The 288358-nt window shown below is 40.7% G+C and overlaps 2 protein-coding genes across 2 annotated transcripts; one reads left to right on the top strand and one right to left on the bottom strand.

Moving 5' to 3' along the window:
• Positions 1-78678: 78678 nt before the first annotated feature.
• FOXC1 (forkhead box C1) lies at positions 78679-81002 on the top strand. The gene has a single exon (XM_089686124.1). It carries the CDS (start codon positions 79007-79009, stop codon positions 80492-80494), a length of 1488 nt encoding a protein of 495 aa, XP_089542250.1. The 5' UTR covers positions 78679-79006; the 3' UTR covers positions 80495-81002.
• Positions 81003-105583: 24581 nt separating this feature from the next.
• Positions 105584-287754, bottom strand: LOC149455517 (GDP-mannose 4,6 dehydratase-like). Its single transcript, XM_089686123.1, has 4 exons — positions 287640-287754; positions 272778-272874; positions 110798-110866; positions 105584-105964 (listed from the first exon to the last, which is right to left on the bottom strand). Exons 1-4 carry the CDS (start codon positions 287744-287746, stop codon positions 105902-105904), a joined length of 336 nt encoding a protein of 111 aa, XP_089542249.1. The 5' UTR covers positions 287747-287754; the 3' UTR covers positions 105584-105901.
• Positions 287755-288358: the final 604 nt, after the last annotated feature.

Genomic DNA, 288358 nt, shown 5'->3' with positions numbered 1-288358 from the left:
TGTTGGTAATCTGGTGATATAGGAACCCATTTTGCTTACCCATTTGTCATCCAATAGAAGAGATCTCAAACACACTGCAGGCTTCTCTCTGTCTTTCACTTACCTATAAAGAATGAATTAAAGTATCAATAACGAGGACTAATGATGCACCAATATATCAGCCACCAAAAATTATCAGCTGAAAACAGGGTTATCAGTGAATTGCTGATAAAAAAAAAAAAAAAGACGCCAACAATGCTGATTTTTTTTTAAAGGATAAGTTCACCTTTCATAACATGTTACATATTACACCCATATTCAGGGTTTAACATATAACATGTTATGAAAGGATCGGCCCCTTCTCCACCCTGCTCCCTCACTTTGACAGCCAGCGGGGGATCTTCTCCCGCTAGCTGTCAAAATTAAAAAAAACAAGGCCGCGCGGAGCTCTGCCCACCTGGCTGCGTCACTCATTCACAGTATTCTTAGCAGCTATTGACTTGTAGTTCTCATGTAACTACTACTGTACAGCGCTGTGAGCACTGTGGTAGTTCATTGATTCTTCCTGTCAGAGAATATCTGCTTGCTCGTACAGAATGTACAGGCAAGCAGATATACTGACAGGTCTGCAGGAGTCCTGCATGGCACTTGTGCAATGCTTTCCAGGCTCCTGCAACACAAATAATAAATGCACATTTTTTTACCTGCAAAAAAATGTGCTTTTTTTTTTGTCAAAGGTGAACTTATCCCTTAACTAATAGGGGACCGCCTGCAGTACATATACTACTACAAGGCCGCCCCTGTGCGCAGGATCACGTACATAAACGTGATCCTGCATTTCAGGGTAGGGGGCATGCGCCTGCCCTATCTGCGGCACCGATCGCGGCCGCGGGTGTCAATCACCGGGTCCCAGCCAGTGATTACCCACCAGACCCCGGCGATTGCCGGCAAACACTGACAGGGAGGAATGCTGCATTGTTTTCAATGGAGTTCTCCTCCTTGTCAGTTTCCAGCACACTGTTCCGAGATCACTGAGCTCAGCCTTCCGTAACAGTGTGTAACAGAGAAGTACACACACCCCGGCCCCCGAGTAAAACACTCCCCTCACACAGTTAACCCTCTGATTGCCTCCAAATGTTAACCCCTTCCTCCCCAGTGCCATTAGCACAGTGTCAGTGTTTTTTTTTTTCGCTGATCACCATATTGGTGTCACTAGGGATGTCAGTGACCCCAAGTCAGTCCCCCCCCAGTGTCAGAATGTCAGCCGCAGTCCCACCATAAGTCGCTGCTCACCGCCATAAGTCGCTGATCACCACTATTATTAGTATTAACAAAAAATCCAGTACATATACCACCATTTGTAGACGCTATAACTTTCATGTAAACCAATTAATTTACACGTATTAGGATTTTTTTTTAGCAAAGACATGTCGCAGAATACATTTTGGCCTATATTTATGCTGAAATCTGATTTTTACATTTGTTTACTGGACATGTTTCATAGCAAAAAGTCCAAAATATTGTTTTCTTTTTCAAAATTGTCGGACTTTTTTTTTTATAGCGAAAAAAAAAAAAAACACACAGATGATCAAATACCACCGAAATAAAGCCCAATTCATAGAGAAAAAAGGACATACATTTCATTTTGGTGCAATGTTGCATGACCACGAAATTGTCAGTTAAAGTGAAGCAGCGCCGTAACAAAAACCGCTTCTGTAACCGCTTCCTGACAGCCCTATAGCAATAATACTGCTACAGGGCAGCACAGGTACGCAAAATCACATATATATACATGATTCTTGCTCCTATGGTTTTGACGCCTCTCCCAGATGGCATCAGATTGCCCTTCAGTACACCAGTCATCACATTTAACCCCTTGATGGCCAGGAACATGATCATACACAATAAACCTCCATTGCTAGTATAGTGTCTGAACGGATCAATATCTTTGATCAGATCAGCACTATACCAGCGTTCACATTAGTATAGCGTCCCCAAAAATGCAGTTAGCAAGGATCAGCCCCGGCACCTGCCAGCACCTGCGTTTAGCCCCTACGCTTACCCTCCCCCTTCTCCCCAAGCAAGTGCAGTGTCAGTAGGTCACTGTCACTTGATACATTGCACACAAAACCGCAGTGTTGGCAGAGTCAGGCCTGATCTCTGTTAGCACTTGCCGGTAAATATTGATGACTCTCATATGCAGCAGAGTGCCAGTACTAGTGCCGCACTACCTTTTGGTGGACTGTCGAGCACCAGCGGCCTAGTACATCCTACTGCCTGATGAAAGAGCGCACCTGGACTCATCTCGTCCTGCACATGCTCAGAGACGCGTCACATTTTGATGACGTCAGACGCCACATGTGCTGATCCCGGACATCTTGGAGACTCTGCCAGGCTTCACAATCCACGCTGCATATGCACAGCACCATCTGCTGGCAGACACCTAGGAGATTCCACCAGGTTTACCATCCATGTTGCACATGCACAGCACCACCTGCTGACGGACTCAATCGATCTCCTCTCTGGATCAGACACACAACACCATCTGGCTACAGACGTCTCACCCTCTTACCCATGAGCCTGTTTTTATATTCTAAGATGTGAGAAACTACTTATCTTTCTATTATATACCTTCACAGTGCACACTTAGAGGCGCTATGTTTCTTTGTTTCCCTTCTGCAGAGTTATGCTTCGCTCCTACGCAGCTTGCGCTTAGTGCCTACTGGACTACCTTCACCCCTGCCTATTTGGAACTCATCAAACATACATGGACTGCCATACCATGCGCCTCTTATCCTTTTTATAATGTGTTTTATGCATTTCAACAACAATGCACTCTGTCATCCTTGAGGTGACCCTGGCTCCACAAAATTTAGCCCCTCACAAATCACCTTAACCAAAAATTTGCAGATGTCTATACTCCCCAGCAAAAAATCTACGTTGATGAGTCCCTCATTAATTTTTCTGGCCGCTTTGCATTCAAAAAATTTCTCCCCAGCAAGCGTGCCAGATATGGGGTCAAGATGTAGAAGACCTGTGAGAGGACAACAGGCTATACTTATAAGTTTCGGATTTACGAGGGAAAAGATAGTCACGTGGAGGCCCCTGGATGCCCAGATTACATGGGGAGCAGTGACAAGATAGTTTGGGACTTGGTGTCATCCTTTTTCCTTAGGGGGGAACCACTTGTACGTGGACAATTTTTATTCCAGCGTGCCACTATTTAGACATTTGTACAATCTTGGAACTGGCGCTTGTGGCAATGTGTGACCTAATGTGTGCCCACCATTAGAAGTGGGTAGATGCAGGGTGGTATATTCTAATGGTGGGCATACCACACACTTTTTCTGGCAGTGATATCTTCTCTTTTTTTTATTCAGTCCACAGGATGCATACAAAAAAATAAAAGAACATAGCATATATACCCAGCAAGGACCAGCGACGTACTGGTACATCCTTAGACTTTGAATGGTTATACCAGGATGATGCCTACAGCTGCAGGCATCATCCTGGTATAATTTTGTTCAGCTGGCGATCGGCTTTCATGTAAAAGCAATCCTAGTTGCTAATTAGCTGCAGGATTCCTTTTACAAGCAGTGGGAGATGATGACCCCCTCCCCCACTGCCTTCCACGGCCTTCTCGGGCAGTCCTGTGCCATTGGGGGAACCTGAGAATGCAACCGGTGTTTCTGCCAGCTGACCATGGAGCTGATTGGAGACCAGAATGGTGCCAATCATCTCTATAGTCTAAGAAATCAGAAGCTATGAGCATTTCATCACTTCAGTTTTGCAGGATAAAAAAAGCGCCATTTGTAAATTGGGAAAGCATCTGATCACACCGATCTTCTTTTTTAAAAATTGCGTTTGAAAAATCACTGCGCGAGTACTTTGTGACATAAAAAATTGCAGCACCCACCATTTTATTCACTAGGGTGTTTGCTTTTAAAAAATATATAATGTCTGGGGTTTAAATTAATTTCCAAGCAAAAAATACAGATTTTTTTCATGTGAACAAAAAGTGTCAGAAAAGGCTTGATCTTCAGGTGGTTAGAAGATAAAAATGGGGTGTGCAGCGCTATACAAATAAAACACACTGTCATAAATATGACAAAAAGTGAAAAAAGTCCTATAAACTGAATGACAAACAGTCCGAGGTGATATGGTATCAGTCCAAATAGGTATATTCCAGTGATGGAGTATATATGACTTCAATCCAAATGGGTATATTCCAACATCCCAACACGAAGGTGTAGAAAAATTGCCCACTCACCGGAAGTGCAATTTAATGTGCACATAGAAATTCCATGAAGCCGAAGGTCCCGTGAAGGTGCGGCCTGATGGTAAAGGTGTCCTCTGGTGGTTAATGGGGTGACTGCTGCCAGAGATGATGGTCCGGACCTATATCCCAAATCCTCCAACCTGGGTGGACTCCTAAAATGCTGGGCTGAGATGTGGAGGCTCAGTGCCAGGTAATAGAGATGAAAACGCTCATGGTGTAGTATTGTGAAATGTATTTATTAGGGTATATATCATTATGGTAAACAGTAAACGTACAGGGTGATAATAACCTATACAAGTATAGTATGAATGAGCTCTTGAATGCACTGACCAGTGGATAAAAATGATGGCCACCGGACCTCCTGATCCGGTGGCGTGACGTCAAGGCGTGCAGAGGCTCCTCCTAGACGCGCTTCGTGTAATAACACGTCTCCTGTAGGGGTGATGCCATGCACGCCAGACGTCTCCTTACTCCTATTTATAAGTTAAAATTGCGCCAAAAAAGGGGGCCTGGCGCCATTTTGCCGTTTATCGGCCTATTGCGCATGCTCGGGCGCCATGTTATTGGTGATATTAAGATCATCTAAAAATGGCCGGCGCGCGGTCCACTGCGCATGAGCGAGAGTTCCGGCGGCCATTTTATTGGTTTGAAGGTAAGTTTAAGATCCATTCAACTGCGCATGCGCGAGCCGAACGATCGTCACATATCTGATGCCTTCAGATCAGTCTAAATGGTAACATCTCCAGCTGATGGCCAGTGTGTACCAGACTTTGCAATTTCAAAATGATAAAATTCTTGTGGTTGTGGGTACAAGTCCACATCAGATATATCCATATAGTAAATGAATATGAAAAATATGCAAATAAAAATGTGCATATAAAGGGGGAAGTTTATGCATTTACTCAAATAGTAGTGGCCATTTTATTGGTGATCTGAACTGAGCCCAGCCAGTTATCAGGCAAAGATCTCCCCTAGCGTAAATGAATGGGCCAAAAACAGATGCGTGAATTAAAAGAATATACTATAACGATAATACATGGAGATCTATGATATGTGGCATATTGTCTTAAAAAATATATAGCACATTATGATAATAATAATAAATAAAATGAATAAGGCTATAATACTAAATGAAAAGTATATATAGCACATAATAATAATACTAAAAATGAATATTGTAGACATCACTCTAGTATACATCCCTTTTATAAAAACCGGTAATTAAAACATATGTACGTGTAGTGTGTTGGAAAAAAAAGCCCTTTCTCATAGTGCAGGATATGTGTATAATGCCATATTCAGCTGTTGTCTATATAACAGTTGATGTCCACTTCAACGTTATGTCCTAGAGGAACCATGGATTTCATTTCGAAAATCCATTTAGTTTCTAGACGTGAGACTTGTCTAGATTTATTGGTGCCGCGCCAGTGGTGTTGTGCAATATCGATCCCTATAAATTTAATGGAAGAGGGATCTTTATGATGAAATTCCTTATAATGTTTCGAAAGCGAATGTTCGCGGAAACCCCTTTTAATATTGTATACATGGTCGCGGAAACGGTCACGTAGTCTTCTGGTCGTCCTGCCGATATATTGTTTCCGGCAGGGACATTCCAGAAGATATACCGCGTGCCGGGTATTACAAGAAATAAAGTTGGAAATGGTATAGCTCTTGCCTGTTGTAGTTGAGGTGAAGGATTCAATTTTCTTCTTTGACATCCTACTGTGTTTACAAATCTGACACTTTTTGCACGGGAAGAAGCCTTTCAGGTTACTAAATAAGCTTGGACGGGGTGGGGGGTCAATTATGTTGGGTGCAATCATATTGCATAAAGGTGGTGCTCTCCTAAAAACAACTTCTGGATTGGTAGGTAAGGCACCAGCAAGGATGGGATCCGCTCTGAGTACCTCCCAATTTTTCTTCATTATATTGCGTATAGTTTTATGTTGAATAGAATATGGGGTAATGAACGGGCAGAACATACTCTTTTTCAATGTAGGTGGTCCTGAGAGCATGTCCTGCCTGTTCATACGGGCCACACTGTCAATCTCTGCATCTAAAGTGTCTGCTTTTTAACCCTTATCAAGGAATCTCTGTCTTAAAATCTGAGCTTTGTCTTGGTAAGTATCAATTTCAGTGCAATTACGCCTAATCCTCATAAATTGGCTTCTAGGAATACCCGTCAGCCAACGTGGATGGTGGCAGCTGTCAGTAGGGATGTATCCATTCCTATCCGATGGCTTGAAGTATGCTTCGGTAATGCAGTAGCCTCCCTTGTTAATAATAGAGATGTCTAGAAAATTAACTCTGTCCGTACTGTATTCATAGGTGAGATGGATATTCAAACTGTTGTAGTTCAATGTGCCAAAGAAATTTACCAGGGCCATTTCTTCCCCCTGCCATACTATGAGAATGTCATCTATATACCTCTTATAGAAGAGTAATTCTGGCCATTCCCTGGAATAGATGTTATCTTCCTCCCACCTGGCCATAAACAGGTTGGCCAGGCTGGGGGCAAACTTGGCCCCCATTGCAACGCCTCTGGTTTGTAGATAAAAAGTGTTATTAAACCAGAAGTAGTTATTACTCATTGCAAAATTCAATAGATCCAGAATGAATGTTTTATGAATTAAGGAGATATTTTCTGCTAGACCCAGGTAATAATCTGCTGCCATCATTCCATCGTTATGATTGATGTTACTATATAACGAAGTTACGTCCGCTGTAACAAGGAAAGTTCTGAGATCGGGGTCCCAATTAAGTGTACCGATTTCGTTTAATACCTGTTTGGTATCCTTAATGTAGGATGGGGTAGATGAAACCAAAGGTTGTAAAAAGTGGTCGATGTATTCACCGACTTTAGAACACAGCGAACCAATTCCGCTGATTATTGGTCTGCCCGGAGGATGTACGGGATCTTTGTGTACTTTAGGGAGGTAGTAAAAGACTGGAAGTCTTGGTGCCTTAGGGCATAAGTAATCTTTTTCCTTATTATTAATGACATGATGGTCAAAGCCCAGTTTAATAAGGCTCTTCAGAGACTTTTTGTATGTGATAATCGGATTTTTTGAGAGTATGGTATAAGTGTCCTTGTCGCCAAGGATCTTTAAGGCCTCAGTGATGTAATCTGTTTTATTCAAGACCACTACGCCTCCTCCTTTGTCTGCGGGCCGAATGACAAGGTCTTTATTATTTAGTAGAGATTTAAGGCCTATATCTAGGTCTTTAGGGTTGCACGGTTGTTTTATTCTAATTGCTTCAACATCCTTAATAACTAGTTCTTTAAAAATGTTGATGTATGATTGTTTGTATGGTGGGGGGTTAAATAGAGATGCGTTTCTGAGATTAGAATGATGGGAGTTACTGGTTAAATTATTGGACCCTGTGGGCTTACTCATAAAATGTCTCTTAATTAACAACTTCCTTGTGAACTTGTGAATGTCCACATAGGTTTGAAACTTATTAAGTTTCGATTTAGGTGCATATTTTAAGCCTTTGTCTAAAACCTTAAGTTCCTGTGCTGTCAAAGAGGTGCCACTTAGGTTGTATATGCCTTTACCCGTTATGTTCTCCTTTTCTTTGGGTCTATTGACCCTCTTTCCTCCTCTACATCCTCTGTACTTGCACTTCTTTTTCTTGTGCATCCCCCTCCTAAAAAATGTGGACGTGGTTGTGAATCCATATTATAATTGTTATTATGATGGTTATAGTTATTTGGGTCATTCTGATGATGATTATGGCCCTTGTTATGGTTGTTGTAATTCCCATGATTATAAGTATCGGGATAAGTTACTCTTCTCTGTGGGGAGTGGTAAGATTGTCCATTATGATGGGAGCTAGGACGTTGAGGACCTTGGGTTTTCCTAGGTGTACTATGGTAGTAATTTTGATTCCCTGATTGTTTATATTGTTGTTGATGGGAAAATTTGTTGTTGTTATTATGGTTACGTTGTTGTTGGTGGGGAAAATTATTGTTATGGCGTGGTTTCTTAGACTGAACTGGGTGCCATCTCATATCTCTTGAGCCAATATTCTCATCCTCCATGTTGTAGAGAGGTTCAAATCTGTTTTGAATGGGGACGGATGCAACATTGTTGTTAGTCATGGGTCTCCTAGATGGTCCATATGTGTAATGATTATTCTCCCTTGTGTGGGGAGTACCATGCATGTTCATGGGAGTTGAAGAAAAATTTTCCTGAGGGGTATCTATTTTGGGCATTTGCCACTTAAATACTTGCTTCTTTTGGTAATCACTAGTGTCCCTGGAAAATTTCTTACGTTTTTTGTTTTTCTGTGTGCATTCTACACCTTCTAGGTGTGCTTGTAGTTTATTGGATTCCGTGGTGTATTCAGGTGTGCCCTTAAACGGTGTAAGTTGCTCTCTAATTTTGTTTATTTCATTGTCTAAATGTGTGAGTTTCTTTTTTTTCCTAATTATAAGGAATTTCAAGAGATCAAGGCCCATATTGTTGAAAAAATGGTACCACTCTTGCTCATTATTGATGTCACTGGTTTCTGGGGGGACTTCCCACCTCAGAGATCTGGGGACCATGTTATCCTTTATATATCTCTCTAGCAATGATATGTCCCATAATGTCCTAATTTCTGAAGATTTCTACCTAATTTCTACCATAGTACACCTAGGAAAACCCAAGGTCCTCAACGTCCTAGCTCCCATCATAATGGACAATCTTACCACTCCCCACAGAGAAGAGTAACTTATCCCGATACTTATAATCATGGGAATTACAACAACCATAACAAGGGCCATAATCATCATCAGAATGACCCAAATAACTATAACCATCATAATAACAATTATAATATGGATTCACAACCACGTCCACATTTTTTAGGAGGGGGATGCACAAGAAAAAGAAGTGCAAGTACAGAGGATGTAGAGGAGGAAAGAGGGTCAATAGACCCAAAGAAAAGGAGAACATAACGGGTAAAGGCATATACAACCTAAGTGGCACCTCTTTGACAGCACAGGAACTTAAGGTTTTAGACAAAGGCTTAAAATATGCACCTAAATCGAAACTTAATAAGTTTCAAACCTATGTGGACATTCACAAGTTCACAAGGAAGTTGTTAATTAAGAGACATTTTATGAGTAAGCCCACAGGGTCCAATAATTTAACCAGTAACTCCCATCATTCTAATCTCAGAAACGCATCTCTATTTAACCCCCCACCATACAAACAATCATACATCAACATTTTTAAAGAACTAGTTATTAAGGATGTTGAAGCAATTAGAATAAAACAACCGTGCAACCCTAAAGACCTAGATATAGGCCTTAAATCTCTACTAAATAATAAAGACCTTGTCATTCGGCCCGCAGACAAAGGAGGAGGCGTAGTGGTCTTGAATAAAACAGATTACATCACTGAGGCCTTAAAGATCCTTGGCGACAAGGACACTTATACCATACTCTCAAAAAATCCGATTATCACATACAAAAAGTCTCTGAAGAGCCTTATTAAACTGGGCTTTGACCATCATGTCATTAATAATAAGGAAAAAGATTACTTATGCCCTAAGGCACCAAGACTTCCAGTCTTTTACTACCTCCCTAAAGTACACAAAGATCCCGTACATCCTCCGGGCAGACCAATAATCAGCGGAATTGGTTCGCTGTGTTCTAAAGTCGGTGAATACATCGACCACTTTTTACAACCTTTGGTTTCATCTACCCCATCCTACATTAAGGATACCAAACAGGTATTAAACGAAATCGGTACACTTAATTGGGACCCCGATCTCAGAACTTTCCTTGTTACAGCGGACGTAACTTCGTTATATAGTAACATCAATCATAACGATGGAATGATGGCAGCAGATTATTACCTGGGTCTAGCAGAAAATATCTCCTTAATTCATAAAACATTCATTCTGGATCTATTGAATTTTGCAATGAGTAATAACTACTTCTGGTTTAATAACACTTTTTATCTACAAACCAGAGGCGTTGCAATGGGGGCCAAGTTTGCCCCCAGCCTGGCCAACCTGTTTATGGCCAGGTGGGAGGAAGATAACATCTATTCCAGGGAATGGCCAGAATTACTCTTCTATAAGAGGTATATAGATGACATTCTCATAGTATGGCAGGGGGAAGAAATGGCCCTGGTAAATTTCTTTGGCACATTGAACTACAACAGTTTGAATATCCATCTCACCTATGAATACAGTACGGACAGAGTTAATTTTCTAGACATCTCTATTATTAACAAGGGAGGCTACTGCATTACCGAAGCATACTTCAAGCCATCGGATAGGAATGGATACATCCCTACTGACAGCTGCCACCATCCACGTTGGCTGACGGGTATTCCTAGAAGCCAATTTATGAGGATTAGGCGTAATTGCACTGAAATTGATACTTACCAAGACAAAGCTCAGATTTTAAGACAGAGATTCCTTGATAAGGGTTATAAAGCAGACACTTTAGATGCAGAGATTGACAGTGTGGCCCGTATGAACAGGCAGGACATGCTCTCAGGACCACCTACATTGAAAAAGAGTATGTTCTGCCCGTTCATTACCCCATATTCTATTCAACATAAAACTATACGCAATATAATGAAGAAAAATTGGGAGGTACTCAGAGCGGATCCCATCCTTGCTGGTGCCTTACCTACCAATCCAGAAGTTGTTTTTAGGAGAGCACCACCTTTATGCAATATGATTGCACCCAACATAATTGACCCCCCACCCCGTCCAAGCTTATTTAGTAACCTGAAAGGCTTCTTCCCGTGCAAAAAGTGTCAGATTTGTAAACACAGTAGGATGTCAAAGAAGAAAATTGAATCCTTCACCTCAACTACAACAGGCAAGAGCTATACCATTTCCAACTTTATTTCTTGTAATACCCGGCACGCGGTATATCTTCTGGAATGTCCCTGCCGGAAACAATATATCGGCAGGACGACCAGAAGACTACGTGACCGTTTCCGCGACCATGTATACAATATTAAAAGGGGTTTCCGCGAACATTCGCTTTCGAAACATTATAAGGAATTTCATCATAAAGATCCCTCTTCCATTAAATTTATAGGGATCGATATTGCACAACACCACTGGCGCGGCACCAATAAATCTAGACAAGTCTCACGTCTAGAAACTAAATGGATTTTCGAAATGAAATCCATGGTTCCTCTAGGACATAACGTTGAAGTGGACATCAACTGTTATATAGACAACAGCTGAATCTGGCATTATACACATATCCTGCACTATGAGAAAGGGCTTTTTTTTCCAACACACTACACGTACATATGTTTTAATTACCGGTTTTTATAAAAGGGATGTATACTAGAGTGATGTCTACAATATTCATTTTTAGTATTATTATTATGTGCTATATATACTTTTCATTTAGTATTATAGCCTTATTCATTTTATTTATTATTATTATCATAATGTGCTATATATTTTTTAAGACAATATGCCACATATCATAGATCTCCATGTATTATCGTTATAGTATATTCTTTTAATTCACGCATCTGTTTTTGGCCCATTCATTTACGCTAGGGGAGATCTTTGCCTGATAACTGGCTGGGCTCAGTTCAGATCACCAATAAAATGGCCACTACTATTTGAGTAAATGCATAAACTTCCCCCTTTATATGCACATTTTTATTTGCATATTTTTCATATTCATTTACTATATGGATATATCTGATGTGGACTTGTACCCACAACCACAAGAATTTTATCATTTTGAAATTGCAAAGTCTGGTACACACTGGCCATCAGCTGGAGACGTTACCATTTAGACTGATCTGAAGGCATCAGATATGTGACGATCGTTCGGCTCGCGCATGCGCAGTTGAATGGATCTTAAACTTACCTTCAAACCAATAAAATGGCCGCCGGAACTCTCGCGCATGCGCAGTGGACCGCGCGCCGGCCATTTTTAGATGATCTTAATATCACCAATAACATGGCGCCCGAGCATGCGCATGAGGCCGAAAAGTCGGCAAAATGGCGCCCGCGCATGCGCAATAGGCCGATAAACGGCAAAACGGCGCCAGGCCCCCTTTTTTGGCGCAATTTTAACTTATAAATAGGAGTAAGGAGATGTCTGGCGTGCATGGCATCACCCCTACAGGAGACGTGTTATTACACGAAGCGCGTCTAGGAGGAGCCTCTGCACGCCTTGACGTCACGCCACCGGATCAGGAGGTCCGGTGGCCATCATTTTTATCCACTGGTCAGTGCATTCAAGAGCTCATTCATACTATACTTGTATAGGTTATTATCACCCTGTACGTTTACTGTTTACCATAATGATATATACCCTAATAAATACATTTCACAATACTACACCATGAGCGTTTTCATCTCTATTACCTGGCACTGAGCCTCCACATCTCAGCCCAGCATTTTAGGAGTCCACCCAGGTTGGAGGATTTGGGATATAGGTCCGGACCATCATCTCTGGCAGCAGTCACCCCATTAACCACCAGAGGACACCTTTACCATCAGGCCGCACCTTCACGGGACCTTCGGCTTCATGGAATTTCTATGTGCACATTAAATTGCACTTCCGGTGAGTGGGCAATTTTTCTACACCTTCATGTTGGGATGATGGAATATACCCATTTGGATTGAAGTCATATATACTCCATCACTGGAATATACCTATTTGGACTGATACCATATCACCTCGGACTGTTTGTCATTCAGTTTATAGGACTTTTTTCACTTTTTGTCATATTTATGACAGTGTGTTTTATTTGTATAGCGCTGCACACCCCATTTTTATGTTATATTCTTAGAAAGGCTCTGTGGTTCCTTTTTGTGCACCAGCAGCTTTATAAGGTGCGCTCGCTAACTCACACATTTACAGGTGGTTAGAAGAGTGAATGATGTGTGGCATAAACTTATAATGCTGGACATAAAATGCCCCCACCCCCCAAATCTACCCCTTTTTGGAAAGTAGTCACCCCAAACTATTTGCTGAGAGGTATGTTGAATCAATAGAAGAATTTATTTTTTTACAAGTTTTTGGAAAATGACAAACAAAAAAAATGTTTTCTTTTTTTTTTTTTACACAAAATTGTCACTTAAATGATTTATTGCTCACACATGCCATGGGTATATGTGGAATTACTCCCCAAAATAAATTGTGCTACTTCTCCCAAGTATGGGGATATCACATGTGAGAGAAGTTTTGGCAAACTAGCCCAGTACAGGACCCCTGTTCTATCTCTCCAATCTAAGCATTGAAAGTGTGATTTCTGCAACTTACAGTTGTGAGGAGATAGCGATAACTTCAACCTCAGTTGGATACCACAGTCAGTGACTCAATCGAGATGATATCTTGTAGAGCTTGTGAAGTTTATTCCATAAACTGAGAGAATCTTACAACAATGAACATTCGATAGGTCAAAAGATCATAATGTTTCCTGCTTCATGACATGAGGCTAGAGCTGCAATGCATTTCTGGGAAAAAGGGTGGGCTATCTAGACAGCATTAACTAAACCAAAGGAAAAGGAGGAGCAGAGACAAAATATAGAAAACACTTAAAGGCATATGACAGTCAATATGACAGTCATGTGAAACATGACACTCCCTGTCGAAATCTATGATTGCTATTATAACAAACTTTAGTTCAAGTCCAAAATAAGTAATGAAGATTCTTTCCAGGAACATCTGCAAAACAAGAGGGAAGGGAAGAACAAAGGAAAACAATGCAAACATTTAGCATAATACTTGCAGATGTTGGTCTAGAAAGGCCAGGCTGAGACATGGAAATCCATATTCAGAGGGGAAGGCAGCAACATGCATTATTCCTTCTTACCTCCTTTTAAATCAAGTTGATGACTTGTCTTCCTCTTTAGGCAAAAGAAGTACTAGTTTCTTATAGGCCTGTTGTAAAGGTGTGCAGAATCTTCTTTCATGGTGGATATAGTCAAGATGTGTCCCAAAATGCAGTAGTAGGTACTGCACGACTGCCGCGGTCAGCAGGGTTGAGGCTAGTGGGAACATAGTACCATTGTTCAGGCGTAGAGAACTTCCTTATGCGTTCCACTCTGTTGCCGACATACACGTAGATCTGTCTTGTTCGATTGTGTATATATCCTAGCACTATTTTGCTGTCTGTATAAAAGTCAAAGTTGTCAACATCTGTTTCAAGTTCTATAAGCTCAGCAATTTCCACAGCTAACACAGCTGCACAAAGTTCAAGCCTTGGAATAGTATGTGCAGGTTTGAGCTTGGTCTTGCCCATGATAAATCCTACACCCACTTTACTGCTGGGATCCGTAGCTCAAAGATAAGCTACCGCAGCAATGGCTTAGTTGGATGCATTGGAGAAGACATGAATCCCTCTTCTGGTGGAATTCTTTAAGGATGCTTGGGTGTAAGAGCGTGGTATCTGGAGTTGTTCTAATGCTTTTAGAAACTGTTTCCAGGATTCCCACGTTTGTTGTTTCTCCTTGGGTAAGGGGGTCTTACCCTGAATGGTGAGAGGTGTAATGAAACCTAACGATCATAAATGCTGTTCACTGTAGACAATACTCCTCGCTTTGTGAAGGGCTTGTCACAGGCTTATGCCTGAAATGTGAATGTGTCTTGTTTAACATTCCAAAGCAATGCAAGATTGCGTTGTGTAACAGAAAGGTCAGATCCTAGTTGGAATTTCTTCACACTGACAGCATAGTCATCAGAAGGAAAGGCTATCATGACCTTGTCACTGTTAGAGATGATTTTGTGAAGTCTGAGGTTTGCAGTGACAAGCATGTTCTGGGTTCTAGTAAGAAGGTCAATAGCTTTTTCTTCATTGAGCAGAGATTTGAGTCCATCGTCTACATAGAAATTCCTTTCAACAAACTGTCTTTCATTTCATTATTATTATTATACAGGATTTATATAGCGCCAACAGTTTGCTCAGCGCTTTACAATATAAAGGGAGACAATACAGCAATAATACAGTTCAATACAATAGGGATAGGAGGGCCCTGCTGCTTGGAGCTCACAATCTTGCATCAGATCCAAATTCTTTCTCACCCTCTTGAGCTGTTTTCCTCAGTCCATAAATTGCTACTGCAGGAGAAGGACTGTTACCGAAAACATGTACCTTCACTCGATAGTCTATGACTTCATCGTTGACATTATTGCGGTACCATCGGAACCTGAGGAAGTTTCTGTAGTCTTCAGTGGAACATCTGCAGAATGTCAGCCATAACAGCAATTGGCTCTTGTCTGAAGTGAAGTAAAACTTCTATGAGATTGTTGTTCAGATTAGGCCCAGTGAGAAGATTGTCATTGAGGGAGACACCTTCATGACGAGCACTTGAGTCAAAGACCACCCTAATCTGATCAGGCTTGAGAGGATGGTAGTCACCAAAGCTTGGTAGGTACCAACATTCTTCTCCTTCCGTAAGAGGAGGTGCAGGCTCAGCATGATCTCTCTCAAACACCTTTTGCATAAAGTCCACAAAGTGCTTTGTCATCTCAGGCTTCTGGTTCAAACTGCGATTTAAAGAAACAAACCGTGATTCTGCATGTACCCTATTGTTTGGTAGTCTCTTTCTTCGGGTACAAAATGACAGAGGTGCTACCCAACTATTGGAATCATCTTGGTAGAACTCTTTATTCATGGTTTTCAAGAATTCTTTGTATTCTATGGTCGCTGCCAACTCATTGTCTTTAGTGGTTACTTCGAACACTGTGTTGCTGATATTGTCATCCCAGAGATCAAGAGCTTTCTTATTGTCTTGTATGGTGTGCCGTTGTGCACCTTTTTCAAACAGTCTTTCTTTCACGATATATTTATGTGGTCGTTGTGCAGAACAAGTTGTTCACCCATTTGACAGGACATGTGTTTTCAGGGAAGAGACTGAGTAGGACCTCCTGTCCTTGTCTAGGCAGACATTGCCTATGATGACCATCCTAGGTCCAGACGCTGAGCATATAGTGCATTGTGTGGACCGTTGATTTGATGACAAAAGTTTGTACACCCTTAGGATGTCTCGACCGAGTAACAGCAGGATATCGGCACATTCATTGGGGGCTGGTATTTGGTTGGCTATGTGCTTTAAGTGAGAATGGTGAAAGGCAGCTTCAGGAGTAGGGATCTCCTCTTTGGTGCTTGGAATCTGGTTGCACTCAGTGATAGTGGGCAAAGATATCTCCACATTCTCATTCAGAGGAGTAACTACAAGACCACTGGTTTTCCTACCTAAGACTTCTGTAGTGCTGGAACTAGTGCTTAGGGTATAAGGCAGAGCATCTCCAGTTATGTTCAACAGTTCAAAAAACTGAGTTATTGCAAGAGATCTGTTACTCTGATCATCCAGAATAGTATACAGTCTTTTGACCTTTTTCAGGTTGACCTTTGGGGTATACACGTACCAAGCATATCTTTGCACAATATTTGTCGTAGAATCCTTCTCCACAGACCTCTGTACATGTAGAGAACACTGGGGTGGTAGGTGCTGGTTGATCTGAGTGCTCCCCGCCTTGCTTTGCCTCAGGAAGATTGTTTGTGAGCGTAGTAGAGTTGTGTGAATATTGATGAAGAGCTTGCACGTGGTCATCACTGTCACACGCTATACATTTGATGATTGCTTTACAGTCCTTTGCAAAGTGTTCTGTGGAGGCACAGAATTTGTAGCAAACCCCAAATTTCCTCAAAAGTTCCTTACGTTCTTGGAGGGTTTTCTTTCTGAAACCGATACATTTCTTTAGTCGATGTGGTTTGTTATGTATTGGACATTGCCAATTTGGGTCCTCAATTTTCTTGTTTTAAACTGTAGTAGGCACAGGTAGAACATTAGTCCTTTTCACTAATGTTGGACCTCTACGGTCTCTGTGCGACATACGTGTGTTCGTAGGTCTTGGAGAGAGTGTACTGAGAAGGTTAAAGTCCCCATATGAGAAACATGGGTCATTCTTAGTGTCTGCAATTCTTTTGATGAACTCACAGAAGTAGGAAAAAGGAGGAAAGGCAACTCTATGTTCTTCCTTGTACTTTGATCCAAGCGCTGCCCATCTTTCTTGAATTCCATGTGGTAGTTTGAGAACAATAGATTTGATGCCATGAGAGGTGTCAAGGTAACTGAGAGCAGGTAAGTTGATGTCAGCCTTAGCAAGTTGAAGCTCTAATAGAACATCGCTGAGTTCTTGAAACTTTAGATTGTCGTTAGCAGAAATCCTTGGAAACCTTTGCAACCTTTTGAATAAAGCATCTTCAATGGCCTCCGGGCTGCCAAAGGTATGTTCAAGACTGCCCCAAGCAGCATTAAGACCTGCAGCAGGGTTGTCAATATGAACTGCTTTGAGCCTCTTGATGCGTTCAGTAGACTGGGGACCTAGCCATCTGATAAGCAGATCTAATTCCTCTGTGGCATTGATGTCTAGGTCATTCATTGTGGCCTTAAAAGTGGATTTCCAGCCTCTGTAATTTTCAAGCTTGTCATCAAACTTGGTGAGGCCTGTCTTAACAAGCTCTCTGCAAAGCGTGTATTTAGCAAACTGTGACATGTCTGTGTTTTCTGATTTTGGGTACATGACTGCAGGTGGAACAGAGTTGGTTGTGACAATTGGTGGACTTACGTGGAGTGATTTGGGAACATATGTTGCTTATAAGTCATTCAATGCCGGAACTGGCTTAAAGTCCATTGGCATGTTAGTTTGTAGAGTAGTGCGTTTGCTAGGAGGTACTCTGTTGGTGCCAAAGTATGATGGACGGTCTATTAAATAAACACCAGTGTCTGTGGCTAGCTGAGATGCTGCAGTCTGATGTATTGGAGGATATAAGGGCAAATCGCCTTGAGGTACAGTAGGTGCAGAGAATGGACTTTGATTGAGTACTTTGGCTGCTGTGACAGGGAGTTGACGTTCTGGAGAGGTGTGTGAAGAGCCTGAGACATAAGATACAACTGAGTGTCTGGAACTGTTGTCTCTTTCATTTTCACTAGTGGCTTGTTCTAAGACCCTTAACCTTGCCATGGCTGTGGCATGCTCACATTGTTTTTCCAAAACTTCAATTTCTGCCTTTTGGCGTCTGACTTCTGCTTCTTTCTCTGCGGCCTGAGCCTCCATTTCTGCTTTCTTATATGTGGCCTGAGCCTCCATTTCTGTGGCCGGAGCCTCCATTTCTGCTTTCTTTTGGGCGAAAGCTGCCTGAATTTTAGAAGCTTCAGCATCAGCACAAGCTTTTATTAGTTGTTGACTGAGTGTAGAAGACCTTGATTGTATGGATTTGGAAGATCTTGAGCAGGAGAATCTAGTAGACGCAGAGCGATAAGATCTGGATTCATGGAGCTGTGTTATTCTCACCTCTGCCTTTGTCTTTGTCCGTACCACTAAATTGTCTCTTTCAAGATTGAGCTCCTCAAAACTCATTAATTCTTCCAATGACTTTTGAGTGTTGTACCGCTTTAACAGAGCAATATAATTTTGATAATTCTCATAAGCAACATTCAATTGCTGGATAGCGCCCTCTAGTTGTATTGGCTCATGAGATTGTTGGGAGAGAGCAGACATGCATTTAACAGTATTAGACCACAAGTCATTAATATTAGACAGCAATTCTAACTTGTCAGCATTAAGATTTTCTTGCATTTTCCAGGTTGGATTTCTTAAGCGTTTTTCTCTTTTATCTAAGTCCTGCTCTGGATGAAGCTCTGATTGTTGTTGTGTATTAGTTCCCCAGACTGTATATTGCTTTCCTGAAAAAAAAAGGTTAGTAAGGAGAGGGGTTGATAGAAAGTTTACAGAGAAATGTATCAATTTTTCTGTGGGAGAGCTCAGGTTTCCTAGGCAATGGTTGCAGAAAAGTTTTCTCTAACTTTCTTACAAGATTTACAGACAAGCCATGTGCTTAATGCATACAGGTGCAGTGTAAAAACGTGCAGTTGTAAGACATTCACATCAATAATTTGTCCTGACACTGATGAGTGTTATGCTGAGATATACTTGCAGACATTTACAGGCATGTGTAGAGATGGCTGCACTCTGTATAGCTGTCCATATAACATCTCACTGTGTATTCAAGCTAGCAAGGATCATATGAAGACATTTCACTGATCATTTGACTGATCTTGTAGCTGATCCTTTGACTAGCAAGGATCCTTTGAAGCATTCCACAGATCTTTTGACTGTTCTGTCTCTCGAATCTAAGCATTGAAAATGTGATCTCTGTAACTTACAGTTGTGAGGAGATAGCGATAACTTCAACCTCAGTTGGATACCACAGTCAGTGACTCAATCGAGATGATATCTTGTAGATCTTGTGAAGTTTATTCCATAAACTGAGAGAATCTTACAACAATGAACATTCGATAGGTCAAAAGATTATAATGTGTCCTGCTTCATGACATGAGGCTAGAGCTGCAATGCATTTCTGGGAAAAAGGGTGGGCTATCTATACAGCATTAACTAAACCAAAGGAAAAGGAGGAGCAGAGACAAAATATAGAAAACACTTAAAGGCATAAGACAGTCAATATGACAGTCATGTAAAACATGACAACCCCAAAATCCAATAAGCACCTTCAGGCTTTTAATTTATAGCGCAAAAAATAAAAAGTGCACAGGTGATCAAATACCTGAATGAAGAAAACTCTATTTGTTTGAAAAAAAGGACATAAATTTTGTTTGGGTACAGCATTGCATGACCGCGCAATTATCAGTTGAATTAGTGCAGCGCCGAGTAGCAAAAAGAGGCCTGGTCATTAAGGGGGGTAAATTCTTTAGAAGGGAAGTGGTTAAATTATTGTGCAGTGTATATATATATATATATATATATATATATATATATATATACACACACACACACACACACACAGGGGTTCTTCTCCAGCTGTAAATCCACCTGATAGATGCTAAGCCTCCTGGTTACTCCTTGGTCAGCAGTACCTCTGCTGGTGTGGGTCTCCCAGACCCCTGGCTATTCCTGGTGCACAGCCTCGAGCCGTTTTGATGCACACCGCATCTGTCTCACACAGAGACTCACAATGGCAGCCACTACTCCAACTGCACTCTACTCCCCCTTGCAACTCTCAGCAGACTATCTTGATAAGGGCTGTGAGCACCTAGCCCACACCCTGCTGGTTGACCACAAAATCTGGACACTGGATTGGAGATTTCTTCCCTCCCAATCTCCAAACTCCAAACTATAGAGCCCCATGCAGAAATATCAAATTTGGAGAATCTGTTTGCCACGTAGGCCCTTTTTCCGGGTATGTTTCCAGGCCCCCACTACCCTGAATCTCAACGGAGTTCTGCTATTTCTTACATTAAACCCTCTCCCTCTTCTCTGGGGGTTCCTGGGCCTGTTCTCATTTTCTGAGGGTGCACTATCATTCTTGTCGGGTTTCCCCAACTCCCTGTCCTGTAGCTGTAGGGAACCCACTATGTTTAATGCACAGCCACTTTCCCTTTCATTTGAATCACTTTTAATCACTTTCGACATTCCTCTGGATTCATCAACCCTTTCGTGGTTACTTTGAAAAAGCAAACAATCTTTTACCGTACCATTTGGCAACAAATCACCTTTGCCACAAGTAATACCTTCAGTGTCTTCTTTATCAGTGTCGGTTAGGACCAGACCCAAGGAGGAACCACACGCAGGCAAGCAACTAGCCCTAACGAGACCTTTGCACAGCTCCAATTCGCCTGTTGTCCCGCTCTCTAGGGGCAATGGTCCCACCAACTGACACTGATCAAAGCACACAGCATTGCTTAACATCATAATTTCTACTGGTTTACTCATCACAATGTCACAATCATAAATACCATTGTTAGCTGTACTAATCATTAAAAGATCACATATTTCACCATAACAGTCTCTGATAATATCAGTGCTGTCATTCAGGGGGTCTTCAGGTACATCAACTTGTACCTCATTGTGGGTGGTGGACAGAACCTCTGCTACTCCCGCGTCTATTCCAGGCCCTTCCTTCTCTTGAGGTCTAGCAGGTGAGGCAGTATTCACACTATTTACTAACCACTGCCCAGCCGCACCTCGGACCACACTTGCAGAATTATTCTGTGTCACCACATCAAATTAAAAAACCTCTGGCATCACCACCAATCCTGAGCGCTTTCCACACAACCCAGTTACTGGAAGCACCCTCACAGGGAACCATGAGATCACTTGCCACAATATTAACAAGCATTTCCATTCTTGATCAATGTTACCTGGTGCAGTCTGCACTACCTGGCTTCACCTATTGGTACTGCGCAGTACCACCTTGTCCGACTGCGGTGGAGACTCCCAAGTGTGCAGGGAATGTTTTCTTATGATTTCAAGCATTTCCAATAATACATTAGTTACTTCAAGACATCTTAAGTTTATACTCAAGATCTTTTTAGGGACATTTCCGGACAATTCCTCTGTCAGTTATGGCTGCAATCTTTCTTGGTCTACCTGACCTTGGCTTGGTATCAAGAGATCCCTGAACTTTCCACTTCTTAATAGGTGATTTAACAAAACTGATTGGCATATTCAAGGCTTTGGACATCTTTTTATGTCCTTTTCCATCTTTATAAAGTTCCATTACCTTGTTACGCAAGACTTTTGACAGTTCTTTTCTCATCCCCATGGCTCAATATCTAGCCTAGTCAGTGCTTCCAAGTAAGAGCTAACAAACTCATTGACTATGTATACACTGACACTAATTGCAATTTAAAAAGCCACAGATGTGGGACATTAACCTCTAATTGGCATTTTAACCCGTGTTTGTCACCTTGTGTGTCTGTACCAAGGCCAAACATTCCAGGGCATGTAAACTTTTGATCATGGCCATTTGGGTTATTTCTGTTATCATTATGATTTAAAAAGGAGCCAAACTACTATTTGATAATAAATGGCTTCATATGACCATCATCCTTCAATAAAAGAACATTTTTTGGTATGATCAGTCATATTTTCAATATCAATGCCAAAATTACACAATTTCTGCCAGCGCATGCTAACTTGTGAGCACAACTGTATATACATACTTTCAATAAAAGTTATTTTACGTTACTGGGTAGAGATTAAAAAAAAATCAGATTTTGGTCCAGAAATTTCATTTCGGTGCACCACTAATAAGAACTGCAATTACCAGTCACTAATTGAATGTATTTGTTTCCTTAGGTTGCTGTTATTCTATTAGGGGGTTCAAGGAGTGACTGAAAAAAAATTAGAATTAAAGTGTTTTTAAAGCTAAAAAAAAACTATGTTAGTGCTTTTTTAAAGCAAAACAGTATGCTTTATAATGTTGCTATTTTATTTGGTGCTGTCTGTGTTGAATAATACCTGGTTGATCCTGCCTGTGTCCCTTCTCCTGAGAGTAAACTGACCACGTTAGCATGGCTGCCAATCCATGCTAGCATGGTCAGTTTACATCTTGTAACATCTCGCTATTTGTACAGGCAAGAGCACAGCATGCCTGTATATTCCATGGTCACAGCATGTCTGTACCTTTCATGGTTAGTACGAAGTCGCTCCTCCCTTCCAGCCGCTCCTCCGCTCCTGTGTAGCTGCTGAGTATGGTTGCGTTTCATTGCCTTGGAAAAGCGGACACCACGTGCCAACGTAATTTCCTAATGTGATGTAGCTGCACCACAGCATACACACCCACCAGCGGGTCCATAAATCATTCAGGAACATACAACAATCACATGACCTACACTTTAAAGGGATAAAACACATAACAGGCAAGTAAAAAAAAAAGAAACATAGATATAAGATATGGTTAGATTCACCTTAAAAAAAAGAGTTTACCACTTTTCAACTTTACAACTTCTTTAAAATAGAGACATTTTCACTGAAAGCTAAAAAAAAACCAAAGATTTGCTATTTCAGAACATATTTTAGATTTATCATTAGATTTATTATTCTGAGGTTGCAAGCAGTTCTATGGCCTACTGTATTTGTAGACAAGGGAAACTCAAAAGTTTTTTTTCTAGAAAATTAATAAGTTGGCTGAGTAACAGTGGCTGTAAATACTGATTTATGGGACAGCAAAGGGGCAGATCATACTTTCTAATCAGGGATGAAGAAGAACTTACAGTATAGGCTGAGGGTCTAACTGCTCCCAAGGAGACTCCAATAAGAGGATTACAATTAACTTAATATTTAGACAGAATAAAGCACCTGGACCAGATGGTGTACACCACGGGTCCTTAACCACTAGCCTACAGGGCACTTATACCCCCTTCCTGCCCAGGCCAATTTCCAGCTTTCAGCGCTGTTGCACTTTGAATGACAATTGTGCGGTCATGCAACACTGTACCCATATGAAATTTTTATCATTTTTTGTGACAGATAGAGCTTTATTTTGGTGGTATTTAATCACCTCTGGGTTTTTTATTTTTTCTTAAACAAACCAAAAACCACTGAAAATTTTGAAAAAAAAGTTTTTTTCTTAGTTTTTGTTATAAAATTTTGTAAATAAGTAATTTTTCTCCTTCACTGATGTGCGCTAATAAGGCTGCAGTGATGGGCACTGATAGGCTGCACTGATGGACACTGAAAGGTGGCACTGATGGGCACTGGTGAGGAGGCACTGGTAGGTGGCCCTGATGGGCATTGACAGGCATCACTGATGGGCACTGAAAGGCAGCACTCATATATGGCACTGATAGGTGTCACTGATAGGCGGCACTGACTGGCACTGATAGGCGAAACTGACTGGCACTGTTAGGTGGCACTGACTGGCACTGTTAGGCGGCACTGATAGGCAGCACTGACGGGCACTGATAGGCGGCACTGATGCACACTGATAGGCGGCACTGACTGGCACTGATAGGCGGCACTGACTGGCACTAATAGGTGGCACTTATTGGCAGCACTGATAGGTGGCACTGACTGGCATTGATAGGTGGCACTGACTGGCACTGATAGGTGACACTGAAAGGCAGCTCAGATGGGCACTGATATGTGGCATTGATGTGGCACTGATGGGCACTGAAATGTGGCACTGATGTGGCACTGATGGGCACTGGCAGGTGGCATGGATGAGCACTGAGAGCTGGCACTGATGGACACTGACAGGCGGCGCTGCTGGGGCTACAAGGATCATCAGGGCACACTGATCATCAGTGCTCTGATGATCTGTGTACATGTCCCCTCCGAGGAATGCCGATTACCGGCTCTCCTCTCCTCACGAGCTGTCAGCGTGACAGCTCCTGGGGAGAGAAATGCCGATAACCGGCATTTCCCTGTTTACATGTGATCAGCTGTGATTGGACACAGCTGATCACATGACCGAGCTGACATCTTCAGCTCTTTCCATGGATCGGCGATCCGCTGTGTCCGAGGGACACAGTGCACCGCCGATCGCCGCACTGCGCGGTGAGAATGGGAGGACATCATATGACGTCCTCCCAGAACGAGAGAACCACCTTGCGTCCTTCATATTACTATATGGCGGGCGGGAGGCGGTTAAAGAATTGAGCTCTGTCATTTCAAAGCCATTGTTTCTAATTTTTAAAACACTTTAATGACTGGCATACTACAAGTGGATTGGCGTTAGGCCAATGTGGTGCCTATATTTAAAAAGGGGTCAAAATATTTACCAACTAATTATAGACCTGCTAGTTTAACATCTATAGTTGGGAAGATACTGGAGAGTTTATTAAAAGACCACATAGATGAGTTCTTGCTGGAAAAAAATATTTTAAACAACAGACAGCATGGATTCATGAAATACAGAAGTTGTCAAACAAATCTGATATCTTTTTATGAGGAGATGAGCAAACCCTTGGACAGAGGTGTGGCTGTGGACGTGGTATACTTGGACAGAGGGGTGGCAGTGGACGTGGTATACTTGAATTTTGTAAAAGCGTTTGACACAGTTCCCCACACATGGCTATTGTGTAAGGTAAAGTCTACAGGCTTGGAAAAATCTGTATGTAAATGGATAGAAAACTGGTTAAAAGATCGTATTCAGAGAGTAGTGGTTAATGATTCATACTCTGAATGGTCTAGGGTCATCAGTGGTGTACCCCAAGGTTCAGTGTTGGGACTCTTACTTTTTAATATATTTATAAACGATATAGGGTCTGGGATTAAAAATACCATTTCAGTCTTTGCAGATGACACCAAGCTGTGCAGTGGAATAACGTCCTTACAGGATGTCTTCAACTTACAAGTCGACCTCAGTGCCCTGTTTAATTGGGCAACTATGTGGCAAATGAGGTTTAATGTTGATAAATGTAAAGTTATGCACTTGAGGGCTAAGAATATGCATGCATCATACATACTGGGGGGGTACAACTGGGGGAATCAATGGTGGAGAAGGAACTGGGAGCTCTGGTAGATCATAATCCTCTCTTGTATTAAAAGAGGTATAGACTCCAAAGAAAGTTATATCATTCTACCCCGGTACAAATCATTAGTAATACCTCATCTGGAATATGCAGTTCAATTTTGGGCACCAATTCACAAATAGAATACTGGGGAACTGGAGAAAGTACAGAGAAGGGCAACCAAACTGATAAGAGGCATGGAGGAGATCAGCTATGAGGTAAGATTAGAGGAACTGAATTTATTCTCTCTTAAGAAGAGAAGATTAACGGGGGATATGATCAACATGTATAAATACATCAGTGGTTCATATAGTGAACTCAGTGTAGAGCTATTCACCTTGAGGTCATCACACAGGACAAGGGGGCACTCTTTACGTCTGGAGGAAAAGAAATTTAATCTCCAAACACGGAAAGGTTTCTTCACAGTGAGAGCTGTGAAAATGTTGAATAGACTCCCTCAATAGTTGGTTCTGACCAGCTCAGTAGATTGTTTTAAAAAAGGCCTGGATTCTTTCTTGGATACACAGAATATAACTGTTTGCTAACATTTATAGGTATAGTTGATCCAGGGAATATCCGATTGCCTCTCGGGGGATCAGAAAAGATTTTTTTCCCCGCAGGAGCAAATTGGATCGTGCTTTGTTGGTTTTTTTGCCTTCCTCTGGATTAACTGTGGCTGTAGGATTATAACTTTTTTTTTGGTTGGACTGGATGGACGTTTGTCTTTTTTCAGCCAGACTAACTATGTAACTATGTAACTTACCTTGCGGTGCCTTCTATGATATAGCAATGTTTTTTATGAAATCTTTAATAATTTTACAGATTACCTTTAAACACAGAGATTTCCCTTTAAAAATGTTCCTCTTAACCTCCTTAGCGGTAATCCCGAGTGTAGCTCGGGGTATAATTTCTATACCAAAAGCGGTAACCCCGAGCTACATTCGGGCTTACCATGCGGCGCTGCTCTAGGGGTCCCTGCAGGTCCCTGCAGCACTTACCTTGTCCTTCGCTCCCGCGATGTGTCCCCCGGCGGGAAATTTTAAATTTTTAAAAAATGTCATTTTTGCTGTCATTACTGTTTCAATGCATTTCACATATATTTTGTCCCTACTGCTTTGTCCTGTGCCCTGCCTGCATTTTGAATGTTCTTTCTGCCTGGAAACTGAGAAAAGTCCATGGCGTCCAAAAAGCGTCCCTTTACGTCAAAAGCGGTTTTAGAGCAGCGATAGTAAATCAGAACCACTTGCAGAATTGAGTGATAATGATTCGTGGGGAAATTCGTCATCAGACACTGAAAACGATTTTGCGACTTTGCTCAGCGATGTGCGAATTTGCCTCTGTATTTCAAATTTCAGTGTTTTTGGTTTGATTATATTATTGAATTAAATTTATTATTATTATATTATTATTTTTTATGACTATTTATTAAATTATAATTTATGATTTCGTGTTTCAAATTTTATCATATCCGGAATGTTTAATAGACTCTTGTTCGTACAGATTTCAGTGAGTTATTCCTAAAAATTACAGCCTACAATAAAAAACTACATATTTCCATGCAAAAAAATGGTACCGCTTTCAGCACAAAAAATCGGAAAGAATCATACCGCCAGGGAGATTAATTACCGGTAAGTGTTCTTGCATGGCAAGACCACTTACTGTTATCTCACATATATATTCCTATTATTATAGCCAAATTTACCACCCTAACTCCTCCCACAGTTTTTACACTACATAGACAGTAATATAACGTGCGGATTGTTCCCGATTGGTGTGCTATTACTTTGTGGAACGTTTCACTGAATGGTTCATGAAATATCGGCATTTTTGTGGTGAAATTGGTCCCATAGGAATGAATGGCGGAATGTTCAAAACTAGAGTGGGAGCTGACAAAAGCTAGAGTGTGAGCTGAAAAATCAGGACATGATTTCTAAACTGCCATCACTCCCTCATTTTCAAGCCCACCTACACAAATCTTATATCAAAACGTTCAGCTATCCCTGCTGCCACTAAAAATGTCCACGGCTAAGCCATAGTCCTGATAGTTTTCACAATATGACCATTTGTTTGCAACTCACGCCGCCCATTGACATTCATTGAAACTCCACTCTAGCCACCTCAAATTTGAAGGGCACTTTCTAAACTGCAACTGTGCGTTCATTTTTAATATTTCAGAGACATACTATGCATTAAAATGTAGGTCTGGGTCTTGTGATTCTCACAATATAAAGCTCTTCAGGATAGAATTCATAATTTTTAAACTACAACCGTTTGAAGATGGCAACTGCAAGTGAAGTGAGCAAGTTGGAGCAGTTTGTTTTTAACCGCTCTTCTCTGCCCTTGCTGTAGAGTGAGTTGCCATAGGAACCCAGGTGAGTGAGCAGCCAGCAGAGCGACAAAAGCTAGAGTGTGAGCTGAAAAATAAAAGTTGAAATGCATTTCTCACTCTATCAAGCTTGCCATGTGCACTTTTTAAATTTGATCAATCAATTGGTTAGTGTAATGAATTGTGAATATAGCGAGCGCTCAGAAAAACCAGCTGCTGGAACACTTCAAGGGATCACTAGACCTCATAACAGAGACATTATACATATATAGTGCAGCGCTGAAATGTGATAAAATTAGTATAAATTCATAGAGTCTTTCTTATGACAATAAAACCAAATATGTGCAGGTCTTCTCCTCATTAGGTGACTGGAAAATAGCAAGATTGCGCACTCACCGACCGCACATTTTAAATGCGCCTGTGTATGATATAATCCAAAAGACCAGCCAGGTATGCAGCTCCAGAGACCACACGGATCCTCCCTCTCCAACACTCACATCCGCCTTGGGTGTAGCAATATCTCCAGATCCAGAGGTAGATCCTAGGAGGAGCCAAGTAGCAAGTGTGACTTCCTGACCACTGAGACCACGAGGAGGTCTAGTGGTCTTTGTTTTATACCATTGCCGGGTTAGTACAATTTCTTTTTCATACCTACCTGTCCGTTATTGGCTAATGGTGTATGGATATGTATGTGCATATGACCCAGGCATTATTGCTCCAATAAAGTTTTGAAACTACCACACTATTGGCGTTCCCCCTTTTTTTCTCGACTCTCCTGTTGGAGAGTGCAGATATACATCTTCCATTCTTGGGGTGTCTGGAACCAGAAGGGGGGATCCCTGTCTATCTACCTCTGGATCTGGAGATATTGCTACACCCAAGGCGGATGTGAGTGTTGGAGAGGGAGGATCCGTGTGGTCTCCGGAGCTGCATACCTGGCTGGTCTTTTGGATTATATCATACACAGGCGCATTTAAAATGTGCGGTCGGTGAGTGCGCAATCTTGCTATTTTCCAGTCACCTAATGAGGAGAAGACCTGCACATATTTGGTTTTATTGTCATAAGAAAGACTCTATGAATTTATACTAATTTTATCACATTTCAGCGCTGCACTATATATGTAATTGGTTAGTGTAATGTTTACTATCTTTACTCCAAACACTCCACACAGTTACTCTGCCCACTCCATAAAGTTACTCTGCCCAGTCCAACCTTTTCACAGTTACTCCAGCCACTCCAACCACACAACAGTTACTCCGCCCACTCCACCCAGTTACTCTGCCCACTCCAGTTGTAGACTACTGGTGGAGGCAAGAACACTTCACACAATTTCCCCAGAAACTGTAGCTTTTCTAGTGTGTATTGTTTCAATATTATTGACTGTCAATACAGCCTCTGTCCACAACTATAGGCTTCTTATTGGCTACTGTAGGAGGCATTAGGGGAACAATGCCAAAACAATAAAATACTGTATCTTCTGTGGTGTACACAACTTTCATACAGCCAGTTTCATCTGAATAATAAAGGGTTAACAGCAGAGCCCAACTTCCCTGTGCACTTTGATTCCTAGGACTCTGGAACTGCTCTGCAGCTGTTGGTTGGTTCCTTGGAGCACTGACAGTACAGTGTGATCTGGAACTCAAGCACATGCAGCACCATCCTCTTTCTTCTGGATGAGAAGGGGTTATGTGCCTCCTCCCTGTGCACATTAAAGTGGCACACTTAGTAACTCCTCTGCAGCTGACTGTGTGCTATATATTGTTGTGTTGGTCTCTATGTGTAAATGCTTTTCAGTGAGTAGAACTCACTGGCTGTGCTCCTTACTGTATTTTGTGATAATGTGTGCTGTATTATTCATTTATACATTCACAGTAAGAAGTGTGGAGCAGGAGCTCAATGTGATCCTTACTGCAAACATATGGAACATGCAGCAATTTATTTACTATTGTGTACTATTCCCAAAGCTGAGGGCATTAATGTTGCTATGGCCATTACTGCAGTTATATGCTGGCTCCATTTGAATCCTTCCACCATCCAGTGCAATAGGATGAAAAAGAAGTATGAATGGTCACATGACTTTTTTTTTTTTTTCTCTCAAAGTTGTAGGTGATTGGGGGGGGGGGGTGTAATAAAACCATATATTGCTGCAGAGCCAGCATGTTAACCAGCCAGCATAGGCAGGACAGTAGACAACCTTTCACATTTTCACATTTGTTCTTTGCTTGTTCTGTCTGTTATTGGTCTCAAACTTCTGATAAAGGGAAATTAATTGGCTGATGCAGCAACTGACACACAGGCATGCTGCAAAAGATCAGTGCAATCTGACAGGCAACTAAAACTGTTGCTGCAGACAATCCACACTGTCACATGTAAATGTGTCAGTGAGGATGCAAAATGATCCTATTATAGTCTAGAGGCTCTCCCTGAAGACAAGCACTCCATCCACTTTGTCTTCTGACAATACTGTGTTTTGTCAGCTTCGTGTCTGGTGTTCATGTTTCAGCAGTGAAATCATGAGTCCACTTCCTGGCTGATTACATTCTGTCCACTTTTTCCGTTTTCATCCAAATAAGTGACCCCAGCAGGCCTTGCCCCTGTGTCCCTTCAGAGACTGGACCCTGAAATCACAGTATCTTCCCCACCACTCGTAAGACATCATGACGCCTTAAAAGCACATAGTTCTCTAATTTGAGATACGGCAAATGCACACACTTCTCTAATTTGGGATACACAATTTCAATTTCACCAATGCTTTTTTATTTGTTTACTGATTCTTGAGGAACTTATTTGTATTATGAAAACATGGATAAAATAAGAAAATCATAAGGCCGCTTTCACACAAAGCGTTTGATCAGATCCGCCTGTCAGTTTTTCATGCCCTCCATTCACCCCTAAGGACCAGCGGGTGTGAACAGAGTCTGACCCATGTGAAAGGGGACTAACATTTCACATTTACAATATATTCCTTCCTAAAGTGTTGTAAATGTTTAGTAACTACTTCAATACTGCTTACTAGGAGTCTAACATACTCCCTGACTGAACTGATGCCAGTTTCTGCATATTTTATTTCTCTGCTTGTTATTTTACAGGCAGAAGGCTGTCCATGCGCCCCACCTGTTTCTGTTCATCTGGACAGAAGGCTTTAGAAAAGATATATGAAGAACTCAGTGCCTGTTTGAAGGAAGGTAAGTAATATCAATGATTACATTATAATGATATTGAATCACATTTTAATTAATGGCAAACTAAATTATTTGCTGTTCTCTGATCTTTTGAGTGAACTTGCAACAAGGCGAAAGAGGCTCCTCATCAATGCCTTAGAACTAGAATGCAGAGCTGTAAAATGTATTATATATACCTGCATTCATTTTAAACTTTGATATGTAATTGCCCATGCACTTCACTGATTTAGCTTTACATTGTTACTAGAGCCTGACGTTTCCTGACTCTATGGCAAAGCCCTTTCAACTGCCAATCTACTGTCTAATGAGACTACCTCAGTGGCCAGTAAGAGCGCTTCATTAGGAGGAGGTGGGACTCGATGAAGCTTAGCCATGAAATCATGGCCAAGTAATAAATTACTCATATTTTGAATCAGTGTTGCATAGGAACAGAGGTCATGGTGGATATAGTAAACGCAAATACATACGGACAATGTTACATGAGATCAGTTACCAGTTCATTGTGTAGTGTGATGTCTGATGCATTCTTCAGGTCATAGTACATCTGCAGAGTTGTTATCAGATGTTCAGTCATCACCCAGTGGGAAGGAATTCCAGAAGGATTTAGTAGATGGAAGATACTGTCATACATTTCACAGTATGGTGTCTGACTGGAAGATAACTTTAGAGTTTACAATGGGAGGGAGTGGTGCATTCCCTCAGTAATTCAATCTTACATTTGGATCAGTAATATGCAACTTTCCTGAGTAAAGCACTTATTTTTCTTTAATACATGAGCATAAATACCTTTTGATTTGTTAAATAAAACTAACTGTACATGGTTGACCTGTCCTATATTTATGTGATTATACATTGGTAGGAATCTAGAATCACATTGTACTGTATATGACCAATATAAGTTGTAGCTGCTCATCTTAAACATAAACATGTTTTTGTGAAACAGAGAAACATCACATAAGATGACATTGTGGAGTTTTGTTACCAGAAAAAGTGTGTATGACAAAAGGTTCCCATCAATACTATAAAGAAGGCGCAATGCAGGACAAAACTGATCTTGGAGGAGCAACAAGCAGTTGCAAACTCCTTTCCTCAAATCAGCAATTCCAGTATTACATATGCAGGGGAAAGGAGCATCATTACCACATGACTGACAATTCTCTCAAGCCCTGACATACAGGTATTGTAGGAAACTCCTAAAATACCATCCTCCCTAAAACAGTAAATTTAACAAGAATAAGAATTCAGCTTGTGTTCAAGATGCTCTAGGGTTCCGAGTACTTTCTAAGCATACGAGGAACATCATACTTCTATGCTTTGGTGGGTCAAATAAAAAGACAATATGCAATAAAATGCAAATGGAGGAGCTCCATTTCAAATAAATAGGAATTTCTGGAATCTACACTTTTTTAAAGTTCATATTTTCTAGATACATAGAGGGAGGAAATTTGATAGGTAATCTGCAGTGTCCAAGTGAACCAATACTGCTCAATGCAAGTTAAAGCACAGTGAATGCTTCACTCAGTATAACTGTATCTTGGGCTCTAACACATAATACAATGCCTGTTCACGAATGTGCTTGTGTGTGTGCTTATGTACAGGTTCTCTTTTTTTTTTCAGTCACCTAACTGATAACTTTACCTATGCAGGTGTTGCATCTTCATTAGTAATGAAAACTATTTATATGGCTTTTCACACTGCACTGCAATCTAGTTTGTCCTTTGTAAATCAGCATAATAGCACTATGTAACACTAATATTGTGGAAATGGGTTCAGTTTTCGCAGAGCAGGCAGTAAATGAACTGTAACAATCAGTATCCCACACATTTCTATTCCACTATTTAGCCTGTAGTAACTATTCTCACCAACAGTAACAACCATATACTCTTGCCCTGCATGTTTCTAAAGCCTGCTATCTTAGATCTCAGGTAAATTAATACAAGGCACTAGCAATACATAAATACAAAGCAATTTTGTGACAATTTGAACCATCTTTCAATCACAAAAAACAGACGAATCAAGGTAAACTTCTACCGGCAATTTATATCTGTGTCATCTTGACTTGATCTATTCAATCTTTTAGCAATTAAAAAATGTTGGCTAACATTAGTCTCTGTGGGGTTATTTACTAAAGCTGGGGAGTGCATAATCTGGTGCAGCTCTGCATAGAAAACAATCAGCTTCCAGGTTTTATTGCCAAGAGCCTAATTAAACAAGCTGAAGTTAAAAGGTGCTCCAGTTTTAGAAAATCTCTCCCATGTGTGCTCTCTGTAGACTCCATACTTTGTTCATAGTGAAACATAGCATGCAATGGCAATTTTGGTGAACCATGGTTCTTTATACCAACTTGTGCTTTATTGTCGTACCACCAACTGACACAGCTTTGGCATAGGAGAGATCCAGATTACCATAATTACAATGGCAGCATTTGACCTATATCCACCCCTCAGAACCTTAATGATTTACTAGAGAGGTTACAGAAAGTGTCAAATATAAATTGCCTCTGCTGCGTTCCCCTAGTTATTATTATTATTATACAGTGTTTATATAGAGCCAAAAGGTTTGCTCAGTGCTGTACATTATAGTGGGGGACAGAACATGAGACAGTACAGTAACAAGACAATATACGAGAGGTTTGAGGGCCCTGCTCTTTCGAGTTTACAATCCAGTTCCAACATTTCCTTGTCTGTGACCAGTTGAGTATATCCCGCTGGCATTTCCAGGTGGAAATCAGATAGATATATTTTATTAATTCTATTCAAACTATGTTGTCTAGTGAAATATTGCAATAGCTATGTTTAATGTACTATTAGCACACAGTGACAAACTGTAGAAGCAAAGTTGATTTACCTTGACAATCAAAAACATAGTTCATGTATTTGCAAAAGGAAGAGTAAAAAAAAATCTAAATGTATACAGAAAAATCAAATATGTTTAACAACCTATTGACTTAAAGTGCAAAATAATATGCAGCAAAGATCCCTTACTTTGCAAGGTAATTTAATTACTCTAAATGACTGTTCTTGGCTGGCTGGTATGTGTGACATAGCTCTTCGTGGTTCAGATTTAAACATCAACTTCTCTATAACTTCTTTGGAGTAAGGCCCACTTGGCTGGTTCACTGCTCGGATTACAACTCTGATCTCCGTGCAGAGGTCTGGGCTGACTTCATTCAATTTCATTGTTGCAATCTTATGACAAACTCCAGTAAACACCACAGGGTGGATTACATATATTCTGTGCATTCTTCTATATTACAGCCCTTTTTCCACTGGGGGTCATAAGTCAACGGATTTCAGCTCCCAGATGAAATTTCCAAGCATGTTCCCAAACACTCATTTTATATTGGTATTTTTAAAAACATTTGTTTTAATTAAGTTAAATGCCATTACAGTGGCAGACATTTATGCCCTTATGACTTAGCATATGCCTTACCTTTCTGCCCTCTCAAAATTGTTTACTCTTTCAATACTTCCCATATAAACAATGAAATCAGAGACAGGAGAGTCTATTGGCCACTGAATCCAATTACAAATTTACTTGTAGAGATTTTAATCTCAGAAACCACATAGTAATTTCTCCCTTGGCTCTTAAGCACATTCTCATGTCCCTCTTCATTTTCTTATAGAGTGGAGACTCTGACCAGTTAGAGGAAGAATTATTACAAGTCAGTTTTGTTCAGTTATCATTTCTGTGATGCTGTAAACACCAAATCATGTTCCTAAGTGAAGTAATTTGCAGATGGTGGTGCTTTAGTAGTGAATCATCAGATTAGAATACATAGCAAGACACTGCAATTCAGAAATATTTTTAAAATAACAGATTTAGTGAAATGATAGATTTACCATTGATATACAGAACAATGCTATATACATTTTAAATGGACCTATAATTGAAATTCACATTTCACATGAATTAATAGGGCTCCTGTTAGCATTGGTAAATTACGCTGTTCCTGAGCTCCCTTCTATGGTCTAAAATGTAGATAAGGATCACGTGGTCTGCAGCCACCTGTAATAATATAATAATGATTTTTTATATTACAATAATTATGTCTCTAGAAACAATAGCAAATCTGTTGTTTTGGTTGCATAGATCTTTTCTGGTAGATGTAAAATACATTGTAAGATAACTGTAAGAGCATGGTACATCTAGAAAGAAGATCCAAAGAGAAAATGTGGCTGTCCAACTAGGCTATTGAATTAAAACATATACATGGAAAAGTTTTTTATAAGAATTATCACAAATGTATAAATATATTTAAAGTTTATGTCTGAACCCACCTGAGCTCATTCTCACTGGTCAATGTTGTCAATGGGACAGAAAGTGATAGGAAATTCAAAATGTTATAGCTGTCATCAGAATAGGAGTTAAGGGGACATCTTCCAATAGAACAAGTCCATTGTCAGGAGGATAGAAGGATACCTGCATTAAAAAGTGCCCAATGTAAATTTGAGAATAAACTGTCTGCAAACATCAACAGTGCACTTCCTTGAAATAGAAGTTTGTTATATAAAATATTTATATCCTTTGTAAAAAAAAAAATACTTTCTAAGCACCCTACCCTTAAAACAAGCCTTAAAGTGTGAGCCAAAGCAAAATGTATATCTATCTATCTATCTATCTATCTATCTATCTATCTATCTATCTGTCTATCTATATATATATACATATATATATATATATATTCATTACATCTCTGCAATACATACATATTAGCTCCTGTTTTATTTCTTTAAAGACCCTACAAGTATAGAGTAGTACCTTCTGATCTACTAGAAATACACCTTTAAGCCCTGTTGTGGGCTGACAACACACAGGAATTTTGTGGACTAAGTGTTGGCAGCCCTCCTATTGAATTTTGCTAAACTACTCAGCCAATCCTACTCTGAGATCTCTACGACATGAAGGAAAATTGTACTTTCGTCCAAGGTAAGAACTAGGAGGGCTCTTCGAGAAGTGTGCACACAGAACAGCTCCAGATTTCTGCAATATCAATAGTTTTTTTTCACCTATCCAACATAATAAAATTTGCTTTCAGTGGTATATTTAACAGTCCAAAACAGAGCAAATAATAGAAATGTATTGTTAAACTCATGCTGACAGTTTTTGTATTCTGACATCTAGCACCAGCAGCTGTTAGATTACGCAAGCAGTGACTACAGCTTATTGGCTGCAGTCACTATTCAACCAAATGTTCCACCTGGCTCCTTCTATTTCTCAATCAAAATTGGTTGAGCCTGAAGGTGATGACAGGGCCATCAACAACTCAAATTTTCTATGATTTATATGAACTGGCCTCTATGGTCAGTTTTAGGGCTTACATACACTTTATACTACACAGGGCTTTTTTTTCTGGAGGAACATGCCGAAACACTGTTCTGGCACCTCCGCCAGAGACAGTGTGAGAGACACTGCACTCCATTCCACCTATCCCTGCAGGCCGGAAGCTTGTTTTGGTGCCACTGTTTGTAGCAGAGGTGTGGAGCAGGTCGACCATGGGGGAGAGCAAGTTTTTAGCCTTTTTGGTAAATAATTGGCAACACTGCTGATTGGGAATTTGCCTGTGACTGTCTCTTTGCTGGATTGGACTTTCTGTTTGCGGGATGGGGGATGTCTCTTGCTGGTATGGAGCTGTCTCTTTGCTGGATATGGAGCTGTCTGTTGCTGGATATGGGGCTCTCTCTTTGCTGGATATGGGACTGTCTCTTTGCTGGATATGGGACTGTCTCTTTGCTGGATTGAGACTGTCTCTTGCTGGATATGGGACTGTCTCTTGCTGAATATGAGCCTGCCGCTTTGCTGGATATGGGACTTTCTGTCTCTTTGCTGGATATGGGCCTGTTTCTTTGTTGGATATGGGGTATGTCCCTTTGCTGGATATGGGACTGTCTCTTTTCTGGATATGGGACTGTCTGTCTCTTTGCTGGATATGGGCCTGTCTGTTTGTTGGATATGGGACTGTCTCTTTGCTGGATTGAGACTGTCTCTTTGCCGGATATGGGACGGTCTCTTTGCTGTATTGAGACTGTCTCTTTCTGGATATGGGACTGTCTCTTGCTGAATATGGGGCTGTCGCTTTGCTGGATATGGGACTGTCTGTCTCTTTGCTGCATTGAGACTGTCTCTTGCTGGATATGGGACTGTCTCTTGCTGAATATGGGGCTGTCGCTTTGCTGGATATGGGACTGTCTGTCTCTTTGTTGGATATGGGGTATGTCTCTTTGCTGGATATGGGACTGTTTCTTTGCTGGATATGGGACTGTCTGTCTCTTGCTGGATGTGGGGTTGTCTCATTGCTTGATATGGGCCTTTCTCTTGTGGGATATGGGGCTGTATCTTTGCTGGACTGGCTGTCTGCTGGATTGAGCTATCTATTTGCTGGATGGGGATGTCTCCTGCTGGATATGGGCCTGTCTCTTTGCTGCATGAGCCTGTCTCTTTGCTGGATATGAGGACATATCTTGCTGGATATGGGCTTGTCTCTTTGCTGGATATGGGCCTGTCTCTTTGCTGGATATGGGAATGTCTCTTTGCTGGATATGGAGCTGTCTCTTGCTGGATATGGTTCTCTTTTTTTGTTGGATATGGGACTGTCTCTTTGCTAGATATGGGACTGTTTCTTTGCTGGATTGAGACTGTCTCTTGCTGGATATGGGATTGTCTCTTGCTGGATATGGCACTGTCTGTTTCTTTGTTAGATATGGGCCTATCTCTTTGTTGGATATGGGGTGTGTCTCTTTGCTGCATATGGGACTGTCTTTCTCTTTGCTGGATATGGGCCTGTCTGTTTGTTGGATATGGGGGATGTCTCTTGCTGGACATGGGGATGTCTATTGCTGGATATGGGGCTGTCTCTTGCTGGATATCGGGAATGTCTCTTGCTGCATATTGGGCTGTCTCTTTCCTGGATATGGGCCTTTCTCTTGCGGGATATGGGGCTGTTTCTTTCCTGGATATGGGCCTTTTTTCTTGTGGGATGTGGGGCTGTCTCTTTGCTGGATATGGGACGGTCTGTTTGTTGGATGTGGGGGATATCTCTTGCTGGACATGGGGATGTCTATTGCTGGATATGGGGCTGTCTCTTGCTGGATATGGGGAATGTCTCTTGCTGGATATGGGGAATGTCTCTTTCTTGGATATGGGCCTTTCTCTTGCGAGATATGGGGCTGTCTTTTTGCTGGATATGGGACTGTCTGTCTTTTTGCTGGATATGGGCCTGTCTCTGGTGGATATGGGGTATGACTCTTTGCTTGATATGGGACTGTCTCTTTTCTGGATATGGGACTGTCTGTTTGTTGGATATGGGCCTGTCTCTTTGTTGGATATGGGGGATGTCTCTTGCTGTATATGGGGATGTCTATTGCTGGATATGGGGCTATCTCTTGCTGGATATGTGGTTGTCTCATTGCTTGATATGGGGATGTCCCTTGCTGGATATTGGGCTGTCTTTCCTGGATATGCGCCTTTCTCTTGCAGGATATGGGGCTGTCTCTTTGCTGGACTGGATTGTCTGCTGGATTGAGCTATCTGTTTGCTGGATGGGGATGTCTCCTGCTGGATATGGGCCTGTCTCTTTGCTGGATATGAGCCTGTCTCTTTGCTGGATATGGGGATATCTATTGCTGGATATGGGCTTGACTCTGCTGGATATGGAAATCTCTTTGCTGGATATGGGCCTCTCACATTGCAATATATGGGGGGTGTCTCTTGTTGGATAAGGGGGGGTGTCTCTTGCTGGATATGAGGCTGTCTCTCCCAGGGTATGGGCTTCTCTGTTTGGTGGATGTCTTTTGCTGGATATGGCAGGTGTCCCTTGCTGGATATGGGCCTGCCTGTTTGCTGGATATGAGCCTGTCTCTTTGCTGGATATGGGCCTGTCTCTCTGCTGGACATGGAAATGTCTCTGCTGAATATGGGCCTGTCTCTTTGCTGGTTATGGGAATGTCTCTTTGCTGAATATGGGCCTGTCTCTTTGCTGGTCATGGGGATGTCTCTTTGCTGGATATGGGGATGTCTCTTTGCTGGATATGGGTCTGTCTCCTTGCTGGATATGGGCCTGTCTCTTTGCCAGATATGGGCCTTTCTCTTTGCTGGATATGAGGTTGTCTCTTTGCTTGATATGGGGGATGTCTCTTGCTGGATATGGGGGTGTCTCTTTCAGAATATGGGGCTGTCTCTTGCAGGATATGGGGGATGTCACTTGTTGGATATGGGGGGTGTCTCTTGCAGGATATGGGGCTGTCTCTTGCAGGATATGGGCCTGTCTCTTTGCTGGATATGGCCCATCCCTTTGCTGGATATGGGCCTGTTGAAATAATCTGGGAGTGCCTCTTACTTTGGTGCTGGATATTTCTAATGTTTTGTGCATTTTACTACATTGCTTTTAAATTTCATACAAATTACTAGTATAGCCCCCCTACGTTATACTTAGTTACCTGTTTTCTAAAGGCAGCAGTGCTATGAGGTGTGTAGGGGTGGTGACAAAAGGTGGTCCTGGGGGTGATTCTAGGGGTGGATAGGGGGAAGAGACAGGTGTGGCCTAGGGGAGGAGGGGTGAGTTCCTGCACCTTTTCTCTGAGAAAAAAAGCCCTGATACTATATATGTAGTGCACACACTGCAAGGGTTAAATGTTTGTTCTAGAGTGGAATTAAAGCACTTTTACTTACCTGATCCTCTGCTCCCCCTGCAAATTGTGTTCCCCTATACACTGGCAGTGGACTTTCCCCTGGCATCATCAAATCCATTGCAGGGCAATGAATGCATCAGTCTTGATAATGTCAGGATTTTGCTGAAGCATGGAAGAGAAGATGCTACAGAGACCAATCCAGCAGCACAGAGACACAGAGGATCAGGTAGGTAAATCTTTTCTATTTCCTCTAGACCTAAACATGCTGTTATGCCTAGCAGTGTGGGCACAGTTTTCTGGGGGTAAGTATTAAATTCTCCCTGGTAATAGCAGGCAGCTTAAGGTGCCAAATATTATCTTTGCCTTAACAGGTATTGTCTTCAAGAGGTCGCTGGTGCCTGTAGAAGTTTCTACACAAATGCTAAACTTCTCAAAGTAGACATATGCATAGGCATGACCTTCTACCTGCCATGTAACATTTCTAAGGCTTGATGAAGGGTCACTTTCACATGGAATGCTTTCCCACGTAGGAGGTAGGATATGTGCAATTTAATTCATACCGTGGAAGTCATTTTTTATTCGAAAGGGTAAGGGGAACAATTTTTGCAAGAGTACAGATTTACTTAAAACTTATATCTGAAGAGTGGAAAAGATCCTCCAAATTAAAACACATTTGGCTATAATCCTCTTGATAGGATAATCAATGTGAAATTAAATTTAATCAATGATTGAGAAAGTATTGTATATCTATTATATCACAAATGTATATAGAGAAACTATTCATACATAAAACATAAAAAATACATAGGTTTTAGTAAAAGGACAAGAATGTAAGGACTTGGAAATAATAAAAAAAATACAGCTTATATTATTTAGCCACTTGTTGTCCCGCCCACAGTCATTTTACTGCGAACAGGCGGCACAGACAGGCACAATCACGTAAATGTATGTCGCTAGCTATTGAGCCTGCAGGTTCTCCCATTACTGCTGTATCCACCGAACACAACGGATTGCAACTTCCAGAACCTGGCCACTTTAAACTGCCAGGGTAACGTGATTGACATGCGATTACATTATTCTGATGTAATCACAACTGTTATGAATGGGTTTCATTCATAACAGCTGTGCTTAGTATTGTGATACAGTGATTGGCCCACAGCTATCATATGGTATATGGGCCAATTATAGCACCCTGTACCACATGACAGCTATGGGCCAATCACAGCACATAATAGTACAGCTCTTATGAATGAAACCTATTCATGACACTTCAAAACATTACTGTTACAGTGATCATCACTGTAACAGCAATCAAAGTGTAAAAAAAAATACTAATTACCCCCCCAGAGTAGTACAGTGTCACTGAACTACTCTGATGAAAGCATGGTAAAAAGAATTGTAAAAGAGAAGTTAAAAACATTTAAAAAATTGAACAAACGTTTATATACATTTTTTAGACATACATATAACTGATATAGTGGAGATCAGGGATACTGTCACCAGTCAGTATCCGTGATCAGCACCACAGCAGTCATATGATAACGCTGTACCGCACTGGTGACAGTATGTAAAAAAAACTTTTTATAAATTTTATTTAATTTCTTATTTTTACAAAAAATTTGGACAAAAAATTACAACTTCAAAAAACTCATCATGCCTCTTACTAAATACCTCAGACTGTCTACCCTCATGTTGGGGGGTATTTTACTTTCCTGGCTTTTTAAGGGCCTCAGGAAATGAGATAGACCATCAGTACATCAGGATTAATTTTCAAAAATATATATCATGTTTGTAGCCGCTATAACTATTACACACATTAATTATAAAAAACTGATTTGGATTATTTTTTTCTTACCAAAGACACGTGGCAGAATACATTATGGCCTAATTTTTGTAAGACATTTGGCTTTATTGGATATGTTTTAAAACAGAAAGCAGAAAATATTGTTTTGTTTGGGTTTTTAAATCTTCAGATATTTATGGCAAATATAAAAACACCGTGGTGATTATGTACCACCAAAAGAAGCTCTATTTGTGTGGAAAAAAATATATAATTTCATTTGCATACATTGTTGCATGGCCAAGCAATTGCCAGTTAAAATAGCACAGTGCTGAACAGCAAAAAGTGGCTTGGGAATGAAGGAGGTAAAACCTTACAGAGGTCAAGTGGTTAAAACTAAACTGCAGGCAAACATAAACATCTCTTCTGCAATCCCTCTTATGTATTTTATTTATTAAACACCTATTAAATGCATTTTAACCACTAGCCTACAGGGCAGTTATACCCTCTTCCTGCCCAGGCCAATTTTCAGCTTTCATCGCTGTCGCACTTTGAATGACAATTGCACAGTCATGCAACTCTGTACCCATATGAAATTTGTATCATTTTTTTGAGACAGATAGAGCTTTCTTTTGGTGGTATTTAGTCACCTCTGGGTTTTTTATTTTTCGCTAAACAAACCAAAAACAACTGAACATTTAAAAAAAAAAGTTTTTTCTTAGTTTTTGTTTTAAAATGTTGTAAATAAGTGATTTTTCTCCTTCACTGATGTGCGCTAATGAATCTGCAGTGATGGGCACTGATAGACTACACTGATGTGCACTGATAGATGGCACTGATGAGGAGGCACTGGTAGGTGGCTATGATGGGCATTGACAGGCATCACTGATGGGCACTGAAAGGCAGCACTCACATATGGCACTGATAGGCGGCACTGATAGGTGGCACTGTTAGGTGGCACTGACTGGTACTGATAGGCGGCACTGACTGGCACTGTTAGGTGGCACTGACTGGCACTGACTGGCACTGATAGGCAGCACTGATGGGCACTGATAGGCGGCACTGATGCACACTGATAGGCGGCACTGACTGGCACTGATAGGCAGCACTGATTGGCAGCACTGATAGATGGCACTAACTGGCATTGGTAGGTGGCACTGACTGGCACTGATAGGTGACACTGAAAGGCAGGTCAGATGGGCACTGACATGTGGCATTGATGTGCACTGGTAGGCAATGATATGTGGCACTGATGTGTCATTGATGGACACTGACAGGGCCCTGATGATCAGTGTGCATGTCCCCTCCAAGGAATGCCGATTACTCAGCGTGACAGCTTGTGAGGAGAGAAATGCAGATAACCGGCATTTCCCTATTTACATGCGATCAGCTGTGATTAGACACAGTTGATCACATGACCGAGCTGAACTCTTCGGCTCTTTCCGTTGATCGGTTGACCAATCACCGTGCTGCGTGCTCCCGGACCTGCGCACGCGTGGTTAGTGTGGGAGGACATCATATGACGTCCTCCCAGAACGAGAGAACCGCCTTGCACCTGTCATTGCCTTATATGGCAAGTGGGAAGCGGTTAAGTATATAATTTATCTTTATATTACCACCATAGAATCCTTGCAAAGCAGAACTCCAACTAAAAAAGAAAGGGCCAGCATTGTTAGCCAGTCAGTGCTCTACAGCACATATGTCAAACACAAGGCCTGCAGGCCAAATCCAGCCTACCAGGTCATTTCATGTGGACCTCACACCTCTTCTGCAGCTGTGGCACCCCCTTCGTCTCTGTTCCTACCTTGTCTCAGCACTCGACAGCAGAGAGGAGGACAGAGCTTCTCCTCCAGATCCTGCACCTCTCTGTGCAGCTGTAGCACCCCCTCATGTCTGCCTCCCCTGGTCTAAGCATTCAGCAGACCCTGGCAGCTGACTCCAGCCCTGCTCCAGTCCTCCTCCAGACCCTGCACATTCTGCTTACCAGCTCCACCCCCAGCTTCTTCCCGGCAGCAGCACAAGGTAAGGTGGGTGCACTGTGATGTAAGGGAGGGTGGAGGACTGATGGTGGGGATACTCTTGACATCTGATTCAAGAGGGGGGCGGGTACTCTGGACATCTAGTCTTACAGATACAACCAGCCCTTAGAGAGCAGCCATAATGCTGATGCAGTCCACGATGAAATTGAGTTTGATATCCCTGCTCTACAGTGTTTCACAGTGTTGTCATAAAATATATATGAAATAAAAAGGGTCAAGTGGTTACAAAAACTGTACAAATTGACTTCAAATACTTCTGTATGAAGGAGTGGTAGAATCATAATTCTAATCAAAAGGGAAAGGAAAAAAGATCAAAATATCATAAAAGTAGGATGTGATCCAAAACCAGGAACTAGCACCCAAAACATGTTGCACCCAGTTTATCAGAGGCTAGTGGTTAGCCAGACAAGAAAAAAAGGTTTGCAGTATGCAGGCCTTTCATAAACACTTTCCAGCGATGTCATGAAATGACCACCACGCATGGCTAATCTGTGGTTATGATTGTGATTTTATTGAAGAATCCATGTATGCCAAGTTTATTGGTTAATGCACTACCACTAAACTAACTCTTTGTAAAATATATTTGTGTTAAGACCTGTGCGTGCCCATGACAATCGTATTATTTATGTATGCGGTATATATTACATGTGTGTGCTTTTAAAAAGATAAATACTAAAATGTAATCGAGATTAATCAATTACCTTTTAATCAAGTGCCTTTCACTGATCTGAAATTGTTTGGGTTGCCATTACTGTACCTTGTACATGCCATCCTTTAGTACATTTCATTTGTGATTTTATAATACGGGACAACAAAATTCATGAACCTAAAAATAAAAGAAAGTCAGGAATTTTGCTAGTTTATTTTTTAATTTTGACCATCACACTATTACTTGAGCTGTAAGATTAGAAAGCAATCTAAGATATTTTAGATAAATGTATAATATTTTTTTTCTTTTCATTATTACTATTTTAACATGCTCTCAAGGCACACATCTATGGTTTAGTCAATGGTAGTTTTTCAAACTGGATTATCATAATATATTACAATACAAGTTATTAATTTAATTTTTAGCACATTAGTTGCAAATTATCAGTTGGTAACTACACTGCTCAAATAAATTAAAGGAACACTTTTTAATCAGAGTATAGCATCAAGTCAATTAAACTACTAGGATATTGATCTGGTCAGTTAAGTAGCAGAGGGGTTTGTTAATCAGTTTAATCTTCTTTGGTGTTAAAGAAATTACCAACAGGTGCATTAAATGGGCAACAATGAGACAACCCCCAAAACTGGAATGGTTTTACAGGTGGAACCCTACAAAATGATCTCCAGCAGGCCACTGATGTGAATGTCTCTGACCAAACAATCATAAACAGACTTCATGAGGGTGGCCTGAGGTCCTGACATCCTCTAGTGGGCCCTGTGCTCACTGCTCAGGACCATTGAGGTTGATTGGTATTTGCCATTGAACACCGGAATAGACAGGTCCACCACTGGCACCCTGTGCTTTTCACAGATGAGAGCAGGTTCACCCTGAGCACTTGTGACAGATGTGAAAGGGTCTGGAGAAGCTGTGGAGAATGTTATGTTGCCTGTAACTTCATTCAGCATACCCGTTTTGGTGGTTGGTCAGTGATGGTCTGGGGAGGCATATGCATGGAGGGATGCACAGACCTCTACAGGCTAGACATTGGCACTCTGACTGCCATTAGATATCGGGATGAAATACTTGGACCCATTGTCATACCCTTCGCTGGTGCAATGAGTTCTGGGGTCCTCCTGGTGCACGACAATGCCTAACCTCATTTGGCTAGAGTATGCAGGGAGTTCCTGGAGGATGAAGGAATTGATACCATTGAATGGCCCCCCACGCTCCCCTGACCTAAATCCACTAGAACACCTCTGGGATATCATGTTTCCATACATCTGACACCGCCAGGTTCCAGGTTGCATCTCAGACTATCCAGGAGCTCAGTGATGCCTTGGTCCAGATCTGGGAGGAAATACCCCAGGACACAATGGCCCTGATTCACTATTGGGCGTGGGCGCATATTTATGGGCTTAAGCCCAATTTTCATGGGCGTCCGTCATTTTTTACCCTGCAACCTAATTCACTATTGAGCAGAGCCCATAAGCAGATGCCCAATCTAATTCACAAAGAGACACACGCCCGAAATCAGACTCACAAAACAGACTTGCTAAGAAGCAAGTCTAAAACCATGAAAAATCACTGCAGAGACATGTTCACTTAGAAATTTGCTTTGCCAAATATCAGGACTTCACTTTAAACAATATCTGCTATTTCCAAAAAAATTAAAAATGTGTTAAAAATCGTTTTTTTCAAGGAAATCGACACAGTAAAAATCTAGAAGCCCGTGCAGTGTCTTTGGCAGATACAACTGAGCATGTGCAGAACACATTTTAGACTTCTGCCATGGGCGTTTGCTTTTTAGCCACTGACTAATAGTGAATCTGATTGTGGATTCCTCTGAGAGCCAGCACTCGCTCGCGTCTATTGTGTTTAATAAACAGCACTCGGCATATCTTCATGTAATCTAACTAGATTTCCTTAGTTCTAGTGATTCTATTTTTGTTTCTTATCCTTTATAATTATTTCTGTAATGATTTTACTTATTTCAAGGTCTAGATAATATTTATTTTGACAGCTGAATGTAAAAATAAAGGTCCACAATAAAAAAAAAAAAAAAAAAAAACAGCGTGGGTCCCCCCTCTCATCCATACCAAGCCCTTCAGGTCTGGTATGGATATTAAGGGGGAACTCCACGCTGAAATTTAAAAAAAAAAACAGCGTGGGTCCCCCTCAATATCCATACCAGACCCTTATCCGAGCATGCAGCCCGGCAGGTCAGGAAAGGGGGGGGACGAGCGAGCGCCCCCCCCCTCCTGAACCATACCAGGCCACATGCCCTCAACATGGGGGGGTGCTTTGAGGCAGGGGGGCTCCCCCCCCCAAAGCACCTTGTCCCCATGTTGATGAGGACAAGGGCCTCTTCCCCACAACCCTGGCCGGTGGTTGTGGGGGTCTGCGGGCGGGGGGGCTTATCAGAATCTGGAAGCCCCCTTTAACAAGGGGGCCCCCAGATCCCTGCCCCCCCCCTACGTGAACGAGTCTGCGGTAGATGCTCCCGCAGACTCCTTCACAAAAAAAAAAAGTGTGGTGTAAAAAAAACACAGTACAGGGTCTTTGACAAGTCCTTTATTAAAACAATGTCCCCCGAAGTAGATCCAACGTCAATCACGGCGGCGGCGGCAGGGACCCGAAAAAAGAAAAAAAAAAAAGGTTCCGCTCCTGTCGGAGGCTCCCAGCCTTGTGAAGAAGAGGCTAGCTGACAGTTCTTATATAGCTATGGGGCGGGGCCAGCCGGGGACATCATCCGAGTGACCCGCCCCATGTCACATGCTTGCTGTTCCCGGCTGGCCCCGCCCCATAGCTATATAAGAAATGTCAGACTGTCTCCTGCATTCAGCTAGTTAGCCTCAGCGGAGAGACAGGGTGACATTTCTCAAATAGGTAAGGGGCGGGGATGATGTGCCCGGCTGGCCCCGCCCCATACCTATATAAGAACTGTCAGCTAGCCTCTTCTTCACAAGGCTGGGAGCCTCCGACGGGAGCGGAACCTTTTTTTTTTTTCTTTTTTCGGGTCCCTGCCGCCGCCACCGCCGTGATTGACGTTGGATCTACTTCGGGGGACATTGTTTTAATAAAGGACTTGTCAAAGACCCTGTACTGTGTTTTTTTTACACCACACTTAGTTTTTTTGTGAAGGAGTCTGCGGGACCATGTACCGCAGACTCGTTCACGTAGGGGGGGGGCGGGATCTGGGGGCCCCCTTGTTAAAGGGGGCTTCCAGATTCTGATAAGCCCCCCGCCCGCAGACCCCCACAACCACCGGCCAGGGTTGTGGGGAAGAGGCCCTTGTCCTCATCAACATGGGGACAAGGTGCTTTGGGGGGGGGAGCCCCCCCTGCCTCAAAGCACCCCCCCATGTTGAGGGCATGTGGCCTGGTATGGTTCAGGAGGGGGGGGGCGCTCGCTCGTCCCCCCCCCCCCTTTCCTGACCTGCCGGGCTGCATGCTCGGATAAGGGTCTGGTATGGATATTGAGGGGGACCCACGCTGTTTTTTTTTTAAATTTCAGCGTGGAGTTCCCCCTTAATACCCATACCAGACCTGAAGGGCTTGGTATGGATGAGAGGGGGGACCCACGCTGTTTTTTTTATTATTTATTTAATTCACGGAAATAATTTAAAATTCAGCTGTCAGTGGGAAACCCCGATGACAGCTGAAACATTCCTTCTGTCCCTGCAGAGAGCTCCGCTATTATATTTGACATTAAAAAGTATAGAGACTGCAACATTGTATCCATTTGTATCCATTCCGGATATAGATGTTTTTATTCGGATACAAATAGATACAATGTTGCAACCTTTATACTTTTTAATGTCAAATATAATAGCGCAGCTCTCTGCAGGGACAGAAGTAATTACTTCGCTATTATATTTGCAGGCCGTAGATGGGGCGAAAATCGAACAATTTTTTTGCCATTGGTGGTAACGTCGGCCCATTGAACAACCGATTTTTTTTTTTTAAAACGGTCAGTTTTCGCCCCATCTAAGGCCTGCATTTTTCTTTTTCTTATTCTTTTTTTTTATTCTTTTTCTTGCAGGTCATGGCTCATGTGCAGATTATTTATCTGTTAAAAGATCAGCCAATTTGCCGATCATTGCAGCTAAAATCGGCCGATCTGCAAAATCGGCCAATTTTTATCCAAATTTACCAATTAAAAAAAGTTGCAAAATCCCCAAAAATGGCTGACCAATTAACCCACTAACGGGCTGAAAATCAGCCGATTTTTTTTGCGGACGATTTTAGACCCATGTAAAGCAGGCCATAGATGGGTCTAAAATCGGCCGATTTTTCTGCCGAAAAGAAAATCGAACGATTTTCGGGCCGTTAGTGGGTTAATTGGTCAGCTGTTTTTCGGGATTTTGGCACATTTTTTTTATCAGTAAATTTGGAACAAAAAATTTTCAACTTTACTGGTAAACAAAATATGCTAAAATCCCAAAAAATGGCTGACCAATTATCCCAATAACGGAAGAGGCCCTTGTCCCCATTAACATGGGGACAAGATGCTTTGGGGGGGAGCCCCCCTTCCCCAAAGCACCCCCCCATGTTGAGGGCAGGTGGCCTGGTATAGTTCAGGAGGGGGGGCGCTCGCTCGCCCCCCCCCCCTTTCCTGACCTGCCGGGCTGCATGCTCGGATAAGGGTCTGGTATGGATTTTGGGGGGATCCCCAAGCTGTTTTTTTTTATTTCAGCGTGGAGTTCCCCCTTAATATCCATACCAGATCCGAAGGGCTTGGTATGGATGGGAGGGGGGACCCCACGCTTTTTTTTTTTTTTTTTTACATTCAGCTGTCAGTGGGGAACCCCGCTGACAGTTGAAACATTAACACATGGCTGTCGCTCCTACAATCCCGCATGAGTTATGTTATCAACTCATGCAGCATTTTAGTAGCGAAAACCAATGCAGCGCTCATGTTTCAGCTGTCGGCGGAGTTCCCCACTGACAGTTGATGTAAAAGTATTGCAGGGAATTATAAACAATTTGTAAAAAACCCGGCGTGGGGTCCCCCCCTCATCCATACTAAGCCCTTCGGGTCTCGTATGGATGTTAAGGGGTAACTCCACGCTGAAATTAAATAAAAAACAGCATGGGGTACCCCCCAAAATCCATAACAGATACTTATCTGAGCATGCAGCCCAGCAGGTCAGGAAAGGGGGGGGGGGACAAGCGAGCGCCTCCCCCCCTCCTGAACCATACCAGGCCACATGTCCATACCAAATTATTCAAACATTTGTAAACAGACCAATTAACTGAAATGGTTTGGCATTTGTACCCCAAATATGACGTTCCCTGAGGCATTGGTAAACCGAGGTACGCCTGTATTAGTATTGCAATCCTTTGTATTGGGATACATAGAACCAACATACATCTGAATTGGCAACATAGCACCACATTTGTGTCACATTGGAGATATCTGGTAGTTACACTGAACTTGCCCAGGGACCTAAGATTGATTCACAGCACAGAAATACAGGCTGGATTAGCAATGTAGCTCCGTGGATTAGTGGTTAGCACTACTGCCTCATAAGTCTAGGGTTGTCGGTTTGAATCCCAACCACGGCAAGGAAGTAGTATGATCTCCGTGTGTGGCTGTCTTCAAATAGATGTTCTGGCAACATCTTTGCTTTCTGTCTAAGTGATCCCTAAAATGTGAATTAGAATGAGGCCTTGTCTGTTGAAACACCTTCAAAGCTGTACCTTATGTGAATGTCATACAATGGGGTAAGATAAGAGCCTGGAGCACTAATAGATTTGATAATGATGGTTTACACTCAACCCACTTTTGTGAAGGATTTGGCAAGCAAAGAGCTGACAGAGAGAGAGAAGAGCGAGCCAGTGAGATGAAGAAGAGTGAGCGAGAAAAACATACTGAAGAGTGATAAAGAGAGACATACAGGAGAGAGAAGAGCAAGCCAGTGAGACAAAGAAGAGTGAGCGAGAGAGAAAAGACTTGGTTGGTGAATCCACACATCAAACTTGTCACAAATACTGGTATGGATTTTTCCACCAAATGCAAAGCAGACCGCACGCCTTCAAAGATTTATTTCCTTTGTTAATTCTCCTGCTTCGTTCACACTATATGCAAATGAAAATTACTGTTTAAGTTGCCAATTTTACTGTGTTTTCTAGAGAATTACTAACTAGTTGTGTTTTCAATTGTGTGTAGCATTGCGATTTCTATTTGAGTCTAGATGTTAAATTGCTAATAAATGGCCAAAATCTTCAAATACCTTTGAACTCTCACTGCAACAAATGGCGTACGTTAATACACTCACATTCACATTCATTATATCCAATATCAGGTACGATGTCAATTCACAAATCGCACCTGAAATTGCACACCCTGGATGCGACTTGTCATGCGATTGGCATGGCCAGCAACTTGCCCTTTGCATGGCAAATTGCACACAATGTTACTGGGGGCTAACACCACTGTCACATCTAATCCGATGCGGCAATTGCCCAACTTACAGTGAAGTTGCACGAGTTCACAATCCAATTGGATGTGAACAGAGCCTACAGTGGCCAATAGGGTGCGACTTGGTCTACGATTTGCAAGTCGCCTGTAATGCCAATTGCATGGCAATCGCAAACAATGTTACTGGGGGCTACCCGGTCACATTAAAGCAGATTTCTAAGTGGTGTTATTGACACCACAGTCACATCATGTGACTTGCATAGAAGTTGCATGATTTCAAAGTTAGGGTACATGGTGATTTCAAGTGCAATTTGCAAGACAATCGACACCGATCTCTCAGCAAATTGCATGAAAAGTAGTGTATTCATTACTCTATTATTACTTGCGGCTCCAACCAAGTTTGAACCACAACAATATGAACGCTCCAATAGTGTGCACATTGAGTGGGACTTGGCATGTGATTTGCACAACATGCAAGTTGTAAATCGTCTGCAAAGTCGCACCCTATTGTCTGCTATTAGAGCGACCACATGGGTGCGTTTCAAACATTGATTTCTATAGTAGTACATGTACTACTTTAGTGGCAATTTGCATAGAGATCTGTGTCAGATGTCTTGAAAATTGCATTGAAATGGTCAACTTTACTGTAAGTCGCAGGATTTGTAAATCAGCTTTGCCCAGAGTGTAATGTTTGGTGATGTTTGATTTCTGGAGTGTTTTGCCAATTGATGGGAAATTCACCATACTAGTCAAATCGATTTGTCATTTTCAGTATTGCATACAAGATGTGGTCATGTGACTGTCTTAACTCATGCGAGAATCTGGAGGGAATTGTGACCATAGTAGCAATAAAGGTTCCAATTGGGGTTCCCTTTCACATCCCTGCTCAATGTTCTGTTGTATGCTGCACACGTACATTTCACTGTATATATCTTTCTGATTTGTGGGGCCTGTATACCAAGGGTTAATGCAGGTAGGAAGCGGATTCATCAGGTGAAAACACTTTCACTGACCAAACTAAGGTCAGTGGTGGGTGTGGCTTCATTGGGTGTGGGGCCTTGTTTGGCGTGCTCCAAATACAACCTAGCTTATATAAAGATGTGCAGTAGAGAGTGATTTGGCCTGTTACTAGGCCGGGTGGTTTGTGACTAAGTCCTTGCATGGTGTGGTTTGGGGGAAGAAGAGATTTTGTGCTGAATTGCCCCAGACACCACTCAGGCTGTGTTTGGAAGTGAGCTGGAAATGTTTGCATATTTTTGGCCTTGTAAAGTGTTTGTGTGTTATTGCACAATGATTGTGTTTTTTCTCTTTGCATTGAAAGCCTCACACATGTCAATCGTTTTGTTTAAAATCTGCCCTTGTTTTAATTTTGTTTGCTTATTTAGACTCCAATGCATTTTTCTGACAAACCTGCTGACAAATGTATGTGTAGGGGATTTGTAGAGGTGGGAGGGGATTTGTAGAGGTGGGAGGGTTTTTTTTCACATGCTTTGTTTTCTTGATATTTTGATCTGAAGACTTTTTTTTTTGAATGGATCTTTATACTACGTGATTGTGTAAGCAAATCCTATGTGCATGAAAATGTTACTTGATTCATCTTCCCCTTTGTTTCCTGCTATAACCTGTGCACACACAGTTCACTAGAAGTATCTTTAGATTGTAAGCTCTTATGAGCAGGAGTGTTTTCTTTTTGCCACATCAATCCTATTTTTGTGACTCACCAAGATATTGACTGTACCTACTTGTTCCTGCTGACCAAATAAATGACGATATATTTGATCAATAAATATTTGACCGATTTTTTTGTGTTTATTTTATGTTCAATATATGAACAACCTTAATAGTTACTTTGTATACTTATATAATCTGCTCAAATGTAGCTTGTAAGAGCGTGAATATGCAAGTGTGTGCAAACTGGCTTTTTCAAAACCAAAAAAAAAAAACCCACTTGCACCACAATATTGTTATGTACTAATGAATGTCACATTCACTGTGCAGCCAGCTACAGGTTTTCTACAATTCGATTTACAGTAACAAAATAGTTCACACTTTGTTTATTTTTGGCCTTTGGCAACAAATATTAGCCAAGGTTAAAAAAAACAAATCAATAAGAAACACACATTTGCGAAAGCTATCATAGCCGCACATAAAAATGCGCGATTGCAAACAAATAAGCACCAAACAGGTGTCCGCATGGCGCATGAACGGCTATCCTGGAAGTCCGTCATCACGTGCGCGCGCACCCGGAAGTGGTTGTGGGGAGTGTAAGTGGATGACAAGTGGTTGGAGGTTTTGTGTTGGTTGAAAATTTTGATAACCTTATTGGCATTTGGACATGGCGAGAGCACAGCTCTCAACTGAGGAGATGATCCTTATATGTACAGTAAGTGTGGCCATTGCAAACATGTTTATAACATGTGAGGGACAGGTAATTGCAATTTTGTGGGTGGGGCCTAGCAGAATCTCACTTGGTGCACATGCTACTTATCTGTACATTAGCTCCTGGGTATTGATGGGTCAATGATCTTAACCACTTGCCTACTGGGTACTCCTACCCCCTTCCTGTCCTGGCCAATTTTCATCTTTCTGCACTGTTACCCTTTGAATGACAATTGTGCGGTCATGCCACATTGTACCCATCTTAAATTTATATCAGTTTTTTCAGACAAATAGAGCTTTCTTTGGGTGGTATTGACTTGCTGCTGTGTGTTTTACTTTTTGCTCGATAAACCACAAAATAGCTCATAATGAATAAAAGTCTGTTTATATTATAACATTTGGTAAACTGGTAATTTAGCAACACTGATGTGCGTTGATGAGGCAGCACTGGTGGGTGGCACTGCTGGCCACAGGTGGGCGTAACTGTTGGGTGGCACTGGTGGGCACTGATCATCGGGGCCGACCCCTGCTTTGATAACTGCTGGTTCTCGGCAGTACTTTCCACACATTCTGATAGCGTGATGAAAGTGCAGCCAAGACCCGGCAAATGCATTTCCCGGTGATCAGCGTGTCATTGGACATGGCTGATCACATGGTAAAAAGCCGCTGTGATTGGCCTTTACCACATCACGTGATCAGCTGTGTCCTTAGGACACAGCAATCACGGAGAGCGCGTTCTGCCAGGATGTCATATGACACCCTCCCAGAGCTGCCTGGATGCAGTGTAGCGTTATTCGGCTATCTGCGGTCGCCCAATAGGTAACCAGCTAGGCCTTCATGGCTAATCTTTGAATATCTGGACATGTATACTGCGTATAATGCATTACATTCTGCAATGTGTTGGTGTACATGGTATTACAGTGTGCAATGCGTTGCTGGATTCTGCATGACAGTGGACAGCGTATCACAGTGTGCAATGCGTAGCTCCATCCTGCATGACAGTGTACAGTGCATTACAGTCTACAATGTGTGGGTGTACACGGTATTACAGTGTATTACAGTGTGCAATGCGTTGTACACTGCAGTGTGCACTAAAGCATTTTACACTCATGCACTGTACACACTAAAGCATTTTACACTCATGCACTGTACACACTAACGTATTTGACATTTTTAGTGTGCAATGCGTTAGTGTGCAATGCCTTGGACAGTACAATACATGTGCATACCCTGAAAAAGGGTCCTGCACATTTTTGGCCCGGATGCGGTGCAATTTGAGGTGTGCAAAATGTTTGTCTCTAATTGCAACGCACACAAATCGCATGTGATTTGCCCAGGAGTGCGGTGTTAGACCACAATGCATGTATGTGAAGCCAGAATAAAAGGATGTGGATTTTGTCTACTTTTACTTGCGCATGTTAACATTATGTAAGTGCATTTTTTTTCTGTTTAACATGCTATAGAAATGCAACATGCATTTGGATGGAGTGTTTTTGTATGTGCATTTTGGAAGTATTCTAAACACACATTGACCCTAGGGCCACACCATATCTTATGCAGGCCATAGATGGGTCGAAAATTGGCCGATTTTTCGTCCGAAAATAAAATCGGCCGATTTTCGGATCGTTAGTGGGCTATTTGTTCGGCTGTTTTTCGGTATTTTGGCAGATTTTTTTTTTTCAGTAAAGTTGGAAAAAAAAACGGCCGAATTTGCCGATCGGCCGATTTTCGCGGCAATGATGGGCAAATTGGCCGATTTTTTACTGATAAAAAATCTGCACATGAGCAGTGACCTGCAAGAGGAAGACAAAAAGAAGTAAAAGAAGAAGAGGATGAAGAAGAGGATGATGATGAAGAAGAAGAAGAGGATGATGATGATGAAGAAGAGGATGAAGAAGAAGAAGAAGAGGATGAAGAAGAAGAAGAAGAGGATGATGATGAAGAAGAAGAAGAAGAGGATGATGATGATGAAGAAGAAGAAGAGGATGATGATGATGATGAAGAAGAAGAGGATGATGATGATGAAGAAGAAGAAGAGGATGATGATGATGATGAAGAAGAAGAAGATGAAGAAGAGGATGATGATGAAGAGGATGATGATGATGAAGAAGATGATGAAGAAGAAGAGGATGATGATGATGAAGAAGAAGAGGATGATGATGATGATGAAGAAGAAGAGGATGATGATGATGAAGAAGAAGAAGAAGAAGAAGAGGATGAAGAAGAAGAAGAAGAGGATGATGATGATGATGATGAAGAGGATGATGATGAAGAAGAAGAGGATGATGATGAAGAAGAAGAAGAAGAAGATGATGATGAAGAGGAGGATGATGATGAAGAAGAATAAGAGGATGATGATGAAGAAGAAGAAGAAGAGGATGATGATGATCAAGATGATGAAGAAGAAGAGGATGAAGAAGAAGAGGATGAAGATGATGAAGAAGAAGAGGATGAAGAAGAAGAGGATGATGATGAAAAAGAAGAAGAGGATGATGATGAAGAAGAAGAAGAAGAAGAGGATGAAAAATGAGAGGAATTCCAGTATGGCAAAAAGTGTCCCTGCAGAGAGCTCCGCTATTTCTTTGACAGTTCCTTGACATTTACAGCGGTTGCAACATTGTATCTATTTGTTTCCGAATAAAAACATCTGTATCCTAAATGGATACAAATAGATACATTGTTGCAACCGCTGTAAATGTCAAGGAACTGTCAAAGAAATAGCGGAGCTCTCTGCAGAGACACTTTTTGCCGGCTGTAGACGGGATGAAAATCGGCCGATTTTTTTTTTACCATTGCTGGCAACGTCGGCCGCTTGAACAACCAATTTTTCATTTTTTAAAAGAAAAATCGGCCGTTTTTCTCCCCGTCTATGGCCTGCATAAGCATTAGTGTGCCTGGGGGAGGGGGGGACCTTTGGCCTTTCCAAACACAGTAGATGCTCCAAGAATGTTTCCTTGAACTCTTGAAATGGTTAAAAAGGAAAGACACTCTAGATAGCCTGCACTGAGAATTGACTGTCATGATGACGTGTCAATGATTATTTGCTCTCATTTTTCAGGAGTGGTACTGCTTGCGGTTGAAGCTGGTAGAAATCCACCTTCACGTCCTCCACTCACCTTCACTCGTGGCCAGTGGATATTTTGTGGCCGCAGGCAAGAACTGGCATCGAGGACCTGCATAATGACCCTGGCATGCCAGAGGTGGTTTGGAAGCAGCACAGCAATTTGACCATCCCTTTCCTCTATGTTGGTTTTAGGGGTGCAGAGTTGCTTCTCGTTCGTGAACGGACTGTCGCCGGATATCAGAGTCCCCATATTTTCAAGATATGTTTTAGCCATGTTGGCTTATTTTTATGTTATTTTCCAAGTGTGTCGCACCTAACCGCACAGTAGTGTGGTGCCATGCGTATTTGTGGCTGTGAATGGGGCTGTTTTTAATAGACGTGTGTAGGTGCAACAACGTTTTCATCATGGTACCTGCGCACATCTACATAGGGCATTGCATTTCTTTGCTGTGCTGGAAAATGTGTGTTCTTGCATGCGTTTCTGCACCACCAATGGTGTGAACAAGTCCTAAGGGCCGGTTCACACTATAGAAACAGTCTAGATGTGTTCCTGATGGGTTTTTTTCATGCCCTTTTGGCATGCATGTTTAGTGTGTTCCAGTACAGTTTGAATGCGTTTTGGACATGTTTACATTGCATTTTTATATCCCTTCCACTTATTTTTTTCTTTTTTCTTTGTATTCAATGTAGTTAGGGACATGTGCGTTTTAGTACATTCAAGGACGTTTCAATGTGTTCCAGTACAGTTCTGTGCAGAAACAATGCAGCGTGGTCAACTTTGTTTACAGCACCTGCAATGCACTGAAAATGCAAGTGCTGATGTGAACTATGACATTGACAACCATATAACCTTCTTTCTGTGCGTTTGTGATGCCGAAAAAGCAACTGAAACACATGTAGTGTGAACTGGCCCTAAAGGTTATTAGAGGTCAGGGAACGGGACTGACCAGGAATTGTGAATTCAATCAGACTAGTGGTGAGATACAATCAGCAATTGTATAATAATGTGAGATCTGAGCTGTAGCTGATAGAAAATGAGACACATTCACTTGATCAGTAAATAGATAGTTAAAGAGTGGGGCGGTGATCCATAGATTTGCATATGGGACAGGTGATGGCGGGGTGGGGGAGGGGGTCAAGTTGTATAAGGAGACAGATTTAAAAGAGAAAAATGTTACAATGAAATATACACGGCATGAAAATGGCACATTTCCTAATTGGCAGAAGAGTACATTCATCCACTTTCTAGTCATTAGGCAAAATCATAATTGTTTGATCAATATTCCTGGCACTGACACAACCCAGAAAATTGATCTCCATTTTTTAGGATATAGCCATGACCGGGATTAGAACCCATGACCCAAGTGCTGTAAGTTCTGAGCTCTAACCACTAAACCACTGTGGGAGACACAGTTTGAGCTATAATGTAGAATAGTTCCATTGTTTGAAAATGATAGAGCGAGCGCTGGTCACATGATATAGACTAGTAAAATGGTATTACACAAGATAAATATAACCACGAACAGTAGTGCATGAACACGTGAAAGGTCATCCACCCCTGTGACAGTGTACTACACTATTGAGCACCTTTCTGGCTCCTGTGGCTGAGCTAATTCCTCCCCAGGACCATTTGGGCACCCACCCTGATGGATGGATGGATGGATGGAGCTGGATGACTAACCCATAACTGCCAGCATACCGCTGCACCCCCAGATGTGTGGAGTGTATAACCCATACACATTAATACTTTTGTTCTGGTGAGTGTAGACCAGTCCCAAGGGTGGTTTACCTTTCACAAGTTCATGCACTACTGTCCGTCACGGAGAGACCACACGTGCCATTCATAGGCACTCTCTGAGTTGGTACTCTCACACGAAGGACATTCCATTATTCAGGAATGATTCTATGAACTTATTTTAGCACCATTTACAATATTACATCATTGTTGCAATTCTTTGCACTTTTTGGTTTTTACATGCGTTCATTATTGATCACATGCATTTATAGCGCTGCACTTGTCTTTACCATAGAATAGTTACGTGATTAAAGAGAATGAAGATATATAATTATATTGGGAAATTAGAAGTATATAAATTATTTGAGATATAAGTGTGTAAATGTTTAACATTTGAGTACAGAATGTATGACATTCATTAGTAAATGCATTAGTTTCCTGATCATTTTGGAGACACAGCAAGAAAATAAATAGAAGAAAATAGAAAATTCTAATACAGGTGTACAGGTGTATTTATAACATTCTAAGAATTCTTTTGCCATCATGAAAACGCCAATGTAAATAAAGCCCGCGCTTGTGCGCCATCTAGCGAACATATCCGGTATTGCACCTAAAAATGTGCCAGTGATAGCAAAGTAGTCAATAGACGCTCGTCAATGAGCTTGCTAGACGCTGGTCAGACGACTGATTGATTGACCGGAGTCTGCCTGAATGGTCAGTCTCTGCTATTACACTCACATCTTAGTGAATCAGGGCCAATCTGTCGTCTCATTAGGAGCATGTCCCGACGTTGTCAGGCATGCATACAAGCACGTGGGGGGCCATACAAACTATTGAGTACCATTTTGAGTTGCTGCAATGAAATTTCAGCAAAATGGACTAGCCTGCTGCATCATTTTTTCACTTTGATTTTCAAGATGTCTTTGAATTCAGTCCTCTGGAGGTTGATAATTTTCATTTAAATCAAACGATAGGGCATCCTTATGTTCCTAACACATTATCCAGTCCATATCAGTATAGCTATCCAGGATATTTTTCCGCATTGAGATCTGATGTATTTTCAAAGTGTTCCTTTAATTTCTTTGAGCAGTGTAGCATCCTCATTAAGGCAAAAATATTGAGAAATAACAGCACAATATTTAGCACTGCTGCATCTCAGTAAGAAGTGAAAGTAATCTCTTGGCTCTGTTGCAGGTACTAACTTCTCAAGCAGAACAAGCTAGATCACATCTGCATGCTGTGCAATCCCCAATCCGTCACTACTGTTCTTAAAACTTGGGAGTATTAAACAGTAGTACTGTATGTACAGTATGTCCTATTTCTGTTCAGAGAATTCATCAGTCTGTATTGCTCACCACACACAAAATCATATTGTACAATCTTCTTTAGCTGTACCAACAGCTATGTGATGCAAGGACCTGCCTGACTGAATACAAATTGATTGGATAAATTAAAGAATATCTATGGTCAGAATTTTAAATCGCTATATGCATTTCCGCATTGCATGAGGGGCGTTCAAAACGGGACTTTTAATTTTACAGGTATAAAAAAGGGATGCTAGCGTAGCAGTACTACATGCAGTAGTAAGTGTCAAGTGTGTCCTATTACTGACAGGCGGCACACCTGTTTGCAGGCCAGTCCAAAGACCATTAATTACCTTGGCAAACAACAATGTTATTGCGTGCATGGAAAAACCCGCAGATATCTACAGATTTCAAGCACAGTATGGTGATGAAACACTCAGCCATAGTAAGACATTTGAATGATGTAAATATTTCAAAGATGGATGTACGTCCGACAGTAACGATCCCAGCCATGGTGGTTCCCTACCCACAGCAGTCATTCCTGTGAACATGTAGCACGTGGAACACCTGATCCTGAATATTCGAAGCAGAACCTATCCTGAAATTGCATAAGAGGTGAATCCTTCAGTGGGAACAGTGAACACAATCATGCTGAAATTAAACAGTCTATTTTAGGATGGTTCAGGCTTACTGACAAATCTTTCTATGCCAAAGCTTTCCAGGCATTAGTTAACCTCTTGATGCCGGTGTCTTCCAGGCCTTTAAGAGTTTCAGAAACCGGGAGGCGGGATGGGGTTTTAGTTTCATGTGACCACCGTGATTTGCTGTCACAGCGGTCACATGATTGGAAAAGGTCCCGATCGAAAGTGGAGATCGGAACCTTTCCGGGAGTCGCGGACATATGTGCTGGGAGTGCGCGCTCTCAGCACATATGTCATTTCTAATTGCACGCAAATATGCAGGCGCTTGGCGTCAAGGCACAGACGCTGAGAGGCCACATATTTGTGTGCGATCGGCGTCAAGGGGTTAAACACTGGGATAAGTGTATAAATGTTGCAAGGGAGTATGTTGAAAAATAAATGGACTCCTTGAAATTTGTTCTATTATTATATAAACTCAAAGGTCTTGGTTTGACTTGAACACCCCTAGTATTTCATTTATTTCTACTTTACTCAAGTTAATCTGAAGGATTTTGAATTTTGTAATCCCACACATTTACAGTTGTGCTCAAAACTTTACATACCCTGGCAGAAATTGTGAAATTTTGGCATTGATATTGAAAATATGACTGATCATGCCAAAAAATGCTCTTTTATTGAAGGATGGTGATCATATGAAGCCATTTATTATCAAATAGTTGTTTGGATCCCTTTTAGATCATGGGGCCTCTGTGTCCTTGCCCATACCCAAAAAGCCTATGAAAAATCCAATGAAAGGTACCAGCGGCATCTCATGGGGCCCCCTACTGACCCCGGCCCTCGGGCAGTGCCCTAGTGCTCGAATGGTCAGTCCGCCCCTGGCTGCAATCTTTCCTGGTCTACCTGACCTTGGCTTGGTATCAAGAGATCCCCGAACTTTCCACTTCTTAATAGGTGATTTAACAGTACTGATTGGCATATTCAAGGCTTTGGACATCTTTTTATGTCCTTTTCCATCTTTATAAAGCTCCATTACCTTGTTACGCAGTTTTGACAGTTCTTTTCTGATCCCCATGGCTCAGTATCTAGCCTAGTCAGTGCTTCCACGTAAGAGCTAACAAACTCATTGAGTATTTATACACTGACACTAAATGCAATTTAAAAAGCCACAGATGTGGGATATTAACCTCTAATTGGCATTTTAACCCGTGTGTGTCATCTCGTGTGTCTGTACCAAAGCCAAACATTCCAGGGTATGTAAACTTTTGATCATGGCCATTTGGGTGATTTATGTTATCATTATGATTTAAAAAGGATCCAAACAACTATTTGATAATAAATGGCTTTATATGATCATCATCCTTCAATAAAAGAGCATTTTTTGGCATGATCAGTCATATTTTCAATATCAATGCCAAAATTTCACAATTTCTGCCAGGGTATGTAAACTTTTGAGCACAACTGTACTTGCTTGAATTCTGTGACACTTATTCACATGCGTAGGCACTGCTGTGTCACAGAACTCACAGCACCTTCCCTCTGAACTACAGAGGTGCTGAGAGGAGGAGTCTCATGAGACACAGTTAGTACAGAAATCACTGATTGCAGATAGCAGTTCTGGAATATGTAGTTTTTAGAAATGGAAAGCATACAGCAGAGGAGACGATGCAGGACTTTATGGAAAGAGGTGACCAGCAGAGAGGTAGCACTCAAAAAATAAAAGCATCAATTTCTAGTGAATTCATATTGGATTTTAAAAATTCTATTGTTTGTATTGCTATTACAATGGTGATGTTATAAAATGAAAATGTATGCCATAGGTCTGCAAACTTTCTAAGCATAGGGCTAGTTTACTGTCCTTGGGGGGGGGCAACTGTGGCCAGTAGAAATAGAAAATACCCCAGTGCCAGTGGGAGTAAACGATGTCTCAGGCTTGGTGGTCAGTGGGAGTAAACATTTTACTCGACTCTGCAAACTGCTCGGACATCACTGACACACTTGCTCAAATACTAAAGCTGTCTACACCTGTGAACATAAGGGATAGCAGTCTACCACTCTTTTAGAATACACTGGAATAAGGCCACAAACAGCTTAGCAGTAAATCAATTGAATATATTATGACAACACAGTATAAAATGGTAAACAAATAATTATGCACACATAAAGGCACTATGGTCAATGACCCACAAACAGGCACTCAAAGGCTATAGTAACAATTAGTTTAATTAGGATAGATGCAACTACAGTCTCTGTAGTGGCATCAACTAGTAAAGGGTAAATGTGTCCTTATGCACATGCTATGCATTAATGGGGTACCCCTGAATGTGGGTGAAAGTACCTGGCATCTGATAGTCTACATTGGCTGGTTTTCTGTGAGGCCCTTCTTTAGATAGTCCACTGTCCCTTTAGAAGTGTTAGCAGATAACAGAGGCTAAGCTGCTAAGTAGTGGCAGTGTTGTTCAGCTCACCCCTGCCTGACAGGTGGCTAATCAGGTCCCAGATCCTCACACAGGCCGCAGTATCTTAGCTCAGATCCTGAAGATGCAGCGACTCTACCTCTCAACTCAGCCTCTGAAGGCAGCTCCAGTAGACTTGGGTGAAGGTACATCCCCTCACCCTGATTTGGGGGAACAGGCACAGCAACAGGCCCTATTAGCTCCTCTCTAATAGCTCCGTTCCTTAGGATGTGAGGCACAGACCCCAACCAGGGGCGGACTAACCATTTGGAAACTCGGGCACTGCCCAAGGGCCTGGGGTCAGTAGGGGGCCCCATGAGATGCCCCTGGTACCTTTTTCATAGGCTTTTTTGAGTTTGGGCAAGGACACAGGGGCCCCATGATTCACTATTGCCCGGGGGCCCCATGAGTTGACAGTCCGCCCCTGACCCCAACAATATGTCTGTACCTGTCACTCTTTTCCCTGGACTGCCGCGATCAGGATCAGTTTGCTCAGGAAAACAGTGAAGCTCTCCTCCTCTTGTATGCAGAGATTCATGGGAATTAAAATCCACAGTCTGCCAGCCTCAATTACAAATATTGTCTAGCTCCCCTTTAAGAATTACAATTCCCATCATCCATAGTGTCTGCAAAGTGAGTCCTCTCTGATGCTTTCATTATCTCTCTCTCCTGCCCCCTGATGGGATCTGATCTGCACTGCTAAGAGGGAAGGGGGACAGCAAGTACAGAAACGAACAGAAACACATAGAGCCAGCAATGAGAGAAACAAAAATGGCCGTATTCCTCTCTGTGTACACAGCAGCCCATCCTGTCACTGCTAACAGAAATGAGTACCCTGACACAGCTCTGCACACCTGGCAGGGGTAAGGCAATGGATTACACACAGCCAGCATCAGCACCTGGATGTAAGAGGAATAGTGCCTACCGCAATGGGGTCACTTTGGGAAATAGTCCACCAAGTGCCAGAAAAAGGCAAGCAAAGGGCCTGCTAATGTTGACTGTAGTATTTAGGGATTTTCCACCAATGGCCCTATTCATTACACTCAAATCAAGCATGTGCTCTGTTCATGTGGTGCAAAGCAACTGGTTTTTTTTAATGCCTTCCTTCCAAGTGGCACATAATGACCTTTCCTTCATCCCCCCACCGCTCTGTAGGAGTAGGTAGAGGAAACCTTGGCCCACCTGTGATTGAGCTGGGTTAATCAACAAGGAGAATTAGTCATATGTTTCTCAATACACTGAAGCACAAGGTGATTTCTTTGCTCTTGGAGACTGAATGCGTAGGAGGGAGTAAAAGAACGAAGAAAATGTGGGTTTGTGCTTCTTGGGAGGTGATAAAAGAAATGGTTTTTTGTTATATCATGGAGGTAATTTTATTACATGAGAATTGGCTATTACTTTAGCCTTGGATGAAGTGGGGAAAAGCTACGACCTTATTCAGCTTTTCTTTTTATCTGTGTCCCTGTAGTGGAGATTAAAAGTTGACACTGGAACACAGAGGGAGAAGGAAAATTTCACTACTGACACTTGATAGTGAACATAGGCAGAGTTGAAATGTCCCACCCAGTTGGCACAACCATTACCTTCCCGTACATATCAAAGGTGGGCTTTCCTCTCCCTAATGTTTCAAATAGGGTCTCAGACAGCAGTAATAACCCAAAAGAGGATTTAACCCTCCAAACTCTAAGAGTTAGGACTCATTCAGACAGGTGTGTGCCCTTGTTGTCTCTCTGAAAGTGATCTGTGGTGACCAGGGGTGGACTGACAACTCATGGGGCCCCCGGGCAATAGGGGATCATGGGGCCCCTGTGTCCTCGTCCACACTCAAACCACACCCAAAAAAGCCTATGAAAGGTACCAGGGACATCTCATGGGTCCCCCTACTGACCCCCATGCCCTCGGGCAGCGCCCGAGTTCCCCAATGGTCCGTCCGCCCCTGGTGGTGACATTTCAGGGAACATTACAGCAGTAGCTGTCTGTCATTCAGTAGGCGATACTGCTGCTTCCTGAATGCGCATTTTTTTGACAGCTGGATGGGGCTTTGTTATGTAAATATCACATTACAACTATGAGCCAAGCATGTGCCTCGTGGTTGTGGCATGGCCCCATTCATGTGAAGGGATATCATTTTTTTGGTGTGGTATGTGTACAACCCTGAGCGACTGCATGCTATCTTTTATGTGGGCAAACAACCGCTCTTAAGTGGTACTAAACCCTTCTCTCCTTTATAGCCATGGAAGCGGACATCTCAGCCTCTGTTTGACCTGCAGTTGCCATGGTGCTGCACATGTGATCAGTTATAACACCACCCATTTGATTGCTTGACAGTTCAAATGAATGCACAAGCAAATGTGACAGTTATCATTCACAGCATGCTTTAAATGTAACTGTTTTGGAAAACATTTGAATGGGTTTAGTTCCGCTTTAAGCTGGCAATAGGTGGCTATTTTTTTTTTTTTTGCATTAAAAAAACAAACAAACATTCCTTTATCCACACAAATGACATGGATAGAGGAATCACCCCATCCCCCACCCCCACTGATTGACAAACATTTTCCAACTTGTCCATTTGACAAAAGCCGCTCTAATGATTGACTTCTGTTGAACAAGGAAAACCACACAAACTTTCGATCTGTCAATGGCCAGCTTTACAGTTGTAAGTGTTTTGTTTCAGTTACCTTAATTTTCATAGTTTGAAAGCTGCATGAAGAACTGGCAGTAATGTATAAGATGACATTTTGCACATTTAATATTGATTAAAAAAGGGGTTTTATTTCTTTACGCTAACTTTTGTTTCGGCCATATTCAGTATTACCTACATTAAAACGTAGATTAAATTTACTCTCTGTTTTTGCTATTTAGGACATTGATTCTCCTGCAGTGAAACACTAAATAAATCCTTCTTATTCATGTTAATTCATCAGAATAACATAACCACGTTCTTGTCAATCCTACTGATGATCTTTCCATGGTTCTGTTTCACTCTTTACTCCTCTATACTTATGCACATACAAAAGGTCAATATTTCATGCACTGGAATTTGTTGAGCACTCCTGGATTTGTACTTTACACTCATATATTCTGTCTGTAGTGTTGATAGTGGCACCTGTGACTCAATTGCCTCATCTGATCTTTCAAACACACTTCATTTTCAGTATAACTGCTTTTTGACATTTGATTCACTTTTGACTTTCCTAGAACTATGCATAAAACTCAAACCTTGCACTTGGATTCTAACTGTGATTGAGTTTGTCTGCAATTTTCTAACTTTGGAAAAGCTAGACAAAAATATTAGGAGTTGATTAGATATTCAGAAATAAAACATGACTGTCCTCTTGTACAATGTATTTGTGCTGGCCAACATAAGAGATGGGAGAAGAATGCTGGGAACACAAACAATGTTAGCTAATTAGGGGAAAACAAGCAACTGGACAAGATTTTGCAGTCTGCTCACTATTCTTTCTGATGACCACCAGCTGGCTAGGTATGCGAATGCTACATAAATATTAGGATGGACGAAGAGATTAATGCCTATGGGTACCTTTATTCTAGCTAATTTTTTCTTACCTTGGGTAGGTACTGGGCTATTCATGGGAATCCATTAGCATCACAGTGAAGAGCATATATCTTAAGGACTCATGCACACCAGACGATTTCCCAACTCTCTTAGACGCCTTTCCTCCTGGCAGTAGCATTTTGGCAGAAGAAACACCTGATGTTTGTTAAAGTGTGTATCACGTTTAGCCACGTTTAACCACATCAAGTGTTTGGTTATTAATTAATTTCATTGGCCAGAATAATAATTGGGTATTATATAAATAAAAATTCAGCGCTATCTGATGTTATTATGCTATATGCAATTAAATGCAAATGGATATATGAAATAAAATAAATTATATCAAATCACAGTCCACAAGAAAAAGTACTCGTTGATTCCCAGTGCAGATGGTAGGAATGCACACTAACCAGAAGCGTATTGGTAATACGCATATGTGTAAAATATCCTGAAGATTCCCCTCTCTTTTTTGGTCTGGTCATGGGCAGAAGCTGGAAAATATGAAGATGAAGCGCCCTCGTGTGGAGAAGATGAGGTTCAGCAGGTCAGAGAAATCTTTACCAAGATTTAGTCCCCCTTCTCCCAGGAGCTGGTACAGAGATCACTCTGGGGCCTTTAAATATAAAGATGGCCACCGGGCCTCCACGTGGCACCAGCGGCGTAGTGTCAAGGCGTCCTGGGCTCCAGCTGACGCGTTTCGTGTGCACGCACTTCTTCAGAGGTAGAGCTGATATAGAATAATTTATTCTGGCCATTGGACTGAATTAACTCTCAAGCGCTAAACATGCCTAGCGTTAACACATTACCGTTTACACATGTTTAGAAGCACCAAGTATTTTTTTTTTTCAAAACTCTGCTGCTCCTGGATGCATTGGCAGTGGATTTTTTATTTCCTGCCTTTAAATGCTTCTAAAAGTTTATGTGTGCATGAACACATAGACTAAAATGCAGGGTAGTTTAGAGGAAGGAAAAAAACGCTAGGCGCCCCTGAAAGCAGCTGAAAAAACATCCAGTGTGCTCATACAAAAGGTCAATATTTCTTGCAGGTCTAAAACTGTCCTGCTGTAAAGAGATTTTTCAAGATGTGTCCCTCCATTTCTCCCCTGACAAATACTCTGAGAACATGACTGGGCAATGCTACATTCATGTTAGCAATTTCAAAGTACGGTAACCATTGAAACAGGGACTGCAAGTTGCTGATACCAACTAAATGCAGGTACCAACTAAACTGCTCGCATAAAAAAAATTATGATATTAGTGAATAAAGAGCTGCATGAATGTATGCATTTAAACCATTTAAAGACTACCCATAGCAGATGTACTGCTACTGTATCTGCCTACAGTTCAGCTTTAAACCGTATCAATAAAAAGTGACCAGTTTAAGAACCCCTTCACGATAGTGATAGTCGCCACCTGCCATAGAGAGTACGGGTCTGTTTACACCAACGACATGCAATGGTGTGTGTTGTAACCAGGGCCATCTTTAATATGGAATGGACCCTGGGCAAACATTTTTTTGGGCCCCCCTAGCCACCAGCCCCCCACTCTGAGACATACAGTAAATAGCAGCTAGACTCAAAATTGGTTTACAGCAGCAGATCAGGCAACGATTAGTTGCCAAAAGTTACAGCATATCTTTATTGCTCACTGACTGGTTCCTAGAGGTTACAGCATGCATTATGGCTCACTGATCAGTTGCTAGAGCTTACAACACATCATTTCTATTTGCTGATTGGTTGTTAGAGGTTACTGCACATCATTACTGCTCACTGATTAATTGCTAGAGGGTACTGCACATCCTTACCGCTCACCCATTGGTTCTTAGAGGTTACTGCACATCATTACTGTGAACTGATTGGTTGCTAGAGGTTACTGCACATTATTATTGCTCACTGATTGGTTGATAGAGATTACAACAGATGATTACTGGTCACTGATTGGTTGCTAGAGGATACTGCACATTATTACTGCTCACTAATTGGTTGCTAGAACCTACTGCACATCATTACTTCTCATTGACTAATTGCTAGAGGATATTGCACATCCTTACCACTCACCCATTGGTTCTTAGAGGTTACTGTACATCATTACTGCAAACTGATTGGTTGCTAGAGGTTACTGCACATTATTACTGCTCACTAGTTGGTTGCTAGAGCTTACTGTACATCATTACAGCTCACTGATTGGTTGCTAGAGGTTACAGCACACAATCTCCTCCCTTCCTGCACACCACAGACTGCGGAGGGAACAAGACCCACCAATAGACAGAACATTCTAGAACGTGTTATTAGCAATGAGCATAGCAGAGAACATACAACTATGAAGGTTGACTGAGTGCAGGTAGGTACAGAGCCCAATGTGAGCAGCATCTCTGTGGATGGGCTGCCAGGGTACATAAAGAGTGCAGGGTTGAAGGAGGCACTACGTACAGACTGCGGGGTTGAGGGGTGCACTTTGTATGAAGTGCAGGGTTGAGGGGTGCGCTGTGTATGGAGTTCAGGGTTGTGCTGTGTATGGAGTTCAGGGTTGCGCTGTGTATGCAGTGCAGGATTGAGGGGTGTGCTATGTATGCAGTGCAGGGTTGAGGGGTGCACTATGTTCAAAGTGCAGGATTGAGGGGTGTGCTATGTATGAAGTGCAGGGTTGAGGGGTGCATTATGTACGGAGTGCAGGGTTGAGGGGTGCACTGTGTATGAACTGCAGGGTTGAGGGGTGCGCTATGTACGGAGTGCAAGATTGAGGGGTGCGCTGTGTATGGAGTGCAGGATTGAGGGGTGCGCTGTGTATGGAGTGCAAGATTGAGGGGTGCACTATGTATTGAGTGTAGGGTTGAGGGGTGCGCTGTGTATGAAGTTCAGGGTTACACTGTGTATGAAGTGCAGGGTGTGCTATGTACGGAGTGGAGGGTTGAGGAGTGTGCTATGTACAGAGTGCAGAGTTAAGGGGTATGCTATGTATGGAGTGCAGAGTTAAGGGGTGCACTATGTATGGAGTGCAGGGTTGAGGGGTGTACTGTGTACGGCGTTCAGGGTTACATTGTGTGCAGAGTGCAGGGTTGAGGGGTGTGCTGTTTACGGAGTGCAGGGTTGAGGGGTGCCATATGTACAGAGTGCAGAATTGAGGGGTGCTCTGTGTATGGAGTGCAAGATTGAGGGGTGCATTGTGTACGGAGTGCAGTGTTGAGGGGTGCGCTGTGCACAGAAACACACACACAGAGACTCAGACACACACAGACATACACACACAGACACACACACATGCATACACAGACACACACACACTTTGTTTAAATCACACTATATATAACTCTATGGACGGCAGTAGGGTCAATGTGTTCAGAAAATATACAGTGCTCAGCATACATGAGTACACCCCTTTTGAAAAGATTTTAATCAATAACCTGCTGAGGTGTTAACTTCCGTGGATGGCCAGGATGTCTCTGTGGGATGATTGCAGTTTCATCTTTGTTAAATTTTTGTATAATTGTTGCTACAGTATTCTGACTGATAAGTAAAGCTTTCCTGATCTTCTTGTAGCTTTCACCTTTCTTGTGTTAGGAAATTATTTTCTTTCTCAGGTCTTGTGACATTTCTCTTCCATGTGGTGCCATTGACATTGCCATGACAGAATAAAATGGGAAGGAGTTTTCTTTATTAAGTAACGCCCTTTTCTAGTCAGCTGTCTGCTGGACATTTGTTCAATGAATAATTAGACTCACCTGTACTTGAATTCTTGTTAATTAGGATTTTGTTGTCTAAAATTTAGCTTTGCTCCTAATGCAAGCCATAGACGGGTCGTTTATCAGCCGAATTTTCTTCCGCCCATCGGCCATTTTTTTCGCGGATCTTCTCGTTTACTTTTATCGGTCATGCTGGAAAATCCCTGAAAAACGGACGTTTTTTGTGGACATTGGTGGCAGCATCAGCAATGGCAATGACCGATTTTTCATTTATTGGCTGACAATTCAGCCAATAAACGGCTCGTCTATGGCCTGCATAAGACTTTCATTGGGGTGTATTCATTTTTGTGACATGGTCTTGAATGAATTTGTTAAGAAAAATACTTTTTGTGTGTGCAATTTAACAAATCTTGTTTCCAATCCAATATTTTGTAGCATAGTGTCCCAAAGAAAATGTTGATTCTGAAAGGAAAGTAAAGGTTTTCAGACAAATCTGTTGGGGTGTACTCATTTATGCAGAGCACTGTACAACATTCTGGGGATTTTAAGTAATTGTATATCCAAAAATGCAGATTTTAAGTGAAAATTTTAAAAACTGGTTAGAATATTTTCAAGTAAAAATAAGCTACAAATCATACCTTATGGGTGAACAGGACTATACAAAGATAGAAAGATGTGTGAATCAGATAAATTGAAACAGCCCATCAAGGGGATTTTTTGGTCAGTTTCCGATGTGATACAAAATTATGCATATATTGCATGATACAAAGGAAAAAAATTATCAAAAAAATATATACATTAGGGGACCTTTAGAACCAGAATTTAATAACGCTGATCTAGATCATTTGCAGTATATTGCCTATTTGTGAATATTGTTTTACGGATAATATACCAATACGAATGTAAGTATTAAAGCTTGACTTTAGGCTGATATCAAAGACATAATATAGCTCTGTAATTAATAAATCACTAAATGTAATTTAAATAAAAACTGTGTAAGTAGCTGAATTTGACCTGCAGTCGATGAAATGTGTGGGGAAGAAGTGGTAGCTAATCAGTTCATGTGCTGCAAGAGGCATGCTGATAGAAGGAGAAAGCAGTGTGACAGAGAGATGCGCTCATCAATGTACCTCTTCTCCTTTAACTGTCCAGTCACAGATTGTGGGCCGGTCCAGGAATCTGGACAATCGAGACTCAGAGGAAGTAGGGAGAATGACACTAGCCATCAAACTGAGGCCATCTAGTTGAACAAAAAGTACTGAATCTATAGATTGAAGCTTAATATTGCAGTGAAGGTTGGTTTTGGTATTTTATCTTTTTATGTGCTGTTCATTTTTATTCTGTTATTTTTGGCTGGAGTTCTGCTTCAATATTTGCTTCAGTCTAGAACTTGGATTCTCAATCAGAGGTATGTGTACTGTCACTAGGGGGTACTTTTAATGTGTTCATGGACTACATCTGCTTCCTAGTACACATTTATCGTAATTGTTCAGGGTTTTATCAAATATTAAATCATACGTACATACTGCAAAATGGGAGTTCTTAAACCTGAACTTTAGGATAAGCAGATATTGTCTAAATACAAGAGATGTGAATTCTCACTTGAATCTTGGTGTGCTTTATGTACTTCTACAAAAAAGAAAAGGTGCCATAAATAGGGGTGTATCCACCCATCAAAAAGCATTTCCCCAACTCAGCATAATTGAGGTGGGGATTCTAAACCAAAAAGCTTATAAGAAAAAGTTAGCAGCTGATGAGCATACCTGCCAAAAAAGACGGTATATTATGAATCCAATGCGGAGTAAATATTCACTATAAATAGTGGATGCAAGTATTTTATTTAGATCAATTGGATCATGAAAAGGTAGGCATTGAACACGTCAATCATGAAAATAAAATCAATAAATAAAAACAAAAAAACGTTCTGCGTTTTCACTTAGCTGCACCTATGGCAGAAAAAGTCAAACTGAATATTGGCCAAAGACTTCTTCTATGTAAAGGTATAGGAAGTCCATAGTGTTGAATCCAACGTAGATGTATCTTCAGTGTTTAAATGTCATAATCTTTGTCTTCTATCTTTATGTACTTCCTCCGGATCTGTGCAGTAAACCAGTGTGACAGTTTGCCTGTAATAAATTACTGGTCACTGCTGCTCTCTCCTTGTGCAGGGTGACTAGTCTTATGTCCACCCCCTCATTTAACTTTCTGCAGGCAACCTTCAGTGGGTGGAGCCTTATGGGTCCCTCCCACAGCTCCACTGCCTGCACAGGCTATATGAAGCACAGTGACTGCTAGGTTTACAAGGTAATATCTTTGTTAAGGTGTTTGGTACACACAAGTGAATTTTTAACCTTTCTGTTTTGAGGATTATATTAGAATTTACATTTTTGTGCTTAGAGTGCCTATAGAGTTGGCTACGCATCCCACTCCTTACTGAAAGGGGTGACTGCAGTGTCACTCCTGTCAGAAGGAGCAGCAGCAAATAGCTGCTGCTGGAAGAAGATTCTGCTTTCTCCTCCATCCAGCCTGTATGGGGCCGAAAATAGCCTTTGCTGAGACAGAGAGCTGTCCACAGTCTCAGTGCAATGCTACTGAGGAATGAGGGCAGACTTTGTCCTTCTTCCTCTCTACCCCTGTCATGTGACATGTCACATGACTAGAGAGAGAAAAGAGACGCTGTGAGTACTGATCTGCCAGTACAAGGGGAAAGGAGGGGGGGGGACAACTCAGAAGCATGGAGACACCTGATGTAAAAGTGGACTCTACTGGGGCACCTGATGTAAAGGGAACTCTACTGAAGATACCTGATGTAAAAGTGGACTCTACTGGGGCACCTGATGTAAAAGTGGACTCTACTGGGGCACCTGATGTAAAAGTGGACTCTACTGGGGCACCTGATGTAAAAGTGGACTCTACTGGGGCACCTGATGTAATGGAAACAGTACTGAAGATTCCTGATGTAAAAGTGGACTCTACTGGGGCACCTGATGTAATGGAAACAGTACTGAAGATTCCTGCTGTAAAAGTGGACTCTACTGGGGTACCTGATGTAAAAGTGGACTCTACTGGGGTACCTGATGTAAAAGTGGACTCTACTGGGGCACCTGATGTAAAAGTGGACTCTACTGGGGCACCTGATGTAAAGTGAACTCTACTGAAGATACCTGATGTAAAAGTGGACTCTACTGGGGCACCTGATGTAAAAGTGGACTCTACCGGGGCACCTGATGTAATGGGAACTCTACTGAAGATACCTGATGTAAAAGTGGACTCTACTGGGGCACCTGATGTAAAAGTGGACTCTACTGGGGCACCTGATGTAAAGGGAACTCTACTGAAGATATCTGATGTAAAGGGGACTTTACTGGAAAAACCTGATGTAAAAGGGGACGCTATACTGGGGAATCCGTCTGGTAGGGGGGTTCAGTTTTCCATTTTTGCCCTGGATGCTGCATGGCCTTGTCCTGTCTCTGTTGGTGAGTACCAGTATTGCCCAATGAATGCCTGCAAACCTTTCACCATCCTCCAAAAAAAGTGATTCCCTCAGATCGTTTTTTAAGGGGAATGGTAAACAATGATGCTAGTGTGAAGAGAGTTTTAGAAAGTGCTGATTATAAATGTCCCCATGTCCCGGAGTTCTTAGATGAGATGCCCCACACTGTAACACTGTACAGTATACTAAACAGTGGATTGTATAAAGCTGCCCATTCTTCAACATAGTAGAGACATGTGGGCAGCAGAGGGCGCCCTAGCCCCGCGTTTCTAGGCCAGCTCAGAGCAGACAGGTGGCTCCTGCTCGTTGTGAGCAAAGCCCCAGAAATGCAGCAGGCGTCAGCACTTTCCATCCAATACCAAACCTCCCCGACATTATATTACCGATCAGCTGTCGGAGAAACCTTCACTGCCTGTGCCAATGTCACCATGGACGAGGAGATCATAGCGCCTACTACTGATCGCCGATTACTGTGTATTCTAACAAATGAAGATGACAGGCTGACAATAAACTACAAATGACACACAAACACACACCGAGGAGGAGGGGAATCCTTCATTCTCTGCTATTAGGGCACTACATTGTAATTACAATCATTTACCGGATTAGAATAATTATCCGTCTGCAAAGCATCACTCCTGAAAGGCAGCGAGTTGTTTAGATCATGTATTTCCCTGCATGGGATTACCAGGAACAAATTGCCATGGATCTTACAGAAGTGTCACCTGTAAGGGAAAAATAAGGAAAGACCATTAGGGAAGTGTGGGACTCATTGATGTCACAACATAGCATATGACGTCATGACTGTCCATAGTATTTAGAGGCATCCTAGCTCTGGGTGTGCTGTCAGATGTCACTGAGCACACAGGTATTACCGTAGATGATGACAGTCATGTTCTACTTCATTCCATCATTGTTTTTAATCATATAAAACTACAATAAAAGAAAATGGTATCAGGACCATGTAAATAATCGCAGTATTTCGTTACATTTAAACAAATAAAACCTGCTACCTTATGAAAAAAACAGATCGCACAAGTCTTTCCCCTTATATACTGTGTTCAGGGGGAACCCTCACCACCCACAGCCCAACCTAATGAAAACAGCACGATTTTATTCAACGGATGGATTTTATTATTTGGTGCTTAGATGAAAAGAGCATCGGTGTAATCTAAACAAATATGTACACAGACTAGACAGGTGACAGGCATACATTCATCTTCCCGATCAGCCCTGCCACATTCGTTGTATCTTCATGGGGACAGATAAATTGTATGCTGTCTTCCTGATGATAGAAACTCGACTAAGCATCCAGTCCATGGCCACAAATCTGTGCCACATGTGAGCGACAACACAGGACCACATTCTGCTCCTCCCCGGCCACTGAAATACAACCAGGGGGTCTGTCTGATGGACATTATATGAAACTACAGGAATTGATTGTCACCCCAAGTAACCTTCATCCACCCTGCCACAATGCTAAACTAAAGCTGACAAGTAGAATGCATGGAAACTATGGGCATGGCTGAAATTATTATATTCTATTAGATTTGAGAGATAACAAAAATAATCTAGGATCGGATTTGTTGGAAACCAGTCTGTTGTATTCATGCTAAAGAAAGGAATCCTTGTTCTGCTAGTTCACATTTCTTTTGATATTTCCTATTTTACAGTTTAGCTGTGAAAAAAAAATAGTCATCAATAACACAGTCTGGTCAGGTTTTATAGGTTTCATCAAGATTGTTAGCAGAACTTTAAATATGATTATTATTATTATTTCTAGTAGCAGTATCATTATTAATAATAGTAGTAGTAATAGTAGCGGTAGTACTGACAGTATCATTAAAAGAAAAGTATTATTATTACTGTTACTGTTAATAGTAGTATTTAATTATCATTATTAGAATTACTATTAAAAATATTATTAGTGGTAGCAGTAGTAGTAATATCATTATAAAACTATTATTATCATTATTGTTATTATTATTGTAGTAGTAGTATCATTTTTATTATTAGTAGTAATAGTAGTGGTGGTGGTACTCATTGTAATAATGAGTATTATTGCTGTTACTGTTAATAATAGATGTAGTAATAGTAGTAGTAGTACTGAATTATCAATATTGGAATTATTATTATTAATAATAATAATAGTAGTAGTAGTATCGTTTTTGTTATTATTATTTTTAGTAGTAGTAGTAGTGGTGGTGGTGGTGGTAGTACTGGCAGTATCTTTATAAAAAATTATTATTATTGCTATTACTGTTGAAAATTATAGTAGTAGTAGTAGTAGTAGTAGTAAATTATCAATATTATAATTATTATTAAAATTATTATTATTAATAGTAGTAATAGTAGTAGTATCACTATAAAATTATTGTTATTATTAATAATAATGATAATATTAATATAATTACCGGTAGTAGTATCATTAGTATTATCATTATTAGAAGTAATATTATTATTATTATCATCATCCAAAAAAATAAAAAAGTCTGATTTTCATATAACACTCTTGTTTACTATGTCATGTAAATGAAACAAAAATGCTAGGCCATTCCTGTTTATGTATATTTTAATCAAATTGCACACTAACCAATACACTGAATGTCATTGGCAGTAGCGTTTGTAGAGGTACATAGAAGTCTTGGTTTCCCCGTATTGTTACTGTTTCCATTCTATATATTAGTGCATGGGGTGAAATGTCTGGAGCCGGATTTGCAGTCACAGAGGTCTCATACCTCCCCTCTGCCTTGACTCTACTTGTTCCCAGCCTGGCCAGGAGAACAGCAAGGACTGAGGTAATGCGGCTGAGTAAGCCGCCTGTTTATTAAGAGAGGGGGTAGCAGAGTGAAAAGTGGATATCTAGCTCAGTATAAACAGCCTCAGGCTGGCAAATAAAAGTTCATCTGCAGGTCTCTGGGAAGGAAAATCTGGAGAGAAAACTTTTCTTTCACCTGTATCAACCACTAGCCTAACATACATACACAAACAGTTATATATATATTCAGAAATACACGAATGACGTTGCACTTGGTGCTATATATCTATATCGTCTAACGTTAAATTATTTTACAAATAAGCCTTTCATCGTTTCTTTTTTTTCTTTTTTGAGTTGTGAAAACGGATCAACTATTGACAACCTAAAAAAATAACAATGTAACATCACATCGCCTAATAATATCGCCTAATAATATTATTATACTATTGTTTCTAAATAAACTTTGAAATGAATTATTTCTAGAGAAAATGATGTGGAATTTCCTTTAGTAGCCGGATTGTGTTTGGGGAGAGGCTTCATTAGATTTTTCCCTTCTTCTGACATTTGGTTTACCGTACAGTAATAAATTATATAACATTGGATGTGGTATAAATGTACTAAAAAATGACACTCACCAATAAAAGAGTCATGACAGGTACAATATTCTAATTCTTTTATTTGGGAGGAGAGAATGTTATTTTAGGTATACTTTTATATTAGATGTGACTTTGGAGAATAATTAAGTGGTACCACCAAATGAAGTCTTCCCACCAATGTCTGCTGTATTTGGCTGATGGGAATATTTCTACATTGGCATAAGTCCTGGTGATGTCCTAGGACATGTAAGATAATAGAGAGTTCCCAAAGCAGAGGAATTTCAAACCCTTTAAGGGTATTTAGCACTGCTGTCTTAACAGGTGTCAGATTTTTATGTGTTGGGAAGAGGTCTGAAGACAAACAAACATTTGTAGAATACATCCAGCCAGAGCTTTGTGGACCCTTCACCTTAACCCTCTCGTGACCACATGTGGCCCACACCAGTGACCCCACACAAGGTGCTACACACACTTTCCTTGCTTTGATTTTCAGCCAGTAACAGGCAGGTGAGAATAGAGCGGAATAGACTTTAATGAGGCCAACAGTTCCTTGACACCACCATCTCTACAAAGCAGCCTTTCTTTAGGTGTCAAAACTATGATATACAAAACAGTTTAGCAAGTGTCCAATACTTTTCCCACTCAGCTATAATTGGTTTAATTAGATTTTCTAAAAGCAGGCTATGAGGGCACCCACACATTCATTGCTGGTGATGAAAGTATTAATGAATTTCTGATCACTTGCACAGTTGGGGACCACTGGTCATATGGTCATGAAGCCTTCAGCTTGGTGACCCTCCATGTGAATACTATCATCTCTTATGCATATACGGTGCATGGCTAGTTCCTAATTCATAGAGCAAATGGCTAATGTATTGCCGGCGATCGCCATTCATCAATGCGAGGAGAGGATTGTTAGCACATAAAGCCATTGAAGTGCAGTTTGGTGTTGGCTTGTGATGAGTGCAGTCAGCTCTAGGACATGTCAGTCTCCTGTCAATGCATGGATGGTGGTGGCCCTTCTCTAGGCTTGGTCATCCAGCCTTCTGTTACGGTATAGCGGGTGGGGGATTTTTTTTTCAAAGGTTATTGACTATTTTTTTTATACTTGAGTTATAAGAACCACAACTTCTCACCTAAATATCCTCACCTTCGTGTGGGCTTATTGGCGAAGACTGAAAACCCAAACCGCAATCATCTCTGGAATGGGTGGTAGATGGAAGAACCAGGCATAACTATGAGCACCAGGAACATGGCTGATATCACCTTATGCATACATATTCCCATACAGCTCTGTCTCTATAGAATATAGAAAGAGATTTTACATATACAGAGAGAGAATATTATGGAGATAGAGATAGAGAGAGATTATTACATATATAGAGAGAGAATATTATGGAGAGAGAGATTGAGTATTACATATACAGAGAGAGAATATTATGGCGAGAGAGAGAGAGAGAGATTGAGTATTACATATATAGAGAGCAAGAGAAAGTATGTATACATAGAGAAAGATATATATATATAATCTCTCTGTATATTTAAAATCTCTTTTTATATTTTATATAGAGAGAACGTGAGATTATATATATTGTATAGAGATTATTTATATATATATATATATATATATATATATATATTAGAAAAAGATTATATGTATACAAATATATGGTGTGTGTGTGTGTATGTAGAGGGGGAATGAAAGCGATCACTATTGTGATGGGCAGGAAATTGTGCATTAACTACTTTTCCATATTTTATAAATTGTAATGACTGCCATCAAATGTAAAGATGACATGTGATGTGTTCCATGGAAGTGAAGTAGTGACCCTAGTAAGGTATTTGCAGTGATGACTGTTCTCTCCCAACCGGCCCTGGAGCTGGAGTATGTGGGGGTCAATGGGGTATTGGGAAAGGGGTCAGTGGGTTGCTGCATTTGTGGGGTGTTGTATGTGGGATACTGTGTGTGGGGGTCAGTGGGGTGCTGTGTGTGGGGTCCTGTATGTGGGGTCAGTGGGGTGCTGTGTGTGGGGTGTTGTATGTTGGGGTCAGTGGGGTGCTGTGTGTGTGGGGTGCTGTATGTGGGGGTCAGTGGGGTGCTGTATGTGGGGTCAGTGGGGTGCTGTGTGTGGGGGTCAGTGGGATGCTGTGTGTGGGGGTCAGTGGAGTGCTGTGTGTGGGGGTCAGTGGGGTGCTGTATGTGGGGTCAGTGGGGTGCTGTGTGTGGGGGTCAGTGGGGTGCTGTATGTGGGGTCAGTGGGGTGCTGTGTGGAGCCATGAGAGTGAAGCAGGGTGTGTGGTCAGTGCGTACAATCCAGCTCTCGCTGCTGCTGCCTGGCCCCCGGTGTATGTGGAAGCTGTCTGTGTTTTTTCCATTCACAGGACGAGCTCCGCTCTCCGATTGGAGGGCTGTGCTGGAGTGGGTGGGGCTAGAAGGGCTCTGTAAAAAAGTCCCTGCCTGCTGACGGATGCTCCAAAGTTGCGAAGTTTTCCCAATGCTGCCCCAGCCAGGGAGGAGAGAGTAAGCGCCTCTGCCCGGCTCCCCGCCCCACACACCGGGACTGCGATCACTGGGGTCCGGACGCTGAGGAGGAGGAGAGGGATCGGCTGTGGAGTGGAGATCGGTCGGTGTGTGACTCTATGAGTTGAGCTGTCCGCAGTGCTGTGGGCCCGGCAGGATCAGGAGTGTACCGTGTGTGTGGATGTCGGTGTCGGGACTGATCGGTGCGGATCCTGAATGCTAGAGATCGCCTGCTGACAGCTCAGCCCGATCAATAGGAGGGAGGCTGGCGTGCTCGGCCCACCATGCAGGCGCGGTACTCGGTGTCCAGCCCCAACTCCCTGGGTGTCGTGCCGTATCTGGGAGCGGAGCAAGGCTACTACAGAGCAGCTGCTGCTGCGGCGGCCGCTGGCGGGGGCTACACTGGCATGCCTGCCCCAATGAGCATGTACTCCCACCCGGCTCATGAACAGTACCAGGCTGGCATGGCCAGAGCCTATGGGCCCTACACCCCCCAACCTCAGCCGAAGGACATGGTGAAGCCCCCCTACAGTTACATCGCCCTGATCACCATGGCCATCCAGAACGCCCCAGACAAGAAGATCACCCTGAATGGCATCTATCAGTTCATCATGGAGAGGTTCCCCTTCTACAGGGACAACAAGCAAGGCTGGCAGAACAGCATCAGACATAACCTGTCCCTCAATGAGTGCTTTGTCAAGGTGCCCAGGGACGACAAGAAACCAGGCAAGGGCAGTTACTGGACTTTGGACCCAGACTCCTACAACATGTTTGAGAATGGCAGCTTCCTGAGGAGGAGGAGAAGGTTCAAGAAAAAAGATGTGGTCAAAGATGGGGCCAAAGATGAGAAGGAGCGACTCCTGAAGGAACATCATGGCACCCAGGCACCTTCTGGCCAGCAGCAGTCCCAGCGGCAGGCTCAGCCAAGTCAAGGGGAGCAAGACAGCAGCAACCAGCCAATCAGGATCCAGGATATAAAGACCGAGAATGGGACCTCTTCTCCTCCCCAGGCCATGTCACCTGCCCTCAGTGCGGTGCCTAAGATAGAGAGCCCTGACAGCAGCAGTATGTCCAGTGGTAGCCCGCACAGCATCCCGTCCAGCAGGTCCTTGAGCCTGGAAGAGTCCCACCACCCTCACCAACAGCACCACAACCAGGGCTTCAGTGTGGACAACATCATGACCTCCCTTAGAGGATCTCCCCAAGGTTCTGGAGAACTAGCCACCAGTCTGATCGCCTCTTCCAGGACAGGGATCGCCCCTTCTCTCTCACTAAGCTATTCTCCAGGCCAGGGCTCTATCTACAGCTCACCTTGCAGCCAGAGCACCAGTGCTGCAGGCTCCACAGGGACCTATCATTGTAACATGCAAGCCATGAGTCTATATTCAGGGGACAGGTCTGGTCACTTGACCCCCACCAACACCCCGGCAGCGACTACAGTGGAAGAGACATTACCTGATTATTCCATCACCACCACCACCACCTCTGCTCTCAGCCATGGCAGCCTGAGCACTGGACAGGACCATCCACACCAAGGCAGGCTCCCCTCATGGTACTTGAATCAGTCGGGGGATCTGGGCCACCTAACTGGGGCCACCTACCCAGGACAGCAGCAGAACTTCCACTCTGTGCGAGAGATGTTCGAATCACAGAGAATTGGTTTAAACAGCTCCCCAGTGAATGGTAATAGCAGCTGTCAGATGTCCTTTCCTTCCAGCCAGTCCCTGTACCGCACATCAGGGGCCTTTGTCTATGACTGCAGCAAGTTCTGACCCCAACCTAGCCCCAAACTTCTATCCATTGCTCATTAGACACATTGTTAGTGAGTAAAAAAAATCTCCAAAACTTCCATCCAAATAAAAATCAAACCTAGCTTTGTACAAAGACTCAGAATGTTCAGGGTTCAGTGTTAGAATTTTTACAAACTACACGCAAGTTCCCCCATTGTTCTGAGAGATCCCATTTTGTAAGGTATCCTATTTTCATATGTTAAAAGAGCATATATATATAAGGCCAGCTTTTTATGAACTTGTTCTAAGATGTAAATTGCAATATAGTAATTTATTTTTTAAAAGAAGTGTACATGGAGAATGAGGACCAAACCAGACAGTGTTGTCTAACAGCTTTGTTTGAACACTTGTGTTTTCATTACAAAAAAAAGGGAAATGTACCCCCATTTATTTTATCGGTTTGTTTTTATTTTTTTTCTGTTGAAAATATTTTGAAGGCATAGTAGTATTGTTTGTTTCCTAATAAATGACCAATCGGATTGAACGATAACGACGTCTGCTAATTTTTAAAAGTAACATCGTTAATGCAGTGCATTTAATAATATAATCTTTATTATTATGATGATTATATTTTATTATTATTGTTTTTTTATTTCCACGAATTGTTTGGTGAAGGAAAGGTGATCTATTAATTATATTCTTAATTATTTTGATCTTTTAATTTTATCTTTTATTTGCACTAATTGTATGGTGGAGGGAAAGTGATCTCTTAATTATATTATTACTTTTCTTATTTCTCTAAAAAGTTTTTTTTTTATTAGTATGTTAAAGTTGCAATACAATTAGCAATTAGTTATCACCATGTTTAAATAATGCATGAGTTGTGTTATTATTATGCAATTGATTTGAAGGCTAATTGGAAATTGGATATCTACATCTCATATCAATTTAATTATCTAATATATATATATATATATATATATATATATATATATATATAAAATATCCATATATAAATTATAATTTAATTTCGATATCAGTGTGATAACAATGATATATGAGTTGAGCAATCCTCCACACACTCTAATGTTATTTATAGCTGGTAGGGGGAGGAATGTGATAAAAAGATACAAGTATCCCCTGTTATTGTGTGAAAATCTGTGTGCTCATTGTTTGAAGTAGGTGTACGTGATGATACATTTACTAGAGGACTCCAGCCCTTGTCTACTTCTTGTCAGATCGGATATTCCAGCTATCTCTTACCTTAATTTACAAGGTACAAACCCGAGGCAGTGTACATCCCCTCCTCTTGTACTGATAGATCAGGAACTGCAATCAATTCATTAGCTTCCAGTGATCCGCCCTGTCAATCAGTATGTGAAAGATGATGAACAGATTACAGACAGCTAGGCCTCGGCTGATAAAGCTGGGAGTAATCAGGCTGCTTTATCTAGAAGGGGGCACTTTAGAGTAATTGTTATGGCTCGTTGTCACAGTCGATCTTTAATGGTTATTGCTCATAAATAGCCGCTTGTTAAAGGAGGAAAGTCTGTTCTAGCGATAAGCTCTATACTGAGATCAAATATATTTTTAACGCAAAATACGTTTTAATATGTTACGTGTATTTACTGTTTGCAGGACCGGTGCTATTTTCATGCATGGAGAAAAAAAATAGAATTGTTTAAATAAGGCGTTCAATTATTAACATAAAATAACAAAATAGTTACACAGGTTAAAAAAGCCACACGTTCATTGGCTGAAATAATAATAAATATGATTATGATATTATTAATAATAATAATAATAATAATCATCATCATTATTGTAATATTAATCATCATCACGATAACAGTAATCATCATCATGATGATAATAATACATATTGGATATTTATTTAGGCCTCAATTCTTATTCAAATCTCTACATTATGAGCCAGACTTTTTAATGTTTTGATATACATTTATGGCGTTTACATGTAGGTCTGTAAAATCAAGCCTTTTATTTTCTGACGTCTAAGGTGTTTCTTAGAAAGGTTTATCTTTACTTCTATGGTATAACTATTTTAACATTTTTAACAGTGAATGAAAGTCCTACAGATTATGGAGAGGGTATTGCAGCTGGGACTGACTGGACATGGGAAGATATTGGGAAGACTGGGATTCGGGGATATTTGGCATTGTGACCAGTGGGCAAATGGTGACACCGCTGGCTCATGAGTCTGTCCCGAACAATCTTTCATACCTTACAATGGAATCAAAATTAAACTTGTGTTCTGTGCCTTGCTTCCAATATAGATTTGTTAATTTCGGAGACTTTACTGTAGGACATCTATGCAGCTGCTTTTACGCAAGATCCTCTGTTTTCTAACCAACATGGAGAATGTAATGTTAGATTGTTCTGCATGTTCCTAAAGGGCCGAAATAAGGTTTATTCTTTTCTTAGCAAAAGTGACAAAATTCCTATTTAATTAACACTGGACAGAATAGATTCTAGAAAAATCAGCGGTTATGAGCTGATTATTCCCTGCCGATAAAACATAATAATAATGAACATCATTAATGCTTGATAGATAGATAGATAGATAGATAGATAGATAGATAGATAGATAGATAGATAGATAGATAGATAGATAGATTGATTGATTTACTCAGGAAGTGAAGATTTATTTAAATCATCCAGTCATATAATAAATAAGCACATTTTTGTTTAATTGTTTTATCTTCGAATTATTTAATAATGTGAATATATCTTGTGATGGTTCTTAACTCCTTTAGTAAATCAGACCAACAGAAAATTCACCTATTTCTTAGTACTGCATTTACAACAAATAATAAATATAATAAACGGAACATCAGATTAGTGCTAATATTTTCATGGCATAATATAGAAACATATGAGATAACAACTGAACTGAGTGTGTGTGTGTGTGTGTGTGTATATATATATATATATATATATATATATACACACACACACATTGTAACATATTATATATATATATATATATATATATATAATATGTTACAAGCAAAGTGTGGGCAATGTATGATATGGCTAACACACTTTAATATATATATATATATATATATATATATATATATATATATATATATATATATATATATATATATATATATATATATTGTGTGTGTGGGTGTTCATACAGTATGAGCAAGTTCAAAACAATACAGATAGATAGATAGATAGGTAGGTAGGTAGGTCGGTAGGTGATAGATAGATAGATAGATAGATAGATAGATAGATAGATAGATAGATAGGCAGGTGGGTAGATAGATAGATAGATAGATAGATAGAAAACAATGATAAAAAGTCTAAGAACAATAAAATGTACTATTGTGTATGTAGGTATGTCTTGTTGCCCCTGCCCTGTGTGAATAAGTGTACCTTGTTGCTGATTTGAGTGCAGGTTTTGTATATTGTGTATGATTGGCAATGTCCAGGATTGTGGTTTTGTCCTGTGTCTCCTGATAGTTCTCATCATTCAGTGGGCTGGGATGTTGTGTGTGTGAAATAGGCAAGACAAACATCTGAGGAGCATGACTAATTATAACCAAATAACACACAGGGCTGGGCGGATGATCCTTTTACCAGCCGGGTGGGGGGGAGATCCCCCTGACACAGAGGAGCTGACAATTGGTGGATGTGCGCTGCCCCTGCATGATCCACTCTTTACACCTAGCTGAATTGTGCTCTAGTACCTGTGTAATTGTTTTGTGATTACTACAAGAACCCCTGACAGGGCTCTGCTGGCCTGGACAAATCACTCAGAAAGATAATTAGACCTAGAAGTGCACTTTGTGAAGAGGACAATCTGTCAGGAGTTCATTCAATGTAATTCACTCCATATTATTGGAGAGGAAAAATTTGCCACGTCTAGTTGTGAAGGTATGCGTGTCTGAGCTGTTCATGCAATTGCCTTCTAGGATTATGCGGTCTATAATCCTCGTTGATAAGCTTCTCTTCTGATTTATAGCAATCAAACGCAGCAATAAGAAGTCACAAAGGCGGCTTCTCTCCATGACATAGCAATGCTTATCCCAGGTAGGAGGAAGGAGGTGAGCACAGCCCCAGATCACTAGGCCATTACTCAGATTGCAGGAATATATTCATAAATGTCAGAAATCTCATTCCTGGTGTATGTATGTTATTGTCATTGTCATAGCCCCTGCTTTTTGTTTTTTATTTTCTCACGTGGTATTGGAAGGTGTTAATGCTCTATCAATGAATACAACAATACATTGGGATTTGCCAAATTTGGAGAGTGCAAAATTTGGTGCTACTCCGCATGGAAACCAATCAGATTCCAGATTTTATTGTCACAACTTAATTTAACAAGCTGAAATTAGAAGCTGATTGGCTACAGTGCACAGCTGCACCAGATTCTGAGCACTCCAGTTTTTGTAACTCTCCCCCACAGTGCATACCTAGGAGGGATGTACTTACCTGTACGATCCCGAGAAACCCAGACTGTGTTTAATTCATGGTTGCCATTTCTCACGATTGTTTACATAATCAAATAAATATACTGGCACAGGAACAAATGAGCAGCTCTGTCTGTAGTAATTATAGCACCCTGCTTGTAGCAGTAGTGACGATGTACAAGCACCGTGCCATGGCACTCTGAGCCTGCCAGTCATGTGCTCTTTATTAGGGCGCTAGTAATCATTTACTTCCAGAACAAAAACGTCCAGACCCATACCAATGAGAAAGCACAGAAACACTTTTCGAACATATAGAATAAACGGCTTGTAAAAAAAAAAAACAAACAAAAAAAAACAGACACTGCAATGAAACTGATTCATTAAAGAGGCTGAGAATTTTCACTTAAATGTTATGTGGATTTTCACTTTAATCATCAAATCATGTACAAAACTAATCGCTGGTTACCCCCTGAATACCCAGATTCTTTTCATGTGATTGAAGTGAATATTTACAGATTCTTAAATCCAATAAAAAGTCAGCCCACACAGATCTATGCAATTGTATCTGAAAACCGTATGCGGTTTGAAGCTCAGCCGATTACATTGCCCTTGCCAGTCAGACGTCATGTAGGTGTTACATACACACACACACACACACATATATATATATATTTTTATATATATATATATATATATATATATATGTGTGTGTGTGTGTGTGTTTTACAGTCCATTTTAGATGACTCATAAATTAAAAAGGTTGGTCCTGGCTCACCCGATGGTATGAACTTTATTTTTATTTTGGTAAATGTATACAATATTTGCACGCATGCTGTATTGTGCTGAGTGCATAGATCAGTCATTACCCAAACTGGGGGAGGGTGGATAATTGTGAGTTTGGTTTTCTAGCGTAATGCGTTTGGAGCAGTCTACCTGTTTCCCCACACATACACCGATGCAGATTGGTATAGAGTGCTAGCTCTGGGGCAAACTGTCTGTACATTTCGCTACTTTGGTGCTTGTGTAGATGAATCCAGGCCTTTAATCTTAATTATGATCAGGCTCATAAAGCCATTCATTTCATTCCAGAGCTATAAACAAATGTCGCGTTAGTCCAAGATTGATGGAGTCTATGTAATAAAAGCAGGCCTGGTCAGGAAGGAATAAAATTCAATCACGGACTGGGAATCATTTTTCAGGGCAAGAGAAGACGAGAGAGAGAGAGAGAGAGACGGGGGTCAGACAGGGGAGACGATGTCAGATTGTATAGAACAACGTCTGAGTGGCGACATGAATGTGTGGAGTATAAATCCTGATTGGATGAATATACCCCGAGTATATAGATTATATCCTGAATGTATGGAGTATATCCTGATTGTATAAAACATGTCCTGAGTGTACAGAGTATGCCCTGATTGTATGGAGTATATCCCAATTGTATGAAGTATGTCCTGAGTGTACAGAGTATGCTCTGAATATATGGAGTATACCCTGATTGTATGGAGTATATCCCAATCGTATGAAGTATGTCCTGAGTGTACAGAGTATGCCCTGAATATATGGAGTATATCCTGATTGTATGAAGTATGTCCTTAGTGTACAGAGTATGCTCTGAATATATGGAGTATACCCTGATTGTATGGAGTATATCCCAATCGTATGAAGTATGTCCTGAGTGTACAGAGTATGCTCTGAATATATGGAGTATACCCTGATTGTATGGAGTATATCCCAATCGTATGAAGTATGTCCTGAGTGTACAGAGTATGCCCTGAATATATGGAGTATATCCTGATTGTATGAAGTATGTCCTTAGTGTACAGAGTATGCTCTGAATATATGGAGTATACCCTGATTGTATGGAGTATATCCCAATTGTATGAAGTATGTCCTTAGTGTACAGAGTATGCCCTGCATATATGGAGTATACCCTGATTGTATGGAGTATATCCCAATTGTATGAAGTATGTCCTTAGTGTACAGAGTATGCCCTGCATATATGGAGTATACCCTGATTGTATGGAGTATATCCCAATCGTATGAAGTATGTCCTGAGTGTACAGACTATGCCCTAAATGTATGGAGTATATCCCAAATATATAGATAATATCCTAATTGTATGGAGTATATCCTGACTGAATGAAGTATACCGTGAGTGTATAGGGTATGCCCTGAATATATGGAGTACACCATGCTTGTATGGAGTATATCCCAATTAAGTATGTCCTCAGCGTACAGAGTATGCCCTAAATGTATGGAGTTTTTATGTATGGAACATATTCCGACTACTGTATCAATAATATCCTAATTATATGGAGTATATCCTGACTGAATGAAGTATACCATGAGTGTATAGAGTATGCCCTGAATATATTGAGTATATCCTGATTGTATGGAGTATATCCCAATTGTATGAAGTATGTCCTGAGTGTACAGAGTATGCGCTGAATGTATGGAGTATATCCTAATTGTTTGGAGTATATTCCGATTGTATGGATAATATCCTAATTGTATGGAGTATATCCTTTATGTATAGAGTATATTCTGATTGTATTAAGTATATCCTGAGTGCATGGCATCTGCCCCGAATTCATACAGTGTACCATGATTGTATGGAGTATATTCCGATTGTATGAAGCATACGCTGAGTGTATATTGTATACCCTTTAATGCATGGAATACACTCTGAAGGTATGGAGTATATATCCAGATTGTATGGAGTATATTCTGATTGTATAGAGAATACCAATTAATGTATGGAGTATATCCTTATTATATGGAGCATACCCATCAATATACAGATTTTCTGATTGTATGGCGTATACCCTTCAATGTATGGAGTATAACCTATACCCCTTATGGAATATACTCGGAAAGTATGGCGTATACCAGGAGAATGTATGAAGTATATCCTGTAAGCGTAGAATATACTACAAGCAGCAACTGTGACTACACACCGAGCAGGGGAGCTTTCACTTTGTGCTCTGCAATCTGTGTCATCTGTACAAGGAGACAACACGTGACATAAAAGAAGAATAACCGCTTTTATCTCATGTACTCATTGCCTTCCCGAAAACCTATATTGGAATATAATGATGTACTTTATCTATCTATCTATCTATCTATCTATCTATCTATCTATCTATCTATCTATCTATCTATCTATTGTATTTTGTATTTATAAAACTAACAGTTCTTAGCTAGTTTGTAACATTACCAAAATTCGTTTTCGCTTTAGCTCACACTTGTTTTATCGGTAATATTTATTACTTTGTTACTTACGTATGTGAAATAAATACCCCCTCCCCCTACCCAATCCCAACCCCCAGCGCTTTGGTATGCGACTTAAAGGAACACTCTTCGCTATCAATTGTGTTCTGTTGAAATAACTGAGTTCATGGGATTTACAGATTTTAGAATAAGAAAAAAAATCGGCGGTGTATTTCCAGGGAATACAGATACAAGTGGTTGTTATCTCTCAGCCCTTCTGAATCTGTCATTGATAGAACAATAGTTACTAAATTAATTTATAAAGCAACTAATATCCCCTCATCTAAAATCTTAACGCGTCTGCTGACTAACGGCATTGAGCCCATCGACTTTTTGTAAAACGTTTTCCTGCTGCATAATATATTATAAGAAATTTTATATATATATATATATATATATATATATATATATATGTAAAATAAAAATAAAATGGAAGATAAAAAAAATATATATATATAATTTCTTTGTTTTCCCCGTTTCCCCACAACAGTGCATTTGTATACAGCGGTGTTAATAATAAATTCCTAGCTGTCCGTGTAATCCTGCCAGGCTTTCAATGCCATGCTTCATCCCCTGCGCCCATGCTGACCAGTCGGCTTTTGTACATACGATCTCACAATTTGCTCATGGACAGGGAGCTCTGAATTACCACCAGATAAGATTTGGTGCTATATATGTCCCGTATAATAATAAAAATGTGGGGGTTTCTGCTCCAATCGACATAAAAGTAGACAGAAATGGACCCCAATCTTTTCTTTATATAGCGATGCTTTGTAAATAAATCCTCATTACAGTACACAGAATGGACAAGCTGTCACCCCATAGTGCTGCTTTCCATAGGTACTCCAGGCACAAGTGATTTTTATGATTGAACCCCTGTTACAGAGTGGAAGCACAGAGCTGCCATTGTATAGTACACACAGGCTGACTTCTGTGCCAGCAGTCACACAGCACCTCCACTAATTGTATTATTACACTCACTACAAAACGCTGCTGTACGAATCCTGCATGAACCTCCTTCTTTACATTTTCATTATTCCCAGGCCATGGAGCACACAGTCTACCCAGGACAGGAGCCTTGTGCTAGAAAAAAATAGGCTGAGGAGGGCTCAGGCTTTTCTGTGCGCTAATAAAGGATTATTGATGTCACCCCAAGATTTCCCAGAGCTCTGACAGCAGGCTGCTCTGCACTGGACTGCCTTTCCATTCACTACACTCCATTTTTGTTTTGACTATTTCAGAGCCATGATTCGCCAATGAAATGTTCTTCAGGGGGGATCATAGTGTGCGATCAGTCCCCTCCTAGAATCATTTCAGCTTTGGAGACTGTCAGATCAGTCAGTGCGATGTCATGGCCACCAGGGAAGGGAGCGGCCCCTCTGCACCTTTCTATAGTCCAGCCAGGGGAGTCAGTGACCGGAGAGCCACAGCAACTGGACACCCCACTGTGATGATGTCTGGGAGCAATCATCATGGACTGTCATCTCCTCCTCCGACTACAACACTTGGGAGCCTTTACTGGATTCATCTCTGTGGAGAAACATTTGTATGCAAGTGTCTGGGTGCTTAGAGGTATATATACCGAGAGTTTGGGTGCTTATAGCTATATATTTATACATTATCTGTGTGTGTGTGTGCATATATATATATATATATATATATATATATATATATATATATATATAGCTTTTTAAAAGAATATATATATATAAATTCTTTTAAAAAGATATATATATATATTCCAAAGGATATGTTTTTTTGGGTATATATATATATATATATTTATATATATACATACAGTGTATATATATTCTAAAGGATATATTTTTTGGGGGAATATATCTATACATACAGTATATATATATATATATATATACACACACACACTTTTTTATTTAATTTTTTAAAATTGTATTTATTTAAAGAATACATATACGCGCGATAGATTGATGGTTTAGGATGCTTTTACTTTCCCTTTGCTAGCAGCAGCTTCTCCCTGTGCCTGCATCCAGGAATGAAGATAGAGACATGTACTCCGGCTGAGCTCTTGCTATGAATTATTGCTGCACATTGTGCCCTCTCCGCAGCCTCCTGCACTGACAAGTTATAAAAGGTGGAGGAGGAGAGATCGCCTGCAGATACATTAGCTACTAATAACTCTTGTTTTCATACACTTAAACTTGTAGAAGAACATCTCTCCACTACACAGCAACAGAATGTCATACAAGGTAACATCACAAGCAAAGTGTTGAAGCTTCCAGCAGGGCTTTCTGCTCAACACCTTCCAGGCTGCACAGGGTGCCTACAGAGCTCCCCAGCCTCCAGTGTAGTTTGCCTTATGGGGATCAGCTGCCTCCATTACAGTATGGGGATCAGCAGCCTCCATTACAGTGTGGGGATCAGCAGTCTCCATTACAGTGTGGGGATCAGCAGTCTCCATTACAGTGTGGGGATCAGCAGCCTCCATTACAGTGTGGGGATCAGCAGTCTCCATTACAGTGTGGGGATCAGCAGCCTCCATTACAGTGTGGGGATCAGCAGTCTCCATTACAGTGTGGGGATCAGCAGCCTCCATTACAGTGTGGGGATCAGCAGTCTCCATTACAGTGTGGGGATCAGCAGCCTCCATTACAGTGTGGGGATCAGCAGTCTCCATTACAGTGTGGGGATCAGCAGCCTCCATTACAGTGTGGGGATCAGCAGTTTCCATTACAGTATGGGAATCAGCAGCCTCCATTACAGTATGGGAATCAGCAGCCTCCATTACAGTAAGGGGACCAGCAGCCTCCATTACAGTGTGGGGACCAGCAGCCTCCATTACAGTAAGGGGATCAGCTGTTTCCATTACAGTATGGGGACCAGCAGCCTCCATTACAGTATGGGGATAAGCAGCCTCTATTACAGTAAGGGGATCAGCAGCCTCCATTACAGTAAGGGGATCAGCTGTTTCCATTACAGTATGGGGATAAGCAGCCTCTATTACAGTATGGGGATCAGCAGCCTCCAGGACTGTGTATCCTACAGAGACCACCAGCCTCCAGTATATGGACATTACCACCCTCTTTATAATAATATCTACTCTTCGCAATGCACAATTTTATATGTATATTTATTTGGAACATAAACCATGTGTATTTGCAATAAAACGATTTACAATATAATTTGTAAAATAATTGTGTTTAGTTTCTAAATATTATTGAATCAGATAAAATAAAAAAAAGTATTCTGTTACCTAAAGGATTCTAAAATGCCACTTACTGAATAACACGAAGGTATGTGCAGATGATTGGATGACAGAAGTGATCACAACGTCACTTTAATAAATAAACGACGTTCTAATGATCTCCTCATTTGGTTGTGTAGTATTTGTATTGAGCCATCCGGGTCCTGGTGGGATCTTGCTGGGTGTGAAGTTGTACACTGTCAGGTATTCCTGGGTAGAGGCTGGAGATGGAGGTAATTGTACATTCCTCCGGTACACCTTCTCTAGTCTGATATATAGACGCCTTTGTTGCTCGCAGGTAATAGGTGATGTCTGTAGTATTGCTTTGGGGTCATTGGAGTTGTCTGCTCAGCGTTTGTAGCTGTCCTGTAGTCAGTACTGAGGGCGACATCAATTAACCATTTGTGCCCCTGCCCTCTCCACTCCGGGTGACAGTGTAATGGACGGTTTTATACATTCTTTTGCCAGTTGTATTAGTTACTTGACATCACACCATACATCAGGACCATTCCGTGCTGATATCTGTATGTAGGATCTGTGTGCTCCACTCTTACCTGTATGTAGGATCTGTGTGCTCCACTCTTACCTGTATGTAGGATCTGCGTGCTCCACTCTTACCTGTATGTAGGATCTGTGTGCTCCACTCTTACCTGTATGTAGGCTCTGCGTGCTCCACTCTTACCTGTATGTAGGCTCTGTGTGCTCCACTCTTACCTGTATGTAGGATCTATGTGCTCCACTCTTACCTGTATGATCTGTGTGCTCCACTCTTACCTGTATGTAGGATCTGTGTGCTCCACTCTTACCTGTATGTAGGCTCTGTGTGCTCCACTCTTACCTGTATGTAGGATCTGTGTGCTCCACTCAAATCTGTATGTAGGCTCTGTGTGCTCCACTCTTACCTGTATGTAGGATCTGTGTGCTCCACTCTTACCTGTATGTAGGATCTGTGTGCTCCACTCTTACCTGTATGTAGGATCTGTGTGCTCCACTCTTACCTGGATGTAGGATCTGTGTGCTCCACTCAAATCTGTATGTAGGCTCTGTGTGCTCCACTCTTACCTGTATGTAGGATCTGTGTGCTCCACTCTTACCTGTATGTAGGCTCTGCGTGCTCCACTCTTACCTGTATGTAGGATCTGTGTGCTCCACTCATATCTGTATGTAGGATCTGTGTGCTCCACTCTTACCTGTATGTAGGCTCTGTGTGCGCCACTCTTACCTGTATGTAGGCTCTGTGTGCGCCACTCTTACCTGTATGTAGGCTCTGTGTGCTCCACTCATATCTGTATGTAGGATCTGTGTGCTCCACTCTTACCTGTATGTGAGCTCTGTGTGATCGCCACTCTTACCTGTATGTAGGATCTGTGTGCTCCACTCATATCTATATGTAGGCTCTGTGTGCTCCACTCTTACCTGTATGTAGGATCTGTGCGCTCCACTCATATCTATATGTAGGCTCTGTGTGCTCCACTCTTACCTGTATGTAGGCTCTGTGTGCTCCACTCATATCTATATGTAGGATTTGTGTACTCCACTCTTATCTGTATTTAGGCTCTGTGTGTTCCACTCTTGTCTATATGTAGGCTCTGTGTGCTCCACTCATATCTATATGTGGGCTCTGTGTTCTCCACTCATATCTATATGTAGGCTCTGTGTGCTCCACTCTTACCTGTATGTAGGATCTGTGTGCTCCACTCCTATCTATATGTAAGATCTGTGTGCTCTACTGGTATGTAGGATATGTGTACTTCACTTTTATTTGAAGGCTCCGTGTGCTATATTTATATGTGTATGTAGACTCTGAAGCATGGTGCCTGTGTGCTCCACCTATATTTGTAAGTAGGTTCTGTGTGCTCCCCTCTTATCTACAGTATATGTAGGCTTTGTGTGCTCCATTCTTATCTGTATGTACACGGTCTGTGTGTGCTCCACTCTTATCTGTATTTAGGCTTTGCGTGCTCCACCCATATTTGTATGTTTGTGCGTGTTCCACTCTTATCTGCATGTACACTGTGGGGTTTATTTACTAAAGCTGGTTCACGTAGAATCTGGTGCAGCTGTGCATGGTGGCCAATCAGCTTCTAACCTCAGCTTGTTCAATTAAGCTTTAGCAATAAAACCTGGAAGCTGATTGGTTTCTATGCAGGAGTGCATGAGATTCTGAGTGAACCAGCTTTAGTAAATAAACCCGTGTGTGTGCTCCATTTATACTGTAGAGTATGTGGACTCCGCAGTATGGTGCCTGTGTGCTCCACTCATACTGTATCTGTATGTGGGCTCTCTAGTTTGTGTCCTCTAGGACGTTGAGAACCACAAGGCTTTCCAAATTTCTGTGTAAATAAAACATCCTCCTGACCATAGTAAGGATATCATTGTTGTTGCTGTAAATATTTTGCAAGTAGTTCATTTTGTTATTCTTTAAAAGCCCAGCACAAGTTCAATATGCAATAATGCAAACATGTTCTGTAAACATATGTGTATATTATGACTCCAAACATCCCCCCCAAAAAAGATTTCCCAAAGCAACAGATTTCCAAGACACATACATTTATTAAGCAACAGATTGGCGGGTATATACATGATCAACGCATGGAACCAAGTGACATCTATGCTGATTTTTTTTTTTCCTAAAGAGTTCATAGATGGCAAACAATGCATGATGTTCAATGTACCTGTATCTAGCCGGATTGCTTGGAAGCCGGATGCCGGTATGTAAACAACACTAACTGTAAACATATTTGTTTAGAAGAGTCTTGGGGTCATTCATGGCAAAGACCATCAGATGCACAGAAAAGCAGAGCTGGGAGGAATGGTATGGTCTTGTCCTCTAGGTGAGACTCTAAAGAAGCGTGCACCTGTAGGCCTTGAAAACAGAAAAGAAATGTATGTAGTTCTGTCTTGCGTGATCAGGAACTGCAGGTCCCCCGTCATCTGGTTCCCATTAACTGCCAAAGCCTGCTGACCCAGGGTCCTGCAACACTTTCAGCAAGGTGTCCTCTAAGGACACACTCTTCATAGGCCAGGTGTTCAGCATCTCAGGCCAGGACCCAGACTTTCCACTGCACACCTCTGGAAGGCTCCCTTCTTCTTCAAGGCTACACAAAGAGCTCTCTTTTCTGCTCAGCCACAGCCCCCACACACTCCAGGCACACATTTCAAAAACACCAGCACTACCAGCAAAATTATTCCCTTGTCAGCTAAATTACTGAAAGGCTTGGGTGTCCCCAATTAAATAATAGCATGTCCAGACCAAGACCTCTGTGCAAATGTGTTAATTCTAACCAATGGTAATTTTAGTTGCTTCTATTTTTCTTTCTTACGGTAATGTCAAAGTTATTACAAAAGGCCCAGTCTAGGGTGAGGCAAGCAGTCGGTGATGTGGGACTAGGAGCCTCAGCAAGTCTCCTCACTACTGAGCTGCCAAGACCTTTTTTTTTCAGTGGGATAAACGTCCTGTTCAGATACATTCAAAATAAATCAACAATATAAATTCCTTCTGAAATAAAGAAATCCATAGAAGAGATAAAATAATTATACTCATTCCAGGCTCACAATGCATTTATAGACATGTAACATATACTCCCATGGTGGGTAGACTCCTTCATAACAGCAACTTAAATTACTTTTAAAAATGGCTGCAATTATAATAAACTTTATGTAGAAAATAAATCACTTCACTTAATCACTCACCATGTGACTAATGCACATTTTGTCTCCAGTTCTGCAAGTGTCTGTCCATCCTCTGGTCTGGATAAGTCTGTAATGCTCAAGCAGGAATCCTGTCTAAGTGATGCCAAATAAAACACTCACCACTTTTGTGTTTTTTTTTCCTCTGCTTCGCCTCATGAAACAGTTTTCTTTTTTAAGGGACTACGCTTGTATTTTTGAATCTTTGAGAGTACACATTTTTTGTTTATTTTCTACTCATGTTTGACCTTTGCATAAGTAAAATGACTGAGTATTAAGAGGGAAAGTTTGATGGAAGATCCTAGACCCTAATATGGGCTTAATGACCTCTCTATAACCCGGGTGCCTTGGCAAGAATCTTGATCAACATTTACTAAACTTACAGCTTTGTAGGTATAGTCTTTCGACTCAGTCTGCCATCTTTTTAGCTGCCTCGGGATCCTGTGCCTAATTATAGACAGAAGAAACAGGAAAGGGATATGAATGGCACTATTCTGAAAGAACTGGGGCTTGGGCATAGAGTGCTTTTTGTCACTGACTCCTACACTGTACTGAGCTGCTTCTTTCAAGCCAACTTCAAACCTCCCTTCATACACATATTACACATAAGCACATTTTAAAAAGAGTCTTTTCAGCGATTGAGTTGCAATGCTGACTGTAGTACAAAGAGGGTAAAAATGTATCCTAGGTCAGTACAATAAAACCCTGCTTTTCCAGCTGTTGATGTGCAGCAGTTGCAATGATATAGGATGGGCATTGTGCTTGAGCTGCCACTGCGGAGCCAGGGGTTGTATGTTCCTCAGTGATGGATATCAATGACATTATGGATATCATTTTGTATAGGGGTACTAGGAGCTATTCTGTATACATCTAAGTCTTTAGTATTTTCACCTAATTTCTTACTTTTTCTTATTGTTTTAACCTTGCTTAAATAGATATATCACTCTCCAAAATGTAAATTCACGCCGCCATTATCTGCTGAACAACATTGCAAAATATGTAGTTTCAGAACCTATTATATAAATCTCCAACATGTTTGTATGGTGCCATATGAAGTCAAACCACTGCACAGAAATAATTCATCATGCCAATGCAAGAATATTTGTATTATTACATTGCAACAATTAACCTGGGAACTGACAATTTCGGCAGAGAAATTATAACTTTGTCCAGTCAGTGCAATGTCCAAGTGTTATATTTTAAATACATAAATGGAATGTATGCAAGTGTGTGTGTATTTATATATATATATATATATATAAAAATGAAGACAAAACAAAAAAAAATGAATGCTTCCTTTATTACATATTGAGGCCCTTGCTCCTTTACACATTATCCACTGCTATTTTTATTAGAAAAAACTTCTGTTTACAGATCTCAGTAGCCCAAGCTCAATTGTGCACAAAGGAATGAATGGCTTCTCTATCCCTGCCTGCTCTATTTAGACAAGTCATATGGATTTTCAGCAAGAGAGAAAGAGGGTGATGGCAAATAGCTTAGTGAAATTCTTCAGTGAGTAGCTTTCTGAATTGGGTGTCATAGTATGGTGTATTAGAGGGTGCTGCAATAAAAACTGTATATACTGTGTGTACAATAAAAAAATAAATAAAAAAAAATAAAATATATATATATATATATATATGCAAAATAATAGAACAATACTGGAGAAATAAATCTGGACATATATAGAATGTGAACATTTTACATGTTTTAAACAAGCATATTACTTGTGTATTGTGCGTCAGATATCACAGACAACCCAACACTTGATGGAAAGTAGGCCAAGAAGTATTTTAGAAATTTTAATAAGTGCTCTGCACTATGATAGATGTCATCTTGCACTGAAATTAGTAGCATATTAGATTATTACACAGAATGCCCTGTTGGGAATTCCCAACTTGGTTGGGAAAAATAATCTATTGCAAATTAAAAATTCTAATGGGTTTTTTTTGGTTCATTCTGTGGTAGGCGTACACCCAGAGATGGATGCGGTTCAACTATTTTGGCTTCAACCTCTATCTTGGCAAAGGGGTTAACCATCCTGACAAACATATTTCCCCCTCATTCTCCCCCTTCCCTCTCTGAGAGTCACAGTGACATTTGGCCAGTGTGTGTGTTAGGAGTGTCACAGGAGGCCAGAGCCCAGCAGGGGGCTATTAGTTATAAAGTCCCCAAGGGAGCTGGGGCCTCCCTGTCCAAAGAACCTGTGCCATTTTACACCTCGTAAAAAGATAATGCAGCCTTCCCAGGAGTTCAAAAGACATTGAACCAGATAACCTTTTTAAAAATCTATTTTCCCCTATGTCTCCAATCTTGGAATATGAGAGCCTTACATAAAAACCAGGCATATTGTCAGATTGGCCAAGAGGAGACGAACATTTTGATAGGTCACTCTCCATGGTTGGAATACATGGGAAAGCAGAAAAGTAGATCTCGTGAACCATTCAGTGTAGAATTTCATATGTAATATCTAATCAATCCTCAGACATGTCCGCATAATAATCTACTCACAGGTGGAGTGTCACTTATGCATATGGAAAGTTATGAGCCAAAGTATGAACTAGAAGAGATTTTGGCTCTAGTTTAGGCCTACGCCCAGAATATCCCTCCCTAAATGGGGTATTGGTCCTTGACTTCAGAGACACCCCCTGCTGGGGAACTACAAATTGGGTTGTCAGGCCTAAGAAAAGAAGTTGAAGAATTCTTCTGTTTAACATCAGTACCACCTGGGGAGACCCGTATCCTTTCGCTCTGAAACTTGATCTGCAAACCCAAGGCTGATGGGTAAGTACTTTAGCCCTTTAAACTCTTCTCTGTTATCTCTTTGCTGTGCTGTTGTTCTCTGTATATTTATATATATACTATATTGGTTACATTTTTTTTATGTAAATATTTTTATTGCACCCGTTTGACCTTTTAATAATAAATCTTTCCTTCTGAAAGTGTTGAACTGTTTCTATAGCTCTTTATTGCAATTTACGAATTCCTGCCTCTAAAAAGAGCGCTACTGTGTTTAAGCCTCTGTATAACCGGCCTGCGGTGACCGTGAAATACAGACGATTATCTCAACCAATATAGTGTTATAGCTGATATTGCCGAGTTTCCTCTTTCTCTGTTCAAAAAGGAGGTGGTGGCAGTGTGAAGGGTTAATTGCATAAATTAACCTGCCCCTATAACAATCGCTAAGGCTGCCAGTACATAGATTGTGGTCCAATTAGCTGGAAAATCGTTGTGCAGGGTGCAGCTGGGTGTGGCATTGTTACGCACGTGACATCACAGTTTTAGATTGGCTAGTCCTTCAGTCAGAAGTTTGGTGAGAAGGGCTGGGGTCTGACGCCGCGTTCGTCACATATTGGTGGCAGCGATCTTGCGTCCGTCACACATCCAACTCTCAAAAGAACTGGGTATTTGGAGAATATACACTGCTCAAAACATTTAAAGGAACGCTTTGAAAACACATCAGATCTCAATGGGGAAAAATATCATGCTGGATATCTATACTGATATGGGCTGGGTAATGTGTTAGGAATGTAAGGATGCCCTATAGTTTGATGGAAATGAAAATTATCAACCCACAGAGGACTGAATTCAAAGACACCCCGGATATCGAAGTGACAAAATGATGCAGCAGGCTAGTCCATTTTGCTGAAATTTAATTTCCTCAACTCAAAATGGTACTCAGTAGTCTATATGGTCCCCACGTGCTTGTATGCATGCCTGACAAAGTAGGGGCATGCTCCTAATGAGACGATAGATGCTGTCTTGGGGTATTTCCTCCCAGATCTGGACCTGGGCCTCACTGAGCTCCAGTCTGAGGTGCAACCTGGAGGCATCAGATAAACCGAAACATGATATCCCAGAGGTGTTCTATTGAATTTAGGTCAGGCAAATGTGGGGGCCATTCAATGGTATTAATTTCTTTATCCTCCAGGAACTGCCTGCATACTCTTGCCACATGAGGCTGGGCATTGTTGTGCACCAGGAGGAACACAGGACCCATTACACCAGTGTAGGGTCTGACAATGGGTCCAAGGATTTCATCCCAATGGCAGTCAGGGTGCTATTGTCTAGCCTGTAGAAGTCTGTGCGTCCCTCCATGGATATGCTTCCTCATACCATCACTGACCCACCATCAAAATGGTCATGCTGAATGTTACAAGCAGCATGACATTCTCCACAGCTTCTCCAGACCCTTTCATGACTGTCACATGTGCTCAGGGTGAACCTGCTCTCATCTGTGAAAAGCACAGAGCACCAGTGGCAGACCGGCCAATTCTGGTGTTCAGTGGAAAATGCCAGTCGAGCTCTGTAGTTCCGGGCAGTGAGCACAGGGCCCACTAGAGGATGTCAGGCCCCCAGGAAGTCTGATTCTGATTGTTTGATCAGAGACATTCACACCAGTGCCCTGCTGGAGGTCATTTTGTAAGGCTCTGGCAGTGCTCACTCTGTTCCTCCTTGCACAAAGGAGCAGATACCAGTCCTGCTTATGGGTTAAGGACCATCTACGTCCCTGTCCAGCTCTCCTAGAGAAACTGTCTCTTGGAATCTCCTCCACGCTTTTGACACTGTTCTGGGAGACACAGCAAAAACTTCTGGCAATGGCACATATTGATGTGCCATACTGGAGGAATTGGACTGCCTGTGCAACCTCTGTAGGGTCCAGGTATTGCCTAATGCTATCAGTAGTGACACTTTCCCTAGCCAAATGCAAATCTAGTGAAAAATCTTCAGAAAACATGAGTAGGGAAAAAAATGTCAGTGGCCTCCATCTGTAAAACCATTACTGTTTTGGGGGACGTCTCATTGTTGCCCATCTAGTACACCTGTTAATTTCATTAACACCAAAGCAGCTGAAACTTTTGATAAAGTGTGTGTACACGAAACCTCCTCCCTTAGCAAACTGATACACTCCCACGGCTTCAACTAACATCTCTACGCTGATGACACGCAAATTTACCTCTCCACCCCTCACCTCACCCCTTCAGTCTCCGCCCGTATCGCCCACCTACTGAACGACAGACTGGATGTCGCTCCATTTCCTAAAATTGAACCTTTCCAAAACCGAGCTCCTAATTTTCCCCCCAGCCCGCGACCCCCCTCCAATACTTTCCATCACGACCAACAACGGCACCATCAGTCCCACCCCGCAAGCCAAAGTCCTAGGTGTCACTTTAGACTCAAACCTGTCCTTCCAACCCCATGTCCAATCGTTGGCAAACTCATGCAGACTCCACCTACGCAATATCTACAAAATACGTCCGTTCCTAACCCCAGACACTACTAAACAACTCGTTCACTCCCTTATTATCTCACGTCTGGACTACTGCAACTCCCTTCTCACCGGCCTACCCCAACACAGGATATCCCCGCTTCAGTCTATCCTGAACTCAGCGGCCAGACTCATCCAGCTTACCAATCGCTCTGCATCTGCCACCCCCCTCTGTCGTCCGATTGCCCAACGCATTCAATATACTAACACTGACATACAAAGCCATTCATAACGCTTCCCCAAACTACTTCACCGACCTGATACCCAAATACCACCCAACCTGTACTCTTCGCTCCCCACAAGACCTCCTACTTTCTAGCTCCCTGGTCTCCTCCTCCCATGCCCGACTGCAAGACTTCTCCAGGACTTCCCCCATCCTCTGAAACTCAATACCCCGATCCATCAGACTGTCACCTACCCTCCTCACCTTTAGGCGCACCCTGAAAACCCATCTCTTCAGGGAAGCCTACCCCACCCTAACTTAACAGCCAATCTCCTCCACTCCTCCTACCACTCCATCCCCCACAGCCACTTCCTCCTGTACCACTATCCCCTCCCTCCTAGATTGTAAGCTCGAAAGAGCAGGGCCCTCAAACCTCTTGTGGATTGTTTTGTTACTGTATTGTCTCATGTTCTGTCCCCCACTATAATGTACAGCGTTGAGCAAACCTTTTGGCGCTATATAAATACTGTATAATAATAATAATAATGTGAGCTCGGTGTAGAGTTATTCACCTTAAGGTCACCACAGAGGACAAGGCACCCTATGGCTAACAGTGTGCATTTCAGTGTATAATGCCATGACCATAATGGGTGAAGAGACATGGTAACATGGTTGAACTGGATGGACTTGTGTCTTTTTCAACCAGATTAAAAAAGAAAAAAAAAAGAAAAAAAAAAAAACAAATAGAAAACCTCTGTATACACTGTCCTATATCCACAGTTAATCCAGAGGAAGGCAAAAAAACCCCAATAAAGCATGATCCAATTTGCTCCAGCAGAGAAAAAAAGGTTCTTGAAAGAATGCAGGCCTTTTTAAAGCATTCTACTAAACTGTCTGTGCCCGCATTAGGGTGACCCAGCCTCTCTAAATTGTCTTGTTTACCATTGTCATAAAAAATGAAAGTAAATAAAATCCCAAATTTTGGGTTGTCCCCAGAAAAGTAACTAACATTTTCCAATAGGGGACACTAGTTTTGGTGACCTTAATGTCATCCATTAAGGAATCCCATTAATTTGCAGGGATATCTAACTTCCTCTTTTGGCTGTGGGACAGGAACTGAATGGAAGCCTCCCCAATGGGACACAGATGACAAAAAAACAACTGACAGGTGTTCTAACCCTTCCTTACTCTATCCAAAATTAAAAAAAAAAACAAAAAAACAAACATTTTGCCTATATTTCTACTTTAGGTATTTTCTAAAATATACAGTAGGTATAGAAAAGAATCACCCTCCTGTAAAATAACAACATTTTGTTGCTTTGCAGCTTGAAATGAAGACAGGCACAGTTTTTGTTTTATCCAGCTGTATTTACCTTAGTATATAACATGCAAATGAAAGATATAACACCAGCATGTATAAAAAAAAATCAAAAACAGAACTGAGTTGGAAAAGGGATCACCTCCTTGTGTCAGTATATTGTTGAACCACCTTTTGCTTTAATTACAGCCTTTAGTCTGTTGCAATATGTCTCTACTAACTTTGCACATTTAGACTTTGCAATATTTGCCAATTCTTATTTTCAGAACTACTCAAGTTCAGCTAAATTTGATGGTGACTGTGGACTGCAGTCTTCGTCATTCCACAGAGTTTCAATGGGGTTTACGTCTGAGTTCTGACTAGGCCATGTAAGGACATTCACCTTTTTTTTTTCCTTCAACCACTGTGTGGTCATTTTTGCCGTGTGCTTTGGGTCAGTGTCATGTTGGGAGGTAAACATTCTTCCCATTGACATCTTTCTGGCAGAGGGCAGCAGATTTTACTCAAGAATTTGTCGGTATTTTGCCCCATCCATTTTTCCTTCTATCCTGACAAGGGCTCCAGTCCCAGCTGTAGAGAAACATCCCCATCACAGGATATTACCACCTCCATGCTATACTTTAGGAATGGTGTTATTTGGATGGTGAGCTGTATTGGATTTCCGCCAGACATATCGTTTGGTGTTGAGGCCAAATAATTAAATTTTAGTCTTATTTGACCATAACACCTTTTTCCATGTAGCCTCAGAATCTTCAAGGTGCGTTTTGGCAAAGCGCAGTCGAGACTGCATGTGGCCTTTTTTGAGTTGCTTTTTTCTTGCAACCTTCCCATACAAGCCACATTTGTAGAGAATTTGTGACATTGATCAGAGAGTGGTCATTATGTGCATGTGACAGTTTCCGCCTGGCTTTTTTTATCCAGTTTTGAGCGATGTCCTGATCCAGGAAGGGTCTGTGTTGTAACAAATATCTTACATTTTTTAACCATTTGCTGCCCCGCCCTATGGCCAAATCGTTACGGGTGGACGTCATATGGCGTCCTCCCGCACATGCGCAGATCGCGCTCCTGCAGAGCCGCGCAGCGGCACGATCTGTCACCGACCATGTACCTCGGACACGGCCAATGACAGAACTGAGTATCAGCCCCCGTTGCAGGTACCATGTGACCTGCTGTGACCAATCACAGCAGGTCACATGACAGTTGTATACAATGGATGGCTTCATTCATGCCATCCATTGTATACTAGTGTCTAGCTGTGAATGGTCACAGCTAATCACATGAACATGTCATGTGATTAGCTGTGGCCAAATCACAGCTAAGCACAAAAAACAAAAAACCCTGAATGAATCGATGTCATTCAGGTAAATGCTTGCTTATAGCAAAGTAAATCTTTGCTATAAGCAAATTGTGTAAAAAAAAAATAGTGATCACTTCCCCAAAGTAGTACAATGTTACTATGGTAACATTGTACTACTTTGGTCATAGTGAACTATGAAAAAAGAATCTTAAAAAAAAAGAAAACAAAATTAATAAAAAAAAAAACATTTTTTTTCATACTGTCACCTGTCAGTGCCCCTGATCACCACCATGCCAGTTATATGATGACGCTGTACTGCACTGGTGACAGTATGTAAAAAAAAAAAATAGTGAAACAAATTTTTTTAATTTTCTCATTTTCCAAAAAATGACAAAAAATACAACTTCAAAAAACTCGCCATGCCTCTTATGAAGTACGTCGGACTGTCTACTTTGCAAAAAGGGGTCATTTGGGGGATATTTGTACTGTTCTGACATTCTTGGACCTCAAGAAATTAGATTGGCTGTCAGTGCTTCAGGATTGATCAATATTCAGATCTATACCATAGTTTGTGAACTCTATAACTTTCCTACAAACTAAATAATACATCCTAATTTGGGTTATTTTCACCAAAGACATGTAGCAGAATACATTTCGGCCTAAATTTATGAAGAACAATTATTTATTTGCAAACTTTTATAACAGAAACAAAGAAAAACATATGTTTTTTTCAAAATTTTTGGTCTTTTTTTTGTTAATTTAGCAAAAAATAAAAACCCCAGCGGCGATTAAATACCACCAAAAGAAAGCTCTAGTTGTGTGAAGAAAATGATAAAATTTTAGTTTGGGTACAATGTTGTATGACCGCGCAATTGTCAAAGTGTGAGAGCGCTGAAACCTGAAAAATGGCCTGGGCCTTTTTCCAGGTGTAAAATTGCCCGGTATTGAAATGGTTAATAAGACTTCCCTGTGCTTCTAGGCATTGATAAAGCCTTTGACTTTTTTTTTGTATCATCCCGATTTGTGCCTGTCCACAACTTTATACCAGAGATCTTTTGACAGTGCCTTGCCACCCATAGTTAATGGTTTGCTTCAATTGCACCTCCAGGGACTGAAATGCTCTAGGAAAGCTTTTTCATGCTGAGCTAATTAAAATGGCCACAGCTGATCACAGCTGAAAGTCAAATGACTGTGTGCCATTGAGAAGGTAATTAGCTTTACCTGATTGAGTGTAAGTCATTTTTAGGAATGAAGGTGGAGGGCAATTCTTTTTCCAGCTCAGTTATTGTTTTTTAATTTTTTTTTTTCTGACATGTTGGTATTATATCTTTCAATTGGTGTTATATCTTTCAATTGGAAGTTATTAAGTCGCATACAGCTGGCTAAAAAACTGTGTGCCTTCATGTCATGCTGCAGAGCAAGAAAATGTGATTTTATTATCCTAGTAGTATGAATAACCCCTGTCTATTAGACAGACGTTATTCATACGATTATGCTCAACATACTGTTATGCTTAGCAATATGAAGTATAAAACAGAGCACAATTGTAGAGCAGCTCTTCGTTGTGCAAAAAATGGAAAGTATAGAATTGGGCAGTCTGCAATGTGTCACAGGCAGCAGAGTATGGAGGTGACACCCTACTCTTCACCCCATACACTCCGCATACTGCACCTTGCATGTAACCACCATATTATATGTCCATTACAGTTTTTGACAGAAGATAATTTAAGTTTGGTCACTTTCTTGTATATACGTCTGGCACACTTTTTTTTACCAGGCCTCTGTGAAATAAAGCCCAACCTACCTGCCTAAGCATCCCTTAAGATAAAAAAAAGAAGAAGAGGTATTTCTGAAGTAGGAAGCAAACCATGTTGTTGTGTTTTATTAAAGCTCAACACTTTTCTTCTTTTGGATAGAGTAAAGAAGAATTAGAACCTCTGCAAGATTTTTTTTTTTCTGCTGCCTATGTCCTAAAGATGCTACAGAAACAAAGAGGAAATCTTACCAAAGTGAACAGCAAACAATTGTCACTGGACCCATTGGGATTTCCCATTACTCCTACACTGGTAACAGATTACATTTTTTTTTTACTGCCTACTATAAAGTGAACCTATTCCTTTGCCCAGCATGGCCAAAAGAAAAGCTTTACTTTAAAGCAGTCCTTGCAATTTCACAGTATTTTAGATTCCCAAATCATGCAAAAGAGACTCCATAAGATTATAACATTCAGTTCTACAAGGATTCCTTGGTGGTGTCAGACAAAGCGTCCAGAAGCCAGACTTGTAAGCAATGTAACCTTTTTTTTTTTTAGGAAGGTCCTATTTAAGCCTCATAAAAGCTGGATTTATTTTATAAAGCCAACAGTTTACTGGGATGTCATTCTCTCTATTACATTTCAACTCTGTTTTTAAGTCTGAAATAATGAAATGGAAAGTGGCAAAAAATGACTAGAAATCAAATTTTTCATAGAAATGCAATTTATTGAGAAACGAGGCATGTGAAAGGTATAGAAAAATCATAATTATTATTTTATCATACTTTAGTATGAGCAATACAAAATTCCCCACAATACAGCAGCATAGAATGGATTGCAAAATAAAGCCTAATATAACAAAAAACAGAATGCCCAGTAAATTTCCCAAAAGGTTTCCAAACATTGTGCACAGTCATGCACACAAGTAAATATGTAATAATAGATTTTTGTAGAGAAGTGATTAAATGGTATAAACTAGCATTGGCTGCTCTGACAGACTCGAGTGGCAGGCTTTTTGTCCTTTTTAGGCATTGGGATTGGTTTTCATTAGATGAATATCTGATTCTACCATCTCCTTTACCAGTTCCTGAAATAAAAAAAAAGAGGATGTTAGTCCACAACATTCCCCATTTACATCCACACTGCTTATTGCCCATTTTTCACTAAGATGGTTATCTGTATGTTGGATTGCAGAAAACGCATCCTTGGAAAAGACACCCCCAGTGAGTCAGAGACTTGAAACTTGCATGCAGGACAGGATTCAGAATCTACAGATTTCACCAGCTGCAGGCAGGTTCCAAGTAATGCAATTATAATCTCCTAGATTGTAAGCTCGAAAGAGCAGGGCCCTCGATCCCCTCGTTTTGCATTGTATTGGTATTGTTCTGTCGCATGTTCTGTCCCCCTTTGTAATGTACAGCGCTGAGCGAACTATTGGCGCTTTATAAATACTGTATAATAATAATAATTAAAAAAAGTTTTAGGTCCTGCTTTTAAAATACAGCCAGTCATTAGTGGCAACTCCAATATTTCTGTCCTCAGATCAGTTTGAACTAAAGACTTGTATTGAGACAGGAAAAAATCCTTGTGCTGCATCTAAATAAATATAACAAATACAGCTGCCCTGTACACATTACTAAAAAATAATACAAAAATATTTTTCAATTTGTCAAAATGATTAGGTCAGATTAATTTGAAAAATAAAAATCCATAAAAGCAAGAGCAGCTGCTGGTACAGAAAATTACAATTTCTAATAATCCACTCAGCTCTACAAAGGTAATACATACAGGTTCCATACGTAAAGATTGTTGTTACTTATAACAAGACTTTTTACAGATGCCAATAAAAATAAGTAAAAGAAGACTATCCTGTAACTTAATTGGGATCAACTATTTTCCACAAACAGTGGAATAGCACTGGATACAGCAAAGGATTCCGAAAAATTGGAAAGCATCAACGTTCTAGCAGTCATCTTTGATAAAGCTTCATTTACTACCTTATGAACAATGCCAATGCTTCACATACTATTAATAACCAAAGATTTCTATAATATGCGGCCTTAAAGTGAAACTATGGCCAAAATACAAAATGACATGATACAGTCTGTCACTAGCATTAACAGAGCAGTCTTTGCAAAAGCGACAGAAAGCTGAAACATACCATTTAAAGTAGAACTAAATTTCCACTTTCCAAAACTGCAAGCAGGCAAACTATATAAAAGAATCAAAGCATGTGGAAAAAAAACGAATGCAGCAACCACAGCCAATGGTTGGTAAGCTACAATATTTAAAATGGTAAAGGCTTATGCGCTGCTATGTTCCAATTAAACTGATAATATCAGGGAATTCGATTGCTGCACTCACTACTCTGGTGTACTGACACTCAAAATTAAATAAATTAAACAAATGTGGTGGGCTATCTCAAAGGCATATTGATTGATGGCTAAGATATGCTTTTGATTCATTACCTTTGTGAGTGCATTTTTTTACTTGAAAAGTATTAATTTATGGGGTGGCACTATGATCTATTCCTTCTATCTTAGATCATATACACCTTAATCCCACTGGATATCTGATATCCCTTAAAAGGCCAGAACGACTGAAGTAGCTACTAAGGACTGGAAGCGGATAAGCAGAATTTGGCATCATCCCTAAACATGTATGACCTATCTGCTAGGTCAGGGAAGAAGGTGAGTGCATGATGCACCTACCCGGTGATGGGAAACACCACAATATAGTCGGCACGGTGGCGTAATACACCTTAATTCAGAGTAATATATAATTTTTTTAATGCGAGTGGATATTGTAGCACAAAATATAAAGTATAGGTGCAGCGCTGTATATGAATATTGAGTTAAAATGTAAAATCATCCAACAATATAAATCATGTTACGAATATCATGCAAATAAAACTCATCCAGCAATATGAATCATGAATAATCCATAAATATAAAGTGAAAAAAGTGCTGAACAAGTGTGACCAACATCATAATAAAATGACAAAGTGGCAAAGCATTCAGTAAAGTGAAACATAGTGCATAAAGTGCCAAAAAGTCCACATAAAGTAGTGGACGTGAAGTCTTAATGTAAGACCTCGGGTTAGGAGTAATCCCTTCCTGAATCTTCTGGTGAATATTAAATAAAATTGCGCACTCACCAGATGCACAATTACTTTGTGCATTTGAGAACACAATTTCTCAGGTCAGCTGGATCATCTTGTGGGGCGTCTACAACCTGGTATGGATTCCTCCCTGGATTAGACGTATTATGGCAGCAACTACCTTCTCCTTATCAAGAGACTCTGTGGGTGGTTAGACTCATCACTGTTGCGGTCTCTTGATAAGGAGAAGAAAGTTGCTGCCATCTACATCTAATCCAGGGAGGAATCCATATCAGGTTGTCGACGCCCCATAAGATGATCCAGCTGACTGACCTTCTAAGAAATTGTGTTCTCAAATGCGCAAAGTAATTGCACATCTGGTGAGTGCACAATTTTATTATTTAATATTCACCAGAAGATTCAGGAAGGGATCACTCCTAACCTGAGATCTTACATTAAGACTTCACGTCTACTAATTTATGTGGACTTTTTGCCACTTTATGCACTATTTTTCACTTTAGTGAATGCTTTACCACTTTATGTCATTTTATTATGATGTTGGTCACTTTTATTCAGCACTTTTTTCACTTCATATTGCTGGATGAGTTTAATTTTCACGATATTCATAACATGATTTATATTGTTGGATGATTTTACATTTTAACTCGATATTCATATACAGCGCTGCACCTATACTTTATATTTTGATCTTGCGAGGTTATTTGGTACCTTTTTGGTGTCACAGCTGCTCCAAATATAGCGCTCACTTCTGCGTTTTATGGATATCGTAGCACGTTTAATTTTTGGATATACAAAATGGTGAACTATGGTATGTTTTTGTTTTATTTTGCATGGATCTGGAGTTTAAAGAGGCATAATACGTGGAAGGAACACATCACAGATCACAAATTTGGAGACACATTTTCCTTATAAAGCGTTTTTGGCCTATTATATCTTATAGGTCAATGGTCAAGGTGAGCAGGGAGTGGGGTCACAATTCAAGCACAGTGTTGATTATTGCTGGATGTTAACACAATATATACTGGAATGGATGTTCATTATAATTCTGTTCTGTGCACAATTCTTTGGACTGTCACTTTATGTTCTCAAAATTTATGGTTTTATTTTAGGAGATAGCACACCACATTTGTTTAATTTATTTAAGCTACAATTTAACATTTTTCTTTTTTTGAGTTTAATTACGCTTTAAGGACAACCTCTGGAATAGTAAAAAAAAAAAAAAAAAAAAAGACAATTGTGACACATTGAACCTGCAAGGCATGCTAATATTTGACTATTACATACTATGAGCTAGAATAATTTAAAGTTGATGTACACCTTGTATTATGTTCACTGGGAGGCATGCTGTGCCTGTGGCCACATTACCCATTGCCTCATCATGACTGACAAGAAAGCTTAGACCTGAAGAGAGGGCTGACATCTACAGAATGACAAGCGAAGGCTGGCTACACACAGGTGTTTTTCCCATATATTCGAGGAAATATTCGTTTTAACAAATATGCTGATTTATGAGGTTGTCCAAAGAAACCCCTCCACTCATTCTGTATATGAAGAAAATAATCAAGCAAAATCAATTTTGCAGGTAACTCTAGCTATTTGTTAAGATTTCAGTCTTTTTAGCAACGATTTTGAAAAATAATGAATTCTTATCAAGCAGAATCCATTATTTTACCTGAAAGAATCTGCAGAAGGAGCTTTTTTCCATGGAAATTGACATTTATTATTTTCTATTTTGTAGTTTTTTTCCCCCTTTTGCAATTATCTGGTCTCTCTTGCCTGTTTTATCATTTTTAAAAATTGAAGAAAAATACAGATATGGTTGTCATGGCTTCACTCAGTTTCCTGAAATGAGGAATAATCCTCTAATTTTTGGTAGATAGTGATGCAATAAGACACGTGAATACCTTCTGTTTTAAGAAGGCTTTACTGTGCTACGCATGGGGGCTGCTTAACTAGAACTGGAGATTAGAGGAATATTCCTCATTTCAGGAAAGTGAGTGAAGCTATGACAATTATAATTGCACCCCACTGGCCAGATGCACATCCTGATTACTGTAGTCCCTTATCACCATAACCCCCCCCCCCCCCCCCCCCAATGGAGCCACCCTCATATATTTGCTCCCAGACAGGACTGTGCACTGACAAGCATGGGCATCACAAAGCAACCAGTAGACACTAAATGCTGTCAGGCACATATAAGGTATCATGGGACATGTAGTCCTGATGCAGTAGTTCACCTGACTTTTGCATGATATGAGCATCGTACATTCCCTGACCAAGACTGGCCGGAACTGTATTAGGGAGATATGGAGTTATGAGTATGAGTTAGAAGAAGTATATGGAGCAAAACAATGGAAATGAAAAATATTCAAATATTATGAAAATAATTTATAGTAAATGTGTGGCTAAAAGGACAATTCTTTTTGGAGCTAGGGTTTACTACTACTGTCATTAACATAGTGATTTCCATTGTAAATGGTCCCTAAGTAACCACGGTAGTGATAAAGATTATTATCTCCATATAAAATCTGCATGCATTCTGAATCCCCAAGATATCACTTGTAATTTTGTTCCTGTCTACTTCTGTGCTGCAGTACAGCTTTGCACAAGGATTTCTTTTGTTTCCTGTCAGTCATGAAATTAGTAGAGAGAATGGTAAATGATACGAACATTCAGTTTTAATGTAACAGAATAGTAGTGAGATAAAGATAGTATTTGAATAACATTTAAATACCTAATTAAATTTTTTTTAACTGCTTAAAATTAAATAGAATGTGATGGACTATGGAAAATGCTTACTTCAAATGAGACTTTGGGTGCCCAGTTCAGCCTCTGTTTGGCTTTGCTGCAGTCTCCTTGGAGGAAGTCCTAGAGCAAGAGAAAATATAGAAATGGGCTTTTGCACAAAAGTAAAGCAAGAATATTTAAACTGCTCACTAGCAAATGTAAGCAATATATTTGTACTTGTATGCCAACAGTTTGTACGGCTAATATCCGAACAATTCAGAATGATCTATGTAACAGTTTTCACAGTACAAAACTACAAAATTTAAGGAAGAACATGATTCACAGAAAGTTGCAGGACATTCTCACTATGTACAAATCCCTAAAATGAACAATGAGATGAACAGTTGAGAAAGCCATATGTGCATCCAGCATGGCAACCTCTTTATAAAGGCACAGTTTGGCAAAAGGGCATATTTTATAGTGGCTAGAGACTGTTATTACAGACAGACCATCAGCATTACATGTTGAGATATCTGTGGAAGCCTATGAAATAGATATGCCTTTTGTACAGTGAATGATGAGTGGCGTGGGCTTTCTCCATAGGGATTCCTCACTTATGAATGTGGCAAATCCTTGCATATGACAAACTATATATGTGAACCTTAACCTTGTAAACCAACCCATTCAGTTTAAAATTTATATGTATACACAAATGTTTTCCGTTTCATTTCTAACACATTATAAATATCTTTTCCCTTTTTTTTTTCTTTTTGTATAAGCGATCACACTCAACTGCATAAGGAGCTTAGAGAGCTGGGGGAGGTGAAACAACAGCACACTGACCTTCCCAGTGAATGGCTGTGTAGAAGGAGGAAAGGTTGTATCAGCACAAGCCTGATCATGGGATTAGCTTCCAGCACAGCCAGAAAACTGACCACACTGTGCTCTCATGCCTAGGAAAGCAGAGGAACTGGCAGGAACACCAGGTATTTCACACAAAGGAAGTAAAACAAAGAACAGGATACTTTTTACACACAAATACATGGTACAGCAGGCACATATCAGGAATATGAAATGTTGGATTTACATATTCTAAATGTCAAAATGTGCCCTCCCTGTGCTTTAGAATGTCTAAGGAAAAAGGCTCTCATAAGGAGAAGTTATGTCGATAGGATACCTCTCATTTTTAATGCTGCCTCCCCATTGCCTTGCATACCTTTTTACATTACAGTAATTGCAGTATAAATATCTTATTCATTTTTTTTCTATGCGGCAATGTGACTGCAAAGCTCCGGTCCTTTGTAAATGTGCAGATCCATCAATGGGGTAGATTCCCATAGAGCAGTGATGTCACCTGCCGGTGTTCTGTGCTCTGGGCATTGTTGGTGAGAGAGTTCATTCACATTAACAAAGGGGAGCCTGAGCTTTAGTGGTCACATGGCTGCATAGAAAAACCAACAAACAAAAAAAGGGTATTTACATTGCAATTTATGCTAAAATTTACACAGGGAGTGGGAAATAGAATTTCAAATATGGGGTATTGTATAGCATTCATTTCTACTTTAAAGATGGGACAAGTTTCACAGTATTTTGTGTTGATATATTTGTTCTTTAAAGTATATGGTACTGGTCAGTTATATTACATATAAAAGGTGCTTATCCTAACTTATAGAACCAGAATAACAATACATTTTTAAAAACAGTGACTTTACAAGCACCAAAATTTAAACAAAAAAAAAGATATGTAAAAACACAATTTTATTTATCCAATTTTAAAAACAGAAGGAAAAGTACATTATACATAGCATTGTACAGAAAATGCGATGGTTTGGCTGCATATCACCAAAGAGAGAAACCCCAATGCATTTCAATTCATAGAATTTATATTTTACATCTTCTTCAGGGTAAAAACAGTGGATTGCAGCACAAATATTATCGCCATACTTGTATCAAAAATTAGAAGATCCTTGCTGGTTAATTCCTGGCATCATATAGGCAAGAAAACCCTCAAGTGATCCAACTCGGTAAATATACAATCCAATTGTCTAGTGAAGACCAATGAGGAGCTGTGATGAGCTGTGCATGTCTAAACATTTAAGCCAAAATGGAAGACATTCAAAACTTGGCATCTGAAATAAATGCAGGCAATAGAATCCCCCAATGGGTATATAGTATGTAACAATTTCTGCAGTTGTTCCTTTGTCAAAAATCAAAGTATAGGACCTATAGTATGTCTCCAAACATGACCCCTCTATTTTCTGCCAGAATGTCAGAGCCTCAGAGCACCACAGCTGGGACATCCACAATTTTAGTGCTTGTAAAGTCCCGGTTTTTCAAAATGTATGCTTATTCTGGTTCTATATATTTGTTCTGCTTTTGTCCCCTAAATGAATTCCACTTCCTTACAATTAGGTATAATTTAAGTATAGGCCAAAACTGTAGGAGTCAGGATACAAGATGAATGAGTGTTACATACTTTGTATACAAGCAGATTCAACGTTGGATAGGACAGAAGTGAAAAATGAACAGACTGAGCGTGCTGAATATCACTCTCCTAGTTAACTTTGTACTCTTACAAAAATATAAACATGGGATTTTCCCAGGAAAAAAACAAACATGAAACAGGAGCTTAAGATACCACCACAAAACTCTGCATAGGTGGGATTGCATGTCAAAAGGTATGGGTGTAATTCAGTTTGTTACAAATCTTTGTTAGCTTTAGCATCGCTAGCATTTAGATTGTTCTCTACACTAATTCAGAATTTCATAATGAAAAGCACTTCACTTCAGTAGCACCAATTTGTCCTAAACAATGAAATCAAGCTAAACCCTGAGGCAGCAGAAGGTCCTTTCAGGGACAATGTTCAGTTTAGGGTGAAAGGTAATGTCAGGGTTAGGCTCCTGTAACTGATTACTCAACAACCTCCATCGTCCCAACCACAAATCACTATGTGCCATTGCTGAAAACCCAAACACATACACACATCCCACTCAGTATACACGAAATTACTTTGGTTCCAGTTCATGGTCTACATTTATCTGAACAGCAGACAGATAAATCTGTGCACATTTATAGTTCTTCTATGACTAAACCACATTCTATAAGAGCTGTGGAGACGCACTAGAAATTCAATTGTGCCACGCAGTGGTCAGGTTTCTCTATCGACTGGTTTAAATTATTGTCTTGCTCTGTTTAAAACAGGAGTAAATCACAAAGCAAACACAATAACAAATGAATGCCCAACCTTAAATAGAAACATGTGGTCAAGACAAAATGCTGAAATTGTTAAGACCTTAGATTTTTACTAATGCCAAGAGGTTGAGTTTTATATGCTTGTAGACCGTAACCTGTTGTCTGCTGAACTGGTGGAAAGAACAAAGCTATACAGAAAGAACAACTATGCCTAATTCTCCATGATCGAATCACAGACAATATAGCTTTCTATTTGCAGTTAACATGTATTACATGCATTGATGCGCATCAAATCCATATATTTACATGTTAAAAATGTGGTGTCCAGGAACCCTAGATGACCCTTTCTGAAAATCAGATGGACTTGGTGATTACTGCACATCCAGATGAGAGCAGACATCTTTGATCAACCAATTTACGCAGTGAAATGTTGATAGGCTGTGCTGCGTTTTCCCATCTAATCTTTAATTTTCTCTCAGAATTAGTTTATATAAATGAGCATGTTCAGCACTTGGATATATATACAAGATCCAACTGTTGAACAATCTTTCCTCCAACAAACTAGTATGTAGATATGCAAAATTTGTATACTGCATGTGTATTTGCACAGCAAACACCTCTGTTTCTCTTACCTGGAGGAAACAGTCCATCTCCTAAAAGATTCAGGAATTGAAGGTGCCTAAGTTTGTGGGGATGCATACATATCAGCAGAATCAGGACTACGTGCAGATAAGGAATTTTGATTTTTCTTTTTCTCTTGTGACAAATTTAACAAAATACTTGCTTTTGCCTTAAAATTGTTGCTGTACACCAGAGGTTTAGAGAATGTTCTGTGTTTATTTAGAAATACATTTAGGCACCAAGTTCTAACATTAAACGGTCTACATTTCTATTGTCATGCATTGTATATTAAGCAATGATGCAGCAAGATTGCCACAGATACACACTTGTTAATTAATACCATACAGTTATTAAACAAAAATCAGTTTGCATAACGAGGGAATACACTAAAATACCCCTCACAGCCAAAGACAAAGACACATTGTATGGTTCTGCCACTACTTTCTGAAACTTTTTCTTTTTTTAACCCAGTGAAAAATGTAAAGCATTTAAATGTAAATACCCCACTTCCTGAGCACCGCTTCAGGGTGTGAGCGCTGCCTTCATTCTGCTTGCTTAGGTGAAAGATATGGTCAAAAAATGTATTTGGGTTAATTTAATCATTGTAATTGATATTTTTAAAATGTTATGACCGCAAATAAAAAGAGCACAGTTAACAAGCTCAGCTTGCAGATACTTAAGCCTTGCTGGCAAAGCTTGGCTAGCATAATAAATTGTTATGATCTCTCAATTCTCATGTGATAAATATATACAATACGTGGGATTTTTCAAGAACTGAATGATTTCTAGGTGTTATGTGCCCAACCAACTTGCAAAGAAAGCTTTTAATTTGGAGACTATGTGCCAGAGTTACAGATTCTATATGAGTTTAGTGGCTATATTAGTATTTTAGTGAATTCATCATGGATTTTTGAATACTAGTAACACCTACCAGTTCACTAGAAGCACCATGCTGATATGACACACCGTACAATTTGGTTAGTGAGGCTTGGGTCATAGCCTGGAGACTGAGGGGAGAAAGGGGGAGGAAGATGTGGTAGAGAGAGTGAACCAGGGGTATCTGCACAGCACTGAGCAATGTAAAGCTGTCCAATTGATCGATTTTTCCAATAGAATTGTAAGCTGGTAAGGGTACCTTCTGCCATAGGTATGAGATATTACTGAAATAGCTTCTTGATCAGCATTAGGCTAGCTATAGACTTCAGCTGATGCTGGGGATACCCAACTAATATATATATATATATATTTTTTTTTTATTTATTTATTTATTTTTATTACAGAAGATCTTTCCCTAAATAATTGTTAAATCCAGCTGTAATGCTTGGGAAGTGATCATTTGTTTTGAGAAGATGGATTCTGACCAATCACAAACCCCCCTTCTCACACCAATACGATACGCCATGAGGGGGGGGGGGTGTTTGCAAGTGTTCCTGTCTATTAGTAAACCTAATAAGGTCACAGAGGGGCATGAATTAACTACTAGGCCCACTTGCAGGGGGATTTCCAAAACAGAAAAAAACCCCCAAAAAACATTCCCTGTGCAGTAAAGACTAAACTGTATAGAAAAGTCCCTGACTGCTAAATGAGCTTGTTTGGAGGTTAGAAACTGCCTAATTATCACAAACAATGATCAAATACAAATACATTACATCACTTCCAAATTTTCTTTTTGGAGCATTATCTTTCTACAAGAATTTTCGTTACTTTAATAACCTCTTCCACTTTCAATATGAGAAAAAAACACAAAACAAAAACAGATGATCATTCGTCAAATATTATCATTGTGTGTACAGGTCTTTAGATTTACCAACACTATGTATTATGAAGGTCATTCTAAAGAATCAATTACTTTTGTGGCCATTCAGACAGGCCCTTGTACTACATTGCTGGTAGATCTAAAATATATTAAAATAAGATTGACACATGTATGATGCCCACAGATATCTTCTTACCCCTCCCATTTCTTTCACAAGAACATTCAGCTATCTAGCTAGGACCTTCTGGCTGACCCCTCTACCATAGGTTGGCTAGACATGCATAATCTAACCATCCTAACAGGTCAATGGGCCTTAATTTTTTGATTAGTATTTAGAACATTTATTTATTCTTCCAAGTGTTGCAACACAGATCATTGTTACTGGGCATTCAAGGATGTCCACTTTTTCTGTCTGCTTAGAGTGTATGTTTCTAGTCAGTTTATATCTGTTGCCCACATAATTTCAATTCAATAATAATTTCAATAATTTCAATTCTGTAAAGTTTTAGCTTCAACTTACACTGAATCTGCTAAACAAAATGCAAAACCAAAAGGAATGTTTTGTTACCATACTGAAGGGCTCTATGTAAGTTACAAAACTGTGTACTACAGATATAATACACTTATCACTTTGTAGTCATTCTTCATGCTGAATCAAATTGTCAGATTTGCTTTATGATATGCCAAGGCTTGAATACGGAAAGCATTGCTGATAGTACCAGATATGTTGCTTATAGTGACTATATACTGTATGACACACATGCTGATCCCAGTTGCACAGAGTTGGTTAAACATTTATTTTTCTAGTTTTGACAAAGGCAGTTAAAAAAAATAAAAATAAATAAATAAATACTAGTTACCTTTCAAGATTCCAATGTTTCCTCTTAACTGGTTGCCGTCCGCATAACACATGAGGCGACAAAAGGGTGGGCACCCACGTCACACATATGCATTACTGGGTGGCCACGGTTTCCGTGCTGAGAGGCCAAGCACAGAGACTGAGCTGTCAAAGACTGGTAGCCGTGGGACTGGCTCTCGATCATGTGACCATTTTGGCAATCACAGGTCACATGATCGCAGATCCTTACAGCTCCCAGAGAGTATAGACCTTTTTAAAGGGATGCTGGGGCTGGGCAGGAAGTCATTAAAGAGGGTATTATAGATAAAGTCAGGTCCCATTCAATGTTATTTCCAGTGTGTGTCTTTAAAAAAAATGTACATTCATCGTTTATTGTAAAAGGGTAATTTCACCCATCCAATCAAGCTGATCTTTCTGGCTCATCTTGGTGTAAGGGTAACCATGCTCATGGGTGTCTATTTTACATGAAGTACAAATAAAGGCTGATTTTCATCTTAAACAATTTTTAAAAGTGTGCAGTCAGCACAGTAACCCTGAGTCAGAGCACATGAATCCCATTGCAACAAGTTATAAGATCCCATTTTTTCTTTCTAATTGTACTGAACGAAGAAAAAAAAAGTTTCTTTGGATAGCTGATCACTGCTTTTTGTTCTCTTATGAAAGAAACCCTGACTAATAAAGGACTGTCTTCTCAAAATGCTATCTTCCTGGGTGTTATGTTGCTCTAAACAATTCTGAGGCACCCACTAAAAAAAGATGTATGTATTAACTTAAGTCGGTCACAGATAAGAACAGGACATGTGAATCCTTCAGCCCACGTGCAGGACTGTCCTTCAGAGTCTGGCTTTCAATAGCCATGCCGTCAAAGGCAGACAGCAAAGAAGGGTGGAAGACTGGCCCCTGGGACAGAAGGTCCTCTCAAAGAGGTAACCTCCAGGAAGTATTTACTACCAGCAGTACCAAGTAGGCCTACCACAGGCGGTGAGGCCAGTCTGGGCAAACTACCAGAATTCCTCCAGCTTCTACCTTGCGCAACAGGCGAGGAATCAGCTTGAAGGGAGGAAAACCGTAAATGAGATGGTATGGATTCCACGGCGCCACCAGCTCATCAGTCAGAAGATTCAACGTTCTCACAGCGAACCTCGGAACTTTCCAAATGAGGCAGGATGCCACAAGATCCAAGTCCCCCAGCAAAGGCACAGCTAATGGAACACCTCCAGGTGCAGAGACCACTGATCCAGCAATCTGATGACTAAGATCTATCTCCAGGTTTGGACACCTAAAATGTGTACAGCAAACAGAGCTGGAATAAATATTTTTGCCCATTTCACACCTCCAGTGCTGCTGCTCCGCTTCTCATACTGCCCTGTCGGTTGACATAAGCCACTGAGGTGGCGCTGTCCAATTGGATCCTGATCGGGAGCCCACTGAGAAAATCTGTCCAGTTTGCCAAGCACAGCCTGATTGTTCGAAGATTGCCCTGCAGGACGAACCACCCAGGAAGTGAAGGGGGGGCATCTACTTACTGATCCAACGGAGCATGCGGGCAAAACTCCCAAGACAGATCCTCCTCTCCATCAAAGTGGGGGAGATGTCGGCCAGAGTAACACTGTGACATGGACTAAAGGTGCCGGGTCATATTTATCTCAGCGAGATCTGTAACTCGCTGGCTACCCCAAACTAGGATGGGGCTGGTCGTGACTGACCCAGTGCAGAGCGAACAGTCTGCTCACAAAGTATTAGCTGGCGTTTGGTTTCAATTGATAGTGTATTTAAACCTAGTAAATCTAACACTACCCTCCCCCCGACTGACAATGCTGCTGTCCAAAGGTGTCTCTCTTGCTCCTTCATCCAGAGTGTAGGTACCCTAATACAAGAGGTGTGTTACTGGCCAGATCACCAGGTGAGAGCAGCAAGGGGAAAAAAGCCTAAGAAAAGAAAACAAATGCAGTCACCACATCTAAGGATTAGTGCACTGCAATACATTACATTTTTGGTTTTGGATTTGTAGCACTACCCCCTTAGGGATTACTGATAAATTTGGGTCCCCCTATAGCCCTGCACAGCCAGTCAAGTTAGCATTTTCCACACAAACTTTGATCCGTAGGCAGAAATCAGTCCTTAAGTGTTTGTTTTGTTATTTTATTGCGGGAATTAGAACTTGGATAGGGTAAGGGGTGCATAAACTGAAATCCGAGGACAACTTCCTGAACTATTCACAGCTTCTCTTCTCTGACTCAGTCTCTGCTGGAGTTCTAGCCAGCAGCTCCAGTTGTACTACCCCATCCCTAGATTAACTCCTCTTCACCCAGCAATCTGGAGACCTGAGGAGGGGATTTGGCTACTGTTCCTTTCAATGGGTAACAGTCACTAGCAGAGGGCTAAGCTGGTTTTCCACCAGAAAAGAAAAAGTATGTGAACCCCTTGGGATTACGTGGAGTTTTGCATGAATTGGGCATAAAATATGCTCTGAACGTCATCTAAGTCACAACAATAGAAGAACACAGTCTGCTGAACATAATACTACACAAACATTAGATGTTGCCATGGTTTAATTGCACATAACATGTAAACATTCACAGTGCAGGGAGAAAAAAGTATGTGAGGCCCTAGCTTAATGACTTCTCCCAGAGCTAATTGGAGCCAGGAGTGAGCCAACCTTGACTCCAATCAGTGTGATGATATTGGATGTGTTGCTGACAGCTGTCCTGCCCTTAGAAAACACACACCTGTTTTGGGTTTACTGGTTTCAAGAAGCACTGTCTGATGTGAACCATGCCTCGCAGAAAACAGCTCTCAGAAGACCTACGATCAAGAATTGTTGACTTGCATGAAGCTGGAAAGGGTTACAAAAGTATCTCCAAAAGCCTTGATGTTCATGTATCCACGGTAAGACAGACGGTCTACAAATGGAGAAAGTTTAGCACTGTTGCTACTCTCCCTAGGCGTGGTCGTCCTGTAAAAATGACTGCAAGAGCACAGCGCAGAATGCTGCATGAGGTAAAGAAGAATCCCAGAGTGTCAGCTAAAGACCTACAGAAATCTCTGGCACATGCTAACATTTTTGTTGACACATCTACAATAAGGAAAACATTAAACAAGAATGGAGTACATGGGAGGACACCACGGAGGAAGCCATTGCTGTCCAAAAAGAATATTGCAGCACGTTTGAAGTTTGCAAAAGAGCACCTGGATGTTCCACAGCACTACTGGCAAAATATACTGTGGACAGATGAAACCAAGATTGAGTTGTTTGGGAAGAACACACAACACTATGTGTGGAGAAAAAAAGGCACAGCACACCAACATCAAAACCTCATCCCCACTGTAAAACATGGCAGAGGGAGCATCATGGTTTGGGGCTGCTTTGCTGCCTCAGGGCCTGGACAGATTGTGATCATTGATGGGAAAATGAATTCCAGAGTTTATCAAGACATTTTGCAGGAAAATGTACGACCATCTGTCTGCCAACTGAAGCTCTGCAGAGGATGGGTGATGCAACAGGACAATGACCCAAAGCATACAAGTAATTCAACAAAACAATGGCTGCAACAGCACAGAATACGCCTTCTGGAGTGGCCCAGTCAGAGTCCTGACCTCAACCCGATTGAAATGCTGTGGCATGACCTTAAGAGAGTGATTCACACCAGACATCCCAAGAATATTGCTACACTGAAACAGTTTTGTGAAGAGGAGTGGTCCAAAATTACTCCAGATCGTTGTGCAGGTCTGATCTGCAACTACAGGAAACGTTTGGTTGAGGTTATTGCTGCCAAAGGAGGGTCAACCAGTTAAGTCCAAAGGTTCACATACTTTTTCCTCCCTGCACTGTGAATGTTTACATGTTATGTGCAATTAAACCATGGCAACATCTAATGTTTGTGTAGGATTATGTTCAGCAGACTGTGTTCTTCTATTGTTGTGACTTAGATGACGTTCAGAGCACATTTTATGCCCAATTCATGCAAAACTCCACGTAATCCCAAGGGGTTCACATACTTTTTCTTGCAACTGTATCTATCTATCTATCTTAATACAGGAAATATTTAAAACTTTTTTTTTGTTTTAAGAACACACGGATTCAGTCAGATACAAACGCTTACATTATCAATTCTGCTCAGCTATAGCACTGAAACTAAAAAATCTTCTTCTGTCCAGACGATTATTCAATGTCATCACCCTGCTCCATGTTTAGATTTAAATGTCTGAACCTAAATAAAATGTTGGTGGTCGCAATGTGAGCTCCCTGTGGAAATTCATTTAGTGTCACACGGCAAGAGGTTTGTGCAATTCAGAGCGATCTAGAGATGTTACAATAACATAAGATCATATACAGCTCCTCACACAGACTCAAAAACCTGGGCTATACAACCTCTAACAATCAACTGCACTATATCATAGTTATCTAAAATATTAATAAAATGTACTCCGACTGTTCGGCATAAAAAGATATGAAAAAATGTTCTTTATTGGCACAGGCAGATTTCCATCAATGCAGCATGGTAGAAGTAGCACAATGTTTTGTATAATAGAGAATTTGGGGACGGAGGGAGAATTTCAGCTTTTTTTCATCCATTGTTACATCTTAACACTGCTGATGTCCTGCAACCCCATTACAGCCTATCCCTGTGCACATGTAGTACAGTAATAGGCTGCATATTTTTCCCAGTACATATTTCCAGTTGGCTTTATTTATCACAAGCCTATTTTTAAAGCAAAATTAAAAAGGTCCACGCTATAGAAAGCCCCCCAACCCTCCAAAGTCAAATTACACGCAAAAGGTGATCTAAAATTAAGTTTTTGCTTAAAAAAAAAAAAAAAAATCCTTACCTCAGCGCTGGCTTCTGGGAGGCACAGTTGATGTCACCATACCTTGCTGCTGCCTTCTGGGATAGTTGGATACTTAATGCTGAGGCCTATAAGTATTTTTTTTTCTTTAACCAAAAGCTTTATTTTTCAATTGTCTTTGTAAGGGACCTGGTTTTGGGGGCTTTCAATAAAGCCTACTTTTCATGGAAGACAATGCAGAACATTTTTACCACATAATACAAAGTGCCCAAATAAGGGCCTTTATATCAGTATCACAAGCTTGCAATTAAAATAAAAAAAGTAATATGTTAAACGTTATTTTATTGATTGGATTTACATCCACTTCAGCAAATCATGCTTGAGTTATTTGAATTGCAGTGTTTTGGTACATTTTCTTATGTGTCCTGTCTTTGTGCAAAGATTTGTACACAAGTTTTTTGTAAGGAGCAATACTGTCTACAGCAATTAATTGATAGCTAGCTCTTTAGTTGTCAACACCTTAGCTACTTTTTTGTTTTATTAATTGGAGTAAGGCAAAACAATGCACACCCTCACCTCATACATACAATTAAACCAAATGGAGAAAAAACAAACAAACAGAGGGCGTACCGGCCTAGTGCATTACCTTAAAAAATGTATTTAATAAATGATAAAAGTAGGTATTGTACTCACAAAACGACAATACAGTCAAAGACAAATCATGAAAGAACAACTCTGTCCAATCCACACTACGTGTCCGTCAGCAATGGGGACTGAGGACTTCCAACAGGCTAACGCATTTTGAGGACTTGCCACTTCCTCAGAGCCAGTGTGAGGAGTTCTTTCATAATGTGCCTTTGACTGTATTGTCATTTTGTGAGTACAATGCCTACTTTTATCATTTAATAAATACATATTTTAAAGGTAATGCACTAGGCCGGTGCGCCCTCTGTTTTTTTTCTCCATTCAGTACATTTGGACTTCTCCGGTCTTTTGAGGGCAGCAAGGTATGCACATTCCAGGACATTCGTGATGTGGTCCTAATCTATACTGAGTATATCCCTAAGCGCAGGAGTATTTGGGTTTGCTGTTTCTTTACTGTTATACACTTAAACCTCCTGCTGTATCCTCATATACCCAAAAAGTGTTTGGCCTTTTCTTACTAGCACATAGATAAATTAAATGTATTGATTTTATTAGTAACATCTGCAATGGGTGTTAAGTAGTCCTCTGTTATCCAGGTCTGATAGGTTTTCTTAAAAGTCAGCTTACAAATTTCTCCCAACTTTCCTTCTGTGCTGAAGGCCCTCTCTGGCATGGCATATGCAGCAGGGCATGCTAGCACCTTAAGCATATATTGTCTACATCTTTGACACCCAGTATTCCATTGGAATGAATGATTTTTAGGATTTTAGCTACAGCCTTGCCATTCCTGTCCATGTTGGATTTACTAGGCAAAAACAGGCTCATGAAGAAAAAATAGGAAACAAAAACTAAAAATTAACAAAAACGAAAAGTATAAAAAAAATTGTACATCTGTAAATAATGTTTAAGCAAAACAAAAAAACAAAAAACAAAAAGAAAATAGTGATGGCAGGTGGGAAAATGTTAATATGAGACATGCTCAGACCATTACTATATAGGAAGGAGGCTATTTTGCCAGTCAAAGTTCCAAGATAGTATACAGGCGCTGGGCATGTCGGGGGAGGGAACTATGATGCCTTTTTTTTCTGCTACTTTAGCAAAAACCTGCCAAGGTAAGGTAGTTACTAAAGACATTGGGATGGGCGTTGGCAAGTGCTGCTTTTAGTTTCAAGGATTAACTCTGGGTAGGGAGGGCAGTTTATGGTAGCAGGATTGTATGCTTATTTTTTCTGCTGCTTGCCCTTTCCCCTTGTCCTTGAGGAAAGAATAGGAAAAGGCCGGTGAAGGAAAAGCAGGATTCAAAGGAGTCTCTCACCAAATGCAGCAGTCCCACAAATTCACAGTGGGTCCCCCACTTCAGCTAGCATTACCAAGTTTGCATTGCTGTTCCTGCCCATGTTTTTTTGGGGAAAAATATAAAAATTAAAAAAGTTAATTTTTAATAAAAATGAAGATACTGTGATGGCAGATAGAAATGTTATTGTGGGAGGACCCACCCAGGACATGAAACAGAGGAAAGGGGGCTATTTTCCTCACCATGCATAATTCAATGGCCAATTCATCCCACAATCCCAGCTTCTCATAGCATCCCAATATGCCATATTCACAGAGGAGGTGGTAGAAGAGGAAAAGCAGAGAGGAAGGGAAGGAGGAGTGGAGAGAGAAGGTGGATTAGGAGGTGGAAGAGAAGAATAAGGTGAAAACAGATAAAACCCCCCCCCCCCCTAGCATTTCCGATCGTGGCCATCTTGAGCAAGGGCAAATGATTCATATAGCAATTATTTCCAGGAATCCATATGCTCTTAGCTCAGGCCTGCAGACAGGAGGGTATGCTTAACTGAGAAAACCCCTCCTGAAGACTGCTGGGATGTATGACATCATTTGCCTAGGCATGGAAACTAGGAAATAACTAAAGAGATAACTAAAAAAAAAAGTTTAAATAAGTGAATATGATATACTTTCCCATTTACTAATGCTAGCAGCATAAGGATTCAAAATGGTCTGTTAATTGAGAGAGTGAAGTTCCACTTTAAGAGGCAAGCTTATTTAGGGCAGAAGTATAGTAAATGTATGCAAAAACGTAGAACACAGACAACAGCCATAGACTGTGCAGTAAAACTAAAGCAGTATTGTAACAGTGTAAGATGGTAGTATACTGTACATGGTAACATTTAATAGTATGTATGTTAATTTGTCACTAAGGTTTGTGAAGGTGGCTCATAACCTAGCAAATATTAGCATTTCCTATAATATACATTGAATCTTTGCCAATTAGGTTGGTAAAAACAAATACGGGGGGGAGGGGGGATTGGCCCAATTTATCTTCTTTTGCTGACAAAATATGTATTAAAAATAAGAAACCAATCTAATAAACAGATGGCAATGCACAATGACATGCAGTTAAGAGAAAATACACACATCTGACAGTCATGTCATGCTATTTAGTCTCTACACTTATGTAATGCAAAGTTTATGATATATGGGATTCTTTACCCTCCAATGATGATTGAGAGAATATGCAGAGTATACAATACTACAGGCTGGAGAAGAGGACGACGTCTATTGCTTTCAGCATTCCTAGAAATCTCAAGCAGTGGAACAGACAAGGTATCAAGGGAATGAAAGAATGTTAGGGGATTTAGCTTCTACTATAAACTTGTGGTAACTACAGACTGAATAGACAAATGCTATGTAGCCCAAATCACATTTACATTCAAAAAACCAACTGCATGAAGTGTCCTGCAGTTCTTGGCTTTAGGAAAAAAAAAAAAAAGACAACAGACAGGCATTTCCGTCTCCAGAGATGTTAAAAAAAAAATTCCTTATCACCAAATGGGAATCTCTATTTTCTTAGCAATTTTCTTTTTCCTCTCCTGTGCACAAACTGGAAAATGCTGATAGCATAGGACAGTAATAACACAGAGTGCCCTCTTAGAATTTGGGATTGTGAATATCAGTAGAAAATTAAAGCAGAAAGCTGCTCTGCACTTTAATGACAGAGGTGATAGGCAAGAAAACAGAAAGCTGTCTGGTCTGCTCAGGAAGTTAGGAATCAGCAGCATTGTCCGACAGAGGGGGCCAAGAGAATTCCGTCAGTGCTCAAACAATGCTTCAGCTCAACCTCAGGGAAATGGAGTCAGTCAGCACTGCCTCTGACAAGCATACTGACACTGGAGATAAAACAGTAAATGAAGCAAGCTGGCCCCTCCAGTGCATGTTCCACACTGCCAGCGCGAAGGATGCAACACACACATTAATCAACACAAAGCCATAATACAACACCCCATTAAATTCTGAAGTGCCTAGTTCATACTAGCATTATTGTTGGAACAGTAGCAACTCAACTATCAATGACAAATAAGGGTGAACAGAAGATACAGTCTTATGCTCTATGTGATACAAAATACCACAGCTACAATAAAAAAAAAAAAAAAAAAAAAAAAAAAAAATTATATATATATATATATATATATATATATATATATATATATATATATATAAATAATGATTTCATCAAGGCTCATTTTGGATCACTAAAACCTTATTTAGAATCACCTGGCTTAATAGTCAAGGTGAAGCTAAAACCAAAGTCACATTTAATTTTATTACAAAATAAGGCAATTAACATTTATACTGAAATTATATCATAATGGCTCTGTAAGAGTTTAAAAATCTCATATTTGTAAGCATGATTAATCTCACACAAAAAGGTACTGCATTTTGTTAACAATTTAATACTAAAACTGGCTATATGCCACGTCGTTAGATTATCCATATTTAACATATATATTTACACTATATTGCCAAAAGTATTGGGGCACCTGTCTTTACATGAACTTTAACTACTTGCCAACCGCAGATAGCCGAATGATAGCTACACTGCGGCCGGCCAGTTCTGGGAGGGCGTCATATGACGAAAAAAGAAAGCTCTATTTGTGAGAAAAAAATGATAAAAATTTCATACGGGTACAATCTTGCATGACTGCGCAATTGTCAAAGTGCAACAGCGCTGAAAGCTGAAAATTGGCCTGGTAAAGAAGGGGGTATAAATGCACTGTAGGCAAGTGGTTAATGGCATCCCAGTCTTAGTCTGTAGGGTTCAATATGGAGCTGGTCCACCCTTTGCAGCTACAACAGCTTCATCTCTTCTGAGAAGGCTGTCCACAAGATTTAGGAGTGTGTCTATGGGAATATTTGGCCATTCTTCCAGAAGTGCTTTTGTGAGGTCAGGCACTGATGTTGGAGGAGAAGGCCTGGCTTGCAGTCTCCGCTCTAACCCCCGGTTCACATCTATGCGACCGTGCAGGCTGTGTTTTGCTCGGGCACGAGAGCCCATTCACTTGAATGGACTCCTGTGCACGTGACACGCAGGGAAAAAAAGTCCCTGCACTTCTTCCAAAAATGCAGCCGACACAGGAACCTCTGTTCCCAGTACGGTTGCGTTTTCCAGTGCAGGCAGAGTGCCATTAGAATGGCACCCGCCTGCGGGTCCGCATTTCTCTGTGTGGGTGGTGCGGCTGCATGGATTTTCATGTGGATCCGCAGAGGCACCACCCACACAGATGTGAACAACAATGTGTCAAGTTCCTCCACTTCAAACTCACTCATCCAAGTCTTTATAGACCTTGCTTTGTGCACTGGTGTGTAGTCATGTTGCAACAGGAAGGGGCCATCCCCAAACTGTTCACACAAAGTTGGGAGCATCAAATTGTCCAAAATGTCTTGGTATGCTGACGCCTTAAGAGTTTCTTTCACTGGACAAGGGGCCAAGTCCAGCCCCACAACATAATCCCCCCTCCACCAAACATTACATTTGGCACAATACAGGCAGACAAGTACCGTACTCCTGGCAACTGCCAAACCCAGACACATCCATCAAATTGCTAGACAGTGAAGCGTAATTCATCACTCCAGAGAACACGTCTCCATTGCTCTAGAGTTCAGTGTCAGCGTGCTTTACACCACTGCATCAGACGCTTTGCATTGCACTTGGTGATTTAAGGCTCAGTCATGGAAACCCATTCTATGAAGCTCTCTATGCACTGTTATGCTAATCTGAAAGCCACATGAAGTTTGGGGGTCTTTAGCTATCGACTCTGCAGACAGTTGGCGACTTCTGCGTACTGTGTGTTTCAGCATGTGCTGACCCCACTCTGTCATTTTATGTAGCCTACCACTTCGTGGTTGAGTTGCTGTTGTTTCCACTTTGTTATAATACCACTAACAGTTGACCGTGGAATATTTAGTAGCAAGGAAATTTCACAGATGGATTGCACAGAAGGCAACCTATCACGGTACCAAACTTGAATTCACTGGTCCTGAGCGCAGGATGCAAGTCCTTTATAGTACACTGCTCAAAAAAAAAATTAATGGAACACTTTTTAACCACTTGCCCTCCAGAGTATTTACTCCCCTTCCTGAATAGGCCATATTTTGCGATATGGCGCTACGTTACTTTAACTGACAATTGCGCGGTCATGCAACGTTCACTCAGATTAAATTTATGTCCTTTTTCCCCCACAAATAGAGGTCTCTTTCAGTCGTATTTTGTAAAAAAAAAAATCTAATTTTGTCATAAATGTAGGCTAAAAATGTATTTAGCTACATATCTTTGCTAAAAAAAAAATCCCAGTATGTGTAAATTAATTGGTTTACATGAAAGTTATAGTGTCTACAAATGGCAGTATATATACACTGTATTTTTTTTTTTTTTATACTGGTAATCGCGGCGATCAGCAACTCCTAGCTGGAATGCAGGACTGCGGCGGGCATTTTGACACGGGGCGGGGGGACTGCCACTGACATCTCCAGTGATACTAATACAGTGATCCGTGCTAATAAACATATTGAAGTTCCATCCTGGAGGAGTTAGACTGCCTGTGCAACCTCTGTAGGGTCCAGGTACCGCCTCATGCTACCAGTAGTGACACTGACCCCAGCCAAATGCAAAACTAGTGAAAAAAAGTCATTAAAGATTAGTAGGGTGAAAAAAAATGTCAGTGGCCTCCACCTGTAAAGCTATTCCTGTTTTGGGGGTCATCTCGTTGTTGCCCATCTAGTGCACCTGTTAATCAGTTTTAGCTGCTTTGGTGTTAATGAAATTAACAACCACCTCTGCTACTTAACTCAATATTCCAGGAGTTTAACTTGATGCTATACTTTGATTAACCATTTCCCAATCGCCCTATAGCAGAACTACTGCTACAAGGCAGCAGGGCTGTGCAAAATCACACACTGTATATATGTGGTTTTGTATTTCCGGGTAGGGGGCACGTGCCACCCTACCCAAACCGCCATTGACGGCTACAGCTGTCGATCACCGGGTCCCGGCAGGAGATTGCCAGAGGCGAGGAAAACTGACAGGGGAGAGGTCTATATGTAAACAATAAAGATCTCTCCCGTCAGAAACAGCATTCTACAGAGCATAGCAATACAGAGCAGCTTGTTTACATAGTCAAGCACACACAGACAACACAGTAAAACAGCACACAGTTAACACTTTGATCGCCCCAGATGTTAACCCCTTCCTGCCCAGTGTCATTAGTACAGTGTCAGTGCTTTTTATTCACACAGATCACTGTATTAGTGTCAGTGAGGAGGTCAGTGGCAATTACTCAGTTTCCCCCCAGTGTCAGAATGCCCGCTGCAGTCCCGCTATAAGTCGCTGATTGCCGCCATTACTAGTAATATATATATATATATATATATATATATATATATATATATATATATATATATATATATATATATAAAATCCAGTATATATACCGCCATTTGTGCTCTCCATAACATTCACGTAAACTAATTTACACGTATTAGGATTTGTTTTTTTAGCGCAGACATGTAGCAGAATACATTTTGGCCTAAATATATGACAAAATTTGATTTTTACATTGCTGGATGTTTTATAGCAAAAAGTCAAATATATATAATTTTTTTTCAAAATTGTCTTTTTTTTGGTTTATAGTGCAAAAAATAAAAACCGCACAGGTGATCAAATACCACAAAAAGAAAGCTCCATTTGTGGGAAAGAAAGGACATAAATTTCATTTGGGTGCAGCTTTGCATGACCGCACAATTGTCAGTTAAACTAAGAGCGCTGTATCGCAGAAAATGGCCTGGTCAAGAAGGGGGATAAATCCTTTGGAGGGCAAGTGGTAAATGCTGCTCTTCCCTTTCTTTAAATTGGAGGTTTCGAATTGCTTATGTGGGTGGAGGGTTTTGTATATATGTTCTGTTTTATATTGGGTATTGTGCTGTGATAAAGGCTATCTGCCAAAACGTGTCAGCCTTTTTACTCACTACTATGTATAAATAAAGCAGTATATATGGATTTTGGAGTTGCTGGCTCTTTTCTACATTTCTGCTCTACATAGGCTTGTCTGTGACCTCTCTAGACTCAAAAGCTAGCAAATTAGTAAATGTAATTTTTCTTCCTGTCAGGCAAACACTGGTCAAAGCTTGGAAGCAACCAACCCTTAACTTGACCGAGGTGAAGCAGAGCATGATGGGCACCAAGGTGCAACAGAAATTTACCTCAATCCATAATACCCACTCTAAGTTTCTCTAATGTTCTCTTTATAGCTGGAATACAACCACCACATGAATGAGAATTTTAAAAAGGGGATATAATTAGAATCCTTTTATATAATGGTCTAGGCTACAGCTATCTTTTTCTGAACTATAGTTATCAGACATTTATTTTTCCACAATTGAAAAAGATGTAGATATTGGCAGGGCTGAAATTCAGGATTGCCTATAACGGAGGAAGAGGAGGCATGTGGCAATGTAATGAAATGGACTCACGATTCTGTCTTTCCCAAACAGAGGAAATAAGATGAGGTAGGACTAAAATAGGGGTTTTAACCTGTTAGGGATCCATATTAGAGAATCAATAGACAGCAGTGAGCATGAAAGGCTTCCATGGAAACCCATATAGGGCAAGCACACTTCATCACGGTCTGTGCCAACTGGGTATTCTGAGCAGCTTTATGGTAGGCAAATAGATTAGGGACTCCTAGCCCTGCCTGAACTATAGCATTTTATAGTATTGTTTTGTTAATTCAAGGTCCCTTGCTTACCCATATATAGCGCAGAATTTAATTTTGAATATCAGTCACTTGTTTGGGGACTGGTATGGGAAGTGTTCTGAAGAAAGATATTCTGGGTAATTTACTCATTTTGACTGAGTATATCCTCCCGAACCATGAAGGGGTGGAGATCTATGTAGATATGCAGCTAACCTTTTAAAGAGAATAAGATAGTGCTCTTGAAACAATGTGCGTAAAGAAGGAGTTATTTGAAATCCTAAATAAGGGATAGATTTAGAGAATCATCTGAATTCAAAATTAGATAGAAGCAGTGATATTGTTGCTGTTGGCAAATTAACATTCAGGGCTAAAGTTCTGTTTTTCATTAACCAAAAGGTCTGATATAGCTATAAAAGCTCACAACCATTCTCTTGCACTACTGAAGCGTTCATTAGAGAACCTATCGGAGATCGTTCCTCCAACAGTTCTTCAACACAATGAAAGCCTGCATCCCTCTGAAGTTGAAGGACTTTTCACCTTCCTCCACATGCCTATGGCTAAACAAAGTGGAGGAAATCATGAAAATGGGGGGCTAATGCAATCATCCAAGGATAAGCATGAAAGTTATCTGAAAACGTCTTATTGGGGTGGACTTCTTCTCGGAGGAAGGGAAGGCTCCTTAATCTCTTGAAGTAATGGTCACTAACATAAGCCAGAGAGGACCCTTGTACTGAAACAAATCCCTTTACCTCATTCTCTCCCAAAACCACTTTCCAGCTTTCTTGTCTATTTCAACTTTCTAACTCATTCCTCCCCCTTTTTTCACTGCCTTCTACCATTTGTCCTCTACTCATTAAGCTGGTAGAACCCCTGGTCAAAATTTCCCTCAACCCCTACCAATCTGTGTGGGAGATCCCAAGATATACAAAAAACTGTTCAAAGGACATACCTGGAGTCTGACGCTCCCCTAGCCACATGTTTTTCCCATAGGCACTCCTCACATTTCCGCTTACTCAATCTTTAGATGATCACTCTATTCTCTACCTCACTGGCTAACTAGACTGTAATATATATCGGAAGACCATTTTTTTTTTTTCTTATTTGTCCTTTTCCTGGGTTATCAATGTAAACATGTTTCTGGAATTTGCACAAACTCTCTTGAGGTAATGTGTATGATGCTGAATGTACTTTTGGATTTGTAATTTGCCTCAGATTTTTTTTTTTTGTTTAAAAATCATAACAGTTTAAGCAAGTTGTTAGTGGGGATGAAAGATATCCTCTGCAAAGAAAGCCCACTTGTGTTCCTTTTGGTCACAGTTCATGTAAAAATATCAAAGTTACAGCAAATGTTACTTTATGATAAACATTGAAATAACACAAAATAAGTTCTCAATGAACATATATTATGCTTTCCGTCAATACAGGAAATCTATGGACACTATTTTCTAAAAAAAAAGGTCATAGGAAACACTTTACTACTTTCTTTCATGCAACAGCTATCAGTTTGGTCCACAACCGACACAAGTGGCTTACTCCTGAATATAAGAGAAGCATAAAAAATGGCACTATAATGTAATTATATGACTAAGAAATGATCACATTTACTAAAGCTATATGAACTTACAGTATTGTCCAGAGTCCCCTAAATATATAAATGTAGAAAGAGCTAGCAGAGGAGTTGTGACATGTATATAGCAGTTCTTCAGCATTCCATTACACAGATCTCATACATTCAGTGGTGTAAAACTGAAAGGGTTGCTTGCCTTTCACTATTAGCAATAAGCAACATTACCTATTTTCTGTCCAAGGCTAGGAGTAAAACAGAGTATTGGACATATTTCTGGGATATGAATGGCAGGCTGTTTAGAGTTTATCTGGACAAATCAGGTTGTAGAATGTAAATAAGTTAAAGAATCAATATGGCTGCTGCCCACACAGTGAATGGGTAGAAAGTGGATGAAACTGCTGAATAGACCACACGTTTTAGGGTTCATTCCCACAAGATGCATTGTCATGCATTATGCTGTATCTTTTAGTATAGCAAAAATGCAGACCCTGAGTGATCCAGCTCCTGTGGTTGGGAGTACGGTAAGTGGTTAATCAATAGCAGAGTGTTGGATTCCCTCTATATATTAATTGTCAAACCAGAAGTCTGACTTAAATAACTTATCAAATGGATATTTGCTAAATACCCCCTCCCCCCCAACTCCAACTTGCTAGAATTGTAAAAATCAAAACCAAACCTCAAAAAGAACTGAATATTAGGAATGTTTTCAACAGGTGAGGGGTATTGTTTACATATTTTCAATGTAATCAAATAATATTGTATGCATAAAGCACCATATCAGTCTCTTATAATTATATCAATTTCTTTGGCAATTGTATTTATGTTTCGAGTTAGCAGACAGTGCAGCTTTAAAACTGATTTACCATAATTCAGTTATTATGGTGTTTTAAAGGCAGATTGTTTTCGGCTCCTTCTAAAAGTATAGTATCCTGCAAAACAACAACAATGCAGAAATTTCTTACTTCACAAATGTGAACAATCACTTTCTGTAGTAATAGTTATAAGTTTAACGCAAACTTGTGCTTTGCCAATTGCTTTATTCCTCACCACTCCCCTCAGTATGTTGTTACTTTTCCTTTACTACCCAGTACTTCCTAGGGCTGGAGAAACGTCACCATGTTGAGCCAAACAGCGCTGTTACAATAGGAGTCTGTAGCCATTGGAAGCTACAACTGGCAACTTACAGCTTAGTGCCTGTTCACACTATGTGCAGTTGTCCGCGTTTTTCCTCCTGGAGAAAAGCAGGTAACTGCAATGACATGTAGAACACAATAGTTTTCTGTGCAACATTTCGCTAGTTCCAGAGCTGTATGATATGTTTGCACAATATCACTGTCATTGAAGTGTCACTTTGGGCACTTCACACAGCTCATTTATTTTTTATTTTTTTTTTGTGAACTTTGTGAAGAGCAAAAAAACATGCATTACACTGCCCCCTGCCATATGTAACTGCAGCCCACACTAAACTGCTCCGGTTTAGTGTAAGGAAAGTGTTAACGGACCCTTACACCCTATATTTCCTAACTGCCAGCATCTGAACGCAACAGCAGGGGAGCAAAAAGAAGGTGAGCATGTGTTGCTAGGAAGGGCTAAATTGAAGTGAGCAAAGCACAGGTTAACATTAACACCTTCTCCCCAGCCTTTGTGATTGGGTGTTATATGAAGTCAAGTCCTGTGAAAACAAGCCTCCCACTGGAGGCAGCCGATGACACATCACTACACCGCCCGTTGCCAGTCTCATGTGACCAATCACAGCAGATCACGTCAATTGTATACAATGGATGGCTTCCTGTCATGCCATCCATTGCATACAATTATGTTGTTAGCTGTGACTGGTCAAGGCAGTCACATGATACAGACAGGGCCAATCACAGCCCATCTGTATCATGTAATCAGCTTTGCACAATCACAGCTAAACACACTAAATGAAACGGATTCATTGTCTTTCATTAACAATGATTGCAGATATCAATGAAGTACATTGGTATTCGCAATCATAATGTGGTAGGAAAAAAAAAATCCTGATCACTTGTTCAGAGTAGTTCAATGTTACTATGGTAACATTGTATTGCTTTGGTCACAGTGTGCTGAAAAATAAAATAGTAAAAAAAAGAAATAAAATAAAAAAAAATAGAAACATTTGAAAAAAATACAAATTCAATTATTATTATTTTCACCAAAGAAATGTAGCAGAATACATTTTGACCTAAATTTATGAAGACATTTTATTTGCAAAATTTTATAACAGTAACAAAGAAAAGTGCGTTTTTTTCAGGTTTTAGGTGTTTTTTGTTTTATTTAGCAAAAAATGAAAAACTCTGTGGTGATTAAATACCACAAAAAGAAAGCTCTATTTGTGTGAAAAAAATGATAAAAATTTCATATGTGTACAGTGTTGCATGACCGCACAATTGTCAAAGTGCGACAGCACTGAAAGCTGAAAATTGGCCTGGGCTGGAAGGGGGTAGAAGTGCCTGGTATTGAAGTGGTTAAACAAGCTGACCATATTCACACCAAAATGTCCCCAACCAGGTCTTGTCTAATTGGATGGTCAGTCAGCTTGTTTTTTTTTTTACATGCATTCTGTCAAAAAATAAATATTGTATAACTGTTGCTAACTTGTTTTGCATGTTGCATGCTCTGGCCTGCCATCTTTTTATTTGCATGGCTGTTTACCCAGTGACTAACTTGGAGCAAACATGGAGCCAGTGAAATGGGGGTGTCTAATCCCCAAGCTTGCACTAGGTCAGTGGTCTGCAAGGTCAGAATACCAATGAGAGCAACAGAGTTTGTATATTTAAAATCAAGTCAGCAAATGGTAAATTAAAATGTTTAGCTTGACAGATACCCTGTAATGCAACCCATTTTTGTTGATGTTTACAGAAAACACTACTGTCTACTAACTAGTCTGCTTTTATGCTCATGTGTGTGTAATCTGTGAATATGCATGTACTACTAAAGCTGGCCATACACTGAAAGAAATTCAGTTGGTGCAGCAGACTGTCCAAATTTCAATCTGTGTGTGGCAGTCCTTGCTTGATAGAAGTCAATCGTTTGATCAATTTATGTTGAAGGGACATGCTGGAAAACATCTTAATCAACAGCTGCAGCTGTTGATCAATGTAGTCAGACAGTGTCTGGTCCCACTGTCAGGAAACAATCTCCTGGTAGGGGAGGTAGAGTCCTCCATCCACATAAATGACAATCTGTTAAAATAATTATCTATGGCCAGCTTTAGTCTATATGCGTATGGAATGGAAAGATTCACTATGGGGTATTCTCTTCCCATCACCCAAAACACACAATCATGGTCATTCATAATACATGAGATGTAAACTGGTAAATTCTGCACACTCATATGTTTTATTTTAGTATTCTTTATGCATATGTTCGCATTTAAAATAATACATCCCAAGGCAGAGAGCTCTGAAATGCTCATGACCGAAAACCTGGAAAAGTTATTTATTTTGAGGCAGCACAGTTGCTAAGTGGTCAGTACTTCCTTCTGGCAGCACTTTGGTTGGGCCAATGCATGCTGTTTCAAGGCAAGGCATGTGCGTACTGTATCATTAAAGAAAAGAAATCATATTCTTAAGCTTGGGAGACATATCACCGGACTGGGTCTCTTCCTGTGGAATCCTTGGCATCAGATGAGGAATCTATCTCCTCTCCCTTTTGGGCAAGCTTATAAGCTGTATAGGAGAAAATCAGATATGGAATTTGGAGAGGCTGAGGTAGCCCATCTACATCCCTTACAATCTGAGGCCTCTAACAAGGCTGAGATCCTACCCATAAAATTAATTCATAGTGCATGAGAACTCATCTCTTGATAAACAGGAGGTAGGTGCACCAGAAGATGCTAATGAGACCTCTGAAAAGAGGAGCAACTCATACTTGGTATAGTGGTCAGGAGTATCAGAATCAGGATTGTTAGGAGAGATGCTACAGGCCCTTCCTGAACTGTGACATGTTTGCGAAAGTAGTAAAGCCTACATATTAGCCCTGCAGGGGCCAGGGCTACAGCCCTGATTTACCATAGTGGTCTTGCAATCCCAGCAGCAGTGGATGTTGGGGACTTAGCCCCATGCTCCCTGGTAGGCATAGCCCTAAGAGGTGTTCAGGGGCAAGCTTTCAGCAGTGGGTGGACCACAGCCTTAGAACTGTATATCACCCGTTGGTTAACACATCGTGTTTCCTGTGTGAGCACCACATACAGGATCCAGGTCCCAAACCACCTTCAGGCTGGCCCTGCCACCTTCTTGGCTTCTGTTTACACTAGTAAACTGACAGTAGCTGTGTAACCAGTGGTCCAAGACTAAGATCTTGTGTATCCTGTAATATATCTGTGGCAGAGTGCCCTCATGCTTCATAGGAGGATTCTGTAGCAGTTACATCAACAAAATGGGGACATCAGGTCCCCCCACAACCAAAATTTGCACTAGTGAGGGACCCAAATGGTGGATTTCGGCAAGTAGAACATTGCTGCAACAAACTGGTCATAAGCATACAAGTGGCATCATAGCTGTGGGCTTAAACACAGGTTTATTATCATTAGGAGCTGGTGGGGCAAGCTCTTGATCAAGTAATCACTGACAGCCAATCACAGTGATTACATGACAAGGAAAGCCTATGCAACACTTCAGGCTTTATGAATGTTTAAAAGGTCAGCTCCTCCTGGCTTGTAAGGGTTAAAAGAAAACACTCAATGAGTGAAAAGGGGTGAAAGAGAAGTTTACGTTTTGCTCAGAGATTTTATTTTCTGGTTATATTTTTCTGGTATAGTAAACTTTATTGCAATAAGTCACAGACACTGTGACTCAGTATACTGAAAATAACGTCACACCCATGCAGGGGATTTACATCAATGTTAAAAGAAACTGTAAGACAATGTATATGTCTAGAGTAGTTAGGAATCTAAGTGGTTTGAAAGGAAAAGGGGATGTACCAGAAGCTTTGCATAACGTCCTTTATGTGTCGGTAATAATCTGTGTAGATCAATTATTGTTAGAATTGGCCTAAATAGTAGGGCACTAAAATGAGTAGGTTACAGTGGGTGGCATAAGGAGATGGCTTTTGCAAAAGAAGTCAAGAATCGAGTGAAGTAGGTATAAACTGAAAACAAAAAAAAAAAAAAAAGGAGAGAAAGGAGAGAAGGGGTAGAAAATGCAGGGAGAGAGGGGGTCTACCACAGGGATTACACCAGCATATCCCCAAGGAATAGGGATACAGAGGAGTACATGGTCACCTATTGGGTCAGTTGGGCCAGTCGCGAACTGAACTGTGAAACAGGTTGGTATTCCAGCCAAGGTTGCCATATTGAGTGGAGTTTACTTTGTTGGTCTTCTAAGACTGCAGTTTTTTTTGTTTAATTTTATTAATGAGGGTGTCCTGAAGCCTCAATTTTATTTCTTCAAAGTTAAGGGATGGCATCTCCATAGCCATGAAGATGTGGGTGATCACGCAGTGAGGGTATAGTAGGATGTGTTTTATTGGTCTGAGGTTGATCTGTATTCAAGTATATCATAGCATATTATCTTATCCATAGACTGTGTGCCTTCAGGCAAGACCACCAGATGTGGAACATATCATCCTTCACCCCACAACCTCAATAATACAAAGATGGGTAAGTGGGGACACATTTAGCTATTCGTGCTGATGTGAAGTACCAGTGGGAGAATACGTTATGTGAGCTTTTTTTAAAGCCTGGATATTATGAGAACATTTAGAGGATGCTTGCCAAATTGACATCCAATCCTCCGGGGTAAGGGTTTTATTTAAATCCTGCACTCATCTGTCACAGTAAAGTGGTGTTTGCTCAGAAGTATTTCCTAGGATTGATGCATAAATTAAGGATAAGACTCTTTGTGGCTGAGGCTGTTCTGCAAAGGGTTTCGAAACTCATAACAGATTTAGGAGAAATGTGGCTCTTCACTAGGGATTCAACAAAGTGTCGTAGTTGCAAGTAATGAAACAATTATTTTGGGGGAGACTTGATGCAACACTTGAAGTTGTTTTTACGAATGTACCCCTTGACCGTTAACAGTAAAGTTTTACAAAACCACATGAGATCCACAAGGTAAGTGCATGTTTCTCTGACACACCTGAAGGGAACAATGAGCAGTCAAACAGCTGAAGTAAAGGCAAGTGAGGAGATATCAATCTCATATTTCACATAGTTCCAAATGTTTAGTGTATCTGCTAATAATGGATTAAGGGGTCTAGGCCAAGAGGGGGGTGGAAGCCATATCAGGGGAGCCAGCGGGGTGAGATGCACATCTAATATACTGAGCATAGCCCAGAGTGGTAGGTATTGATTCAAAAACAGTTGAATCAACGGAGTGATTTGTGCCACTGTATAATAGTGGTGTATATTAAGTACCCCAAGGCCCCCTCAGACATTAGGCCTGTATAGTAAGTGGCGATTCCACCAGGGTTGTGTAGAGTTCCAGATAAAGTTCAAAGTCTGTGTTTGTAGGATATGTAGATATAGGATGGAATTTGAATTAGAAGAACCCAGAACTGGTACAGCAATTTGTGCAAATATGTCACTTATATGCCATGAGTTCAGCCAAACCAGGATAGAGTCCATATGGTTCCATGAAGAAACCAAGCATTAAAGTTGTTTGAGCAAAGGAGGAGTATTGGCTCTGTACAAGGAATCATAGTCAGGGGTGAGCAAAATTTCCAGGGTGGGAGACCATAGAAATGGGAACTGGAATTGAACCAATTGAAGGGAAGCGAGCAAAAGAGGCACCTTCATGGTGGTGGATTTTGAGGGGATTACATGGAGGCCTGAGCAGAAAAAGGATGAATGTACAAACTAGTAATTTCAATCTAGATTAAAATCAAAGTTACATTAAATTTATAAAGTATCAAAATGTTTTCTTAATAAAAAAATATACCATATGGTTACCTACAAAGTCCCCATCAATATTATGAGTTGCAGGCTTTCATCTAGGGGTTTGTATAATAAAAAGCAAAAACACACAAAAGCTTGATGCATCTCCTTCAAACATCTATTCTCTTTGGCTATACAGTGCATATTCAAGTCCCTTTAACAGACAGCCAAGGCAGGAACAGACTGCTGGGATCAGAATTAGTTCTGCAAGGAAGTGGGCAGGCTTTGGGCAACAAATTGTATACCATGTAGTCAGCATCTAAAATGTATAAAATATAGGTCCAGAGTGATCAGCAAGACAGGGGGAGCCTACATGGAAATTTGAGTTTTAAGGTTACAATTATCCTTTAACATAGGTTTCAATTTTTGCACAGGTGCCGCGTCCTTTATTAGTTGAATAGCTCATATTATGATGCAGGCACACATCCAAATTTGTATTTTTTATGCAGCATGCCCAATGGAGGAAGTCCAAGCTGTGGCCTTTCACATGACATCATAAAAGTCTAATTTATCACCAGCCACCAAACATCTAGAAAATCATAACATCCTCTCAGGAAAACCGTGTGGAAAATAATCAGATTTACTTTGATGAAAGCTTTATTATACATCCAAGCCTGACACTTTTCACAGTAACCCTTTACAGTTAACATGACTAGCTGTGGGCTTTTCTTCAGGTAATTCTTAGAAGCAGACACTGAATATTTATAATTAACCACTGAATTCTTTTTGAAAAACAGCAACCTAAGCTTTAAAACACAGGTTTAGAACAAAGTATGTTACAACTTTAGAACCAAGTATGTTAACAGACTTAAACCTACATTTAAATGTCGGGTGTATAACTGTACAAGATTCTCAGGCAAAAAGAGATACCGTATATACTCGAGTATAAGCCGAGTTTTTCAGCACATTTTTTGTGCTGAAAAACGGCCCCCTCGGCTTATACTCGAGTCAACGTCTGCAGATGGCTCCCCCCCCTTCCAACAGAAGGGAAACTAAGTACAGGGGTGGGCAGGGGGCTGCTGTCTCTTACCTGGCTCCGGTCCCACGACGATCCGGTCCAGGAAGCGCGGCTGCTCCTTCATTCGGTTCGTCCACTGGATGTTCGCGCGGCTGCTCGGCTCCGCCTTCTCACCGGTGATTGGCCGCCAGAACTGTAGCTCAGGAAAGGCACACAGGCGGCCAATCACCGGCGAGGAGGCGGAGCTGAGCGGCCCCACGAAAATCGAGTGAAGGAGATGCAGGTAAGTGTGCCGTGCTTAGGTGCTGCTGCAACCACATATGCTGGCTGCAGCAGCACCATACTGGAACAGGGGTCAGCAAGTGTCAGTGGAAGCAATAGTGCCCCATCATTGGTGTCACTGATACCAATGATGGGGCATTATTCCTCCCACTGACACCAACGATGGGGCACTCCCCCCCCCCCCCCACTGACACCAACGATTGGGCACTATTCCCCCCCCCCCACTGACACCAATGATGGGGCACTATTCCACCCCCCACTGACACCAATCATGGAGCACTATTCCACCCCCCACTGACACCAATCATGGGATACTATTCCTCCCCCCCACTGATACCAACGATGGGGCACTTTTCCTCCCCCCCACTGACACCAACGATGGGGCACTATTCCTCCACCCCCCCACTGACACCAATGATGGGATACTATTCCTCCCACTGACACCAATGTTGGGACACTATTCCTCCCACTGACACCAATGATGGGACACTATTCCTCCCACTGACACCAAAGATGGGGCACTATTCCACTGACACCAATAATGGGGTGCTATTCCCCCCACTGACACCAATAATGGGGTGCTATTCCCCCCACTGATACCAATGATGGGGCACTATTCCTGCCACTGATACCAATGATGGGGCACTATTCCTCCCACTGATACCAATGATGGGGCACTATTCCTCCCACTGACACCAAAGATGGGGCACTATTCCACTGACACCAATAATGGGGTGCTATTCCCCCCACTGACACCAATAATGGGGTGCTATTCCCCCCACTGATACCAATGATGGGGCACTATTCCTGCCACTGATACCAATGATGGGGCACTATTCCTCCCACTGATACCAATGATGGGGCACTATTCCTCCCACTGATACCAATGATGGGGCCCAATTCCTCGCTCTGACACCAATAATGGGGCACTATTCCTCCCACTGACACCAATGATGGGGCACTATTCCTCCCACTGACACCAATGATGAGGCATGATTCTTCCCACTGGTGTTCCCACCCTCGGCTTATACGCTAGTCAATAGTTTTTCCCAGTTTTTTGTGGTAAAATTAGGTACCTCGGCTTATATTCGGGTCGGCTTATACTCGAGTATATACGGTAGTAATCTAATAGGTTATAATAAAAAGCTAATTTTTCTACGGAGTAGTCTGGAACACTTCACTTGTATTGTTAGGATAAATGATCTTACACCTTTAAAATAGTAATTTGCAGCCCTTTCTGCCTTGAACTCACAGCTACTATATTGTAAAGGACTATGTACAACTAGAAAACGTCTAGGTGATTTAACAGCACAAAGATGCAACTGTTTTCTAAGAGAGACAAGTAACAAACGCAGTATAAAAATAAAGCACAGCACACGTTTAGACCTCATTTACACTTGCAGCTGGGGAAGTGGTCTTTTCAGAGGCACATCAACGACAGCAGTTAGTGTCCATCAGTTTTTTGGCGTTCTCTGCTCTCCCCTGCAGCCACCGCTGACTAATACAGAGGAGGCAGATCATGTGACCAGAGGAGTGGACTGAAAATAGGGAAGTATATACATCTTTCTTACACGGGTTAGTCAGTATAGGTGTTAGAAAGGGGGAGGGAGTATTTTAAAGGTTAGTTAGGTTTAACCTGGAATTCTACTTTGAGCATTTGATAAATTGGGATAAATTAGATTTTTGGATAATATATATTAAAATAGATGTCTGGGATTTAAAAAAAAAGGAATCAATTACATTCACCTAGGTCAGTGGTTGGCAAGCCGCGGCTCGCGAGCCACATGCGGCTCTTTACACGCTTTAATGCGGCTCTTGTGTGCCGGGCGCCCGCTCCCCTCCCTCCTCTCGGGCGGCAGGGACTCTGCAGCGTGATCCAAAAAAAAACAGCCAGGGCAGCGCGCTCAAATGCAATGATTGGCCAGTCTCGCTGCCACTCACATCCTGATAGCCAGTGATTGGCTGTCAGGATGTGTGTAGGCGGGGCAGCGTGACGAACGTGAGAGGAGCTAGGCTCCTCTCACAGTCCGCCCTGAAGACCGGAACGGCGCGGGAACACGGCGAGAGGAACGCGCAGAGAAAAGGTAAGTGAATTGACACAGGGGGGACTTGGCTTACTACTTGCTACTTACTTACTACTACTATATGAGGGATGAATTAATATGGGGGATGAATTACTATAGGGGGGATGAATTACTAGGGGGGATGAATTACTATATGGGGGATGAATTACTATGGGGGGGATGAATTACTATATGGGGGATGAATTACTATAGGGGGGATGAATTACTATATGAGGGATGAATTACTATGGGGGATGAATTACTATATGGGGGATGAATTACTATGGGGGATGAATTACTATATGGGGGATGAATTACTATATGGGGGATGAATTACTATATGGGGGATGAATTACTATGGGGGATGAATTACTATATGGGGGATGAATTACTATATGGGGGATGAATTACTATATGGGGGATGAATTACTATAAAAACTTATTGAAACTAAAAACAGTGTACCATCCTATGTATTTTCAGTTTTAAAAATGTGGCTCTCAAAATAAATTTCAATCGTGGTTTTGGCGAGATTTGGCTCAGTTGAAAAAAAAAGGTTGCCTACCACTGACCTAGGTGGATGCAGCATCAGTCCAGTGCTGCATTTGTCCCTTGTTGCCTCTAAGACCAAGAATTGAGTGACCAAAGATAGTTGATCACTCAGTTCTTAATCTTCACTGAGCAGAGAGCAGCAGCTGTCAGTCGCCACCTCTCCGCTCTGCCCCTCCAGTGCTCACTGGAGAGCTAGGCTGTGGAGGGGGCAGGAGCAGCTGACTCAGGTTCTTTCAGGCTCACTGAGAGGCTGAGCCAGCTGCAGGTCAGGTATCTGGGTGGATCATGACTTTAACCCCTTCCCGCTGCCACCTTCCTGGTTCTAAATGCCAGGAGGTGAAGGTGGGCATTCCGAACATGAATGCTGTGATGGTCAGTCACAGCAGTCACATGATTGGAAAGCCTGATTGCCAGTATGCATCAGGAACTTTCCGGTATACACCAATAACTGGCATGCTCTCAGCACAGGAAAATGTTTACATAGGGACGCATATATGCGGCCTCTCAGCAGTTTAATGCTGAGAGGCTGCATATATGCGTATGGTAGGCAGGAACTGGTTAAAGGACTTTAACCTTCTGTCAGCTGAATAATGGTCACAAGATGCAGAACTAAGTGCACTCCTGTAACCCACAGAAGAAGTATGGTCAAAAGAGCTTTGGCCCTACCTTATTTATTTATTTTTTTTAAGTACAACATTGGCTACATACAGTAAGTACCATTTCAAGTATATACTGTAACTTGCAAAATGATTAACAGGTTAGCCATTATTTAGGAGAATGCTTATCATTTCACCCTATGGAAAGATTGCTAAAACTGTTACATGCTGTAGTTTGGTAGCACGAAGTAGAACACATATCAGCACCAACAGACTGCAAACTGCTCCACAATCAAAAATGGGTTGTCATTTAAAATAAGTTTTTCAAAGCAGTAAAACAGCAGTGATGTTGTAGAATTGGAAACAGAGAATGATGCCTCCAGAATTAAAGACCATATTACAGTAAGGAACAGAAGTATTTGAACACCCTGCGATTTTGCAAGTTCTCCCACTTAGCAATCATGGAGGGGTCTGAAATTCACATTGTAGGTGCATTCCCACTCTGAGAGACAGGATTAAAAAAAAAATTCAGGAAATCACATTGAATGATTTTTAAAGAATGTATTTGTCTTGCACTGCTGAACACAAGTATTTGAACACCTAAGAAACAGCAAGAATTCTGTCTCTCAAAGACCTGTTACTGTGCCTTTAAAAAGTCCACCTCTACTCCACTCATTAATCTTAGTAGCACCTGTCTGAGCTCTTTAAAGACACCTGTCCACCCCACAGTCAGTCGGACGCCAACTACTACCATGGGCAAGACCAAAGAGCTGTCAAAAGACACCAGAGACAAAATTGTGGACCTCCACAAGGCTGGAAAGGGCTACGGGGCAATTGCCAAGCAGCTTGGTGAAAACAGAACAACTGTTGGAGCAATTGTTAGAAAATGGAAGAGGCTAAAGACGACTGTCAGTCTCCCTTGGACTGGGGCTCCATGCAAGATCTCACCTTCTGGGGTATCACTGATAAGAAAGGTGAGGAATCAGCCCAGAACTACAAGGGAGGAGCTGGTCAATGACATGAAGAGAGCTGGGACCACAGTTTCAAAGGTAACCGTCGGTAGAACACTACGCCGTCATGGTTTCAAATCATGCATTGCACGGTAGGTTTCCCTGCTCAAGTCATCACATGTCCATGCCCATCTGAAGTTTGCCAATGACCATCTGGATGATCCAGAGGAGGCATGGGAGAAAGTCATGTGGTCAGATGAGACCAAAGTAGAACTTTTTGGTCTAAACTTCACTCGTTGTGTTTGGAGGAAAAAAGAAGGATGAGTTGCATCCCAAGAACACCATCCCTACTGTGAAGCATGGGGGTGGTAACATCATGCTTTGGGGGTGCTTTTCTGCTAAGGGGACAGGACGACTGCACTGTATTAAGGAGAGGATGAATGGGGCCATTTATTTTGAGATTTTGAGCAACAACCTTCTTCCCTCAATCAGAGCATTGAAGATGGGTCGTGGCTGGGTCTTCCAACATGACAATGACCAGAAGCACACAGCCAGGATAACCAAGGAGTGGCTCCGTAAGAAGCATATCAAGGTTCTGGAGTGGCCTAGCCAGTCTCCAGACCTAAATCCAATAGAACATCTTTGGAGGGAGCTGAAACTCCGTGTTGCTCAGCGACAGCCCCGTAACCTAACAGATCTAGAGGAGATCTGTGTGGAGCAGTGGGCCAAAATTCCTGTTGCAGTGTGTGCAAACCTGGTCAAGAACTACAGGAAACGTTTGACCTCTGTAATTGCAAACAAAGGCTTCTGTACCAAATATTAACACTGATTTTCTCAGGTGTTCAAATACTTATGTTCAGCAGTGCAAGACAAATACATTCTTTAAAAATCATACAATGTGATTTCCTGAATTTTTTTTTTTAATTCTGTCTCTCAGAGTGGGAATGCACCTACAATGTGAATTTCAGACCCCTCCATTATTATTATTATTATTATTATTACTACGAGTTTATATAGCGCCAAAGGGTTTGCTCAGCGCTGTACAATAGGGGGGGACAATACATGGCACAGTACAACAAAGACAGACAGCGTACGAGGGGTAAGAGGGCCCTACTCTTACGAGCTTACAATCTAGGAGGGAGGGGGTAAAGGTACAGTAGGAAGTGGCTGGGGGGGAAGAAGTGGTAGGAGGAATGAGGGAGGATGGCCGTTAGGTGAGGGTGGGGTAGGCTTCCCTGAAGAGATGGGTTTTGAGGGAGCGCCTGAATGTGAATAGAGAAGGCGACAGTCTGATGGATTGGGGCAGTGAGTTCCAGAGGATGGGGGAGGACCTGGAGAAGTCCTGCAGTCGTGCATGGGAGGAGGAGACCAGGGAGCAGGATAGAAGGAGGTCCTGTGAGGAGCGAAGGGTACGGGTAGGGTGGTACCTGGTGATCAGATTGGTGAGGTAGTCAGGGGCAGTGTCTAAGTTGGAGAACTTGCAAAATCGCAGGGTGTTCAAATACTTCTGTTCCGCACTATATATCCTTTGTCTCTGTACATTGGGAAAAGAAGCACATTAGGTAACCTAGTTAAAAAGGTCATTATTTATATGAAAATATTGAATAATGATTGGATTATGTAATTATTTTTGACCCGCTTATAACGTACTCCACTTGTAGTTACAATGATCCAGTCAGGTTTTAATAGCCAGATTTAAAGTTAATGCTATGAAAAACCTTCTGCTTTAATATTTAGGAGTTGGTGTAAGTCTGAACTGACAGAAATACAGGGCTACCTATCTGCTAGAATCTATGATATCAATACTTTTAAACACTGACCCAGAAGGTGCATGCAGCCAGTGAAAACAAGTCTGAACCGATGAACAAAGTATTAATATGTGTAAGCATCCGATAAAGAGGCAAATCAATTGGGGCAAAAACACCATTTTCCTCTGAAGTGCATTAACACAACGCATGAGTTACCTTAACGCTGGTTATGTGCATCAGGATGTTGCAGTGCCATTCACTGGCACCCATATGTAATAAGGCAGACCACAATGGTAATGCAATACTATGCATTGCCACATGTTGTGTTGCCATAAATAGTGCACAATCTGTTTTGAAGATTTAGGTGCTTTGCCACCACATTCACTCAGATTGGCAACCTTAATGCAATGCATGTTAATGACCAAAAAAAGTGCATTAACAAGTGTGTGTTAATGCAGCGTACCTGGACATCAAGGTTTGAATGGGTCCTTAATCTAATTCCTCCCAAATATCCTTTGACTAAATGTGACTACAGGTGGGAATATCTGAGTGTACAAAAATTAAATAGTAATTGGTATACTGACGCAAAGGAAAAAATAAAATGCAAAAGGAATCAGTACAAATATGCATGACCACAATTAACATGACAGTATAGGTACCTTGGACATTGGTATACAAGTAACCCCACAGAGCCAAGCAACAATCAGTCTTAATGGAAGAAAAAAAAAACAAACAAAAAAAAAAAAGGTCCGATAGTACAGAACATTCATTTGTAAAGTAAACTTTAAAGTAGAGTTCCACCCATTTTTTTCCCCCTCTATTGGCAATGCCCTTTTGTTGTATTGTTGGAGATATATATATAGTTTTAAAGTTTGCACTTTAAATAGTGGGTAAAGGCGGCGCTTCCAGTCCCTGCCTCCTAAGCGATGACGTAATAAGGCAATTTGCAAGGTCTCCTGGGATAGCGGGTCTTCTATCCCAGGAGTCCTTGCGAATCCTAGTTAGGAATGAAGTGCGCCATCATTACTGCGCAGGCGTGAGATCGCGAGGTGCATGCTGCGATAGCCAGCAGCACCTAATCCCGGAAATATAGACCTGAGGGCTTCAGATGCCCACAATCTTCATGGCGTCTGCCTGCTTCCTAGATCGAGGTAAAATATTACTTTTTATCAACTAAAGAGCAGGATATCACATAGACCTTTATTCAATTATTAATGGGAAAGATGAAATAATAATGGGAGAGCTTTTTAAAAAAAATTGTTATGGGCACTGGAGCTCTGCTTTAACTAGTTGCCGACCGCAGATAGCCGAATGACGGCTTCACTGCGGCCGGCCAGTTCTGGGTGGACGTCATATGACGTCCCCCCAGAACGCGCTCTCCTGCGCGCCCCAGGGGGCGCGCAGCCGGCGATCTCCGTGATCGCTGTGTCCTACGGACACAGCTGATCACGAGATGTGGTAAAAGGCCGATCATACCGGCCTTTTACCACGTGATCAGCGGTGTCCAATGACACGCTGATCACAGGGAAATGCAAGTGCCGGTTCTCAGCTGCAGTTTCCTCACGCTGTCAGATCGTGAGGAAAGTACTGCCGAGAACCGGCAGTTGTCAGAGCGAGGATCGGCACCGATCATCAGGGCCACTGATGATCAGTGCCCTAATGATCGGTGCCCAGCAGTGCCACCCACAAGTTCCGCCCACCTGTGCCCAGCAGTGCGCCCACTAGCTCCACCCACCTGTGCCCAGCAGTGCACCCACCTGTGCACAGCAGTGCACCCACCTGTGCCACTCTGCAGTGTCACACACCTGTGCCCAGAAGTGCCACCCACCAGTGCCCGCCCACCAGTGCCCGCCCACCAGTGCAGCCAGTCAGTGCCCAGCGGTTGTGCCAGTCAGTGCCGCCAGTCAGTGCCCAGCAGTGATGCCAGTCAGTGCCATCTATCAGTACCCATCATCAGTGTCGCCTATCAGTGCTGCATATTAGTGCCGCCTATCCGTCACACCTCATGAGTGCTGCCTATCCGTGCCGCCTATCCGTGCCGCCTATCCGTGCCGCCTATCCGTGCCGCCTATCCGTGCCGCCTATCCGTGCCGCCTATCCGTGCCGCCTATCCGTGCCGCCTATCCGTGCCGCCTATCCGTGCCACCTCATTAGTACTGCCTATCAGTGCCCTTTAGTGCTGCCTATCAGTGCCCATCAGTGCTGCCTCATCAACGCACATCAGTGAAGGAGAAAAAATACCTGTTTGAAAAAGTTTATAATAGAAACAAAAACTTTTTTTTTTTTCAAATTTTTTGCACTTTTTTAATTTATAGCGCAAAAAGTAAAGCGCCCAGTGGCGATTAAATACCACCAAAAGAAAGCTCTATTTGTGAGAAAAAAATGATCAAAATTTCATATGGGTACAATGTTGCATGACCGCGCAATTGTCAATCAAAGTGCGGCAGTGCTGAAAGCTGAAAATTGGCCTGGTAAGGAAGGGGGTATAAGTGCCTGGTAGGCAAGTGGTTAAGTAACCTTTTCTGCAGTGCTAGTCATCCAAGGCATAGAGCCCTAGCTGATTAATGAGGCCCTACAGCCTCTTATCTGACCCTATTTTTTTTTTTCTTTTTAAATAAGACCACTGTATGATGTATGTAGATTTTTGCTTGCGTCTTTGGAGCTACTGTGTACTCTTGTGATTGCAAAGTATCTATCCTCGCAGATCATGTAGGTAATAACATTGTGGTCACACATCCCCGTCTAGATTTACAGTATATCTTCTGCAGTAATAAAAAATTACTTATAAAGAGATACTTTTTTTGCATGTCAATTATTTAATTTTGTATATAGGAGTTATCCCAAAACAGGGAATCCCTTAGTGACTGTGTGTTCATTGTGAATGTGGTGTAGTGGACAAAACCAATTTAAAAGTCTGACTCAAAAAAAAAAAAAAAAAGCCTGTGTAGTCTTTTTTTTTTTAGGGGGGGTGGGGGGGCTTTATTCTCTTACTGGGAAATTAATCAGCAATCTATTGTTATTGGGAGCAGAGGAACTACCATTGCAACCAGCATATAACATTAACCATAAGTATACTGATACACAACATAAAAACAACACTATTTATATAAGAGAAAAACATACATCCCGTGTTTTTACTGGCAAACGGCCCATTTTACACACTTACCTAGGAATACATAGTAAAAAGATACCGTTAGATAAATGTTGCAGCAAAGTCCAGTTGCGGAGGCGCCTGAGGATGGTCACGATCAGGCATCTATCTTTATGTTGGAGACTTGAAGACAAGATCAGTGGTGATGGGGAGATCCTCCATCTGTTGTCCAACCAGCCTGGAACACAGCTTCTCACATGCAGAAACTGTGGTGTGGCACTGGGACTCAGAGCCAGCCCATCTACTCTGTGCTTTAGTGCCTCCCAAGTAGTTTCTAATTTGACATGCAAATGGCCCTTTAACTACTAGAAGTGGCCATCAGATGCTTAACCTGGCTCTAGCTTACGCTTGATATTAGATCTGGAGCTAAAAATAGCTATAGAATCCCAGACCATAAAAGAGACAGGGTTAATTAAAATAAAAGGAGATGCATATAAATAAATTTACAAGAACTGTATATAAAACAGGTTCACCACCTAATGTACTGAAAGGTGATTACTACACATATACTGTAACACAGACCGAGCTATCTACCACTGCGCATGTGAGATAACAATAGGATAGATACTTGTCTGACACTAGGATTTAGATCAAGAAGTTATGGGCAGCTAGCGTTAAACAGCCAGAACACAGAAAATTGCATAATACCCCCTGCTTCTGGTCTAGATAAAATACAGCATTGCAGCAATGCAACTCCTGTATGTGTACATGTGGTGTCAGCTCCTCTCGCTCTCCACTGAGGTTTTTAAGCCATCTCCCAGAGAGAGGAAATGCTTATACATAAATATACATAACACTGCGATATTAGCTGTTGTAGAGTAGAGGGCAGCAGATCCCTTCAACTGTCTCTTCTGGATGCACACCTTAGTGTGTGAACCCTAAAATTAAGCCATTATGTCATTAGTCCTTAACTGCTTCCCGACTGACCTATAGCAGAACTACTGCTACAGGGTGGCAGGGCTGCGCAAAATCACATATATGTGATTTTGTATTTCCGGGTAGAGGGTGCGCGCCACCCTACCCACACCGCCATTGGTGGCTACAGCTGCCGATCACTGGGTCCCGGCCGGAGATTCCCCGCTGGTGCATGGCGATTGCCGAAGAACACGGACAGGGGAGAGGTCTGTATGTAAACAATACAGACCTCTCCCCTGTCAGCAACAGCATACTGCTTTGTATTGCTGTGCATAGCACAGCAATACAAAGCAGGGTGCTTACATAGTAAAGCACACACAGACAACATAGCATAACAGCACAGTTAACCCTTTGATCGCCCCAGATGTTAACCCCTTCCTGTCCAGTGGCATTAGTACAGTGTCAGTGCTTTTTATTAGCACGGATCACTGTATTAGTGTCACTGGGGATGTCAGTGGCAGTTAGTTCCTCACCAGTGTCAGAATGCTCGCCGCAGTCCCACTATATGTCGCTGATCGCCGCCATTATAGTATAAAAAAAAATTCAAGTATATATACCACCATTTGTAGATGCTATAACTTTCATGTAAACCAATTTACATGTATTGGGATTTTTTTTTTTTTCTTTAGCAGACGTAGCAAAATATATTTTGGCCTAAATCTATGAAGAAATTTGATCCTTTTTAAATTTTTTTACTGGATATTATTTATAGCAAAAAGTTAAAAAGATTTTTTTTTTCCAAAATGGTTGGTCTTTTTTTGTTTATAACGCAAAAAATAAAAAATGCAGAGGCAATCAAATACCATTGAAAGCTTCATTTGTGGGGAAAAAAGGACATAAATTTAATTTGGGTGCAGCGTTGCATGACCACACGATTGTCAGTTAAAGTAACAGCACCAGATGCATGCGCAGAGCACTCCAATATGGTCACTTAAGCAGAGAGCTCCATCCCAGGCCGGCCGCTGTTACCCTGCCACAGTGCCCACAGCCCTCAAACTGAGCTCCCAGGTAGGCCTGGTGCCAGGGAGAGTGCTCTAGCACTGACTGGATCTGGGGGAGATGGAGCGGAGGACTCCATCCCGCCACCATCCGTCGGGATCCCTCCAGGCTGGGAATTCCGAGATGGCACCTGGATCCGCTACACAGCCATGTGGTCTGTCTCCTCACAAAATAGGTGCTGCAGGGAGGGGACCTGAAGGAGATTTCAGACACCCAGAGCACTCATATGAGTACCCCTGCCCCTTTGCAATTACCTCGGGAAGATGGGTTACCAAGGGATATTATTGTGAAACCACATTTCTACTCCGTTAAAGAAGCCATGATGAGATATTCTAGAGATAACCCCTCCTTACAAATCCAGGGACATGAGATCCAGATTTTCGCTGATCTATCCCCGTATACTCTCCAGCGATGACGGGCCCTTAGACCCTTGCTGCAGGCTCTCACAAGAAATTACATTAAATTTTGCTGGTCCTTCCCTTCCCGTCTGGTTTTCTCTTTCCAGAATAAGGCTTACAGCTTCTCATCATTCCAGGAGGGAGAGTCTCTACTGCTTCAGCTGTGTATCGTGGCTCAAAAACCCCCTGCTTCATCTCCGGCTCCAACAACATTCGGGTTGCCTAAACGCAGCTTACCGTGATGGCCGATTTCACCATTGTGGCAAAGCTCCAAGACTGGAAGATCCAGGGACTCTAGGCTGCCATAATTATTTGTGTACTCCTCCCTTGGTTGCCCATTTTTTCTCAGATTTATTTCCAGTTGTACTGTGAAAATAATTCAGTTTGGGGGTGTCTGTGGGTCTCAGTTTGCTTTTAATAGTTCTCATATGTTAACTTCTAAGTTTTAGACTGAGCATTTTGGTTTGGGTTTCTCATATGTGTGGACGTAGATGAGGCCTCCTTGGCTCTGGGATCACTGACTGCTTTGGGGGTCCCGGGGCTTTGGAAATATAGGTGAGCGCCCCTGCCGGCCTGGTGCGGTGGCAGGGGGCCTTGGGAAGGGTGGACCTGATCTTTGTTTTTTCACCTTGACCCTAAGGGTATAATGTTCTTTGAGAATAGTTGTGTTTATTATAGTGGCTGATAGGCCAGTCTGGGGTGGCACGCCACCCCGCCTGTTCCACTGTGCCTTGTGAGACACTGTGGGGCAAGCAGTGGTCCTTTGTTGTGGGACTGTGCTTTTCTGAGTTGCAGATGGTGGGGGTAGGCTTGTCCTCCCCTACTTGCCGTAGTATGTCTGCACGGTTGCTTTTTCTATCCTGCTACTTTCATCTCATTTTGTTCTGTGTTCTTCTGTTGTCCAGAGACAGATTCTTACCCTACAGATCCTTCCTGTGGTCCGAGATTTATATTTGTATATCGTCCAGCGATCTTCATGTGCGGGAGTGGTAAGTGGTGGTCAGTTAACTGTGAGTGTCCTTCTATGGGCCAGTCATTATGTGTCCTAATAATTTTCAATTGAGAATTTGCTCCCATAATGTTCAGGGATTAAATTATCCGAAAAAAAGGCGGAAAATCCTTCAGTACTACAATTCGCAGCATGCTGATGTGGTTTTCCTCCAGGAAACTCATTTTCCCGGCACCTATAATCCCTCATTTATTCATGCTAAATTTCCTAATTTCATCCTCACAAATGCGGCGGATAAGACGCTTTGCGCGGAAGACTTTTTTTTACGCCCCTTATGGAGCGTAAGGACCCTAATGGGTGCTACTTATTTCTGGCCACTTCGCTGGTGGCTTATTATGCCCCCAATACTGGTCAACTGGCTCTCTTTTCGGATAGGTTACGTTCTCTGTCCCCTCATTTGGAAGGTATGGTGCTTCTTGGGGGTGACTCCAATACCACTTTAGATCTTAGCTTAGACAAATCTAGACTGTCAGTTATGCAACTGAGGAGGCCGCCTAAATGAAGTATAGCTATTGCTAAAATGATTCATTATTTGGGATTGGTGAACAATGGAGGGAAACCCACCCCACTGGAAGGGACTATATGCATTATTTGGTCCCACATGCCACTTATGCACGCATTGATCACATTTTTATCCACGGGAGTGCTTAGAGCCCATATTCGGGAAACATCTGTCTGATCACTCTATGGTTTGTGTGCCCTTATCACAGCCTCAGGGGCAGCAGGGTGCGTTTCGGTGGCGTCTGAACGAGTTGCTTCTGAGTGACACCATTATATGTAAGGAGATAGAAGCCGCTTTGGGTGAATATTTTAAATATAATGACACGGTTGATGTGTCTCCAGGTACTCTGTAGGCAGCCCATAAAGCTACTATTAGGGGAAAAATAATACAAATCTCCTCTCGGATTAAGAGGGAGCACCAGATAGATATAGAGAAATTAGATGCCGAACTGCAGTCCCTTAGCAAACTCCATACACACAACCCAAATAGGGATATGCTCGCCAAACTGGAATCGGCTCGGCTAGCCTTAAATTTGGCGTTGATAACTAGGGCGGAGAAGGATTTGAGGTGGACTGACGCATGGTTCTATTGCCAGCGGGAAAGAATTGCTTCGATGCTGGCTCATAAGTTAACACCTAGAATGCGGTCTCATACGCTACCCAAAATTCGGTCGGCTATAGGGAGATATACACAAAACCCCCAAAAGATAATGGAGGAATTTCAGGTTTTTTTACTCAAAATTATAATCGGTCGGGTTCATCCGTGTCCAGGGAGGTGATTTATGGCTTCTTGCAGGACATACCCTTGTCTCGTTTAACTGTAGCTCACAAGGCTGAGTTGGAGGCCCCTATAATCGGGGAAGAGGTTGCTGCGGCAATTAAGTCTGCCAAGAGGAGCTCTGCTCCGAGTTCAGATGGTTTCTCTTTGCTATATTACAAAAAATTGGCCCCCACCCTCCTTATGTATTTAACTTGTTTCTTCAATTCTTTATGGGATGGGGAGGCCCTCGACCCCTCCCTGAACACAACTTATATTACTGTGGTCCCCAAACCAGCTAAGGACCCCCGAAATGTGGGTAATTATAGACCTATTTTGCTAATTATTAATGATTTGAAACTCCTGACAAAAATTTTGCTAATCGCCTATCCTTGTTCATAGGCGCGTATATACACAAGGATCAGGTTGGGTTCATCCCGGGTAGGCAGGGTCCAGATCAGATCTGTAGAGCGATTGACGTGGTATCCCTTATACGATTCCAATGGGACGGTGGCCACCGCCCCCCCCCCCCCCAGGAAGCGTTTATGTTATCCATAGATTTACAGAAGGCCTTTGACAGTTTCCTGGCCCTATCTTTTCCTGGATTTTGGAAGTATGGGGATTCGGCCCGCGATTCTTAGACATTCTACAGGCCCTCTATTCTTCCCTGATAGCACAGGTGCGTCTTCAGGGACAGTATTCTCAGTCAACTAGGATTGCTCGGGGTACATGGCAAGGGTGCCCCTCATCTCCCTTAATTTTTGCTATAGCTATTGAAACCCTTGTGGCAGCAATCTGATCACAGCGAACATCTGTCGGGGTCCGGAGTACAGGAACACAAGTGTGCCCTGTTTGCAGATGATCTGCTTCTGTTTTTGACTTATCCGCTGACCTCCAACTCAAAGGTAATACGCCTATTCCGAGAGTTTGGCAGGGTGTCGGGTTTGGAGGTTGATATGTCCAAGTAGGTGGCGCTGAATGTATCTGTCCCAATAGGACTGATCGCTCGACTTCGGGATTCCTTCCCATTTGAATGGAGTGACTCATATCCCATATCTGGGTATAAAGCTGACGGGCGAAATGGAATTCTTGTATGGAGCTAACTATCCGCCACTTTTTCGTAAGCTTGAGGTGGATCTTCAGCGATGGTCAGTCCATCCTCTCTCTTGGCTTGGCAGACTGCATTCAATTAAAATGACGTTACTCCTACGACTTCTGTACTACTTTCGGTCTCTCCCCATCCCTATCTCATGTGTAGTATTGGAGAAATTCTAATCCTATGTTATTGGATATATCTGGGGCAATAGGGGCCGTCATTTTGGTAGAAAGATCCTTTTCAGCAGCTCAATTGGCCCAACTTTCAGTCGTTTACAGGAGGGAGGATAAGCCAAATGCAACGACTGGCAGTCCCAAGGTATACGCTTGACTATTTGCTATTGTGTCCCCGCCGGAACTGTCCACCAATCTTAACTCCAACTGTTTTCAATAATCCTACATTTCCACCAGGACAGGATATTAAGGCATTTAAATGGTGCTTGACAAAAGGGTTGTATCGGATTGGACAGTTTTTCACCCATAGAGGGCACTTTACTTTACGTTATTGTATCAAGGTACTACAAATACCCCAAACTGAGCGGTTTCAATTTCTCCAAATCTCACAAACTTTTCTGGTCCCTCAAGCCCAACCAGTCGGAACAGTATAGGGCATCTCCTTATGAAAAATGGTGCACTCAGGACACTGGCCGGGGGGGGGGGGGTTATCTCTCTTATATATGGACTGCTACTTGCCCCTCCTTCCAAATTTTCTTATATGCTTTCCTGGGAACAGGATCTTGGGGGAGAGGCCGAGATTGAGGTTTGGCACAAACGAATTCTAAGATCATTCTCTGGTATTATGAATGTCTCTTTGATAGAAGCTAATGTTAAGCTACTTACTCAGTGGTACTTGGTTCCCACATGGTTAGCTAAAATGTATCCTTCGGCCTCTCTTCTATGTTTTGGGGAATGTGTCATGACTGGATACATGTTTCATATATGGTGGCAATGTCCACGGTTAAGAGGCTTTTGGAATGGCATATTCGCGATTTTATGTCACAGGGCTACCTATTCCTCAGACCTCTTCTGTGGCCTTGCTTAATGCAGGAGTAAAGGATGCCCCTCGACATCTACAACGCTTGATCTTTTTGTCCTACTGGGTGCAAAAATGACTATTGCTAGGGCATGGAAGCAACCCACTGTCTCGATAGCCCAAGCGAAGAAGATGATCACTTGGATTATGATTCAGGAAAGCACTGTTAGTATGCTTCATGATACTGTTGCTATATTTTAAAGTACAGGCGAAACTCGAAAAATTAGAATATCGTGCAAACGTTCATTTATTTCAGTAATGCAACTTAAAAGGTGAAACAAATATATGAGATAGACTCATTACATGCAAAGCAAGATACATACAACTGTCAGGTCAGCAGTCTTTCCCACGATTGTGATTCCTACTGAACCAGACTGAGAGACCATTTAAAGGCTCAGGAACCCTTTGCAGGTGTTATGGCTTAATTAGCTGATTAGAGTGGGACACTTTGAGCCGAGAATATTGCACCTTTTCACAATATTCTAATTTTCTGAGATTGTGGATTTGGGGTTTTCATGAGCTGTAAGCCATAATCATCACAATTATGACAAATCACGGCTTGAACTATCTTGCTTTGCATGTAATGAGTCTATCTCATATATTAGTTTCACCTTTTAAGTTGCATCACTGAAATAAATGAACTTTTGCAAAATATTCTAAATTTTTTTTAAGTTTCACCTGTATATGGGAACCCTGGGCTGAATTTTTACATATTACTTTATAATTGGATAGTGTGGTTGGGGATTGTAAATTATTTGATTGTCTTACTCCGGACACTTCTGTCTATCGGACTTGCTCTTTTCTCCCCCCCCCTTTTTTTTTTTCTCTACTTTTCTGATGGTCTGGTACTGCGTGCGTGGATTGCGTGAAGTGGACACACATGGTGTCTGGTATTGCAGATTTCCTGCAAGGAGATTACTGCGGGCTACTTTGGGGATGTTGTCCATATTTTCTTAGCTTTTCCTGCAGTACATGGCTCTAACTAGATGTTTGTGGAATATATGTACTCCTCTGCATCCATACATGATCCTTGCTCTACTTTGCCCTATGTTTCTCATTACCGAGATTCTTGATGGCGATTCATTGTACTCTGTTAAATCTTAATAAAAACTATTTAAAGCAAAGTAATGCAGCGCCGTATCGTAAAAAACAGCCTGGTCAGGAAGGGGGGTGAATCTTCTGGAGGGCAAGTGGTTAAAATATGTTCATGTTTTAGGTTGGATGGATGCATTCAAGTGTACAACTACTAAAAGGAAATACATGTTTTGCTCAACTAAAAGTCTGTGATAAGGACCAGTGACACTAAGCTCTGGCAAAGATATCAGCCTGTGTATGTACAGTAATAGTTTACATGTTCCAGTATCTCCTGCAGCAGAAGTTGAGGCCCAAACCGAAATATATAATTTTATAGTTCTGGACAGAGTTGGTAAAGGTCTCATTTTTTTTTATTGTTCTCTGTGTCCCTTTTGGAGGATAACTTAAAGCTTACAACCTTTGTCAGGTATTGATGCCTATATCCCCACGAGGAAAGATACTCCACACTTCATTATCCCCTACAGCAGTGTTTCTCAACTCCAGTCCTCATGGACCCCCAACAGGTCATGTTTTCAGGATTTCCATTATTTTGCACAGGTGATTTGATCAGTTTCACTGCCTTAGTAATTACCACAGCTGTTTCATCTGAGGGAAATCCTGAAAACATGACCTGTTGGGGGTCCATGAGGACTGGAGTTGAGAAACACTGCCCTACAGGGACACATACAACATTGATAACCCAAGAGGCATTTTAACCTTTCCCCACTCCATAAAAAAAGTTTTGGTTATAGTTGGGCTTTAGGGGACTAATTCTCACCTAAGCCCTCTCTTGATACAGCAATGTGCACTGGAGTCTCAGCTATCCCGGAACTCCTTCTCATTAGCTAAGACAGAAGCGGAGCCATTGGCTCCCACTGCTGTCAATCACAGCCAGTTAGCCAATGAGAAGAGAGAGGGGGTGGGGCAGAGCAGTGGCTCCATGTGTGAATGGACACAGAGCATCGAGTGCCCCCATAGCAAGCTGCTTGCTGTGGGGGCACCCGACAGGAGGGAGGGGCCAGGAGAGCCTGCGGGGGACTCGAGAAGGGGAAGACCAGCTGCTCTTTGCAAAACCACTGCACACTGTAAGTATAACATGTTTGTTATTTTTTCTTAAAAAACAAGCCTCTAGAATCACTTTAATTATAAATCCAATAACAGAGCTTTTCAGTTTTGTTTAACATAAAAATGTATCACTGCCCATGGATCTTTGTGAACAATCTGTTCATCTATGGTCAGCCTAACAAAAGTATACATTAAATGTCTTAAAACATTAAACCTATAAAACGAACACGCCAGTTTATATCCACTGTAAGCAGCTTTATTACAAAGGTCAACCGCTATTAAGAGATATTATAAGGCTCTTTAAATTTGTATGATTTATACAAGGAGTGTTCATTTTGTTCATTCACAAAGACATTTTTATTGTGAAGGAAAATGGTTTACATACCAGTTTAAGTCAAACAATCACATTTAATATAATGTCATAAACTAAGCAAAAGTAGAACATTTCTTGTCAAAACTGCACAATTTATAGAGCTAAACAGGCAGAAATTGGAGATCCTCATGATCCCACCACATGTATTTTATATATTAAGCCAGGTAAGGCATTCAAAGTAGGCTTCATACTTATACAGGGCTGCTGTGTTGCCATTTGGAATACCAGTAATGCACCAGCTTTAAAGCCATCATCTATTAAAGTATATGTCCAAAAAAAAAAAGTTAACTTTCTTCTTTCATTAAGGGACACAGCATTAGAGACAATTGGGTTTATACTGCTGCTTTACAGGAGGAATTTAGACACTGGCAAAAAACAAAAAAAAAAAAACAACAAACAGTGGTAAATCTAGTGCAACTCCCACTCACAGCATGCCTCCATTTTTTGCTAGTGTCCAAGGAGGATTGACATCTTTTCTCTGCGGAGATATCTCTCTCTACTTTATCACTATCCCGTTTATGGTTTTTTTTTTTTAGATTAGATTTTTTCCTCAATAAAAAGGCCAATATGCTACTGTTTTGATGCGGCTATCTTTATCATTTGTGCTTAGCTACCACTTTGAAGAACATACCCAAACCCCAATGGACTGGATGACGGCGAGTTCTGCTTGAAAGGTTACCTTTGTGTACTGGGCTCTGCATGTACAGCTTACTGTATACCGTATTAGCTGGCCACTGAATGATTTATGAGTAAGCTGTGGACCAAGTACAAGCACGGTACTGGCAAACCATGTCGTTGAAGGAAGGATGAATGTAAAAATGTACCAAGACATTCTTGATAAACATCTGCTGCCATCTACAAGGATGATGAAGATGAAACGAGGGCGTACATTTCAACAATGATCCCAAACACAAAGCCAAGAAAACTCTCAATTGGTTTCAAAGAAAAAAAAAACAAAGCTGCTTAGAATGGCCCAGGCAATCACTTAACTTGAATCCAATAGAAAATCTATGGGATGGACTAAAGATCAGAGTTCATAGAAGAAGACCACAGAACCAAGATTTGAAGACTTTGTGTGGATGAACAGCCCAAAATCACACCTGAGCAATGCATGCGACTAGTTTCTCCATACAGGTGGTGTCTGGAAGCTGTCATTACCAACAAAGGCTTTTGTACGAAATATTAAGTAACTTTCAGCTAGCGTGTTCGATACTTTTTCCCTGTGTTATTCCATTTTAGAACACAATTTCTGAACGTATTTGTTTTAGTTTCTTTGTATGTATGGATTGCATGAGTTGTTAAACATGTGGTGAAAATTTCATATCAATAGCACCTTTAGAAATATATTTACTGAGCAAAATGGTGATGTGTTCAATACTTATTTTACCTGCTGTGTGTGTATATATATATATATATATATATATATATATATATATATATATATATATATATATATATATAAAAAATATACACGTCTGTTGACAGCCACAAAATACAATGTATTAAGAAGGCACACATACAGATGAGGAAGCCAAGGTATTGTATTTATAGGGAAAAGAACCATACTACATAAATAGAGGAGCCCTGTAGAGAGATGCAAAAGTCACACAGAATCACAAAAAAAGCTAATTTATTAACAAAAACAGGATCAACATAGCTCACACAGAAAGCACTGCAAGCTTATCGGCACACCATATGGGGGACGGCAGGGTCCAATATCTAAAGCATGTCTACGACCATGACCATTAAACTTTATTATTCATGCTTTAAAACATACACAAACCAAAAGCAAGGCAGGCTCAACCGGTTTTGTACAACTCAGGTGGTTCAACAGAAAAGGTCAATCCTCATTGACATGCTAAATGCAGCAGCAACTTAAGAAGCCATGGCATATAAAACTGCACTCATAAGGCTATTCAACTATAGCTATGTGAAATACATATGCAAGCTGCATCTTAACAAGAAACACACAGAGTTACAAGGTACTAAGGCACATGTCGTATCAAGCCCAGTTATCACACACGTTAATCAAATCCCATGCATGGGGTAATATTTTCTTTATTAGCTGATTGTCTTTTGAAAGTAGTCTCCTGTTGCCACTTTTGTCTGACAGCAGAAGAGATTTTTTTTGTTAAAGCTGGACCAAAGGTAAATTAAAAAAATACAATACAGTTATTTATTCATCAAAAACATAAATCGTGCATTTAAATATATTTTGAATGCCACTAGTGTAAGTAACTGAACAAGTCACTGATTAACCTCTTCCCCACCACGCTATAGATGAAAGACGGCTACAGCGCGGTTGTCTAGTTCTGGGACGACGTCCATGGACCTCATTCCAGAACATGTCCCCTGCACGCCCCCAGAGATTCCTGTATCCTACGGACACAGCTGATCACGTGATACGGTAAACAGCCAATCAAAGCGGCCTTTTACCACGGCGTGAAGAAAGTACTGCCGATAACTGGCAATTGTCAGAGAAGTGATCGGCACTGATCAGTGCCCTGGTAACCTGTGCCCATCAGTGCCACCCACCTGTACCCTGCAGTGCTGCCCATCATTGCAGCATCAGTACCGCCTATCAGTGCCCATCAGTGCCGCCTCATCAACGCAAATCCTTGGAGAAAAATGACCTGTTTGCAAAATTTTATAATAGAAACAAAGAATAACCTTTTTTTTTTTCAAAGTTTTTGCTTTTTTTTGTTGATAGCACAAAAAAATAAAACACCCAGTGGCAATTAAATATCACCAAAAGAAAGCTCTATTTGTGTGAAAAAAAATTATAAAAATTTCATATGGGTACAGTGATGCATGACCGCGTAACTGCGCAGTGCGACAGCACTGAAAGCTGAAAATTGGCCTGGGCAGGAAGGGTGTATAAGTGCCCAGTAGGCAAGTGGTTAAAGAAATTTCTTGTGTAATCCCCTAACAATATACAGTTGTGTCCAAAATTATTCAACCCCCACTGAAATTGAGTGTTTTGGCCAGTTTGACATTGCTTTTGATCATTCAGTCATCTTGCTTACATTTACATTAAAGAGGCACTTGTAGGTCAGACAAATATAACATAACAGTTATAATGAAATAACCACAAATGTCTTTTCTGTGCTCACAGCATTATCAGTTTTATTCAACCCCCAAGTGACATTCAATCTTAGTACTTAGTACAGCATCCTTTTACAGTTATAACAGCTTTTAAACGTGAAGCATAGCTTGACACAAGTGTCTTGCAGCGATCTACGGGTATCTTCGCCCATTCTTCATGGGCAAAGGCCTCCAGTTCAGTCACATTCTTAGGCTTGCGCACTGCAACTGCTTTCTTTAAGTCCCACCAGAGGTTCTCAATCGGATTTAAGTCTGGTGACTGCGATGGCCACTCCAAAATGTTCCAGCCTTTCCTCTGCAACCATGCTCTAGTGGACTTGGAGGTATGCTTGGGATCATTGTCCTGTTGAAAGGTCCAACGTCTCCCAAGCCTCAGGTGTGTGACGGACTGCATCACGTTTCCATCCAATATCTCCTGGTACTGAAGAGAATTCATGGTACCTTGCACACGCTGAAGCTTCCCTGTACCTGCAGAAGCAAAACAGCCCCAAAGCATGATTGACCCTCCACCATGCTTCACAGTAGGCAAGGTGTTCTTTTCATCATAGGCCTTGTTCTTCCTCCTCCAAACATAGCGTTGATCCATGGGCCCAAACAGTTCTAATTTTGTTTCATCAGTCCACAGAACACTATCCCACAACTTTTGTGGTTTGTCCACATGGCTTTTGGCATACTGCAGTCGACTCTTCTTATTCTTTGGAGACAGCAAGGGGGTACGCCTGGGAGTTCTGGCACGGAGGCCTTCATTACGCAGTGTGCGTCTTATTGTCTGGGCTGAAACTTCTGTACCCACATCTGACAAATCTTTTCTCAGTTCCTCAGCAGTCACACGGGGACTTCTCTCCACTCTACGCTTCAGGTAGCGCACAGCAGTCGAAGTCAGCATCTTCTTTCTGCCACGACCAGGTAGCGTTTCAACAGTGCCCTTTGCCTTGAATTTGCGAATGATGCTTCCTAAGGTGTCTCTTGGTATGTTTAACATCTTTGCAATCTTCTTATAGCCATTGCCCTTCCTGTGAAGAGAAATCACCTCTTCTCTTGTCTTCCTGGACCATTCTCTTGCCTTCACCATGTTTGTAACCACACCAGTAAATGTCTAGAAGGAGCTGAGTATCACAGTCATTTTAAAGCTGCCTAATTGGTGCTTATTATGCTTGATTGCTGCTCGGTGACATCCACAGGTGTTTTCAATACCTGATGGAAAGCACCTGTATGAACCTCTGTTCTTCAGAGTGGTAGTCTTTAAGGGGTTGAATAATTGTGGCAATGAAGAAACCACATAAGAACCATTTACTACTGTATTACATAAACAATTGATGTCATTTTAGTTGCATTTGGGTAGTTACAACGTCCTTGTAGGATTTGATTCTGAATACAATTCCAAATGTACACTATAGTCCCTAAACCCCTTTACAGCATTGGGGGTTGAATAATTTTGGACACAACTGTACATCTGGTAAAAGGAAGGGTCAGTATTCTGAGCCAGTCAGGCTCTGCTGCATCTATATCTATGGACAGGAAACCTGAAGACATAAGGAAAAAAAGGAGAAAAATGACCTCATCAGTAGGCTTCTGCTGCTCCTTATTGTCCAATTACAGGTTGGGAGCAGGGAGATGACCACGCTGTATGGTTTGATTGCTGTAGAGAAAAGTGAGGTCACCAGCTTGGTTGTGTTGTATGAAAGAGAAGTGTAAATGATGTGCAGACTTGGCAAAATAAATTGTTTTGTAGGTGTAAAGTTGTTTTACCTCTGTTTTTGTGGCTTACCTAAAATTCAACTTTAAAAACATTGATCTAATGAAGTTCTGCAGGAAAAAAGATATGCATATGTCTCTATGAAGAGAAAAACAGTTTCAAGTTACCTGTGACAGCATCCTTACACTGGGTTTCTCAGTAAACATGATGTGGAGGCTTCAAATAGCTGTGCAGCATGTTGTATATTATGTATGATTCTTTGGAAGGTGCATTCTTTATTCACTGTGAACTTTTAACCATATAAACTACTGCCTGTTCATTTACCTTAATTATCATATTATTGTTGCATGGTTGCAGGAACAAGACCAGTCAGAGCTAGTGCTAATGATACATGACAAAAGCTCTCTGATAATTTGCCTTTAACTGTCATCAAACCAGAACAAAAATGTAATTTACACACATAAAAGCCATTCTGACTGCGAAACATACTTGACTACCTCAAGCAGAATCTTCAAACTCATACCTGACTTCCATTTGAACTGTGTAAGAAAACACCTTAATTTACAGAAAAATTAATCTGGAAAAATGCCAGGTAATTGTGTGAATAGGATTGTTAACCTAACAATAATGGCAAATGTACTCTAGATTAAATGAAAATATTTTCCAGCAGTCAGTGAATTTTAAGGCTGAAAGTTATTCTTCATCTTGCATTTTGATACAATAAAGTATATGTAAACCCTCACCTTGTAAAACAAACCATTCAGATTAAAAAAGAAATGAAAGGCAAAACATTTATGTAGCGATATAAAAAATATTATAGATATCTTTTTCTCCCTGTTTTGTAAGTGATCACATACACCCTTAAGCTTCGTGTGTGGGTGAAAACAGAGCTGGGGGAGGAGAAACAACAGGAAACAACTTACCTGTGATCGGCTGGGGGGGGAGCAAAAGACTGATCATTGGAGGAGAGCACACTGAGTTCCCAGCATAGCTAGAGAATTGACCAAGCTGTGCTTGCAAACCTAGCGTGGTCGGTTTTTAAAAGGAAAATGAAAGCTGGGTTTTCATACTCTTTAGTCTATGCAGTTATGTAATCTGGATAGTTGGTAAGCCAAGCTTTAATAAGTAAAACCAGAGATTCAGCACCAAAGACTTGCTTACAATTTTTTTTTTTCTGCAAGAGCAGGTCTATTGCCCTCATAGCTATTAGCTGGGAGACCAAAGAGACAATATCATATTGTGCTTTTCCAGCGTGTTTTGTCTCAATTTCTTCCAGGTTTTTTTTTTGGTACAGGAGATTCATACATGTGAAGTGATCTATTTATGCAACCCTACATGGCAAAAAATAAAAACATTATGCCAACCTAGCAAAAAGAGCAATTTTTCACTTTGTCTAACAATTTCTCTAAACACACCTACAACCCAGATGACCACATATACGTCAGGATGATTCCAGGTATCTTCTAGCAATGCTGAAACATCAGTTCCTGTAAATATGGTGCTGGATAATAGAATGTCCCTATCACAGTTTTACATTGCACAGTACACTTCAAATGGCACATAACAAAACAAATGTAAGGATACAGTATATAGTTGTACTATACTGTGTGTAAGGTTAAACTGTGCCTCTTCAATTCAAAGAGAACAGAACTCCTGTGCCCAAAACTCATTTAAGAACGTTTTAACTGACCATTCACTGTGTTTCCACACTGAACAAGGCATTTGGAATGTATGACGAAGTCGCAAAACACACCAAATCTAGAGTTGAGAGCCTGCATGATGGTAGTTAAGCCTGCTGACCTCTGGGCCATGCCAATGTATACAATCATTTTGTTTCTGACAATCTAAAATCTTAAATACAGTAATTACAACAATAATTTAATGGAAAAGCAGAACCCCTCACACATTTGAAAACCAAGCTTAAATTCTAGCCATATTACCTCACAAAGCATGTGTCAGGGATCCTACAGCGGTAGCCTCTAGCGCTCCACAGACCGGATTCCCCCAAGGCGCAGAATCTAAGTCCCTACCTGCTTGTTCACCAGGGCCCCTGATGGTGGGGATGGACTTGGAGCAGGCCGAGACCAGGTCACGGCCCCTGAGTTCACCCAGCTGCGGTAGAAGCACCGTTGGAGGTGTATAGCAGGTGAGAGTCTGATGTGAGGAGGTCACAAGAGCAGCGTCAGGCAGGCTGGGTCGGTAACAGTGGTGGCGGCGTGGTACAAAATCAGCAGGCAGAGGAATAAACAGGTCACAAGCCGGGTTTGTTAACAGGAGATCAGGACGTGCAGGGTTAAGCAGGAGAATGGTCAGACAAGCCAGGGATCAGAACAGGAGACAAACAGCAAATCAGGGTCAGGCAGGGTCGGCAACAAGACAATCTACTAAACAGGAACTTCAGGAAACAGATAAGACCATATGGCACTTGAGCATTGCAAGAGGTGGGTTTAAATAGCCCGCCCGACTGCTGACAGGCGCTCCTGGGTCCTAGTGCCTGCCCGGCGCCGTCATTGGTGACAGGCGCGCCTGGGTCCTAGTGCCTGCCTGTATGTCTTGTCAGGATTCTACACATGTACAGATTTGATCGCCTCGGCGATCTTCCCATTCCCTGACAGCATGATGTACAACTATCCCATTAGAATTTTTTTTCTTGCTCTAATGAAAGGCTATGAAAACAGAAAATTTTCATTGTGTGACAAGTTAAAAGAGAGCATCCACTAATGTGTTCAAAATGATGTGTGAACAAGGTGTATCTGATCTAAGATATAGTTGATTACCTGTCCTGATATGTGGTGGATGCATTCGTTTTATGTTTTACTTTAATTTCATGTGCCAAATCTGCCAGTAACACACTTCCTGACCTAGGACGACAACACTCACTCACTGTACTGTATCTCTAGAGGAGTACCTTGGGACTGGACTATAGAACATCTCCCATTCTCCTCCTCTCCATAACCAAGGGGGATTTGTTTGGCAAGGCACAGAGAGAGCTGGAAACAATGCTAATTGATAGGTTTCAGCACAGGCAGACAGCAAAGGAAGTTATCAGCTCACAAGATTTTTTTTACAGAATCAACAGGTATTTTTTATGCCAATCTAACAAAACACTTTCTAGGATACCAAAAAGGAGCAAAAAAAAAAAAAATTAAAGTGCATCTAAACCCCAAAACAATAATATACTGTAGGTTTTTTTTAAACTTGGGTAAGGGGGTTGGATTAGGTTCTTTTCTCAGGTTTTTTCCCCTTTCTCTGGTAACTGAGAACAACACTATGCTCACTCCTCCACTGGAAGGAAGTCATGATTTTCACCCAGCCCCTGGCTTCAAGCATGTCTTCCGCTCTATTACAAGGAGGTGGTGGTGTGGTGTAGGGGATTGGTCATTTACAGAAGCATCAGCTCACATGAAGTGACAAGGACGGCATCCTTGTTTGACCCTCCCCTACCCCTCTCCATCAGCGCTGGGCTCACGTTAGCTGTGATTGAGAAAGATTGAGGAAGAGAAACCCTGTAATACTAGTCAGTACCAGTGTGCAAAAGTGTATTTGCTGTGGAAGAATAAATCACCTCTAACGTTGGTTGTCCTACATGTGTGGATGTTGCTGCGTTATGTAAAACTATTATAATAGTTTTTCATATCTTAGAATGGGGTGCCTAAAGACTGTGAATACTTTTAAAGGTTGCCTTGACTGAAAAAAGGTTGATAAACACGGATTTACACTTTAAAAACAACCCTTTCCATTCCCCAGACTTTTGATATGGTCATAATAAACTTTCCAATGTAAATTTTGTGATAAAGAGAGCCCTCTTTTCAGAGATAATAGCAGTTATAGCACATTGTAAATATCAATTTTGCAGTAAACTTTACCAGCAGAGCAATCACTGTGCTCACTCCCCTTGGCGTTTGATGGATTTCCTCAGTCCCATCCACTGTTTTTGCACAGAGGCTGATAAACTGACAGCTGTATGGAAGAACAAAGAGCACAGAGCATGTGACCACTCCGAGACCACTGCTCCTTAGGACACTCATGCAGCTGCTGGGATGTGTCTGGATGCATCAGGGGTGCACACGGATCCTATTTTAAGGGATGTTAAAAGGTCAACCTAAAGTGATACTGTAGTTATAGGTGGAGCCTTGTTCATCATCTGGTGTCTTATATTTTGGATATCTGCCATAGATATTAAAATTAAATTTCTAATTTTTTGTAATGCATTTTCTACAATGCAAACAAGTACAGTAATGAGAGGGTGGAAAAAACTCCGGTAAATTGTACGCTCTGGCATTCACCACTCTGCTATGTTCAGTAAAAATCAGTTAGGGAGATTTTGACAAATACTAAGGTCATTATCTGGAGTTGCACAAGTTATAAAAGTGTAGCAAGGATAACTAAAAAAGAAAAAAAAAAAGACTTAATAAAAACCCATACATAAAAAGTATATAAATCTTCTACTAGGTTTGTACTCTCTCTGTCCTATATGTTGGGTCATGTGTTTGAAGAACTACAAATGTGAACATTTACAGGATGCAAAACCAACACATCTCTGAAACTTAAACAACGCCCCCTGGGTAGTAGAAGACTGGGGTTCTCCAGTGGTTACTGGACCTGTACTGAGAAACCTTCTGAAACTGGACTGAGATCCTAACATGTAGGTCATAGTCAAACTTCTCAGAATACATCAGCAATAGCAGCCCCCATGCCCTTCAAGTTTTTCATTCAGTTAAGTATCATGCCTACCACAACTTTAAAAACCACACTGACAGCTGAGGTATTTTGACAGGCAAAACTATGACACTTCCGGTTGGTGTAAAAGCTTACAGCCAAGCTCTGCCACACACACACACATTTCAACTGGTCCATAATTATGATTGGGTGTGTCAATGGCTAACAGGAATGTGTAGTGGCAAGGATGGAGTTGGCAAGCCCCAACATGAGCAGAAAGTGCTGATCCTCTCTTTACCTTTAACAGCCTGGCTTTCAGCCACAAGAGGAGTGATTTTAAAGACTGCTACAGGTGGTATTAGGTGCCTGAATTTTAAACCCGCAGCAAGGTAATATTTGATTTCCAAAGACAGTGTGCCTATAGAGGGTCAACCATCCAAAACTGCTGCTGGAGAGGTAAACCCCCTGACAACTTATATTTCTTAGGGACAAAATATTTCTTAGGGACTGAGATTTCTACACTTTAGGTCCAGTGTTTAATATTTTAATCTTTTATATCAAGGGGGATTTTTTCCACACGACAGGAAGAGAAGCTGAAACACGGAAAGGGAGCCACGCAACATTCACACATGGAAAGGAACGAAGAGAGTCAGGCATCATGGCAGGGAGATGTCACAAAAGGACACGTGTGCTCCATTTTCCATGTACAAGCAAAAGTGCTTCATACTGTAAGCCTCATCACATACAGACCTCAAGTTACTAATGGTCAGTTCAGCAATGATACTCAGGGGTGTGGACATTTTATGAAAGACTACTTGTCCAAGGGACTAAATCAGGGTTCCAATCTACTTGTCCGGATTTAAAAAAAACCTGCTTTTTAAAACGAAAGGCAACTTAAATTTTTAACATTGTGATGTTTATCGCTTACTCACCTCCCTGGCTTTCTCCAGTACAGCACCCGGGGACTATCAGGGAGGGGAGAGAAGCACATCTGCTGAGCGAGTAAATAAGGCATTGGCTCCAATGAGAAACAAAAAAAGAAAAAAAAAAAAAAAAAAAAAAAAAAAGGACTTTATACCTTCAGGTTACCCTTACACATGGAAGCACTTGGGTGCTCAGTACTAGTGCCTACGTAGCTGCCAAATCAAGCTCCGGTGTCTGCTCCTTTAGGATCCGTTCACTCAGTGTCTTGAGATTGCAGCACAATCGCTGCAATTCTGTTCGCAATCTCAAAATGAACTACAATCACAAAATGCAGGTTCAGGTGTTGTTTTCAATGGCACCTAAATGCAGCATAGTTTTGTGGCAATTGTTGCGCAATTTACTGTGTTGCAATCTCAATAAATCGCATTGCGTGAAGCTTGTTGCCCAAAAAAGAGCAGGAGATTCTTTTGGATGAAAAGCTTGGCTGCGATTGTCGTGTGATTTACATTGAGTGAAGTTTGTTGCCCATAGAGGAGCAGGAGCTTCTTTTGGGTGACAAGCTTCATACGATGCAATTTGTCACACGACAAATTGTGACAAAACTGTACCACATTTTAGGTGGTGTTTTAATGGCACCTGAATTATGTGATAGCAGACAGAATCGCAGTGATTATGCCCTAATTCCAATACAGCTAGGTGCGAATGGAAGCGCCCTGGTTCACATATGTGATTCTGGATGTGTTTTCAAACTCAGATTCGCATGACAGGCTACATATCTTTTTCTATTGAGGTGCTTCGCGCAGATGCGATCCACATGCATTGCATTTTGAGTGCCATTACGAAATACAGGTTCCTGTGTAAGTTTGTAGCGGCACATTCCAGACTTGCAAGTGAGAGAGTAGAGTGGCATGTGGAGATAGGTGTTCACATAGGATTGCTATCGATAGGAATTTTTCCACTGAGGTCAATGGGATGCCACTGACTTCAACGCAAGATCGTGTCTCACTGACTTAAAACAAATCATGTACCATTGACTTCAATGCAAAATCGTGTCCTATTGACTTCGATGAGGCTGCTTGCCTGCAGCAAGGCTAATGCAAAAACAAAACAGAACAAACAAACAAACAAAAAAAACAAAACACCTGCCCGTAGCCTGGAACTGCATGTCCTGGGTGTCCAGAGATATAAATCATGCATCCCTGATACATAAAGTGGAATTTCAGTCTATTTTTAAAAGAAAATGTGTCCTCATTAGGTTTAAGGTCCCATTGAAAAGGAATTCTCATTTACAGGGAGACAGATTGCAATAAAAACATTTTTAAGAGGTGTAATAGCCATTATTTCCAACAAAATAAATGAATAAAATAGGGTTTTTACTCCTTGCCACCAGGTGTACACATATGTGGACCCCATTGAAGTGGGTCTTTCTCCATGAGGTCACATATATGCAAAGCATGCACACTCAGCACAGGGACTGGGATCTCATCGAAAGCCTTGGGTCCTGTACCAAAGATTGGTAACTGGAAAGCCTTGATCCCCATAAATATAACCTCTGACTGGCTGTCACATTGATCAATCACTGTAAAGCCTGCCCGTGTGTCCTTTCTTCTCGGAATAGAAAAATATACATTGTATTTTTTTCTCCTTATGTGTAAAAAATAAATAAAATAAGAAAACAAAAAAAAATAGCAACATCAAAATTTGATCTAGGTCAGTGTCAGAAATAGGTTTAGAGTGAATATATTGTAGGTAGGATTTTTTTAATCATTTTTTAAATTCATATTAGTGTTAGTGTCAGTGTGTTTTAATTAGATTAAAAAAATATGTATATGTTGTTTGTACCCAGTGCAGAGCACAAACACAATTTTCTATGTGGTATCATGGTGATTGTCAGGAGGAGGAGAATTCATTTTGGGTTGTTCTTTGTTGGTAGGTTCAGATAGTAGCAAGACAAATACAGCTAAATTTAAAAATAATTTGTTTTGCTATTTTTGACCAGTTTATCTTTGATAGTTAAAAAAAAAAAAATAGGCAATATCCATTACAAGTTACCACCAAATGAAAGATCAATTTGAAAAAAAAAAAAAACCCCAAGGTATAATATGCATGTATACACTAGGTAGTTGAGGGGAAATGTACAGTTATAAAAAACACATGTCAAAGTTGCAAAATTGTGTTCAGGTGTTAGGATTTGTTTTACCGGCAAAGTTAAAGCTGTCTGTTCCATTAAAGAACTGTCCCTCATTCCTGGTGACATTAAAGAATGTACGGGGAAATGGTCTCCCTGATGCCGTGCTTTTTGCAATAGTTGGAGTTTGGTTGGTTAGATGAACATACTGTATTTGCAGTGCACTGTAATTTCTACAGCAAAATGACTAGTCATGATGTCTGAAATAATATATAATATTTTATAGCATTATGGAGATAAAGTAGCTATAGCTACAGTATATTTGCACATATATATATTTAAATGCTATCCTAAATTGTGCATGTCAGTGTATTAAAATGGCAATAAGTGTACGATAAGAGGTAAATAAACACAGACATAAAGGTTGCTAAGTTACAGTTTTCCTGGCGCTTAGCCATGCCTTTGGCGCTTTCAAATAATTATACTCATGTTTTTCACTAATGTAAAAATAAAAAAATCAAATCAAAAACTAAAGTGATTGTGGCAGTGTCTGCTTCTGCACGTAGGCATTACCTGGCATTTCCCTGGCTTATACACTGCTACTCATCTTGACATCACACCTGTCATACAGGTTAAGAAAGCATGATTAATACAACAACAAGAAAAAAAGTGATAATCCAGAAACCATTTAGAGCACCTCCCTAAATCACACACTTCTTCCTGCTCAACACAGAGCAGTGTATTGCTGTCTATTTGCTTACTTAATAAGTGGGATTACTAGTTCCTAACCCTGGTTGGAAGATAGAAACTTACAAACCATGCTAATCAAGCAAGCTAGGAGATAGAGTCAACAGTACTTTATTCAGAATAATATACCCATCAGTAATGCTGTACTGGCCTCACAATGGAGATTTTCAGATTTCAATTAGAATTTTAATTGTACTGTTCATAACACTGTGATCATTTTAGTTACAAGAGTTTTGCTGTGGTACAAATTATAAACATGAAAGAGCTGAAATAAACCCAAGCATTACTGCACACAAAAAAATAATGTATTTGACCTGATAAATGGACAATCTCTGAGCCTGAAATCAACCTCTGAATGTAACCATTAAAGGTTAAGTTCACCTTAACATATTACATGCTCCACCCATTTTTTAATGTGGAACATGCAACATGTTCCTGATCCTGCAGATGCCACCCACTACCCCCCCCCCCCTCCTTATGACAGAAGTACAGGGAGAAGTTCCCTGTACAAGCTATCAGTTTTCAAAAACAGCCATGTGATTCATTCATGGTCCTCTGTGAATGAATTGACTACAGGTCCCGTCAGCTTGTAGTCCTCAGTGAACCACAGCCCTGTGAGCACTGTGGTAGTTCATTGATTCTTCCTGTCAGAAGTATCGACTTGCTCATACGGGACTCAACTATGGACTGACGACACATTGAGCGTGCAGTGAATGGGGGACAAAATGTGCACGTGCCAGTGATGTCAATACACTAAACAAACATCGGGCTATTTCTACTAAGTGCTACAGGTTTGGACGATATCAAAAGACAGTGGCTTGCAAATTAAATTACACTGCTTATCATGGGGAACATTTCTGATCGAGTGTTTACTACCACTTTAACACACACACATACATATATATATATATATATATATATATATATATATATATATATATATATATATATCTTTGTTCTTACCTGTGTTTTTGAAAAATAAAGTGCATCCATACCAGATGCATAAAAAGGCAGGCATTGCACAAAAGCTGTCCATGTCCAGGCATTTCCCAAAAAAAAAAAAAAAAAAACTCTCAATGCGCTTTCCAATAATATATTATTCTGCCTATCTGGGATGTATTCATCCAAGAATGCAGGTTTGTTTTGAATCATCTACACTGATCCATGATGCTCTATAAATATTACTAATGGGCAAATGCATGCAAAGGATTTGTGCATTTAAACTATTCTTTAAAAAGCAACTTTTTTCAAGATCCACCCCCGGAGATAAAGCAGAAACCATTCCACTTGTGGTAATTGTGCGGTTTTAATTTGAGATGGTTTTAGCATATTGTATCCCCACGAGAGTGCCTTCATTTGCATAAAAATGTCAGTTTGCTATTATTTGATACTTTGAAAACCTCAGTAATCAGGAGAGGGAGAAAGCAATGCAAACAAAAAAATATCATCTACATGTTTATGTGACTGAGCACGTCTTTGATAAGATGTACATTATAAAAAAAAAAAAAAATGTTTAAATGTACGACTTTCCTCATTCCATTTCTTCTTTTGAAGTATTGCATGTGAATTGCGCATTTCTGCCAAAATTGCAAATGAACCTAAAAGAACTAGAATAGCTCCTTGCTAAAGAAAAAAAACTAACATGTTAAAAACAACACAGATGAAACTGGAAAAAGTTCAATGTGCTGCTGTCTGTTTCTTATTATTTAACCATTTACAGATAAATACAATTACACCCAATAACCAACACTTGATAGAGTTTAGCATGATCAACTATCCTGTATCTGTTCAAGGCTTTAAAACTGGGAAAGAATTTACTGCCGATTCAAATATGTTTGAATTTTTTTCTTTCAAAATCTGTCCTGTTCTTGACATTTCTTACTATAGCTGATAAACCATGTCAGCTAAAACCACTGCATTCATGAATAAGTGTATCCAGGGGCAGACTGACAACTCATGGGGCCCCCGGGCAATAAAGGATCATGGGGCCCGTGTCCTCGCCCACACTCAAAAAAGCCTATGAAAGGTACCAGGGACATCTCATGGGGCCCCCTATTGACCCCGGGCCCTCGGACAGTGCCAGAGTTCCCCAATGGTCAGTCCGCCCCTGAGTTTATCCAAACCAAAAATGAAAATGTAATGCATCACAGGAAGGCTTTTTTTTCCTCTTTATTTTTACCTGGTAAGGTAATCATGTGAAAAACACTCCTAATTTGGACTACAGCTACATCATCTTCTCTTTATTCTTACTACATGGGGGCAGGATAATTTGGAGTTTACAGAAGGTGGCTTGGAAGGAAGAAAAAAACATTGTGAAATAGGTATTTCAAAACTTGTTGAAAATTATTTATATAGTTGCAGATATCTGAAAATAATCAGGAGGAATACCTGTTTCGCAATGGCTAGGGGCTGTGGCCAAAAACTAGGTGGTGTAATTAAATTGGGTGTGACTTAACAGTGTATAGTTTGTTTCCTGCATAGAAAGCGCGAAAGCGGGAATAAAATAATTGCTGGTATCCGTAAAAGTAACCCCAAATTTTGAAGTCAGGGCAAATAAAAAAACCCAGCACCACTGTTCAATGGCAGTAAAATAAGCCCCCCTTTCATTAGTGGTTAATGTCAGTAATATTTAACCCCACCACCCCCTACCCCCTGGGTGGGTAAATAGTAGTGAAAACTTAATAGATATGTTCACTTTGTTACTAAAATAATACATGCACTTTTTTTTTTGCAGTTTTTTGTTTCTGGAGCTTCTAAAGCCTTGCTCCAGTGATCTTCTGATGACTGGTGCAAGGCTTTAGAGACTCCTGCAGACCCGTCAGTATATCTGTGTGAACATACATCCTGTACGGGCAAGCAGATAGCTACTGAAAGAAGACTCGAACTGCCATGGAGCTCCACAGTGCCGTGGTAGTTCATGGAGATTTACAAGCCGACAGTCACAAAGACTGTCGAAACTTTCAGTGTTCCCATTCACAGAATGCAGTGAATGAGTGACACGGCTGGGTGGGGGCAGAGCCGTGCAAGGATGTGTTTTTTAAAAATTGTGACAGCTGACAGGGAGGAGAAGATCCTCCACTAGCTGTCACAATGGGGAGCAGGGAGAAGCGGGGGGCTAGTCTGTTCGTAACAAGTTACATGTTAGACTCTGAATATGGATGTAACATGTTACAAAAGGTGAACTTATCCTTTAACTGGCCCCACCACTTTCTGTGATGGTCAGTGGAAGCATAATTAACACCCCACCCCCTTTCATTGGTGGTCGAAGGCAGTAAAATGAACACCCAAACCCACCCCTTTTATTGATGGTCCATGACAGTGATAATGAATCACTCCACCATTTCTTTCATTGATAAGTGGAGGTAACAATTACTCCCCCACCTTTTCCATTGGTGGTCAGTGGTTAGTCTGTTGCAAGACAGCTGTCTACAGTGAATCTCCTAACATTCCATGCAAAACAGCCACAGAACTTCATGGTGCAGTTATGGGGCCTTATGCCACAGGGGTCCCAGAAAATTAAAACAGGAGAAAAATTCAACAGAATAATTTGAGAAATCATTAGAAATGGCAACAGTGCATGGAATGGTGGCCAAAAGAAGAAGAAAGAAAACTAGTTTCTGTTATACTATTAACCCATGGAGACATACGGTCACAATCTGACTGCCCTCAAAGCTGAAAATCTCCCAAGTACTACAAAGCAGTAAACATACAAGGCTGATTCAATTGACCTAGCATGTTTAGGTCATGTGCATAAGGAGAAGGATAGGGGTATCAGTAAACTGTCCCCAACCCCCCTACCCTTTCAAATTGCTGTGTCAAGTGACTTATCTTGATTATGGTGAGAGATTGGACAGTCTATGTGCATAACAAGCACATACAGTAGATATGAGATATGCCCAAATATTTGCTCATCCTTATATTGGCTGCTTACTTAGTAATTCTTCTCCCCAAGCTGGGTAACATTTGGACAATCCAGTCAAACAGACAGTCTGGCTTGGAATACATCTATAAATAGCAATTGTTTTAAATAGGCTCTCTGCATTTAGGGTTTAGTGATTAGGTATTGTATAAAAAAAATATTTTACACCCTGACCACCTGCAACAAAATGACACATCAATAAATATTACATTATAGATGCCATAGGTCATATTTCATTACAATTGAACACTGGCAGAATCTGTTGCCAAAATGAGTGACTCCCTAACAAATTGCCAGCAAATCAGTCTCACGGAACTTTAGATAATCCACATTAAAAAGGAGTGTCACATTAGCACTGAGTCATTATTATAATATCACTTCATGTTCTAGCAGCATGTCTTTGTGACTAAAGTAGTAAAAAGGAAAAAAAAAAAATTGCCTACACAAACTGTGCTATGTACAAATTCTGTTGCTTGTCAGCTTTGTGTTGTACTTTCGTCACTAGACTTTGGGTAACTGCAGTTTATAATATATGAAGACCACAAAACGCACACAACTGACTTTTTGCTTTATTTAATGCTGGATCTTGACACATTTTGTATGTATATTTTTTAGCGTTAAAATCTCTCTCTGCTGGTATGCTCAGCATCAGCATGGAGTTCTATAGTCTCTGTGCATGAGGGAGCACAGGATGCTGGCCATTACTAGAGCATTTACAGCCACTGGTTAGAATGGTCACCCAGTCTCAGGACAGGTAAAGACCATATACAGGCAGGACAGGCAGGTATTTGCACTTTTCAAATGAATACAACTTTCCTATACAACCAACAGACATAAAAATGACCATAATAAAGCATTTAATTCATTCAAGTTTTGTGTACATTTTTTCAAAATACTTCAGAGCTTGAAGATCTATACAATTTTTGTAACCGGTCATCCCAATTTTCTGGTTTAGATTATGCCTTTTATTCTCAGAATTTAAAATTTCATTCCTTTCATTTATGTTCTAAATTATTGGTGACTGCAACCATTCTATGTTCACAGTTTATTTTATTTATTACATGTATTTATATAGCAGCAACATCATTTATATTGAACATTTAGTCTATGCTCTGAGAGAATTTTTAATCTAAGTTCCCCAACTCACATCCATACATACGCATACTAGGGCTAATTTTACAAAGGAGCCAATTAATCTACAAGCATGTATTTGGAGTGTGGGAGGAAACTAGAGTACCCGGGGGGAAACACATGCAAGCACAGGAATAATGTCATGATTGGGATTGGAACTGAAAGCCTTAGTGCCGCCAAGCAGAAGCAGTAACCTCTAAGCAGATTTGCTGTCCAACACACACAAAACATCCCCTCCTCCCTTCCCTACATCATGGTGGTGGTATTTCTAACTTCATAGGTAACTATAGGAAAATGATCACTTATGTCATGCTTCCTTATTGGCAAAAGAGAGCAGTACTTTGAGGTCATCATCTGCCTACCGCCCCCTCCCTTCTATGCAAGATTCCAGTATAATGTGGGCAGAACTGTGCAATGCAGTAGAGCCCTGTTGATTCACAAAGCTTACCAATCCTCAATCAATCCTGCTGTACCTTCTACTTCTCTTCTCCAGATCTCCAAACTCCTTTTTTGTGCTGCTCTGATTCAACTTCCTGTTAGACGGTGGCTACATAGGTTCTCCATCGCCCTACTGTAGGTAGGAATATAGCCACCCTCTATTGCTCCCTCTCAAGTTGGATTAGGGACTGTAGGATTTGTGGTATGCATATAGCAGTACTCGACTGTAACTAAAGTGCACTGCTCATTCCAAACAAATGGAAGAGAGAGTGGGAAAATGAGAGTTGAAAGCTCATGGAGGAAGTTATAAAAGGAAGCAGAAAAACATAGTAAGAAACAATTCATGAAAAACAGACTATAGGGACTTTAGTATTGAATGCGTATAGACTTAAACTGACACTACACCATATCCTTATTATCCAAAAATAATCCAAAGAGATCATACCAGGTCTTCCTGTTCATACAAAAAAATATGATGCAACTTTACAAGCACAATTGTTCAGCAGTTTTTGTACTAAAAACAAAAAAAACACAAATTTTCTCGGCTTAGAGTGTGACCCATCAGGAACCCAGAAGGACTTCATACTCTGATATCCATTTCCTGAAATACAATATATCTGACACACTCTTATCACAGGAAGCCAATAAACCTATTAAGATATGTGCATATTTTCTTCTGAAGATAGCATTGCATACTCCATGCGACAAGGTTGTAACTATTTTAAATTTGTGGGGTTCCAATTTTTCATATTAAAATTATATTCTATACACAATAGTTTTCAATGTTCCTTTTACTACGGAAACATCTACATATACAAGCTATTATGGCAAATCATAAATTAAGTAAGCCTGTTATGTTAAGTAGTCCATATCATATAATCAGTTAGGTGAATATCTAACAATGATAGGTATTCAAATCACTGGAATGGTACATGCAACCAATTAACAAATGTACTTTTTTTTCCTGTGTATGCAATTCTGTTGTACCCAACCAAGCTTGCAAAGCAGATTTTGCCATAAAAGTGTATGGCCACATAGTTGACTGCCAAACTACTCAGATCTTCTGACTTACGGAAGCTTAGCTGCAGAATAGTTTCTGTATGCAAATTCTTCTGTTCTGTTACTAGGCCCACCAATTGTTAGCATCTATATATGGCTTTCCCCCCCCAAGATTCGTCCTCCATGTGTTTGAGTACATTGACTATATACAGCGGAGATCGAAAGTTTGGGCACCCCAGCTAAAAATTTGTATTAATGTGCATAAAGAAGCCAAGGAAAGATGGAAAAATCTCCAAAAGGCATCAAATTACAGATTAGACATTCTTATAATATGTCAACAAAAGTTAGATTTTATTTCCATCATTTACACTTTTAAAATAACAGAAAACAAAAAAATGGCGTCTGCAAAAGTTTGGGCACCCTGCAGAATTTATAGCATGCACTGCCCCCTTTGCAAAGCTGAGACCTGCCAGTGTCATGGATTGTTCTCAATCATCGTCTGGGAAGACCAGGTGATGTCAATCTCAAAGGTTTTAAATGCCCAGACTCATCTGACCTTGCCCCAACAATCAGCACCATGGGTTCTTCTAAGCAGTTGTCTAGAAAACTGAAACTGAAAATAGTTGACGCTCACAAAGCTGGAGAAGGCTATAAGAAGATAGCAAAGCGTTTTCAGATGTCAATATCCTCTGTTCGGAATGTAATTAAGAAATGGCAGTCATCAGGAACAGTGGAAGTTAAAGCAAGATCTGGAAGACCAAGAAAAATATCAGACAGAACAGCTCGCAGGATTGTGAGAAAAACAATTCAAAACCCACGTTTGATTGCACGATCCCTCCAGAAAGATCTGGCAGACACTGGAGTTGTGGTACACTATTCCACCATAAAGAGATACTTGTACAAATATGGTCTTCATGGAAGAGTCATCAGAAGAAAACCTCATCTACGTCCTCACCACAAAAATCGTTTGAACTTTGCAAATGAACATATAGACAAGCCTGATGCATTTTGGAAACAAGTTCTGTGGACCGATGAGGTTAAAATTGAACTTTTTGGCCGGAATGAGCAAAGGTACGTTTGGAGAAGAAGGGGCACAGAATTTAATGAAAAGAACCTCTGTCCAACTGTTAAGCATGGGGTTAGATCAATCATGCTTTGGGGTTGTGTTGCAGCCAGTGGCACAGGGAACATCTCACGAGTAGAAGGAAAAATGGATTCAATAAAATTTCAAATTTTGGATGGTAACTTGATGAAAAAGCTGAAGTTAAAGAGAGGATGGCTTCTACAAATGGATAATGATCCTAAACACACCTCGAAATCCACGGGGGATTACATCAAGAGGCGTAAACTGAAGGTTTTGTCATGGCCTTCACAATCTCCTGACCTCAACATAATTGAAAATCTATGGATAGACCTTAAAAGAGCAGTGCGTGACAGACAGCCCAGAAATCTCAAAGAACTGGAAGACTTTTGTAAGGAAGAATGGGCAAAGATACCTCAAACAAGAATTGAAAGACTCTTGGCTGGCTACAAAAAGCGTTTACAAGCTGTGATACTTGCCAAAGGGGGCAGTACAAGATATTAACTCTGCAGGGTGCCCAAACTTTTGCAGATGCCATTTTTTTGTTTTCTGTTATTTTGAAAGTGTAAATGATGGAAATAAAATCTAACTTTTGTTGACATATTATAAGAATGTCTAATCTGTAATTTGATGCCTTTTGGAGATTTTTCCATCTTTCCTTGGCTTCTTTATGCACATTGATACAAATTTTTAGCTGGGGTGCCCAAACTTTCGATCTCCACTGTATTTGTCTTAGAAAGGCATCAAATTTCCCTTTATTGATTGAAAGCACTCCAGTTTTCAAAACCACATTACGTATATTGGAGACTTGGGAAAATTTCCTTCCTGTGCACAGAATTGCAGACCACTCAGCGAAAAGAACTAGAAGATCCTTCAGGACAAGGGACACTTAAGGATCATGTCAGCTGTGGCAGGGCTCATCAAGATTGCTGCTCACCTAAGCCCAGTGGTTGGTATAAAGATTCAGGAGTCAGACACCACATCTATTGGTGAAGGGCGACTACTTTTAAAGGGGGTTCAAAACCAGTCTTCTGCATAGTAACCATGGCAGCTAATGTATGCCAATGTCACAATGTACAGTATTTGAATTCTAGGGGTATATAAGTATTTTTGTATCTAGGCCATGCTCAAACTTTTTCTCATACAATGCATCATGGTAGACAGTTTTTAAGTTTTACTGCCACAGTCCTGCCCACATTTTGTACCCCAGGTTGTCAAGCCAATGTTCACATGTATCAGTAAAACACATAAAAGGTAAATATTTATTAAAGCAAGCAAGCATTTGAAAAGCAGTGATTCTATAGGGTAAAAAAAGCTTATATTTTTGCATTTCCATTTTCTACAATATGCAAAAAATATTTGCCAAATCTAGATTTAAAAAAAATGACACCCGACAAAATACAAAATTTCTGCTATGTGTAAAAGAAACTGAGAACTGTTAATAAGGACACACAAGTAGGCATAGAAGTGCATGCATCTTTGAAAGAGTGAACCATGACTGTATGCAAAATTATTATAAAGTGACAGGCCATGAAATTCTTCCCATTTACTATAATGCTGCTACAAGGGGGAAAAATATGCCCTGTAAGAGTTGGGCTTCTTGCTTCATTAAGAGAGCCTTACTGTTCCCTGAGGACCTCACTGAGTGATCACACGACCACCAAGCCATGCAAACTTTCAGGTCCTCTACTCCTGTATACACGTTACCCCTGTTCTCAGAGAGTTGCAGTCCAAAACCAATAACTCAGCTGTAGCTTCCAGAGATCGGTATAACCATCTGCTCCCTTAGCCCCGGGATACTCCATGTGAATCCAAACATAGCATGCACTGAGCAATTATGAATGTCCCAGCAAAACTAACCATGATGGTTGGTGTGCTGGCAGAGATGGTGTTCACCATCATGACAAGTCAGACAAAAAGACAGTCTAAAATACCCTAAACATTTTATTTGAAAGTGAACTCACTTGGGAAAGATTAAACAAACATTTTTTTCACTATAGAATTTGATTTTTTTTTGGTCACTGTTGTCCCTGCTTATCTATCATGGAACAATTACAAACCATAGAACTGTAATTCTTTATATTTTTGGATTTTTTTGGCCAATCTCATGTCTCATTACCTTTTTACAGCTAATAAAACAAACACAAATCATAATCATTCAGATTTTCTGTACCTGGAAGAATCATCTGATTATTATTAACCGCTAGCCTACAGGGCACTTAGACCCCCTTCGTGGCCAGGCCAATTTCCAGCACTGTCGCACTTTGAATGACAATTGCGCGGTCATACAACACTGTACCCATATGAAATTTTTTATCATTTTTTTGTGACAGATAGAGCTTTCTTTTGGTGGTATTTAATCATCTCTGGGATTTTTATTTTTTCTTGAACCAAGAACCACTGAACATTTTGGGAAAAAAAACGTTTTAGTTTTTGTTATAAAATTTTGTAAATAAGTGATTTTTCTCCTTCACTGATATGCGCTAATGAGGCTGCAGTGGTGGGCACTAATGGACACTGATAGGTGGCACTGATGGGCACTGATGAGGAGGCACTGGTAGGTGGCACTGATGGGCATTGACAGGCATCACTGATGGGCACTGAAAGGCAGCACTGATACATGGCATTGATATATGGCACTGATAGGCGGCACTGACGCACACTGATAGGCGGCACTGACTGGCACTGATGGGTGACACTGAAAGGCAGCCCAGATGGGCACTGATATGTGGCATTGATGTGCACTGGTAGGCACTGATATGTGGCACTGATGGGCACTGGCACGAGGCACTGATGAGCACTGACATAAGGCACTGATGGACATTGACAGGTGGCACTGCTGGGGCTATACTGATCATCAGGGCACACTGATCATCAGTGCCCTTGTACCCTCCGTGGAAAGCTGTGTACATGTCCCCTCCGCGGAAAGCCGATTACTGGCTCTCCTCTCGAGCTGTCAGCATGACAGCTCGAGAGGAGAGAAATGCCGATAACTGGCATTTCCCTGTTTACATGTGATCAGCTGTGATTGGACACAGCTGATCACATGACTGAGCCGACATCTTCGGCTCTTTCCGTGATCAGTGATCCGCTGTGTTCGAGGGACACAGCGCACCGCTGATCGCCGCGCATGCTCGATGAGAATAGGACGACGGCATATGACGTCCTCCCAGAACAAGAGAACCACCTTAAGCCCATCATTGGACTATATGGCGGGTGGGAGGTGGTTAAACACTGACGTATGTTTATTTTTTTAACATACTTTTTGACATAGATCATTTTTAAAGAGAACATTGACACTCTGAATAATTCTATAGAAGGACTTTAAGTTTTGTCTTAGACCTTGTTAACCTTCCTATATTTACTTGGATGGCAACCTACGTACATATACAAGGAGGACCCCTCCCCTGTGTTATAAGATAGCTTATTTGGTATTTGCAAATAATTCCTGCCATTCTAATGTTATCAGTGTAGGTTGTTTCTTCTACCTCATGGTTAACATTCACAACTTAGTACAGTTGAATCCCCAACACAATGTTTTAATGCTTGCTACTACTACTACTAGTAGATTGTAAACTTTGACTGTAATCTTCTAATGTATCAAAAGAAAGGTGTTAAGTGGAAAAATGTTTCATGTGAGGAAATGGTTGCATCTTTGTTGAGTATTTGTCTATGGACAGACTAGTCAGTGGCACTGTAAAGGGGTTAATATCATCAGACTGAAAAAGAATTATGAGTATGTATCATTAAACCGTGTTGCAAGTATTCCAAATAAAAAAGTTTGTTCTCATTGATCCAGCAAGTTTTACTCAAAACTCCATTTCTCTGGAGAACAGAAAGATGGATTTGCTGAATTCTTTATGAAAAAGCATGAAATGTATGATCAAGGCCAATAACAATTAAGCACAAGAGACTCTTGAAAATCTTCATAGGCAGACACTTATCATGAAATTTGGAAGAGGCAACGTTAGACTGATCCAATAAAATTGTGAGTACATGATTTTCTGTCGGACATTTCAAGAAACAAGGCTGAAAACAGAATGATGTTAGACAAGGACACATTTCCCATACTGCCATAGATATGCACGGCTATTCTGACAAAATTAGTTGACTATGTAACATTTGATGTCACATAGCAAACTATGGGAAGCTTCCCAAAAAATAAAAATACAACAAAAATTAAGATGAATTATTACAATTATTCACTTGAAAAAGAACAAACTGACATGTAGCAGTAAACTCTTTTGAGAAAGCAAAAGTAAATTGTATCCTATGCACGCCTATAGACAGTAGAAGGAGAAGATGCAGGGACAATCTGACTGCGCTTAGGACAGTACAATCTTCCCAGCTGCTGAGATTTGCAAGTTATGTTCTGCGGACTTCCCAAAGCTTATTTCATCACAGAAGGGAGGGGGGAAGTGATCCGTTCAAGTAAACAGAGTGCCACTTTTCTTTGGGAGAAGAGCTGTCAGTCAGTGGGAACCTTCTTGCCATTACAGACATGATGCCTTTACAACTTTCATGTTCTGTCTGTGTGCTGCTTTAGAAATTCTGTAAAAGGCAGCACCTGTAGATCTGTACCCATCAAACAAAATATTCTATTGCTCCAAATAAACAGCAAGCACCATAAGATGCTACAGACTTTATTTCAGGAGTTTATTTCAGGTGCTTATATAGCGCCGTCAATTTACGCAGTGCTTTACATATATATATATATATATATATCTCGTACATTCACATCAGTCCCTAACCCTCAATGGGTGTACAATCTAAGGTTCCTAACATGCACATACTAGGGTCAATTTAGACAGGATCCAATTAACCTACCAGCATGTCTTTGGAGTGAGTGTGGGAGGAAACCAGAGAAACCGGAGTACCTGGAGGGAAAACACGGAGGCACAGGGAGAACATGCAAACTCCAGGCAGGTGGTGCCGTGGTTGGGATTCGAACCAGTGACCCTAGTACTGCCAGGCTGTGCCAGTGCTGACCATTTAGCCACTGTGTTGCCCTATGAGTTATCACTGGAGCCTTGAAAGCTCCTGCATAAATGCAAATTTTCTGAAGGTTAGTATTTGTATAGACATGCTCATGCCCCCTTATATTGCTTATTGGTCACTGAAGCAATGAAAACTAAAAAATTGAGAGAGGTTACCAGTTTACAAGATGTTTGTGTTTTTCAATGGGCTCCAGTGATGCTCTGGAGAAGTGGACTATCACTAAACAAGTGAGATGTGACACACTATTTAAAGTGGTTGTAAAACCTTACATGTATCCAGTGAAGCGACTGGTGATACAGAGAAGAAACAAATATTCCTACATAAGCTCTACCTGTATCTGAAGTCTTCTCTTCTCTACATCTGTTCAAAGTCCAGAAATTATAAATTTGTCTGAGCTTTCAGAAAACGGGGTGGAGAGCTGAAATTACACACTGCAGAGCTCAGTGAGGACAGCTCTGAGAGCTGATTGGAGGGAAGGGACACCCCCCCTTCACACAGCAACATAGCCGAGGCAGTCAATCACTGCATGCTGGAGGTCCTTCACCTGTCACCTTTTTTCTCTTGGGTTCTGGATAACCTGTTAGAAGCGATTCATGCTGATAGCACAGGAATGAAGCAGCAGACAGAAATGACACTTAGTGCTCTGGATTGAGACAAGTACACACTATAGAGGGATATGCTTTGTTCATATTTCATGTCTGAGGTTTACAACAACTTTAAATGAAATGGTAATATGTTGTATGCTCACAGCACTTGCATTCAGTGATAACACACTTCACGATGAATCAGTAGTAATCAAAATGCACACAAGTTACTACATTATTTTCCTAATTTTTGTTTTACTTTCTGGCAATGAAAAATAAGTGTTACCGCATAAGACTGAACAAGGAAGAGATTCCAGTGCTGAAATAAGTACTTCATGTTGCATTTACATTTTGGTTTCTGTAAGAGTTAAGTGTACAATAATCTACAAACAAGATGTAATTGATCACAGTATAGAGCAGAACATATATGCTCAGCACTAATTTTGGAAAAAAGTGTCTCAAATGGGTGTGTCAAACATGTTCTCAGGAAGGAAAATTCTAGTGAAATATGCTGTCATTTTATATTTCAATGACTTTTAGGAAGTATAGTAAACTAGGAGTATAACTATAAACACATTTTCAATTGCATAATCAATTATAATAAAGGTGTTTTAGAGAGTGGTCAGCTTCTGGCTAACTGGGAACCCTACATGTTTCCAAAATGTTTGAAAGCTGTTTACAAGCTTAATACAACTTAGTTGCTGTAAAAATCCTATCTACAAAAGGGCTTTATATGCTTGAAAAACATTTTAATTAGATATATGCAAATGTTAATATTTTACTATAACCACTTGAGCACCGAAAGGTTTTACCCCCTTAATGACCAGGTCAATTTTTGTGCTAATTTAATGGGCAATTGCACGGTCATGCAACACTGTACGCAAATTTATATTATTTTTTCACACAGAGCTTTTTTTTAGTGGCATTTGATCACCACTGTTTTTTTTGTTTTAAATTAATAAAAGAAAAAAGACTGAGCATAAAAAAAAAAAAAAAAATACTTTCTACTAATGTTAAATATTAAAAAATAAATCTAATTTATCCATACATTTAGGCCATAATGTATTCTGCTACATGTCTTTGGTAAAAAATTCAAATAAGTTTTTCATAATTTGTTATAAGTCTACAAACTACGATATATATTTTTGAAAATTAAATCAATCCTGGTGTACTGACAGCCTATTTTATTTCTTGAGGCCCTTGCAATGCCAGGACAGTACAAATGCTCCCCAAATGACCTCTTTTTGGAAAGTAGACAGTCAGGTATTTAGTAAGAGGCATTGCAAATGTTTTGAAGTTGTAATTTTTTGCCACAATGTTTTGGAAAAGAAAAGAATGCGATTTTTTTTTTTTTAAATATATACAGTCACCATTGCAGTGCAGCGTCACCATATGACTGGTGTGGTGGTGATTAGGGACACTGACTGGAGACAGTATGTTAAATTAAAAAAAAAAATAAATGATTTTTTTTGTTCATTTGTTTTTTTAAACATTTTACTTTTTTTTTTTTATAATTTCATCAGAGTAGTTCAGTGTCACCATAGTAACACTGTACTATTCTGGGGGATGATCAGGATTTTTTTTTTGTTACACTATGATTGCTGTTACAGTGATCATCACTAACAGCAATGTTTTTAACTGTCATGAATGGGTTACATTCATAACAGCTGTAATTACTAGTGATCTGTGATTGGCTACAGCTAACCATGTGGTACAGGGCGCTGTGATTGCCCCAGGTGCCATGTGATAGCTGTGGGTCAACCACAGCATCACTGTATAGAAAGCACAGCTGACATTCCTTCATAACAGCTTTGTTGACATTGTGATCATGTGACCTCATAGCGCCCCCATCCGCACACTGGGAGCCACAATCCACTGTGTCTGTACATGTACATGATCCAGCCTGCCCATGCTGCCTGCAGTAAATGTACTGTGTTCAGGCTGCAAATGGATAAACTACTTAGAAAAAGTTCAGAACTGGAATTTTGTAAAGCTGCAGTGTGTAATCTGGCTCTGACAAAGTGGAAGAGGTCATTCCAAAATCTCCACGCAGCCTTTCACTACAAGAAAATAATTTGTGTAACGTCTTAATTGGATTAATGGGATAAAGGAGATGAATTATAGTGTACCATTATATTACGAGTAACATTACCAATTAATTTTGGGATCTCAGTGTCGTTTGTGATTTAATGACAAAAACTGAGTGGGCTGAGTTATAGGCTCCCATTACATTTCATGGGAGTAGTTAATTATGGTTCAGCAACTCCCTTTGCTTACTAAAATAGTTTAACTTCATCTCTTTCCACCCAGACCCATAGTGCCTGACAGTTTGCCAGGATTCCAGATGACCCAAGACCTTGGATACGTAGAAAGCTAGAAGCTCTGTATGGCCAGCAATTAAAGATTCAAACAGGCCACAATGTGCTACTCCATTTACAATAAAATACACACAAACCAACACATATTAATAAAATGTACATGGCACCAGTCCAGTCTTGGTAGCATAGAATCCATTGCATTAAAATCAAATCACTCGTATTTGTCCCACAGATAGATTTCTTTAAACCAGTAACCTAAACATTCTCATAATTATGAGAAATAATTATCTTCACTGGGGAATTATTTACATGCTGTTGTGATGGTTACAAAGAAAATCTACATCTTCCTATGGAATTCCAAGCCTCCTAAATTAAAAACACATTTAAAGAACTTAATACTGTACATTGTAAATTATTTGTTAATCAGAGAATTATCTGAATGAGTCTATCTAGTATTTGAAAAGCAGGGGAGTATGCGAATACACATGAAACCCTGACCAGCTTATCCAGTAAGATGTGCAAAGGGCAATGATTGACTGCAAAATTAACTCATGGTACTTATCTTCTTTTATTGCTTGATCAGAATCCATTTCATTGTTTACTAGGGCAAGTCTATTGAATTACCCAACCTACAGTGCCTTGCAAAAGTATTCACCCCCTTCGTGGTTTTCCTGTTTTGTGGCATTACAACCTGAAATTAAATTGGATTTTTGGGGGGCTTTGTACTATAGGATGTACACAACATGCCTATGACTTTGAAGGTGGGAAATATTTTTTTTCTGAAAGCGGCGTTCCAGCCGTTTTTGGGTTTATTAAAAGTCAGCACCTACAAAAACTGTAGCTGCTGACCTTTAATAAACATACAATCAGCTGTCTCAGCGATGTGCTCACCTGCGCCATCCCTTCTCTCCTCATTTTCTCCCCGGCATCTCAACTGTGGGCACCAGGCTGTGACAGCTTGCGGCTTCATAGCCGGGTGCCCACTGTGCATGCGTGAGTCGTGCTGCGCATTCTGATTGGTCCGGCAGTCTTCTGGGACCTGTGAAAGTTCCCAGGAGTCTGTGGGAGGAAGGAGGGGGGCCAAACTTCCAGTTCACTTAGCCACACCAAACTGAGCCAGAAGTGGGAGCGGGTACCTGTCAAAACCAAGTATCCGTTCCCCCCCATCCCCCCAAAAGGTGCCAAATATGGCAGTGGAGGGGGGAGAAAGTAAACAAGCGGAGCCTCCACTTTTGTGTGGAACTCAGCTTTAAAGATAAATTTCTGATGGGAAAAAAAACAAAACAAAAAACAAATCTTTAGTGAACACAAGTATTCATTACCAAAAGTCATTCACTTATCAAGCCGCCATTTGCTGCTGAGATATAACTTACCTTTCATGGAAAGTGTCCCATGTCTGGTTGGCTGCTGCATAGTGTAGTAATCTCCCTACTGCTGATAAGTGGGCTAAACTTCAGCTTTAAATGTATTTTCTGCACTCAAGCAGCAGTCTTGCAAACTAGATCCATTATTACCATGTGCTTTAACTTGGCTGACAATGTAAAACAGCCTTGGAAGGGGACATTAGGACATGCACTTGACTTTGCCACTACTAACTTGTCTGCTCTTCTTCAGTCAACAAGGACATTTTGTTCAGGGTTGTGCTGGGGAAAAGTTTTCCATCAAATGCTTTGATAAGAGAGCCAGATGTGATCAAAGTTTGACTGTTCATCTTATCTGTGAAGTAACATAAGTCAAATGAAGCTGCTCTCAGGTTGCTCCTCCCCACCATTAATAGCCATTCAATCATAGATGAAATTGCTGCACATGTACTCCCAGCCAGATGTTATCTTTCCCTGGCCTCTGCTTATAAACTGAAGCTGAAACCCGAGTGGTTGATGAGTCTAGCTAAGCAGTTGTATCTTTGACCTGCTTGCATTAAACTTGCCCAATCAATTTAAGCTTAGTATAAACACTGTTACCCATAGTCCCTTATGGTTCCAGTGGTGAGAAGAAACGGGCTAAACCTAAACATTTTCAAGCAGCAATCTTGTCTTACAACACCAGGGGGATTTACCTTGCATCAGGGGCTGTATGAAACCATATGAACATGCTGAAAGAATTAGTCTTCCGTAACAAATACATTGATGGTGACAGTCATTTCTTAGCTTTGGCTTTCTTGCCAAAAGCCCAAAGCAAGCAAAATAATATATCAACACTTTTAGTAAACAGATAATGCTGCAGATCTGCAATGTTATTGGCATGTATATTACCCTTACAACCCATTCTTTCAAAATGATACTTTAAAAGCCAATACCCTGACTGTTCTTCCTAATACTTTCCAATTCACAAGAATCTTCTCTCAGAACACTGCAGCTTATGATATGGCACAAAGCCCAGTGCAGGCCAAGGTTTACTCCCAAGAGTTGAAAATCCATCCTAATATAATATAATCAAAAGTACAAAATAGTTAATAGAATGCTAAAAGTATCCCAAGTATAACAAACTTAACTGTAAGAAAACAGCAACTTAAAACCTGATAAAATTATCGCTATTGGTATTTGTGCTACTGAACACAGACTGACAGGAATTTAATCCTAAACAGAAGTGACTGCAAAAATGTATTAGTTGAACAGGAGCAATATTGCCTCTTAGATTTTGAGTTCTAACGAGCAGGACCCTCAGATGTTTCTTGTAGCAAATTGTATTGTAACTGTAATTTCTGCCTTAATGTTGTAAAGCACTGTACAAACTGCTGGTGCTATATGAATCCTGTATAATAATAATAAAATGGCAGTATGACTGACAAAAAAAAGAAAAAGTCAGGTCCTTACACATATCTATACTACTTCACTCCATACATTACAGTGGAGGAGCACAGCCACCCTGGGACAGAAGCATGTTATTTGCAGAATCACCAGGTAAAAATTAAGAAAAAAAAGCCTGAAAAAAAAAACAAAAACAAATGCAGGCACTTCATCTAAGGAATGGCAAGCTGCATTAAATACATTTTTGTTTTCTGGTTTAGATATTCTTTATCTTTATGGCAGAATTGGATATATTTATTTCCTATGTTTTAATTCGGAAGGTATACAGAAAACTGAAAAATGCACCTTCCTCTATTTCCAACACAACATTTATATAATAAAAAAACAACAGACAAGTCCATCTTGCATAAACCATATTACTTAAGTGCAAATTTTATATAATGCAGTGGAATGATAAAACTCAAAGCAAATACCCACTTTTTGAATTTAGAGAGGTTTTCCCCTTTTGATAATACATTACTGCACATAAAATTGTTACAGAAGGGAAAGGGGATATTTTATATTTATACTGATCTAATTATTTAATAGATTTGTATATTTTCTTTGTATTCCATTTTTTCAGGCCTGCCATGTACCTCTGCAACTACAGATCATTTAGAATTCTGACATACTCCTTGCTGCTATCAGCAAACAATAGATAACTATTGTAGATATATGTTGCTACAGGAGGAAGGCAGGGAAAAACTAAAGCTGGCCATACCTGGATTAAAAGTTCGATCCAGGTATGGCCATTCCCTTTTATGAGAAGTCACTCCATTGATCGACTTTGCATACCAAGGCTTGTTGGTATATTTTTGATTGATCTGTACATGCAGCCAATCATGAGCTGATTAGTACATTCTGATGGCAGTGGAGTACCACAGTCTGAATACATTGACACAGTGGGGAGTTTTACCAGTTAAGTTTATTTTATTCAGCTGCCTTGCTAAACAAAAAAACAAAAAAAAAAAAAACAATACAAAAAAACAAACAAACCCAAAGCCATGTATGGTCAGCTTAAATCAGCTCTGCCCTATGTAAAGATGGCTACTGAAGCTCACAGGAAGGACAAAAACAAGTTATTAGAATGCAGATGACACACTTCTCTTTTAACCAGTTGCCACCCACCCACAGTACATTTACTGCAGGCAGGATCAAGTACATGTCCATTATCCAGCCTGGGGAGCGCACCACGCTGCTCCCATGATGATTGCAGCTCCTGGTACCCGACTGCTTTGAGCCACCCAAGGATCATGTCATCCCAATATTAACAAAGCTGTTATGAATGAAATTAATAACAGCTGTGATTTCTATATAGTGATGCTGTGATTGGTCAACAGCTATCATATGGTACCTGGCCCAATCACAGCACTCTGTATAGTGATAATACTGTATGCAAAAATAAAAAATAAAAAAAATTTTTATTTCTTCATTTTCCAAAAAATTGTGACAAATATTACAACTTCAAAAAACTCGCCATTCCTCTTTCTAAATACCTCAGACTGGTAATTTGGAGGGTCCTGTCTTTTTAAGAGCCTCAAGAAATGAGATAGGTCATCAGTACATCAGGATCGATCAGTTTTAAAATATATAGTTTATAGATGTTATAAATTTCACACAAACCAATACACACTTGGGATTTTGTTTTATTACCAAAGACATGTAGCAGAATACATTTTGGCTTAAATTTGTGAAGACATTTTATTGGATATGTTTTATAACAGAAATTAGAAAGTATTGATCGTATTGTTCAGGCTTTTTTGTTTATATACTGTAGCATAAAATAAAAATCCCAGTGGTGATCAAATACCACCAAAAGAAAGCTCTAATTACGTAAAAAAAGAAAAAAAAAATTGATCAACTTCATTTGTGTACAGTGTTGCATGACCAAGTAATTGCCATGCTGAATAGCAAAACATGGCCTGGTCATGAAGGGGTAAAACCTTCTGTAGGGCAAGTAGGTAAAGTATTACAAAGGCATTTTTTTTTAGCATTTGGATATGGTGGTGAGCTGTTTGAACCTTGCTGTACACAAACTGTAATAAACCCAGAAAATTATTCTGTCTCTTTAAAGTGGTTCTAAAGGCTTAATGTTTTTTACCTTCTTGCATTCTATACATGAAGGTAAAAAACCTTCGCTGTGCAGCAGCCCCCCCAATACTCACCTAAGCCCCTCTCGATCCAGCGATGTGCACTGGAGTCTTGGCTATCCTGGTACTCCCTCTCCTCATTGGCTGAGACAGAAGCGGGAGCCATTGGCTCCCACTGCTGTTAATCACAGCCAGTGAGCCAATGAGAAGAGAGAGGGGGCAGGGCTGAGCCACAGCTCAGTGTGTGAAAGCATACACGGAGCATCAGATGTTCCCATAACAAGCAACTTGTTGTGGGAGCACCGAACAGGAGGGAGGGGCCAGGAGAGGAGAGGAGGATCCGGGCTGCTCTTTGCGAAACCACTGCACAGAGCAGGTAAGGATAGACATGTTTGATATTTAAAAAAACAAAAAAATAATAAGCCTTTGGAATTACTTTACCCATTTTAAACACCAATATCATTTGGAATGAAGTTAAGGGTAAAAGCCAAATTTTGAGTTGACACCAGAACAGGAATAGCATGGACATTTCCACCAGGGACAATTTTCACCACATTGAAAAAATATCCTCTCAGTTCCCCTCGAGTCTACAGCACCCTCCCTGTACGCTTTCCAAAATGAGAAAAGGTTTGGCTTTAAATGTATTATACACAAGGTGAAAGCAATATGTTACAATGTTTTTACAGAGCACTCTTTTTGAACACACCTTGGATTCCTGATCTGTACAGAAAGTGAAGACGATACACCTCAGCCCCTCCTATAAGGTGTGAGGGGACTGACCAGATCTCTACTTTCTGTATGGAAGTTGAGATCTACATATTAGTGACAGCTGTGCAGGTTATGAAGCTCTGGATACTCAAAAAATTTAGCAGTTTTTTTGCAGGCAATTATTTTATGTGATTAAAAGAGGCAGCTTTAGAGTGGTTCTAAAGCCAAAAGGGTTTTACTTCCTCTGCATTACAGAAAAAGTGCTAGAAATTTATTTTTTGCCCCTGCAGTGGGGCTGTGCTAGGGGACAGGACACTGAAGATATACTCACCTGACCTGCCGATCCTCCCCCCACAAGACCAGTCCTTTCACCTCCTGCCCCCCCTCTCCCGGTCCAGTGGTCTTGGACTGTTCCTGATGCCAGCATGCTCCATAGACAGGAAATGTCCACCTCTGGACCATGGGATCTGCAGGTCAGGTGAGTTTGTCCTCACCTCTAGAAAAACCAAGTAGCTGATCCATACAGGGGTGACAGTCCCACTGCATGGTTAAAAAAAAAAAAAAAAAAGTGACCAGAGTTCTGCTGTGAGGTTAAAAAACCTTTAGTGTGCTCATCCCCCCTATTAATTAACTCGATCCAGCGATGTGCACAAGAGCAGTGTCTCACTCCTCATTGGACAGAGAGAAGTCAGTGAGGATAGAGTGGGGGGGCAGGACAGAGCTGGTTCGTGAGCAAGCACACAAGTGACTCCAAAGCAAGTGGCTTGCTATGGGGCACTCTAAGGAGGAGGAGCAGGCAGCACTTACAGGGGACCCAAGAGGAGGAGGATTAGGGCTGCTCTGTGCAAAACACAGACACGTGCTACTTCACTTTTACAAGGTCATAACTGGGTTGTGAAAGCATTTTGGTTTACACAAAGTAGATTTAAATTGGTTGTGACTTTGGAATAACGTACTGTATTTCAATGAAAATGTTTGTGACTGGAGTTCAGCTTTACCATAATATCAACCTGAGAAAAACATCATACAGGATAATTCTCCAAAAACATGTTTGGGCCAATATGAATCCAAAGAACAATGAAGCCTAAAAATCTACAGACTATCATGCACTGTACCCCATGCAGTGCTAGTTCAACATCAGAGACGGCATTGCATTTACTCTGGCAAGGAGAAAAATCAGGTTAACTGTTGATATCTACAATGCCCATCCAACAGCATGTGGGTCTAGCAACATGTGGGAGTATAGTGGAGGCAGATGTACACTGCAGTCATTCAGCTATAAGAGTATGTGCCATTTGTGATCATATGGGGCAAAATTGTATAGAAATGTGTAATCATTTAGCAAAGTTTGCATTACTAAACTTCGATGACTACGCACCCAAGTAAAATACCATAACCTGAAGAACATCTGGTGTCCTTGCAAGGTAACATATGGACTCATTAGCCAACTAAAGGACTGGACTGTGAAAATCACACCCTGTAGAGATAATGACACATGTATGCTAAATGTGCTGGGCTGTGGGTTTCCCAGTTTAGCAACTTGCAGAATATATCTACAAATAAATTGCCAATCTTCTGCGATCACATTACTTATAACAGGTAAAGACATGAAAGAAGCCCAATAGTCTCTCTGCACTCAAAAAGATCTTAGATTTTTTTATTCCAATTTCACAGCAGGCCATGAAAGTGAATATTCTGACCTATAAAAGTGAGCACAGTGGAAGTCTATTTTGTTAAATGGAATATTTATATACATGTATTTATGTGTATGTGAACACACGGCAGCACAGTGGCTTAGTGGTTAGCATTCCTGATGGGAATTAACAATATGTAAAAATTGGTGCTGTATAAATGCCATAAATAAAAAGAAGACTATCCATATACTATATCAGGGCAGAACAAATCCTATAGAGCTGATCAAGTTGGGAGAAAGCAAAATACAGGAGTGTGTGTGTGTGTCATCGCCCTGTATGTTTTACATTTACTCACACTTTACTAAAGCATAAGTGCAAATACAAACTTCAGGCCCTTTTCACGTGGGGGGGGGGGGGGGGGGGGGGGATACCGCTTGTTCAGTGGGAAATCTGTCTGCTGATCCTCGCTGAGTAAGTGGATGGCTGGTCCGTGTCTGCTCCGCTTATGCAGAGCGGACACAGACACAGCCCGCTGTCCTCTATGATTGGTCAGATGTAAACAGACCACCTGTCAGTTTACACCTGACTGCCATCTGATCTGATAGCCAGATGGAGAACATTTTCAGTGGATAGGATCAGATGTAGGCGGGTGTAAAAAGGTACACATCTGCTTACATCCGCTGTTCCATAGAGAATAATGGAGGGTCCGATAGGGTGGTCCTAAAAAAAAAAAAAAAAAACTTTTCTTCTTTTTTTTAGCCGGACACCACTGGTCCACCCTTGTGCCTTACTTATGCAGACGAAAGGCATGTTGCAAATCTACACACTCTCCCTCACAGTTATTATACAGGATTTATATAGTGCTGACCGTTTGCACAGCTGTTTACAAAATGACGGTAGACATAGTAGCAATACAATTTGGTAGAAAAGGAAACAGAGGGCCCTGCTCGTTAGAGCTTACAATCTAGGAGATTGCATAGTACTCCTACACACACACACCTGATGTAGTGTCCCTGCATGCACATACATGTGATATGTACAGTGTTCCCTGTGTACACACACACCTGATGTAGTGTCCCTGCATGCACATACATGTGATATGTACAGTGTTCCCTGTGTACACACACAACTGATGCATAGTGTCTCCTGCATGCACATACATGTGATATGCACAGTGTTCCCTGTGTACACACAACTGATGTATAGTGCCCTGCATGCACATACATGTGATATGCACAGTGTTCCCTGTGTACACACACAACTGATGTATAGTGCCCCTGCATGCACATACATGTGATATGTACAGTGTTCCCTGTGTACACACACAACTGATGCATAGTTCCCCTGCACGCACATACATGTGATATGCACAGTGTTCCCTGTGTACACACACAACTGATGCATAGTGTCTCCTGCATGCACATACATGTGATATGCACAGTGTTCCCTGTGTACACACAACTGATGCATAGTGTCTCCTGCATGCACATACATGTGATATGCATAGTGTTCCCTGTGTACACACACAACTGATGTATAGTGCCCCTGCATGCACATACATGTGATATGTACAGTGTTCCCTGTGTACACACACAACTGATGCATAGTTCCCCTGCATGCACATACATGCGATATGTACAGTGTTCCCTGTGTACACACAACTGATGTATAGTGCCCCTGCACGCACATACATGTGATATGCATAGTGTTCCCTGTGTACACACACAACTGATGCATAGTGTCTCCTGCATGCACATACATGTGATATGCACAGTGTTCCCTGTGTACACACAACTGATGCATAGTGTCTCCTGCATGCACATACATGTGATATGTACAGTGTTCCCTGTGTACACACAACTGATGTATAGTGCCCCTGCACGCACATACATGTGATATGCATAGTGTTCCCTGTGTACACACACAACTGATGCATAGTGTCTCCTGCATGCACATACATGTGATATGCACAGTGTTCCCTGTGTACACACACAACTGATGTATAGTGCCCCTGCATGCACATACATGTGATATGTATAGTGTTCCCTGTGTACACACAACTGATGTATAGTGCCCCTGCATGCACATACATGTGATATGTACAGTGTTCCCTGTGTACACACACAACTGATGTATAGTTCCCCTGCATGCACATACATGTGATATGCACAGTGTTCCCTGTGTACACACACAATTGATGTATAGTGCCCCTGCACGCACATACATGTGATATGCATAGTGTTCCCTGTGTACACACAACTGATGCATAGTGTCTACCTGCATGCACATACATGTGATATGCATAGTGTTCCCTGTGTACACACACAACTGATGTATAGTGCCCCTGCATGCACATACATGTGATATGTACAGTGATCCCTGTGTACACACACAACTGATGCATAGTGTCTCCTGCATGCACATACATGCGATATGCATAGTGTTCCCTGTGTACACACACAACTGATGTATAGTGCCCCTGCATGCACATACATGTGATATGTATAGTGTTCCCTGTGTACACACAACTGATGTATAGTGCCCCTGCATGCACATACATGTGATATGTACAGTGTTCCCTGTGTACACACACAACTGATGTATAGTGCCCCTGCATGCACATACATGTGATATGCACAGTGTTCCCTGTGTACACACACAACTGATGCATAGTTCCCCTGCATGCACACACATGTGATATGCATAGTGTTCCCTGTGTACACACACAACTGATGCATAGTGCCCCTGCATGCACATACATGTGATATGCACAGTGTTCCCTGTGTACACACACAACTGATGTATAGTTCCCCTGCATGCACATACATGTGATATGCATAGTGTTCCCTGTGTACACACACAACTGATGCATAGTTCCCCTGCATGCACATACATGTGATATGCACAGTGTTCCCTGTGTACACACACAACTGATGTATAGTTCCCCTGCATGCACATACATGTGATATGTACAGTGTTCCCTGTGTACACACACAATTGATGCATAGTTCCCCTGCATGCACATACATGTGATATGCACAGTGTTCCCTGTGTACACACACAACTGATGTATAGTTCCCCTGCATGCACATACATGTGATATGCACAGTGTTCCCTGTGTACACACACAACTGATGCATAGTTCCCCTGCATGCACATACATGTGATATGCACAGTGTTCCCTGTGTACACACACAACTGATGTATAGTGCCCCTGCACGCACATACATGTGATATGCACAGTGTTCCCTGTGTACACACACAACTGATGTATAGTTCCCCTGCATGCACATACATGTGATATGCATAGTGTTCCCTGTGTACACACACAACTGATGCATAGTGCCCCTGCATGCACATACATGTGATATGTACAGTGATCCCTGTGTACACACACAACTGATGCATAGTGTCTCCTGCATGCACATACATGCGATATGCATAGTGTTCCCTGTGTACACACACAACTGATGTATAGTGCCCCTGCATGCACATACATGTGATATGTACAGTGTTCCCTGTGTACACACACAACTGATGCATAGTTCCCCTGCATGCACATACATGCGATATGCACAGTGTTCCCTGTGTACACACACAACTGATGTATAGTTCCCCTGCATGCACACACATATAATGGAGTAACACGCAGTGTTCAGGTAATCACCCATACAAAGGGTGTAGTTGCACATACTTCTAGCTATGCACCTCATTGATCCATAGGCACAAAGACAACACTAGACTACTGACACAGACCAGTCCGGCTGGCACACACATACTCACTGCTACTGAGAAGGTGCATTGGGGTGGCATACAGAATGAATGGCCCTGCAACATACGGACAGATCTTATCACAACACAATAGTGGGAATCTAAGTGAAGGTTGGTTTCCAGCATGATTGTCTTCGATTTCCCACATACTTGTGTGGTCCATGTTTTGCCACAGAGGAAAAAGGAAAGAATCAGCGACCAGATTTGCAGAAATTGTGACCGATTGTGACTGGGGGGGATTTCAGAAGTGAGCGCTATTCACTTTTAAATAGTTTCAAACATGTTGTGGACTCCTCGCCTTTAAGGAATATAATATTTCTATTTCAGTAGCTCAGATCTATACAGCTAACATTTCTACTTTGTAAACAAGCACTGTCACCTTAGGGCAGACTTGCAGCACTTCACAAATTGCTGTATATACACTACATTTTTTCAGCATTTGTCTACATTGTTACAATGTAACAATAACTTCAATGTGGGTGCAGTATACAGACAGAGCTGAATTTCTACTGATGATTAGGCTACAGAAGCCTGAATCTAAAAAGTAAAACAGATTTCTTTAGTGTATCAATTGGTTCTGCAATGTTTTGTTTGACATAATTACTAAAAACCGATTAGTCTACTTGGTTATGATTCATGATTAAAAAATCCATAACCTATCGGTTGTATTACTTGTTTCATTTTTTTCCTAAAGGTCAACAGCAGGTCTGTAATTAAAAAAAAAAACAAAAAAAAACACAACAGAGCAAAATAACTTACAAATGTGTACTATATATCTTATTTTTAGGGAAAAAATCAGAGAGAATGATGGCATAAAAATGTGTGTGTTTTATTATCATGGATTAAATCAGTTAGTGAAGTCATTCAGCCCGTAGCCCAGCACATGACGCATACTGTCCATACTGCAAGTGCAGAGCGTGAAGCTTATGACTGACAGCAAGAGGCCACTCTGACAAAATGCCTTTCCTATCAAACATATCTCTGCTCAATATGAAGAAGTACACTGACTGCCAACTGATTAACGCTGTAGTCTGCAAAATAACTTGTGCTACAGAAACAGCCATTTCCAGCATCTACCTCCCCCAGCTGACACCCAGCAAAACAAAAGAACTTTTGTGTTTAATTTAAGGTGATGCATACCATCCCTAGGCTGACATATACAAACAGTTTAAAAGTCAGTCACTCCAGGGTACATTTCACATCAGCCTACTGCAGTTTATTAAAGCCACTGATTGGAGCCTTATGTTTCACCAGTGACACTGTCACTTTTTTCATGATAATAGGATCCAGATTTTAGCTGATCTTAAAATAGAAAGGCTGAAACATGATAAATCAATACACTAAATAAACGGGTTAATATATATACATATATATATATTTTTATATATATATATATATATATATATATATATATATATATATATATACACACACACACACACACACACACATACATATATACATATACACACATACACACATACACACACACAGACACACATATATGCACAATTTGCCACTATACAACTGTAGGTTCACAGACCTCTATTCTTAGCCAGGAATCTTCTGTAAACATTTTTAAAATGAGCAATCAGAAAACATTTCTTACATTTTTGTGTTCCTGTTTGCTGGGGTGTGGCAGTTTAGTTTTGAGGGGTCAACTACTTCTGAGGGATTACACCCCCCCAAAACATTTACACTTTTACCTGGATCTACTGCCTGGAATGTATGCTAAAACCGTAATTGTCAGGTTGAAATTAAATCACATTAGTAGATAAGTTTATGATAGAATCTGGCAAACTTGGTTATATATATATATATATATATATATATATATATATATATATACACACACACATACATACACACACCCTGTTCCAAATTATTCTGCAAATTCTATTTAAGTGTCACAAAGATTAAATATTTTGTTTTTCAGTTTAACTCATGGGTGGCATTGTGTGTCAGGGCTCTTTTGATCACTGAAAACAATCTCGGACACCTGCGATAATTAGATTGGCCGGTGAGCCCAATTTAAGGAAAAACTACTAAAGGAGGGTGTTCCACATTATTAAGCAGAGCACCATTTTTAAGCAATATGGGGAAGAAAAAGGATCTCTCTGCTGCCGAAAAGAGTGAAATAGTTCAATGCCTTGGACGAGGTATGAAAACATTAGATATTTCATGAAAACTTAAGCGTGATCATCGCACTATTAAGAGATTTGTGGCTGATTCAGAGCACAGACGGGTTTGTGCAGATAAAGGCACATTGAGGAAGATTTCTGCCAGATCCATGCACCGGATCAAGAGAGCAGCTGCTAAAATACCATTACATAGCAGCAAACAGATATTTGAAGCTGCTGGTGCCTCTGGAGTCCCACGGACATCAAGGTGTAGAGTCCTCCAGAGTCTTGCAACTGTGCATAAACCTTCTATTCAGCCACCACTAACCAATGCTCACAAGCAGAAACGGCTGCATTGGGCAGAAAAATACATTAAGACTAATTTTCAAACAGTCCTGTTCATTGATGAGTGCTGTGCAACCCTGGATGGCTCAGATGGATGGAGTAGTGGATGGCCACCCTGTTCCAACAAGGCTGCGATGTCAGCAAGGCGGTGGTGGAGTCATGTTTTGGGCCGGAATCATGGGAACAGAGCTGGTTGGCCCCTTTAGGGTCCCCAAAGGTGTAAAGATTATCTCTGCAAAGCATGTGGAGTTTATGACTGACCACTTTCTTCCCTGGTACAGAAGGAAGAACTATGCTTTCCGTAATAACATCTTCATGCATGACAATGCACCATCTCATGCTGCAAAGAATACCTCTGCATCAATGGCTGTTATGGGGATAAAAGGAGAGAAAGTCAGGGTGTGGCCTCCATCCTCCCTTGACCTCAATCCTATTGAGAACCTTTGGAGCATCTTCAAGCAAAAGATCTATGAGGGTGGGAGGCAGTTTACATCCAAACAGCAGCTCTGGGAGGCTATTCTGACATCTTGCAAACAAATTCAAGGAGAAACTGTCCAAAAACTCACAAGTTCAATGGATGCAAGACTTGTGAATCTGCTATCAAATAAGGGGTCCTATGTGAAAATGTAACGTGACCTGTTAAAATGTTTAAAAAGTTAAAATGTTGTAAAACGTTTGATTGAAATAGCTTTTGATTTCAGTAAATATGCTGCAAACACAACAAATGACAATTTTCAGTTCTTTACAACCTATAAAGTGTTTTGAAACTTACTGTGTGTAATAATTTGGAACAGTGCATTGTAAGTTTTTTATGTTTTAAAAAAATCCTGTTATTATTAGGAGGTTTGTTCAATAAAATGTGAATTGTACTCTTAATAGTTGATAACATGAGAATTATGCTGACTGTTATTTATATCAATTATTTAGGTAAATGAGAAAAATATAATTTGCATAATAATTTGGAACAGGGTGTATATATACACGTATACATGCAACTAGATTTTCCATTTGCCTGAACATGTAAATTTGGAATAGTTGTAGGAATTTTTTGGGCCATAAGCCTGTATCTCTACCTTTGATGGAGTCACCAGAATGCAAATGAACATGCCTATATGTCATAGTGGGGGTTAATTATGAAAACTGGAGCGTGCAAAATCTGGTGCAGCTCTGCATAGAAACCAATCAGCTTCCAGGTTTTATTGCTAAAGCTTAAATTGAACAAGTTGAAGTTAGAAGCGGATTGGCTACCATTCACAACTGCACGAGATTCTCAGTGAACCGGTTTTAGTAAATCCCCCCCCAGTGTCAAGATCTATAGTAAAATATGTATTGGAAACAACTCTAATGTTTGATTACAGGAATGCTAAACAATTATATATATCTCAGTTCAGAACAAACTTTCTTTTTTACAGAGCTATCATTTTACTTTAACTTAACAGCCTTGCCAGTGTCACCAGGGTCCACAAGCCAATGAATAGTTAAACATATATACATTTATAGCATGTACGGACCTTGGTGTAAAAATGTAAAAAAAAAAAGTGTAAGACTATATTCCATATCAACGTCAAATAGTTGAAAAGCTGCTCACTTTGTAAAGTACTATTTACTGACAGTGGGTATGAGGATATGGTGCTGGTGGAACAGGGGCATGAACATTTATGAATGTTACATACAGCTTGTGACATCTAATCTTGGCCTTTACAAATATAATTTAGTTGAACTTTATATATAATAAAAAAAGAAAAAAAAAAAAAAAAGAAGAAGATGAAACCGGCTCAAAGACACAGGACAAACAAACTTCATCTCAAATAAAGTTCCCAAAAAAAAAAAAAAAGTAATTACAGTAAACCCTCAGCATTTCAGCTTATTATACTGAACACAATACGTAGATTAAACAAATAATCTGTAAAAAATTTACCCATAGCTCTGGCTGTTTACAAGTGTAATTGTTGCTTTCTCCTGCTCTCTCATTGCTACTTTCCTGAACTTCATGTCTTCATAGGAAAGAGTTAACAGCGTACAGTGCAGTACTGAGTCAGTCAACTTGGAGAATGGAGGGGGAGGAGCAGGGCTGTGCCTTGGCATTCTAAGCTAGGGGGTTGCATGTTTCTATTGATGTACACAGTGTAGAGAGACACAACTCTAGTTCCTGCATGCAATGGTGGCCACATAGGATGCTGCGAAAGAAAGGAGCCATCCTGAAATAGGAAACTTGGGGATTAAAGAAGAAAGAAGCTGCATGCTCAGAAAGTATTTTTAAGCACTTTAAGCAGCTGATTTAATCAGAGGGTTTAAAATCACTTTAAAGTGAAAGTAAACGCCCACTGGACACTTGTACCTACCAGTAATCTTAAAATAAAACTTATCTGTAGGTACAAGGAATATCTCCTAAACGTGCACCGCTTAGGAGATATTCAGTGTCCCTGCATCCGATGACGTCACCGATCGGCAAACCCTTCAGAGCTCTGTGCCGTGGCCAAGATTCCCGCATGTATGCGCGGAAGTGACATCATTGTGGCTCAGCCAATCAAGTGGCCAGAGCCCCCAAACTCTGAAGGAATACCAGGTGAAGATGGAAGCCATGTCAGCGAAGACAGCACGATGCTGGAGGGCTTCATTCGAAGGTAAGTCTTTCAAAAACATAAGCAAAATAATCACAGTAATGAAATCATTTCATTTTTGTTTTGCATTAAAGGAAGCACAATAACCATGCTAAATTGTATGAATGAAACTTAAATTATTATTAAAATATTATTCTCTTAAGTAACAACAGAGAATGTTCAGTCACTGTAAGAAACAATCAACAAAACAATCTGACATGGAAATCCTTCCTACTTTCTGTCACTTCCAAGAGTAATGACCTCTAGGAGTTTCAGAATGGATAATCTGTCTTCTTAAACCAGAACATTTTTTGACAGAAATGATCGCTAAAAGTATTGCTCTCTCATGGTAATAACCTGACTTTTCCTGAACATGTTTGTACAGCAGGGAATTAAAGAATGTAGACACAATAACAAAGTGAGCAATAAATATGCAGCTTGCTGGACCTGCAGGGGTAGCCCTGAAAAGATTGAGTTTTATAGCAGGAACTGATATTTATCAAGCAATATATTCCAAGGATTCACTTTCTACTCTTCAACTGCATGTCTAAAACATATACTGGTTCATTCTCTAAATGTTCAGTTCCTCTATCAATTAAAATGATAATTTAAGGAATATTTAAGGTCCCATTTAGGTTGGAAACAGGGGACCTACTAGCAAAGTGACACTTTCACAGGAGTATAAATAGATAGATAAAAAAAGAAAGGGTTCAAAGGATTCAAGGCAATCTGAATGATGTTACCGTTGAGGCTGAACTCAGAATTGGCTACATACACAGTTGAAATGCATGCAGTATATGGCATCTATTTATGAACTAAGGGGTTTGTGATTCTGCCCAGCCAATCATGATATTTATATAACCCCGACAGGCAGCACAGACAGGCTGGTGGTCTAATTTTCCTCTGCTGCAGTTACATGATAGTCAGGTGACATTCCTGACCCCAGACTGTAACTGAACAGTTAGGACACACTTACACTGATTGGGTGCGGTTTTCCTGCACTGTCGGTGCAGCACAATGTACCCGTGGGTTTCCTTTGCTTTGCCATAGCCTTCTATTGCAATCAGACGGTTTGGGTGTATTTTCTGAAAGTGCACCAAAATTCCAGTATACAGGACTTTTGGGGCACTTTCCGAAAATGCACGAAAACTGCCCGATGCAGTAGAAATGTATAGAGAAGTGCAGGTGACCCGCATGAAACCCACAGGTACTTGGCGCCGGTGCCTCCCGGCCCTTTAAGGGTTTCAGAAGCCGGGAGGCGGGCGGGTTTTAGGGTCATGTGACCGCCGTGATTCACTGTCATGGCAGTCAAATGATTGGGAAAGGTCCTGATCATAAGAGGAGATCGGGACCTTTCCGTGAGTACCGGACCTGTGTGCTGGGAGTGCGCAGGGTGTATGCTCTCAGCACATATGGTTTTTTAATTGCACGTAAATGTGCGATCGCTCGGCGTCAAGGCCCAGGCACCGAGAGGCCGCACATTTGCGTGCGCTTGGCGTGAAGAGGTTAAAGAGCAGCAGAAGACTAATGGGGCTATAGCTTGTCTTTCTTCTTCTGTGAACATGTTCCTTTTCAGCGAACCAGGTTGGCTCCTGGTGCTGCACCTCTCTCCCACAGCCTGAGTGCAAAGAAAAGATAGGAGGCTGATACCAACTCAAATCCAAGTACTTATACCATTTAAATTACAAAAAAATATGAACACAGAACTACATTAACTGGTGTTTTATTTACATTTAAAGTGGAGTTCCTGCCCCAGCCACCTCCCCCACCAAAAATAATAAACGTCAGCAGCTACAATAGGCTGTCGGGTGCTGGCGCCTCCATCTTGACTAAGGGAAACCTTGCGGCTTCATTGCCCGCATGCATGAAGTGCGCTGTGCTTTGTGAATGGGCCGCAGTCCTCTAGAACCTTGGAAGTGTCCTAGAGGGCTGTGGGGGAGTTGGGGGCAGAAAAGGGGAGCTTCCACTTTTGGGCATTAAAGTTCGGCTTTAAAGTGTACCTAAACATAGCTAAAGAACAATGATATATCTACCTCTCTCTCTCACAGCTTACCATTCACCAAATGTGGTGGCTGAATTGGTTTTAATTTTTCTGCTTTTCTCCTTTATTTTATTTTCACCTGGCGTTCCTGCTACCTGCCCTAGGGTGACAACGCTCTCTCAATGTACTGTATCCATGGAGGAGTACAATTGTCACCCTAGGACAGCAAGTATGTTAGTTTTACAAGACACTCCTCCATAACATTTGAGGGAGATGTTTTGTAGCCCTAAAACCTTCTCATAACATTGTTTGATATAGCACTACACAGTACAAAGAAGAGCGCTCGATGTCTGGAAATTTTCTTTTGCACTTATTGAACAGATAGAACAAAGCTCTTTCGGCAGTATATTACCAAGGGAACAAATAGGAGAAGCTCATTGTTCAGGTATACATAAACTTAAAACAGAATATAAAATGAGCAGTAAATAAGTACATTTAGTTTTAAGCTAACAGCTATTAAAAAGGTATTAATTTTGCAATCAATACTAATGCTATATTACCTATTACTGGCCTCACTGGCCTTCCTCGCCGCTAGCTATCCCCGCTTCAGTCGATCCTGAATACGGCTGCAAAATTCATTCACCTTTCTATCCGCTCCGTTTCCACCACCCCCCTCTGCCAATCCCTCCACTGGCTCAAATTCAAAATCCTAACATTGACGTACAAAGCCGTCCACCATACTGCCCCAAACTACATCACTGACCTAATATCCAAGTACCGCCCAACACGCACACTCCGCTCCTCACAAGACCTCCTTCTCTCTAGTTCCCTGGTCTCCTCCTCCCATGCCCGCCTCCATGACTTCTCCAGGGTGTCATCCATCCTCTGGTACTCCCTGCCCCAACCCATCAGATTATCACCTACTCTCCTCTCCTTTAGGCGTACCCTGAAAACCCATCTCTTCAGGGAAGCCTACCCTACCCCCTGCTAACTTGACCGACCTCCTCCACTCTTCCTACCACTCCATCCCCCACAGCTATCTCCTCCTGTGCCACCATCCCCTCCCTCCTAGGATTGTAAGCTCCAAAGAGCAGGGCCCTTGATCCCCCCATGTTTTGCATTGTATTGTTATTGTTCTGTCACATGTTCTGTCCCCCTTTGTAATGTACAGCGCTGAGCGAACTATTGGCGCTTTATAAATACTGTATAATAATAATATTACTACCACTGCAACTACTAATTAAAATGGCAAACGTATTCACAAAAATCGCTATGGATTGCAGAGAAAGAAAGAGCAGATGAATTTCCAATGGACTGTAGATGTGAATCACATTAAATAAAAGGTCCTATACAATTTGCTCTTATAGGAGGACAATCTTTTGTTCAGATAACCAGTTTACCTGCTAAAAGTTGTAATTCTTTTAGGAGGAAAAAGGAAGCAATCCAACACAGATGAAATGAAATGTCCTTGGGGTAAAAATAAGTAAGTGAGTACCCCTGAAAAATACTGGCTTGCTTGTCATACTATGCAGCAGAGACTAAGCGGCTGTTGATGATGCTCACCTTACTACAGGGGTATCCCTACTATAGGAAAGCTACCCATACAGAATAAAAATACTGGACAAATACTTTGCCTTACACCTTGCAATTAAGTAAACACAGCAATATTGTGCATTAAAGTGTGTGCTGTTTATGAGGGCTGCCCCACTGAGAGCAGCTGGCATGTGATACAGGAATTATTTTTATTGACTGCAATGTTGAAATCCCCTGTTAAGTAAAAGGAAAGGAAGTGTGCATGCCATAGGGTTATTAATGAGCTCTGTTAGCTATGCAAATAGAACACAAATGTAAAATTGTAACTGCAACTGTTACACGTGCTTTAGCAGAGAGAAAGCAAATATTTCCTACTTTTAAGGAAAGTGATATTTATACATTAATGCTAGAATTTCCTGTAATAACAGCACTGTGCATGTTTATTATACATGCATGTCTTATGTAACAAAGCATCTCTGGCAGTGCACACAAAATACATGCAAACCACCATCATATGCAAATGATCAATGTTTATAATATATACTTTGAACTAGAACGCATGTAGATAAAATATCCAAATGTAACACAAGCATTACAGATATCTACAAGACAGCCTAGGGCTGTGCTTTGAATTTGAATTGAATTTACCAACCCATTCACAACAGAGGATTCTGTGCTCTTCTGTAGATCTATAGCTGCTCACACATGTATTTGATGCAGAAAATTGCAGCTACAGTACAACAACCACTTGGCTTGTGGTTGAGGCACATTAGTTCCACTGAAAATTGCTGTTTGGCAATACAAAAAAACCACAGGTATTCAGGAGGTAGCAGGCTGGTCTCCTGAACCTGACAGTGTCTTCTTAGTCACACTCTGAAAAGCAGTCACCTGTGGATCACTGTTCAGAAAATGATCAAGTGAGGAAAAAAAAAAAAAAACTAAAAAAAAAAAAAAAAAAACAGGCGATGAACCTGTATTTATAATTCACAATGTCTAAAATATCTAGCATCAACACTATCATATCAAATACTGCATGATCTTTTTCAACCAATGTTGCTGGGGTAGGTTATATAAATAACAAATGAACAACAATATTGACTACAATGGCTACCTATGCACAGCATTCCATCTTTACATAAAGGGAAGGCAAAAGTACCACAATGAGCAGCTGACCTTATAAGTTGTATAAGACCGCAGGTATGTGCTACATTCCAATAAAACATGCAAACAGGTATCAAATACATACTGAATGAATGCTAAGCAAATGGGCGGATGGGCCCGACCAGGGAGTCCCCAAATGCCGTAATTGCAAAAAAAAACAGATAAACAATGTGATTCTTCAAAGCTATTGTCTGTCTCCTCAGTCGGGGAGAATTAAATTCAGGGAGGCTCTTCCGAGCAGGTTGAAGAGCCGAGGTAGAGAAGAAAGAAATACAAGGAAATAAATGGTAAAAGCAAGAAAAGATAGTAGAGAGATATGGAGGGGGACATGCCAGCGAGTACCTACAGTGGCCGATCGTGTGTTCGGGTTAAGTAGTATTGCCCCTCAGGTACTTAATCCAGGGGTCCCATGTTTTCTCGAACAGGGGTATTTTATCTTGTAGAATAGCTGAGAGGCACGATTTCTACATAATCCATAATTTTGTTTTCAGGAGCTCTAGAGGTATTGCGGGGGATTTTTAGAATCTGGCTACAGTGATTCTTGCTGCTGCGAGAAGGAACATTATTAGGTGCTGTGTGGGCCTAGGGGCTCCCTCCGCAGGATGACCAAGCAGTGCCTATCTGGAGGATTTAATTAGGTTGATTTCCGTGAGGAAACAGATAGTTATAAATACAAAGCCAGAACTGGCGGACCTACAGGCAAGCCTATCAAATACGATATGCCATGCCTGCTTCTCCACATCCTCTGAAACAAAGGGGTGATGCCCCCAGTACCCAACAAGCCACCCTGGCCGGGACTAGACACCACCTCAGCAACACTTTATAATTGGCTTCAATTAGGAAAGTTAATTATTGACGCAGAGGTTCTCTGGGCCAATTTGTGCCATCCTGTAATATCCGTTTCACCCATGTTTTGTTCCCATCTTTCCATGTATGACAATTTGGTGTCACTGGAGGACAGGATATTATATAGCAGTGAAATTCAACCAGATTGCTTATCAATATTTTTGCACAAGTATACCATAGACATGGAAAGGTCCGATACCTTTTTCAGGGAGTGGATATAATGTGAGATTTGAGTAAAATAGAAAATTTTGGTGGCCTGCATCATATTTTTCCCGAAAGTAGTGCACGGGCAAGATGCCTCTATGATCATAATGGTCTTCTAAATGCAGGAGGCCCTTACTGGTCCATCATATAAAATTTTGGGGCATGACACCCAGGGTGAAGCTAGAGTTCTCCAGTGGGGTGGGGGGGGGGGCAGGGGGGTATGAGCCAATCTGAAGTTGTGTTACTGGGTCAGCCTCCCACAGGCCAAGGGAAAAGAAAAGTGTGGGACAAATAGTTGGGGGCTGGTCTTTGGCCGATAGCAATAGTAGGTGGGTGACTGGTCTCGTGGGTAAGATACATGATTCTAGCTGCATCCACAGCGGGCGGCTGTTGAGTGTGAAATGAGATTAGCAGTGCCAGCTGAGCAGCCTGGAAATATCTGGGTAGATCGGGAACCCACAGCCCGCCCAACATTCTGGGTGAGAGTATGGTACGATTATTCACCCAGGGCCTCCTGCCCCCCTACCCCATACATATGTCATCATTTTTTGTTGAAATTACTTTAAATCAGGGAGGTTAAGGGAAATTGGTAGGGTGCTGAATAAGTACAATAACCGTGGTAAGATATTTATTTTAAGTGAGTTCAGCCTACCAAACCAAGACGAAGGATTTTTAGTCTCTCTCTGTAGATCTTCAGACAATGTTTTACATAGTGGTGGGTAATATCGCTGATACAAGATTTGGGGTTAAGTAGATATCCAAATATGGGAGAGCTGCCATCTGCCACTGGAATGGAAAGCTGTCCCGAAGGGCCTGGACTGTTTGGTGTTCTAAGGAGATGCTCAACGCTTGTGATTTTTTTGTGATTCATGCCCAGCCCCGAGATAGAGAACAGGTGCAAATAAGAGTAGAGTGACTGGAGATGGATGTAATTGGGAAGGAAAGAGTCAGTAGGATGTCAGCTCTACTTCTAAGTGCCAATACAAGGTAACGCTCTGGCTGCAAATTATTAGCTCCTTGTGCTGCTTCACCCCTACCTGTCTGCTATATGGAGATTGCAAAACACGGAGTCACATGGCGTCATATTAAACTACTTACTGTATACTATTTGCATTTAATGGTTCATTAATGAATACAGAGCTGCATTCATTTACGCCTTTTATTTCTGTCTGGAGTTCAGCTTTAAACCTTCAAATATAAGTCAACAATGGCAGTTCCTATATTTCTCTTATAATAGGTTTCATTTAAATTAGTAAAAGAAAGAACATTTCCCCCCACTTGTAGCAAGAGAAATAAGACGCCATTGCTGGGATGACAGCAGTAGAGCCTGGGACTTCCAAAAGGGAAATTTCACAACTGAGCATTTGAGAGATCTAAATGAACACTTTTTGTTTAAGTATACTAGTCTCCTAATAATAGGAGCTTAGCATAACCATATTACAATATTACCTATATTTAAATTGATCTGGTTACTACAGAGTGTAAACAGGAAAAAAACACTATGATTACCATTCTATGTCTTGTAACCAGGGGCGGACTGACCATTTGGAAACTCGGGCACTGCCTGAGGGCCCGGGGTCAGTAGGGGGCCCCATGAGATGCCCCTGGTACCTTTTTCATAGGCTTTTTTGAGTTTGGGCAAGGACACAGGGGCCCCATGATCCCCTATTGCCCGGGGGCCCCATGAGTTGTCAGTCCGCCCCTGCTTGTAACATTGCTGCAATGCTGTTCCCTGGCCTCTTTTCAAGACACAAGTGAAATCTATAGTGCACCCATGTATATTTTGAATGATATATACAGCTCTGCAACACACACTGTAGTGGCCAACTATATAAACAAACATGATTAGTTTCAAGGCTTAAAAGAATTGTATAGTATATAGTTAAGGTTTTTACATATGTTCTCTATTATGTTTAGGAATGAAGGTTGCATCTTTCAATTCCATCAAGGCTGTATAACTGCAATATTGCATATTGTCATATTTACCATAGACAGCCAGTAGGTGGAGCTCTACAGTCTGCTGAATGCAAATGTTTTCACTTCTTTACTTCTATGCTGTAAAGAAGAATTGGACCTACTGCTGTACAGCTCTGTTTAGAACATGGTTAGACGAGTCAGAGGAGGCATACTCCCCCCAATTTTGCTAAACCTTACAGATTTGCATGAAGCATCAGAAAGAGTCCATATATGAATAGCTCTGCAAATTCAGTATGATAAACTTTTCATACAGAGTGAAGCCTATTTGTAAATGTTTAAACAAAAATTAAAAAGTGGCATATACAGTATATCATATCATACCCATATATCAAAAACCATTATAGTTTCGCTAATGACTACTCATTCAGCTTAGTATAATAGGTCTAAGTCTATTTCCTATCTCATCAGATGTGAAAAGAGCACTGAAACTTTTCGGTGTATCACTAAGCAGTTATGTGCAAATATACACATACAATATATACAATTACGGTTATAACATTCACAGAACTATAAAAAAAGCCTTGTGAAAATACTGTACTTTTTGAAAAATATGTAACCTGGTCATGTGTGTCTTTGTAGTTTGTCCTGAGTCCATACTTTATTAGTGTGTTGGCACATAGCTAAAACCTCCACTACTAAAGTATCTCATGTTTGGCCTAGGACTGCTGCTAACATATCAAATACTGCATGATCATTTTCAACAAACGTTGCTGGGGTAGGTTATTATTTAACCATTTCAATATCGGGCAATTTTACACCTTCCTGCCCAGGCCAGTTTTCAGGTTTCAGCGCTGTCACACTTTGAATGACAATTGCGTGGTCATACAACATTGTACCCAAACTAAAATTTTATCATTTTCTTCACACAACTAGAGCTTTCTTTTGGTGGTATTTAATCACTGCTGGGGTTTTTATTTTTTGCTAAATTAACAAAAAAAGACCAAAAATTTTGAAAAAAACCCCATGTTTTTCTTTGTTCTTTATAAATTTAGGCCGAGATGTATTCTGCTACATGTCTTTGGTGAAAATAACCCAAATTAGGATGTATTATTTAGTTTGTAGGAAAGTTATAGAGTTCACAAACTATGGTATAGATCTGAATATTGATCAATCCTGAAGTACTGACAGCCAATCTAATTTCTTGAGGTCCAAGAATGTCAGAATAGTACAGATATCCCCCAAATGAACCCTTTTTGCAGAGTACACAGTCCAACATACTTCATAAGAGGAATGGCGAGTTTTTTGAAGTTGTATATTTTTTGTCATAATTTTTTGGAAAATGATAAAATTAAAAAAATTATTTTCACTATTTTTTTTTTTTTTTACATACTGTCACCAGTGCAGTACAGCGTCATCATATAACTGGCAGGGCGGTGATCAGAGACACTGACTGGTGACAGTATGAAAAAAAAAATATATATTTTAAATTTTTTTTATTATTTTTTTTTTATTACATTCTTTTTATTTTTTTTCAGATTTTTTTTCATATTTCACTATGACCAAAGTAGTACAATGTTACCATAGTAACATTGTACTACTTTGGGGAAGCGATCAGTATTTTTTTTTTTTTTTTTACACAATTTGCTTATAGCAAAGAATTACTTTGCTATAAGCAAGCATTTACCAGAATGAAATCGATTCATTCAGGTTTTTTTTTTTGTGCTTAGCTGTGATTTGGTCACAGCTAATCACATGACATGTGCATGTGACCTGCTGTGACCATTCACAGCTAGGCACTAGTATACAATGGATGGCATGAATGAAGCCATCCATTGTATACAACTGTCATGTGACCTGCTGTGATTGGTCACAGCAGGTCACATGGTACCAGCAACGGGGGGTCGGTACTCAGATCGGTCATCGGCCGTGTCCGAGGTAAAAGGCCGGTGACAGATTGCGCCGCTGCATGGCTCTGCAGGAGCGCAAACTGCGCATGTGCGGGAGCACGCCAAATGGCGTGCACCCGGAATGCCGAAGCGCTTTTGCAGCCGCCAAACGGCCATTGGCCGGGCGGCTAATGGTTAAATACATTCAAAAATAAAATCACTACTTTGAAAAGTCAATTTTCATATAATCTCATGGTATCAAATAAATGTACAATAAAGAGACTACAACTAATTAAATGCATGCAGCATCAAATGCAATCCTTTCCAAAATCAAAAACAGTCAAAGCAAAAGTATGTACAGTATAATTATAAAATAATGAATGACGTAGGTTTCATTATGAGCCATGAATCTTGGGTGACTTCCCTGTAGAAGTAGAAAAAAGGATAATAACAGCTTCTACCTCTGTATCTCACCTAAAAACAAGGCCATTTCATTTTCAACCATCTATTAGCTGGTATGAGTGCGCTAAAAATCTAGTTACATTTTCTTCAATCAGAGGAAAAAAAAAAAAAAAGTGTTTCTTTTGTTATGTTAAAAAAAAAAAAAAAAAAAAAAAAAGTCACAAAACCATTAACTTTACATAACAATTTGGCTTTTCAAAAAGGGTAGTGTGGCCTTCAGAGTAAGCTAGAGATGATAATCTGAGAACTTTTTTTCACTTTGGTTTCTTTTGCTTCTTTACTCTGCATACCACAATGCTAGATGAAAAAGTCATGTGTAGGTCAAACTGTTGCCTGGGGTAAAACCTAAACATTTTTTTACTATGAAGAATACGTTTTTCCCCGCCTGCGAAACTTGCCTGGGTTTACCTTATCTCAGTCAGATTCTCAGAGTTCATATTCTTTCCATTTGCCTCAATCTTTTAAACTGATGATACTTTGTTTAAAAGGAACAGCTCTGTCTGGGAAAAATTTACTCAAAGGACAGTAACATATTGAAACGGTTACATGCAGTGAAACAGGCCAACACCTTTACAAGCACAAAAACAAGCACACCAAGGTAGAGAAATTATTTGCAAGTTCCCTATGACCAAGCCACATGGACACAACATCGATTTGGTAGCTGCACACAATTTAAGTGGCCAATATTTTTCTATTTTTTTTATCTACCTTTCTACTGGGCCAATTCTGACATTTCTCTCCTACATGCAAAAATCAGTATTTTTTTGTTAGAAAATTACTTGGAACCTCCAAACATTATATATATATTTTTTTCCAAGGCCCTAGAGAATAAAATGGTGGGTGTTCAAATTGTTTCTGTCACATGGTATTTGCACACAGTGGTTTTTTAAACGCAGTGTTTTTTTTTTTTTATATAGAAAAAATACACTTTATTGAATTATATTGCACACAAGCACTTTTATTTTAAAATATAAAAGATATTGAAACATTTAGTAAATGGATACCTGGCATGTCACGCTTTAAAACTGTGCACGCCCATGGAATGGCACTAAACTACGGTACCTAAAAATCTTCATAGGCAATGATTTAAAAGGCTTTACAGGCTACCAGTTTAGAGTTACATGGGAGGTCTGGAGCTATAATTATTGCTCTCACTCTAATATTCGCAATGATACCTCACAAGTGTGTTGAACGACATATGCAGGAACGACTTATGCGACTTATGTATGCATTCGTGCTTGCTCGTAAGTGCGGGGGAGGGGGAGCTTTAATTTTTTTATTTCATTAATTTATTTGAAACTTATTTTTACACGGTCACTTTAATTTTTTTTTTTTACCAACTTTAGGTTTTCCTAAGGGAAAGCATGGCCATCGGCCACTTTATTACTGTAGGTACACCTTCCTAGTTCTGGGTTGGCCCCCTTTTGCCTTCAGAACTGCCTCAATTTTTTGTGGCATAGATTCAACAAGGTGTTGGAAACATTCCAGAGAATTTGGTCCATACTTTACTGAGCTACTGAAACCTATCATCTCGAACCAGTCTGCCCATCCTCCTCTGACATCAACAAGGCATATTCGTCCACACAACTGCCACTCACTGGATATTTTCTCTTTTTCAGACCATTCGTTGTAAACCCTAGAGATTTTTGTGCATGAAAAGCCCGGTAGATCAGCAGTGTTTCAAATACTCAGACCAGCCCTTCTGGCACCAACAACCATGTCACGTTCAAAGTCACCTAAATCCCCTTTCTTCCCCATTCTGATGCTCAGTTTGAACTTCAGCAAGATGTCTTCTCCACATCTATACACCTAAATGCATTGAGTTACTACCATGTGATTAGCTGATTAGCAATTTGTGTTACCAAGCAATTGAACAGGTGAACCTAATAAAGTGCCAGTGAGTGTATAAAGTATTTACAACTATAAAGCTGTAATATTCAAGAACCGTGCTGTAAAACAAACATGTGACCTGTTCTGTCAGCTTCTTCTTCCAATTCAGTCCTAAATAATCTGTTGTACATTAGTCTGGCTGGATTCTTTCTAAATTAAATGTTGTGTTTTTTTTTCCCAAGCACATGGTGCAGTGTGTGAACACACATAAAAATGTGCTTTAGAGCCGTATCTCTCAACCTTTTGTCAGTCAAGGCACCCTTTAAAATTCTGCACAATCTCGCGGCACTCCATTCTAAAATGTAAAAAACGAAGCTAATAATTTTACATATGGTAGCATCATCCAAACAGGTAGGACACCCAACCTGATCTATTCTTCCAAAGCAAATACACTTTTTGCACACTGGTACTGACTAATATTGCAATGTTTCTCTCCCTCGCTAATGTGACCCCAGTGCCAATGGAGAGGGGCAAAGGAGAGGCAAACAAGGATGCTGTGCAGGCACCTGTTCTCCTTAACCAATTTTGTAATTGATTGTTAGGATGCTGGCAGCTGGACGGTTGCAATGGTGCAAAATGAAAACCTGTGACTGTGTAAGTAAAAGGCAAGCTTGATCCACCTATTGGCTTGTATACAATTGTTGGGCAATTTTTAAGGAATTTTACCAAGGCACCCCTGAAGAAACCTGAAGGTACCCCAGGACTGCCTGGGCACCATGCCTGAAAAAAGGCTGCTTTAGAGGTTTTGGTCCCCTCCCAAAAAGGAAAGACTCCACCCTGGCCCCCCTGAGGTGCAAGACTTCTGACGGGCAAGGCATACTCAGGTTCACCTAGCTAAAAGGCCTGGCAGACAGCGCTCATCATGATCAGCTGAAGCACAAGGGACTTGTGGCATTAAAACTTCCCTTTAGACTTCAAGGTAGGCCCAAAGCCCTACATCTTACCACCTCTGTATGTGAAGGGAAAACCACATATAATAAAGTGCAATGATAAAACATGAGAGTTAATAAATAAAAAATAAAAGTGCCAATGTTGTGAACAATGGCTAGGTCTTGAGGCCTGGTAACAAAAATTGTCCTGGTCTCAACCAAAAGGCACAAGAGACTATGTGCAGAAGAAAAAAAAAATATCAGGTGTCGTTCTCACAGTGGGGTCCCAAACCCATAGTGATATTAAGAGCACCCCTGGGTCACCACACTGAAGGGGCATTTGACACAGTAGGCTATCTACTTTCCCAACTTCTTGCCAGACAAGGCAGCATCGTTCAAGCCAGGATGCAATCTTCGGCATCCCCCACTTTAGGGACGTACTACTGACCCACGCCCCAGGACTCCCATCATACCAGCAGGGATACTATACAACCAGCCATCTCAGCAAGAAGACCAGAATGGTGGAGCATCCTTACTGGACACTGATCAGAACAAATACTACACTTGATCTTAGCCAAAAGGGAAGTGATGATTCTTAAATTAAAATGAGATTTTTAAAAATATTGCAAAATCAAACAGATTGAAATGAGTGTGAACTGCATAAGACAGTGACGGTTCTGGAAATTGTAATCGATAGGCAACTCCTATCCTCGTATTGATTAGTGGTTCCAAAGTAATAACTATTGCAATAGGGAACAGACACGAAGATACACTCAGCATCTTTCCAAATAAATGTTGTTTGATGCATTTGACGTTTTTTTATACACATGATTATGTAGGTATCACATTAACCACTTACCCTCCAGAGGATTTACCCCCCTTCCTGACCAGGCCATTTTTTGCGATACGTCACTGCGTTATCTTAACTGATAATTGCGTGGTCATGCATCGCTCCACCCACATTAATTTAACGCCCCCAAAAATAGAACTTTCTTTTAGTGGTATTTAACCGCCTGTGCAGTTTTTATTTTTGCGCTATAAACAAAACAAGACTGATAATTTTGAGAGGAAAAAAAAATATTTTTGACTTTTTGCTATAAAACATGTTCAGTAAAAAAAATTAAAAAGTCAAATTCCATCATAAATGTAGGCCAAAATATATTCTGCTACATGTCTTTGCTAAAAAAATAATCCCAATACGTGTAAATTAATTGGTTTACGTGAAAGCTATAGCATCTACAAATGGCAGTATAGATACTGGAATTTTTTATTTATTTTTTTTACTAGTAAAGGTGGCGATCAGTGACTTATTGTGGAACTACGGCAAACATTCTGACACTGGGAGGAACTGACTTGGTGTCACTGACATCCCCAGTGACACCAATCAAGTGATCAGTGCTAATAAAAAGCACTGACTGTACAAAAGGCACTGGGCAGGAAGGGGTTAACATCTGGGGTGATCAAAGGGTTAGCTGTGTGCTGTTTCACTATGTTGGCTTTGTGTGTGCTTCACTGTAAGCACACTGCTTTTAGCAGAGCCATACAAATCAGTGTGCTGGAGCTGACGGGAGAGATCTGTGTTGTTTATACATAGGTTGAAGATACTTGGCAATAACTGGGTGATTGACAGCCAAGGCCACAAATGGCGGCGCTGGCAGGACACACGCGCCCCCTACCCGGAACTGCAAAATCACGTACTGTAAATATACACACACGTGATTTTACGCACCCATGCTGCCCTGTAGCAGTATTTCTGCTATAGGGCGGCGCGTAAGTGGTTAATAATAAAATGGTAACAGACAATCGAATAGAAAAAAACAACAACAACAGTGAGCGCTAATCCTGAAAGCGGCTAAGCACTCTAAGCAACCAATATATACTTAAATGAAATAACAAAATTAGTGCAGCGCTAAAAGTAGTGATAATAAGACAGATATAAGTCCACTGAAAGTCTTGGTCATATGGACGTGTCCAGTGACAAATGAGGATTCAGAATTGGTGATCCGTATGGAAACGGCTGAAAAACGCACTCACCAGAAGTAAGGCACATAAACGCAGTGTGCATCTAGAGCTCATGGATCCTCAATCCAGAGGGGGGTAAAGCTGGTCCGGTTACAGGAATGGTGGATCCCTCCTCTGTGGATGCAGCAACAGATCCTCCTTTTCCCGATTAGGTGTAGGATTCCAAGATCAAGATTCTGCAAGCAAAAGCTTCTCAGGGGAGTTTTAGGGAAGGACACCCATAGTGTAGTAGGTTAGAAAGAGCAGCTTTATTAAAATAATAATATCCAATTCAAAGTAGGCAGGTATCATAAAGATGTGTCAGCAAGACAAACTAACCCTGACACTCTGAATAATGGCCGCCGGGCCTCCACGTGGCTCCGGCGGCGTAGCGTCTCGACGTCCAGGCTCCTCCTTACGCGTTACGTGCGCACGCACATCTTCAGAGGTATGGAACCATTGGCGTGATGACGCGAATAGGCGCATATAAATAGGCATAATGACGCATGCGCGGTTACGTATGCGCCAGTGTGCAATAACTAAGGCGCATGTGCGTGGCTCCGTCTTCCATTTTAATGGAGCTCGAAGACACAGGATGGAAGGGCAAGAATGCCCTATAATTGACAGATGAATGTCAATGAAGACAAGTTCAACAACGGTGTGAACTACACCCATTTTAAAGACAATCTGATTCAGATCTATATAAAAATATAAAATAGGCGCGATAGCGCCAATGTGTTGAACTTATTTCCAATTAGATAGTATAATTTCAGTAAATGTATATACATGCGTCATTATATCTTTGCAAATTAAAATTTATCAACATTCAAAAAGACATATGTATAAAAGTTATGTGCCAGAAAGAAGTTCTCAGAGGATGAAACTAAAATAAAATAAAAAGACTGCAGAACTAAATCTGCACCAACCTTGAAACTAATGACACATGTGAGAATCATTAATAGATCAATAGAAATTGCTTAGATAGAAACGCATGTGAGAAGGTCAAACCATGCGTCTATAACATGGAAAAAGGGGAGAAATTAATTGTTTAAATTTACGTCACCCATTAGCAATAAAGCAGTTAAGATCTAGGTCTATGTTAAGCCCCGCTGGATGGGAAGTACCCAATTCAAAAATGTGTTTAGTCTCCAGCTGGGAAACTGCTCTCACTTTATGTGTACCCCTCCAATGTGGGGTGACTAAGTCGATCCCCACAAACTTGAGTGATGTGGGATCCCTATGATGAAAACGTCTGTAATATAGGGATAATGAATGGTCTTTATATCCTTTTCTGATGTTAGCAATGTGTTCCCGAAGGCGGTCTCTAAGCCTCCTGGTGGTCCGGCCAATATATTGTTTGGAGCACGGGCATTCAAGCAGATAGACTACAAATTTGCTGTCACAACTAATAAATTTATCTATTTCATATGTCTTGTGTGTTTGACTGGAACTATAGGAATCGGTTTTCTTCTGTCTACTTCCATTGCACTTACAGGCGATGCACCTATTACAGGGGTAAAAACCTTTCATATTAAACAATGTGAGTGATTTAACAGGAGGGTTAATAATGTTAGGAGATATTTTATCTCTAAGAATGGCTGGTCTCCGAAAAATTACTTCAGGTGTATCAGGAAGTATGTTATTCAAAACTGGATCTGATTTTAATATATTCCAATTTTTCTTGATGATATGTTTAACCGCTCTATGTTGGACAGAGAAGGTAGTGATAAACGGACAAAAAATGTCATTTATTTTCTTAGAATTGGTACCTAAAAGTTCCTCCTGGCTAATCTGGGTGATATCTAAGATAGTGTTATCTAGGGATACCCCATTATAGCCCTTCTCCAAAAAACGTTCTTTCAAAATATTGGCTTGTATCTGAAAATCTGAGGTGTTTGTACAATTTCTTCTCAGTCTTAGCAATTGTCCTTTAGGGACGTTAGCAAGCCAGCTGGGATGGTGGCAACTATCCAAAGGAATATAACTATTCCGATCGGACGACTTGAAAAACGTTTTGGTGATAATTTTATTGTCTACCCTCACCAAGGTGAGGTCTAAAAAACTAACTTCTTCATGACTGAAGTTATAGGCGAGTCTGATATTTTGATTATTGTAATTCAAGGTAGTGAAAAAGTTTTCTAGCGATTGTGTATTCCCATTCCACAACAAGAGAATGTCGTCAATATATCTCCTATAGAAGACCAATTCTGGCCAGTCCCTGGAGTATATAATCTCTTCCTCCCAGAAGGACATAAATAAATTGGCAAGACTGGGGGCGAATTTCGCCCCCATAGCCACACCCTTTATTTGTAAATAATATTTGCCATCAAACCACATGTAATTCTTAACCATTGCAAATTCAAGTAATTCTATAATGAAATCAATATGTGTAGAACCAAGAGGGCTCTGCTGTCTTAGGTAACATTCTGCGGCTCTCATTCCATCTGCATGGTTAATGTTACTGTACAGCGATTCAACATCTGCTGTAACCAATATTGTAGATGGAGTGATAACTGCATCTTTAATGGCATTTAGGACCTGTTTAGTGTCCTTGAGATATGAGGGGGTGTGGACTACTAGTGGCTGAAGATAATGGTCTATGTATTGTCCGATCTTGGAGCAAAGGGAATTGATCCCGCTGACAATTGGCCTTCCTGGGGGTCTCAAAGGGTCCTTGTAAATCTTAGGTAAGATATAGAGGATTGGTATTTTAGGTGCCTTGGGACAGAGAAAGTCCCTTTCTTTTTTTTTGATGATATCTCTCTCAAAGCCTGTCTTAATGATAGCTTTCAGGGCGTTCTTAAAGGTCGTTGTAGGATTATAATTGAGGGGAAGGTATGTGGAGGAATCTTTCAAGATATTGTATACTTCCTCCATGTAATCCTGTTTGTTAAGGACTACTATTCCTCCACCTTTATCCGCAGGGCGGATGACCAAGTCATTTTTCTCTAACAGTGTTTTAGTTGCACGTTTAAGACTTGCATCTGCATATACTTTTTTAATCTGTAATTTCTGTAAGTCTCTTAAGGTTTGATCTCTAAAGAGACCCACTGCAGAATTAGTTTGTGGTGGAGGGTTGAATGTAGATGCATTACTGAGGTTAGAGGAATTCCTATTTTTATTCATAGTTACATCTTTAGCAATGGGATTAGTTTGGAAATGTCTTTTTATGGACAATTTTCTAGCGAACTTGTGCACGTCTATGAACGTCTCAAATTTGTTAAGGGATCTAGCCGGTGCGTACTTTAATCCTTTATCTAGGAGCTTCAGTTCATTATCTGAAAGGGTTGTAGTACTCAGATTAAAGATACCTTTACCTATTATACCTTCCTCCTTTTCTGGGTATCTATGTATTCTTCTTCCTCCTCTCTTTCCTCTTGGTCTGCGCTCCTTTTTCTTATCCTGCCTGATCCTAAAAAACGTTGTTCCTGATTATTATAATAATGATAATCATTAGTATTATGGACCCTAGGAGTTACTGGAGGGTAATAGTTAGGAGCAGGATTTCTCGGAGGGTTGTAAGATTTTTTGTGTGGTTTTTTATAGTTCTTATTCTGATTTCTTGGAGAGGGGTAGTACCCTCTATCATTAGATTGTATCTCAGGTCCCTTTCGGTAATACCCCCCATGTTGAGCTGGTCTAGCAGGGCTGTGTTGATAATTCCTCTCAAGAGGATATGGTTGGTTAAAATTTTGCGGCATCTGGTAGTTATTGGGGTGCCACCTAGAGTCTCTAAAACCCACATTAGAGTCAGGTAGATTGGATAGTGGTTCAAACCTATTAGAGGTTTTGATCTGATATTCATTCTTATTGCTATTAGCATTTCTATTCCTATTTTTATTTGAATTTTTCCCTTTTGGGAGCGATAGCTTAGGTATAGGAGGTTTTGGGGACCTAGGTGTAGGTGCTGTGACAGGTATCTGCATGACATCTTGGGGGTCCTCTTGCCATTTAAAAATCAGTTTAGACTGGTAATCATTTAGATCACGTTGATACTTTTTTCTTTTTTTATTCTTTTGTTCGTTTTCTATGTGCTCCAGATGTTTCTTTAATTTGTTAGACTCAGAGGTATATTCCTCATTATTTTTGTAGGGGATTAACCTTTCCCTAACTAAGTTAATTTCTTTGTCTAACATGGCCAGTTTCTTTTTCTTTCTGGCAATGATGAACTTCAGCAGATCTAAACCAGCTAAGTTAAAATACTGGTGCCATTCTGCCACTGCTGCAGTATCATCAGAGTCAGGAGTAACATTCCACCTAAGGGCTCTCGGGACCATTTGTTCTCCAACGTATCTCTTTAAAAAGGAGACATCCCATAGAGTTTTAACCTCAGTGGTGGTGAGATTGTTAAGATGTAAAAAAATACCCCTAATATCATTTGATTCATGGGTATGGGTGAAAAAATCAATAGATATGGCAGCTCTTGAGGCTCTAACATCAAAGATATCACCCATCCTTAATAGGAAAGCAGCTTCAAACTAAAATCGGTAACAGACAATCGAATAGAAAAAAACAACAACAACAGTGAGCGCTAATCCTGAAAGCGGCTAAGCACTCTAAGCAACCAATATATACTTAAATGAAATAACATAAAATTAGTGCAGCGCTAAAAGTAGTGATAATAAGACAGATATAAGTCCACTGAAAGTCTTGGTCATATGGACGTGTCCAGTGACAAATGAGGATTCAGAATTGGTGATCCGTATGGAAACGGCTGAAAAACGCACTCACCAGAAGTAAGGCACATAAACGCAGTGTGCATCTAGAACCTGTAACCGGACCAGCTTTACCTCCCTCTGGATTGAGGATCCATGAGCTCTAGATGCACACTGCGTTTATGTGCCTTACTTCTGGTGAGTGCGTTTTTCAGCCGTTTCCATACGGATCACCAATTCTGAATCCTCATTTGTCACTGGACACGTCCATATGACCAAGACTTTCAGTGGACTTATATCTGTCTTATTATCACTACTTTTAGCGCTGCACTAATTTTATGTTAATAATAAAATGGTACTTGTATGGTAACAAGGGGTGTTACATAGGCAGGCTAATTTCTAATCAGGACTTGAACGGATGCAAACGCAATCAAAACATTATTCGTGCCGTGTGCATATTGAGTACAGTGTACAATACAAAGGCAAATAATACAAAATAGAATTACATTTTATACAGAGGTCATGACAAAATTAAATCCTAGGAGATCACCTCATACTGACCACTTTTGCATGTATAGCTATGTAAAACATTAACAAGTGCCTATATGGTTTAAAATCCAGTAATACACTGTCACACCCTGCTCCATACATGCTCTGATGCAAATTTTTTGCCACTGTGCTGAAAATGTGGAGGCCAGTTTGCGGACTAAAGATTTACTGCTGCTCAGGGGCTTTGAGTTTCAGCATAATTTACAACACACACCAATTTTGGTAGCAATTATTGGTGTGGAATATATGTTTCTCTCTAAGAGGCCATTCACACTTGTACGACTTATAATGCGACTTTGGGGTCCAGAATCTCAAAACCAGCCTCACCTCATGTTTCCCAATGAGTACCATTCAAGTATTTGCAACTAAGTCATAGAGATGTGAATGTTTCTGCACTACTTTGGTCCGACTTTCATGAGACTTGAGGGCCATAGACTTTAATGTAAACCCTCCAAAGTCAAATGAAAGTTGCACCTGAATGATATACATGCGACTTGCCTGTGACTTTGTTCAGCACAAAAAATCATCCTCTGTCAAAGCCAAAGTCGCATCAAGTTGCACTGTAAAGTTGCAATGAAAACTACATGATTTTGAAGTCGCACAAGTGTGAATGGAGCCTAAAGAACTTTATTTTTTATCAGGTTGTTATGGGTAAAGTTCTGCTTTACTATCATTTAAACAACTACTATACATATTAAACAAAAAAGGCAAACATTTGAATGACCACGTGCAAACACATGGTAGTAAAACATGTTGTACCTGATGAGATCAGCCTATTATGTCCTTAACAAGCCAATGACCATTCTTGAAAACCTGACAACCATATTAACTAGTGGACTACACGAGAGTCATACCTTCTATCTGGGGGATAAAGATAATATGTTATGTCTCTAGGCTTCAATCTGGAGAGACAATGAAAGGTAGTAAGATAAATTCTAGCAGTTTTGGATTTTTTTTTTGCACATTATATAGTTTCTATAAGCACAGCACCATTTAGTAAAGAAAAGAGGCCTTGTGTTTGTGGGGAACCAGGAGATGCCAGTTTTCATCTATTTTTATGACTCAGAGCTGACTGCGGTGACCTAAAGAAGAGAAGGAGAAGCTACAGAGACCTGTTGCATTATAGTTTTCTTTTTTTTGTTTTTAAATCGCAGTGACTGCTCAATCTTGTGGATTATAAGAAGAGAACACAATCACAGAAATGAATTAATCAGTGCAACCGATCAGCATTCCTGCCACACAAATGAAGTACAAATCTAGAGTGTCTTGATCCATTTTGCAATCACAACCAGGATGAAACTGCTAGAAAACTGCCATGTATACGTCCAGTATAAAGTTTAGGAGTATTAAAAAGGAGAATGGTAGGCAGTTCAGATTCTGGTGGACAACCTGAGAATGTGACATCAGCTTTAAAAAAAAAAAAAAAAAAAAAAAAAAAACACTGGAAGAAAAAAAGTAGTTTTTAAACTAATTTTTTTTTTAAACTAAGGAGAATCAAAGTTGCTGACCCCTGAAATAACCATTATTCAAGAGAGCTTTCACTTTGCAGCACAATTTGGGTGATAAATTCACATTAGCATTACAGTCTGATAAACACAGAATTCCTAGTAATTGATGCATGGTAGACTGTGAAACACAGGCTCTTAAATGTCAATCAGCAGCTAAAAATTGCTGTCTGCCTCTAAGCAACGTACACAATAATTGATAGTTTTTAGGTAGTGTGACAACTTTATCTAACTGTATAAAATTGTTCTTTTCCCTCCCCTTAGGCATCTGTCTTGCTTCTTCTTGTTTTTACACTAGACTGGCCTATGCCCTATGAAAGCTTTCTAGATTACACACCTCCATTATCCACTTACAGCAGTACTTGAGTATCTCTCTGTGTTTACAAGTAATAGTAATGTATTGCACCGCACTATTCGCGCTGTATGGTACACTTTCTCTTGTGTGCTTCTAGTATATAAAGGCAGGTAGAGGAAACAAAAGGTCACAGAGGTAACGATCACCATTTGGGGAATACACACACAAGATACAAATAGGCTATATATGTGAATTTTATCTCTTTTTAATCATGATCATGTTTGCCACTCAAGAAATAAAACATATTTCTTGTGTCTGTTTATCTGTATAGTATATCAATTTAACATTATTTTGAGGGGCTTGTAAATTAAAAAAAAAAAAAAATTATATTTTATATATATATATTTTATATATATATATATATATATATACACACATACATATACACACACACACACACACACACACATACACACATACTGGGCGCTCTGGGCTCATTCCCCTACATTTGACTCATATGTTCACTATACAATACCAAAAAAATCTGCATTACTCTTTAACACTGCTAAACATCTGACTCCCCTTTTCTGGAGACAGGCTAAGCCATCATTGAAATCCGACTATATAAGAAAGGCTAATGAGGTCATGGCTGCATGTCCAAGTGACAACTGAGTGTTAAACGTACATTTAAATGAAGAACACTGTACATAACAGGTGGTTTAAAAAAATCAAGTATCTATAAAACATTTCAGGTTTTGGAATTTGAAATTGGATTCAACATTCATATCAGTTTTATATTTATCCTGACTTCCCTTGGATCAGGTCTGGGTTTTAATAGTATTATTATTATAATACAGGATTTATATAGCGACAACAGTTTGCTCAGCGCTTTACAATATAACGGGAGACAATACAGCAACAATACAGTTCAATACAAGAGGGATAGGAGGGCCCTGCTCCTTGGAGCTTACAATCTAAGATACCATACTGTATCAACAGATCTTTTGGAGAGAACAAAGAAAGACATCATTTTGGCCTTTCCACCTCTATCAGTCTCAACAGAGTTATCTGTCTCGTGTTGACCAAGGAAAAATGAGATTTCTAGGCCTATGGTTTGACAAATCTGTAGGAGTTTGTCATGGCTGTCATTAAACATTTTTGCAAGTTTTGCATTGATTATGATTTTATTGACCCTGTGTTTTACTTCCATAAAGAGTATCAATGGTTTCCAAGTCACTAACACCACCATCTTGAATGCATGTATGTTGTCAGTTAATTTTAGTTGAGTTGAGTGTATATACAGTCAAACCGACAAAATAAAGCCATTTTCAAGAAATGTCAATCAATCAATCTCAAACAAATCAAGATCAGGACTATTAAAAATAAATCAAATGATAAAGAGAAACATTACATCAGCAAACATAACGAAGAAAAAAAGTATAACATACAAAAATCTGAATTTCTAGAAATGAAAGTTGGATATCTTGGAAGGGGTGTGGTAGATTAATTGATTTTGAAAAGTAGGAATTAGGCAAGTGGAATTAGTAAAGGAAGATGAAAAAAACCCAGCGAAATAAAATACAAAAGAGGAATGCATAGAAAGAAGAAACAAGGGGTGTAAAGGTGCTAATTATCAATTTAATACGTATATTGCACATTAGTGTAGGATAGTAACGATGGCAGTGCAAGGTTCTTCATTAGTATATTGTCCTGTGGAATCCATAGGCATATTGAGGGAGGGTAGTTTATAAGAAGATAAGAAACAGGGTCATTAACCAGGTAATCATTCATTAAATGTCCTTCAGCAATCTCCAAAACCCTTTCAGGATTTGACATGAAGGAATTGGACCTGATATTAAAGCTGGTCATAGATGGATTGAAATTCGGCTGGTTCAGCAGGTACTGGCCTGAATTTTGATCCATCTATAGGCTATGCATGTAATGTTTATGGACTGCAGTGCAATATGATGCATTACAGCTTGTTCAAATGCACTGTGCATCAATGCAACACTGTCCAACGGAGACACAATACTGCTCCATGCTCCCGACCAGCGTGTAAGCCAAAAAAAAAGTATAGATGTGCACAAATTTGTTGGTACTGGTTACAGCTCATTGAAAAACAATGGCTTAATTCCCTCTGAAAAGTACCAATTTTTTAAAAAAATAAATAAAAAATGTCTCACATATACCTGCATGCCTTTTATATTTCACAGAGCAAAACAAAGAAATTGCTTATTCTACAAGGATATTCTAAAACAGCCTGGGCAGAGTTATTAGTACCCCTAGAAAAGATAATAAATAATTGGATCACAGTGATACCTCAACACTATTTTTTTTAAATTAGTACCACACGTCCTCAAGCTTGTAATCAGCCAGCCTATTTAAAAGGAGTCACGGTACATCAGTGATGTAAAAAGTCAGATTGGCATTTGCTGAAATATTGACAAGCAACAATGCCTTTGTGAGAGTGTACTTTGGACAGGAGGTAGCAAAGTTTTTTGGCAAGGCACATTAACTCACAGACAAAAAAATTACATTTCCAAAAAAAAAAAAAAAAAAAAAAAAGATTACCATACCTATGTGAAATATGGGGGAGGCTCAGTTACGTTTTATTTGGCTGTGTCAGGGTGTGGGGCACAATGAAATCTTGGCTATTTGGGGTGAAATGTGCTGTTTAGTTTCAGAAAGCGCTCTCAATCACAGGTTATGAATTCTCCAACTGGATAATGAGACAGCTAAGAGCACCTAGGAATGGCGAAGAACACAACATTTGAATACTGAAATTGTCTTCTATGTGATGTGAAGCCTATTGATTATTATTGGGAAGGGCTGAAGCATACAGTCTGGATAAGGCACCCTTCAAACATGAGACAGTTTGAGCTGTTTGCTCAAGAAGAGTGGGCCAAACTAAATGTTGGCAGGTGGAGAAGTCTCAGTGAGAGCTAAAGAAATCACTTTTTTGCAGTGACCAGCTTTAAAGGTTGTGAAACAAAATACTAAAACAGAACTTCACTCAAAAGGGGAAGTTCTGCTTATTTGCATCCTCCACCCCTGCTTTAACATTTGCCACTTTTTTTGTGGGGGGAAGCAAATACTTGGTTTTGACAGGTACCCTCTCCCACTTCTGGTCAGATGACCTTGGTGACCTGGGCGGAATTTTGCCCCCCCCCCCCTTCTTCCGCTGCAGCCTTCAGGGATACATCACAGGTCACAGAAGACTGCGGGACCATTCACAAAGTGCAGTGGGAAGCCGCAAGGTTTCACTGCCAGTTTCCCTTGGTTAGGATGCTGGCTCCTGTACCTGAAGCAGACTGAAGAATTGGCTCTGGTGAGGACAGCGCTGGATCCCAGGACAGGTAAGTGTCCTTATTTCAAAAGTCAGCAGCTACTATATTTGAAGCTGCTGACTTCATTTTTCAGGGGTGAGACTGGAGAACCGCTTTAGCTACTCGTCTACCTGGCACTTTTACCCCCTTCCTGCCCAGACCAATTTTCAGCACCCTCATACTTTGAATGACCATTGTGTGGTCATGCAACACTGTACCCAAACTAAATTTTTATCTTTTTTTTTCAGACAAATAGAGCTTTCTTTTGGTGATATTTGATCACCACTGGGGTTTTTATTTTTTTGCTAAAAAAAATTGACCAAACATTTGTTCTGTTATTTTAAATATTCTGTTGAATCAAATATAAAAAATATCAAAGTCTAATTCATTGTAATAAATGGATTTAAAATTTTTGTCAATTTCAAGTTATTTTAGAAAAAAAACATGATATCCTTTTTTTCATGGAAGGACAAATTTGTCCACAGTTGTATATCTCAGGACACCTGTCTGCAAACCTAGATCTTTAAACAAAGTAAGGGCTAGCTTAAGATTTTTCAGAGAGAAAAAAGGAGAGAACTGGTCACAATTACATTACTTTCCAACAATTTAACCTCTGAGTTATAAGAATCTGCATCTGCAGAAATATATATCCCTAACAGGTCAACCAAATAATTTTGCACCATCAAGTGAAATAACACCATACCAAGAAATATCAGCTATTGTCAAATGTTACACATGGATATGCATATTAAAATAGGTAATAGTTCAAAGTGTTCCACTTTAGGCCTCTGCTAAAACAAATGCCTCTTCACTGTGGGTGCCACTACGATGTCCCCACCAACTGACATATCCAATAGAAAGGAGGTTCACACCGCAGTCTGAAAAAAGTCCTCACATAGATTTATTGAAGATAAAAGTCACATCCACTTGTCTGTTCCCTTCTCTATAACACAGGAGCTCATCTGGGTGGATGTGTCATCTTCAATAAACTTATGTAAGGAGTTTTATGGAGTGTGGTATTATTTTCTATTAAAATAAGTAATGTTTTGTTCAATTTAGTTTTTTTTTCTCTAAATAAAATCTTAAACTGTGGACATGTTAGTATGTGCAATATAGGGATGTAAATGCACAACTGTCACAATATTGCTAGTTTCAGTGGGTAAAGATCCGGGAACTTCCGAGAAAAGTGAGGCTGTAGAAAGATTTTCTGGAAATGATGGTTATGGAATATGTTATATGTACAACAGGATTACTTGTAGGAGAAATCCCAGTTGAGGGAAGCCACATCAAGACTGCTTCTTTTGGCAATAATTTTCACATTTACGATCAACAAAGAACTTTTTCTTTCCTAAGAACAACTCATCTGACTGTCTTATAAGCCTTTACAAAGCATGTGCTACTCCTCAATGTATCTTCATACAGCACATTAAAAAAATACCACATTAATAGCTTGGTGAACTTAACCAGCATAAACACTGTAAAATAAAAAAAAGACATTACGTTGATCATTTTTTCTCTAATCTCACTATGAATTCAGATGAATGAAGAAACTTCCTGCAAATCAATGTAAAAGCTTCAAAGGAATTCCAACTCAATTGGAATCCTTACAACCAAAGTTGCTGTGCTCCTGGTTAGCCAGAGCATAGTGAGGCTTAATGGGAGCCAAAAATAACGCCTGAAAATATTCTTCATATTTTAGCTTTAAACTATTGTTTAGTGTCATGTTAAAAAAACAAGGGAAGAAAATGAGCTTGATTGTTCTTCCATATTAGCCTATAAATAAAATTAGCAAAAAGGTTAAAGTGCAAATGTAGGCACAAAAAAACATATGATGCAGTCATTCTAAAACCTTAGAGCCCAACATGTGGCTTGTCACTTCCTGGGCACCAGGGAATATCGCCCCTAATATGGCAGCAGCATCTCAGTGAGTTCGGTACAGTGGTATCCAGGCTCCGGCGTGTCTTAGTCAATCAGCAGTAGGCACTCCATTTAGCCAATAGAGCTGCATCCGACTCCGCCTTCTTTTACAGAATTGGTAAAGTAAGCTACTGATGTATAAGAGCAGTGCAGTGTGCTTCAGGTGGGCTGGTGCAGCATGTAAATAAAAACCAAGAATGGAGAGGTACACTTTGATTTTTAAGTGATGGGAGGAGGCACTAGAAGGATTTCTGACTAATGGAAGGAGCACTGACTCAGAGCAGGGACAGATGTAACTGAGTGGAGAAGGGGCTGCTATGAGTGATGGTGGCAAGGGACAGCTGCTACAGAAGGGTTGTTGTGACACAGGGTGACTGATGGCTTGGTGAGGGCCCAGTGACAGATAGAAGGGCACTGTAAATGAAGAGAAGCACTATGACTGACTGATGAAAACAACATTCTACATCAAGAGGTTCCAACAAATACATAGGATGTTCTCTATGACACTTTACTTTGTAAACCTCAAACACCTGCATGAGTAAGTGTAATACCATTCAAAATTTTAACAAATTGCAAAGCTATAAAAATATCAATGTCATGCTAATTCTTTCTGCACAAACCAAACTAGATCTCATCTTAAAGCAGAGCTTCAGTCTCCCAATCACAATTGACTATTTTTAAACCTTATACTGCTAGCATTAGTAAATAGCTAGGAAAGCATATCATTTACTTGTTTTAAACTTTTATTTTTCACATTTCTTCAGTTACTTTCTGGTTTCCAGGCCTATACAAATTATGCCATACATCCCAAGTCTTCAGGGGAGGAGGGATTTTCTCAGCCAAGAAAACCCTACTGCATGCATGCCTGAGTTAAGGGCAGATGGATTCCAGGAAGTAAATTCTACACGAATCATCTGCCCTCATCTTGCTTTGTATATTAAAAATGAATTAAATCCTCTTGGCTCATCAGCAGAAGTTGGCTTCCTATCTGTTTTTATCGGCTACTAGAACAATTGCTCAGGCCTGGAAGAGTCCGGTTGTCCCTCTTCAGGGGGTGCGGGATAGTATGACCACTATGATGCTCAACGAACAGATGTCGAGTATCCGCAACGACTCCCAACATACATTTTTGAAAATATGGGAGCCGTGGTTGCAATATGCCTTTCCCACACTCTCCCCGGCTAGTCTGGGGATGTAATGGCGTTCGGTATTGGCGCTCTTGGACCCCTGCCCCTTGCCCCTCTCTTTTTTTTTCTCTCTCTCTTTCTTTTTCTTCCCCTCTTCTTTTTTCATTCTCTGTTTTGGTGTGACTGGCCTGCTGCATTTAGTTATAGTCAGTTACAGTAATGTTTTGTAACTTATGTGTCATTGATAGCCCCTGCGTGGGCGTACCTTTTGCCCTGTTGGCATTAGAGCACGGTTTTTCCTTTTTTTTTTTATTTTGCATTTTTTATATTTGTGCAATTGATAGCCCCTGCGTGGGCATGTTTTATTGCCTCTCTTTTATACTGTTTAAAAATTAATAAAAACCATTGAAATAGAAAAATGAATTAAATAGCATTTTTGGTTTGTGGTGCTCAGGTGGAGTATATTTCTACTTTAAAGTGCTTGTAACCCAATTATTTTATATTTCTGATATGTTGCTTCCTTTGCGTGAAATACCTGGTGATCCCTTTGCTTTTCTATTTTAAAATGACCACAAAAGACAAGAGAGCACATCCATCCTAGCATGGTCAGTTTTCTGGCTATGCTAGGAGCCCAGGCTGCGCCTGTCCAATGATCATGACTTGAGCTGACACGGTCCCTTGCACAGCTCTTCGCTGGTAAGAACAGTGTACTGCTGCTTCTCTGCCTCTTGCTGACATGCCCTCTTGTGTTCTCCACCCCCACCTCTCTAAGCCTCTTATGCAGCCAAAGACAGAAGTTACGGTGATCACTTATAAATATATATTTATACTTTTTTTTTTTAGATTTATACATCTGTTTTTTCTTTTTAAACGGAATGGGTTGTTTTAGCAGGTAAGGGTTCACATATACTTTAATGTTACATTAATGTTTTAAAAAAAGGATTATTTTTTTTCCTTGGTATGTCACAATTAAAATGTACCAATAGCAAATTTACAAAAAATACAGTTTCTGTCCCTCTGTAACAGTTTTATTACGTGTTGATCGTGCTAGCAGATTTGTTTTCACTTCCTTTAACCAGTCAAACTGTCCAATAGACAAACAAATGAAACCAGCGCTCAAATCTTCATGGAGACGAAGAGGTGCTGCCGTTCAAAGACTGGGAAATCTGAATACTGGTAAACAAAAACAGACAAGGGCGCACTCTCATCGTGCATTACCGTGGAGACCCACGTATTTATTAAATGAAATAAAATATACTCACAAACCGAGAATAAAAAACAGAAAAAGTGGTCCGCAACAACAGCGGATGCAAAACTGTGCCCTTGGTGTGGATATGCTGACGCGTTTCGGGAAAAAGTCCCTTCCTCAGAGCTTAAGATGTGCCTGCTGGACCCTGGCCTATATACCAACAAATGTCAAATTGAGGGTCAAAAGACCCTCCCACCCACCACCAATGCCCCAATCAATCAAAAAAAAAAAATTTTAAATTTAAAATGATATCATGCAGTCAGTCAAACTGTCCATTGAAAGTGGCAGTTACAAGGTTTGCAAACCATATTCACTGAAAGAGGTGGTTACAATAGCACATTTTGAGTGCTTTAACCTTTTGGTGCCGGCCGGATGCAAATGTGCGGACTCCCGGTGTCTGGGCCTAGACGCCGAGCGGCTGCACATTTGCGTTCTATTTAAAAAAAAAAAAAACATGTGCCGAGAGCACGCGCCCTGAGCACTCCCAGCACACACGTTCAGTACTCGCGGAAAGGTCCCTATTTTTGGGTTTCAGGTTTTTGGCCTCTTGATTGGCTGGTAGCAGAATGATATCTCACGAATGTTCATTGGGGACCGTCAATCCAACACAGCTGCAGTGTGCCAGGAACGAATGGTGAGCTACAAATGTACAGATCAGTGTGCATCTAAAAGTGGAGTGTGAGCAGGCAGTTAGGTGTTAATGCAGAAGAGACCTTGCAAGTTTCCTCTGCTCTAAAGAGCTGCCTGCTTGCAGTTCCACTTTAACCACAGCACTGTATATGTTAGTTAGCATGTAATCAGACATCTATTTGTGTTGCTTGACATTTTCTTTTCCTACTTCATGTAATTTGTCATGGTATCACTGGTGATAACTAACCCTAAAATTGCCCAATTGCCCCAAGTTAAACACTGTAAACACCATTTACCAATGGGCTTACACAGCAATCTGAATGATAGGATTGAAGTTTTAAAACTAATTTATGAAGATATTACTGTTCATCCTTACTTAGCCTTGCTTTAACTTGTGTTGGCCTGACACTTCAGGTGGAGTGTCTTGGGGTCAGGGGCGGACTGACCATTTGGAAACTCGGGCACTGCCCGAGGGCCAGGGGTCAGTAGGGGGCCCCATGAGATGCCCCTGGTACCTTTTTCATAGGCTTTTTTGAGTTTGGGCAAGGACACAGGGGCCCCATGATCTCCTATTGCCTGGGGGCCCCATGAGTTGTCAGTCTGCCCCTGCTTGGGGTCATAGGTCACTTGAAGTCTGAGTGTTGCTTATTCAACTGTCTGGGTTCACACTGTGCCCACTTAAAAGATGGAACACAGTATCTGGGCTCAGTTGAAAGACTGAAATGTCAGATGACCTCTGACCTTTAGATTGCCATAGAAGTTCTCATATTTCTACCCTGATTGTTTAATAAATTTAAATCACACTAAAAAAAGGAAAAGATACAAATGAATTTACAAGCAGGAATCTTAATATATCATACACAAATTTTCAATATACACACTGTAAGAAACCTAAAAAAAATAAAAAAGAGAGAAAATGTCTAAAAGCCGTATCAATGGGAAAAATAACCCATACATCTGTTGGTGATGGTTCTCACACACATACAACCACCAAGTTGAAACATGTTAAGGCTGGGTTCACATATATGCGGTGCAGTATATCGCATGTGATACGCATAGGAACTGCATCAAATTCTTGTGCAAATCACATGCGATTTGTGTGCGGTGCGATTGAAGCCATACATTTTGTATGGCTCAAATCACACTGTACCAGCACCAAGAAAGTACAGGACCCTTTTATTGGTCCACACTGGAATCAGATCGCATGGGTATTCACACCCATGCAATCCGATTCTGCACATCGCACCAAGTTTTGTGGACCGATTTCATGGTGTTAACATACACACCCGCAGCGGTTCACATGAACGGGTGCGATTCTGCAAATTCTGCACCTCATTAGTGTGAACCCAGCCTAAAGGTCACTGATAGAAAAGTGTGTGAAACTCTGGAATCACACCTTACAAGATTAGCTAAAATCAGGTATTACAAATCAGTAAATCCGCTGTTCTTATCAACTTAGGTGCAAATTGTCCTGTTCAGTTATACAGTAATATAAAAAAAAACAAAAAAAAAAAAAACAAAAAAAAAAAACGCACACACAACTTTGGTTCTATCAAAAGGCAAAAAAACGCAACAGATGTGCTTTAGAATTTGAAGACGCTTGTAAATGTGAAAAGTGCTTATGAAGGTTTTTCATGCTGGTATTAACCACTTCCATACCGGGCACTTTTACACCTTCCTGCCCAGACCATTTTTCAGGCTTCAGCACTCTCACACTTTGAATGACAATTGCGCGGTCATACAACATTGTACCCAAACTAAAACTTTATAATTTTCTTCACACAACTAGAGCTTTCATTTGGTGGTATTTAATCAACACCGGGGTTATTTTTTACTAAATTAACAAAAAAAGACCGAAAATTTTGAACAAAAAACAAAACACGTTTTTCTTTGTTTCTGTTATAAAAGTTTGCAAATAAATAATTGTTCTTCATAAATTTAGGTCAAAATATATTCTACTACGTCTTTGGTGAAAATAACCCAAATTAGGATGTATTATTTAGTTTGTAGGAAAGTTATAGAGTTCACAAACTATGGTATAGATCTGAATATTGATCAATCCTGAAGTACTGACAGCCAATCTAATTTCTTGAAGTCCAAGAATGTCAGAACAGTACAGATATCCCCCAAATGACCCCTTTTTGCAAAGTAGACAGTCCGACGTATTTCATAAGAGGCATGGCGAGTTTTTTGAAGTTGTAATTTTTTTGTCATTTTTCGGAAATGAATAAAAAAAATTTCACAATTTTTTTTTTTACATACTGTCACCAGTGCAGTACAGCGTCATCATATAACTGGCATGGCGGTGATCAGGGACACTGACTGGTGACAGTACGAAAAAAAAAAAATATATTTTTTTTTTATTAAATTTTCTCTCTTTGTAAGATTTTTTTTTCATATTTCACTATGACCAAAGTAGTATAATGTTACCATAGTAACATTGTACTACTTTGGGGAAGTGATCTATATATATATATATATTTTTTTTTTTTACAGAAATTTGCTTATAGCAAAGAATTCCTTTGCTATAAGCAAGCATTTACCTGAATGAAATCGATTCATTCAGGACTTTTTTTTCTTAACTGTGATTTAGCCACAGCTAATCACATGACACAGGGCTGTGCTTGGCCCAGCTTGTGCATGTGATCGCTGTTACCATTCACAGCTAGACACACTTGTATACAATGGATGGCATCATAGGAAGCCATCCATTGTATACAACTGTCATGTGACCTGCTGTGATTGGTTACATGGTACTGGCAACGGGGCCGGTACTCAGATCTGTCACCAGCCGTGTCCGAGGTACACGGCTGGTGAGAGATCGCGCCGCTGCGCGGCTCTGCTGGCATGCACACTGCGCATGCCTGAAAGGACGCCATATGCCTTCCATTCGGAGGGATGAGGGTTTTTGACAGCCGCCATTCGGCCATAGGCCGGGGCGAACCGGTTAAAATCTCATCCCAACTGTGAAACCTGGTGGGTGGAAATTAGACGTAAGGGAACTGCTTTACCAAGGCCAGGATAGGTTGAGGCCTTGACTAGACCAGCTAATTTTAAGTTGTAGAGAGAAATTCAGCAAAATAGCCATTTATAAAGAAATAAATCAACAGAAATCAACAGAAGAGTGACTTAAACAAAAGAAATCCTGTATTTTATAATGGCCAAGTCAGTCAGCCAAGGTATTTCCAACCAAAATGCTGTTAAGCAATATAAGCCAGGCTGTTAATGTAAAAATATACACAAACTAAACAGTTTTGTGTAAACCTAAGGCCAAAATACCTCCTAACTGCTCTCCAGATCTGATCAGCAGCTGCAGCAAACCTTATGGTTTGGCCAATAAAGGAGGTTCCACTAGCTAACATGCTTCCTGTATCAGTGATATGGTTTTTAAAAACAATTTTGCATTGTAAAAGAATGCATGGGATGATCACAAAGTAACACTGTAAAAAAAAACTTATACATATACATATATTACACACACAAACATATATACATACACACACACACACATACACACAAAGTGGATATAAAAAGTCTACACACCCCTCTTAAAAGGTCAGGTTTCTGTGATGTAAAAAAATGGCAAAGATGAATAATTTCAGAACCTTTTCCACCTTTAATGTAACCTATAAACTGTACAACTCAATTGAACAACAAACTGAAATCTTTTAGGTGGAGGGAAGTAAAAATAAAAAACTAAAATAATATGGTTGCATAAGTGTGCACACCCTTAAACTAATACTTTGTTGAAGCACCTTTTGATTTTATTACAGCACTCAGTCTTTTTGGGTATGAGTCTATCAGCAAGGCACATCTTGACTTGGCAATATTTGCCCACTCTTCCTTGCAAAAACATTCCAAATCTGTCAGATTGCTAGGACATCTCCTGTGCACAGTCCTCTTCAGAGCACCCCACAGATTTTCGATGGGATTCAGGTCTGGGCTCTGGGTGGGCCATTCCAAAACTTTAATCTTCTTCTGGTTAGCTTTCTAGCAGAAGCCTGAAGGTTTTGTGCCAATATTGACTGGTATTTGGAACAGTTCATAATTCCCTCTAACTTGACTAAGGCCCCAGTTCCAGCTGAAGAAAAACAGCCCCAAAGCACGATGCTGCCACCACCATGCTTCACTGTGGGTATGGTGTTCTTTTGGTGATGTGCAGTGTTGTTTTTGCACCAAACATCTTTTGGAATTATGGCCAAAAAGGTCAACCTTGGTTTCATCAGACCATAACAGATTTTCCCACATGCTTTTGGGAGACTTTAGATGTGTTTACCCGGGTTTGGATGTTTTTCTTCATAAGAAAAAGCTTCAGTCTTGCCACTCTACCCCATAGCCCAGACATATGAAGAATTAGGGAGATTGTTGTCACATATACCACACAGCCAGTACTTGCCAGATATTCCTGCAGCTCCATTAATGTTGCTGAAGGTCTCTTGGCAGCCTTCCAGACCAGTTTTCATCTCATGATTTCATAAATTTTGAAGGGAAGTCCAGTTCTTGGTAATGTCACTGTTGCGCCATATTTTTTCCATTTGATGATGACTGTCTTCACTGTATTCCATGGTATATCTAATGCCTTGGAAATTCTTTTGTGCCCTTCTCCTGACCGATACCTTTTAACAATTAGGTTCCTCTGATGCTTTGGAAGCTCTCTGTGGACCATGGCTTTTGCTGTAGGATGCAACTAAGAAAATGTCTGGAAAAACCTACTAGAACAGCTGAACTTAATTGGGGTTAATCAGAGGCACTTTAAATTATGGCAGGTGTGTACTGACTCCTATTTAACATGATTTTGAATGTGAATGCATAATTCTTAACACAGCTACATCCCTGGCTATAAGAGGGTGTGCACACTTATGCAACCACATTATTAGTTTTTTAGGTTTACTTCCTCCCCTAAAAAATTCCAGTTTGTTTTTCAATTGAGTTGTACAGTTTATAGGTCACATTAAAAAGGTGGAAAAAGTTCTGAATTGATTTATCGTTGTCTCATTTTTTTTACATCACAGAAACCTGACATATTAACAGGGCTGTGTAGACACTTTATATCCAGTTTGTGTATGTGTGTATATATATATACACACACACACACACACACACACACACACACACATATACATGTATACTGATGGTAGGTTAATTGGCTCTTGTCCAAGTGCCCGGTCATATCAGTGCGATTTGCAAATTAAAAACGCACCTGAAATTGCATCTAATGAATGTGAATGTCAGTATTTTAATGTGCAATTTGCTGCAGCACGATTTCTAAAGTAGTTCTTGCATTACTTTTGCTGCATTCACATGCATAGAATAGAATGAAAATTGCAACAAATCATTGAAAATCTTCACAGTATCAAGACTTCAGAAATCGCACATGAAATTGCCCTCAAATCACGTGATTTTTAAATCGCAGCAGTGTGAACAGTGACTAAATTGGCCCTAGTATGCATGTATGTATGTATGAATGAATGAAAGTTGTAACCTTCGATTGTAAGCTCCAAATATACAAATATGCATATGTATATATAGTGTACACAGGGAATGCAGAGATCTTGCGTTGGTGGAGAAAGGACTGACAAAACAGACTTTAGCGCAAGATTGCTAGAATCATTTAAAAGTAGTGAGAAAAACAAATATTCAGACACAGAAAATTGTATGTGCAAAGAGGGTAAGTCTGTGCGAGTCTGGCACAATATTTTATGGAGGCTAAAGATGGGTCATGTACTATTAGTACTGAAGGGAGTGGAAGCATTCTGCCTGGCCAAGAACACACAGGAGTTCACTTTGTTCTGTGTTGTAACAGATTACTTCATTTTAAAACAATGAAAAATATGTATAGTAAATGTTCTCTTGATCAAACATATAAGGGATCTTGCATCTGGCACATAACACTTACTCACCAATTTATTGGAACTGCAAAATCCCTAACCACTTGGGTATTGATTTACCATCATCCTTTGATTCTTGTCAAGTATCATGGCTATGCTTAACCAGAGATTAATTTAACCAAAACAATCTAATAGTTTGTTATACTTCTATGCAATTGCAGAAGCAAATAAACAGATCTAAATACTCTTTTAATTAAATTTATTTCAGAGTAATCCTAAACTCCTGGACAGGGTTCACAAGTTCAGACACTCACGTCCACTCTGACCTGTTGTGCCTTTTCCACCCTCTGCTATTTTTCTAGATTTAATCATTTCTAATTAAAAAGGCAAATAAACAGCAGAAGCTGTTACCACTAAAACACAAAGATGCACTCTCCTGTTTTCCAGGTTCACGGTCTAAAACATTTTTTGCCACAAGTAATTAAATAATTAGCATATTCAAACTAGAGGTAATATTAAAATAATGTGTGGGCAATTGCAGAGGTAAACCTTTATTACAGAAACGTGTTGGTTACCACTGTTCCAAGAATGCTAGATGCCGGCTTGTTTTCATCTTCTATTCTTTCAAACCAATGACCTGGGAAAGTAGGTAACTAGCAAACTTGGAGACACTTGCCTGAAACTTGCAGAAAGATACAAGTATTGATCACCATAAAGCCTGAAACTAGCAACAATGGCAGCACATATATTTTTTTTTCTGTACAGGTTTTGTTAATGAAAGATGTTGTTGAATTTCATGTTATTATGGACGTGCAACTATTTTATCCATTTATTTTATTTTATCCAGCTTTAGTGCTGCCTTATGAGAGTTTGGAATTTAATGCACAATCAATCAGATACTTCTGAGGAGATGGAGGGCTCATTCACACTTGTGCACGGTGGTAAACAGTAAAACCTGCACGTTACTGTGCATTCTTGTAACGCATGCCAACCCATCTGCTCTATGTGTGGTGCTTTATGGCACCATTCATTTCGAATGGCACCCCAAAGTACTGTACAGTAGAGTGCAATGCACAATACACCATAAGCACATACCGTTGCTAAAAAAGGGTTGTGTGCTTTTTGATCCACTGTGGTACATTGGCAGTCTGTCAGTAACATGAAATAATATGTATTACCGTAACACATTGCTAAAGAGTGAATCAGTCCTGAAAGCCTATATCGATCAGAGCAAGTTGAAGAAAAAGGGGCAATAGCTGTAGACTTACATCATGAGATAAATGTTGGAGGTGCCATTACTGGCTTGTTTTTGAATGCTCATGATCCAAGGCTGTCCTTTTTATCCTTGCCACAGAGTCAGTGGTCTGAAATATACATGTAAATTTTACATTTGTTCCAGGTCAGACATTTATTAACCACAGAAGAAAGGATAAGGATGGCAACACTGATATTTTCATCTTAAAAAAAATAGATAAAAATATGATAGCTTTTATATTTGTTTTAAACAGGATCCTTTAAGGTAATCAGCATAAAAAAGGAAAGCATGATTTTCAGATGTGCAAAAAAGGCATTATGAATAATAAATACTCATTTAAAGCATAACTAAAGGAAAAAACTTTTTTGGATAGAGTGGAGGGGGATTAGAACACCTATTAGTTTATTCTGTGTCCCTGTTAGGGAGATTCGCTCTATTTGTCCTGTTCAAGGTTATCATTGAAAGTAAAAGAAAATCCCACATTTTGTGTTGTCCCCAGAAAAGTAAAGCAATAGAGGGGAACAGTTCCAATGGTCACACTAGTTCTGGTGATCTGGGGGTCCCCAAGGAATTCTTTTAATTTGCAGGGATTTCCTCTCATTTTCTGTTTTAGCTACGAGACAGGAAGTGAATATAAATGTCCCCAACGGGACACAGATGGCAAAAAATAAACTGACGGGTTATAACCCTCCCTTCTATAACCCTCCTAACTCTATCCAAAACGAAAAAAAAGTTTTGCCTATAGTTCCACTTTAACAAATATTAACTATTTCTCTTTTGGTTCAAACAAGAGTGACCGTGAAGCTCCTTAATATTTTTGTCAGGGATTAGATTGCATATTTCTTCATACCACCTTGTAACTACTAAATTGTGATGGGAAGGAATGGGCTTTGTCATGGTTTGTCATAAAACAGTTACATACACCGAGCAAGGTATTATTCCAAATAAAGGATAGGTATATAGATTATATTTTATAAAGTGGTAATATTTTTTTTTTTTAATGCAAGCAGGTAGAAGTTTTTTTGGCAGAAGGGACATTTTTTTTTGCCTTTCCTGATAGCTATTTTTTTTTAATCATACATTGGCAGTGCAAGACACACCATAAACTGCAAGGAGTTAAGTAGGAGAATGCAAGTGCAAGAGTCATTGCAGTGGCCAACCAATGGACAAAGAAAGATAACACCAGTCTGGAGTTAGGATCCAACAAGATGGAAGTGATGGTGACAGAGCAACAAGAGTGAGCACACACCTTGCATCACTGGGGAAAGGCTAACTAGGTCAGTCTGAGGACTGAGAAACTTTACAAACTTACTTGTTGTGGTAGGCCCTGCTTTTTACTTTAAGTCTAATATTAAGAATGGATTGAAAAAGAGGGTAGCTCCCTAACAGGGCTATAGACAGCAACCCTCCCCAACGAAAAAAAAACTGAAGGTTTAACCTTTCTATATGAATAATAACTGTTGTGTTGCAACACAATTTTAACAGAGCAGACATTATAAGTTTAATTTAGGATTTCTAATTCTGATGTACTGTATATATTTACTATAGCCAATGCATGGGAGGATACACAGTCACACACAATATAACTGACACTTACTATTTATATAAAACGTTTACCATGCATGGGTTACATTGTTCAAAAATGTGTATTATAAGTAGAGCACAAAAAATGCCTGTACTAGCTTTAAAATTTTCCATAGAGTGCATCAAAAACATATTAAAAGACGTTTGAGTGTGCAAGTGCAGTCTTACATTATACTTACTCCTGATAGATATAGCAGACTGAAAGTAGCCCAGGCATGTCAAAGACTCCAAATCTGTTCCTGAAAGCAAACTAGTTGATCAATGTAACCTGAAGTTCTAGTTAGGATTTTCTGTCCTCATATTCACCTTTTCTCTCTTGTCCTAGTGACATTCTTCTAATGAGAAAAAAAGTTTTTTTCAGATCTGATTATCTTATCACTGGGATGCAGCCAACAGCATTGACAATTACCTCTATTGAAAGTCTAAAGTTATTTCAAAATCCTTACTGGTGTTTTAAAAGCATCAATCATCTGGACTCAAAGAAAATACATATCATTGCCATTAGCTCAACCTAGTCACATGCAAAATGAGGCATGTATCAGGCTTTGCTTGTGTGGAAGTGAGAGGAGTTGTTACTTTAACCAATTTTGTTTCCTAAATGAAAAGTTCTTGTGTGCTACAAAAAATATGAAAACATAGTATACACAAGCAACTGAACCAAATAATTTCCAGCGTTTAATATCATGGACAAATAACATTTTCTTTTTTTTTTGTTTACAAACGTTATTTTGTTTTTTGTCAAGAAATATACTACAACATGGCAGTACAACATCAAGTAAAGCATACAACAGGAACAAGTCACGTCTGTAACGCATATTTCAAATGGTACAACCATGCAAAGTAAAAAAAGGAAAGAAAAAGAAGAGAAATTAAGTACACGAGCAGTATAAGTAGAAGGGTAGGTAAAGCTATATAGCCACCAAAAAAATGACTCAATCAACCAAAATACGAGTGGACATTAGTCAGATAGTAAATGCCTGCGAGTTCTCCAGACTTCCCATTTTCTGTCAAATAAGTGCATCTTATCCAATTAGGTGTAATGAATTCTCTCCATGAGCATCACTGCATCAATTCTATGCAGAACTGTGGTCAATGGTACCGTGAGGGATTTCCAATGTAGGGCTATAGCCCATAGGGTGGATATACAGATGGTATGGATTAGCCTCAATCAAAGTCCGAACTCCCGGGATATGGGCTCCTAGTAGGCAAGATTGCATAGAAAGATGCACCGGGGCCTCTGCCACAGCGGAGGCCGCATCTGAGATTTATTTATATCAGGTACTTATATAGTGCCGTCAGTTTGCGCAGCACTTTACATATATATTGTACATTCACATCAGTCCCTAACCCTCAAGGGGCGTACAATCTAATGATCTTGCGCCATACCAATGAGAGGCTTGGGCAGTCCCAAAATATATGCACCAATGTACCAGTAAGGCCGCAGCCCCCGAAGTAAAGGTGGGACGTCCCTGGACACAGGATATGTAATCTAGTTGGGGTATAATAGCATCTGGTTAATATTTTGAGGGCAGTTTCCCGGACAGAAAGATTTAGAGCTCTTACATATATTATCCACCATAGACTCCCAATCCTCATCAGAGAAGGTGACACCACCATCCTCCTCCCACTTCTGTCTATAAAGGCGGGGGAGATGGGAAGGCAGCAACCAGAAATTGGCGTTTCAAATCTGAAATGAGACCCCTACCCCTGGGGAGAGTCACGGCTAAAATGTTCAAAAAGTGAGATTGGGGATGAAGGTATCAGTCTAATCTGTCGATATTGATAATATTCGCGAAACGGGATGTCAAAAAGTATACAAAGCACCTCAATGGACCCTCCCCTTTGAAAGTGAGATGACCTGATGAGGGATCTATCATACCACCAACAAAATGCCTGTGTGGATGAGAATGCTGTAGTAAAGTTCAGATCACCAAAAAATGATGAACCTGGGGGATATAGAGGAGACAAGATTTAATTTAAATTTATATCGGGACCAAAGCATTAGCAATTGGGCAAAAATGGAATTATACGTCAATAATAAACGAGGGGGCGTTTTTGACCATAATATGCCTGGAAGATAGTATGGACGAATAGACTGGGATTCAAATCTGATCCAAGGGACCTGAGAATAGTTGACCATTGAGATATCTGTGCAAAACGGGCCGACAGGTAGTAAAACCAGAAATTGGGGAGTCCAAAGCCTCCCTCCCAGTGCGACTGGTATAGGACCGATGAGGTAAAACGAAGGTGTTTATTGAGACCAAAGTGGGTATAATAGAGACCAACCTATCTGCCAGAATATGGCTGAAAATTTTCAGATCATTGTTCATTACCGAAATTGGTCTATAGTTTTGAGGGAGATGGTGGTCTTTTAAGGGTTTAGGCAAAAGAGACATATTAGCCAACAGCATCTCCTCAGGGAACCTGCCGCCCTGCAAAACATGAATGAATAACGACAGCAAAAAAGGAGCGAGCATAGTAGCAAAATGTTTATAATAGCAAGTCATAAACCCATCAGGGCCCGGTGCTGTGGAGGTTCTTAGTGTGCTAATCGCATGGGTTATTTCCTCCAATGTACATGCATTAAGGGAGGATACTTGAGAAGGTGTGAGAGTAGGGATGGGGATAGAATCAAGCCAGGAGTCATTTAGGAGAGCAGAAGGTGACTGTGGGGGAGCTAATAGGGTAGAGTAAAATTTTTCAAAAATGCCCAGGACTTCATGAGGCAAAGAGGAGATGCTGTTTGTTTTAGTTCGTAATTTATAAATATGTGGGGGTCGTATAGAATGGTTTAATTTCCGTGCAAACATAGTAGACGCTGAGTTGCTATGTAACAGAAAAGAGGCTTTCGCCCAACATAGGGCTTTTTCAGTTTTCTGGGATAATAAAGTATTCAGTTCTAAACGCTTTTGCGATATCATTGTTTTGTTCAAAAGAGATTGATTGCCAATATGAGCTCTATAATGTGTTTCTAATTCTCGGGTAAGTTTCTGAATTTGTGTCCACCGTTCCCTATTCCTAGTTGAGGCCATAGAAATGAGGCGGCCTCGCATGACGACCTTATGGGCCATCCACAAAGTAGCCAGGGAGATATCAGGAGTTGTGTTTAGCTGAAAGTATTCCTGGATAGATGTAACTACTTCTTGGCTGGAATTAATATCCGTATGCATAAGGCGCCAGGAAAAGGGCGTGGGTGCAAGACCTATGAAAGTGATATGAAAGTGATAGACAATGCCATTATATTATGATCCGATCAGGGACTTAAATGAATACATGCCTTCCTAGAGTTGGCTAGCAGAATAGGGGAACAATAGATATTATCTAATCTAGCATAAGAGTCATGTAGGTGGAAGTAAAATGAGCAATCTTTTGCTCCTACATTGTGTGCCCTCCAGAAGTCTACCAGTTGAAGTGTTTCCAATTTTTTAGTAAGGGATTTTGGGAAGGCCTGGGAAGATGGTGAAGATCAACTTCTGTCCAAAAGGCAGTTAGCTACCAGATTGAAATCCCCACCCACCAGTAAATGAGGGGAAAGAAACCTATCAAGAACTGTGAAAAAGTGAGAAAAGAAGGAAGCCTGAGCTGAATTTGGTGCATAAACATTCGCGATTGTGAGTTCACGACCCGAAAGTGTGCCTTTAATAATGATAAATCTGCTCTCAGGGTCACGATATACATATTGAATATTGAATGGGGAATGAGTTATGTAAAAAAATTGCCACCCCTCTGCTTTTAGTAGAGTGTAAGGTGTAAAACCCCTGTCTAAGATCTATGACAATATGACGGGTGTTTAGCGACTGAAAAATTAGTTTCCTGTAATAGAATAATTTTTGCACCTAGGCGCTTATACTGGTAGAAGGCCATTTTACGCTTAATTGGAGAATTGAAACTCTGGACATTATGTGATATGCAATGGATAGCCATGGTAAAAAAAAAATAGTGTCAGTCAACATTATTGTATCCAGCCTAAAGGTATCAACAATAGTTTGTCTAGTTAGTGGAATATCTGGAACCACATCATAGAAGGTGAAATCTGTCAAAGTCAATTTATGGAGCAAGTCCCAATATAGCTACTGGGACGCCCACAAATTTGAATACGAGTAATATCATGTACCAAAACTGCCTAAAAAACAAAAACAAAGCAATAGAACAGGTGTGGGGAGCCCAGGTACCTCACTGGCAGCAGTATGTAAGGCCACAACAGGCCTCCAGGCCCAGCGGAGTCAGTGTTCACAGAGGGAGAGGTCTCTGGGTCAAAGAATGGGAGCTACAGTCCCCAGATCACTGGAGGGGGACCTGATGATCAGCACCTGCCCACCCCCATGCTACCTGTACTCACTATGGCCCAGATGGGATGAGATCGGGGGCAAGATGGAGCACACTAGGCCACAGACGTCCGTTGCCGCGGAGAGTTGCAATAAAGCACAGCATCCCTCTCCCAGATGCAGGGGATGCTGAAGGTGCCTCCGATGCCCAGCAAGGATCCACCACTGCCCGGATGGCAGCGGATTTAGTGCCGAGGTGCCGGAGCTCTGGGCTATGCAGCCGAACCAGGCTGAGGATGTTCGTTGCCGCGGAGAGGGGCAATACAGCCCAGAGCCCCTCTCAAAGATACAGGGGATGCTGCAGATGCCTCCAGTGTCCTGCTAGGGTCCACTGCTGCCTGGATGGCAGCGGATTTAAGGCCAAGGTGCCGGAGCTCCAGATTATGTGGCCACTCCAGTCGCCATCTTTGACACGCCCCCCGGACAAAACATTTTCTAAACTAAAGCGATTACAAACATTTTTCTTTTCTTGGTAATGACAGACCTTGAATGTAATCTGCCCAAATAATGCACTCCAGCATAAAACAACTGCCCGAGTCAGAGAATATAACACTAATGTTAGTCTGTTAGATGTCAAGATTAATATTAAAGTTTAAAGGAAAACTCCATGTGATTGTTCTCTTTTTGACAAATGAACTTCTATTTTTAGCTACAAAGTATTGTCAAGCTCTTGACATCAAAGTTTTTGCTGTGCATCATAATTGTAAAAAAAAAAAAAAATCTACTGGTTTCAGGACACACATCTAAACTGCACAGTTTCTCTTTCGTTTGCTTTTCTAAAACATCATATGAATCTTACCTGTATGAGAAAATATCCATTTGTGGATTTGTACTACAATACTGCAGCCAGTGAGTCGCACTTAAAAGTCTGCTGTGTTATGATACATTGAAAAAAACAAAAAAAAAAACAAACAAAAAGGACATCCTATAGGTATTGGATATTTTACTGCTGTAAACCTTACTTTACACTAGGCTGTAAACAGAGGTTCTGTGCAAAGAAAAGTTGTACTCAAGTATATTTTCAGTATGAAAATATCTACATATAAACACCACTAAGTATACTGATAAAGCTCCATACATTCATTTTGGGGAGGACTTCTATAAAGATGTTACATTGTAAAACAAGCTGACAATATTTACTCTTATTCATCCAAAAACTATTCTTGAAACACTAGACCTTGTGGACCTTGACAAAATTGCTAAAATGTTTTCAAGTGCTCCACCTACACAGAACTTGCTAAAAGGCACTTTCACAACTCCCTGGAAAGGCCAGTTTTGATTACTTGACAAAACATTGTTGCTAGAGGAAAATGTAGCTTCCTCATGTAATTTCTAGGTTATTGTAGCATTGTGACTTCTTGACAGACTATTACTAGGTCTTCTCTTTGGATTCTACTGGCTTGGGGCTCCAAATACATCAAGAGGTCAGAGGACAAGTATTGGAGAGTTGCTGCATCATATTTAAAATACCACAATGAGACAGGAAGCCAAGGAATAGACTTGGATCATCCATTAAATGTCAACAGCTCTGCTGAGAGCATAATGACCTCAGGCAAATGGTAGATGGTGGCCCTTTGCTCTACAGAACTCAGTGTAAGGATAATCAGCTGGCCAAATGGTTTCCTAATCAACATCTAATTAGCTTCACCAAAGAACCTGGGAATGTATTCAGTCATCTGTAGACTAACAGTTCTCACCCTTTAAGCTGAGCATTTTTGTAACAAAGTTAATGCCAAATGTCTGACTGTTCATCAAAAACTACTACATTTTTAATACAGTTTGGAATATATGAAAGAATATATTGTATGAAATTCTGCACCAAGACTAACAGGACATTTTTCAATACTAGAGCTTATTTGTATTGCACTTGTACAGTAATGTTGGTCTTTTAGGGAAAATGCCCCTTTTAAATGACAAATTTTGCTATTACTATAATACCATATAAACGTAACAAGTCACATGTGTTTCTTCTTAGAGATCAATGCGTTTAAAGATACTTACTTACTTGATGACTGATAACACAAAGTTTATTAAAAAGTAGCATACAAAACCAATATAGGGATTTAAATACATTCTAACCAATAAAGACAGTCACGCTCTTAGGAAAGCATGCCTTTTTTAACAAACGTAGTTATTTACACTTCGTTCTGAAGTTAACCAGTCCTACTAGGGTATTAATTGTGATTTCAAGGATAAAAACCAAAGCTTCCAAACTGTTTCTAAAGCCTGCTAGCATCCTCTGGCTGGTAAAGATCCCACCAGAATTAGGTCTCCCTTCTCCAAAAAGCACTATTAGGCTCCATGAACACCAGTGTTTTTTTTTAAGCTCCCAGCAGCTATTAGTTTGTTTTTTTTTTAAATAGAATTATGCTATGTGTCCATGCACACTACTTTAAGCTATTAGCATTTTTTTGAGCTACAGCATCTAGGAGCAGAAAAAAATTTTTTTTTGTAGAGGTTTTTGGAGTGTTTTCCAGCAGAAAAAAAATGCTAAACGCTCCTAAATGCTTCTAACAGTTTTTTTCTACATGTACTGTAAAAACACTAACATTCCTAAATGGTACTAAAACGCCACAAAAAAAAAAAAATATGCTAGTGTGCATGGAGCCATAAATTGCATCCAGCCGCTAACAGATAACGCAGATTTAACTGGCTGTGCAGACAACACTGATTAAAACTCAGATTTTTGCCTATAAAATTTTTTTTCCCTTTACAGAAGCTGCAGTGGCAATTGTAAATATGCTGTTAGAGTAAAATACAGTTCATATACAGTCCATATACAGAGCTTTTTGGCTTGATATTTTATTATACAAGACTACCTTGGCCCATTGTAGATAGGTTTATGTGCACAGGTTCAGAAACAAACCCTGTAGGTCCACAGGTTGCATGTGTCACAATAATGATGCATCATGGATAAAAGAGAAGTATGGGCTATACAAAAAGAAAAAAAAAAAAATCTCATCGGCTCTGCACTGACGACTGAGCGATAAAACACCACTGATTGGTCAATTTGTCCCCTATGGTCTGAGATGAGAGCTGTCAGTCACCGGCTCTCTGCTCTGCTCCTCCAGCACTCACTGGAGCGGCAGCCTATGGAGGGAGTGAGCGTGGATGGCTCAGGCTGTCAGCAACTTGCTGAGAGGCTGAGCCAGCTGCTGGCCCAGGCTTCCATCAGACTCTCCAGTCAGGCTAAAGCATGCAGTGATGAACACATGCAGAAATTGTATTCTGAGAGCTGGGAAGGCTCCCTGTCATCAAAACACAATAGCACAGTGGGAGGATTACCCCATTTACATTGAATATGTGGATGGGGTAAAAGGATCATTGTTTTTGTTCAACCTGCTGGCAGAAAGAAAAAAAATGATATATGTATGGGCTGGCTTAGTTTGTATTGTTTGTCCACACTACAGCTTTACTTTAATGTGTCTACACAATAAAAGAAAAAAAAAAAAATACTTTGAAAGGCTTGGCTCCGATTTATGTGGCAGTATTGTTAAATCCTGCTCACATGCCCATCACAGCTGGATAAAATTCCTATTTATGTAGATTATTAAAGAACATTTTTATTTTCCACAAAAAATGTAAATGGTAACAAAGCCAACATATTTGCTTTGTATGTTTCATTTGTGATTGCCAAAACTGCCACAGTTTGAAATGTTCTTATAGTAAGTGACAGCTCAATTGCAAAGACAGAGAATCTGACTGCAGTCTGTTTACTTTGGATAAAAGCAATTGATTTCTGAAACTGTATTAATTTGTGAGCTGGATGACTTACACATATCTGATGTATTTAAAGTGCTATCCAGTTCTCAATATGAATCATACTCTTGGGTTTAAATTTCATTTATTTCTTTGTTTACCTGTAACACAAATAACTTTTTGTGAAACCTGTCTAAGATTTCACCATTATAATCTGAAGGGGATTTTTCAACATCAGAAAATTTGTCTTGCGCCAGTTACTCCTTTCCAAGCAGAAATTTAGGGAGAAAAAACTCTAGAGACTTACACCTGGCTCTGAATTTTATTAGGATATATTATGTATAACTAAATGTGTGTAAAATGGAAAGCACCATAAATAGATATATAGGTGCTGACCAGGTTGATAAACGTGCAAGCTCAGGGGCTGTCATCCCAATCCTCCCTTCCCCACTTACGGAATTATTGACCTAAAATACTGGAGGATGAAATGTCTTGGTATGCTGATGGCTTAAGAGTTCCCTTCACTGGAACGAAGGGGCCAAGCCCAACCCCTGAAAAACCACCCCAAGCCCTAATCCCCCCTCCACTAAACTTTACATATGGCACAATGCAGGCAGGCAAATACAGTTCTCCTGGCAACCGCCAAACCCAGACATGTCCATCGTATTGCCAGACACGTGATTCGTCACTCCAGAGAACACATCTCCCCACTGCTCTTGAGTCCAGTGGCGGCATGCTTTAGATCACTGCATCTGAAGTTTTGTAAGGCTTGGATGCAGCTACTTGGCTATGAAAACCCATTCCCGAAGCTCTTTATGCACTGCTGTTGTGCTAATCTGAATGCCACACAAAGTTTGGAGGTCTTCGCGATTTACTCTGAAAACAGTTGGCACATCATTTTACGTGGCCTACCTCTTTGTAGCCGAGTTGCTGTTGTTCCCAGTTGCTTCCACTTTGTTATAATACCACTAACAGTTGATCGTGGAATATTTAGTTCGTAAGGAAATTTCACAGATGGAATTATTGCACAGGTGACAACCTATCAGGGTACCACGCTTGAATTACCTGAGCTCCTGAGAGCGACCCATTGTTTCATAAATGTTTGTAGAAGCAGTCTGCATGCCTAGGTGCTTGATGTTATACACGTGACCATGGAGGTGATTGGCACACCTGAATCCAATGATTTGGAGGGGTGTCCCAATAATTTTAGCAATATAGTTTATGTCATGTGAGAAGTGTATGCTGTCATTGGGAAATTTTCAAGCGAACGTATCAGTACGAGAGTCTGTCAGTTAGCATTTTCAGGAAGACCTCAATTTGCTAAGCTGGGGCAATTAAACAAAAACAATGGCTTTTGGCACTTAGAACCCACAAGTTCTAGCCAGCTGAGATGAAGTTTTGGCACCTAGGACCCACAGGCAGCCAAATTCACAGTTTTACAGTTCCTCAGCCACCCACTGGAATTCTAATATTACTTATGCTGTAGCTGCAATATTCTGCAAATTTAATTCTAACTGAAGAGTTTGACAGGTGGCACTGCCTGTCAAACTCACCCATTGAGATCAGTGGGGCAACACCACAACTTTGAGCTACATGTTTGGTTGTCAGTTGCAGCGTAGTACCCACAATGTAAAATTGCTATTCAAGAATTTAAAAAAGGCATCAGGAGATGGCAGTAGTACCTCTTGAACACTTTCCAGAAACTGTTATACAACCCACTGAAAAGCATTCCACTGCAAAATGCTTTTCAGAGGGCGGTAAGCATTACCACTTGTCTAAAAAGAATCCTAAGTGCTTAAAAAGTGTTAGCTGTAGTTCAGCTTTAAAATGTTTGTCAAGTGTTTACTCGCAATGGATGCAGAAAAGGTTTTCAACCACATCTGCTGGACCTTCCTTAAATCACTTCAGTTATCTTGGTGTGGGTAGTTATATGCTGCAAAGGTTTAGGGCTATCTACTCCAATCCTACTGTACAAGTAAGGTAAATGACACTTTGTCTGATCCCTTTGATATTTCCAGTGACACAAGCCAAGAGTGTTTTCTCAGATGCTTTTTGCTCCATCATCACTGGAGCCCTTGCGCTGTGCCGTCTGGAATAATCCCAATATTAAGGGCATTAAAATCTGCAATAAAGAATATAAAATTGCCACATTCATAGACAATATGTTATTTGCCCTAATGACCCCTGACATTTCCCTCCCTAACCTTCTCCAAGAATGTTATACCTATGGTGTGCATTCGAATTTGAAAATCGGAGGCAATATCACGAACAATATCACTGACCTCCCTCTCTAGACTACATTTCATCTTTAAATTTAAATGGTCCCCTTCTGCACTGAAATACCTAGGCACAATGGTTCTGCGTGGACTCAAGGATACCTATAAATTTAATTTTACCCCACTCCTAAGGAAAGTCCAAACTTTACTTTATAAATGGAACACAGGATTGCATTCTTGTTTTCACCGCTGCAATATTTGAAAGATGACATTTTCAAATTTTTATATCTGTAACTCTCCACCAATCCATATCTCTTCTCCAGATTTGTTCAGGTCAACAGACATCCCTGTAAAAATCCACAAGTACTTAAATATCCAAAAACCCATGGTAGATTCAGAAAATCACAACTGAATTCCCATAAAAACGTACAGGAAATCAATCTTATAGCAGAGTTCCAGTGAAAATAAAAAAAATAAATAAAAGTTAGCAGCTACAAAAAACTGTAGCAGCTGACTTTTAAAAAACGGACACTTACGGGTCCTTTGATCCCGCGGTGTCCTTCCCGACACTGGCATCTTCAGCGTGGACACCCGGCTGTGACAGCTTGCGGCTTCACAGCGGGATGCTCACTGCGCATGCATGAACAGCGCTGCGCTTTGTGAATGGTCCCGTAGTCTTCTGGGATCTGTCACGTGTCCCAGAAGACTACGGGGTGGGGGGGAAGGGAGGTAAGTGGGAGCAGGTACCTGTCAATTTCAGGTACCCGCTCCCCAAAGGTGCCAATCCTTAACGGGAGCAGGGAACCAGTCTTTAAAGTGGAACTTCACCTTTTGGGTGGAGCTCCGCTTTAAAGGCTTTCTTAAAGCGGTAGTAAACTTGACTTAAAAAAAAAAAAAAAAATTCTCCCTGCAAAGCAATATCATAATGTGCTAGTATGCATCACATACGAACACATTATGAAAGACTTAACTTAGAACGAAGTCCTCCAGTGGTGCTGTCACCGCTGCAGAAGACTTCCATCTTTACCTGGTCTTCCTTCTGGGTTGAATGGCCAAGCTGCCAATGAAGCCACTCCCGCGCATGCGTGCGGGAGTTTTGGCCACGGCACACAGCTCTGAATTTACGGCACGGGTATCCTTCAGAGTGCATGCGCCGGTATTGTCACCCGCTGTTGCTCTGTAGAATATCTCCAAAACTGTAATCATTTGGAGATACAAATTTTATCTACAGGTAAACTTTATTATAAGCTTACCTGTAGGTAAAAATAGACAATGTTACTTCACTACCACTTTAACACTGCAAAAGCATCACCACCCTCAATCCAGATGTAGCTCCAATGGGCTGAGGCTATTGGGAGAATGGAAGACCCAAGCCATTCTCAAAAGAACACAATAGAAGCTTTTCTCAAAACCTGGTGGCATTGGCATATATGTTTATGTTCTAAGAAGAGGATAAAAAACAGATGGCTGGGGTGAAGTGAAGGAGCTGTGCTCAGGGAGTACCTCTCATTGGTGTCCCATCATTTCCTCAGATGTGTTCCCTGTTGGTTCCCCCCTTTCTTTATTGCTGACTGAGCATTATTCCCCACCTTATTGTGACAGATTCAAACTGTCACAAGGTGCAGACTATGCATTTCCGTCACTCACACAAATATCTCCCTCCCTAATTTACATAAATAACTCCACTTACACAGAACCTTGCCTGGCTTAAAACAAACATCTCTAAAAATTAATCCATGGAATACCTTAAACTCTTTTCACTAAAGAACTTTTCATTCTACAAGTAATTGGCTATGATGTACAGCTGCACTGGATTCTGAGTGCTCCAGTTCTAGTAATTCTCCCCCCTAGCATCTATTCAGATGCCTATACTCAAATAAGCCAGGTTAAAAATCTACCCATTAAGATGCCAACAGGTGACCCAAAAAGGCTACACAGAGGCCTTCCCCCCTTCGTCTGACAATAAGACAGACTTGCAAGAAGTACTGCTATATGTTTTTGAAGCTCAAGGAGGTTTAGATAGGAAATACTTAAAAAGTAACTTACTATATCTGAGGGATTAAAAAACAAAACAAAACAAAAAAGCAAACTATCGATGTCTCCTATCTATCCCAATTCTCTGATACAGGGAGAGAAAATTGATGTGGACAATTGTCAAACACTTCCACTGCAACTCACTTATTAAACATGGATATACTGCAGTAAAACATTCCCTTATCCTGTTGAAACCCATTAATGACCTCCTTCCTATTTACGCCTGACATTCCCGACAGCTTAGCTCTCCAAGGTCCATTAGTGTGTGGTTTCAACCATTTTGTAAATTTGTCCAACTTACCTGGGGAAAAAAAAAAAATTGTACATAATAAAAGGGAACGTATGGAGTACAGCTACCACTCCCACTGACCGAATAGAAGACAGGCAGATCACAAAACCTCTAAATCTACAAAATATAAAGAAAATATTTTTGAATTTGCTCTAGATTATAGTACCAGTGGAAGATAGTTATATAAATGCACATCCTTGTGTAGAAAGCAAATGCTGGAAAATGTGGAAGGTCCCTCAAACTTTGACTTCTCTTACTGTGAAAAGTAAAAAAATGGTTGTTTTTAGTAAAAGCCAAACACTAACCATGTGTTGTGGTGATCTGCGTTGCCTGTACATTGGGATGCCATTCACTCTGCCATGCATTACTCCAATGCAAAATGTAAATGGGCCCTTAAACTTTTAGAAATGGTGCCTTTAGGTTTTTCCAAATCTACCTAAAATTTGCTTTGCCAATGTTTACAACTGCCAAAGTTATGATCCTCCTATGACAACACTCTATCCTAAAATAAAAGCCATACAAGTAATAGAACAAATGCCATCAAGAATCCTTGACAACATAAATTTTGGAAACAATGGGAAGTGAAACACTTGGTTCAGCTACTGGTCTAACAATATCTTAACAAGCCTGCCTTTGCATGAAAGTGATAAAGGTTGGGGGGGGGGGGGGGGGAGCCGTTCAGCCCTCTTTCACTCTTCTTTGTTCTTCCATTTTTTTCTCGCTTTCTTCTGATGTAATTCATGTTGTATACACTCTACCACTACAATAGGAAGTCGGGTTGAAATGGTCATCATAGCATATGATGGTTAAATTTATTGCGGCGTTTAAGGAGTTCGATTTTCTAATTGAAGACTGAAGTGCATGTAATGAATACATTGCCTTTGATATAAATGCACTAAAATACTGTTTATTAGTATGACGTTTTATCACTGCTTTACATTTTTGCTGCAACTTGTATGTCTTCCTAATAACATTCAGCTTAAATGCTGGGCTATTCTTGTAATATTTTGAGAAGCATCATTAAAAAAATAAAAATCTCGAATATAGCAAAGTTTTTAAATAGTCCTAATTGTCTTTCACGAAATCTGAGCTAGAACACAGTGACATGCTTCAATAGATCCTCCTAATAGTAGAGACAATCAATTTTACAAGATCAGAGCATTTCTAAACATGAATTGAGATGTTTTTATTTCGATTCTTTCATAGACTAAATAATGAACATGCCTCGCTCTTCATGGCATAATACAGAAATTATCCAAATTTAAAAAGTCATTAAATCTTAAGCAATATAATCACAATTCACTCTGCTTAATCACCCTACTAATAGTGTGGGCTGTGATGTATAACAAGTGCATATGGACTTGCCTGTTACAGGTTAGGAATCAATTTTCCTAGCATATTAACTTGTTTATCATACACAATAGTTTCAGTGAGAAATCTACAATGCTAATATAAAACATTTTCAAAAGAACAATTCCAGTTTGGTAAGGAGAAGCTGTTTACATATGTAAAAATGTATTTATTCTTTTTACATCATAAGGTGGATTGATTATGTCACCACTACACACATTTTAGGGCTCATTTACATGAGCTGCTGAGCACCGCTGTCCAACACAGTCCAAAAGAACAGGCAAGGCAATCTGCTTTTCTCCAAATCATCCACCCCCCACTGCCTCCACCCACCAACTTACTTACTGCACAGGAGATTGCTAGTCACTTCAAGAAGATCGACACAATTCGTGATGAGATCTCCAGTGTCAAGCTTCCTCCTCTAACCAACATACCAGGCCCAACACCAAACTCTACACTCTCCTCCTTCGACCCTGTTACCACCAAGGAAGTTACCAAACTCCTTTGCAAGGCCCACTTCACCACCTGTCCCCTGGATCCTGTCCCCTCACGACTGTTGCAGCCTCCTTCCTGCTCTATCCAAAACTCTCTAACCCATATCTTCAACCTCTCACTCTCCATGGGCACCTTTCCCTCCCCACTCAAACATGCACTGGTTACCCCCATCCTCCAAAAACCCTCGCTGGACCCCACCTGTTTGAATAACTTAAGACCCATCTCCCTGCTCCTGTTTGCCTCCAAGCTTCTCGAGCGCCTTGTTCACAACCGTATGAACTGCTACCTCACCGACAACAACCTTCTTGATCCCCGACAGTCTGGCTTCCGCCCACAACATTCCACAGAAACTGCCCTACTAAAACTCACTAATGACCTACTAACTGCCAAAACCGATGGCCATTACTCCATACTCCTACTCCTTGGCCTTTCCACGGTCTTTGACACAGTCGACCACCCGCTCCTCCCCAGCCCACCCCCTCACGTATCACAAATCTACTAAGCGACATATCATGGATGTCACATCACTACCTTAAACTCAATCTTTCAAAAACTGAGCTTGTAATATTTCCTCCTCCCCGAACTCATGACTTTACCATTAAGATCAACAGCACAACCATTGGTCCTTCCCCTCATGCCAGGCGTAATCCTAAACTCTGACCTCTCCTTTGGGCACCACATCCACTCACTGGCTAAATCCTGCCGCCTCAACCTCTGGAACATTTCCAAAATCCGCCTCTTCCTGACCAATGACACCACAAAACAACTTATCCACGCCTTGGTTATATCCCGCCTTGATTACTGCAACTCCCTCCTCACTGGTCTACCGTTACACAGGCTATCCCCCCTTCAGTCTATTATGAATATTGCTGCTAGATTCATACACCTTACCAACCGATCAGCAACTGCTGCCCCTCTCTGCCAATCCCTCCACTGGCTTCCACTAACCCAACGTATAAAATTCAAAATACTAACCACAGCTTAAAAATCCATCCACAACACTGCCCCTAGCTACATCACCAACCTCATCCACAGATATCGCCCAAATCACCCACTCCGCTCCTCCCATGATATCCTCCTCTCTAGCTCCCTCATCACCTCCTCCCACGCTCGCCTCCAAGACTTCTCCAGAGCCTCTCCCATCCTCTGGAACTCCCTACCACAGCATGTCCGGTCAGCCCCCACCCTGTCTGCCTTTAGGCGATCTTTGAAAACTCACTTCTTCAGGGAAGCCTACCCCACCTCCACCTAAGAACTGTGCTTGAATCACCTCCGCCAGATCATCCCCCACAGTTATTACCTTTTGTGTCACCTCCCCCTTCCTTTAGATTGTAAGCTCCACGAGCAGAGCCCTCCTATTCCTTCTGTACTGAAATGTATTGTAATTGTACAGTCTCCCTTATATTGTAAAGCGCTGAGCAAACTGTTGGAGCTATATAAATCCTGTATAATAATAATAATACCAACATGCTGCATTGATCTATAATGCCAAAAAAAGTAGAGCAAGTTATATTTGTATGCAGGGAGTTTAAAACAAACACAACTATGTGTAGTGCACTGCAGTGTGCATGCATGCATTATATGTACCTTATGGCATGACCGCTGGTGTGAATGGCTCCTTATAGATTTTCTTGTGTAGGATTAACTCTACGGTCTAACTGGGGGGGGTCATGGTTGCATGGGCCAAATGGGGCTATAGGACACAAACAACTCCTATTCCTCTAGCTGTTGGTTATGTTAACCACTTGCATTCTAGAGGATTTCCCCATCTTCCTGACCAGGCCATTTTTTGCGTTACGGCGCTGTGTTAATTTAACTGACACATGCGCAGTCATGCAACACTGCACCCAAATTAAATTTACATCCTTTTATTCCCACGAATTGAGCTTTCTTTTTGTTGTATTTGATAGCTTGTGCAGTTTTTATTTTTTGCGCTATAAAAAAAAAAAGACCAACAATTTTGAGAAAAAAAAAATATTTGACTTTTTGCTATTAAACAAGTCCAGTAAAAAAAAATAAAAAATATCAAATTTCGTCATAACTTTATGCCAAAATGTATTCTGCTACGTCTTTGCTAAAAAAAAAAAAAAAAAAATCCCAATACATGTAAATTAATTGGTTTGCGTGAAAGTTATAGAGTTTACAAATGGCGGTATATATACTGGGATTTTTTTTTTTTTTAATTTTTACTAGGAATGGTGGTGATCAGTGACTTATAGCGGGCCTGCGGCGGACATTCTGACACTGGGGGGGAACGGACTTGGTGTCAATGACATTCCCAGTGATACCAATACAGCGATCAGTGCTAAAAGAAAAGCACTGGCACTGTACTATTGGCACTGGGCAGGAAGCGATCAAAGGGATAACTGTGTGCTTGGAGTGTTTTACTAGTGGGCGGGATGTGTGCGATTCACTGAAATCACACTGCTGTGCACAGCCATCCACAGCAGTGTGCCCAAGCTGACAGGGAGAAGGACTGTTCGTAAACAAAACAGTCCTCCTCCCCGTTGGAGATGCTCGGAAATCACCTGGCGCTAGCGAGTAATTACCGGCCGGGGCCCAGTGACTGACAGCTGCGGTCATGAATGGCAGCGTGGGTAGGGCTTGCGCACGCCCCCTACCAGGATATGCAAAAATCACACATATATACACATATATATTTTGGTGTGCTTATATTATATATACACATATACATACATAGACACACACATACACACACATACACATACAAACACACACGTGATTTTGTGCACTGCTTCTGCCCCGTAGCAGTATTTCTGCTATAGGGCGGTCAGCAAGTGGCTAACATTAAGTACCAGATAAAGGGGTTTACATCGCTAGAATGGTGGTTCTAAACTTTTTTCCCCCAGTTTTCACCTCTTTAATAGTTATCACACCTTTACCCCCAAATCTATTGAAAGAGCCAAGTAATTACAAATTTCAGAAGTAGGAAACTAATGAAAGCATTCTTTCTGACTTGCCAGGTGTCCTTTTAAAGCTGGAAGATGACATACTTTTAAAAAAGGTTTTTATTGGCAACTTAGCACATCACTAGACAATGAAAGACAAAAGCACATCAAAAATGTCATTACTAGGCAGCCACTGTGGCCTGCCATATACCTGGTATTTTGTATCCGTACTGTATATCTTATGCACGGTCTCTACACAACTTCTTTAAATAAAGAATTTAAAAAAAATAAAAAATTACTCTGCTCATTCAGGTCAGCAAATCTGTATGGTTCCCAAAAGTCCCCTTGTGCAGACTCTCCCTCCCCTTATAGTTCTACTGTACAGGGGATTGACTCATGCCAAGTATAACTATTTGCATTTATAAATACATACAATGCCATCCTTCCTAAACGTCTATAACGTATTCCGCACTCTTCCTGTCCCAATCCCCTCCTTTGCCCTGAAATCTTTTCAAAATCATGTTTTACGCATTATTTGGGCCAATAAAAGATCTCGGGTCACTAAACATACTACGCTCACACAAAGGAAACAGGGAAGCTTGGGGGTCCCTAACTTTCCTAAGTAATATGTGGTGGCTCAAATCGCACCTTTAACCTCATTGCAGCACAACAAACCTCTGTATTCGCTCTTATGGCTTCCCCCAAAATCCAGACCCACATCTATCAGTCCCCTTATGGCCCACTCATTGCATATATGGGATTCCACAAAATACACCAGCGGCCTACTCTCCCCTCATTTACCGCTCTTCCCCCTCATGGGCAATCCTCTGTTTCCAACGGCCTTGAATCCCCTATCACATTCCATTGGTGGATCTCCCACAACTTCAAATGTATCCACTCATTTTTCATGGGCCACTCAGTTTACACTTCGGCAGAAATAAGGGATAACCATCAAGCCCCCTCTACGGAACTTTTTGGTAAACTCGGTCCTTACCAATAAAGACCCGACCACACAATTATCCTTGTTTGAACACATCTGCCACCAGACGCCTCTCTCCTAAACGTATCTCTATCCTGTACACGCAATTAACTAATTTACAGAACCCAAACAATCACGATTACATTTCCAGATGGGAAAGAGACCTTGAAGGCACTAAAGATCATGCATGCTGGTCACAGATGTGGTTAACTCTGACCTCATGCTCCATCAAGTCCTCAGTATCTTGTCCCATCCCGCTTAGCATTTCTTCACCCATCAGCCCCTAATATTTGCTTCCGAGGCTGTAACGCACCGGGGCGATGTTCCACACATATGGTGGACACGCCTTATGCTTTCCCGATTTTGATCAAAGGTTCTCAAACAACTCCAATCATTACATACTTGCCCCTTTCTGAGAGACCCATGGAATACTCTCTTACAATTAAAACCTCCACGCATGTCTAAACCCCAATTTAAACTAGCCACTCACGTACTCTTGGCAGCCAAACAAACCATAGCTAAAGTCTGGAAACAGCAGTTCATATCCTTTACAGAAGTTCACCGCTGCCTTGACTTCTTCATAATAAACAAAAAACTGTCTAGCATCCTCTCAGACACCCATGAGAGATTCTTCAAAACTTGGACTCCATGGACCCAACACACCCACCCCAAGATTTCAGCGAACAGCTTCACCTCACTATAGCCTCATTAAACTTTCCAAACTGAACTCAATTTGACAGGTACCCGCTCCCACTTCTGCTGCGACCGCCTAGGCGATCGGAAATGGAAGTTGTCGTCCCTCTCTCCCTGTAGTCTTCTGGGACACATGACAGGTCCCAGAAGACTACGGAGCCTTTCACAAAGCGCAGTGCTTCTCGTGCATGCGCAGTGGGCACCCCGGCTGTGAAGCCGCCTGCTGTCACAGCCGGGTGCCCACACTAAAGATGCAGGCGCAAGGGAGAGAAGACGGCCAGTGAAACCAGTGGTGGACACTGCTGGACCAAGGAACAGGTAAGTAGCTGTAATTTAAAAGTCAGCAGCTACAGTCTTTGTAGCCGCTGACTTTTTTTTTTTCAGCTGGAACTCTGGTTTAGGGGCAGCTGCTTTGGGCCCTGCCTGGTGCTGCTGACTTGGACTCCTCCTCTCTTCTGCCACAGAAGAGCCGAGCTGCATGCCCGGTATTCTAACATGGCGGAGGGGGGGGGGATTCCTGGTCAATATTCGCTCCATAAATACGTACAGACATTCCCCCCCCCATTATTTTGGGGGAAAAAAATATGGTATGTTCCATTTGTATATGACCGCTGTTGACTGCTGTTCATAGGTGTGATTCTGTTTTTACTAGAAAGCGGTCGAGTTTGTATTTTGGACTTAAAAAATACAATAAAAACTATTGATAGGAAAAATACATACAATGTTTATTGTATTGAATAAACTGTATTTTTTATTTTTGCCTTGCACTTGGCTTTATATTATTTTGTGCAACAGCTCAAAGGCATGTGTTCTAGGGGCAGGAAAACTGCAGATGGTTGAAATATGAAAAAAAAAAAAAAACACAAAACAAAAAAACAGGATACTAGTGAATACAGCATTTAACGCATCAATACTTTTTATGTTCATATCCAAGATGTATTTTCTATCATCTAGAGAAAAGCACAGGTAGAACTGCAAAACAATTTGGCTAAAAGAAAATATCTATCTTACTAGAAGTTAATTTATTATACAGATGTACTGTATTTGCTTAGTATGAAACTAGATGTTTTTCCTATAGATAATAAATTGCCATAATGATTTCAACTAAATCCAAAAGCACTAATTAATTCCAAGAGAAAATTTACATGGATGGCATATCTGACGAGTAAAATATTTTAAAATGTAAGGAGTTTTCACAGTTTTAATCAACTGGGCATACTAAAAAAGCAAAATCCAAAAACCTGCAATACAGCATAATTGTATATTTCAATAAAGCGAATATGCAGTACTTGCTGTTTAAGAATTTTCTTTGTGGTAGTCTCTAGTTAAAGTGAATCTACGGCCAAGCTTTAAAAATTAAAGTACATAGTGTTTATGTATGTATTCTTATAGGTAAAAGCTGCCTCTTTGCCTCTGCCACCTACACACTAGCTCAACATACATGCTTTCTATGCCTGATGATAAATCTGGCCCTATATGGGGAGTTTACCAAAATATGGAAACCATTTGCCTTGAACGGGCTAAAACGATGGTAAATGGCCTTATTTTTTAACTAGGTTGTACATCTGCAAAATCCACTCTTTAAAAAACAAAAACATTTCTAACAAATATAGATACAGTGAATTCATATATTTGTGAATTCAGTGTGTGTGTGTGTGTGTGTGTGTAGGGGGAAGTCAGTAGGGCAAGCAGGGTCAGGTAAAATATAAATTTAACTGATTACAGAATTCTAAAACCCAAAAGGCAGAAAAAAAGGATTTTGTAAAGAAATCCCAAAGGAGAAAACAATAAAGACCACACAGGCTTCAGCAAAATAAAATCTAAAAATATTTGGGGTCAGGAGATGGGAAGAGATTAAGGTCAATTATTAGCATGAACATTCTAAGATAAAATGCATACATATTGTATAAATGGGAAAATTGCCTTGGCAATAATATAACATTTGTTTATCACTGGAAAAGAAGTTCAACAAAAGCCCAAAACAATTTAAGACCAAGAGGGAATAAAAAAAAATAGTTCTTCCATGCTTGTTATTTAATATATTCAAACAGTGAGAGCTCATATTGTATAATTTCAATCAATAATAGGCACATCGTACAAAAGCTTCTCCAGAATCTGAATAATTGTTAAAATAAATATTTTTAAAACTCATTAAATATGGGGTTGTCATAGCCATATCCACCAGGACTAAAATACTGCAGAATCTTCAGATTTTGCTCTTTCCCAAATATGTAGCAGAACAAGTGGAATACTATTCTAAAGTTGCAGACGCAGCTGTTTTGGACATCTCATTTGCTATATTAATTACACCTATGCTGCCTAAATTATAAAAGTCTGGACAAGTTGACTGCCCCTGAAAAATCATTTCATCTCCTGAGAAATGACGCTGTTTGGCCTGTTGCAAAGGGGCCCTTTTCTACTTGCATTCAATTTATTTTGTTAATATTTTTTTAATCACATTCAAAGCCCATGTATTTTTTTCTGGAGAAATAAACCTATTAAAACAAAAATATCATCCCATATGCTTTCTGCAGCCTACAAACTCCACGTTTGAGCAGAATGTAGCTACAAATAGAAAGGTTAGTATTACTACCATCACTTTTGATGATCACCAGGTCTACTAATTCCTTACATATATACAAAATTGCAGTAATCACTTTCAAATGTTATCTGGGGTCAAACATTTTGCAGCACCAATAGATTAAAGTGCAGCGCTTACACATGGCTGTCGCTAAAGAACAAACAGCAGGTATTTGACAAGTCACTCAGACTACATTCAGCGCCCTCTACTGACACACACCTGCATGGATTAAAGGGATTATTCATTTGCTTCAAGATGAGGCCACAAGAAGGGGATATAGTTTGAAAGTCCTGTTAAAAGGTAACACTTCTATTACATAAAAATAAAGTTAGCAGGACTCTAACCAGTAAAAATAGCGTGGCTGCTGAAATCTATCAAATGCTTGTTCCTGGTCAGTGAATCACTAAGGCAATTTACATTACACACCTAATATTCAGAGTAAATAAATTCACATAAAACTGTCAAAACAAAGACAAAGGACACGTTACATGAAACTGCCATTGCAGTGCCTTTCAAAAAAACACAAACATTTTGGTCCCTCTTAAAGCTGAAATTTAGGTATGGCCTTTTTTGCACAATTACATTGGTCCAGCTTGGACCAATGTAAGCATGCATGTGCCACACTGTACTAAGCCCTGGTTCTACAGTGATCGCAGTTTACTCTCAGGTCCCATGCTTAGGGGCTGCCCTGCTGAACATAAACACAGGAGGTCACTTGCTTGGCATGGGTGCCATTCAGACTTCACTTCATATTTTCTTAATGAATTATAAGTATTTTCTGATTGGTAAAGGTGAAGAGGCAGGGTGGTGACATCTCCACCTTGCCAAATTGCAAAGTGTCCTCTGAATGGTGCTTATGTCAAGCAACCCCGTGTTTGTTAAACAGGTAAGCCACTTGGTACAGTATCCGGAAACTGACAATCACTGTTGTAGTGGTGCTTACTACAGTAACTTTCAGCCTCCACAGGAACATGCATACTAACATTGGCCCAAGCTGGACCAAAGTAACTAAGTAAAAAAAAATGCTAGACCTTTCAGCTTTAAGAAGTACAGGCGCCATATTTAACATTGTCTTAGCAAAAGCCATAGTGAAAGATTGGGGAAATAAAGGAGAGAGAAAGATATGAGCAGCATAAAATGAAATGCAAAATAAACAAACTATTTAAGCTAGTAAAAGTAAGTTGTGTCCCCTGCTTGGCAGCCCCTGCAAAGGATAGAACAAGTTATATATACACACAGTGTATAACCTGTTATGACTTTTAAAGGGGCTGCCAAGCGATGAGAGAGGAAGCAAGGGACATAATTCCCCTGGTTCCTTCGTGTGTGTGTTCGTGTGTGTGTTCGTGTGTGTGTTCGTGTGTGTGTTCGTGTGTGTGTTCGTGTGTGTGTTCGTGTGTGTGTTCGTGTGTGTGTTCGTGTGTGTGTTCGTGTGTGTGTTCGTGTGTGTGTATCTTTTTAAAAACATCAACTGAATATCTAAGCAGTTCTCTTAATGTTATAGAGACTCAGTGTCTTGTTCGTGTGTGTGTGTTCGTGTGTGTGTGTTCGTGTGTGTGTGTTCGTGTGTGTGTGTTCGTGTGTGTGTGTTCGTGTGTGTGTTCGTGTGTGTGTTCGTGTGTGTGTTCGTGTGTGTGTTCGTGTGTGTGTTCGTGTGTGTGTTCGTGTGTGTGTTCGTGTGTGTGTTCGTGTGTGTGTTCGTGTGTGTGTTCGTGTGTGTGTATCTTTTTAAAAACATCAACTGAATATCTAAGCAGTTCTCTTAATGTTATAGAGACTCAGTGTCTTGTTCGTGTGTGTGTGTTCGTGTGTGTGTGTTCGTGTGTGTGTGTTCGTGTGTGTGTGTTCGTGTGTGTGTTCGTGTGTGTGTGTTCGTGTGTGTGTGTTCGTGTGTGTGTGTTCGTGTGTGTGTGTTCGTGTGTGTGTGTTCGTGTGTGTGTTCGTGTGTGTGTTCGTGTGTGTGTTCGTGTGTGTGTTCGTGTGTGTGTTCGTGTGTGTGTTCGTGTGTGTGTTCGTGTGTGTGTTCGTGTGTTCGTGTGTGTGTTCGTGTGTGTGTGTGTGTGTGTGTGTGTGTATCTTTTTAAAAACATCAACTGAATATCTAAGCAGTTCTCTTAATGTTATAGAGACTCAGTGTCTTTTTCGTGTGTTCGTGTGTGTGTTCGTGTGTGTGTTCGTGTGTGTGTTCGTGTGTGTGTTCGTGTGTGTGTTCGTGTGTGTGTTCGTGTGTGTGTTCGTGTGTGTGTTCGTGTGTGTGTTCGTGTGTGTGTTCGTGTGTGTGTTCGTGTGTGTGTTCGTGTGTGTGTTCGTGTGTGTGTTCGTGTGTGTGTTCGTGTGTGTGTTCGTGTGTGTGTTCGTGTGTGTGTTCGTGTGTGTGTTCGTGTGTGTGTTCGTGTGTGTGTTCGTGTGTGTGTTCGTGTGTGTGTTCGTGTGTGTGTGTATCTTTTTAAAAACATCAACTGAATATCTAAGCAGTTCTCTTAATGTTATAGAGACTCAGTGTCTTTTTCGTGTGTTCGTGTGTGTGTTCGTGTGTGTGTTCGTGTGTGTGTTCGTGTGTGTGTTCGTGTGTGTGTTCGTGTGTGTGTTCGTGTGTGTGTTCGTGTGTGTGTTCGTGTGTGTGTTCGTGTGTGTGTTCGTGTGTGTGTTCGTGTGTGTGTTCGTGTGTGTGTTCGTGTGTGTGTTCGTGTGTGTGTTCGTGTGTGTGTTCGTGTGTGTGTTCGTGTGTGTGTGTATCTTTTTAAAAACATCAACTGAATATCTAAGCAGTTCTCTTAATGTTATAGAGACTCAGTGTCTTTTTCCAGCAAACCAATTGTCCACTGTTAAATGTGTGTGTATTATTCAGAGCACAGTAATGTACTGGAAAAAAAGCACTACATCATATAAATAGAGGTGAGGGCAAAATGATTTCAACAGGCTTGTATAAAAATAAAATTATTTACAAATGCAGTACTAGGGTCGCCGGTTCAAATCCCAACCACAGCACCACCTGCCTGGAGTTTGCATGTTCTCCCTGTGCCTGCGTGGGTTTCCCTGGGTACTCCGGTTTCCTCCCACACTCCCAAAGACATGCTGGTAGGTTAATTGGCTCCTGTCTAAATTGGCCCTAGTATGTGTATGAATGTAAGTTAGGGACCTTAGATTGTACACCCTTTGAGGGTTAGGGACTGATGTGAATGTACAATAGTTATATGTAAAGCGCCACGTAAATTGACAGCACTATATAAGTAGCTGAAATAAATAACTACTTGACAGCTTGATACACCAGAGGCCTGCTTTGTCCTTGTGATGAAACCCAGCATCTATATATATGAATTCATACCCTTGCAACTCTCAATTGTTAAATTCCTTATGGAATATTGCTCATCAGGGGTCTTTATAAATGTCTGTAAATTTCCATCAGTTTGAGGGTATATAACATTAAGGGCCCATTCAGACTTGTGCAAAGTGGCAAAGCATGCTAAATGCGTTGCATTGCCATTCATCGTGAATGGCAACCCAACGCTTTTGTACAGCACAATGCAGCACATCACAAAGCAAGTGCTGTGTGGTGTTGTGTGCTGTGTTGTTACAATAGGATCATTGCTTTTTTTTTTTAATATCTGTTGTGGTATGCTGGCAGCACATTTATGATGAGTTGACTGCCATAACACAATGGATGTGCATTAATGCACCGCAAAAGAAAATTAAGTGTAAATGGGCCGTGAAGGTACAACTGGTTAGATTGTTATGCTGGCCATGCATTGCTCAAGTTCTGGTAGATTCTTCTGAATCAGCTGGATGGGGAGTCCAAGATAATTTTAATGGTTGATTAAAAAAAAAAAAAAAAAAAAAAAAGTCATATGAACACAGTCAACGCCTTACCACTCTCCCTTCATCAGGGATGAACACAGGATAAAGCCACAGGATTAAGCCCTTGACTTCACAGATCAATATTAGAATCTGTATTGAACTGTCCTTATGGGGGTACAACCCGAGAGACGTTGCTGAGCAGCAAAGGGAGATGTTTAGCATGGATGGCAGAATAAATGCATGTATGGCTCAAATAAAGTCAGGGAGCATTCATCCCTCTCTGAAATGTAGTTGGTCCGAACACTACCTATCTTTCTCCCATGGGTACCCCAGTCTACTTTACTTTGGATGTATTAACCTTTTGGTATGGCGCTGTCATTTTAAAATGAAGCCAACATGCCCTGGTGAAATTTCCCAGTCTGTCCTGCACAATGTGAACAAGCTCTTCCATCGCTTCTATTTTATTGTCTTTAGTGTCTAACCAATGGGTTTGCATGTATAGTCTTGCAGCATTAACCATGTGGATCGTTCATGATTTCCTATAGCGTTGCACCAAAATCTTAGTATGGTGAAACAAATATGGAAATCTTTATTAACAGTTGCTTTGTGTCCTCGTAGTTAAAGAATGGCTAGGAAAACTACAGTACCACTTACAAAAAAAAAATAAATTTTTTATTGAGAAATACATATTCCTTGGTCCTTTAAAACTACTGGGTAACTCCAAAAGATGACTCCTGCGCCAATTGGAGTAAACGTTCCAGTGGATATGCTATGGTGATGGAATATGTTAGATCTAGTAGATCTAGAAGAAAAGATGAATGGCTACCTAGCACAGATATCCTTGGTTTTGGCAGCATATTTCTTTATATTTGTTTGTCTTCTCTGTGACATCATGTTTTACATTCTCTTTTGAGGAGTTAATCAATACCTACTAATTACATGATGCATTATACAATGCATTATGTGGTCGTAATGGTTGAGCGCAAGGATTTATAATTTTATTCTTAGTAAGCAAAATATTGAACAGAGCACGCTAAAGATATCCCGTCAGCCAAAGCATAAAGAACTATACACCACAAGTGGAAGCCATTTGTATCACCTGCCCTATACTTTCAGTTCGGCACAGAAAACCTCTTCTACTTTTCTGTGCATTTCTGATTATTCATTATATCAAGCTTTATCACTGGTTATCATCTTTTAAGCTCTGTAGAAGTCTGTGTACAATTTGTGAATACTGTTTGCTGTTGAAGATGGTTTGAAAAGCAGTAAATTAATACCATTTGTAATTTACTTGACATGCTGGTGATTCTCTAAAATGTTCAGCAGAAATAACAGAATTATTATTTCAAGCAAGCATTTTTCAGCATGTGGTCACTTTTGCATTGCTTCAGGGGAAGGGCAAGTTATAAATACCAACAGAGAACCAGCATTGACCTCAGAAGTACTTCTGATTTATGTATTCCAACTTTCCAGTACTTTCAACTTTCCTGGAGGGTAAAATATATTCATTCTTATTTCTTTTGGCATTAAACAGAATCTTTACCTCCTCTACTAAATCCATTAATCGCAAAAGAAGGGCCTTCAGACCTGGCTTGTTCAGCAGGGGAGGGGTCAAACCATTCTCTGATGTTGGAATCAATCATGGAATCCTCAAAGAACTCCCTCTTGTTTCATTGTGTCTCTTCTCATCTACTCTAACAAACCCAACATTTACTTAACAGCAAGCACTACTTACAATAACTTTATGCACAGCAACCCTATCATTGATATATTTTTTGGCCTAGTATCTTTGAAACTGAAGCCATTTTGAACACCATTTAGGAAGTGGTCCTTTTTTGTCTATCTGCTGTCAAACATTTCTATCTGCGGTCACAATTTTCAGGGCAACTCAAATGATCATACATTAATGCAGCTTTAAGAAAAAATGCCTCTAAAAAGTAAGAGCCTGATCTTGTCTCTATATAACAAATGCGAATTAGAAAAAAACACAAAACAGAAAAATGGAAATGAGTAAATTATGGCAGGAATTCAATAAAACCACTACAGCACTTTTATAGCATTAATTCCTCTTATTAATGTAATGTGCCAAATTCATGATGCTTTTGACACACTTTTGGTTCTGACAGTGACGCACCAAGTTAGTTCTGAAATGCAGCACTTTTTACGATGTGGTGCAATGAATGAGCAAAACTCAAAATAAAATATTGACTTTGAAAAATGGGGCTCATGAAGATGTGTTGGCATACAGAGAGAGCGTGGAGCAGATTTTGTGAGAGTTTCGTGTGCATCCTAGAAGTGAAGCAGCATGCACCAAATTCACATACTAGACAGGTACATGAATTTGGCATATTATGTACCATGCCAGAAATGTTATAAAAATCTGTCTGTGCCAGGCTTTATGAAATCCAGGGCATAAATGAAACCCAAAATTAAAAAAGGATCTTTATCAGAAAATGAGACATCATACATTTGTTTCCCACACTTTAAAACAGAGATCTGTCATTAAAACCCAGCTTGCATATTCAGGTTAAAGTATGCAGACACACAGTTCCTATAAGAGAACCATTATACAACTTATGAAAATTGTGTGTACAGTATTTCTATATAAATCTAACTGGAAGCAAGTGATACTATCATAAGCGCTTACTTGATTCTCCAAGACACTAATGTACATGGAGAATGCACTCAATGGTGTTAGAGGGGAAAAGAAAATTGAGATCGAAGCAATACCCTAGGGCTTGCTGGGACAGGAAATTGCATAATCTCTCAAACTGGTAAATATATTGTATTTACAATCTAATAGAGAATCAAATAATATCTCACTTTATCTAAAACTTTAAGAAGTTTTTGAATGATACTTTGAAATAAAATATCACATTTTGGAAAATATGCTAATTTATCAGCTGGATGGATAACACTAAAAAATAAATTATAAAAAAAAAGTCATAGTAAAGCTATATAAAACTCAGTCACTGAAATAAATGATATCACACTAACCTCAGCCAAGAAACTCTCTGAAGTGTTACGCAATGAGAGAAGTCAGAGGGATGATTGGATTAGGATTGTCTTATGAGAAATCTATGCAAATGACTTGTTTTTTTCTGATTTTAGCATGAGAACATGTTGATTTTTGTCTGAGACAGTCTAGTTCTGGGGATTTCCCAAAAGCCATTTTTTTACAAGTTGCTGTTGTCATTATAGCATCAGTTCATCATAAAACCAGTAAAAAACAGCAAAAAAATCGTATATAGCGGATTTAAAAAAAAAAATGGTTATTTAGTATAGAAACTTGGAATTTTTCCTAAATTCCCTCAGTATTCCTAAATATAAACTGAAGCAGGATGGGAGTAAACATACACATGAATAAGTTTGCTAAAATAAAGCAAACAATTTTTAAATTATATACCCATACTAAAACAGCATTTCTGAAATTTGCACTCAATACTGAAGCTGACCAAAGATGGCTATATAATTTCTAGTTCTATTATATTACTATTATACAGGATTTATATAGCGCTAACAGTTTGCGCAGCGCTGTACAAAATGAAGGCAGACATTACAGTTACAATACAATTTGGCACAAGAAAAAAAAAAACAGGGCCCTGCTCATTAGAGCGTCCAATCTAGGAGGAAGGGTTGAGTAATACAAAAGGTAATAGCTGTGGGCAGATGAGCTGATGGAGGAAATAAAAGGCAGTTTACTAGTTAGAAGGATAGGCTTCTTTAAAGAGAACAATTTTCAGGGATCGTCTAAAGGAGGATAGATTAGGAGATAGACAAATTGGGGTATGGAGTTCCAAAGGATGGGAGAAGCTCAGGAGAAGTCCTGGAGGTGGGCATGGGAGGAGGAAACATGCGAACTAGAGAGCAGAAGGTCTTGGGAGGATCGAAGAGCGGTTTGGTAGATATTTTGAGACCAGCTTAGTGATGTAGCTGGGAGCAGAGTTGTGGATGGCTTTGTAAGTTGTTAGTATTTTGAATTTTATTAGTTGGGCGAGTGGAAGCCAGTGGAGGGATTGGCAGAGAGGGGTAGCAGACACTGAACAGTTGGTAAGGTGGATGAGCCTGGCAGCAGTATTCATGATGGACTGGAGGGGGGACAGCCTATGTAAAGGCAAGCCAATGAGGAGGGAGTTGCAGTAGTCGAGGCAAGAGATAACCAGGAAGTGAATTAGAAGCTTTGTGGCATCATTTGTTAAAAAAGGGGCATATTCTGGAGATGTTGCATAGGTTGAGGCAGCATGATTTGGACAGGGATTGGATGTGGGCCTGAAAGGATAGTTCAGAATCCAGGGTTACCCCTAGCACTTTGGCATGCGGGGATGGGTTGATAGTGGTGCTATTGATCCTGACAGAGAATTCAGGGGAAGAGGCATGTGCAGGAGGAAATATTATGAGTTCAGTTTTGTATAGATTGAGTTTTAGGAAGTGGTGTGACATCCAGTCTGATATGTCTGTCAGTAAATCAGTGATACGTGAGGAATCTGATGGGGTGATAGAGAGATAGATTTCAGTGTCATCAGCATAGAAATGGTATTGGAAACCATCAGCTGACCCAAGGAAGAGGTGTAGATTGAGAATAGGAGAGGTCCAAGGACAGAACCTTGGGGGACACCGACAGTAAGAGGAGTAGAAGAGAAGGAGGTAGAGTTGTAAGTGACACGGAAGGTGCAGTGAGATAGGTAAGATTTGAACCAACAGAGACCAAGTGAATAGAGTTTGAGGAGGAGGGGGTGGTCAACTGAGTAAGAGTAGGGAATAGTGACCATTAGTTTTAGCGATTAGCAAGTTGTTTGTGAATTTTAGGAGAGCAGTTTCTGTGGAGTGTTGTGGGTGAAATCCAGACTGAAGGGGATTAAGAAGGTTATTCTCAATAAGGAGGCAGCCCAGCTGGTTGTAGACTAGACGTTAAAGGAGTTTGAAGGAAAAAGGGAGTAAGAAGATGGGTGTTAGGTTGCCAAGATTGGTGGGGTCTAGTGAGGCCTTTTTAAGTTTGGGGGCGACTAGTGCATTTTTTTTAGAAAGTTGGGGAAGATGCCAGTACAAAGGGAGAGATTAAAGATATGAGTATAAAATATATGTGCATATTAAGAATATCATGTTACAATAAGTATTGTAGTAGCAGTTTTATGGGCTTGTCAACCATGTCTATGCTTACTGAAAAGCTTTTCCTGTTTTGATATACACAACATGTTGCATTTTAACTTTACTAAGGTCATATGTGTGAGTTTGCACACCATTTGACTCATCAGTGGCTGGTATTAGGAGGTCACGTAAACCTTGGACAGCTGGTCAAACACCAGCAGTGACAGCACAAGTGATTAAATTATCAAGCAGTAGGGAAGATGTGGACATTCCTACTTACCACTTCAGTTGGCCTGTAGTACTTGAGATCAACTTTCACATGTATCTTTCCAGTCTCACTGCAGCGGCCCACTTCATTTTCATTCTTGCCCTCCCACCTTTAAAGAAGATAAACAGATGATGAGCACAAGACTATGTTCAAACACTAGGGTAGAAACATTTGGTTGTCTTTTCTCACCTCCAAACCCCAGTGTGAATCCCTTCTCCATAGGTAAGTGTAAACTAATTAACAAACAGAACAAAGAAGACAAGAATAATTTCCCAAATTGTCTCTTGTGTGTGTGTGAAGTTTCCATTATTGGATTCATTTGGCACAAAGAATTGTTATAAGGAAAAGCAAATCCATGTTGTATTCACAAGCTAGTCAATACAACAAAGAATCAGTAAAATTCACACTGCTTGGTTTCTGAGCATTATAAACGGAGTTAGAGTAGAACTAAAGTCAACCCCCCCATTTTGAAGAGAACACTGCATTTGATGGCAAACAGTAGAAAAGAAAATAAGATGTATGTATATATATATATATATATATATATATATATATATATATATATATATATATATTCTACACACACACCCCTATTAAATGTCAGGTTTCTGTGATGTAAAAACATGACAAAGGAATCATTTCAGAGCTATTTCCACCTTCAATGTAACCCTTGAAACTGTACAATTCAGTTGAACGACAAACTAAAATCTTTTAGGTGGAGGGAAGTAAAAATAAAGTAAAATTAAAATAATATGGCTGCATAAGTGTGCACACCCTTAAACTAATACTTTGTTGAAGCACCTTTTGATTTTATTACAGCGCTCAGTCTTTTTGGGTATGAGTCTATCAGCATGGCACCATCTTGACTTGATAATATTTGCCCGCTCTTCCTTGCAAAAAAAAACTCCAAATCTGTCAGATTGCGAGGGCATCTCCTGTGCATAGCCCTTTTCAGATCACCCCACAGATTTTCAAGCGGATTGAGGTTTGGGCTCTGGCTGTATCATTCCAAAACTTTAATCTTCTTCTGGTGAAGCCATTCCTTTGTTGATTTGTATGTATGCTTTGGGTTGTCGTCATGCTGAAAGATGAAGTTCCTCTTCATGGTTAGCTTTCTAGCAGAAGCCTGAAGGTTTTGTGCCAATATTGACTGGTACTTGGAACTGTTCATAATTCCCTCTACCTTGACGAAGGCCCCAGTTCCAGATGAAGTAAAACAGCCCCAAAGCATGATGCTGCCACCACCATGCTTCACTGTGGGCATGGTGTTCTTTTGGTGATGTGCAGTGTTTTTTTGCGCCAAACATATCTTTTGGAATTTATGGCCAAAAAGTTAAACCTTTGTTTCATCAGACCATAAAACATTTTCCCCACATACTTTCGGAAGACTTCAGATGTGCTTTTGCAAAATTAAACCAGGCTTGGATGTTTTTCTTTGTATGAAAAGGCTTCCATCTTGACACTCTACCCCATAGCCCAGACATATGAAGAATACGGGAGATTATTGTCACATGTACCACACAGCCAGTACTTGCCAGATATTCCTGCAGCTCCTTTAATGTTGCTGTAGGTCTCTTGGCAGCCTCCCAGACCAGTTTTCTTCTAGTCCATCAATTTTGGAGGAACTTCCAGTTCTTGGTAATGTCACTGTTGTGCCATATTTTCTCAACTTGATGACGACTGTCTTCACTGTGTTCCATAGTATATCTAATGTCTTGGAAATTCTTTTGTACCCTTCTCCTGACTGAGGTCTTCTAACAATGAGATTCCTCTGATGCTTTGCGGACCATGGCTTTTGCTGTAGGATGCGAAGAAAATGTCAGGAAAGACCTACTAGGACAGCTGAAATTTGGGGTTAATCAGAGTCACTTTAAATGATGGCAGGTGTGTAATGACTCCTATTTAACATGATTTTAAATGTGATTGCTTAATTCTGAACACAGCTACATGCCCAGTTATAAGAGGGAGTGCAGACTTATGCAACCACATTAATTTTAGTTTTTTAGGTTTACTCCCCTCCTAAAAGATTTCAGTTTGTTTTTCAACTGTTGTACAGTTTATGTCACATTAAAAGGTGCAAAAAGTTCTGAAATTATTTATCTTTGTCTCATTTTCACATCACAGAAACCTGACATTTTAACAGAGGTGTGTAGACTTTTTATATCCACTGTAATTAACTGCTTCCACGCTGCCCTATAGCAGAAATACTGCTACAGGGTGGCACAGGTGTGCAAAATCACGTATATATACACACACATGATTTTGCAGTGCTGGGTAGGGGGCCTCGCGTTAGGGTGCCTTCCGGCCTCGGCTGTCACTCACCAGGTCCCGGCCGGTGATTCCTCGCCAGCACCCGGCGATCTCCGAGTATTACCGACAGGGGAGAGACCTGTAAACAATACAGATCTCTCCCGTTAGCTCCACATACTGCATAGCAGGGCCATACAAAGTAGTGTACTTACTGTGAAACACACACACAGCCCACATAGTAAAAAAAAAAGCACACAGCACACAGCTAACCCTTTTGATCGCCCCTCCCTGCCCACTGCCATTAGTACGATGTCAGTACTTTTTATTAGCACTGATCACTGTATTGGTGTCACTGGAGAGGTCAGTGACACCAAGTCAGTTCCCCCCAGTGTCAGAATGCCTGCCACAGTCCCGCTATAAGTTGCTGATTGCCGCCATTACTAGTTAAAAAAAACAAAAACACAAAAAAAAAAAGAAAAGAAAAAAAATTCCTGTATATATACACTGCCATTTGTAAATGCCATCACTTTCATGTAAACCAATTCATATATCCAGTAAAAATATTTTAAAAATGTGTAAATTATATAGCAAAAAGTAAAAAATATAGCTTTTTTTCACAATTGTCAGTTTTTTTGTTTATAGTGCAAAAAATAAACTCAGTCGTAAATTTCATTTGGGTGCAGTGTTGCATGAACGCACAGTTGTCAGTTAAAGTAACGCAGCGCCGTATTGCAAAAAAATGGCCTGGTCAGGAAGGGGGGCAAATATTCTGGAGGGTAAGTAAATATTATTAAGAACTATTAAATGCTGCTTAAACTGAACCCATGATATAAGAAAGGACATAGTACAAAACATGCAAACAAAACAAAGCATGTATCCTACACACTTAAAATTTTGCAGACCAGACTGTGGCTTTGAAAAATATTTCCACCATGGAGGTCTAACTCTCCATTGTTAATAACAGAAAATGAGTCAGTACAAGACTGTCTGTGCTAGGATACCCTGCCTAGAATAGATTACAGTACTAATTTACAGTGACACCACTTCATTAGCAGCAAGACTCGGCCTCTGAAAGGGTAAACACCTGCATTAGAAAACTTTCATAGCTTAAAGGCTTCACCTGTCATGTATGACAGGGTGATTCAAAAATCCAGCACTGTTACACCTGTCATTAACAGATTTGTTTTGTAATAAAAGAGGAAAGAAAAACAATGTGTTTTTTCCCTTTCAGATAGAAATCCTATAAGAAATATATATTTATATATAGAAGCATTGTTAAGCATGTAAACCCCAATTCCAACGAAGTTGAGACACTGTGTAACATTTACGTAAAAACAGAATGCAAGGATTTGCAAATCTCATAAACCCATATTTTATTTACAATAGAAAATAGAAAACATATCAGTTGTTTAAACTGAGAAAAGGTACCATTTTAGGAAAAAGAAAATAAGGTAATTTTTAAATTAATGGCAGCAACAAGTCTCAAAACAGTTGGGACAGGACCGTGTTTACCATGGTGTAGCATCCCCTCTTCTTTCAACACTCTGTAAATGTCTGGGAATGGAGGATACAGGTTGCTGGAGTTTTGGGTGAGAAATGTTGTTCCATTCTTGCCTGATATAGGATTTTAACTGCTCAACAGTCCTGGATGGTCTTTGACATATTTTTCATTTCAAGATGCGCCACATTTTCAATTGCTGAAAGTTCTGGACTGCAGGCAAGTCAGTTAAGTGACCAAGCTCTTCTATTATGATGCCATGCTGTTGTCATAGATGCAGTATGCAGCTCAGCAATGTCCTGGTGAAATATGCATGGCCTTCTCTGAAAAAAGATATCATCTGGATGGGACCATATACTGCTCTAAAACGTGGATATATCTTTCAGCATTGATGGTGCCTCTCCAAATGTGCAAGCTACCCATTCCATACACATTTATGCACCCCCATACCATCAGAGATGCAGGCTTTTGAACAGAGTGTTGATAACAAGCCAGAAGGTCCCTCTCTTTATTCTGGAGGACACGGCACCCATGGTTTCCAAAAAGAATTTCAAATTTCAATTCATCTGACCACACAACAATTTTCCACTTTGCAACAGACCATTTTAAATGAGCTTTGGCCCAGAGAAGATGGCGACTTTTGTGGTTCATGTTCAGATATGGCTGCTTCTTTGCATGGTAGAGCTTTGCCTTGCAATTTTGGATGGCATGGTGAATGGTGTTCACAGACAGTGCTTTTTGGAAGTATTCCTGAGCCCATGCAGTGATGTCCACCACAGAATCATGCCTGTTTTTAATGCAGTGCCATTTGAGGGCCTGAAGATCATGGGTATTCAATATCATGCTTTGATCTTGTCCCTTGCACAAAAGATTTCTCCAGATTCCTGGAATATTTTGATATTAGCGTGTCCATAGTTCATATATCTAAAGAAGTGCAGGTGAATCACAGCACACTCCAAACGTGATCCCAGGCAGTCTAGCTGCAGTGGCCTCTCACCTCCACTCTATGACCCCACAGGGCCACAAAGCATACTGTAAATCACCTCGAGATCCTCCAATTCAGTGACTCTTTAGATAGGATGGCATCACATGAACCAGGACAGTATTCATCCAGACCAGTAGGCAAACGGAAAGCACTCTCCTCCGATGTCACAACCGCTCATAAGATGGCAACAGCTTGTATAACGATGTGCTGGGTGTACAGCAAGATCACAAAGGTGCACCAAGATGGCGTCACGCCGGAAGTACGTCACCACGCTAATGCCGTCGACGCGTTGCGTCACGTAACTCGTGACTTCATCAGGACAGCGTGATTGGCCAGCAGTACTTCCTTATAAAGGCCAGAAACCGCACCCATCCAGACTACAGTGGGCGGTGCGATCGCGGCCATATTCTAATGGTCCAATATACAAAAAGCCTATACAGCCATATTACTGTGGTTCAGTGTGGGCAGACCTTCTCCCATTAGGTCTGGCGGTCCAAATAGGATAACAAAACTTAGATGAAAAGCACCACACGACCAATACCTCTCAATAATGAGCACATAAATCATGGGGAGACTAATATTGGACCATCTTGGTGCACCTTTGTGATCTTGCTGTACACCCAGCACATCGTTATACAAGCTGTTGCCATCTTATGAGCGGTTGTGACATCGGAGGAGAGTGCTTTCCGTTTGCCTACTGGTCTGGATGAATACTGTCCTGGTTCATGTGAAGCCATCCTATCTAAAGAGTCACTGAATTGGAGGATCTCGAGGTGATTTACAGTATGCTTTGTGGCCCTGTGGGGTCATAGAGTGGAGGTGAGAGGCCACTGCAGCTAGACTGCCTGGGATCACGTTTGGAGTGTGCTGTGATTCACCTGCACTTCTTTAGATATATGAACTATGGACACGCTATCCTGCACTTAACCACTGTTATTTGTCCATTGAGGGTCATTGTTCCCGGCGTATTCCCCTGTGGATTTGGGTCATCTATATACATCTATATATATTCATATATTTTATGTTGTATTTTGTTTAGGTATTAGAATCTCTAGCGCTGCATCAACTACTAACTACTTTCTGAATGAAAAAAAAATGAAGAATGTATGAGCTGCCTTAGATTTTTAACTTGAAGAATGTATGGGCTGCCTTAGATTTTACCTTGAAAAAGTAGCAGTGACATCATGATATCAAGTCTGTGCAGAGAGCAGAGCTGTGGGAGGGACTCAGTAACATTACCCACTGCAAGTTGCTTGCAGATAACTAGAGGAAAGGGGTGGAGACAAGACCAGTCACCCTGCATAAGCAGAGAGAGAAGTAGTGATTGGTCTTTATTACGGGAAGCTCCTGCACAAATGTATAGTGAATTACTGCACAGATCTTAAGAAATACACAAAGTACACTAAGATTCAAGACTACACATCTCTTGTATTTAGACAATCTTTGCTTATCCCATTTACAAATGGCACTACATAAAGAAGGCACCAGTGGGAAATGCACCCATTGAATGTCTGTGATGGACCACTCACATCACAGACAAAAGGCACAGAGCTAATCTGTGTGGCTCTGTGCCTTGTGATCGCTGTGATGGCCAATTACAGCGATCACATACAGTATGTTAATAGAAAGACCGTTACTTTTTCCTCTGCTGCCGATTCACCCAATCCTCTTGCTTGCTCCTCTGCCAGCAGTTTCTCCTGTAAGTAAACATGGCCCCACTGACTACCATTGAAAAGGGGGCACACTGACTACCAGAGTGGATGCTAAATACAATCATAAGAAATTTCTATAAGTTTTAAAATATTTTAGAAAAGTAATTTTCATTCAAACTATCATCACACTGCAAATTGAGAAACTGGCCTAGTAAGGAATGGGGTATTGTATATATAAGTTAGTAGGCAGGTAGTTACTTTGCATAGACTTTGCTATGATAAACACTGTATTTACCATGTTAATGACACATGCAGACTGAGATAACACTTAAAGGGTGAAAGACGTAACACAAGGAGTAAACCATTTACTGACACTCATCCGTTTTTGGCAGAAAAACATGGTAAAGGAACTCGAATGATACAAAGGACATACAGAATACAAGAATGATTATAATAATTACCCCCCCCCCCCCCAATTTTAACAGATCTGTGTAATTGATGTCGATGCACAGAAGCTAACAAAATTTGCACTCACCATAAACTGCATATAAAGTTATCTTATTTAAATATTCAGTTATGTAGTAATTGATCACACATATAATTACATTTAATCCTGATTGGCTCTGGTTATTGAGCTAAAACGGCCTTACATTTCATAAAAGCAGCACAGAAGCTGAATTGTATGACATGCTGAAGATATATCTAAAACTGCAAGGATTACATGCAATGATCAAAACACTGCAGTACCAGAGCTCATTCAACAGAGTGTAGCAGGGTGTTAGGTGTGTAATTCTCATTTTCACCACTAGATGCCACTGTATTTCTTTAACTGGAATGGTTTTGCAGGAGAAATACTTCCTTTCTTTCAGTTCTTCTGCCATGTACTCCAGCTGGTTTTTGGGGGGAGCCAGTGTCTAATTGGACACAGTTCTCCTGAGATTTGGGTGTCCACCTTAGACAAAGGGAAGCTGTATAAAGGGGTCATGTTGAAACCCACAGTGGTGGGGTAGGTAGGGAGAGGAACCAATCGTGTCAGGGATAGTTAGGTTTAGTGCAGGGAAAGGCTCCTTCTGTATAGGGATTGTTTTAGGGACCTTGTGGATCTCACTGTATTGTTCCTGGATGGGGTGAACAGCATCCCAGCTCCACTGTTCAGATATTGGTTAAGCACATCCCTGCTTATTGGTATAGAGTGAAGCTAAGATACCTAGCTCATCTCAGTCCAGGAATCTCACGAAAAGATGTAAGCCTCCGACAACCGGCCCATGAAGTACTTCATAATTGTTGTATTGTGTTGCCAAGGACATGGTGTGCCTGTGTCATTAAGTGTCTTGCCTTTTCAACCAATCTGAACATTTATCTTCATTATTTTCCACTGCTGATTATTTGGCAGAGTAAAACAGAACCTCCTAGAAATCTGTTGTCTGATCCCTCTGCACTATAGCTGCACATAAGTCCCACATAAGCTCATTATGGAATTCATAGCATGATCTCTGCAGTCTTTCAGTAACATCCTTGTGGACTATCCACAAAGGTACTAAAGAATGGTTTTTTTTTCCATTTTCTATACAGTAGATGTTAGATAATTCATTGCTAAATACGAATACTATTTTTTGGTGAAGAACCTTATGGGAAATGTTTAATTTTGCTCCTAAAGGCACATAATATGGTGGTTTAACAGATGTAGAAGCCGATTTTCAGGGTGACCATGCTCCAGCTTTGGAGGTACTGTCAAATCATCTTCTTGGGATAGAGCTGTCCAGTAGACTTGTATGAAGCTTTTATGGCCTGTTTGTAGGCAGGAGTAATCAGGTGACAGACGTTTGAAGGGAACTGGTGTGTGAAGGTCTCTGTGTATAAATGTAGGCTCTCCCCATAAATAGCAGAAAATTGAACATCCCTGGAAAACTATTCCAATTAAAGGAGAAGTTCACCTTTGATTTATTTATTTTACAGATAAAAGATGTGCATTTACTATTTTTTTTTAGGAGCCTGGGAAGCATTGCACCAGAGATCAGCAGATCACTGATGCCATGCAGGACTCCAGCAGACTGTCAGTGTAACCTTGTATGAATCAATCAATAAAGAATCAATGAGCTACCACAGTGCTCAAAAGTGCCATGGTAGTCCATTGAGACTTGTACTTTCCCAGTCAAGAATGACGCAGCTGGGCGGGTGTAGCCCCACATGACCACGTCTTTTATAAATTGTGACAGCCAGGGCTGTGGGTAAGTGGGTACCACCAGTCCTCTTGTACGAGGCCCAGGCCAGCAGGGGGGCCTAGGCAGCTGGGTGAATTGGATGTGGGCAGGAAGGGTGATCAGCATGGCGGGAGGGGAAATTACAGGAACCGATCCCCGGTATGGCTCAGCTGGTGCAGAGTAAGCCATACAGGGGATCGGTTGCTCCCTGACCACACCCATCACCCTACCTATGTCCCCCCCCCCACAGAGCTGCTGACTTCCCTCCTCTACTTCCCACCAGCAGCTGCAAGCTCATAAGGGGGAAGGATGTGGTAAACCTGTCACATTTACCAGCCCCTCTTTTCCTGAATGAACACAGTGACTTATCAGTACTGATCACTCACTGCGTTAATTCAAAAATAAAGCATAGTAAACGGTTTTTCTTGGGGTGGGGGCCCTGTAAAGTTGGCTGTAAAGGGCCCCGTGGTTTCTAACAGCAGCCATGGTGACAGCTGACGGAGGGACAAGGTACCCATGCTAGCTGTCACAAGGAAAAGGGGTGTCGGGGCCAGTCCCACAGTAACATGTTACCCCCTGAATGTGGGTGTACGGTGGAACATATTACGAAAGGTGAATTTATACTTTGAGGACAGGCATCTAGTGTTGGACAGTGGTAACAATACTAAAAGCTCCTAGATGGAAATAGAGACTAAATACCTACTTACACTTTCACGTGCGCATAGTCTGCGGCAGTGCATTAAATACACACGTTCATGCACATTGCTTCCTGTGTTAACATGAGTTGTATCCGTTAAATAAATTCATCCCTATAGATTTCTAGCATCTTGAAGCATAAATAAGTGATCTTAAATATTTTATGCTGGTGAAGTTATTACATGTCAAAATCAATGCTATTTGTAGATTACAGTTTAACATCAACATGGCATAATTGAATAGGCATGGTTTGTGCTGTATGTTATGCAGTAACTGTCATGCTGACAGCAGTAGGCCCACATCATTCCTCCCTACAAGGTACAAATAGTTGGCTTTGGTAAACAAGTCAACAGAAATCCCCTTTGCCACTTCTAGATTTCCTGCTGCACCGTCATGTCCATGCAGCTGTTCCTGGTATGTGAACACAGAGGTCCAATGAAGATGAGAGAAAATTTGAATAACATAATAATGTAAATGAGAAAAATAATTCACAAGTTATACTAAATTTATTAAATGGCCAGGAATTTGTGTTCATCAATGCTATGCAGACTATGCATTATAAACAGTTCCCCACCACCAAAACACTTCAATGTGTTTAAAAGAAATAACAAGCAAGCAAATTTGGTAAGCTGATAGAAGTGGTAAATACATTTGTAGCACTACCCCCTTAGGGGCCGCTGGATTTGAATTGGGTCCCTCTATGCTCTGTACGGCCAGACATCATGCATTTTCCACACTCTGCATACTGGAGCCAGTAAACAGTCCTTGAGCTTGGTTTTGTAGTTTTTATTAAAGGGGTTAAACTTAGATGGGGTCTAGGGGTATATGGAATGTCCAAGGAACTGTAGAACGTGAGGACGACTCCTTAGCAACTATGTACAAAATGCATATAGCAACAGTCTCTTCTTGAAGCGCACCAAAGGCTCTTTCTAATGCACCTCCTCAGACCCTGGATGATTCCTACTCTTCACCCAGCTGCACTGAGGGTATTCCCTGGGCATGGGGGTTCAAAAGCTGCCAATTTAGCACAAGCATTCCTGGATGAGAAGCTAATTGGGTCTTCCACCTGACTGCCCTCTCCCCTTATGTGGCCCAGAGGGAGTAAGTGTACTCACACAGTCCTTTCCTGTCTTAGTGGCTGACTTCAGGCCTTTTGCTGGGCTGGCTCCTTCCCTGCTGCTCAGGATGTTCTCCCCAGGAGATGGTTGCACAGTGGAGGTCCTCTTTTCAAGAAAGCTGCCTGTAGGTAGGCCCCCTCTCAGGCTCCACACTCCAGCCTTCCTCGTTCCATCATTCACCCAAATCTGCAAACCTCCCCACAGGCTCTGCCACACTTGAAGGTTGCCCTGGTCACCATGCCCAGCCTCCTGCCAGGGGATTGGCCAAAGTTCCTCAAACATGCAGATCTGGGCCTCCTCCCTGTCTCCACCCCTCCTCCAGAAAGCTCTCAGGTTTCGGGAGAGGTGGGAGGACTCCAGAAGCCCTGACCTGATAGAGCCTCCCAACCTGTCCTGAGGTAACCTTACTACCTCACTCCCCAGGCTGACTCATCCCCAGGCTGCTACTCGGCCTGTCTTAAAAAAAAAACCAAAAAAACAAAAAACAAAAAACACCTAACTTGAAGGGTGTTACACATTCTGAGCAAATATACAGGATGGGTAAATTTGGGACTTCTCTAAGTGACGGTCATCATGTTTGTGAGTGCCTGAGTTTCATTAGGCATCATAAATAGTTTGCTTATGATTTTCATAATGCATCTACAGGTGCATCTCAAATTAGATCATCAAAAAGTGAAACTCAAATATTACATAGATTCATTACACAGAGTGATATTTTCCAAGCATTTCTTTCTTTTAATTTTGATGATTATGGCTTACAGCTAGTGAAAACCCAAAATTCAGTAACTCAGAAAATTAGATTACATAAGGATTTTTAATACAGAAATGTTGGCTTACTGAAATGTATGTTCATGTACAGTATAGTATGCACTCAATACTTAGTCGGGGCTCCTTTTGCATGAATAACTGCAACAATGCAGCGTGGCATGGAGGCGATCAGCCTGTGGCACTGCTGAGGTGTTATGGAAGCCTAGGTTTCTTTGATAGCAGCCTTCAGCTCCTCTGCATTGTTGAGTCTGGTGTCTCACCTTCTCCTTTACAAAAACCCACAGATTCTCTATGGGGTTTAGGTCAGACGAGCTGGTTGGTCAATCAAGCACAGTGATACCATGATCGTTAAACCAGGTATTGGTACTTTTGGTAGTGTGGGCAGGTGCCAAGTCCTGCTAGAAAATGAAATCAGCATCTCCATAAAGCTGGTCAGCAGAGGGAAGCATGAAATGCTCTAGAATTTCCTAGTAGAGGGCTGCACTGACTTTGGACTTGAGAAAACACAGTGGACCAACACCAGCAGATGACATGGCTCCCCAAATCATCACTGATTGTGGAAACTTCACACTGGACCTCATGCAACTTGGATTCTGTGCCACTCCACTCTTCCTCCAGACTCTGGGACTTAGATTTTCAAATAAAATGCAAAATTTACTTTCATCCGAAAAGAACTTTGGATCACTGAGCAGCAGTCTAGTCCTTTTTCTCCTTAGCCCAGGAAAGACGCTTCTGATGTCGTCTGTGATACAGAAGTGACACAAGGAATGCGAGAGTTGTAGCCCATGTCCTGAATACGTCTGTGTGTAGTAGCTCTTGAAGCACTGACACCAGCTGTAGTCCACTCCTTGTGAATCTCTCCTAAATTCTTGAATGGCCTTTGCTTCACAATCCTCTCAAGGCTGCAGTTATCCCTGTTGCTTGTGCACCTTTTTCTACCACACTTTTTTCTTCCACTCAACTTTCCATTAATATGCTTTGATACAGCACTCTGAATAGCCAGCTTCTTTAGCAATGACCTTTTGTGACTTACTCTCCTTGTAGAGGGTGTCAATCACTGTCTTCCGGACAACTGTCAAGTCAGCAGTCTTCCCCATGATTGTGTAAGCTACTGAACCAGAATAAGACCATTTAGAGGCTCGGGAAACCTTTACAGGTGTTGCGAGTTAATTAGCCAACTAGAGTGTGACACCATGAGTCTACAATATTGAACTTTGTCACAATATTCTAATTTTCTGAGATACAGAATTTTGGGTTTTCACTAGCTGTAAGCCATAATCCTCAAAATAAAAGAAAGAAATGCTTGAAATATATCATGCTGTGTCTCTTGAATCTATACAATATAGGAGTTTCACTTTTTCAATTGCAGCACTGAAATAAATTAACTTTTTGATGATATTCTAATTTATTGGGATGCACCTGTATAATGCGAATGGAAATGAGCCATCTGTTATACTATACTCTCATTCACAATCCAGGTATTCAATTTATATCTGATAAATATAACATGATTATATCTGGGTAATGTGTGATTTTTCCAAATCTTGCCCATCTCTGTCAAGCACATAAACAAGAAGTAATATTCCATTGCCTAGGAAAGCACCAGTATCAATGATCTGAAATATGGCTATTTTAACTGGATTGAGTTGTTGGGTATTCTATACAAATGTGCAAACCGTCCCTGAGGTCATGCAAAGCTTCAAGATGTGAAGTCTAATTCCAGTTAAAATGCGATTTTACTGAAGAGTGTACTGTACCTCTGCTACACTAACAGAACAGATTGGGAACTCTGCAATCAAGGAAAGTTCACTTCCACCAGTTCTGCAAGGCATTTTGTTGTTTCAGCAGAATTCTGTCTAATACCTGCTACCAGCAGAGTCTGCAATCCTTAAAAGGACAATGTGGGTCATGGAATTGATTCTGAAAGCTTATGTTTTGGTAGTAAAAAGTGCATAAACCATGCTCTGTCCTCACCAAAGGTAAGCATGGTATGTGTCTATAGCATGCATCACCAAATAGCGGACAGTCCTATACAGCCTGCGGCTCCGCCATTTAGCAGCCTGGATGTCCCCCGCAGGCTCCTCACACCCCCCCCCCCCCAGTCGCCATTGCCATAGCAATTATCCTTATAGCAGGCACAGCATGTCTATCCAGAGGGCGGGAACTACCCAGTTTCTCAAGTTAACAAGTCGGTGATTGGTTACCTGCCTGTTAACATGAAAAGTATGTCCCACCCTCTTTCCAGGGATGCCGTGCTTTCTGCCTTATATCTGCTGTGTAAGGTAGGAACAAAAAGGTTAGAGGAGGGTTGCGATTGGCAGGGGGTAATGTAAGGGAGGGGGGTATTCATATAAAAGACTGGGCTGCAAGGAAAGAAGGGGGGCCATGAAGGGGACCAGTATACAAAAAAGGAGGCCTGTTAAGGGTACTGGGGTGCAAGGAAGGGGGGCTGTGAGGGGGACTGGGGTACAAGGAGGGAGGGCTGTGAGGGGGACTGGGATACAAGGAGGGGGGTTGTAAAGGGGACTGGGATACAAGGAGGGAGGGCTGTGAGGGGGACTGGGGTGCAAGGAAGGGGGGCTGTGAGGGGGACAGGGATACAAGGAAGAGGGTTGTGAGGGGGACAGGGATACAAGGAAGGGGGGCTGTGAGGGGGACTGGGGTACAAGGAGGGAGGGCTGTGAGGGGGACTGGGATGCAAGGAAGGGGGGCTGTGAGGGGGACAGGGATACAAGGAAGAGGGTTGTGAGGGGGACAGGGATACAAGGAAGGGGGGCTGTGAGGGGGACTGGGGTACAAGGAGGGAGGGCTGTGAGGGGGACTGGGATGCAAGGAAGGGGGGCTGTGAGGGGGACTGGGATGCAAGGAAGGGGGGCTGTGAGGGGGACTGGGATGCAAGGAAGGGGGGCTGTGAGGGGGACTGGGATACAAGGAGGGAGGGCTGTGAGGGGGACTGGAATACAAGGAGGGAGGGCTGTGAGGGGGACTGGGATACAAGGAAGAGGGTTGTGAAGGGGACTGGGATACAAGGAGGGGGCTGTGATGTGAAAGGGTGACAGAAGACACTGATGTGAAGGAGAGGGGGACTGTGATGTGAGGTGGGGGCTGAGGACACTGATATAAAGGGTGGGAGTCTGATGTAAGAAGGGGGGGGGGCTGTGAAGGAGGGACACAGGACATTTAGGTAAAGGAGGCCCTATGATGTAAAATGGGGGAACTTGGATGTTAAGGGGGCTGTGATGTAAAGCAGGCAATGTAATGTAAAGAAGGGGCTGCATTGTAAATGAGGGCTGTATTGTAAAGAGGGGGTTCTGCAAAGTAAAGGGGGCGCTGTGGTATAAAGGAGGGACTGTGATGTGAAGAGGACTGTGATGTAAAGGGGAAACTAATGTAAAGGGGAGGAGCTGTGATGTGAAGAAACAGAGTCATAGCACAAACATGAGACTCGGACCTTTGCTGGATGAAAATTCTAATAACCAGTCCTCCATGAATTGTAATTCAATATCCCTGGTCTATAGGATCAACATCACAACCACACCTGTGTTGCATTGATATAACCTCTGAATTGGATAATCTCTTTAAATCCACTAAGCATGCCAATGAGCTGAGTGTGTGTAACAACTGGTATGATCTGTAATCCGTCGCATATATTGCTCCAAAGATACAATACTGTTAATGATGGTGCACTGCTGTGTCATTTGCTTACACAATGGTTTTCCCGATATGCTTGAAAGCTTTCTCCACAAACTCCCGAACGCTGTGGACCTCCCCAGTAGATATCACAAAGTCCTCAGGCTCATCTGTTTGCAGCATCAGCCACATAGCCTGTAAAGTAAATAAACAAAGCACTGAGTACAACCTACTATTTTTTTTTTTCAAGACACATTATGCATTCAGCAAGTCTGCGGGGTATTACATGAATTACAATGCATAAACATTGCACTTTATATAGCACATAGAGGTCTATTTCTATAGGTTTTCACATAACTTTCACCCAGGATTCACACATTTTTCGAATTGAATCTAATATTGATCCAATGGCGTCAGTCTTTGGTGACAGCTACATGAAACCTCTAATGAAAACATTTATAAAACGTACCCCTTAACGTATGTTATATATAGTGTCTTATTGTGTCTATATACTAATGGTATTGAGAAGGCAACAAAGCACCCTTAAAGTGGTTGTAAAGGCTCAAGGCTTTTTACCTTCATTCATTCTTTGCCCTCCTTACACTTACCTGAGCCCATCTCAATCCAGCAATGTGCAGGACAGCCTCGGTGAGGGTTCTCCCTCCTCACGGAGACAGCAGAGGGAGCCATTTGCTCTCACTGCTGTCAATCACAACCAGTGAGCCAATGATGAGAGAGAAAGAGCGAGGCCATGCCACAGCTCTGTGTGTGAATGGACACGCAGAGAAGTGCTGC

This window comes from Staurois parvus, unplaced genomic scaffold, assembly GCF_062004578.1.
Source record: "Staurois parvus isolate SC_StPar_1 unplaced genomic scaffold, SC_StPar_1.0 ptg000391l, whole genome shotgun sequence".
Taxonomy (NCBI): Eukaryota; Metazoa; Chordata; class Amphibia; order Anura; family Ranidae; genus Staurois; species Staurois parvus.
The sequence above is the reverse complement of the archived record's forward strand: the minus strand, read 5'-3'. Positions and strand labels throughout refer to the sequence as shown.

Bases quoted from the DNA above. Each gene is read 5' to 3' on its own strand.
- FOXC1 (XM_089686124.1), top strand. From the start codon at position 79,007: ATGCAGGCGCGGTACTCGGTGTCCAGCCCCAACTCCCTGGGTGTCGTG.
- LOC149455517 (XM_089686123.1), bottom strand. From the start codon at position 287,746: ATGCTGCAAACAGATGAGCCTGAGGACTTTGTGATATCTACTGGGGAG. The intron at 272,875-287,639 runs GTAAGCAAATGA...TCTTCTTTAAAG, and splicing joins CATATCGGGAAAACCATTGT to GTGGGAGGGCAAGAATGAAA. The intron at 105,965-110,797 runs GTAAGCATTTTC...TTTTTATTTCAG, and splicing joins CACCCAAAGTCTCATTTGAA to GAACTGGTAAAGGAGATGGT.